Raw genomic sequence first — 266,803 nt, 5'->3', positions numbered from 1 at the left:
CATCCAGTTCATTGGTCCACACCAATGGACTGGATGTGTTTATGCCAGTACATACTGTTTGGATGACTGTAGCTTTGTAGTAAGTTTTGAAGTCAGGAAGTACATAGTCCTCAAACATTTTTTCTTCTTCTCAAAGATTCTTTTGGCTATTCAAGATCCATTCCATTTCCATATGAATTTTAAAATCAGCTTGTCCAATTCTGTGTAAAAGAAGATTGGAATTTTGATAGGAATTGCATTGCATCTGTAGATCAATGTGGGTAGTATTGCCATCCTAATAATATGAAGTCTTCTAATTTATGAACATGGGATCTTTTTCCAATTATGTAGGTCTTCTTTAATTTCTTTCAGCAATGTTCTGTAGTTCACAAGCCTTGGTTAAATTTATTTCTAAGTATTTTATTTACTTTTATGCTGCTGTAAATGAAATTATTTCATTTTTAGATTGTGCATTTATAGTGTATTAATATGCAACTGATCTTTCTATGTTGATCTTATATCCTATAACACTATCAAATTCATTTTTTAGCTCTAATAGGATTTTTTTCTGGATTATTTAGGGCTTTCTATATATACAGTTATGTCATTGACAAATAGAGGTGCTTTTGCTTCTTTTTTTTTTTTAATTTTTTTTTGGCTGCATTGGGTCTTCGTTGCTGTTCTCGGGCTTTCTCTAGTTGCGGCGAACAGGGGGCTACTCTTCATTGTGGTCCGCGGGCTTCTCACTGCAGTGGTTTCTCCTGTTGTGGAGCATGGGCTCTAGGCACGCAGGCTTCAGTAGGTGTGGCACGCGGGCTCAGTAATTGTGGCTCGCGGGCGCTAGAGCGCAAGCCCAGTAGTGGCGCACGGGCTTCGCTGCTCCGTGGCATGTGGGAGCTTCCCAGACCAGGGCTCTAACCTGTGTCCGCTGCATTGGCAGGCAGATTCCTAACCACTGTGCCACCAGGGAAGCCCACTGTTGCTTCTTCCCTTCCAATTTGGATGGCTTTTATTTATTTTTCTTGCTTAACTGCTCCGCCTAGAACTTCCAATACTACACTGAATAGAAGTAGCGAGAGCAGCCATCCTTGTCTTGTTCCTGATCTTAGCGGGGAAGCACCCAGTCTCTCACCACTGAGTGTGATGTGAGCTGTGGGTTTTCCATAGTTGCTGTTTATCAGGTTGAGTGTTGTTTTGGTTGTTTTTTTAAAATTTATTTATTTATTTTTGGCTGCATTTGGTCTTTGTTGCTGTGTACGGGCTTTCTGTAGTTGCGGCCAGAGGGGGCTACTCTTTGTTGTGGTGCGCGGGCTTCTCATTGCAGTGGCTTCTCTTGTTGTGGAGCGCGGGCTCTAGGGGCACGGGCTTCAGTAGTTGTGGCACGTGGACTCAGTAGTTGTGGCTCTCTGGCTCTAGAGCGCAGGCTCAGTAGTTGTGGCACACAGGCTTAGTTGCTCTGTGACATGTGGGATCTTCCAAGACGAGGGCTCAAACCCGTGTGCCCTGCATTGGCAGGCGGATTCTTAACCCCTGCGCCACCAGGGAGGTCCCTGAGTGTTTTTAACATGCAAGGGTGTTGCATTTTTTCAAGTATCTTTTGTATATCGGTTGACGTGCTAGTTTTCTATTAATGTGCTCTGTTTTATTGAATGGCTTTCATGTGTTGAACCACCCTTGCATTCCTGGGATAAACCGAACTGAGTTGTGGTGTATACTCATTCTAAATGCTTGTTTTCTGGTTCAAGTTTTTACTTGTTCTGGAGTGTATTTTCGTGAATGTTGTGAAGCAGATGATCGAGTGGGGTGTTGTTGGGGTTTTTTGTATGGGAACCAATTTTTAATTTTTTCCTTATGAAATCCATAGTGTGTGTTTTCCTGCCTCATGGGTAACACCTCCCCTGTCCTGCATGAAGTTTGTTGTATGAGAGGCTCTTCCTGGGTGCACTTCGTTCCATTGATCAGGCTGCCTTGCTCTTGGTTGACGTTTGTTTCATGGACACGCCATTAACTACTCCCCATGGTTGGGAACTTAGGTTATTTCCAAATCTTTCGTGTTTGGGTCACATCCTTCTGGCTCAGTCCTTACATACTTTCATTATTGTTGTTTTAGGGTCATTCCCTAGAAGCGCTTGCTGGATTAAGGGAGACACCAAATTTTAGGGCTTCTAAGAGTACCAAAGATTCCTGCAGGGAGGTTTAGTTGGTGGTGTCTGTAGTGTCTGGGTGTGTTGAGGGGTGTTTGGCCAAATTCACCGAGTCTGGGCATCTTTCCTCGGTTGAAGAGGGCTTTTCAACCACTGTGCCCACTGTAGGACACGTGGGCCAGTTTTGCAGCTGCTGGTGCCACTGGCCGTTGGTGGTACCCTGGGGGCCTGAGGACAGTCAGGGGTGAGAAGGAACTGGCCAGAACCCCGCCAGGGAGGCATCCGAGGCCACCTTTGTTTGCTCCTGGAAGGTGACTGAAATGCCTTGTTTCCTCTCCTTTCTCCCCATGGACTCCACCTAGGAGGCCAGCCACGGCAGGGCTGGCTGTGTGTCCGGAGCGAGTGCCTGTCTTCACTTACTCTCATGGGGTTAGAACCGCTTCCTCCTTGAAATGGGGGCACAGCAGGAGATGTGTGCGTGGTTGCTTCATGTCTTTATTTGGCAGAGTTAAAGGTTGCAGCCCTCTGTTCCCACTTCCTCCCCCACCTCCTCTCTCCCGGTTTTCATTTTGGTTTCACTGTTTCACTGACATCTAGAAGTCAAGGCAGCACTGTTACAACAGCTCTTTCTAATTGGCTGGGGAGGACTCAGTCCTGTGAGAGCACGCAGACACACTTGCCTTGATGACCTGTTGTATCTGGTGGAGAGGCGCCGGGGAGCTCTCTTCACAAGGATGTCTACCAGCCATGTGTGTGCCTGTGTATACATGACTCTAGCCCAGAAGGCTGGGGAGAAACTCGAAGCATCTTTTCCAGGGTACCCAGGTCCATCCTGAGAGTGAGAGCACAAGCACAAGTGTGTGTGTCCATACATATGCATGCACACATGTACACATGTACACACACGTCCACACATGTGTGCATGTACATTGCATACGTGTGTGGGTGAGTGCTTGTGTATACTGTGTGTGTACCTATATGTGCACACGTTTGTGTGCATGTGTGTATGCACGTGTGCATGAGTATATGTGTGCCTGTGCATACTTGTGTACGCGTGTGTATGCACACATACATGTGTGTTTGTGCACATGTGTGCATGCACGCATAAATGTGTGTGGGTGTGTTGTGCATGTGTGTATACGTATGCATGTATGGGCATGGATGTGTATGTGTGTGCACATGTGCGCATGGGTTGTGTGCATACATGCGTACGCATGTGTTCAGTGTATATTGTGTGTGCACGTGTGAGTGGGTGTTGTTTGTACACACGTGTTCAGTGTATATGCGCGTGGGTGTGTATTGTGTGCATGTTTATACACGTGTGTGTTCAGTGGATGTGTGTACATGTGTGCATGGGTGTGTGTGTCATATTTTTGTACACACGTGTTCAGCAGATATGTATATAGATGTGTGTGTCTGTCTCCCCATCCATCCTTCCTGTCCAGGCGGTGTCCAGGCAGGTAGACGGGATTCTCCCGGCTCACGGGGCCCTGGTGGCCGTGTCTGAGTCTGCATCCCTATGGCCCTCTCTGCAGGTTCTCCCATGGGCAGGTGGTCTCTGTGGATGAGCTGCGCCCCTTCCAAGACCCGGACCTGAGCTCCCTGCAGGCCGGCTCTGCGTGTCTGGCCAAGCGGCAGGATGGCCTCTGGCACCCAGCGCGGATCACTGGTGAGGCTGCCTGGGGCCTCCCTGATGGGGTCCTTTCTGGGAACCCTCCCCGTGTGTCACATGTTAGTCCTGCCCAACAACTCCTCTGTTTGGGCATTGGGATCCCACCCCACGCCCAAGAGGAGCAAGGCCCCGCCTTGGCCCCGCCCTGCTCCCAGCTTCCAGAGTGGCTCCTTCCATGTGTTAAGGCCACTGCCCTGCTGCCTCTGTGCCCCCCCAGATGTGGACAGTGGCTACTACACGGTCAAATTTGACTCTCTGCTGTTGAAAGAGGCCGTGGTGGAGGGGGACAGCATCCTGCCCCCGCTGCGCACGGAGCCCGCAGGTTCCTCTGACTCAGACGGCAGTGACGTGGACGACCCCAGCTATGCTCGAGGTATGGCTGCTGCCACCCCGAGAGGCTCCTGGCTGGCAGGGTCCCATGCTGTGGTCAGTACGAGGACGCACTTGGGGCAGGGGGCAGACGCGAGGCCCCCACAGCGGGCAGGGGAGATGAGAGGGTGCGTGATGGGTCTGGGGCAGGTCCGGAGACCCACAGATGCAGAAACCCAGAATGATGACAGTCCCACGCGAGCCACAGGAGTAGGTGGGACGCACAGGAAGGGACGGTTTCCTGCAGGGCATGGGGACCAGGCGGGTGGACAGAGGAACTGGCTAGCAGTGTCTGGCCCTCCCCCAGGGGGGTGTCCGCCTGGGATCTGTTAGCCAAGTTGTCCATGCTGATGGAGGGGAGGACTGAGCCGCCAGGTAGAGGCGAGTACTGCTGTCTGTTAAGGGAACGGCAGCACCCACCTCCGGGGAATAGGATGGGGGCCACCACGTGACCAGGCTGTGACCCTGAAGTGTGGAGAGGGCTGGGCTCTGCCACAGGCTCTGCCTGTTGTGCTCACCACACAGCCCTGGGCAACTGGCAGGGAGCCAGGGGTGCCGGGGATTGGCCCTGGCCCAGAGCTGAGCTCTTGGGCTAACCTTGGCCGGAGCCCAGGATGCCCCGTATCCAGCTGGGTTAAGCTGTTGCCCTCTGATGCCTGCAGTGGTGGAACCTGCTGCTGCTGACCCCGGGACCTGCAGCTCCGCCTTCGCCGGCTGGGAGGTGCACACGCGGGGCATCGGCTCCAGACTCCTCGCCAAGATGGGCTATGAGTTTGGCAAGGGTGAGTGTGTGCTGCACGAGGGGGTGAAGGGCTCCCTCAGCACGGCCCCAGAGTCCAGTGGCAGTGCCAGCTCGGTGTACCCCCAGGTCTGGGCCGGCATGCGGAGGGCCGGGTGGAGCCCGTCCACGCTGTGGTGCTGCCGCGAGGGAAGTCGCTGGACCAGTGTGCGGAGATCCTGCAGAAGAGGACCAGGGGCAGCCAGGCTGGCGCCAGCAGGCCCCCAAAATGCCGGGGCAGAGGGGGTGGGCCTAGGGGCCGCCCACCGTCTCGCAATGTGTTTGACTTCCTGAACGAGAAGCTGAAAGGCGGGGCTCCTGGGGCCCTGGAGGCGGGGGTGGCGCCCCCGGGAAGGAGGAGTGGCGAGGAGGTGTACCACGCCAGCAGGAGTGCCAAGCGCGCCCTGAGCCTGCAGCTCTTCCAGACGGAGGAGAAGATCGAGCAGACCCAGCGAGCCATCCGGGGCATCCAGGAGGCCCTTGCCCGCAATGCTGGCCGGTACGTGTGGGCCCTGCCCGAGCCACGCCGCACCCCTGCCCGTGGTGCCTGGGTGAGAGCTCGCCCCGACCTGAGGGCGGCGGGCCAGATCTGAGGAGGGGCTGGAGGATGATGGGCAGTGCTGAATGGCGGGCCCTTCCCCAGGCACAGCGTGACAGCAGCCCAGCTGCAGGAGAAGCTGGCGGGAGCCCAGCGGCAGCTGGGGCAGCTCCGGGCCCAGGAGGCGGGCCTGCAGAGGGAACAGAGGAAGGCGGACACCCACAAGAAGATGACCGAGTTCTAGGGCCCCGACACGTGGCGTGGACAGAGCTCAGGGACCCCAGCTCCCGCTGCCTTCAGGAAGACCAGCTGTCGCTCGACAGCTAGAATGCCACCGGAAGAGGGGCCAGCCCTCACAGTTGGCCTTCTTGCCGGCCTCGGGCATGTGGCCACTGCTGAGAGGAGACAGGCTGCAGGGGTCCCTGTCAGGTCCCTTCCTGACACTTCCTTGACCATTGAGCCCACCTACCAGTGTCCTGGGCTGTCTCCTGAGCAAGGACATTAAAGTGACTTTGTTGCAGTGTCTTTTAGTGGAGGCTCGGCTGGCTGTGGGGACTTTGAGGAGGAGGGGTCTTTGCACCGGGTCACGGGGCTGGGCTGGAGGGGTCCTGAGTGAGGGTGCTGCCCAGCACCCTGCCCAGAGGCAGAGGGCCCGGGAGGACGGGCATCCTTGCTGCTCTCCCAGATGCGGTCACAGCCTAGGGTGCCCCCCACATTGCCTGACACCCATAGACAGGTGAGCCCGGTGCTGCAGTGATGGAAGGAGACCGTGGCTGTGCGGGGCCAAGAGGGAGCGCCGTTATCGAGGCAGGAGGACCCGGTGGGGCGGGGGGTGTTGGCACCCTGGGTCGGTGCCCGCCTGTTTTGTCGCCCACATGCACCCACTGCATCGTGGGTGGAGACAACAGGATTTAGGGCCTCCGATCAGCACCAGCTCGCAGCACACCCCTGCCAAGCCCCGTCTAGGCCCCAGGCAGGGCCACGGCAGGTGGGTGAGGCTGCCGTGGCGGCTGTGTGGGAAGACGCGGCGTGGTGCACGGGCAGGAAGTTAGGTGGGGAGCTGGGCCAAGGGCGACACGAGGCCTTGCGGCTCAAGGTGCCCAAGCTGCCCGCCACCCTAGGTGCTGAATGGGCCCTACCAGGTCAGGGCATTGGGACCTGGGCCCTCTGGTGAGGAAAGCCCACTCCCTGGGTCTGAGCAGACTGGCCCCCACTTTCGGAGATAGCTCCACGCTGCTGGCCCCTCACCTCCGGCACCTGTGCCAGGACTCCAGGAAGCGGACGTCCGATGGCAGGGGCAGTTGGAGGGGAGGGATGGAGAGCCAGGGGTGGGGTGGTCAGTGTCCAAAGCAGCCCTTCCTGCCTGCTGACCCCCAGCTTTCCAGCCTCCCAGGGGGTCAGTCTCTGTAGTGGACAGCTAGGGGGCATCACCTGGACAGGAGCCATGCCTGGGCAGGACATGGCTGTAGGTGAGTCTGTGGCCTGTGGCTTGCTAGCCTGGGGTGTGACCTGGGGGCCTCCCCGGCTCTCAGGTTTGGCCTCAGTGACCACAGTGGGGCCTTGGCCAGGTCCCAGCTGCCCTGCCCCTCCTCAACTGGCCGTGCTTGGACATCACTTGAGTCATCTTTGCCAACTCAGGTCCTCATGGGGGCCAGACAGAGCATGCCTCACCCCTCACCAGCAGCCCCTGTGCAGAGGCGGGAGGGTAGGCGCTGAGGCTGTGTCCCCTCGGTCTCCATAGGAGAGAGGGGCTGCTGAGCCCTGGGGTTTCCTGTGTGCTGAGTCAGAGCACGGGGTGGGGGACCTTCTGGCAGCACAAGGCGCGCGCGCACGCACGCACGCACGCACGCGCACACACACACACACGTCCCTACTGGCCTTGGACCGGAGGCCGACACCTCTGCCTCCCCGCTCTGATGACCCTCTTGCACCCAGGAAGCGGGCACAGAGGCAGCTGTCTGGGCCACAGAGCAGTGTAATGCCAGCAGAAGCGGTGAGTGCCAGGGTGTCCCTGGGGCCAGCAGGGGACCGGCCAGCCTTCCTTGCCCCCAGTCACTGCTGAGACGACCCTACCACTGCTCCCTCGGCAAGTCGGACACCAGACTGCACGAGCTGCACCGCAGCTGGCTCTGCAGCAGAGGTGAGCTGGTGGAAGGGCTGGGGCCTAGCAGCGGGCAGGCGTCCCCGGACCCCTAAGTAATCTCTGCCCTGCCCCCACCCTCAGCCCCACAGCCTGCCAGCATGGATCTGCGCCCACAATGGCTGGAGGCGTCCAGAGGCACGACGTCCAGGCCCCCGGCAGCCTTCCCACACCAGGAGCTGCCCCTGGTCACGCCCTCCACCGGCCCTGAGGCCACCTATTCCAACGTGGGGCTGGCTGCCATCCCCGGGACCGGGCTGGCAGTCACCTCTGGGGTGTGGGCAGGGGCACAGCTGACCAGCAGCTGTGCCAGGCCTGGTCCCGGGGCCAGACCCGTGGGGGCTGAGTATGCGTGTGTCCAGAAGCGCAAGGGAACAGATAGGGGCCCCCGAGGCCTGGACACGGGAAAGCTGAGGCGACCCCAGCTGCTCAGGTGAGGTGAAGGGTGTGAGGTAGGGTGGGCGGGACTGGGCAGATCCTCGGCCGAGCGGGTGGTGCTGAGCCCTCCCTGGACTGGCTTCCTCTCTCCAGGTGGACATCCTGTATTCCAGGATCAGCAGGCCTAAAAGGAGGGACCCAGGACCTTCCACAGACCAGCCAGGCCCCAAGGGTGGGGAAGCGAGTTTGGCTCTGGGGAGGGACCTGGCCTACGAGGTCCTCCCTCTCAGGGGCCTGGGCGTGGACAAGAGCCTCCTGGAAAACGTGTATGAGAGCATCCAGGGGACGGAGGCCCCCGGGCACCTGGAACCCCCCAGCTCCAACTCCTACCAGGAGAGGACATGTGCAGGGCATGGAGACCCCCTGCTTCCTGTCTAAGCCTGGGGAGGGGTCTTCATCCCCTCTGCCCTGAACACCCAGGTACAGATGATCCTTCCTCCAGAGTGGGGTGCGACCCCTCACTTCCCACAGAGTCCCCTCCCCCACACGCGGCTAACAGCACGAATTCCGGATAGCAGTGCTGTCAGCCTATGGGGTCCCTAGGGTCCTGGCTGCCATGTCCTCTCTAGGGCAGGGTCTCAATAAAGCCCCAGCTCAGGGAGCATGAACACTGCTATACCTCAGCCTGCTCTTCTTGAAAGCCTGGGAGGCTTGGCGGGGTGGCGTCTGGAAGGAGTGAAAACCTCTCCTTGGGAATGGGCTTCCTCCCGCTGGGGGTGCTGGGTACCTGCGCCCTGTCACCTGGGGCCGCCGGCTGGTCGGGCTCAGAAGACCGAGTGCGGAGGGAGGCAAGCCCTGGCGGGCGGTCCTCAGGCCGAGGGGCTCCTCCGAGCGGTGAGCCGGCCCACAGGGTGGCTACCCCAAGGTGGGACCTGAACCCTGAACGACAGGGAAGGCTCCGCCACCCAGCCCCTGGAGTTACATAAGGGGCGCGGGAGGTGGGCAGTCGTGCGTTAAAGAATAACCTGCTCCCGGGAAGGCCGCCAAGGAGACGCGGCCTCCTGCCGGGTCCGGCAGCTCGCGCAGGGGCATCCCTCGAGGAAGCCGGCCCGCCCCGGCGCCGGGGGCGCCGGGGCGGGGGCCGTCGGGCGGGCGGGCGGCAGGAGCCGGGCCCCCTCCCGGAGCGGCGCGGGAGCGGCCAGCGCGGGAGCAGCCGGCCAGGGGCGGGGTGTGGCCGCGGGGCGGTCCAATGGGCGCGGGGGGGGCGGTCCAATGGGCGCGGGGCGGTCCAATGGGCGCGGGGCGGGCGGGGCCTCGGGCCGCGAGGAGGGGGCGGGGCCGGCCGGCAGCCTCCGGGCGGCGCGGCGCGGGCGGCGGCCGATCGAGGGCGGGGGTCGGTGGCCCGGCCAGCCCGGCCCAGCCCGGCCCGGCCCGGGGCCGCGTCCGGAGCGTCCGCCCTCGCCGCTGCAGCCTCGGTAACCGGCCGGCCATGGAGGCCGAGCGCCCCCCGGCGCCCGGCCCGGGCTGCGGGCGCCCCCCACTCCGCGCCGCCGGCCGGGACCCCGCGGCCGCGCCCGTGTCGGTGCCCGCGCCGCCGCAGGTACCGGGCTGGGGGCGCCGACGAAGTTCCCGCTGCGAAGATGGCGTCGGGCTGCACGAACTTTGGGCCCCGGGGCGGGGCGGGCGGGGGCGGCGCGTCGCCGCGCGTGTCCGTGGGTCCGGCGGGGCTGGGCCGGCGCCCGGAGCGCTTCCCGCCGCGGCGGCCGGGGGCGGGGCCGGGGGCGGGGCCGCACCGGCCGCAGCCAGTTTGGGGGCGGGCACCATCGGGTCGGGGTGGCGGTGGGGGTGGGGACTCGGCCGCTGCCCGCGCTGAGCCGGCCGCGTCCGCAGGGCCCTGCCGTGGAGTTCGCGCTGCCGCAGGAGCCGGAGCCGCGGGCCGCGGACCTCGGGGCCCCGGGGGCGGGGGCGGCGGGGCCACCGACGCCGTCGGCGCACATCCCGGTGCCAGGGTATAGGTGAGCCGGGGTTCGCGTGCCAGGCCGAGGGGGCGTGTGCACCCGTGCGCCTGTGTGTGCAGGGGTGGTGGATGGGGCGCGGGCTGGAGCCTTCCAGACCCCACCCCTGCGAGGGGCGCCTCGGTGGAGGGCAGGTCAGCATCCTGAACTGGGTTTCTGTCCTTGCCTTTCGGCTCTCCAGCCCTGGAGGAGTTAAGCAGAAATGACCCATGTATCAGTATGCCTTGTTCCTCCCCAAACCCTGAGAACCAGAGCGCAGAACTGGGAGGGGGCGCCTGTCAGCCTCTGTGCCCAGGAGGCTGTGAGGCCCGCGTGGAATCGACTGTCCAGGCATCCCGGGGCCCCTGATGGCTGTCTCGCCAGCTCTGTCTGCAGAGAGAGAAACCCTCCCAGGTGCCTGACACCCCGGGCTGGCTGCGCAGGCGGGGGCGGGCCCTGGCCTTGCCCGCTGGGGCCCAGGGACCCGCTTGTGCTTAGAGCCCAGGCTCCGCTGGCTGCTGCTGGCTGCTCCCGCCCTCTCAGGTCTGGCGCTAGGCCCGCAGCTGCTGTTGCACAACCCTGGTTAATGTGTGATTGCGGGGAGGGCTGGCCTGGCCTGGCCCCACCGGCGGGGCCTCAGACCCCTGTCCAGCAGCAGGGTCTGAAGGAGCCACGGTGGAACAAAGCCCAGGCTGCAGAGAAGTCGGGCTTTGGAAAGACCCCAGCCCAGGCTTGTTCCCGGTGGTTCCTGGGGATTTGGAGCTCGGCAACCCGAGCTGGAGGTGGAGCTGGGCCTCCTGCCCGGCTCCTGGAGTGAGGGAGCTGGGTGCACACACGTGCCCAGGCCTGCACGTGTGCCGGGACGGGGACGGGCCTGGAGTACTTCTTGGGCCCTACCCACCCCTCCACCCCCCATCCCCATCTCCTCCAGAGCCCCCCCAGGAAAAGCCCGGCTGGACGAGGTCATGGCTGCTGCAGCCCTCACAAGCCTGTCCACCAGCCCCCTCCTGCTGGGGGCCCCGGCTGTAGCCTTCAGCACAGGTGAGACTTACAGGCCTGGCTTGGGGTGGGGGGTGCCGGCAGGGCTCAGGACCACTGTCCCTCCAGGACCCTACAAGCTGCTGTGGGGCAAGCAGAGCCGCTCACCTGGAATGCCATCTTCTAAGTGCATCCATCTCCTGAGGCCTAAAGCGACATCAGGACCCCCACGGCCCCTCCCTGCGGCCAAAGCTGCAGTGCCCCAGGCCTGCAGGCCTCCGTGACCTGTCCATCTCCACCTGGCTGGCCAGGCAGCTCCCCACCCCGTGCTCTTCTGGTCTTCCTTCTCTGTGCTGGAGAGGCTCGTCCCCGGGCTGCCGTGGGCAGCTCCTCCCGGCCACTACCTCCTCCAAGAGGTTCTTTGCCCTCCAGGCTCACCTGTGGACAGGTGAACAGGAGGAGGTTTTGCACTCAGGGACTCGTAGCCAGCAGCGTCTGCAGCACAGCCGTGGCCCCCAAAAGTCCTGATGCCGGCACCGGTGTGTGTGTCCGCAGAGCCCAGCTTGGAGCCTCGGAGGGAGGCCCCGGTGCGGCCACCGGGCAGCAGCGGCAGCAGCGGGGATGGGGGCTGGGGCCCGGCCAGTGACCAGTCCTCTCCATCTACCCCGTCGCCCCCGCTGCCACCTGAGGCAGCCCACTTCCTGTTCGGGGAGCCTGCCCTGAGGAAGAGGAAGGTGAGCCAGGGCAGCCCTTGGAGCGGGGTGGACGTGGGAGGCGCCGAGGCTGACCGCCCCCTGTCACCCAGAGCTCGCTGCAGGGGCTGTTCCAGTGTCTGTGGAAGCGCTGCGGGAAGGTGCTGAGCTCGGCGTCAGGGATGCAGAGACACATCCGTCTGGTGCACCTGGGGTGCGGCAGGGCCGGGGGTGGGGGAGGGGCGGGGGGCGCCAGGCAGGCCCCTGCGTCAGCTCGCACCCCACCCCCCGCCCCCCAGCAGGCGGCAGGCAGAGCCAGAGCAGAGCGACGGCGAGGAGGACTTCTACTACACGGAGCTGGATGTCGGCGTGGACTCGCTGACCGATGGGCTGTCTGGCCTGACCCCGGGGTCCCCCACGGCCTCCGCGCCGCCCGCCTTCCCCCGCCTGGAGCCGCTGGAGCTCCCGGCCCCGCCCAGCCTGCTGCGCCCGCCCGCCCTGCCCCCACCCCCGGTGCTGAGCTCCCTGCCCGCCCCCCAGGTGTGCGCCAGTGGCCCCGCTTGCCAGGTGGGTGAGGCCTCGGGTGGCTCTGGAGGGGCGCGAGGCCACAGCGGTGTCTCCTCTCAGGGCTGCCTGGCACCCGTCCACCCGGAGCCACAGCCCATCCCGGTCAGGGCCTGCGCGCCCGCCCTGCCCGCCAAGCCCGGTGCCAACCCGAGGTGCGTGTGTGTGTTAAGGGGCCGGGGAAGGCACCGGGCAGGAGGCTCCCGGCCCGACAGCACCCCATGCCCCCCATGTGTCCCCCAGGAAGCCCCGAGGTGACGCCAGGAAGTGCCGGAAGGTGTATGGCGTGGAGCACCGGGACCTGTGGTGCACGGCCTGCCGCTGGAAGAAGGCCTGCCAGCGCTTCCTGGACTGAGCCCCGCCCGCCGGGGCCTCTCCTAGCTGCAGGGTCTTCTTTCTAACCCGGGGCGGGGGGGGGGGGGCCCGGGCTCCGGGCCCCGGGCCCCACCACTCAAAGTGCCTCTGAAGAAACCAGCCTCTTGGCCTTTTGCACTAAAGCCAAACCTCACAGCTGTCCCCTTGGCCTGGGGTCCCCAGGGGTGGCCGCCCCCCACCTGTCGGCCCTGGACTTGTCAGGGGTGTGACGGGCCCCGCTTTGGGGCCACATGGGGCCGTCCTCGATGCACTTTGAGGGGTGTCGGGGAGGGGGCGCCCCTGCCCGCACTTAATCTGACTGTTTGAGGGCCCGGGTGCACATTTGTACCGTGTTTGCCAAGCTCAGGTGTCTCACGTCTGGGCTGAACCAGGCGAGGAGTAACATTAAAGATTCGGGATTTTTCCAAAAGCTGTGTCTGCCTCCTGGGGGGAGGGACACGGAGCCGGGACCCCGCCATGGGCAGGGATGGCAGTGGGCAGACAGGAGGCCAGCAACCAGGCCACAGAGGGCTGGGGGTGGGGGTTACTCTCTGGCCCCCTCTGCCCAGGGTGAGGCCGGAGGAGGAGATGCTGTCTGAAACACACACGAGGCATCTGCTCAAGCAGCAATTTCCCAGTTTATTGAAAGTGATCGCTTTGCAAGAAAGTCTAACTAATCCCGTCACAGAAAGGAGACCCACAGGCGGGCCCGGAGTGCGCCCGGCAGACAAGAAATCTCAAGACCACTAGGGAGGAGGTGCTGTTGGCCGTTGACGGCTCCGGGGAAGCAGGCGATGGCCGTGATGTCCCACTGACCAGTTACAAAAGACTCCCCCAAATATGAAACACATCTCCAATACAAACACAGGTTTATAATAATTCATATAAAGTCGATATAATATAGATTATCCCCAGAAAAAAATCAACAATCTTCAAACACTGCCCTTTTTCTGTTTTGTGTTGACAGGTTGAAAGCATGTTGAAAAAATAAATATTTAAGAAAAGCACACACACAGCGCCCTCACTACAAGTAGTTCTAAAAAGGGCCACATACAAAACACAATATAGGATCTAAAAAATAAAAAACACCATTAAGTATGGCTTTCTTAAGAGTTGCACATGTCACAGAATGAGCGAAAATAAGATTATCTTTCATATAATATTGCAAAAAGTTCCAGTTTTTGCATTTTTTCAGAGTTCTCTTTTTTAAAAAGGAAGATGTGCAAAGTTGGAAGCAGTAGCTGTGTTCTTTCAGTTGAGGTCCCTATCCAGTCCTGGCAGTGTTGTGACTGTTCCCAAACCCAGAGTTCAAGCATACAACCCGGTCAGGATCCAGAGCTTGATACAAAATCTTGGTTCCCCGCCCCTCCCCCACCCCCAAAGACCTTGCCGCCTGATGGACCGCGTCCCGCATCGGCGTTGCAGACACCAAACACAGACGCACACAGACGGAAAGGTACAAAATGTGAGATGTGATCTACACGCTTTTCCGCTTCATAAAAAAATATTTATTAGTTTAAACATTGATTTGGGAAAAAAAAAAGATCACGTTAAAAAAGAAACCTTCGTTACACGTCTTTCCCTCCACGCCTCTGGAGGCGATGTGTTCGCCTGCATCTCTGAAATCCAGCTCTCGAGTTAACCGCACACGAGAATAGTGAACACACGGGGCTCGGGGGCGGGAGGTGGGACCCTCGGTTTTCCAGGGTATTGTTTTGAGGAAGAAAATGCCCTTGTGGCACTGAGGGCCCCGTTAAAAGTCAGCCAGGACGGTCCAGAGCGGGAGTGAGCAGGTCCTGAGTGTGGCGCAAAGGTGGCCCGGGGCGCGGGCGGCGGGCTGAGAGGTGGCCCCGTACAAAACCCAGAGACGCTTGGCAGCAAAGGTCTGGTTTCCAAACGCATTTGATAAGAAAGTAAGTCTGTTTATAAAAGGGGTTAGAAAGTGGGGGAAAGGTACACAGTGGGGGGCCCCACTGTGAAAGGCAGACCGGGGCACCGGCCCCGGAGGCACCCCAACCTGCCCTGGGCTCCTGCCCCCGGCCCGGCCCGGCCCTTCCCTAAGTATGCCTGCGTTGAGGAGTTCGCAGCGTCCCCAGCTGAGGATGGGAGGACAGCCCTCTTCTGACTGAGAGAAAGGTGGCTATGTTTAAAACAAGGCAAAACAGAAAATGAAGCTGCGACTCCTCCCCGGGCAGGGCTTCAAGGACAGCACCCGTCCGTGTCCACGCAGCCAGCCACTTACTAAGGAGGGTTCTGTGGGATTTGCCTTTCTCCACCTAGAAAGAGTAGATGGGACCCGGGAGAAATGCAGTAAAGCCACTCGGCTTGCAGGCTGTGGGGAGAGAGAAAATCAAGCCAGCGTCTCCTTCGGCTCCAGCTCAGCACCCAAGGGGCCCTGGCACGGTGTCCCGCAGCGGCTCCCAAGCGAGGCGGGTGGAGGGGATGGAATGTACGTGTCATGAGCCTGAAAGGGAGACGGGCCGGGGTTGGGCCCACAGTGTCCTCACAGCACACGGCGGGACCCCGGCTTCTCAGAAAAAAGATAGAGAAGGGGTCGTAAGCGTGTTTAAAAGACGGCGAGGGGGCTTGGGAAGAAACCAAAGGAAAGACACGTCTGCGAGTGTGGTCGAGCGGGAAAGATAACGCCAAACAGAACCATGTCACGTGCCAGCCTCAGTTTCCTTAGCTGCTCACGGAACTGGGGCCCGAGCACCTGGGGAGGGGCGGCCCCCGCAGGCGGCGTGAGCAGCAACGAAGGCAAGCCGCCCGGAGCGGTCAGCAGGAGTGGCCTGGGCGCGGCAGGACAGGAGGGGCGGAGGGGCGAGCCGACCCAGAGAAGTGCACACAAAGAAAGAGGAGGCCCCTACGGTGGGAGCACCTGGGCCCCTGCCCAGCTGCCTGGGGGGGGGGGGGTAGCACCTGGGCCCCCTGCCCAGCTGCCTCGGGGGTGGGTAGCACCTGGGCACCCGGGCCGAGGTCGGCTGCTGCTGTGTGTTGAGCACCAAAGCCCAGAGGCGGGGGGGGCCGCGGGGCTTTCTGGACGCCAGACCTGGATCTCGCAGGCTGCCACCGGATGGCACAGCCCTCGAGGGCGGGGGCAGTGGCAGCCGCCAGCAGTGACCCCACTGCTGAGAAGGGGGAGCGGAGGCGGGGGGACTCGGCCCTGGACGGGCCCAGGGTCAGGAGAACTCTCCTAACAGCTCCCGGACCCGGGCCTCGGGGCCACACTTGGGACCACAGCCAGTGCTGGCCCTTTCCGGACCACACGTCACGGCGCGTCCAACGCCAGACCGGTGCGTCCTGGGCACCCCTGATGCCCGCCCCGCGCCCCTGCTGGGGGAGGTGACAAGGGCTCTCCCTGGGCTCAGACCCGCCCCACGCGCGTCCCCAGCCCCACTCTCTGGGGCAGCGCCCGCCTCTGAGCCCCGGGTGTCCTCGAGGGGTGGGGGAGAGCAGGTGAAGGGGGCCCGGGGCGCACGCAGGCGGGGGCGGCCGCGGCCCAGTGCCCGGCCCAGCCTAGGAGATCCAGGTGAAGTCCTTGTCGGTGCCCCCGGCAGGGCTGCGAGGCCCCCGCGGCGAGTCCTCGACCTCCCTGTCGTCCCCCAGTAGTGCGTCCTCGGGGGCCAGGCCCACGTCGTCCTCGTCCTCGCCCAGCTCCTCTTCGCCCTCGCCGCGTGGGTCCTCGGGGTCCTCCAGGTACGGCCCGTCGCCCGCGAACAGCTCAGGAGAGCCCTCGGCGCCGCCGCCATCCAGGGGCCCGGCCCCGCCGCCACCCGCGCAGTCGGCACACACGCCGTGGCGCCGCGAGCCGTGCTTGATGCCCACGCTGGCGGCCGACATGAACACGCGGCTACACAGCTTGCACACGTACTTCTTGTCCTTGCTGTGCACCTGCGGGGGGACAGCGGTCAGTGCGGGGGGACGATGGTCAGTGTTGGGGGACGATGGTCAGTGCGGGGGGACGGGGGGATGGCGGTCAGTGCGGGGGGACAGCGGTCAGTGAGGGGGGACGATGGTCAATGTGGGGGGACGATGGTCAGTGCGGGGGGACGATGGTCAGTGCGGAGGACGGCGGTCAGTGTGGGGGACGGTGGTCAGTGTGGGGGACAGCGGTCAGTGCGGGGGGACGATGGTCAGTGTTGGGGGACGATGGTCAGTGCAGGGGGACGGGGGGATGGCGGTCAGTGCGGGGGGACAGCGGTCAGTAAGGGGGGACGATGGTCAATGTGGGGGGACGATGGTCAGTGCGGGGGGACGATGGTCAGTGTGGGGGACGGCGGTCAGTGCGGAGGACGGCGGTCAGTGTGGGGGATGGTGGTCAGTGTGTGGGGACGGTGGTCAGTGTGGGGGACGATGGTCAGTGCGGAAGACGGTGGTCAGTGTGGGGGATGGCGGTCAGTGCAGGGGGGGTGGCGGTCAGTGCGGGGGGACGATGGTCAGTGCGGGGGGACGATGGTCAGTGTGGGGGATGATGGTCAGTGTGGGGGACGGCGGTCAGTGCGGAGGACAGCGGTCAGTGTGGGGGACGGTGGTCAGTGTGGGGGACGATGGTCAGTGCGGAGGACGGCGGTCAGTGTGGGGGACGGCGGTCAGTGTGGGGGACGGCGGTCAGTGTGGGGGACGGTGGTCAGTGTGGGGGACGATGGTCAGTGCGGAGGACGGTGGTCAGTGTGGGGGACGGCGGTCAGTGTGGGGGACGGCGGTCAGTGTGGAGGACGGCGGTCAGTGTGGGGGACGGCGGTCAGTGTGGGGGACGGCGGTCAGTGTGGAGGACGGCGGTCAGTGTGGGGGACGGCGGTCAGTGCGGGGGGACGGTGGTCAGTGTGGGGGACGATGGTCAGTGTGTGGGACGAAGGTCAGTGCAGGGGGGATGGCGGTCAGTGCAGGGGGATGATGGTCAGTGCGGGGGGACGTACTGTTAGTGAGTGGAGGGGGAGGTCTGGGTGGCCCAGAAGCTGAGATGTGGGTGGGTGGGGGCAGTCTGCTAGGCTGCTCAGACCCCTAGCCCTGGCCGGGGGCCGCTGCACAAAGCCGGAACACGCAGAATTGCAGGTGCCGCCAGAACTCCCCCCACCCAGAGGGCTGCTGGGCACTAGGCCGGCCGTGCCCCCCCCACCCCGGGGGCTTGCTGCCCCCACACCTCCCAGCGAAACAGGCAGAGCGCTCACCTCTGCCCGCCCCCCGCTTTTGCCCCATGAGGGGATGGCCAGGGCTCTGGCGGCTCCCGGCTTGGGCCTGGGGGGCCTGGGGGCACAGGTGATGGGAGCCCAGGACAGCAGTGACCGAGAGGGACTCGAGGCACCTGCCTTCTGGGAAGCCGTCAGGACAGCCGGGAGCTGGGCTGAGTGCCCAGCCCGCGGGGTGGCAGGGTCGGGGGTCTCAGGGGGACCGTGATTGCTGCTTGAATGCTGCCTCCTGCCTTTCTGAATTCTCCAACAGACGGGCCTGGCCGAGCGCCCTTGGCTTCCCAGCTCAGCGGTCCCGCAGACCACCGTGAACGTCTGCCCCGTCACAGCCTTCCCTGAAACCCGACCACGAGGACCTACGACTGCTGCCAACCAGCCTAGGCAGGCAAGAGGCCGGATGCGCCCTGGCCGGACGTCAGGAGGAGCTGGGCCGTCTCACAGGTTCTGATTCCAGAAACGAAGCCTCAAGTCACTCGGCTCCCGGGACCCTTCCTGGGTCTTTTTCATTTGTTACATTTTAAACCCAGGGCTTCCGGGACCCCAGTCCGGTCACAGCAGGGCTGGGCAGTGGGGACAGCTCCCAGGGAGCCACGGAGCCTGTCCTCCGGGACCAGATGGCTGGACACTCGTCCCAGTGAACACATGGATGGGCGGGGAAGGATGTGGGCGCCGTGGAGACCCAGAACTCGGCTCCACAGGGAGGCGGCTGCTGAGACTGCCCACCCACCCCCTGCCCCCTGGCTAAGCCTCCCGGGGCGGGTGGGGCAGGAACAAGCTGCCCTTCTGCCGTCAGGGGAGGTTCAGCTGCCTCCCAGCCCTGCAAACCTGCCCGTAAGGGGGAGTCCGCCAGCCTGGGCCCTGGCTCCGAGGGCTGCCTCCCCCTCCAGCTTTTCCACCTGGCCTCAGGGAGCCTCCCCGGGGAGCCCAGCCCCAAATGAGGCCCAGGCCGTGGGCTGTCCCTCGCTCCCTCGCGTGGCTCACCCCGTTGGGGCCACCCCTGAGGTCTCGCCTCGGCCCCCCTCGCCGCAGGGATGTGGCCCCTCCACCCCTCCTGCTGGTCAGAGGATCAGGGTGCTGCGGGGGTCCGGCCCAGCCCGTGTGGCCCTGAGGCCCCCTCACTCATGACATCACCCCAGCGTCCTCTCCCCACCCATGCCCCAGCCACCTGGCCTCCCTCGTTTCTCACCCACCCAAGAGTTCCTCACGCTGTGTTTTGATGAATCTGCCTCCCTGTTTCAAGGGTGACCTTTTCTATTACTTCCTGGCCAAGCAAATTCATCTGCGCAGCACCTGTTCCTGAGCTGCGAGTCAGGCCATCAGAACCTTCCAGGGGCTGCTGGGGAGAGAGGCCAGGGTCCCACGGCAACTGCAGGGTGGGGCACGGAGGAAGTGGCCACGTGGCAGGAGCCGGGGGGCAGGGGCAGGGTCCTGGCAGGTTAGGGAGCACCTGCAGAGGCCGGGCTGGAGCAGAGGGGGTCCCAAAGGGGAAGCTGAGGAGTGGGGCTGCGGGGCGATGTGCTCACCTGCCCTTCTGCACCTGGGGCCGGGGGCAGAGCTGCTCAGGAGGGATGTGGGCTTGGGGTGCCTCCCCGCTGTCCTGGTCTTTCCCACTGCCGGGCGGACCCCACTTCAGGGCTTCCCGTGGCATCCTGGACAGCCCAGGGCCCCATCCTGCCCGGACACCGCAGCCCCATGCAGAGCGTGCCCTGGACCGACCCTGCGCTGACCGCACGCTGACCCCATGATGACCCCATGCTGACCCACGCCGAGCCCCCACTGGCCACATGCCGGCCCCACGCGGCCCTGTGCCCGCTCACCAGCGTGTGCCGCTTCATGTGCTCGCGCCGCGTGAACTTCTTCCCGCAGATCTCGCAGGGGTAGGGCCGCTCGCCCGTGTGGGAGCGCATGTGTCTCTTGAGGATGCACTGGTGCATGGCCGAGAAGCTGCAGTAGGGGCAGCGGAACTTCTTCCTGATGACCGTGAACTCGTTCACTGCAAGACAGGTGGCGGCCGGTCAGCCTGCGGACCCTGCACAGCCCACCCACCGCCCGCGCTCGGCTGTCCCGTGGGGCTGGGGGTCGAGAGCCTCCAGTCAGCCTGGCCCAGAGCAGAGAGGGCTGCTCCCACGTTCTAAGAAAGCACGCTTCTCAGATCAGCCAGAACCTCCCGTGTCAGCCCCTAAAACACACGAGTGCACGCGCGGAATCAACAGACACGGGAGCGCGGACCCGTCTCCGCCCCGTCCACGTGTCCGCACGGCGCAGCCAGGGCAGGGGTGCCACCTGCTGGACACGGCCCAGCGAGAGGCCACCAGCCCCCGATGCACAGCAAGCTGTCCCTCCCCATGTTTCGGGGATACCCTGGGCCCCCGGGCCGGGGCCACATTCCAGGGGGCTGGGGGAGCTCAGGGGTTGGGGTCCGTGGGGTCAGTCCCGCTCTGCGAGGCCCCCGGGCACTGGGCAGCTCACCCCGAGTGACGCCCTTTGTGCCGAGCACCCGCGGACACCACAGTGACCCCCTCTTGAGCCTAGGGGCATCCATCGAGGACTCGGCCCTAAGGCCTCCCGGGCTGGTCGTCCCCAGCTCACCAGGGCTGCTGGGAGCCCCCAGGTGCTCGACAGCACTTCGTCCGGGTGGGGAGCCCGGGGCCATGTCTGCTCTCGGGCCTCTGGAAGCGGACCCAGCCCTCACCCCACCCACAGCGCTCACCGGCCACACCCCAGCACCTGCACCCAGGGGACAGACCAAGGGTCCCGACGGTCAGGCCAAAGGCAGGCAGGGGGAGGAACGCACAGCAGCAGCGGGAGCCCCGGTCAGACCCCACGAAGGGTCCGTGCCTGCCGGGCCCCGGCCACGCCCACAGCTGCCCCCGGAAGTGCCAGAGGGAAGCCCGAAAACAGAGGCTGCAAGTGACCCCGCCCACGGCGTGCAGAGAAGCCGCGGAAGCCAAGTGACCCAAGCCGACCCCTCTCACTCGAGGGAGCCGGCCGGGCCGCTGCACAAACGACGGGACGGCTCCATCCTGCCCAGCTCCCCCAACCCCGGGCCACCCCGCACATCACACGGGGGCAGGGCCCTCGCCGCCATCTCCGCAAAGCGTGAAGCGTGCCCCAAGCCTCCAATCCATTCCGGTGCTCAGACCCAGCCCCGGGCAGGTCGCCATAGAAATGGTGCCAACTGGAAGGTGCACTGCAGTGACATGGAGCCCAAGGCCCTGGACGCACCCAGGTCCCCTGAGCATCGAGAGGTTGGCACTCACTCTGCGCCTCCATCCCTGAAACACACCAGGCAACACTGGGTGTAACGTTTTATTTTGCTTCTTAAACAAGCCGTACATTTTCTCCTGAGACATCTTAAAGGGTGCCTAAATAATCAAGCAACCAGATTTCTTTATCTTCCAGAACACGGGTCAGTGAGGCCGTCTGCAGGGCCTGCCAGGAGCCTGGCCATTCTCATGGACCCAAGAGCTCTCACTCTGGCATCTCCCGCACCCACGGATGGCAGGCACCAGGGACACACCGCCCAGGATGACCCCTGTCCACGCGCAGGCCAGACAGCTTCACCAGGGGAGGCCATCACGGCCGCAAAACGGCTGTGCGGACCCCATCACAGCTCATGACCGATGCCACCCCTGGGGCCCAGCCGCCCGCTTGCCTGACGGTGTCTGTGCACCCAGAAGGGGCCCCACGTCCCCACAAAGGCTGGGCAGTCACCAGGTGTCTCTGAGAATCCAAGCCCTAAGAAGTAAGGCATTTTCTCACGTGGAGGAGCTTTCGACATGCATGTGGCTGGGAGCTGGGGCAGACGAGAGGCGAGAGGCATGGACAGTCGCCCGTACCCCTTCACGCAAGGCGGCCACAGTTCACAGCATGACGGCTGTGACCACATTTTCGTGCTACGATTTTTAACTGTTAAGTTCTTAAATGTGCGAGTACACCATGATTTGTTCAACAAACATGTAAAGTGTTTCCATTTTTTTACCCTTGTGAACAATGCTTCAGCAAAGTGCTTACAAAGGAACCTTTGCCCCTGGAGAGAAATCCTGAGAAGTGGGCCGTGCCGGCCGTCGGGCCCCGTGGGCCACGCACCCTCAGTCCTCCCGAGGGCCAAGGCCATGGTCCGGTACGCGGGACACAGATGGTGGTCACCGCTGTAGCAGAGCTGCTCCCTGCAAGGCTGTAGGCCGGGGTCCCAGCTGCAGGGGCGACCAGAGCATCCGGCAGCTCTTGGACCCACGAGGAAGCAGCCCTTCCCGGGTGGCAGCTCCAGCCTCCCCACGGAGGGCCCGCAGACAGGTGGGTCCGGGTGAGGGTCCAAGACAGGACAGAGGGAAGGGCACCTAGCCTGGCACGTCTGGATGGACCGCACCTGGCAGCCCCCACTCTACGTCTCCCTTCCTGTCTGACCACCAGGCCCGGCCCAACCCGCCTGGTCGACGAGGCAGCAGCACGGCCCTCCACACCTGCCTCCCGCCGGTTCCCCCAGCACAGACCCCGGTTTTCACGTCAGCACGGAACACAGCAAGTGCACCACCCACTCTGGGATGGAAAAGGCAGGTGAGGAGACAAGCTTTTAGGTTATTTTATTTCAAATAACTTTTTTGAGTTATTTTCTGCTTTCTATTTTGCTTCTATAAACATAAAATTAAAATCTGCCTTATTTACTCTAGCCTGCATTTAACAATTCAGACCTACATGTTAAAAAAACACTCATCTCTGAACATAAGTGCTGTACTTTTTCCCCAGAAACACAGTTGAGCTGCGCGAACATGAGCGTGACCCCCGCCCCACGCCTCCACTGGGCACACAGCTGCAGGCTTCTGAACCTACTGCGCCATCAGGGAAGTCCCAGATATCCACAAACTGGGCAGCTTAAAGCACCAGACACCTGTCCTCTCTGTCCTGGAGGCCATACATCTGAGGTCAAGGTGTGGGCAGGGCCGCACTCTCTTCAGAGGCTCCAGGGGAGGGTCCTTCCTGCCTCTTCCAGCTTCTGAAGGCCCAGGCGGCCCTGGGCTTGTGGCTGCATCTCTCTCGTCTCTGCCTCCGTCTTCTCGTAGCTTCTCCTCTGTGTCTGTGTCTCCTGTCTCTTATAAGGACACCCATCACTGGATTTAGGACCAACTGGATATTCCAAGGTGATGTCATCTTAAGATACTTAATTTAATTATGTCTGGAAAGACCCTTTTTCCAAAAAGGGTCACATTCACAGGTACCAGGAATTAGGATGTGCACGTGTCTTTTGGGTGGAGGGCACCATGCAACCCACTACTTTCATGAACAGTACTGAGGAAAGTTTTCATTGACTGTTATGATTAAAATAACTTCGCATTGGGCTTCCCTGGTGGTGCAGTGGTTGAGAGTCCGCCTGCCGATGCAGGGGACACGGGTTTGTGCCCCGGTCCAGGAAGATCCCACATGCCGCGGAGCGGCTGGGCCCATGAGCCATGGCCGCTGAGCCTGCGCGTCCGGAGCCTGTGCTCCACAACGGGAGAGGCCACAGCAGTGAGAGGCCCGCGTCCCGCAAAAAAATAATAATAATAATAATAACTTCACATGGGAAAGAAGCTAACACTTCCATAACGCGTGGTTTACAGTCTATATGTCTTAGAAAACCTTTCAACGTCATGTAGTTTGACTCCCATAAACACACTAATAAAGCCTTAAAAATCCACATAGAGAAAAAGTAATTGAAATAAATGAAAAGGCACAAATAGCATCAAATTGAAACAGACACTCTCTACCCATCTGCCCTCAAAATGGAGCCCCTTTGTCTGGAACCAAGTGTCCAGGATGGACGGCGAGCTTGCAAATGAGGAAGTGACGTCAGACGCTGGCACCAGATTATCAAAGGATGAAGTGCAGCAACACCGAGCTACAACTTTGCAGAAACGTACATACGAGAATACCACTCAGCAAAGCAGCCTTAGAGGAAGCCACGTCTCCGCGCAGCCCTGCAGAGAATCAGACCTGTCGTAAACGTCACTGACGAGTGAACGTTCCAGAACGATTTCACGATAACGCACAGGACACCAAGGGACCGCCAGCGAACGGAAGGCCCTGGCAGGTGGCAGGTGAGCAGAGGGGAGGCTCCTCCGGAAGGGCACTCAAGTCCTTAGTCCGTCACTGTCCTGGATTTGCACTCTTCCTCTGATCGTAATTCTCAAGACACTGCACTTCAAGTGCATTTCAGAAAGGGATTCTAACGTGGACCAAACTTTGTTCTTCCATTTATCAATTCATGCCGCCGCCACTTACCGTGTGTCAGAACATAGTGAAGCTAGGATGTGTCCAAATTACTTTCGGAAGGTTTTGAACCATACGTGACGTGCGCACACCTTAAGTGTACCTCTCAGTGAGCTTTCACCTGCAGAAAGACCTGGGAACCACCACCCGAACAGGATGCCGCACACCCAGGGGCCTGCGGCCGGTCAGTACCACCCACCCCAGGCGACGGCCGCTCGGCTACCCATCACCAAACGCTGGGCTACAACTCGGTCTGTGGGGACCTGACACCCAGGTGTGGCCTTGCTCGTTGCCATGTTGTCATCCACGTGACCACAGGACCCCGTGCCTGTTCGGCAGCGACGGGCAGTGGGCCAGGCTCTCACTTCTGCCGGACGCGCACCTGAGAAGAACATGTGGGCCCCAGTGGAATCAGCGTCTCCCAGCCACCGCCGACGCCTCGCCCCGGTCATTCACGCGCCCTCTTCTGTGTCAGCATCTCCCAGCCACCGCCGACACCTCGCCCCGGTCATTCGCACGCCCTCTTCTGTGACGTGCTTGTCACGTCTTCTGACCCTTCACTGAGCTGCTTTTCCTTTGATGTTTTATTCTTGGGGGTACTTTGTGTTTGTTTGTTTTTTTAATTTTCTGGCTGCACCGCATGGCATAGGGGATCTTAGTTCCCCGACCAGGGATTGGACCCGGGCCCCCTGCATCGGAAGCTCCAAGCCCTAACCACTGGACCACCAGGGAAGTCCCATATGTTAATTTTTTTAATAAAAAATTTTATCAAACTTTCATCGCGAGTGCTTCTTAAGGAGTTCTTAGGGCTTCCCTGGTGGCGCAGCGGTTGAGAGCCCACCTGCCGATGTAGGGGACGCGGGTTCGTGCCCTGGTCCGGGAAGATCCCACATGCCACGGAGCGGCTGGGCCCGTGAGCCATGGCCGCTGAGCCTGCGCGTCCGGAGCCTGTGCTCCACAACGGGAGAGGCCACAGCAGTGAGAGGCCCGCGTACCACAAAAAAAAACAAGTGCTTAAGAAACTTTGCCCATCACCATGATCACAAGCACCACCGTCCCCTGCAAACCACGTTTAGGTTTGTGGTCATTCCCATCTTAATTCTGAGGCAGGAATCAAGATTCATCCGCGCCAGCATCCAGCTCACTCGGGTCCCCATGTTGAAAAGACCACCCGCCCCAGCGTCCTTGACAGGGGCCCACGTCATGGTCCCGTCAGAGCCTCACCCACGGCCTCCTTGCCTGGCCCCCTCGGCCGCTGTCAGGCTGGGCGTCTGCCCCTCCTCCCCTGGAGCCCCTACTGTCTGCGTTGACCCTGTTCCCAGTCTCTGCACCCTGCGGCGTCTGGGGCCCTGTGACCGCGGCAGGGCTGCCCTCCCAGGGCGGGGGGGTGGGGGGCATTCCAAGAGATGACAAATAACCTGGCTGTGAGCACAGCTTCCTGGCGACCAAGCCAGAGCCACCCTGTCCTCTACCAGCTCTCACACTCTGAGTCACAATCCCAGCCTGATCACCCCACGACCAGACAAGCAGGGGCAGCCCCGTGTGCCCAACGGGGCTGCCCTCTGCTCAGTTTTGATACACCGTGTTTTTCAGGGAAATTGCCCATTTCTTCCAACTTGTCAAAGGTATTAGCACAAAATTGTTCACGATATTCTCTTACTATCATTCTAACATCTATAGGATCTTAGCAATGATCTTTTTTATACCTTTTATTGACAATCAACTTCCCTCTCTTTTTGCAGATCACTGTGATAGGAGCTTGTCTGTTTCATTCATCTTTCAGTGCACCGGCGTTCGGCTTTGGTCATTTTTCTATTGTCTGTCTGCTTTCTGTTTCATTGATATTTGCTCTCTGTTTGCTCCTCCAGCTTTCTTTGGGTTTAATTTGCTATTCTTTTTCTCACTTCTTGACCGCCCAAATTAGAACTTTCCTTCTTTTCTAATAAGTGCAACTAGAGCTATACATTTCCCTTAAATACCACTTTAGGTGTATCCTACAAGTTTTGATATGTTGAATTCTCATTATCATTCAGTTCAAAATATTTTATAATTTCCATTGTGACTTATTCTAGTATCTTTCTATTGTTGATTTTTTAAATCTAATTTCACTGAGGTTAGAGAGCACAGTCTGCATGATTTCATCCTTTGGGATTTGCTGAGACCTGCGTCACATTCCCGCTTGGTCTATCTTGTAAATGTTTCCTGTGCATTTAGAATGTTCTGCACTTGTTTGGTGCAATGTATGACTTGGTTAACCATGTTGTTACAGGCCAATACTTCTCTGAAAAAAGATGCAAAACTCCTGAACAAAATAGCAAGCTGAGTCCAACTATATAGAAAAAGAACAGCATCTTGTGACTCGGTGGGTTTATTCCAGGAATTCAAGGTTAATATGTGAAAACTGTGTCCAAACCTTCTCCATCCTTACTGACATTTTGTATGCTGATCTATCAATTACTGAGGAAATTTGTTAAAAATTCTCAACTCTAATCATGGACTTGTTTCTTTCTCCTTTTAGTGCTGTCAACTTTCACTCCATATATTTGAAAAGCAAGCCTATGCATTTCAGGGTCTGCGTTTCCCACTGAACTGACTCTCTTGTCATTGTGTAGTGGCCTTAGAGCAACACCCCTCCCAGTTTACTTTGCTGCTGACATCAATAAGCCTCTTTAGGCTGGTGTTTCCTTGCTTTCTCTTTTTTATCTTTTTGCTTGAAACCTTTCTGTGCTCTTATCTACAAAGCATGTTACCTACAAACAACAAATTTTCTTTAAATAGCAAGCTGATAATCTTTTCTTTTTCCTGCAGTGTTCAGTCCATTGGTAATAACAGGCTTATTAGTAGAGTTGGGTGACGTCTACCATCTCCCTATGTGTGTTCTATTCTGTTCTTTTATGGTTTTGTTCCTTTAAACTTCCTTGCTTGTTGCTTTCATATTAATCACGTATTATCCCATTCTTCTCTTCATAAGCCTTTGAGCTGTACGTGATGATTTTTGCCATTATTCATTGCAACTTTGTAGAAAAGGCAAGACTCATCCAACGGCCAAGCTCGCCGCCCCCGCCCCCCCACTTTGTGCTGTTTGCGTCATGCGTTATGCTCCTATTTGAGTCAAAAACCCCACAAGGAGCCATAAATATTGCCTTAAATGATTAAGATCTTTCTACAGAGGGCTGGTTTTTAGTACTTCTTGTCAGCCGGCAATGAATCCCCTCGGTTTTCTTTTCTTTGTGTGACATTGTCATCACGTAGCCTTGGTCTCTGGGGGATACTTTTGCTGGGTATAGAATACTGGTCTCAGCATTTCTGCAGCGCCTCAGAGACTAGCACCAACGTTTCCATTGAAAAGTCAGATGTCAATCTCAATGTTGTTCCTCTTAATGTCTTTTTCCTCTGGCTGCTTCTAAGTTTTTTTTTAAAAAAAAACCTTTATATTTTTTAATATTTATTTATTTATTTTTGGCTGTGTTGGGTCTTTGCTGCTGTGCGCGGGCTTTCTCTAGTTGTGGCGAGCGGGTGCTACTTTTCAATGCGGTGCGCAGGCTTCTCATTGTAGTGGCTTCTCCTGTTGCAGAGCATGGGCTCTAGGTGCACGGGCTTCAGTAGTTGTGGCGCATGGGCTTAGTTGCTCCGTGGCATGTGGGATCTTCCCAGACCAGGGCTCGAACCCATGTTCCCTGCATTGGCAGGTGGATTCTTAACCACTGCGCCACCAGGGAAGACAAAGATTTTTATTTTTGTCTTTGGTTTTCAGTAGTTTGACTACAACATGCCAAGTTTTGTTTTTTGGTGGTTGTTTTATTTTAGTGTTCATCCTACTTTGGGTTTGCTGAGCTTCTTGAATCTGTGGATTGATATCTTTCATCAGTTTTGGAACGTTCTCTGCTATTGTCTCTTCGGGTACTGCTTCTGCTCCATTTTCTCTCCTCTCTCCTCTGGACCCCAATTACACATGTATTAGACATTTGCACTGCTCCTCTGTGTGTCTTTGCTTGTCCCCATGCTTTTCTTTCCTAAGCTTCAGCCTGGATCCTCTCCATCGCTCTGTCTTCCAGTCTCCTCGTCCTGTCTCAGGTGGTACCCAGACTGCTGTAAACTACTTAATGGATCCCAGCCTCACACGTTGTATTTTCAGTTCCAGCAGGTTCTCTGGACTCTTTTTTACAGATTCTTCCTTCCCTCAAGGACTGTAGCCTTCACGTCCCACCTGCACTGATTGCTCCCCAGGATGTGTGTGTGTGTGTGTGTGTATATTTGTGTATATGTGTATGTAAGCGTGTGTATGTATGTATATGTGTGCGTGGTATTGGGAGGCCAGCTTTTCAGGTAGTTTTTGCCTGGAGGGTAAGCCCAATACAAGCTAGTCATGGTTAAAACTGGAAATTCAAATTTTATTTCAGAATTCTTTCTTTAAAATAAATTAGTGCCTTTTCTTAGCTCCTGAGTTATGTGCAACCACCAAACTGACAATGATCCAGACTGGATTCTTAAATATTTTAAATGCAGTCTAAACAGTGAGTTAGTATCCCCAATCAAGTAGGAGTCCCCATTTCTACACACATACACACACACATGCACACACACCCTACAGCACATGGTTGGTACCCGAGTTTGTGAGGTCACCCAGTCACATTTTGTGAAAGTGGTAATAGGCCAGGAAGCCCACAGTAAACTTGTAGACATGGAGCAAGTTTTGTGGCAGTAAAGAGACCTAAATTACCAACCTTTTATTATTGCAATCCTTTGTATTCAAGAAAGATTAACATTACATATTGATAAATTTTTCAAAACTCTTTGAAATCAATTCCTGAGCCAGGATATTTCAATGAGAAATTCAATAAAATGTAAGCAATGGAATACCTAAATGAACTTGCTTAAAATTTCTTATGTTGGATGACAGTACTGTTTTAAGGGAAATAATATTAGAACTAAGAACAAACTCAGGGGCCATCTATCTTAAAATGTTTCCTATGTTCCCATCACTTTACCATCTATACATCTCTTTTAAAAGAAAAGATATTATCTCTCTTTCTCTCTCTATCTGAAAAAGAAATTCAACTCATGTAAACTAAAAAATGCACCAAAACAGTTCATTCATTTCTCCCACCCCCACCCCTGGAAATCACCAAACTGTTTGTTCTCTGTATCTATGGGTTTGTTTGTTTTTTTTGTTTGTTTTTGTTTTTAGATTCCATATGTAAGTGAAATCATACAGTATTTGTCTTTCTCTGTCTGACTTATTTCACTTAGTATGATAAGCTCTAGATCCATCCATGTTGCTGTAAGTGTCATGATTTGAGTAATGGCTGAGTAATATCCCACGTGTGTGTGTGTGTGTGTGTGTGTGTGTGTGTGTGTGTGTATACACACTGAATTTTCTTTAGCCGTTCATCCACTGATGGACACTCAGGTTGTTTCCATATCTTGGATATTGTAAATACTGCTTCAATGAACAAACCTATTTCTTTTAGGTACAACGGAAACTTTCTGAAATTTCTTCATTATTTAAAAAAATTAACAAAGGTTTTTTGCACAACAGTGCGGGGCCTCTCCACAGGGCAGGCTTCCTTGCAGGCGCAGGTCACGCTCCACCCACGCAGGGAAAAGTCCCGCAAGCGAGCAAGTAACAGGGAAGCAGCCACAGGGTCGCATCCCTGGGGGCGCAGGTAACCCAGGGCCCAACGTGGGCGGTGCACACGTGCATTCTACAACAGCGTAACCCCGTCTGGACACACAATCTCTGCGACCTAACAGCCAAAAATCCCACCGTGACCAGCAAAAAAGGAAAGGAAAGCTTCCTTTTCTCAGAAATGTTGTTTATATGCAAACAGGCACTTAATAAACCCTCTCAGAAGGAGTGACACCACCGACAGGTCTTTGAACTCCCAGGGACACGGCTCCGGTGAGGTCACCTTGGCAACAAGCATCCTGGGCCTCTCTCAAAGCCCAGCTTTTCTCCATCTTCAGAACTCATCTAATGATTATAAAGACTGGAGGGACTGGGGCAGGTGGGCAGCCTGAGCTGCACGTGGACCACGCCCTGACCATGGCCACGGCCACGGGGGCTGGGAATGGGCCTGGCAACTCCAGGAATTCGGAACCTGGAATGGGCCGCCTGCTTCCTTCCTAAGTCCACCTGCTGCTTGGCCAAGGGTCCTGGAGTCCCTGCACCCTCAGCCACCCGCAGACGTGGGCCCAACGTGTCCAGGGCGGCTGGACACCAGCAGGGACAATGTGCTCTTTCTGAGAGGCAGCCAGTTTGGTAACTCTGTCTCCCTCGCGTGCGGCAGGCAGGGCACTCCGAGGTCGTGGAGGCTGGGCTTCATCCTCACATCTTTCTGGAAGGTAACGGGCTCAGAGACGTTTTGTTCCAAGACCTGGCACAATCCCCACCGCCTGGAGGCTGGAGGTACACCTGTCCTACCTGCCCACCGCTGGGCACTGAAAGGCCTTCACCACGCCTGGTGAAGGATTGGGAAGTGGCCGTTCTAAAGGCTCACACCGACGCCTGGTGCCAGCTCTGCCATCACCTGCTGGCCACCTGGACCCGACGCCAGGCTGCCGCGGCAGAGGCCCGTGCGAGCGTCCGCCCCCAAGGGCCAAGCGCCTGTTCCAGCCTGGCCGCCTCAAAACCAACGTCCGCAGCGGAGGCGTCCGTCTCCTTGGGGCTCCTTAGCTGACTTCAGGGTGGAGCCCTGGGCAAGTCCATCGAGGCCGTGAAAGTGCTCCTGGCCACACAATGAGCCAGAAGGAGACCTGGTCACCCTGGCCGGGCCGGCGGACCCCGTGGAAACCCCAGGCACCTGCTGGAGCTACCTCCGGAGGGGCCCGTCCCTCGGCCCAGGCCTCCCGGTCCGAGGGACGTCGACCTAGAAGGAGAGACAGACGAGTTTCAGGCCGTCGGGACGCGATGGAATCGGGAAGATTGGCGTGCAGACGCGCGTCACCCCCTACTCACCGTGTCCCCGTCCAGTCACCACATGGAAACCGCCACGCGTCTGGAAAGGAAGCTGCAGTTAATTCTTGATGAACGGACGCGCGAAAACTCCACGTCAACCGAACGCCTGCCCCTCCCACCAAAACCATCCTGTTTTCAAACGCACGGGGAATAGCATTTGATTTATTTCAAATTAAAAAATATGTGCTCAAGCTCTCCCTCCTTAAATATTTTTTCCTTCAGGGAAACAGTGGAACCTAACAGACCTGTCTTTAAATAAGCAGCTGTGACCTGAGGCACAGGAAGTGGATCTCAGACGCCTCGGGACAAACACGCAGCCATCGGCACCGGGGCAAAACCTGGTGGAGACGGGCCAGCGCTGCTCAGTTTGAGGAACTGGGTTTTTAACCTGCTGCTGTATGAGTCTGTATATTAGGGGGGAAATGCCTCCAAAAACTATTTTAATTTAAATATCAAAACATTTAACTTCATGCAACATGTTGCAACTATTACTGCAAAGCTGACACCTGTGTCACTCTGAGTGACATGGGGCCGAGGGGACTGTGGAGCAGAGGGTGGACGGGAAAGCAGCTGTGACCACACAGGCTCGCCCAGGACATGCTGAGCACGCGGGTTCTGGGGCGCCATGCCCACAAGGACATGCGCGGTGGACGGGCGTCTGGCCGGGGCTGCCCCGACGTGGCTGGCCGCCCTCCCGTCTTACCTGGGCTGGGGAGGTGGCCGGCTCCCTGGGCTCCGTCTGGCCGTTCCCCAGAGCGGGCATCCCGGGCTCTGAGTGCAGGAGGGTGGAGGGGCTGGAGGGAGGTGACTCGGGTTGGCGCCAGGCCCTGGGGACACAGGAAACGAGTCTCACCCATGTGAACGGACACCAGCTGGCGGGCTGTAGAGAGTTCAGGAAGCACCGTCCCTGGCTATCCTGCGGAGAGCCGTGCGCTGCCATGTGGCGAGGCCCAGATCTCGTGGGCGAGGGTGTTTGGGGGCTTCTATCAGCTCGCCACTCCCAAGCGCCAGGGTGTCCACACGTGACTTGTCTGGGGCGGGATCTCTCTCCCAGAAGCAACGTGATTGCAATGGGGTGTCTGCACAGAAAGTCAGAACCCGTGGCGTGGACATGGCACACGCTCACCTGTGCTTGAAGAAGGATCTTCTGGAAAGTCCTTCGTGGTGTGTCGACCTGACTATTTACCTAAAAGGGTGGTAATACTTCCATCAAATGCCCTTTCATAAGAGATTGCTTAAGATTCCAGTATCAAGCCAGACTCAAGTAAAGTCCTTGATCATTTTAAACACCAGAAGGAAATACTCTTTCAGCCACAATCAGAGCGAACTCAGCTGCCACTGTCCCCCGATAGATGTCGGGGGCGTCCCCGGAGAAAAGCTGGGCGGGGGAAGCCCGCGGCTGGTGGCCCCCCGGTCCAGGGCAGACCCCGCCCGCCACCACCCCAGGTCTGAGCTCTCCTCCGTAGCAGCACATCCTTCCAGCCAGACAGGGCAGCACTGCCCATCGCCGTCAGGAGGAATCCTCGACTGCTGCCGGAGCCGTGGCGGCGACGTGCGCAGGACAGTCGGGGTTTCTGGGAGTTGGGGGACGGCGCCGCCCCTCGGGCACTCAGCCCCCAATACCCAGGGCGGCTGCTTCATCTCCACTTCATCCCCGTGAAATCAAAGTTACTCGTGTTCTCTCAGCATTTTTCAAGGTCCCTCCCGGATCAACACACACCCACAAACACAGCTCAGGGAAGTAGCTCCATTTGTGTGCCATGAACATGCTGGTCACGGTTTCTATTCAGTGAACAGTGACTTTAACCGGTGGGATGCCAGCCGCCTGTTGCAAACGTAATAAGAGCAAAAGAATCAACTTAAACCGAATCAAAACAAAAAGTACAAAAGTCCTCTTATGGAGAAATCAGTTAAACAGTGATGATCCAGCAACGAAACCATCTGTGGAACTCAATTGCCAAGCCAAACGCTATCAGACTTGGGAAAGCAAGGAAAGTCGCTTTTTCTCGGAGGCCCCAGAACCGTCCAGAAAGGACCGTCGGCTGCGGCTCTGCACAGCCTGCGGCTCTGCTGCGTTTAATTTGAACATCTGCGACCACCACCCCTTTCTTCTTCAACACCGCATGCCCGGCAGGCCACGCTGACGCACTGCAGGGCTCGCCGCCTCGAGGCCAGGGCGACCCAGCAGGGCCGAGAGCCCCCCTCAGCACACCAGACATCACGACGGGGACGCGCCCTCCCCCGTTCCTCCAACCACGAGTCATGGCCACTGGGACGCCAGTCCTACGGCCCCCCAATATCACAAAACGAAAGGCTCAGCCCTGGAAAAATCTTGTTAACAACCTGAGGAGCCTGGGGGCCGGAGCCAGGAAATAGCCCCCCCAACGCCCTCGAACCGGACCGGGGGCGAGGGACCCCCAACACAGCAGCGCAGGGCTCCCATCTCCCTTCCGGGCCTCCCCAGAGGAAGTGCGCCAGGCTCTGCACCCACCGAGCTTGGGGGTGTCTCCATACTGGAGCCCGGGGGGCGGTGCCACTGCTTTGCCGTCAGTAGTGCCCAGTGTGAATCCAGTTTTCTCCTTTGAATGTGTTTTTAGGTCCCCTGTGCTCCCCGGACTGGGGGTCGCCTGGGCTCAGGGCTCACGTCGCCACTGGGCGGCACCCAGGAGGGGTGGGCGGCACCCAGGAGGGGTCTCCCCATCCGCACGTTCCCGTCGGGCGACCCCTGACGACTTCTGCAACTGAACGGAAACCGTGGCCCGTCTGGAAGCAGAGCGGTGGCAGGGGGTGAATGCAGGGGCTCTGGGGGGCCTGATGCTTTGTCGCATCCGTGCACAGAAGCCGGCGCCTGTGAACTGAACGGCACGGAGCAGATGCGCCCACGGGCGCTCCGCAGGGGCCGCCCAGCCCCGGCTCAACACAGGAAGGCAGCTCGCCACCCCTGCCCACCTGCCCGCCAGGGACGGAACGCCTGCCACAGGGAGGTGACCGCACAGTCTTGGAAAATGAAGTTCTTCTCTGGATACTTCCATTCCTCATTTTAGTGTATGCCCAGAACAGGCAGGTTTTCCTTAGGATGTCAGAAAAGAATGTTCTAAAACAACCCATTCCTCCAGCCAGCCCTTCAGCCTCTCTGCCTGAGGGAACATGGGAGCCCATGCCTGGCCCCCTGGACACGGCCCAAGTCACCAGCTCCCAGCCGCCAACTTCTCAACCCTCTCGTAAGGGCAGAGCTAACAAAAAAAGTGGGAAATTTAGAGTATTTACAGCAAAGAGGTTAAAACATAATAGAAATAACAAAATATCAAAACCCACTAGTCGACTTCACCCCGGGTTAGTCACGGACGTTCTAAAAATAGAGCGGATGGGGTTCTACTCCCCCGCGCCCAGCTCCCTGCGAACTGCGAAGGGGGGCATGTGCCCGCACGGGGCCTGGGGACGTGCCCGGGGTGCTGCGGCTGCCCGACTGCGTGTCCATGGGAACAGACCACCCGACAGGGTCACCGCTTGCCCTCTGACTCCGCCCAGCTGCCCCACCTGCTGCCAGGCCGGGTCTGGGCCTCTGCAGGGACAGGGCCGGAGGACGGGGGGGGGGCCCTTGGAAGTGGAGAGCATCTCTCCCTGTGCCTCACTCGTCCCAGAGCCCCACAGTCAGACCCCTGGCTCACGGCTAACGGCCTGACCAAATGCGGGTGCAACCGGTGCTTTCGGGCCACCCGGACGCCTGCCCCATCCCTAGCACAGCTCTGCACAGAGCACCAAAGGCCTGGGGAACAGGCCCACCCCGGAGGAGAAGGCTGCCAGACACGGGGACGGGAGGAGAAACACCGAGAAACCGTCCCCCTCGTGACAACGCGGTTCAGCCCCGGAGGAGCTGCTGCGCCTCCCGGGGCCTCTGACACGTGGGGTTCACTCCCACCAACTGGGAGCGTCCAGAAAGAGCCAGAACAAGTGTCCAGCGCTGCAGTTACACCCAGCCTGCTCCTTCCACGACGTCTGTGAAGCTGCCCAGCCGTCCCCTCAGCGGGACGTTCACCTGCGGACTCGCCGATTCTAAACCCCAGATACTGCAGATACCCCAGGACCACCTCCTCAAGCTATCAGATCATCACAAACCCAACAGTGTCTGCTGACAAGTTCAGGGTTTGAGCTGAGCGGGAAATGGACTAATGTTGTGGAGCGTTTATCAAACACACTTTGCTTACGTGTCCCGTGTTTCACGTTCACAACAACTGTGTGAGTGACTGTTGCCATTCCCATTTCTCAGATGCAAAAAATGAGGCCTAAGCGGATTTTCTAAAGTGTGTCCAACAGCCTCGGGGATGCACCCCTGGATCTGACTTCACAGCCAAGTCCTACAACCGCCCTGGCGTCCCACCTGCCTCGGACCCGGCACAATAAATAAAGAGAACGTGATGCTATTCTCCACGGTCAGACTTTATTAGCCACAAGGAATTTTCATCACAACCCTTAGGATATTTTAGTGCTCGTGAAAACAAAGTCGTGAAAATATTGTTTTTAAGATTAGAGTAAAAATGAAAGACACGCTCCCCAGACCCCCAACACTGGCTGCAGTTTTCCCCTTGCTTCCTTCAGCGGTGCTCAGGGACCCACACACAGCCCCGCCAGCCGTACACGCTTGGACCGCAGGGCCCTGGGACGGGGCCCTTCCCACGCCCTCTGCACTCAGAGCCGCCTGTTTTGGGGTGTGTCACTCTGCCCCGAAGAGGGAAACGGGGCCACACCCGACTCTGCCTCACAGACACCAACCCAACAGAGCATTTCTCTCGGGACGCCGAAGACATGGTCACACTGCCCCAGACACCCAGGACCCGGGCACCCAGGATGGATGGTGTCAGAGCCCCCGAGCCGAGGGGGCGTGGCACCCTCCCAGGCCGGCGCCTGGGGACCCTCGGCCAGCACCGCTGCACCTCATCCGCTCCTCAGGTTACTCTGTTATTTGCTGTGAGCAACTGGAATTTAGCTGGAGACACTCAAGGTGTAAACACAACGCCCAAATCCTGTTCAAATCTCACGTGCCCGCAGCACTGCCTGGCAGGAAGCGAGGATCTGCAGCCTGGCCACGCTCCCCAGGCAGGACGAGTCGGCACCGGCAGGGGGCGAGGCCAGCAGAGGGAGCCCGAGCCCGGCACGTCCCAAGGCCTCCCCAGCAGGGGTCCCTGTCCCGGCCCGCACGGCCCAGCACTTGTCAGCCCGCTCAGGGTTTAGGGTTAGATGCCTCGATTTCAAGTACGAACGTTCGCACAGGCACTCGGCCGCTTCCCTCCCGGTGCCCCGACAGCGCTGCCTCCTCTCCGAAGGCCCCTCGACCGCCACGACCCACACGCATGTGCCCTCAGCACATCCCGTCGCGGGCTGAGGCGCGTCACTCCCGCCCACACTGCGCGCCCGCGCGGCACTTACGGGTCAGGGAGTGGGTGCCCTTGGGCAGGTACTCCAGCAGCAGGGAGCTGTCGTCCGCCAGCACGTCGGCCTTGAGGGCCAGCAAGCTGTTCTTACTCATGAGCGCCGCCCGCAGGTTGGCCACCGCGGTGGCCTGGTGCAGCGCGTCGTCCTTCTCCGGGGTGAGCGGGGCTCCCAGGTAGCTGCCTTCTCCTCCCAGGAGCCCCTCGTCCACATGCGCGTAGAGCTCGGGCCTCTCCCCGCGGCTGTCGGAGCTGCTGGCTTCAGCGACGGTCAAGTCCGCGTCTGGGGAGGGAAACACACGTCAGAGACCTCGCCCGCGACTCAGGACCCTCCGAACAGCAAGCAGGCAAGTTTAGGAGAAGCCGGAGCCACGAGCGCCCTGAACCCCAGCGGCCTGGCCTCAAGCCCGATCCCGGCCTGACACGAAGTCCCAGGACGGGGGTGACATCACAGCCAAGACCTCGCGTGGGGCTCAACCCAGAACCCGGGGGTGGGCGCCCACCCAGGACAGCGGGTCTGCGCCGGGGCTGAACATCGCTCAGAGAAGAGGCAACACTCAAAATGGATCAAAAAGCCCTAACTACACAACCTTAGAAAACCTCCGCGGCCTCAGGCTGGGCCACGGGTTCTCAGCTGCGACACCAAAAGCACAAGCACTAAAACAGATACTAAACTGGACTTCGTCAAACACTAAACCCCTGAAGGCCTCGAAGGACACCATCAACACAGTGAGAGGATGCGTGGGAGAGAACATCTGCAAACTGCACGCCTGACACGAGAGCCCGTCTAGACACTACAGAGGAGTTTACTGCTCCAGAGAAAGACAAACACCCCAGCTTAGAAGTGGGCAAAGGACATGAACAGATACTTGCCCGAAGAGGACACACAAACGGCCAGTGAGCAGTGCTCGGCGCCATTCGTCACCAGGGAAACGCGACTCAGCACCAGGACGCCGTTCCCACGCCCTCTGCGACGGCTGCCACCCACAAGTGCCAACGGGACGTGGGACCCTGGAGCCCTCCAGGCTGCTGGTAAAGACGTAAAATGATGCGGCCGCGGTGCAAGAGCTTAGCGGGTCCTCAGAAGGTGGACACCAAGTTGCCACGCGACCCGGCATTTCCACTGGTGGGAGGACGTCCAAGAGGGGTAAGACCCGCGTCCACGCTCAGAGCAACAGGACCTTTGACGGTCAGAAGTGGAGCAGGGCATCCCTGGTGGCGCAGTGGTTGAGAGTCCGCCTGCCGATGCAGGGGACGCGGGTTCGTGCCCCGGTCTGGGAAGATCCCACATGCCGCGGAGCGGCTGGGCCCGTGAGCCATGGCCGCTGAGCCTGCGCGTCCGGAGCCTGTGCTCCGCAACGGGAGAGGCCACAGCAGTGAGAGGCCCGCGTACCACAAAAAATAAAAAATAAAATAAATAAATAAATAAATGAAAACTGGGTTTGGTTAAAAAAAAATTTTTAAAAAAAGAAGTGGAGCAGCCCAAACGCCCACCTGCCGATGAAGGATAAACACAGAGGAACATGATTCAGCCGTAAAAAGGAACGACGCACCGGTGCAGCCTACGATGCGGATGGACGTCGGACACGTTATGCCCGGTGAAAGGGACAGACACTGTCCGAGTGCACTCATGTGAAATACCTAGAAAAGGCAAATCCACGGGGACAGAAGGAGACTGGGAGCTGCCAAGGGCCGGGGGAGATGGAGGGGGCAGGTCTTGGGGTGACTGTTACGGGTGCAGGTTTCCTTCTGGGGCGATGAAAATGTTCTAAAGTCGACTGTGGTGACGGCTGCACAGCCCTGTGAAGAGACGAGGACCCAGCAAACCACACTCTAAATGGGTGAGTCGTCAGCAGTGGGAATTGCGTCTCAAGAAAGCTGCTACTAACAGGATCTGTGACAACCTCTAGCTCAGGGCCGCACAGGCAGGACCGGGAGCCTCCTGTACCATCTGGGCCACGGAGGTGCCCCCAGAACGGGCCGGCGCCAGACGGACCCCAGGGAGAGCTGCTGCCTGGCCAGGGCCCCCTGGAAACAAGTGGTGACTCGAGAAATCAACAGAAATGGGGAAGCAAGACCATTCCCGAGAGGAGGGGAAGGCAGGCGGGGGGAAAGGGATGGGCCCCCCTTCTCCTCCCACCCCCAGGCTGTCTTGGGAGGGGGCAGCGGGGTCACTGGTGGCGGGGGGAAGCTGGGCAGCCTCAAATGTGGGAGGGGCCCGTGAGCCGGTCCCGGAAACGACAGGTCCCTCCTCAGAACCCAGGGAATCAGGGCCCAAGGCTGCGGAAATCAGAGACACCCCGAACCAGCCTGAGCATCAGGACCGGACACAGCCTCGTGCACCTGGGAAGTGGGGCCAGCAGGTGCCAGGCGGCACCACAGGGGGCCCCATGTGGTGGTTCTATGGCTCCTCCCACAGACACATGCTTGGAGGTGAGCGGAGGGCGGTGGGTGGACCGCCCGCTCACAAAGCGCAGGACCCGGTCCGCGGAGCCAGGTGTGCAAGGCAAGGACGGCGGGGGCCTGGGGGCGCACGAGCTCCCCGCAGAGACCTGCAGGCCAGGGCGGTGCTGAGCGCCGAGGCAAAGACACAGGCGGCCCCAGAAAGCTGAACCGAACGTGACGAGGGCGAGAGCCCGGGGGTCCTCCCCAGGAGACGCGGGAGGACAGAGGGTCCCCTCTGTCCTGAAGGGGCTCGGCCAGCCTGCCCCATGACGGCCCCCAGAGGGCAGAGCGACTTCCGTGACGAGGCCACTCCTTAGCCGCCCGGATGGGTGCACGAGAAAACTCAGACCCAGCCTGCTTCACGGTGCGCCTTCGTGTTGGAGGAAATTACTCGAAGCTGCAGAACCAGAGGGCACGGAGGCAAGAACCACCATCAGCCAACCCACCAGACTCACCCAAAATGCCTCAGACAGCTTTCACACAACAGTTCGATAACTGCAACAGACTGGATTTCTGACTGTGGTCCTTGGACAGGAGTCAGGACCAGAACTGAAGAGCCAGGGTAGGCGGTGCCAGGAGCCAGGGCCCCAGGCACCCTGGGGACACATGGCCACTGACCGATGTTTACAGACACTCCCGAACTGGAAAGGGACATTTGCCCACGCAAGGTGCATAGGAACTGGGTTTTGGGGTGTGGGGTGGGCCCACCTCAGCAGAGCCCCTCAGGTGTCGAGTGCCCTGGGGGCACTAGGGCCCCGGGGAACAGGCTGAGACATCACAGGGGCCCCAACCAGGGGCGTCACGTCCCACGGGGCAGCACACCCTGGGTGCCACCACCTGGATGGGTCTAACCTCTCCCCAAGGATACGAGACACTCAGGACACCGCTGAGGTGTAGCGTCAGGCTACTGCTGGCCGAAGCTCCGGAAGGACACTTTCTTCTTTTCGAACTATAAGCCTTTTCGTATTTTCCTGCCAGTCCCTAAATGCTATATCAGCACTGACTTTGCATTTCTAGCCACTAAGTGTAGGGATTAAATCAAACTGAGATGAAGGCTTTGCCTCTGTCTGCACGGGCTCCTGTAGGACTTAAGCGGTTCTCAGTTCCGGGGCTGGAAAGGCCAGGATCTGGGTCCAGCAGGGCCCTGTTCCTGGCTTGCAGACGGCCACCTGCCCGCTGGCCTCACCTCGGTGGGTGGGCAGACGCAGGGCAGGCTCTGATGCGACGCAGATGCCGAGGGCCTCCGTTTATCCTGATGACTTTCTCACCGGCCCCATCTCCAAATACAGCCACACCAGGGTTAGGGATTCAACATACGAATTTAGGGGACACAAACATTCAGCCCACAACAGACTGAAAACTAAAAAACACCAGATTTCAAAACCAAAATTTTAATGAAATTATATTAACAGTTTAAGTTCAAAAGCGTGTTAAAGAAATCAAGATTAGCTGAAAGATTCCAACCACACGTGAAAAGCTAAAAGTTGGGTTTCGAAGAAGGAAGTCTGTTACTGAGAACTGCCGTGAAACAGTGAACCGGCTGCTAACTGCCGTGAAACGAGGGGCGGGGGGGACCGGCAAGCACGAGCCACAGACACACTTCACGGGTCGACGCTCTGAAGATGCTCGTGGGTGAGCGGTGAGGGTCCACGAGATGTGGGGTGACAGTGAAGGGAATGAAAGCCGTCCACTGAAGAATTCCCACATGAATATTTATGACTCAGGAAAGGTACCCCCGTCCAGGGAATCGAGACCAGACACGCCTGTGAGGTGTCAGGCTGCCTGCGGTCACTCCGTGTCCTAACCTGGAGCCCTCGCGGGTCCAGTGGAGAGCCAGCTGCACAGCCCCAGCAGCTCGTGGTAGGGCACGCGGATGCGCTCTCTGCGCCCGAGTGCCCTCCGTCTCTGCGCCCGAGTGCCCTCCGTCTCTGCGCCCGAGTGCCCTCCGTCTCTGCGCCCGAGTGCCCTCCGTCTCTGCGCCCGAGTGCCCTCCGTCTCTGCGCCCGAGTGCCCTCCGTCTCTGCGCCCGAGTGCCCTCCGTCTCTGCGCCCGAGTGCCCTCCGTCTCTGCGCCCGAGTGCCCTCCGTCTCTGCGCCCGAGTGCCCTCCGTCTCTGCGCCCGAGTGCCCTCCGTCTCTGCGCCCGAGTGCCCTCCGTCTCTGCGCCCGAGTGCCCTCCGTCTCTGCGCCCGAGTGCCCTCCGTCTCTGCGCCCGAGTGCCCTCCGTCTCTGCGCCCGAGTGCCCTCCGTCTCTGCGCCCGAGTGCCCTCCGTCTCTGCGCCCGAGTGCCCTCCGTCTCTGCGCCCGAGTGCCCTCCGTCTCTGCGCCCGAGTGCCCTCCGTCTCTGCGCCCGAGTGCCCTCCGTCTCTGCGCCCGAGTGCCCTCCGTCTCTGCGCCCGAGTGCCCTCCGTCTCTGCGCCCGAGTGCCCTCCGTCTCTGCGCCCGAGTGCCCTCCGTCTCTGCGCCCGAGTGCCCTCCGTCTCTGCGCCCGAGTGCCCTCCGTCTCTGCGCCCGAGTGCCCTCCGTCTCTGCGCCCGAGTGCCCTCCGTCTCTGCGCCCGAGTGCCCTCCGTCTCTGCGCCCGAGTGCCCTCCGTCTCTGCGCCCGAGTGCCCTCCGTCTCTGCGCCCGAGTGCCCTCCGTCTCTGCGCCCGAGTGCCCTCCGTCTCTGCGCCCGAGTGCCCTCCGTCTCTGCGCCCGAGTGCCCTCCGTCTCTGCGCCCGAGTGCCCTCCGTCTCTGCGCCCGAGTGCCCTCCGTCTCTGCGCCCGAGTGCCCTCCGTCTCTGCGCCCGAGTGCCCTCCGTCTCTGCGCCCGAGTGCCCTCCATCTCCCGAGCCTTGCGGTCTGCCGGCCGAGCACCCAGGTCGAAATTCAAGCCCCCAATTCTGGAAACAGCACTTGGGACGTCTCCCAGTATAGGGACGATACCAGTCCAACGGAGCTTGGAAGGAACTGGTCGTTCTGAAGATGAGAGTTGTGAAGGAGACCAGAAGGGCTAAGGGGACTTGCCTCTCCGACGTCATCTTGATGGGCCGGGCACACGCACAAGCACGGCCTAGGGCGCCCCACGCTGGCCCAGGTGGGCTCCTGCACTCACTCTGGCATCCACTTTGGAGGTGCAGGGAGACCCAGTTTCCCCAGAATTTCTTGTTCAAATGAGAAAGCGGAGGAAAGGGCCCAGAAGGGAGAGGGTGCGAGGCCGACCCTGGGCCCTCCCAGGTCCTGAGCCTCCTGCCGGGCAGACAGGCTGGGAGCCTGGCGAGGGGCAGGGGGCAGGGGTGGCACCGGCCAGGCGCCAGGAGAGAGAGCAGGTCCTTCCCAGGCCCTTGCAGACCACAGCCTGACTTCAAAAGGAGGGATTAAGACGATGAGGTCAAAAATGAAATTCTACAAACAGAACAGGGAGTTGAAAGCAATAGTTAACATTGCAACAAATCCTTTCATAGATAAAGAATTTGATGTTACATAAAGTCACAAAATAGGCTCTTACTAGATCATTGTTATCAAAAAACTAAAACCCTTGCAAACACTCCGTGGGGGCAGGGGTGGCGCCAGTACAGCTGTCCTGCGCGTTAGCAGCCGCGGCCTTCCTTTAGCAACCTGACATTCACGGGTTAAACCCAGACTTCATTCTGTGCCGCTTTCAGGTGGATCTCAGCTGGAGCCGGGAGAGCACGGAAGCCAGGCTCGGACCGAGCTTCAGGAACGGCCTCCAGCCTGAGCCATCAGCCACCGTGTGTGACAGGACTGTCCCCAAGTCCCCTCCAGGCAGGGACATCTCCTGAGCGAGGACCCAGGGGCTCCTTCCTTCAGCTGCTAGAGCTCATCCACTAAGTGACAACCTTGAAAACGTCTCATCGAACATTTTACCTCTGAACAGTGATGAACTCAGACTCGGTGACTCAGAAAAAACCTTAAATAGTGAGGTTAAAAAACTGACAGGGACTTCCCTGGTGGTGCAGTGGTTAAGAATCCGCCTGCCAATGCAGGGGACACGGGTTCGAGCCCTGGTCCGGGAAGATCCCACATGCCGCGGAGCAACGAAGCCCGTGTGCCACAACTACTGAGCCTGCGCTCTAGAGCCCGCGAGCCACAACTACTGAGTCCACGTGCCACAACTGCTGAAGCCTCACACCTAGAGCCCGTGCTCCGCAACAAGAGACGCCACTGCAATGAGAAGCCTGCGCACCACAACGAGGAGTAGCCCCTGCTCGCCGCAACTAGAGAAAAGCCCACGCACAGCAACAAAGACCCAACACAGCCAAAAATAATAAAAATTTTTAAAAAAATGTGCAGACCCTTTGAGCCAGCAATTCAACTATAAAAAAAAAAAAACTGACAAACCAGGGGCCAGATGAGGCGCGACGGGCTCGACTGTTAGCTAGCTGTGGGGCGGTGGACCCCTTCCGGGTCACCTGGTGATGCCACAGGGGGCTTCCTCGTACAGAAGAGACCACGGCAGCTGGACGGGGAGACCGGCCACCAAGACAAGGGACAGAGTGTGTGTAGCCATTTCACACACGCGTGTGATGGCAGGAAATGTCCCCCCACCGACCGCCCAGGGCAGGGGAAAAGGCGCTCAGGGCTTCTTCCCCAGGCTGACCTCTTTTTAATAAACAAGGCAACCAGGATGAAAAATACCAACGTCTAACTGTAAAGGGCCAAGTGCTAAATGTAAAGATTGATTCTAGAGCAGAAAGGGGTTTGGGGCGGGGGGGGGGGTCCTTCTTCCCATAAGTGATACATGATCACATTCTGAAAATTTCACTCACAACCTTCAGCTGAAAAGCAGAAAAGAGATTATAATTAAAATAAGCAGAATGTCTCAACAATTAAACTAGAAGACGCTGTGTGAGCTGCAAAGTGGGGAATAAACAGATGATGGAGCATAGGAGGGAACAAGCCCAGGGCCGGGGGTGATGGGACGGGGGCCGCCTCACCACGAGGGCCTGGTCAAAAGCAGACACTCGGCTTCTAAGATTTCCCCAAATCTCCACTCTTCACGATTCTCAAATATGCTTCCAAGCTGCCTTTGAGAGGCTTCCTGCAGATGTCCCAGCCCAGCCTGCGGCCTCTCATCCAGGGAACAGGCACCCCGCGAACACAGATGTGCAAACAGCAACACGGCGGAACCTTCTGGAAGAGTGGAAACTGCGGGGCCGAGGCTGTCTCCCCGGGGGACTCCACCCTCCCGAGTTACAGCTCAAACCAGACCTTAGTCCTAACTTCCGCTAGATCTCACAAACAATGCAAAAGAAAGCTCAAAAAACTGTAATTATGCACTTTGTCCAAAATCTACCTTCTTACTTTATGTGTCTAAGGTGTATTATTTAAGTGCTTCTGTATCCAAGTTAAAATCAAGTTACCTCATTTTCTTTAACTGCCAAAATGTTTTCACCTCATAGAAAAAATTCTCTTTAATTAAAAAATACATACAGTTAGTAAGGTAGTTCCATGGGCAGGTGGTATCAGAACAGCTGGACACCACACGCAGAAGGTGACCGTGACGGTGGGCCCCTCGCCTGCCACACGCAAAGAGCAACGCGCATCTCAGGCCTGTAGTCACACCCAATCCTCCAGGGGAACCACGGGAGACATCTCTGTGACCTTAGGCAGAGGTCCCTTGGATTAGACCCAAAGAGCATGAACCACAAAAGAAAAACGTTCACATACTGGCCTTCATGAAAATTTAAAATGTGCACACTCTTCAAAAGACACCGTTACAGGAAGAAACGAGCCAAAGGCTGAGAGACAGTGCTTTCAGAGCACACACCTGACGAAGGACTTGCCGCCAGGACACTCGGAGGACGCTCTACTCAGCAGAAGACGCTTCCCCAGGAAGAGGGGTCAATGGCAACTAGGAAACAATGCTCGTCGTCAGAGCGGGACCCCGGCCAGCACAGGGTGCTGGACAGCCCAGCTCTCAAACCCGCCACCATGCACAGCCCTGAGCAGAGACCGCTCAGAGGAAGACAGGGGAGGCTGGCGAACCCAACGGGGAAGGGTAAGCTGGGATGAAGTGAGAGAGTGGCATGGACATATATACACTACCAAATGTAAAATAGATAGCTAGTGGGAAGCAGCCGCATAGCACAGGGAGATCAGCTCGGCGCTTTGTGTCCACCTGGAGGGGTGGGATAGGGAGGGTGGGAGGGAGACGCGAGAGGGAGGGGAATGGGGATATTCGTATGCATATGTCTGATTCACTTTGTTGTACAGCAGCAACTAGCACACCATTGTAAAGCAATTATACTCCAATAAAGATGTTAAAAAAGAGAGAAAGAAAACCGTAAGGAGATGCCCCCACGCCCTCCAGAACCGCTACGATTTAAAAACAAACCAATCCACAGTGTGCGGGACGCTGACACGAGTGTACATCCCACACACCCCTGGTTTCTTGCACGCACGCTACCCGACGGCCCAGCAGCCCAGTCCTGGGAGCAATGCAGAGAAATCACACAGATACTCGTCCTGGGACGTTCACGGCAGCTTGATCCTGACTGCCGGAAATCACCCAGACAACCCAAACGTCCATCAGCAGGGGTGTTACAGCAGAGAACGGAGGAACCTTGGCAGTGAAAGGATGACTGGTGGACGCACGTGGCGGCCTGAGCGAACCCTGAGAGCATGTTGGAAATCGCAGCCAGGGACAGATGAGAAGTTCCCGAGGCTGTGGAGGGAAGCGGCCCGGGGTCCCCTGGTGGTGACTGTGCGGGGCCAGGCTGGTGTCCTGGCCGTGATGCTGACACGTCAGCGTTGGGGGAAGCTACCCAACAGGTGCACGGGCTCTCACTGCATCACTTCTTACAAGTGACTGCAAATCTGCACCATCTCAAGATGGACACAGGCGGGCCGCACAGCACACCCTGTGTGACGCCCTCCCTCGCGACCCCCAGGCTGGCAGGAGGCGGGGTGGGGTGGGGGGTGTCCAGAGGCTGAGGGGATGTCTTGAGGGGACATCCGTCATCCAAAGGCACGTGTACGGTGTGGAGAATGCGGGCTCTGGTGAGAGGCTGGCCGGAGGGCTGGGACGAGGTGCTGGTGTCGGCCCTCTGAAATTCAGAGAACGAGGTGGGTGTGGGATGATCAGATGCATAAACATGTAAACGCAGCAAGACGTGAGCAGGTGGAGAACCTCAGCGCAGGCAGGCTCACTTTCGTTTTTTCATCTTTTCTGTAAGTATGAATATTTCCCCCAATAAAATGGCAGGGAGAGAGACAATAAATTATTCAAACCATACACTTGAAATCTGTGCAGTTTATTTTATTGTTTTTGTAAATTTATTTGTTTTATTTTAGGCTGCATTGGGTCTGCGTTGCTGTGCGCAGGCTTTTCTCTAGTCGCGGCGAGCAGGGGCCCCTCTTCGTTGCGGTGCGTGGGCTTCTCATTGCGGTGGCTTCTCTTGTTGCGGAGCACGGGCTCTAGGCGCTCAGGCTTCAGTAGTTGTGGCACATGGGCTCAGTAGTTGTGGCACGCAGGCTCTAGAGCGCAGGCTCAGTAGTTGTGGCGCACGGGCTTAGTTGCTCTGCGGCATGTGGGATCTTCCCGGACCAGGGCTCGAACCCGTGTCCCCTGCATTGGCAGGCAGATATTAACCACTGCGCCACCAGGGAAGCCCTGTGCAGTTTATTGAATGTATATCATACTTAAAACAATAGGAAAGGGAATGGCAGTTTTCACCAAAACACCTCGTTATTATCTGTGTTCCCATGATGGTCCCCATGTGTCTGGGTCCTAATCTCTGTGAACATGTCACCTCACGTGGCAAAAGGGACTTTGCAAGTGTGATGGGAGATCACCCTGCCAGTCCAGGGGTCCCTGTCCACACAAGGGTCCGTCTCAGAGGAAGAGGGAGGCATGAGGGCCAGAGCCAGCGAAAGGGATGCGGCACCAGAGCTGAGGTCCGAGTGACACAGGGCCACGGGCCAAGGAACGTGGCGCCTCTGGAAGCTGGAAAAGACTGGGATTCTCCCCTGAGCCCCCAGAAGGATCCGGCCCTGCGAATCGGCGACATCTGGGCGAGAGATAATAGCTGGGCTGCTTCAAGCCACTAAGTCTGCGGCGATTCGTCATAGCAGCAGGAAACAGACACGCCCCTAGAAACACCTCTAGGTCTACACCAAAGACACACATGCCACCAGCACCAGAAGGCAGGCGCCGAGGGTCCTGGCGGCCAGGCCCATCGAGGTCAGGACAGAGCCTATGGCTGGGGAAGGGGCGGGCACCCCCGTGGGCTCCGTCCACAGCAGACCGACTGGGAGAAACCAGCACACAGGGGTCAAGTCAGGACGCACTGGCTGGGGAGGCGGTCCCCAGGACGGGTGTCGGGGTGTCGGGGGGGTGGGTCATGCCCCCCTCGCCGGCTGAACATCTGGGATTTGACTTAGAAGGAGTCAAATGTGTATGTTTGCTTCCATCTTTTAAAAGTTTGATAAAAGCAGCAGCATAAAAGTTTTCAAATGAACAGTTAAAAATTACACTCACAGCTCCTTTTAAAATCTCCATTTCAATGTAAGCTCCCAAGCTGTGCTTTTAAGTGTGTGTATATAAATACACGTATATACGGCAAATACAAAATGTACGAGCATCTCCCCGGGCACTTCAACACAGCCAGAGCCTCCTCGTCCCTGGGAGGTGGGTGCCTGTGGGGCTTCGGTCCCCACCCCGGTCGGCACCCTGGGGGCGTCACTGTCACAGTGTCCAAAGAGCAGAAGAAAACACACACCTGGTTGAAGAGGACAAAACCCCTCAAATTCAAATCAACACAGGACCCAGCGAGGTGGCGGCACATCTGGGAACCCGCCTGGAAGCAGCACAGGCAGGTGGCCTCTGTGTCAGGTCAGCAGGGGGCGCCCGCGAGACCAGGAAGAGCAGAAACGCACCCCGGAGCAAATGAGCCATCGAAAAGCGGCCAGCCGGCTCTGCCAGCACCAGGGCCCCAGCCAACCCCCACCCCTCTGTCGCGAGCGGAGCCTTGCGGGTCCCACCTGTCGCCTCCCAGGGGCCCCGCCTTGTCCTGACGCACCCAGACCCAGACCCTCCAGCTCCCTCTCAGGGCGGGGTCGGGGGGTGGCCCCGGGTGACCAGCCTCGGCTCCCACATCTAGATGATGAGAGACCTCAGGGGCTCTGTCTTCAGGAACTGAATTTTCTAGAAAGTCCAGGAACTTCCATTTCATCAGAAAAGAAGCTCCGCTGGCCACTCAGCAAAGCCACAGTGACTAGGATCTCCAGTCCAGGTGGTAACTCGGAAGTGTGGCCTCAGGCCGGGGCTGGGCGGCCAGGGGGGCACAGGCCAAGGGTCTCGGTCAGGGCCGAGCCCCGCCCTCGCCCAGGCCCCGCCCCCAGCGATCCCGCCCTCCGGGGCCAGCACGAGGGCCCCTCCCCCACCTCCCTCCTCAGCAGCAGGTCCGCTCCCCTCCCGACATACCGCCCCATGAAGACCACTGCTGAGGTGTCAGGGCGGCAGCTGCCCCCTGACCACGGCCCCAAGGTCGACCAGAGGAATTCCAGGCAATTCCGCTCCTTTCTGAAAGGAAAACATCTGGGGGTACAGCCAAGGGAGGAGCTGCCGGCCTGGCTTCAGCCCCAGCATGGAGCTGCGATGGAAGAGACCCTGCGACCTGGGCAGGGGAGGGCTGGGCCCTGGCCCCAGCAGGACGGCACCTGCGAGCTTAGAGCACCCACCAGAGTCTCCAGAGGCCGCCTGCACACCCTGAACCCGCTCTGTGGTCCCCATGTACTCTTCAAAATCCCAGGACGCCAGGGTCCACCCTTACCGAGGTTCAGGGATGAACAGTTCCTTCACAAGACCCACACGCTTTATTCTAGCTCAGAACTTTATTTCTGCAGATCCTTTTCGGAACACGTGTGGGATGTCGGGATGGGGCACCTGGGCTCTCCTGACACCAGCTTCTGAAAAAGTACAAGCCACCGCATTGGAGGCTCTCGGTCTTGGGATCATAGGGGCCGAGGCCGGAGCCGGCAGCTACCACGGGCCCGGCCTGTGTCCATCGCACCTGCACGTTTAAACGCCGTTCCCCACAGCTGTAACCCGGAGGTACATTTCAATGGATGTTTTCTTGGAAGCTACTGGGTTAGAAAGCACTTGGCTGCCTGCTTGGAAGAATCACTTTTAAATGCGAACAGGCCCCAGAGCCCCTGACGCCGAGGTGGGGACACACGGGGGACAGGGCGGTGGTCCGCTGCAGGGCTGGCATCAGAGCATCTTCGTCAAGCGCCCTGAATGATCGGCAGGAACCGCCTGACACGTTCCTTTGGAAAAGGGCCTTTTCTCCTATAAACGGGATGAGAAGGAAACAATACTCTCCTCTAAGATGTAATAGATCTTTAATGAAGGCAAACTCTCCTCCACTGGGGATCACAATTTATGCTTCCAAACCCCAGCCCAGGGCCAGGGCAGAGGAGTAAATGGCCACCGTGACGGGCAGAGCCATCCCACGCAAGCCCACACCTCGGGTCCTTGTCTTAGCAACTCAGGGGAAATCTCGCAGTTGCCTTGGTAACCCAAGGGATTTCAGACATTAGCAAGAGTACACCAGGAGAAATCACTTGTTGGATTCTAAAAACACCTTCTGCTCGACAACTGCATTTAAAACATCAAACCCACAGGCTTAGGGAGCATCCTCGTTCTTAACATGCTGGTGGGCTCTCCGATCTAGGGCCTCCAGCCCCGCGGCCCGCCGGACGACTCGTGATGCAGCAGGTGCAGGACAGGACGGGAAGGCTCTGCGGCCCTGACCCACCCAGAAGGTTCCTGAAGTCAGTCCCTGTGGACGCTGCTCTCCAGGCTTTAGTCAGAGCTAAAGGGACGTTCAGTCGTCACGGAGAGAGCAGACACAGACAACCACTGTGCCGACCGCTGGCAGAGAGGCAGGTGGGCTTTCTATCATCTCAGAAACTTAACCTTCTTCTGAGTTAGTTCAGTTACACTCAACGGTTCTGCGGGGGGCTTCCCATCAGGGACACTGGCAACGTCATGACCAGGGGTGGGCGGCTCCTGGCATGCAGTGGGCAGAGGCCAGGGCACTGCCGATGTCCTACAGCGCGAAGGACACCACCTCACACAGAATCATCCTGCCGAGGGGGTGACACTGGTGGAACCCGCTTGAACTGAACCTGCAGGAGGCTGGCCCAGCGCTTGGGGCTGGGGACGCACAGGGGCAATGAGAATGAGAAGCAATAAGAAAGGCTACAGTGTCTCCTGGGGGTGATGAGAAAGTTCTGGAGACGGACAGTGGCAATGTATTTAATGCCAATACACTTAAAGACGGCTAAAGGGGTGAAGTTCATGATACGTACGTCTTACCACAGTAATCAAGCTAGTGTACCAAGAGCCCCAGGGTCGCCCTCCCAGCCCCAGCAGAGGCCTAGCACTGGTGACACCTTTCAGCGCTTGTGCCCACGGTTCACTGCCTTCTCTCCACCTCTGTCCACCTCTGAGCCCCCACTGGGCTCTAACCTCCTTCCTGGGGGGGCCTCCCCAACACGGTCACTTGCTGAGAAGCCTCCATCCCGCTAAGCCCCTCGTCACTCCAAACGCAGCCCGCGTGGTCCCAGCTGCCACTGGGGAAAGCTCCGTGCAGCCGTAATTAGCACATGGCATCTCGTAAACACTTCACTTGTTTACTAGCCTGGGAGACAGATAAAACCATCCTCCAGAGGGTGAGGGCCAGCGTCAACAAAGCTAAGCTAAGAGCCCTCACGTTGACGGACTCGGGGCCCAGAAGGGGCTCCCCACCTGTGCGGTAACGCCCACCGGCTGCCCTGTGGGCGAACCACAGAACCCGCACTTGTTGGCAACGAGGAAATACCCTCATCGGGAGGGGAGCTTGTGGCCACGGCCGGAGCCCGCACACCTGGCCGGGCCTTCCCTTCCACCCGAGTCACATCACTTCGTGCACCTCTTCATCTTTTTAACACCGTCACGTTTAAATCTTTAGAAATTAAGTTACGCCACCCAGTGCCTACGAGAGGCTCCACCACACCCCACGCTGGGGCTCCTTGCGGGCGTCACCCCGCCTTTCCAGCTCCAGAAACTCCCCAGCCCGGCAGCCTCGGTGTGTCGGCGGCCCTGGCGCACCCGCTGGGATGCGTTGGCCACCTTCCCCGCGCTCACACCGATTTACTACGAAAGGGGGTGACCCGTGGGAAGCCACCAGTGTGAGCCTGGAAAGTTACCACTGCATGGACAAAACGAGCGGCCCCGGGGCCACCGACAAACGGTGCCTTTGGGCTGCCCGTGACCCCAGGGCGCCTGAGCCCGGCCTGTAACAAACCAAAGGCTTACTTGAGTCTCGGCTGCTGAAGGGCCACCCGGACGTCGGGAGGAAAGATGGCAGCGGGGAGCCGGCCCGGCTGTCGTCCTCCACCTGCTGCGTGATGTGCCGGACCGTGTCTTTGTTCTTGCGGTTCTTCCTCCGGCCCGTGGGCTGCCAGCCGTCCCCTGCCGCCTGCTCTGAGAAGGAGTTCTGAGCGGCCCCATCCCCGGCGGACGGCGGCTCGCTGCCCCCGTAGTGAGCCGGCGAGAGCCGCTCCTCCTTGATGTGCAGGGGCCCGTAGCCCACGTCGCCAGGCCACAGCGGCTGGGAGGACAGGTCCGCGGGGCCGTCGGCCTTGGGCTCCTGGTCCTCCTTCCCGCAGCTGCTCCCGCCCTCGTGGCAGCTGGCGATGGCCGAGTCCCCAGAAGAGTTGGCGGGGCTCGTGCGGCGGGCCAGCCACGGGGAGATGCTCCTCCCGGCCATGACGGCGGAGATGAGGGCGTCCGCGCCGCTGCTGGGTGGGGCGCCCACCTCGAACTCCGAGAGCTCGTCCGAGGCGTCCGGCTTGATGCTGATGTCCAGCGCGGCTTTGATGAAGTCATGGCAGGCCTGCACGATGTCCGTCATCTGCAGGAAGCTGGCCGCGGACATCACCTCGATGACGTTCCTGCTGGTGAGGGCCAGGTGGGCGGAGTACATGAAGTCGATGATGGCCTTGAAGCCCTGGGCCGTGACGATGTCCAGGTGCGTGACCGTGGCCTGGTCGGACGCCTTCTGCACCTGGCAGTAGAGCGTCTTAAAGTAGCGGCTGCTGCCGAGCAGGACGTTCTTGTGGGCCTTGAAGACCTTGCCCTCGACCACCACGCACACGTCGCACAGGACGCCGTGCTGCCTCTGCTCGTTGAGCTCGTGGAGCAGATGCCGGTAGTGGGACGCGATTTCCATATCTTCCCGCCGGCTGTTCATCTGGGATCCTGGGGTGGTCTCTTCTACGGACTCTGTGGGGCAAGAACGGAAGGGTTACCCGCACGGTCGACACACACACCGAGGGAGTTAGGAGGGTGCACAGAGGGCGGCCACCGGGCACAGGGCACTCGACGGTGGGCACCTGAACCAGCGTCCAGTTTGAGGCTCACCTGTCGTCGGGCACGTGGCGCTCTGAACAGAATCCTACACGCTGCAGCCAACCCTCCGAGCAAACAAATATTCCAGAAAGGAGGAGAACACCCATCCACAGTCGAAGTGACTTTCTCACCCAAACAGAAAATCAGAACATCTAGGCCAAGTAACCCAGGGGCACCTTCATCCCTCACCCTTGAAGAAGCATCCTTTAAAAACAAAGCGACAGGGCTTCCCTGGTGGCGCAGTGGTTGGGAGTCCGCCTGCCGATGCAGGGGACGCGGGTTCGTGCCCCGGTCCGGGAGGATCCCACATGCCGCGGAGCGGCTGGGCCCGGGAGCCATGGCCGCTGAGCCTGCGCGTCCGGAGCCTGTGCTCCGCAACGGGAGAGGCCACAACAGTGAGAGGCCCGTGTACCGCAAAAAAAAAACCAACAAAAAACAAAGCAACAACATCCTACACAAACAAAACCCCTAGAACAGTAAGGACTGAAGTTGGACATCCACAAACTCCCAAACTCCAGCCCAAGCCAGCTCCAGAGGGAGAAGGCCCTGTGACCAGCTCAGCCCCCAGGAAGGTATCTTTGGGGGAGGGACCCAAGGTGATGAGAACCCCCTTCGCGGTCCCAAGCACCCGAATCATTTCTCGAGTTGGGCCCCACGCGCTGCTCTCCCCAGACTCGTTCCCCAGTTCTTTGCTGCTCCCAAAGTTTCCCGGGGCCACCGGACTGGGCAGACAAAACAATAGAACTTCAGTGCCGCCCGACTGGAGGCCAGAGCCCGACCGAGGCCAAGGTGCGGGCAGGACTCCCTCCAAAGGCCCCACCGGGGGCTGCATCCTGGCCTCCGTCAGCTTCTGTGGTGACTGGCTCAGCGTCCTTGGCTCGTGGAAGCGTCACCCACCTCTGCCTCTGCCGCCTCCCTGTGTGCGTGTCTGTCCCAGTGTCCCCTCCTACAAGGACACGGTCCTATCGGATTAGGCCCATCCTACTACCTCAGTACAAATCACATCCAAACTAGCTCAGGTTCTGAGGCTCTGGGGGCTAGGACTTCACTGTACGAAATCTGGGGCCAGGCTCACAGCATAAGATGCCCTGCAGAAGACAGGTCGTCCCTGATAAACACACCATTTTCCAGCTGGTCAAATGTGCGGACATCCGTCCACCTTTCCCCGGGGGGGGGGGGGGCAGGGGCGGAGGGCAGGGGCCACCTCATTTGTGCAACACCTTCCTTTAGACTTTACGTTTCGCATCACCATCTGAGGTCACCTGGAAACACCCACAGTCCCCAGGCTGGGAGAACAAGGCTGGGGAGGGTCCAAGCCTGTCACTCCCTTGTCTCCCTCGACAGCCCACCCAGCTCCGTCCCTGCCAGGCGAGAATAGAGACCCCCCACTCCAACCAGCCCCCCGACTCGAAGACCAGAAGTAAACACTCTGCTTCGATCGTGTGACAGCAGCGGGACCTGACCCCGCGGACGAGCCCTGAGGAGAGCAGGCAAGCCCAGAACTGGCTGCGGTGCTCGGCCCTGGGTGCGTGGACCACCCCCGAGGGTGGTCGGCAGCCGTCTGCCCCTCCTCCAGGGCGTGGGAGGCGGGGAGGGGGACAGACAGGCCGTCCAGGTGTGGCTTCACACCGCACACCTGGCGTTACAGACTCAGGTTAGTCAGACGCTGAGGGAGGATCCGAAACACACGTCAAACCAGGAAATCGACCATTTAAACTCAAAGCATCGGCTTCATGCCCCGAGTCCATGCGGAGCTCCGGCCGAACATGGGGGGAGGTACTGAGAGCCCTAAGGACCCTATATTCAAGTTAGGGAGAGGCATGTTTCATCCCCTGACTTCCTATATGAATAATAAGGCTCTTTTCTCGCCAGTGAAACAGAGCCTAAGAATTAGGAAGAACCCTGAAAAGGGGCAGAATGCCGGGGCCATTTTAGAGAAGTAACAACTACCTCAGCTGGCTTTTGCATTTCTCAAATAACTTCAACTCATATGGAAAGTTCTAAAATAAATTAACATTCAGTCAGAGCAGCTTAAAATCAGTTATGTACTTCACAGAGATTTTGTCGTAAGAAAACACAATTTTCATTAGGGAAAAAAGTCACCTGTACACTAAAAAGAAAAGGCATCTAAAGGAACGATAATCAAAAACAGATTAGTCTGGGGGACTTCCCTGGCAGTTCAGTGGTTAGGACTCCGCGCTTCCACTGCAGGGCGCACAGGTTCGATTCCTGGTTGAGGAACTAAGATCCCACGTGCCGTGCGGTACAGCCAAAAAAAAAAAAACAGATTAGTCTGCTATGGAAACATTAAGGATACACGTAATTTATCCAATTTATCCAGGAAACTTTAAGGGAATAACTGAATTTGCATTACAAAGCTGGTTATGTCTCCACATCAGTAAGAGGTCGTGAGGGTCCCACCCACCTGACCGCAGCAGAAGAGCGGCTGCCCAGTTGCATTTCAGCAGCTGTGACCCTAAGAATGGAAGCATCTGGGTGGTCATGTCACATGATGGCCTGATAAGAAAGATGCCGGCTGCAGACTAAAGCCGCTCACCACCCTTTTTCTTTGAGGGCAAGGGCAGCAGAGCATCTGCTACTGTCCGGTGAAGATGCTCCTGGCGTGGGTCACACAGCTGTTCAGGCAACACACACCTATGGACCCACACCTGTTCACAGGACACACACCTGTGGACTGATGACCTGACTGTCATCTCTGAGTTACCGGGGCTGCCGCACAGATCACAGGGCGCGCTCATGCACAAAGGTCCACGCAGGCAGCCCTGTGACGAAGGGACCCTCGGAGAGAAGCCTGCGGTCCTCAGGGACTCCGATGCCACACTGACAGGAACAGCTAAGGCTGGCTGAGACCAAGGGGCATTTGTTGCCACACCGGCGCCTGAGACTTCACCAAAGTGACCCACGTGCCACCTGGAAGCCACATCATCTCTCCAGTGTTTTTGTTCCTCCTGTGGGGTCTCTACTGTCTATTTTGTTTACAGCTTGCTAATCGCGAGACGCTGCAGTTTCGGACGGCGTCACTGACGGAACGTGGCCACTCTGGTGCCAGAACCGGGATCCACGGTTTGGGGCGCGTCTGATCCCGGTTCTGCGACGCCGCGCCGCCCTGCACAGCGCGGGGCCCGGGGCTGGCCGCCCTCACACGGGCAACCTGGGGCACAGGGGCCATGCCAGAGACCCCACAGCGAGTGACGAGGGGCAGCCGCGGGTCTGGCCTGCCCAGCGGGCAGCCTGCCTGCTGCGGGACCCATTTCCAATCCCGCAGCCTCCGGGAAGGGCGGAGGTGGTCTCCAAGCTGCCAGGCAGGGAAACTGGGGCTTGGAGGTTCCCAGAGTCCGGCCGTCGGGGAGCCGCCATCCTGGGCCCCCGAGCCTCACTGTTGCGAGACACAGGTCTCGGCTGCTCAGCACGGTGACCCAGGGGCGAGGGAGGCTTTGAGGTCTCCCCCAAACAAGCCGCACTCAGATGTGAGCACAGACCTGCTCTGCCAGCCTCTCTGAGAGGCAGGTACCCGATGCGGGTGTCAGGGGTGCTCCCCTGTCTGTCACTTGCAGGGTTCAGAGCCCCCGGCACCTCAATCCCAGAGCACCTCCCGAACCTTTTCCCTACATCGTCTGAAGGTACAGGGTCTCAATCAAAAGCCATCTTCACAAATTATCAGCAGGCGCTATGTGTCTTACTCATCCAGCGCGTCCATGAGACCACTGATGCTTCGTGGGCAAAAGCCTAATAGACCGCCAAGCCTCAGAACGCACAAGAACCATGAAACGTGGAGACTCTGCCGTGAGTATGTTTCATTTGCTGCACTGTGTGTTCAAAGCAGTAATTCCGGGAGCTGGACGGGGTATTTTTTTCCTCTGGTCCCTAAGGAGCTCCACCTGGAAGGCAACTGGTTTTAATAAGAATGTAAAACAGTGGATGCAATTTGGACGTGTGTCCTGCTGCACCCAAACAAGCCCCAGGTCTGTACAGGGACCTGGGCCCCTGGTGGGCCGGCCCCTCCCCTGGGCCAGTCACCAAGTCTCAGTCCAGAAAAACCCAACGCTATCAGGTGAGTGCCTCCAACACCCCCAGAACCTCCTTCCCGACCCAGCTTCGCCTCCCTTCTCACTTCTGCACTTTCACTGCCCTCAATTTACACTTCCTTGAAATGTTCCTTCAGACGTTACCTAACAGGCAAATGTTGTTTCAAAGCAGAAGCAAGGTACCTTTAGCGCTAGGACCAAGCCGCCCCGATGCTGGTCTGCAGAAGCCAAGCTGCTTCCCGCAGGGCCAACCGGCCGAGCCCATCTAAACGGCCCTTCCACAAAGACACGGGTGACTCTCTCGATAACTACGCGGCGTGAAAGCAGCTGGACAAAGGAGACAGTGCGGGAGTCCCTGCCATGAAACCGGAACCTGCAAGGCGACCTACAGGGAAGGGGACAGGAGGAAGGTCAGGGGCTGCCTGGCCTGGGGACAGCGAGGGATGGAGACCCCAGGCGTGTGCAAACCCACCCAACTACGCTCTCTGATGAGTAGTTTGTCGTAAACAAATCGTTACAAGGTCGATTAGAATCTATTTTTATGGAAACATCCTTGTTCAGCTACAAACATGTGCGTGTCTATTGCCTTTTGCTGGGGGTCGCACCGCATCCCCCAAACTCACTCCTGGAGCCTTCATCCCCAGAGCTCGGCATGTGACCGTATTTGGAAGCAGGGCCCTTGCAGATGTAACTGGTTAAGACAAGGTCGTTAGGGTGAGCCTTGATCCGATGTGACACGTGTCCTTATAGGAAGGGGACACGGGGACACAGACACCTCACAGGGAGGCGGCTGTGTGCTAACAGTGATGAGGCCACAGCCGAGGAACCAGCAGGAGCTGGAGGGATGCCTGGGACAGAGGGGGCGCGGCCCTTGCCCTCCAACTTCTGGCCTCTGGGACTGCGATGGGATAAAGCTCTGTCGTTTAAGACGTTCAGCCCCGGGTTCCGTCAGGAGCCCCGGGACATAGCATGTCTACCACGGAACGCCACTGACGCCGACGGCGTGATTCGGCGTGGATGGAAAGCACTCTGACGCTTCTCGACAAGAACAGCCCGCTCTGCCTCACCCCGGGTGTCCCAGGGCAGAACCCAGCAACTCAGCACCGTCACTCCACGGACACCACTTCCCTCACCCCGACGGCTACGACCTTCTGAAAAACCCAAGGTCAAGACACCAACGATGGGAAATCACGTTACAACCCACAGTTTATATACATTGTATTGTCAGTGTTCACGGCTGCCTTTTAAGATTTAAAACCAAGCTCCTGCCTGGGAAGAAATACTCCACGTGCGTTAACAGAAGTCATCCTTAACTGCCTGATGGGGGTGGCTTCGCCCAAAGTTTCTCCAGTGACCACAGTCCGACGCCCTTGGGTGCTGGAGACCAGCGTGATCTCAGAAGGCAAAACTGTGCCGCCAGGATGGGCCCTGCCCCACCCTCTCCCTTGCTGCCGCCGCCATCCAGGCTGGAGCGGCCCCCCACCCCGCCTTTCCTACCTGCGCACACCCTGACCGCGTAGGGCCGGACACATCCTGTGACCACGGGGACCCCCCCCTTCCAAGACCGTTGGGGTGGCTTCCCCCACCCCCCGCCTGCCCAGCTCTCGCTCTCAGCGAGGAAGGACCCACAGAGTCCCAGGGTCTCACCCACGTCCCGGCGTTTCCCCAGGCCATTTCCACTTTGGCCCCTGCGGTGCCCAGGAGCCTGGAGCTGCGCTGGGTGCTGGCGCCCAGGCTGAGGACGAGGCTCCCCCAGCCACGATTCCAGAGCAGCACACAGGTGCCGCGAGGGCGCCCGCACCTGGGCAGGTGCCAGGGTCGGGGAGACTTCCCAGAAGGGGGCACAGGCCAGTCAGGACAAGGGAGTAGGCGCTGGGGGTGGGAGGGCGGGGGGAGGGCCCCAGGAGGGAGCAGCACATTGCGGGTGGCGCTGGCCTCCACACAAGGCCCCGTGGGCTGCCATTCCCGGGTTCAGGGCCTCGGGGTGGGGGGCCCTCCCACGGTGACCCTGGCCTGGGGCTAAGCGAGCCTCAAGGGGGCTGGACAGGGTCCACCTTCGCACTCCAGGTCTGCGCTGGCGTGGAGACAACACAGCGACCCCAGTGGCCCAGCCGAGCCCTGACCCTGGAGGTGCCAGGCCACCGAGCCACCGCCCTGGCCGTTCCAGCCCAGCCCCAGAGGACGCGGCCCTGACCGACGGAAGAACCGCGGAAGTCGGCCCCAGCACCTCGGCACACGAGAGCCCCTGTGTTGCAGGGTGGGCAGAGTGCAGCGAGCGGTGGCCGAAACGCAGGCAGCCCAGAGACGGCACAACACCTTGGGCGTCTGGCGGGAGAGAGCGCGCGACGGTGAGATGGGGCAGGGCCAGGGCAAGACCCCGCCACCAGCCAGGGCGGCGCCAGCCACCAAGACCGAGAGCCCGGGGCCCAACACACTGAGGGGAGGCCTGGCCTCTCGGGGACAGCGGCCCCCGGGGTCCCAGACATCCTGATTCGGGGTCTGGCACAGGGGAGGGTGCCCAGGGCCCTGGGAACTAGTGCAGGGGCAGGGAGGGAACAGAAGAGACCAAGCAGGAACGGGGGACCTCCCATAAAGGCCCAAGTCAGAGCCGAGGCCCGGCCGGGGCGTCGGCCCGGGAGCTCTGTCACTTCCGCTGGTGGGAAGCTGGTCGGGGGAGTTTGTTTTGCGGGACTGGGGAGAGAAAGAGGAAGAGGTCAGCACTTTACCTGTGCTCCCAGGCACCTCCTGCTACACTCAACCCCCATTTTGGACGTTTCGTCTCTAAACCACGCTTCGTCGTAACGGGCAGCTAAACTGTCAGCTCCCTTAGTGCTCGTTTTACAGGTGGAGCGACAAAGGCAAACCCTGCTGTGGAATACAAAAGGGATGCAAGCGCCCAGCTGGTGACACTGCCTCCTCCTCCAGGGAGCCTCCAGGGGCTCCTCCCACTATGGCTCGCAAGGTGCCTCTGTCTCCCGACAGCTTCACATCTTCCCGCCGAATCTCACAGCCTCTTCACACAGGGACCACATCTCGAAGCTGTCCTGGTGCACACCCTTGGCGGGGGGGGGTGGGGGGGGTGGCCAACAAAACGACAGTACCGGGCTTCCCTGGTGGTGCAGTGGTTAAGAATCCTCCTGCCAGTGAAGGGGACACAGGTTCGAGCCCTGGTCCGGGAAGATCCCACATGTCGCAGAGCAACTAAGCCCGAGCGCCACAACTACTGAAGCCCGCCTGCCTAGAGCCCGTGCGCCACAACTACTGAAGCCTGTGCTCTAGAGCCCGTGAGCCACAACCACTGAAGCCTGCGCTCTAGAGCCCGTGAGCCACAACCACTGAAGCCTGCGCTCTAGAGCCCGTGAGCCACAACCACTGAAGCCTGCGCTCTAGAGCCCGTGAGCCACAACCACTGAAGCCTGCGCTCTAGAGCCCGTGAGCCACAACTACTGAAGCCCGCCTGCCTAGAGCCCGTGAGTCACAACTACTGAAGCCCGCCTGCCTAGACACCGTGCTCCGCCACAAAGAGTAGCCCCCGCTCGCCACAACTAGAGAAAGCCCACGACCTGGCTGGTTGCGGGGTCTTTCCCTGGCCCTGCCCCATCTCATTGTCGCATTGGATCTTGGCAGATTTAACCAAGTTAAGATGAGGTCATAACCCAAGTGGGTCTGATGTGTCACCAAAGGGGGACATCTGGACACAGACATGCACAGAGGGACAGAGATGGGAAGGACGTGGCCACAAGCCCAGGGGCGCCTGGGCCCCAAGAGCTGAAGAGGCAGGAAGGACCGTCCCCCAGAGCCCCCAGAGGGGGCGCAGCCCTGGAGCCCTTGCTAAGAGGGAACATTTCTGTCGAGTTTGCCATCACTTTGTGGCACTTGGTTACAAAAGCCCTAGAAAAAGCCACGCGTCCACTTAAAAGTTTTGTAAATTTTTCTTAAAAAGAAGGCTGATCAGCTTAACAAGGCAGAAGAATGCTTTCCAAGGGTTTTAAATCTGAGATACGCTGTGACTCGAAATGTTAACTAACACTTGTGCGCCCTGCCGCCAAGGAAAACGCAGAATCTAAATAGGAAATAACCTCAAAGCAATGCCTGTTCTCAAGCTATGGGACGGAATCTTTTGTTGTCTTTTTCAACATTTTACTTTGAAACACTTTCCAACCTAAGGAAAAGTTATAAGAATAATTTCAGAGAACTCCCACCTAACCCTTAACCAGAAACACCACTTTTTTTTTTTAACATTTTGCAACATTTGTTTACATCAAGTAACTGCTGGAATCTTTAACAGGTCTTTCTCTTTTGTTTGTTTGCTTATAAATTTATTTTAGGCTGCATTGGTCTTCCTGCTGTGCCTGGGTTTTCTCTAGTTGCGGCGAGCGGGGGCTACTCTTCGTTGCGGTATGCAGGCTTCTCATTGTGGTGGCTTCTCTTGTCCCAGAGCACGGGCTCTAGGTGCACGGGCTTCAGTTGTGGCACGCCGGCTCTAGAGCGCAGGCTCAGTAGTTGTGGCGCACGGGCTTAGTCCGTGGCATGTGGGATCTTCCTGGACCAGGGCTCAAACCCATGTCCCCTGCATCGGCAGGTGGAATCTTAACCACTGTGCCACCAGGGAAGCCCTATAGGTCTCTTTTTTCTTAAAAGTTGCATCGCTGGAAAACGAGAGAAGCCACCCAACAACCCAAGGTGCTGCCTGGGAAACCCAGTACTGATGGGTCGTTAGGCCTGGACCCGGGGCGGGCAGAAACGTGGTCCATCACTTTCCAGCTAGCGGCGGTGAGAGCACCACGCAGGCCTGGACCAGCACAGATGTTTGCTCTGGCATCCAACGGAATTTCAGCCACTAATCGGATGTTTCCAAGTCCCCAACTATCACTTCCGCACAGGCCTTTCAGATGGTAAACACTCATTAGATACTGAGTAAATGAAGGCTGGGTGGACGGCTGCTGGGTGAATGAAGAGTGTGTGTCCGCCACGAGGACCTGCACCACGCGGCCCTCCAACAGCATGGACGTCAATGACCCAGCAGTCCCGAACCTGACCAGGCCTCAGCAGTGAAGTGGTCACGCTGGCCCCTGATGGGGGTGGGGTGGGCTGATGCAGCAGCAGCTGGGGGCCCAGGCCAGGCCACAGGACCTGAGGCAGGGGTGTGTGATGGACGCAGGAGGCCAAGGTGGGACAGACCTGGCGGGAAACGGGCCCCAGCATAGGGATTACCTGGACCCACTAGGATTCAGCTGGGCGCCAGCTCAGCAGGTGCTGCGGGCCCCGGGGTGGGGGCTCCTTCGGGGAGAATCCCTGGGAGGAGGAGCCCCTGGGGGCCAGTTCCTCCTCCCCCTGGCTGGGGCCGGGCTTGGGCTCCGGGGAGGGCCCGGAGGTTGAGGGCACCCTGTCCCCCCTCTGGCGTGGGAGGGATAGCCTCCCCCCAGGGAAGCCCCTCTCTGTCAAGTGCAGCTGGGACAGCTCCAAGGTGCTTTAAGACGTGAAACCCCGATTCACGAGGTTGGACCTGGGAGTTGCCACTGACCTGGGGAGGGCCTCAGGGACGCAGGGACTTCCCAAGCCCGCCCTGGTGACAAGTGGCTGCAGCCCACGGGTAGGGGTCCCCCACCCGACCCGGGGGCTTCGCCGTCCCTGGCACAGAACCGTGCAGCGCTTGCTGGGGGTGGGCACCCCTGTGTCAGGACAAAGCCCACACCGGGTCTGTGCCGTGACGCAAGGTGTCCCTCTGGAACTCGTGCCCCGACTCCCAGATGTGCTGCATCTTCAGCCCCGATTCTACTTTTGGAACCTCCCCCAAGGAAATAACCCCAGCACACTGAGAACAAACATGCCCCAACTCGGAGGAGAAAAACAATGTGCCTGCCAGGGGTGCTGAGAATTCATGAGAAATAAGTGGGCATCAGAGCAGCACGGACCCGGCACATGTGCTCTAACCCCCATCCCTCCACGCCAGTCCCTTATTCACAGACTCAGAGATGACATGCCTGTCCACCACCCGCTCGCGTGGGGCCGGATGACACCAGACCGACGACCAGGAGGCAGAATTGGCATTGATGAGAGAGAACCCACGCTGACCTTCCTACTCCTACGGGCCCCGAACGCGTGTGGGCTGGGGTCACACGACGGGTGGTCCATGCTGGACTTTCACACACTTGCCTGAAAGGACAGCGGACGGGCCACCCCTCCGGGCCCAGAGCCCCGCAGGGACGCACTGTCTCATCCAGAACCTCAGGCTGCCCTGGGGCGGCCCCCGGGGACACAGGCGGCTCCCTCCTGCCCGCAGCCCCGACTTCCCAGGAGCAAAAGGAACCCCTCGCTGGCGCCCTGGGTACAACCAGCACTTTCTCCGGTATTTCCTGGGAGCCTGGAGGAAGGCGCAGGCTCAGGAGACAGTGGCCAGGCATGCTGTGCTGCCTTGTAGGTCCCCTTAAATACGGTGACATTGCTGAATGACTCCGGGAAGGGGGGTGGCAGCCATGTGACATTTCCCACCAGGACCTTGAGCTGGACGCATGACCGCTTGGACACACCCGCCGGCCGGTAAGCACACGCTGGGCACGGCCCTGCAGGGACCCACCGTGTCATCCTCTGGGGCCGGGGCTGCCCCGGCGCGATTCTGTGCTGGCTGGTATCAGGGTCCAGGCGGCGGACAGGAACACACCCGAGAACCTCACCTTCTCAGGACTTGGGAAACCGGGCCACGACCATGAGCAAACCCCACTTCCCTCACCAGCTCGGCCAAAATCCCAGTGTCTTCCTCATGAGACAGAAATTCTAGACCCAAGCTCCCATCACCCATCCATACACCTATTTCATGAGCCGCCACTGCTCTAGAGGGGCCAGCTCTCACACTTCAGACCCAGGAGTGGTTTTTACCCAGGGATAAAAACGACTTACCTGGGAAAAAACTGAGGTAAAAATAGCTCATGCCTCCAAACAAACATTAAAATATTCGAAAGGAATAATCTTGCCAAACAAATTATGTGAAAAAAAATTCCAAGATGTTCCTATACTTTAGTAACCAATGGCAAATCTAGAATTTTTCAAATAAAACTTATATAGGTGATAATTATCTTGGAAATTCCATATACATCTCCTTGGGACTTCCCTGGCCGTCCAGTGGTCAGGACTCTGCGCTTCGAACGCAGGGGGCACGGGTTCGATCGCTGGTCGGGGAACTGAGATCCGACTGCCTTGCAGCACAACCAAAAAAAAAGAAAAAGATAAAAACCCCAAACATATACATCTCCTTAACAAAAGGTACAAGTATCTTTCACAGCAGGCAGCACATATGAAAATGATTCGTTTTTAAGTCAGAAATTCCAATGCAGACGTCACCGTCACACTTTGGACCCTGAGTACCGGACACATGGGTCCCCCTCGCCTGGCCCTATGACCCCTCACGGGATAACAGGGCAGGGCTCCTGACGGTCAGAGGATGCCACCAGCCGGACCACCACGTGGGATCAACAGCTCCGATTTTTCAACAAACAGCACAGAACAGAATAAAGATCTCAGAGGCGCCACCCCAAGTGCAACCCGCCCCGTCCCACCCCAGCTGGCGAGGGTCCTCATTCAGGGGGTGACCGTGAAGGTCAACCGAAGTGACAGCAAGGACCCTGGCCTCCCAAGGTTGCGGGGCCCCCAGGCTCCTGGTGACCTTGGGACCCACCGTAGAGGGACTTCGCCCGTGAACGTGGAGGACACGCCAGGGACAACAGCCCTGTCCACAACCACGGCCGCTGGTCACCATGGGGCACCTCCACACTCATCACGGCAAGAATCAGGACTTTCAGACCAGCCACTCGACAGCCTTACTTGATGGCACGTGAAGTTCCTCCTGTTACTACAGCATGGAAGAAAGTTTTCTAGATTGTGAAGACTACGTTTCAATAGCTGCTACACTTCGTTTTCCAGTGTCTCCTACAGGAAGCAATAAAAACACCATCCAGAAAACGGGCCACAAGTCTCACCAGCTGCCAGGGGGCGAGAAAGGCCTGGGTCCGACCTGGGGGGGCAGACGGGCACACGGGTATCCAGCCATGCAGAGGGGTCCAGAGGAGGGGCTGGGTCCTGCTTTGGAGCGGCGGCAGCCAGTACCCACCCCAGTGGCCCCGTTGGGGACCCTGGGCTCTGCCTCTGCTCCCCGCCCCACGCCCTCCCTCTGGGCCCTGCCGCATCCCTCTCCGTGGCAGGTGTCGACATCTGTCTGCCCTGTCCCTTCCCCTCTGGGACGCAGAGCAAGGACCTTGTTGGCTGCTGTGTCCCTGGTCCAAGAGCCCGGCTTGCTGCAGGCGTTGGGGTGAGCGCAGGTCCGCAGAGCGAACTCACCAATACCGTTGTCACTGGCCACGTCTGCTCTGCCAGCAAGGGAAGGGCAGGAGTGAGAGGCGACAGCTGGAGGCACCGAAGAGGCCCCAGGAGACGCTGGGGTTGAGAAATGTATGCGGCAACGTGTCAGGCAAATACAAGCTGTAACGGTGTAGTGGGTTGAATCACGTCCCCCCAAAAGATACGTTCAAGTCCTGACTGCAGGGGCACGTAACCTCATTTGGAAAGAGGGTCTTTGCAGACGTAATAGAGTTAAGATTAGGTCATTACGGTGGGCTCCAATTCAGCGTGACTGGTGTCCTTATAAGGAGAGGGAAATGTGGACACCAGGGTGAAGGCCATGAGAACAGGACAGGAGGTAGGAGGGATGTGTCTTGGCCATGAGCACCCAGGACTGCCAGCAGCCGCCAGAGACTAGAAGAGGCAGGAAGGGTCCTTCCCTGGAGCCTCCAGAGAGAGGGTGGCCCTGCCCGCACCTTGATTCAGGACTTCTGGCCTCCAGACCGTGAGAGGATAAAGCTCTATTGTTTTAAGCTGCCAGGTTGGTGGTCCTGTGCTCTGACAGCCCCAGGGAACGCATTTAAACAGCAGCCTAACTTACACCACCAACGGTGTTACAACACAACCGTCTCTCCCCGGTCAGACGGTAGGAAAGGCCTCTGAGATGGGGCATGAGGGGTTCCCACCCAGGATCCACACAGTCCGGTCTCACCCCTGGACCCTGGGCCAGGGTGCTGGTCCCCTCCCAGCGAGCAGCTGAGGGGATATGGGGAGTGCACGTTCCCTGCCAAGCAGGAGAAGGGACAAATCGTTGTCTATCCTAACAGTTACATGTCCGTTTCAGTGCGCACCAAGAAGAATATAACTGAGATACCAAGCTCACGACTTCACGGGTATTCTTGCTTCTTAAGACGAGGCAAAAGAAATGTTAAGTCAATGTGAGGTCGGTGTGACCCACGGGCTGCATCGGGTGAGCTCGAGAGCTGGCTCTCGCCCTGCATTGCTTCTCCAAGGCTCGGTGAGTCTGCTGATCTCAGGGGAAGACACCCCGTCTTTGAAGGACCACCTGTGCCCCAATGGAGCAGATCTGCCGGCCACAGCGAAGGCGGGTCCCCTGGCACTAACCCTTCCCGACCTGCTTCTCGGGCCCTCAAGGGCACTCCCACACCCGGAAGTGCTCCCCGCTCCGCGGCATCCTGGGCCCCCCGCTCATCACAGAGGAACCACGGTCCCCGCAGCCACGTGGTACTGCCACCACGTGGCAGACTTCTACCCTCCCTCTGCTGCCGGGTCCAGGCAGGTGGGATTTCCACCCCACAAAGGAATCAAAAGCAGCAGGTGATGGAGAAGCCAGACCAGAGAAGAGAAGGAAAGAGATTTAAAAGACCACCCACCCACAGCCAAGTGTGTATCACACTGGCCAGTGGAGCTCAGTGACTTTAATGGTAAGGGATGTCCAAGGACACTGTCACCTTGTCACTCCTTGTTCTGGTCTCATTCTGCCAACAACGTAAGAAAAAAATAGGGGAATTCCCTGGCGGTCCAGTGGTTAGGACTCTGTGCTTTCACTGCCGAGGGCGCAGGTTCAATCCCTGGTCAGGGAACTAAGACCCCGCAAGCTGCATGGTGTGGCCAAAAAAAAGAAAAAGAAAAAAATAGGAAAGGTCAAGGTACCCAATATTAAAGACCCACTTTCTTCAGGTGCCTAGTGAGCCTGTCATGATACGTGGTCCCTGAACTTCTGAAAAGTTCTTCAAAACACTCTGAGGTTGAGGGGAGAAAGTCTTCATATAAAATAAAAGCGATGAAATAACAAATGTTTCTATATCACCAGAGGCAATGGAAAAACACCATTACTTCCGGCTGGCCAGCCTGCTCCACTTTCTGTGTGAGACGGGGCGTGGGCCACGGAGCCGGCCGCCACAGGGCTGCCGGGAAGGACGGGGTTTCAAGCGCAGACGGGCGGCTTTCTTAGAGGCCGGGGGTCAGGGTGGGTCCTAGGCCAAGGTGCCTGGCTCCCTAGAAGGGGCGACGGCCACCTGTGCGCGTGACTCTGAACATCAGACGTCTGTGACTCGACCTCGTCTGGGGCACAGCGGACATCGCTGGCCCAGGGACTGGACGGCGGGGACCTGGGCTGAGCAGCCGGTGGCCCCACGATTCTGGGAGTGCTCCCCGAGGAGCCGGCTCCCTCCTGCCCCCGAAGGAAGCAGAGTCCTTTCTGAGCTGTCTTTAAACCTCCTAAGGAAAAGGAAACTGCTACTCAGAAGCGACATTGCTCTGGATGGGACGGCATGAGAGAACAAAATACACCTGCTTCAGACTTGGATGGGGCCACAGCGGTACGCGAAGGCCCATTCTAGGCGCCTGCCTGACCCGCTCACACCAGAGGCGGATGCGCTGCCCACTTGCCCCACACCCTTGAGCTCCCCCAGGCGACCTGGCCCTCCCCGCGAGTCTGCAGCACGCCTGACACTCACCCTCCCCGTGCCGGTCCTTCTGGGCCACGCTCCTGGTGGCCTGTCCGTCGCCCTGTCCACCCTCTCACCGTAGCCAACCCTCCAGTGCACACAGAGCCCCGGTGCCTTCCCTTGCCCAGCGGGCCCAGAGTGGGTCCCGTAGTGTGCTTCCAGAAAGCCCTCCTGTCCGCGTGCACGCCCACACCATCCCCGTGCAACTCGGCGCAGCCACCGCTGGGACTGGGGGCGATGAGCCCCGGGAGTCTGTCCGGAGTGCAGGCCGGTGAGCGCCGGGTCTGGAGCGTGCGTGTTCCGCTGAGCGACAGTCCCGGCTGTGCTCTCCGGCCCCAGGCTCAGCCGTGGGACACCGTTCAGAGCGGCCGCAGAACACAGGTCAGACCCTCCTCGCACCAAGTGACACACGCTCAGAGGGTGACAAGCCGCCCGGGCCGTGCCGCCCACGTGTGTGCGCCTTCACAGAGGCAGCTCTGGGTGCTTGAGATTCTCGAACCGTCCATCCGCGGCCCAAGACACAGAGGTGCCTTCTTTCTGCTCTACACAGAAGGGGTCTGACGCGGGGCCTCAGGCCACCACGCGGCACTGACAGGAGGGTTTTCATACACAAATGTGGATCTTTTCAGGAGAGGGCTGCACAGCTGGTCCACTCGGACAAGCAGTGCTGGGGTGTCACTTGGGGGCCAGGAAAAGGACAGCTTCCCCGAGACGAAGGGTGGTCTGTGGGCATGGATGTTCAGGAAGAGATTCCTGTGCTGAAACATGGGCTTTGGAAGACGTCATTTGAAACGACACCACCTCTCGCCCCCATCCCGACAGCCAATCAGCCCCCAAAAGCTGCCTGGCCCCAAGAGTCCTGCCCTCTCACTGGCTACCCACTCTCGGCAAAGCAGAAGTTAGAACAGAATTTGCTGCACACGTACTGGAACCGGAGGCTGGCGCCATGGGCCCATCAGGGGCGGGGGAGGTGTCAGCACGGACACCCTTTCCCTCCAAGAGTCTTTAGAGAGCCCACCAGGTGGGCTACACCCCGTCCTGCTCCGAGCTCTCACTAGCATCTGTCACCACATCAGGTCCCATCAGTGGTTCCTGTAGACCCGCCCCCCCACCCTTCCCAGCGGGTCACCGGCCCCTCCGTGGGAACTCTGTCCCCAACCTTGCCTGAAGGCTGGTCCACAGCAAGCCCTCAATAAGGCCAAAACTCGTCATGAGTAAGAAACTCTGGGAATGTCTAACATGACTCAAAAAACACACCTGTCAAAACACAACCCCGCCCCCCCCGTAAATGCTGTTGAAAAATGTGGTAACATTGTTCCTCAACTTTCTGAAGTGCCTAGGTCGCTAATTTTTTAAATCCAAATAATGGCATTTAAAAATACTTAGTCATTTAAAAATCTAATAAGAGTTAAAGGCACTGTTGAGAGATACTGAAGGGGGAACTTCGCATAAATCACACTAAGGTCGGATCTGACTGGTCTAGCTTGAACTTATCCTTTACTAGAACAACTTTTCAGTCTGTGAGAAACAGTTATTTTTCTTTTCCATGATTTCTCCATCTACGAGCAGAACCAGAGGACGTGTTCTGTCATCATCAGCAAACCAGAACACGAAGCCCGGGGACGCACGTGTCAGGCGCACAAAGTACTGAAGCTAGAAAGGCAGAAATGATCCCACGGTTGAAGACCCCACAGCTGCACTGGTCACACCAGAGCCGGAGCCAAGAGCAGAGGACACGAGAGCCAGGATCAGAACAAGACAACCGTGTTGCAAAGACCAAAATGAGTCTTGTGGCCTCAGTAGCGATTTTTCAATCATCTGTGTATTCTTGGGAGTTAGGCCATTCAAGCACACTTGTGGCAAGAAGAAGAATCTCTTTTGTTCAGGGGAGGGAGCAGATTCACAAGGGAATTCTTGACAACCTACCATCACTCAACCGATTTCAAAGTAGAATACGTTCAATCAGAGAGAAGAAAAAGCCTTCGTTTTTATGAGAACATGAAGCCCCCAGAACGGGGCGCAAGAACTCTCCGCCCACTTCAACACAGAGGCCAGGAGGGCACCTGGGCACATGAAGCATCAGCAAAACGAGGAATGAGTTCAAGTTCACGGCTCGCGGAGCCTCTGCTGAAGATGCTCTGCTGGGCTGTCCTCAGCTGGTCCAAGACCTCTGGTAGAGAGCAGAGCAGAAGCACAGCTGCCCCAGAAACACAGACCACAGGGACACAGTGGCCCAGTTTCCCTTAATTTGAAAAACCCCACATAAGGACAGTGTTGGAAAGTTTGTTAATATTTGGTTTAACGTGTTTGCAAATAACACATCTTCTGACTGTAAAAGAGTGTCCTTCCAGGTCCCCGGAGGAGTCTCACCCATTCTCAGGGTCGACCTCACCTTCCTGTGCTAATGTGTGACCAAGGAGAGGGCGGTGGCCCCCTGCCCTGGGTGACCAAGCAGGGACACAGAGCGCCCAAGAGCCCCTGCAGCCAACAGTCCGCCAGTCCTGAACATCAGAAACTGGACGTGGAAAAACAGCTCATTTCCAAACACGAAACAGCTAAACCTGAACTGAACTGATCTCATCAAAACAAAATTCTTTCATGCAGGGTGATGTCAATGAGGCCTAATGAAATCCTGTCCGGAGGCTGGCCTCCAGGAAGGCTGAATTTTGGGTTTAGCCTACATGCGTCCATTCCACCACTCCCTAAAGAGAACTCTCACAGCAAACTCCACACACACACCTCCTTCCCTTCAGGAAAGGATATAAAAATAATTACTAGCTTTTTAGGGGAACACAGTGTCTAAGTTCCTACTTAAATCCACTAACTTCTGCTTCAGTACGCCCCTCGTTTAGTCCTTTCTGTAATAGCAAGGTGTCCCAAAGTTTCCAGTTCACAGCACCTAAAACTACCATGAAATATAGCAAGGAGAAGGAAGGAGTCCACTATGATAAAATTCTATTGTTTACTTCATTATTCATGTGAAAAACCCTTCCGTAAATTTGCCTTTGGGGAACAAACTATTTCCCACTCCTGTAGAGTGGAAACACTGCTTTCACAGGCAGCACGCAGGCCAGCGACAGAGTGAATCCACAGTTTGCTACCCAAAAGGGAAGTTAGCTTTGATGATAAATCCAGTATGAAAGATTCTACAACCGATACAATTAAAACGCACGCGAGGACTCCGCACAGGTGTCTGCGCCCAGCCGGGTTCGCTAAACCCGTTGCCTAATTAGCATTTCTGTAAACAATGCTGATAACAATCTTGCCTCCGCAATCCACGACAAACGCGTCGCTGAGATTGGAGCACGGAAAGCGTGAGGAAATTCGCTGCGAATCTCGGTCAAACTTTCTTTTGTTTGTATTTCCTCGGTGTCAGAAAATATCAGCTCTTCGCCCATTTGGTTTGTACCCAGGCTCCTCCGTCCAGCCCTATTGTGCGTGCTCCGTTAAACCTACAAATAATGAATTTGTTAGCAGGGGTGGAGGAACCCCAACTAGCCAGAATCCTCCTCCTGGTGCAGAAAATCCCCCATTTGCCATCGGGATTGAGTTGTCAGACAGTGACTCTTGCTACCCTGTGAAACTGACATGTCTATTTACAGAGAAACAAAGACGCTGCTCGCGGCGGACCCCGCTCCCTCCGCGCGCCCCGTCCGCTCTGCGCGCCCCGTCCCCTCCGCGCTTCTCTAGCCACCCGGCCTCGAGGCCCCTGCGCCCAGGTTCAGCCAGTAATTAAAATGGAGACGAGGCCGGTGCCCGGCTTCAGGGGGAGACAATGACCCCCAAGGCCCGGCGGGGTGCGGGGAGCCGCCGCGCCCACCTCCCGCAGTTCAGACTCCTGGCAAACTCGGCGCGGGCGGGTCCGGGTGCGGCTCGCAGGCGCGGGCGGGGGGCGCGCGGGGCGGAGCGGGCGGGGGGCGCCAGGACGCCCCCGGGCTGCCTCCTGGGGCCGGGCGTTGACGCAGCAGAAATTACCAGCTGGAAAATTCCCCTTTCGGAGGTGACGGGGGAGGGACCGCGGCGGCGGCGGCGGCGGCAGGAGGCGCCGAGGGCGAGGGGCGCGGGGCAGCCCCGTCGCCGCCTCCGCCTCCGCGCGCAGCCCCGCGGGGACCCCGCGTCGCCCTCGCCCGCCCCGCCCCGCCCGCGCCACCGGAGCTCAGGGAACGGAGGGGGCCGGGCGGGGGTCGCTACCGCCACCCCCGGAGCCGCAGCCGGGCGCGCCGATCGCCTTCGGGAGGGCGCCCCCGCGGGGCGGGGCGCGGCGGGGCGCGAGGGGCAGGCGGCGGGGGCGCGCCCGACTCGGAGCGGCCCCGGCCCGGAGCAGCCGACCCGGCTCGAGCCCCGGCCCCGCCGCGATGCGCCGGCCCGGCCGCGGACAATGAGCCGGCGCCGCTTACCTGTGACCCCATGGGGCGCGGGCGAGGGCGGGCGCCGCGGCCGCCGGACCAGCGCGGGTGATCGCCGCGGCCGCCGGGCGAGCGCTGCGTCCGGGCGGGTCCGAGCTGCGCGCTCGCCTCGGCTGCTGTGTCCGTCTGTCCGTCCGTCTGTCCGTCAGGCCGGCGCGCGCCCCCGCGCCGCTCCAACCCCGCGGCCCCCGCCGCCCGCGCGCGCGCCCCGCCTGCGGACCCTGACCCCGCCCCCCGGCGCGCGCCCGGCCGCTGCTGATTGGCCCGCGCCCCGGCCCCGGCCCCGGCCACAGCCCCGGGCCCCGCCCCACCGGCCCGGCCGCCGCCCCGCCCCTCGGTCGGCCGGCTCCGCTCGCGGGGCGGAGGGGGCCTCGGCGGGGGTCGGTTCGCCTCCGCCCCCCCGTGGGCGGCCGGACAGCGGAAGTGCGGGCTGCAGCTCGCTCGGCATTGTGGGAAGCCCCCTCTGCGGGGCTGGCGGGGCTGGCGGGGGGCGGGGGCGGCGCGGCGTGGGGTCTCCAGGCGCTGGAGCCCCTTCCCACGGGGACCCAGCAGCCGGGAGACCACCGATGGGAGACGCGGGTCGGGACGAGGGCAACCCAACCCCGCCCGTACTGCGCCCCTGTCTTTGCCCACACGCCTGTTCCTCGGGGCGCGGGGTCCCCGGGCCGCAGGCTGTCCGCGCCCCTCAACGCACAGACGCGCCGCGCGTGTCTCGCAAACTTCGCGCCTTCCCCGCCGGTTGTGCTGGCTGCGCGCTGTGCAGAGAAAAAGCGCTCCCACGGCGCCCAGGGGCTCGGGGCCGAGCTGTCGGGGACCTCGGCGCTCCCAGCGAGAGGCGCACCGCGGGGCAGGGGCCACGGGACGGTGCCTGCCACCGGGGCTTGAGTTTGGCCAACTGAGGAGCATCGGCGGCCGCGCACGCGTCGGTCCTTCCCCCCCCCCGCGAGGTCTGTCTGGGGGGTGCGGGGTCCTGCGAAGCAGCGGGTGCCCCGCTTCCCCCGCAAAAGATCTCGAATCGTGCTGCCCGAGATGGGCCCTGCGCGTCCCTTCTCGCCCCCGCTGTCCTCGAGTCCTCGGGCGGACAGAATGGGAAGCGTGGCCCCGCATTCTTGGCTGGCCTGTGCGGGGGCAAAGGCCACCTCGCTTCCTCTCCCGGACGCGACGGTGGGAAGGGAGGTGAGCCTGTGGCTGGCCAGCCGCGGCAAGGGAGTCGAGCACGACCTGGCCATCCAATGGGGAGGCGCCGCAGGCCGTCTGCGCCCTACCTCCCTACGGGCCCAGCGCCGCGGAATTCCTGGGAAGGTGGGAGGCGGCGGGCCATTATGGATGCTTTCTCAGGATGTGTAAGGAGGCATTCACTGGGCTGCTGGGGGAGGGCAGGCTTGCGGGGGGGGGGGGGGCGGTGTGTGGATTCTCCTTGAGTGAACAAGGGCGGCCGCGGTCTGGCAGCCAGCGATGAAAGGCTGGGACACTCCCTCACTGCAGCCGGCGCCTGGAAATGGCTGTGCAGACACCCTCACCCCGCTCCCCGCTGCCTGCGCTGGCCCTGCCGGCACAGGGCCCCTCCCAGGCCTTTCCTGCGGAGGATCCCGGGTCTGGCACCGCAGGCCCACGTTTCCTGGGCCCTCTCAGGTGGGGCTGGGTACAGCCATCCTCGGAAGTGGCTGCCTCTCGGCCTCCAGGAGGTTCTGGCCGGTCACTCTGTCCTTCCTGACGGGACGGAGGGCACTCTCTGCGGGGGTCCTCCCCCACCTGCCTGCCTGGAGTGCAGTTGTAGCCCATGGAGCAAAGGATGCTGGGGAGACTGAGGAGGGCAGCCCGCCAAACAGAGGAGGACCATTCCCCTGATGGCTGCCCCCCACCCCCGGAGAGAGCCCCCCTCACCACCAAAAAGGTTCGACCCCCAGACACTCTCCAAGGAGAACAGCATTGCTAGGATGCCGCGTCCATCGTCCCTGCAGAACGGAGAGCTGCAGAGGCTGCCTTGGAGCACACAGTGGTGCTTAGCCATTGCTCAGGAGGCCTGCCCACGAGAACCTAGCCTCTTTCGCCAGTACCAGGGCTCACCCCACCTGTTAGCTAGCCTAGGGCTTCTGGTCTTGGTAGAAAGTCTTACTGAGTTCTGGAATGAGTCCCTGGGGTCCTGGAACTCTCTCTCCCCTTCCCCTGCCCTGCATGATGATGAATCGACCCTCCTGACCCCAGCAGCCCTGCCAGTGACTGGGGACTGAGAGTCTCGTCTCTTCTCTTCCAAGAACAAACAGAAGGGCGAGCAGCCTGAGGATGAGGCTGACAGACCACAAAGGCAGAACCAAGGACCGTCCCAGGGAGCTCTGATCAAGCCTTGCCTAAAACTGAAGACAGTGAAGCTTCTGGGAGCTAATAACCCCCTATCATAGGAAGGAAGGGAGGGAGGGAGGAAGAAAGAAAGGGACAAAGGGAGGGAGGAAAGAAAAAAAGGGAAAAGAAAAGAAGGAAGAAAAGAGCCAATAGTAGCAGCTGTGGCCTCTCAGCAGAGCTGGAGGAAGAGGGGGGTCATGCGGCGGGACTCCCTGGGGCCACCTGGGTGCATCTGCTCTGATGGGGAGATGCTGGCAGCACAGACCCAGGGGCCCCACGTTCATCAGTGCCCAGGCTCGGACTCACAGCGGGCAGATGCCAGGCTTGGTCAAAAAGCCTCCACTCTTGCTGGGGTCCCCTGGACCCTGGAGCAGGTGACACACACTGCACTTCACCCCTAATACTGGCATAGACCCTAGGAGGGATCTGCACTTGACAACCAGTGGGTCCTTCACCATCAGTAGAAATGTGGCCTCCATGAGGGCAGCTCTGCCCCGGAGGTGGCGCTAGCGACAGGCAAGGACCAAGCATGTGGGGTTGGCCTCAGTGGCACTCTTCAGCCATGGCACCCGGTGTCCAGAGGCAGCAAAGCCAACAGATGGGAGTCTGGGAGGGCCTGGGGAATAAGGTGCCTGAGATGCCACGATGAACCAGACGTGGTTCCTGCCCCTTGCTTCGCTGGAGGACAAGACAGATGAACAAATGAATGGTCAGTGGTCCCTGCCACACGCTGGTCCTTCTGCAGGTTCACCCCCAGCCACATGTGTGAGCATTTCTGGAGCCTGCCCAGGAGACGCCTTGGGGGCCTGGAGAGATTAAGCATCCCTGAGGCCAGGGCTGGGAACCCAGGGGCCGAGGTGCAGAAGCGGCCAGGCCCGCAGATGTACTTGCCGATGGCTGCCCCTCTGAGCGCGCTGCCTTCACTCCCACCTGCAGACCCCGGGGCCGTTGAAGGGCAGGCTCAGTCCCGAGAGCTGCCTGGCTGCCAGGGCCCCTGCACCACGTGCTCAGCCAGCCCTCCACCTGCCCTCCACCCCCACTGCGTGGCTTCAGGGGGCAGAGTGGTTGGGAGGGGACCCAGCCCCACACCGGGGGCTGCTCCTGTGAGGCAGAGCCCCAGAGGCGCTTTGGGAAGAAATGTCCCTTCACCTCTCCCTTCCTAGTGTCCCCCTGGGCCAGCCCCCTCGCCAGGCCCTTCACCCCCACCCCCACCTCCCCCCCCAGGCAGCGTCTCCCAGTCTACCCCAGCTGGGTTCCCTAGGGCTGTCTTCATGGCAATCACTGGTCAGGAAACCTGCCTGTTTATCCTCCAGCCAGTGGTGTTGCTCAGCCGTCCCCATGGCAACAGCCCCGGGAGTCCTGCCCCTCCCAGGAAACTGCCCAGAACCTGTCCCTGTCCTCTCCGAGCCCCCGCTGGAAGCGGACAGGGAGGGAGAGAGGCTGAGGGCAGGGCAGGAGACGCAGCGTAAGGATGCCCGGGCTGCGCGCAGAAACCGCCTCTGCGCGTCATCCCGGGCCCCGCGGGTGGACTGGGGGCCCGCCCTGGGCTGCAGCAGAGCCCCACCCGTGGGCCGGGGGCCGCTTGCCTGAGGCCGGAGCCTGCTCCTGGGCCTGGCTCTGCCGTGTCTGGTGCCAGCTGGCCCTGCCCTCCTGCTGGGCCTCCCCGAGAGCTCCCTCCAGAGCCAGCGGCTACCTGCCAAGCCCACGCCTGCTCCACCCCAACTGTCCTCCCGGCCTGCGCCCCTGCCAAGCCCCGCTGCCGCTCCAGCTGCCACCGCCAACTGTCACCCCGTTCCATTCCAAGCGCTCACCCGCAACCGTTCTTCCAAAATGCCACTGCCAAATGCCAGCCCCCTCCCTTCCTGAGCCCCCGCCCCTCAGCCCCAGGCCCGCACCGGGGCCCTGCCTTCCCGACCTTCGCTCCAGACGGAGGCTGGGCCACACCTGCCGTGTGCCTGGGAGGGGCTGGTGTCAGAGGGCAGGGGCAGAAAGCTGGAGGTGGGGTGGGGCGGGAACGGGGCAGAGCAGGGGGGCGGCAGGGGGTGGAGCCGCCGTCCCTAGTGCCAGTGCGCAGCCAGGCCAGCTGGGGGTGGGCGGCAGCCTGGGCAAGCCCGGGGGCTGTGGGTGGAGCTGGTGCCTGTCCCTGCGGGTCTGTGAACAGCTTCGCCTGACCGCTGACCTTGTCCTCTCCTAGCACTTCACCTCCCACCCCACCAGGCCTCTCTCTGGGGGGCACCAGCCCGCCCCAGCCCCCCCGCGCCGCCGCCGCGGGCCCTGCCCCCAGGGCTCAGCCGCCTGAGGCTGGCCTGAGCGCGGAAGGTGGCAGCGGGCTCCCCGCTGGGCTGGCCCGGGTCACTTTATCATCTGACCCCACCACCTCTGCGGCTCCAAGTCTTCTCCTTGCCGCCCCCCTTCCTCCCTAAGCCCCCCTTTCCCTGTTCATCCCTGTGGAGGCGTCGTTCCCTGAGGACGCTTCCCTGATCCCCGCCCCACCCCCACGGGGGGTCTCCACAGCCCCCGCTTCCCCTGGGCACACGGCAGGCATCCTACCCAACTGGGACCTCGCTTGGCCCTGGGAGGAAAAGGGAAGACAGGGCCCGGCCGAGCCAGGAGGCACCGCTGCCAGCCGCAGGTGCGGGCCTGGGGCTGTAATTCCATCTCAGGCGGGCTCTGGAAACTGGGAGGCCGCGGGGGAGCAGCCAGTCAGCGCTGGAGCAGGGCAAGGGGGCTGGGGGCCTCCGTCCCCGCCGAGGAACGCAGCTGCTCCCCGGGGCCACAGCCACGGAGGCTCGCGTTGCAGAAGCTGGTGATGGCTGCAGATAGCCATGGGGGGTGGGGGTGGGGAGGGACACCGGGCCCTCCCCAGGGTCCTGTTCGGGAGCCGCCAGGCGGGGACGCGAAGGGGGTTGCTGGGGGCTGCATCAGCCGGAGCCTGACCGAGCTCCGTCCCGGGAGGAAAGGGCGGACGGGGCACATTCTCTGAGCACCTACTCTGTGCCAGGAGTCTCCCCATGGGGTCAACTGGCCCAGCTCCTGTGCTAGGGGCTGGGAGGCGGAGGAAAAGGAGGTGACGAGGGGCCCTGTCCCACCTGGACAAGGTACAGGCCCCTCCCCTCCCATCAGAGGAGGGTGTTCTGGGGTCCCTTTGGTGGGCTTGGAGAGGCCCCAGCCCTGTGCGGTTCCAGCCCACTGCCTCGGCCTCGTCCATCCATCCATTCACGCACTTACTCAGCAACATTCATGGAGCACATCGAACCTGCCGCGTGCCACGTACGTCCCAGTATTGGAGAGCAAGACAGGACGCCTTTTATTCTGGGAAGGAGCCAGGCGGCGAGCAGGTCAGCTGAGAGGTCAGCCAGGGTGGACCCGGGAAGGGGGGTCCCTGGAGACACGGCCATTGAGAGGACGGGGCAGGGAAAACACAGGGGGAGCGTGTGGCAGTGCTGGTAGGACGGAAGGGCTCAGAAAGCCAAGGACAGAGGGACACGGGAGCTGATGGGAAAGGTGGCTGGAGCCGGGGCCATCTGAGCATCAGAATAACGTCCCGCTGGATGTGTCACAAAGCACGAAGTGACACAGCCGACGTAAACGCAGGGCCGTGAGTCTGGCATCCTCCAGGAGGTGGAGGCGAACACACACACTCCTTGAGCGTGGAACCGCCTCTGAAGAAGAGGCTGGAAAAGGGAAAGTGAGGGGCTTTAGCGGGGAGAGACCTGGCAGGCAGCCTCCTCGCCAAGTGATCAGGGACATCATGGGACATCAGGCCCCTGATATGATGTGACAGGAAGGGTCCCTCACCTCTGCTGGTGTCTTCCCCCCAGCTCATAACCCTGGTGTGATCATGAGAAAACACATCAGACAAACCCAAACTGAGGGACATGCTACAAAACACCTGACCAGCACACCTCAAAACTGTCACGGTCATGAAAACAAGTGCTGTCAGACAAACGGTCCCAGCCCAGAGGAGCCTGGGGAGACGTGAGGGCCCTGCAATGTGGTGCCCTGGATGCGGTCTTGGAGGAGGAGAGGGACGTTGGTGGAAGAACGGGTGAAATGCAAGTAGGGTCGGAGCCACACTTAAGAGTTGCAGTTACCCAGTTACAGTGGTAACCCTGTTACCACTCAGGGTTGCAGTGGCAACTTTAGGGGAAGCTGGGCCGGGGGAGGGGCACACAGGAACTCTGGGGACTCCCAAATGTCCCCGCTTTTCCATCTACCTAAAATCAGTCCAAAGTAAAAAGACCCAACCAATCAATGGGACAAAACCTCCTCCTTCAGGCCTGGGGCTCGTTTTCACTTTTGGATCCAAAGACTCCGGCAGCTCCCAGTGTGCCCACCCTCAGGGCGCAGCAGCCAGGGGTGTAAACCCCGGACCGCGAAGGACTTGCCCCAACGCCCTGCCGCGAGCCTTGACCCAACCTCAGCCTGGCCTCCACTTGCACCCGTCATGTCCCTAAAGGTGACTCCAGCCCCCCACACTGTCTTTTTGCTCAAAAAATCCCAATGTTGGGGCTTCCCTGGAGGTCCAGTGGTTAAGACTCCGCACTTCCACTTCTGGGGGCACAGGTCCGATCCCTGGTCAGGGAGCTAAGATCCCTGCATGCCGTGCAGCATAGGCAAAAAAGAAATCCCCATGCTGCCAAACCCCAAAATGTGCTTTGTCCCAGTCTGTTCTCCCTTTGAACCCCCTGCATCTTTGTCTCAGCTGGAGTGGAGTCTCCCCGCTGCAGGAGACCGCATGAAATCCATCTCGCTGCCTCGAAGCCTGTCCGGGGCTGTTTCTGTTGACAGCTGCCATGAGCCTTCGTCATGCCTGTGTGTTTGCACACGTGTTTGTGGGCTCCTCGGCTGTGTGTGTGTGTGTTGGTGCATGGGTGTCTGTGTGGGTCTGTGTGTGCTTGTTCAGAGGCGACCGCCAGGTTTGTACAAGAGTGTCTGGGAGTGTGTGTCCTGCTTTGCTCACTCCGGAGGGAACCAGGCCCAGTTCTGGACACTGGGCAGGAGGTGGTCCCGCCCAAATCTCTGGAACGAGGGCAAGACGCCCTCCGGATGGGGAGGGGGGGACGTGGCTGCGGAGGTGAACAGCGTGCAGCTTGAGCCGGGCGGGGGGAAGTCCTCGCTGGGCCAAGCCCAGGTCCTCTCGGGGGGCAATGACCTCAAAGGCCACGTGGGGCCATGTGGCGACTGCCGGGCAGGAGCTTCTGGGGTTTTCCACAGGCTGTAGGTCCCGTCACAGACTTTTGAAGAGGAGACGGGCTCTATCGAATGATCCAGAGATGTGTTTAGGACGAGAGCTGACGAGCCCTGGGTGGAGTGGACGCGGTCGATGAGGGAGAAGCGGGGGGGAGCTGTCTATCCGCTTGGCCGCAGGGCGGCGGGTGCCTGTTCAGGGGACAGGAAACCAGAGCGGGTGTGGGCGCGGGAGACACGCGGGTCTGTGGAGCAAGGCCAGGGCTGCAGGTGCCCAGTGGGGGCGGGGAGGCCTCGAAGGAGAGGAGCTGGCTTGGGTGCCTCTGACCCTGGGGCACGCAGCCCACACCCCAGCGTGGCTGGGGTCAGGGGAGGTCATGTGGCAGAAGGGTGACAGCAGGGCACTCCTATCCCCTGCTCAATGGGGTTTCAGAGGTCGCTTGGGCAGGGGTCCCGTGCAGAGCCCTACCCTCGGGTCACCTGAGCCCTGGCGGGTTGGGGGGCTCCCACAGCTGTTCCTGGAGGGCCGCCCTGGCTTGGATCCCCTTCTCCAACCAGCCTCAACCTCAGACCCCGTTAGTCCAGCCAGGACTCTCTCCCCACCTCGGCTGAGGGGTGGGGCACCAGAGTCCATGCTATGGGCCTCAGGGGCCCCCATTAAGATGGGGCAAACTGACCTCCAGTCCTGCCCAGGTGGGGCCAGCCCCCGAGGGACCCTTCCCTCACCCTGGCCCAGCTCCGGGATGCAGCCAGCCCCACCACAGCTGGTGACACTCCCTCCCACAGGTGCCCCACACAGCCAGCGTCCAGGGCAGCCCAGCCCGAGGGCAGCGGGGAGCACCTGAAATGAAGTGGAATACGCCCCACCCTCCACCAGACCTGCAGACAGGTGGGTCCCAGGCCCACACACCTGCTGTGGACAAGGGAGACTGCCAGCTGCGGGGGCACCATGCCTGCGCTTTGGCTTTGCCTGACACCAGCTTCACACGCCAGCCCGCCAGGGCCCAGATGCGGCGGTTCTCCTGCCCCAGGGCCTTTGCACCTGCTGTTCCCTCAACCTAGAATGCCTTTCCTGCTCCTACCCACCTGGTGGTTCTCAGCCGTCCTGAGGACCCACTCCCAACCCTGCCCCCCAGCCCGCCAAGACAGCTGTGCACTCTCGCTCTGGGAGAGTGGAGCCCGCCCAGACAGGGCTCCACTTTGGCCTAACGCCTGCCCTTTTTGACTGTCCTTCGCCCCTCCCTGTGCTCCATGAGGGCTTGGCCATGTCAGATTCCCTCTTGTGTCCTGGGTGCTGAGGGGCCAGCCTGGCCGGAACTAGGATCAACGCCCACTGTGTGATTTTGGGTAAATCACTTACTTCTCTGGGTGACAGTCTGCACCTGAAGAGCCCACCTGGCATAGCTGAGTGGGCTGAGCAAGACGGCAGGACACAAAAGCGGCCCCAAGGTGCCACCTCCCTTGCCAACATCGTTATCACGGGGGTTAACAGTCACCAGGGCCAGGTGGGCACGATAAAGGGCCCGGGCCAGGCGGGCACTGAGAGCGGGCTCCCGGCTTTCTGCTGCGGTTGCCTTGGATGTCCTGGGGGCACATCTTCCTGACGGGATTGAGGCTGGGGTCACCCTGGGCTGCTGCTGGGAGCCCCAGGCAAGGCGGACAGGCCCTGGGAAGAGGCCGTGTTTGCCTGGTGTTGGGAGGTGAGTGAGAACTGCGGGGCAGTTTTCCTCCTCTGAGCCCTCAACCCCACACACCCAGGAGAGGGGCAGGGCGGGGGAAAGCCGGGGGAGGGGGCCGGAGGGGCTCGGGGCCTTTGCCTTGGAAGGCCCCTGCCTGGGGGGAGCCGGGAGGAGCAGCCATCCCACCTGGTCTGACCAGCCCCACCTCACTGCCCCCAGACCCGGCCAGGACCCTCAGAGACCATCTCTGTGGCCACGCGTGTGCCTCTGTGTTTCGGGAGGGGTCTGGGAGCGCGAGAGCCCAGTTCCCCAGTCCGCGGCGGCGGCGGCTGCTGCGGGCTGGGCTGCGCGGGGCTCTGCTCCCTCCTCCCCTGGGGGGTCCTGGTGCCGGGGTGGTTTGAAAACCAGAGCCTGGAGGCCTTATCAGACCACAGGTTTTCCTGAGGAAGGAAGGGTGGGTGTGGGCCGCCGGGATGGGATACCTCCTCTGGGCGTGCCCGCCGGGTGGAGGGCGCATGGGCGCTGCCCTCCTGGGGGGGTGGAGGACAGCCTCGCCCAGGGAGACCCTAGCCCAAGGCCCAGCCCGGCCAAGAACAAACAGACCCCTCCTAGGGCTGGAGAGGCCCTAGGCCAGGCCTCGAGTCTAGGAGCCCCAGAGTGTGCACTCGCTGAAAGCAGGAGCAAATTGTAGCATTTCTGGGAGTGTCCACAGGACCCCACAAGAGCCTCAGCGAGAGCTGTGACCATTCCAACCGCAGCTCCACTTCTAGGGGGGCCCAAGGAAATACGTGCTCAGGTTCACAAAAACCACACGTCCCAGCATGTTCAAGGACCCCCTCTTTGCAATAGCCCCGAACTGGAAAAACCCACTGCCCACCAGCAACAGAGTATGTAAGTGAAATGCAGCTTGTCACACAGGGGACACTGGACAGCCAGGAGGACAGCCACCTGTGACTCCCGGCTCCACAGTGGCCTCGCTTCCACGGCAGGCCACCTTCAGAAACGGGCGGGACAGCTAGTAGGGTCAAACAGCGGTAGCCTTTGGGATGTGGGTCCAGGGGGCCTCCTGGGCTGGCCATGCCCTGTTCTCCTGTTTCGGGTGCTGGTGAGAAGTTGTGTTCAGTTTATGAAAATTCATTAACTATGTACTCAAGGTATGTGCACTTTTCCGTATGTATGTGGTACGTCAATAAACAGTTATACAAAAACCCCCAAATCCTCCACTGACCCCTCCCTGAGGGAAGATGCTTTCCTGGGGCTGTCTGTCCTCTTCCCTCCCTGCCCTGACCTGCCTCCTACCTGGGGCTCCAGGGAAGTGGGGGCCAGGAGGGGGCAGCTCTGGAGCCCCTCCTACCGCTGGGGACCGAGGCTCTGCCAGGCTGTCTGCCCCAGGGCCTTCTCCGCTTTCTCAAGGGCAGGGCCCCAAGGAGCCCCAAGGCGGGGGTCCCGCGGCCTCGCAGGTGGGGCCGGGAGGATGTGTGACCCGCCCTGCTGGAGCCGGGCTGGCTGGCCTCGGAGTGCTGGCGTGGGCCCGGGACACCCGCCCTCTGCCTGCTGGGCCGGGGGTGCCTCCCGCCCTCTACCCTCCGCCCTCCCCCCGCGGGTGCCTCTACCCCTTCCGCTTCCAGAGGCCCCGGGGCTATTTTTAACTCGCCAGAGCTGCTGAAGGTGGACAGAGCCTGGGGGTGGGGGGGGAGAAGGCCCAGCAGCTACCTTCCTGCCACCACCCCTCCCGGGGTCCGGGCTTCCTGGGGGGGGGACTGGTCATTCTTGACCTTAGAGGAGAAACAGCACACTCCACGCCACTTATATAGACACACAGGAAGGCCACGTGGGTACCCCAAGGTGCAGACACGTGCCCGGGATACAGACTCGAGCACACACGCGTGTGCATGCACACACAGGCACACATGCACGTGCAAACACACACGCATGGCCCAGGGACGTGCTCGGAAACATACCAGATGCACGGAGACTCAGACAAATACAGGGACACATAGACGGTCTCCGCCCTCCCCAGACACCTAGCCCTCCTGGAAACACACACACACACACACACACACACGCGCGCGCACACAGGCACACAGCACAGACGCTGGGGGTGCAGCGAGGACCCTCAGGCCACATTCTAGACTGATGTGGGAGGGGCCTACAGGTGCGGGTGCTCAGCGCACTCTGTTCCTGCTCCCCAAGTACCAGCCAGTATTCCTGAGCTCTCAGCACCGTCCCGGCCGAGATGCCGCATCCTGGCCTCCCCCTCCCCCAGAGGAGGGGCAGGCTTGCGGCAGGAGCCGCTGAGCTGACTGGCAGCCTCTTCCCCCGCACTCTGGCCACGCCCGCTCAGGACAGGAAACCGAGAGAGGGATGGGGGCGGCAGCCCATGGCGCTGTGGCCTCAGGGCCTCCCCTTCCTAGCCCTGCTCCCCACTTCCCCTCTCCTCCCCTGGCCTTTGTTCCCTGGAGCAGCTCACCCCCCACCCTGCGGGGGAACCAGAGTCTATCCTGGAAAACCCCAGGTGCTGGGCTGGGGGCCTCTGTCCGCTGCATCCGGGTCCAGGGGGAGGAGGAAGCCCGGAGGACAGACGGGGCAGGGACCCATTGGCCAGGGGACAGCCGGTTGGCTTCCAAATCCCCTCCACCCCCCACACCCCCACCTCCGTCCCTGGAGGCCCCAGAGGGATGGAGGAGGGCGGGAGCCGGCCTGGAGGACAGGACATCCTCTTGGCAGGACACAGGACGCCAGGCTGGAGGTTCCCAGCCCCAGTCAAGGCCACAGGGGGAAAAGGCCACTGGGGCTGGGGCTCACCAGTTCCGAGATGGGCCCGGGCACCGACGGCTGTGACTTCGGGAAGGACAGCAGAGCCAGCACCAAAGAAACACCCCAGTCCCTGACACTCCCCCAGGCCCCTCCTGGCCCGCCAATGTGTGGACCCACCCCCGGTGGCACCAGGCCCAGGGCCCCTCCTCAGGGAGCCCCACAGGTCACGGGAGAGGCCAGAAGGCCCGGGGGTCACCGTCGCCTGCGCCGTGGGGAGCCCCCACCCCCGCTGGGAGCCCACTCCTCCATGTGAATCCCAGGGCCCAGGGCCCAGACTGCAGGCCGGCCCAGCCCTCCCCTGCCCAGGACTAGAAACCCAGGGACAGTCAAGGTGGGGTGAAGGCCACGGGGACCCCTTGCTCCTGCACCGTCTCCCGCAGCAAAGCAGCAGCCCCCCAAGCTGGCCCCGTCAGCCCACGGCTGACCGTCCGCTCAATGGTCTGGGGCTGACGGGGCCAGGATATCACGGCATCCAGGCTGCCCGACCGGGGGGCAAGCCTGCGCCTGTTGGCCAGTGGTGAGTCCGACACAAGTGCCCGCTAGCCATTCACAGACACTTCTGCCAGGCTGTTCTGGTTACCTGGCTGGGAAACGATGTCCCATCTAAAAACAGCCTATAGAAATGAGTTACCTCAACGCACAGCCTGAGTCTGGATCTGCCTCTGTTCACCCGAGTTAAAATCACCAAAGGGGAATTAACCATGGACTTAGCTCGTGACCCAAGAGGAATGACACCTCTGCCAGGGAGACAAGGCCAAACCCAGCCCTTACCGCTCCCAGCCCTCGGTTCCGTCCCCAGCGCCTCCGCACGCTCTCCTTGACTCCAGTCACAATCCTTAACGTCTTTTGAAAAATGAGGCTTTATTGGAGTATAATTTATATACAGTGATATTCACCAGTTTGAAGCATACGATTTGATGAGCTCTGACAAACAGTCGTGTAACCACCCCCACTATTATGATACAGAACGTTCCCATGACCCCTCAATCCCCTCAGCCTCTTGTTGTTCATTCTGCCCCCGGCCCCCCGGCCCTGCCCTGCCCTGCCCACCATTGATCCGCTCTCTGTCACTATAGTTTTGTCTTTCCCAGGATTTCACACAAACAAAGCCACGTAGAATGGGGTCTTCTGGTCCCGGCTCCTTTCCCTTAGCAGCGATGCTCATTCTGCGCATCAGTTATCCACTCCTTTTCTTTCCAGGGTGTAGACGGACCACTTGCCAGCTGACAAATTCATTTCATTTCTTTGGGGTAAATTCCTAGGAGTGGGATTGCGGGATCATTCTAATGCTCGTTTTCTAAACCTTTGAATGTGTTTGTTTTCGCTCTGCCCCACTAGGCTGTAAGCTCCCCAAGGGAAGAGACATCACCTGTGTTGCTCATCGCCATGACCAGAGCCCAGTGCAATTCCGTGCCAGGACCATTGCCCACAGAGTGAGTGAGTGAATGAACCAGTGATGGTGGTGCCTGGGACGGTGGATTTTGGTGATGCTGATGGGAAGAGATCATGGCGCTGAGGGCGACAGAGGTGACGATGGTGATGGAGGTGACTGTGGTTAGGGGACAGTGACAGGGGCTGCTGGCCGTGACAGAGGTGGTGTCTGTGACGGTGAAGGCTAGAAACGCCTCCTTTGCCCTCCGTGGAGACGTCGTGAGGGCCCTCTTTGGACGTCCCCTCCACCTCCCCACCTCCAGACACCTCCAGTCCCCCACTCCAGAGTCACACCTTGGAGCAACTTGTCACCTAAACCTCCACCCACCCTGAAGCGACTCTTCCCACCAGCCCCTGCTGTGGCCACACCCCCACTCGCCCACAGCTGTGACATCTCACCAGGAACAACCCTCCTTGCTCCCGAACACTCGGCTTTCCCCTCTCCTGGCTTCCTCCTTATCCTGTTTAGAATTCATATTTTCTCTCGAGAACACCAGAAGTGTTAGTGTATCCATCCTCTCCTGGTACCACTCTCTCCTTGCCAGCGCCTAAGCCGCTGCTCTCCGCTCGGAAAATCAACCGGGAGGCTGGTGCCACCAGAAAGCAGACCGGGAGCTGACCCTGACACCCGGCCCACGCGCTCCCCCCAGGCCGCTGTGCCCGCCGCTCACACCACCCCCCTGGCTGGCCCCTCCCTGCCTACCGGAGCCTTCCTCCAGCCTAAGCCCCGCCCCCGCCCCCAGCCCCTCCTTCACAAAGCAGTGACCGCTCTGAAATGCAAACGTGAGTCTGGAACTTTCTTGCTGAATCTTTCAGTGGCTTCTGAGAAGTGCCTTCCTCTCAAACCCCTCTCCCCAGTTGACCAGGCCCCACGTGATCTGTCCCCCATTCCTGGCCTCATTCCTGTACCCCCGCTCCCAGGTTCCAGCCACACTGGCCTGGTTCTTATTCCTCCAGGATGCCAAGTTCCCTTCAGCTCCAGGCCTCTCCCAGGGCCAGGCTGCAAACTCCTCGCCACCTTCCTGGTCTCGTCTCCTGCCCTCCCCACTCCAGGCTGGCGACCACCCGGTGTTCCCTCCCGAAAAGCCCTCCTTCAGGCCAAGCCCTTACTTGTGCTCAGCCAGCACCCGGGGCAGCCGTGGACCGTGCCGTGCTCAGCCCTGTCCCCCACCAGCAGGCCCTCCGTGAATGGTGCTTGCTGGGAAAGTGAGGGGGGATTGGAGGCGGGCTGTTCAGCTCACCACCAGGCGCAGAGATGACCGAGGAGGAAGAACGAGCTCCATCCGGGCTTCCTGGGGGCCAGGAAGGCCAGGCCCAGGCAGTGGTCACCAGCTGGGATATGGGGGACCCCCCCCGGTATGCGAGGCCCAACCCAAGGGACCTGGGAGACTCCTGCCCCACGCGGGTCCCAGGCATCGCCTGGGACTTTCCGGGGGGCTGTGCCATTGAGGGAACCTTTGCTGCCAGGGCCACAGGGCACCCGGGCATTTCCTGCCCAGCCTCACTCCCCGAGGCCAGGCCCCAGCCCTGTGGCCCCGCTCCTTCCTCCTCCGCCAGGGGGGTTTCCACCCAGCCTGAGCCCCGCTATTTTTAGCTGAGAGAGAGGGACCAACTCCTGGCCCCACTGCTTCCCCCGAGGGAGCATGGGCAAAATGAGGGCTGGGCGCCAGAGGCTGGGGAGTTGACCCCCTAACTCCCCACACCAGGGTACACCTGGGCAGCCCAGGTGGCCAGTGCATGGGCCCAGTGGGCAGGGGCTCCAGTCCTCGGGTGGGGTGGGTCCAGGGCCTGGGTGGGCTACCGCCCACTTCCTGCGGCCTCGCCCCAGCACTTCAAAGGCTGCTGGCAGCCCTGTGGTCACTCCCGGCTCCCACGCAGCTCAGCCTGAGGGGCGGGCCCGGCGCAGGAGCCCCGGCAGCTTCAAAGTGGCTGGGTGGGCAGCCCTGCGGTTAGATCCCCAGGGCGGGTGGGGAACAGGAAGGGGGGGATAAGGGGGCCCTCTCTGCTTCTGTGTCCTCCCCGCCCCACTGCCTTCCTGGGTGGGCTTAGGGCAAAGGCCCAGACGCTTTCCTGGCCCCCAGATCCTGTCCCGGAGCCAGGCCGCCGGGGGTGGTGATGCCTTCATGACTGTGTGATGTGTGTGCGGTCCAAGTGGGCTCCCCCCGGAGGGCAGCCCCCTAGAGAAACCTCCGGAGCCAACGTGGGGCGCCCCTCCTGGACCCCTCAGGGCCCCGGCTGTGGCGAGGGGGCGCGGACACCTTCCCTTCCGCCCCCTCCCCCCTCCGTTCTTGCCCCACTTTTCTGCCTGAAGCGGGGCAGCCGGGAGTGGAGGGACGGGGGAGAAGGGCCTGCCTGTCTGGGCCCTGGAGCGGCCCCGCCCACACCCTCCACGGAGGTGGGCTGGATGGGCTGCGGTGGGCTTGACCTCGCGCCAGCTCCCCAGAGACCGGCGGGGCGAGAGGGGCGGGGAGCCAGCGCCTCAGAGCAGCCGCCCCGAGCTGAGCAGACGCTGAGAACAGAGACTGTCTGTGAGCAGGCGGGGTGGGGGGGGGGTGGAGGAAACTTCCAGGGTCCCCTGGGGTCAGCTCCAGGACAGTTGCCATTTTTAATCTGCGCAAGAGACTTAGAAGGAGCCGCGAGGGCTGTAACCTAGATCCGCTCAGGAGGTGCCGGCAGTGCAGCCCAAGGAGAGCCCCCTCCCCCAGCTGCGCACCCCGAAGGGTAGAGCAGGCCCTGTGCCAGAGACCCCAGGAGATATCGGGGGCCTTGCAGGGTCCCCCCTGCTCTGGGCTGACTCTGCCCCCCCCCACCCTCCAGACGCTTCCCCCCTCCTCCGCTCTCTGGTGTGTGGGGGGGGCGGCGTCAGGAAGGAGCCCCACTCGTGAGCCCCCAGCCCTGACGCCGGGCCTAAGCGGAAGCTGGCTGCAGCCCACCCACCGGGGCAGGTGGGAGAGCCACACCCCAGGAAGGCTGGCCCTGGGGGTCTCGGCTGGAGGCCAAGGGGATCCCCACCCAGTCCTCGCCTGGGCTGTCTCCCACTCTCCAGAGGAGAGCCGAGGGCTCACTCCTGAGACCCCTACCCACGCCCCCCCACCTGCTTCTTCACTCTTGGGGTGGCTGCCTGGACGCAGGATGCTGCTGGGGGTAGAGTGGGAGCGTCCCAGTAACGGCCCCGCCTCCAAAGAGGAGTGGAGTGTCAGGAGGAGGGTGACAGGGCACCGGTGTGGGAGACTCCGGGGTCGCCCCCGGAGTTCTCCAAGGACCACTGTGTGGGTTGCCCCTTTGGAGACACCTCCCACCTTCCGCCTCAACACCAGGAGACAAATGTTGATGGTTCTGGGGCTTGGAGGAGCCAGGAGGGAAAGGCAACATCTGTGCCCCCTGGAGACCCCCACCAGTGGAGTCAGCGTCCCCAGGAGAGGCTCTGTGGGCAGGAACCAGGGCTCCAGCTCGGGGGTGGGGGGAAGGGAGGTCGCTGGGGCAAGTGGGCGAGGAGCCATCTCAGGCCCTCTGTGGTGATCCCCTTTCCCACCATCATCACTGGTCTTCAGGGTCTCCTGCTGAAAACACGTAGCACCCCCAAACCCCAAGACCTGACTCCCAGGCCGAGGGTACCCCATCCTTGCCATCATTCCATCATCCCCGCCCCGCTCAGTCTCCCCTCTCCAGAGCCAGGGCTGGCGGAGGTCCAGGCCACAGTTTCCATCTGGCCACCACGAGAGAAGCTGGCCAGCCCAGGGGTCCCACAGGTGAGGGACCTCCGAGGGGCAGCGGGCAAAAAGCAGGACTGGATTGCCTGACTGATGGAATGGCTCCTGGTGCCTGGTCAGCGGGTCAGGATCGTCAACATTCATTAAACTTATACACACGTAGACCAGCAAATACTAAACCACCACACTCCCTGGCCTTGCTGCAGAGACAGCTCCCCACATGACTCACAGGCCGGCACAGACTTTTGGAAAAGCAATCTGGCCACACCGTGGCACACTCTTAGGACTCGGGTGTGGAGGGGAAATCCCCAGGGGGCAGGGTCCTCAGACAAGGGTGTTCTTGGCAGCCACGCCGAAGGGGAAGATCTGGAAACCTGGGTATCCACCAGCAGAGGGTACGCTGGGGCATTAGTGTCTGCACATGGGGAGGAGGGGCCACTGGCCAGCTGCGGGCATGCGGCGATGCTCACAGGCCTGTAGGTGGGCATGTCTGTGGGCAAGTAGAGAAAGGTTAAGACTTTTGGGTACCAGAGAGGGGCTTGGAGAGCGCGGTCACCTTTCGTACACTCTGCCTGACTCGTGGCAGGGAGCCTGTGTTACACTGCGTAACATAATGCAGCCATCGCCTTACATCAAGCCCCGAGTGGGGGCTGCAGGAGTGGAAAGGGTAAGGTCCGCCCTGAGGGGCTCTGCCGGCAGCGACACGGGGCTCCGAGTGTGCACTGATGCTTCCAGTCGTGCATGGGGCCCCGGGGACCACCCTAGGAGCGGGGCTGTGGCCTGCACACACCGTGCACCAGCCAGGAGGTCGAGCCCCCGGGGAAGGAGGCCCCCGTCCGACTGGCCTGGAGGGCTCTTGACCCCAACTCAGGCTTTACTCTGACGGGGGGGACAGTGGGAGGGGAGGCTGAGACTGACCCGCAGGAAGGCAGGAGGAGAGGGCGGGGGTGTGCACAGCTCCCCACAAACCCCGCCATCCTTGAGGGCGCCGGTAACTCTCTGTGATTCCAGATGTTCAGCAGCTGTCTTGGCCATTTCCGCCCCTTCTCTGACCCCGCATCCGCCAGGAAACGTCCCCTCCTGTCCTCGGGCTCCGAGCCACCCCCTACCTTCCCTGCACCCCATTTCCTGAGCAGAGGCGTTTGTGCAGACTCAGCTCCCCCTCCCGTGGGGCGGCTCCAGCTTTCCCAGGGCCGGTGCTGCCCCCAGAGCCTGGACACCCTCTGCCAGGGGCTCTGATCCTGCCGCCGCCCCTCCAGCCTCTGGGACTGGTTTTCCCTCTCTCCCTCCTTTCCTCCTCGGAGGCTGGCAGCCTACATCGGGGCCTCTGGGGAAGCTGAGCCCAACCGGCCAGGAGGGAGTCCTGCTCAGTGGGGGAGGGTGGGAGCCCTGTGGGGTGGAGGCCAGAGGTCAGAGACCCCAGCCAAGCCCTGCAGGAGGGGGTGGGGGAGGGGGGACGCACGCTCAGATGTCTTCCCGGTGGACACTGGGGGGTGGCCTCTTCCATCTGAGCACCGAAAACTGGGGACACAGCCCCACCTTCCCTGAGCAGACCGGGGCCGGCGGGGGGGGGGGGCACAAGAGGTCACTGCTGCTGCAACTGGTCCAGTCTGGGGGCTCTTCTGGAGAGGGGACGGCAGGAGGAGGACTCCCTTCCTGTCATGTGCTTTCCTGTCTCAACAGAGCTGGTGGTTCTGGGGCACTTGGGCTCCTGTGGGCTGGGGGCAGGGCGGGTGGGGTCAGGGGCCAAGCCAGACACAGGGTAAGGGCTCCGGGGGGCCAGCAGCCCCAGCCCGTTGACCTCTGCCCCCCAGAATCCGGTCTCTGGCTGTTCCCCCTCCTCCAAGCTTCCTGCTCTGCCGGGGGAGCCAAGGGCAGGTGGGCCCGGCCAAAGGGAAGCCTCTATTTCCAACCAAGATGGGAGACTACCCTCAGGAGGACGCTGCTTCTCCATGCCCCACCTCTCCCCGGGGAAGCAGCACAAAATGTGGTGTGTCCACCATACCGTGCAGACGATCCTGTGGGCCGCCCCACCGTGGCCGCTACGTCCGCCTGGCTTCGGGCTGAGCACAGAACGAGGCCTCTGCTCTGCTGTCGGGGTCGCTCCTGAGGGCTCGCGAAGTGAGCCTGGAGCCTCTGGGTCTGCACGCACCCCCCACCCACCCCAGGATATGAGTCTATGAAAGAGGTCCCTAGGAGAGTAAACGCCCACACGCCCCCCCTAACCTCGGGGCCGGGGCAGACTTCTCAGGTGCACCAGGACCACCAATCCCCATGGGCAGCTCTGCCCATCCCTTGACCCCAGGCAGGGCACCCTGCGGGCTCCCTCCTGGGGCGGTCCCCCCACTGCCCCTGCTGCCACCCAGGACCTAGTAAAGAAGTGAAGTGCTCTCAGGGCAGAAGGAACAGGGGCGGAGCCCTCACCCAGGTGGGCCTGTGGACTCTGGGCCACCCCCTTGGGCCTCAGGACCTAACTGATGAGTGAAGCGACCCAGTCTGGGATAGGAGCTGGATAATCAGGAAGATCAGAATCTCAGCGCCTGGGGGAGGGGCGCTGGGGGTAGAGTTGCCAGATTTAGCAAAAAATAACAAACCAAAAAGCAGGATATCCAATTACAGTTGAATTTCAGATAAATGATACTTTAATATGAGTATGTCTCATGCAATATTTAGGACATACTTATACTCAAAAAAAGTATTGGTTGTTTATTTGAAATTCAAATTTAACTGGGTGTTCTGTATTTTACCTGGAAACAGGGGTTGGGGGGATGGATACGCAAACCTCTCAACTCACTCACTCTGCCCATTGACCTCTCCTGCCCGCCAGCCCCGGAGGACAGCAGCTGTCCGTCCTCAGTTGTGTCCCAAGCCTGGTGGCAGGTGACTGGGCCAGCGATGCCCCCAGCTCAGCTGCACAGGGCAGTAGAGCAGAGAGGACTTGTTGGGGCCTGGCGCCCCCTCCCCAGAGGGCTGGGGTCTCCAAGGCAGGCCTCTTGGGTTCCGAGGGCCCAGGTGGGTTTGCCAAACTCCCTTTCAGGTCAAGGCAACTGTTGAAGGAGCCCCCCGGAACCTGGCTCTTCTCTGCCTCCCCCCATGGACTCTGCCCTGCTCTCTGCCCTCAGGTGGGCAGGCCCACTTTGGTGCAGGAGAGAAAGGAGAACCCACGAGAGCCCTCCAGAAAAGGAGAAGGGACATCTTGTGGGGTGGTTTCAGGGAGAGGAGAGCTCGACCAGGGGCTGAAAATGAGGAACATTGGCCAGGCACGACCCACCTGGAGAAGGTCATTGCCTCTGCAGGCGTCAGTGAAAGAGGATCCAGAACGGCTCTGGGGGGGCTGCGGGGGGCAGGGGCGGGCAGGGGGGAGGTTTCCAGCCTGCGCTCACCCCCTTTCCTGGGAAGGAAGGTGTGGAGGGCAGGGGCACAGGCAAGTGAGCAAAGAGCCCCACAGCCAGCCTCGCTGCTCCCCCTGGCCGGCCCGCTGGGGGGCCCACGTAGCCTTTGCAGACTCTCACACAGCCTGATCCCCAGGGCTGCTTCGTCCTGTCTCTGCTCCCTCTCCCACCAGGGCAGGCGCCTCTGGAGGTGGCGGGGGTTCAGGGCCATGGGCAGCCCTGTATTTTTCCCGGTGAGACCCAGGAAGAGGTCAGCACTGTTGATTTCTGGCCTGGGTGTCCACCTACAGTTCAAGGAGGAGGGGACCAGACGCTGCTCAGGCCCGGGTGGAGGTGGCCTTGGGGGTGGGTGAGAGGCTAATGAGGCCCCGGGAGGATGCGGGCCAAAGAGGGCCTGGCGAGGGTGTGGCCGCGCCAGGGTCCTGAGGCTGTGGCCCGGGCGGGGGGTGTTGGGGGAGGGCGCGGTCCACCACGCCCGGGAACCCTTTGTGCGCCCACCACAGAGTGCCGGGCAACGGTGACTCACAAAGCCGGCCCACGCCGGGCAGAGGACGCCTCCCCTGGGCCCCCGTGGGCCCAGGTCATAAAGGCCACGAGGGCCAAGCCCTGAGGAGGCACGTCCCGAGGTGGCCGCGCGCGCGGCCCTGACACCGCACTCCAAGCCGGACCTAGATTTCCCACTGCAAGCGCGACCCGGCCCGGCGACTGGGCCTTAGGGCTGTCTGTCGGGGCCCAGCACCTCGGCGCCCATGTGTGTCGTCTGCTTCGTGAAGGCACTGGTGCACTTGTTCAAGATCTACCTGACAGCAAACTACACCTACAACTTCCGCGGCTGGCCTGTGGACCTCCGCTGGGATGACGTGCACGCCGCCGCCGCCGCCGGGGGCCACAGCGGTCACCGGGGGACTGACGTGCCCGGCAGCCGCGGCGGGCATGTGGCTGTTGCAGGGCGCGGCGCTGGGCGAAGACGTGCAGGGGCGGCCGTCCCGCGGGGCGCGCAGCCAGGCGCAGTGCCTCCTGCAGCAGATCAGTGAGCTGCCCGGCCAGCTCGCCAGCTACGTGCTGGCCCACTCAGTGGGCCGCTGGTTCGTGTACCCTGGTTCCATGTTCCTGATGACACGCGCGCTGCTGCCGCTCCTGCGGCAGGGCCAGGAGCGCCTGGTGGACCGCCACCGCGGCCGGTGCGCCAAGCTGGTGGCCTGTGACGGCAACGAGATCGACACCATGTTCATGGACCGCCGCCAGCGCCTGGGCAGCCATGGCCGCAGCCTGCGCCTCGCCATCTGCTGCGAGGGCAACGCTTCTACGAGATGGGCTGTCTGTCGGCGCCGCTGGAGGCCGGCTATTCGGTGTTGGGCTGGAACCACCCGGGCTTCGGGGGCAGCACGGGCGCGCCGTTCCCTCAGCACGACGCCAACGCCATGGACGTGGTGGTCAAGTACGCGCTGTACCGCCTGCACTTCCCGCCCGCGCACGTGGTGGTCTACGGCTGGTCCATCTGCGGCTTCACGGCCTCGTGGGCCACCATGACGTACCCGGAGCTGGGCGCACTGGTGCTCGATGCCACCTTCGACGACCTCGTGCCGCTGGCGCTGAAGGTCATGCCCCACAGCTGGAAGGGGCTGGTGGTGCGCACGGTGCGCGAGCACTTCAACCTCAACGTGGCCGAGCAGTTATGCCACTACCCCGGCCGGTGCTGCTGCTCCGGCGCACGCCGGACGACGTGGTCAGCACCTCGGGCCCCCTGCGCCCCCTGCCGTCGGGCGACGTGGAGGGCCACCGCAGCAACGAGCTGCTCCTGCGCTGCTGCCGCACCGCTACCCCGCCGTGATGGCGCGCGAGGGCCTTACTGTCGTGACCCTATGGCTGCGTGCCGGCAGCCTGGCGCAGGAGGCCACCTTCTACGCGCGCTACCGCGTGGACGACGACTGGTGCCTAGCCCTGCTGCGCTCCTACCGCGCGCGCTGCGAGGATCGGCAGGAGGACGAGGAGGCCTGGGGCCCGCACGGGCTCGCTTTCCCCTGGCTAGTGGGCCAGGGCCTGAGCCGGCGGCGGCGCTGGCAGCTCGCGCGGTTCCTGGCTCGCCAGCACCTCAAGAACGTGGAGGCGACCCACTGCAGTCCGCTGGAACCTGAGGACTTCTAGTTGCCCTGGAGGCTGTAGACTGTGCTTCTGCGTGTCCCTTCTCCCACCCCCCACCCCAAACCAGTAAAGCTGGCCCTGCCTGGGATCCCCGCCTGGGATCCCCACCTTGTGTCTGGGGGAGGGTGGGGCAGTGCATAGGGACCTGGCAGACCTGGCACTCTCCCTCACTGGGGCATCCCCTTCCCTCCTTTCTCTTCCTCCCTCCAACATTTGTGGACGGTCCCAGTCTGCTCCCAGCTCCTAAGGGGAATGCAAAGATTAACCTGACCCAGTTTATGGCAACACTGTGTGATGGGTGCCTTGATCACCTAGAAAGGATGGTGTGAACATGGGCTGTGGGACAACAGGAGGCGTCCTTCACCTGGCCTGGGTTACAGGATGACTCTGGGAAAGATGAGTGTTGAAGCGTCTGTGCAAGTCGCCTCTAACTATGAAAGAACACTGGCTTTGGAAGGGCTGTAAAAGTCTTAGCAGCTGGACCTCCCCAGGAGTGCGATGCTGCTGCTTCATAGGGTTCCCCCAGCCCCATTCCTGGCTTCTACAGGATGGGGTTCACCGTGGAACCACAGACTCAGAGTAAGTGGCAGGCAGTCCAGGTGGGACTACAGACACACCTGCACTGACCACTCATTGCTTTGTTCCTGGCTCAGGGATGCCATACAAAACGAGAGACAAGCCCTCTGCCCACCACCATCTGTAATGCAGTCGCATCCTTACCACCTGCCCTTAATTGTATGAAGCAGGGCCTACTGGCTGTCCTCAACCCCTGGGGACAGGGGCTGGCCAGGGTGGTTCCAGCTAGAAGCTCTGGAAAAGCTGAAAGAAGGCAAGTGGGGCAGGCATATAATTGACAGCACCAGAGCAGGACCTGGCCTGGATGCACCTGGGCCAGTGCAAGCAGAAGCAGGTACTTAAGGTGACCTAAAGTACCAGGAAGACCTATGGGGAGAAGGTGAGCTTTGAGCTGAGACAGTAAGAGGAGTTAGCCAGGTGAAGGAATGGGTTTCCTTCCTAGGGATTAGTACCTGCAGGGTGGCTTGGCTGTTAGGGGGAATGCTGTCCAGAAGGGTCAGATCCCCAAGGGTTTGAATACCACTAAAGCAGCGGTCCCCAACCTTTTTGGCACCAGGGGCTGGTTCCGTGGAAGACAACTTTTCCACGGACAGGGGGAGGGAAAGGTTCAGGCGGTAATGCGAGCGGTGGGGAGCAGATGAAGCTTCGCTCACTTGCCCGCCGCTCACCTTCTGCTGTGCAGCCCGGGCCCCTGCACTAACGGATTGCTTGCAGAGGCAATTAGTAGCCAAGGAAGGGTAGTCGTGGGACTTGTTTTAGCGGGACCGGGTTGCCTAATGGCTACACACCTCTCCTTTGACAAGTTTGGCAAACCCTTCTCCGGAGTCTGCAGGAAGCAACTAGATGAGTGATGGGCAAGTAACTCTGGCCTCAGTTTTCTCATCTGTAAAGTGGGGAGGGCCCCATCTGTCTCACCGGATTGCTGTGAAAAGGAAGTGAGAGAACACGGGGTCGAAGGGCGCCTCCAGCCAGAAGAGAGCAACTCGTGGTCGCGCCTTTTTCTGCGCAACCCCCATACAACTTTAAAATCCCTACAAAAAGGACAGATGCAAAAAAAAAAGAGCCCCAAGGTCAGTGGGTCAGGCCTCGGAGGGATCGCAAGCGGCCTGAGTCTGACCCGCCGAAGTACGTGAGCCGTGGCGCTCGCAGGCAGGGGCAAACACCTTGGAGACCTCCAAGAGGCCCACCTCCGGGATCCCGTAGCGCCATGTTGCACGGTCCTCCCAGTTCCCACCTTACTCCGTGCACCTCAAGACCGTTCTACCTGTGCTTCTCGCTGGTGGACCGGCCTCCCTTTCCGGCTTCGTCCGCAGCCTCGACCAATCATATTAAGCTGATGAACCGGGACTAGGCCAAAACACCTCCCTCATTGGGCACCGTTCGTGGGGGCGGGACGGGGGGGGCGGAGCGCGCGTCAAAGCGGAAGTGGGTCGTCTCGCTGTTGATCACGTAATGCCGCGGCGCTTGAGGCGATTCAGCTGGCTGGTGCGTAAGCGGCGAGCGACACCTGGTGCGGCCCGCTCGGTTCCCACTGCGCCCGCGACCCCGGCTTCGACGCCAGCTGCGGCCCGGCCGCCGCCTAAACATGGACTCCGCCGGCCAAGGTACCCGCGGGCCCGGCGCCGCGTGGCGGCCTTTGGGCCCCTCCGCCTGCGCCCGCCCGTCCCGCGGCACCTCTTCCTCTCCCACGCGCGCGGCCTCGAAGCTCCTGGCGGGTGTTCCGCCCCCGCTGGGATCGCTCTGAGCACTGGTTCCCCAGCGCCCTCCCCTCGCCCCAGAGCGTTGGGTTTCGTCACTCCGGGTAGCTCCCACTCTGCCCCCGCCCGACTCTTGCCCGGCGGGCCGCCCTCAGTCCCTGCGCAGGGCCCTCGGGGACACCCCATCCGGCCCTGGATGCGGGCCGAGGTGCCGTGCGCGGCGCCCGGGGAGGGGAAGGGAGGCGACGCCGTCCTCGCGTTGGGCGCAGCGCCCCTTGGGTGGCAACGCAGCTCGGAGCCCAGCCTACTGCAGAGTTGTCTGGAGGGGGAAGAGTGCAGTGAGTCAGGGGCACACCCAGCATACCAGGCCTGTTTCCGGAACTGACATCCCAGACTAGTTGGAGGTGGCCGCTGGGGGGTGTGGAGCGGGCCCAGAAGCTTAAGATCTTGAGGAGGTGGTACGAGTCTGTCTTCCATCCTGGGGCTCTAGAGGGAGTGCTAATCCTGCGTTGATGTAACTACACTGGATGATTTCAGGGTGCTTTTCTATCGTTTGATCTGTGTCAGCGTATTAATTAAACATTAGAATTCGTCACAAGCGTGGGGTTCCGGTCACGAGAACGACAGAAAACATTTACTGAGCACCTTCTATGTGCCAGACACCATTCCAAGCCTGTTTCTCAGATCTTTTTCCATTTTCGCAATAACCTTTTTATAATGGTCCCAAAAAACCCCATTTTGCAGATGATTATACAGGCTGAGCTGAGATTCACCCAGGTGAGGGGCTCTGGCCCCCTAGTGTTGCCTACTGCAGCAGCCCCTGCTAATTCTCTCTGTAGGTCCTTTGGTAAGGACCTTGGTCACCTCTGAGTCAGGGTGTGAATGGCGTCTGCCTGCAGGGGGTACCGAGCTTGGTCTCACCCAGAGACTGGGCAGCGCACAGCATGTTGGGTGAGCACACAGTTTTATAAGCAGACAGTGGCTGAGGGCCTTTATTTGTTTTTTAAGAATAGAAAAGTTGTAGGGATCTCGAGGCACTTACTGAATTTGAGTAGGGTCAACACAGCAGGTACGAACGATGAAGTAAAGCCACGTAGGTTGCTCAGTTAAATGTTGAAATCTGTTGATTAAAAAGAAAAGCTTCATTTAGTGAACATTTCTAGAGCACCACAGAAGAGCATGGCTCCAGCTGTGGGACATGTGAAGGGAGTGACACGGCCAGCTAAACAGAGTGTCTTTGGTTTTAAGGGCATTTCGCCTATTTTTAGCAGATTCTAGGGTTTCTAGAGTAGACAAACATACCTGCAGTTAAAGACACTTTTACTGTTTTGCGCCTTTAATTTACTTTTCTTTCTTTTTTTTTTTGGCCATGCTGCGCTTGGCTTGTGGGATCTTAGTTCCCTGACCAGGGATTGAACGTGGGCACTCGGCAGTGAAGGCGCAGAGTCCTAACCACTGACCATCAGGGAATTCCCTTTAATTTACTTTTAAATGTGCCAAACACCATACAGAGCCCGTCTCTTCACAGAATGTGCTGATCAAAAGGGAAGATGTTTTCAATGCTGATTGACTAAACAACGACGGCCTTGCATTTGGAATTGGAAAGAACTGACGTAGACATGTTTTTCTTGTAACCTTCTAGTGCATACAGGAAAGTGCGTTTAACGTGGAGAACAAACGTGACGCAGGGGTTCGATCCTGGTCTGGGTGTAGCAGAGGTGTGAGGAGGCAGTGCCCTCTGCACACCGCCGCAGCCTTCTTGCTGTGGGGTGAGGGTCGAGGATGAACTGAACGGATTTTGTTTTGCTGACTCCCCACAGGGGCTGGATGACTGTGTTCCTTGTGTGTAATCTTAGCCTGCGCCCTGGCGGAGCAGCTGATTGGAAAGTGGTGCTGGTAGTGTTTACAGCTGTATTAAGTTCCTTCACGCTAAAAAACGGAAGAGCTGTTAGATCCAGCGGCTTTGTTTTTAACAAAGGTTTCCTGTCTGTGAAGATAGTATTCCTACAGGAGGAACCAGATTTAGGGGGTGGCTGCCTTGTGCCAGCATTTCTAGAACCTGAAGAAGCAACTTGGGTGGCCTGAGATGTGGCTGCTCCCAGGCTGGTGGCCAAAGCATCTTTGCAGAACCTTTCAGAGAAGAGGCATTGTCTCCACGGGTCCCCCGCCCCTTTCTCCTAAACCTGCCCTTGCACCCTTGCTTTCTCCCTCGGTGGAGACCTCTGTTCTCTCTTCCTCTGTGACTTCTTATTTGATGCTCTCTGACTGCATTTTGTCTCTGGCAGATATCAACCTGAATTCTCCTAATAAAGGTCTGCTCTCCGACTCCATGACGGATGTTCCTGTCGACACAGCGGTGGCCGCCCAGGCTCCTGCTGTGGAGGGTCTGACAGATGCCGAGGCGGAGGAGCTCAGGGCTGAGCTTGCAAAGGTGTTGTGTCATGGCTGTCCATCCGGGGGTGACTGTGAGGCCCTCCCAGCCTAATGAGGGGCCAGAGTGCTGGCTGTGCTCTGGAGAAATTGCCCTGGGAGATTGTCCCTGGAGCCCCACAGAAACTGCCCTCTGCAGCCCTTGGCTGGCGTGTGTCTGGCACCTTGTGGGTGCTCCATGAGGAGAATGTCCGCATGGGGCAGCTGCTCGGAGCACACCATCTGCTGGGAGTTTCTCTTTTGGAATCAACACGACACTTTCAAGACCCCCATGGATATATCAGTCCCTGGATCTTCATTTTTCTTTTTAAAATACTTCTGTAAAAAGCGTTTCGTGTGATCTTTTTAAAGTGAGAGCTCTTTAAGAGGAAATAGGAGTTAAGAACAAAAGTGTCTGCGTATAATTTTCATTCAGACTAACTGCCAAGAGTGTTTCTTTTTACGGTGTGATACAGAGTCTAATAGTGACTCACTTGAGATTCCAGAATCTGGGGAAATGAACTTGTTGGCGTCAGTCAGGCAGAGGCTGGAGCACGCTTGTTGCAGTTCTCTGCTCCGTCTTCGGAAACAAGCCCGTCCTGATACATCCTGGGTCCAGGCCTGGGTCTGAGCAGAGCTGGTCATGCGGACAAACCCAGCCCCAGGACCAGGTTTTAGACCGTAGAGGAAGCCGCCCTTTCTGGATTGAACGGAGGTTAAAGGAGAAGCAGCAGGAAGTCCCAGGAGACTTACGTTTTGCCTTTTATTTCAGGACGTGTTGGTTTAGAGAATAAAACCACAAGGTTTTTTTCAGAGGTGAATTGCAAAATGAAGAAGCGCTTGTGTTTCTTAAAAATTTCAGCTTGCACGCCCACGTGCCCTTAAGCCCACGTGCCCAAAGCACCATAAATGGAAAGTTCAAGTCACCGAGTGCCACTGCTGGGGTGACTGGTAATAGGTTGGCCTCAGATGATCCTGTAGTTCTGAATCGTTTCTTTTTCAGTATTTTCTGAAGCAGAATCTAGTGATATATAGGGCTTCAGGCTGTTGTTAGTGCCTCAACCCAAACAGTCATTTTTTTAAGAAAGGGACTTTATTTTTTTTAGAGTAGCTGTTCACATAGGAGCAGGAAGAAGCAGGAAGTATTGAGAATCTAAAGTAGGAAGGCTCTAAAGGATGCTCCTCTCTGTAGTTCACTCTTTGTTTTAAGACATGAGAAGATTCTGGTCGTTATTGTCAAGATTTTTTCTGTTGCCCAACTCAAATTACTTTAAGCAGAAAAGAGAATTTTCTTTGGGCTTCTGTAAGTGGCTTTTGCCGAGGCCGGCAGCTGACCTTGGGAACACAAATGTTGTCATAAGGGTTGTTTCTCTGTCACGTGGGTCTCTGGCCACCCATCCGTCTGTCAGCTCTGCTTCCTTCCCCCGACGTGTGGAATTCCCCCATGGTGCAGATGGGGCCTGGCTGCCAACCCGCCCACCTTCTGTTACTCACACCCAGACCCGGAGCCTGGACAGAAAGGGGCTGCTGTCTTCTAACACCCGTTCCTAGTCCCAGGGAAGAGCTCCGACAGGCCTTGCTTGTCATCCACGGGTGGGCACTGTGGTCAGTAGCCCCGCCAGAACACTCGGCTTAGGGGGGCGGGACAGTTCTCCAGAAGAAGTCGAGGTGCTGGCGCCACATACAAACAGAACCGATGCCTGCTGTAGACTGTTCCTAAGACGAGCTGTGTTTCTGTAAATGGAAAATTCTTAGGTGATTCTGAGAAGGTCTTCACTGCGACGTGTGTAAGGATGGTGGTCACTTCCTGCCATAGTGGTGGCTGAATCCTGGTAACGGTGCTTTTGCAGGTGGAGGAGGAAGTTGTCACTCTGCGCCAGGTGCTGGCAGCCAAGGAGAGGCACTGTGGAGAGCTGAAGAGGAGGCTGGGCCTTTCTACCTTGGAGGGCCTGAAGCAGAACCTGTCCAGGGGTTGGCATGATGTACAGGTGTCTAACGCGTGAGTGTCTGCTCTACCTGCTTGATGGGCGTTGAGTCCTGGGGGTGAGGGGCCTCCTGGGAGCAGGGTCAGCAAGTGTGCCGCTTGGAAGCAGCCAGCTGGGGGCCCTGAATCCTTGCCAGCAACTGAATTTGTATTTATTCAAAGAGTGTAGAGTCTACACGTGTTTTTAAAAGGCGGCAGACGTGCTAGCTGGTTGTCCAAGCCGAAATTGACAAGAAGAATATGTTTCAGGGTCTCCATTGGAGAGAACACGAATTAGGTGCTTAATGAGGCTGGTTTTCCATGGTCCCCACAGGTCAGCATCTGCCGACGTGAGTCTGTGGACATGAGTCCTTCTCATGGGCATGACGTGGTCAGGACCTCTGACCCAGACCCTCTGTGCCGCAGCTCTCTGAATTTGGGTAGTGCGGCTGTGTGGCTCCTCTGAAACGCATCCTCCAAGGTGGGGGGATGGGAGATGTCTCCCACTGTCTGAGAAGCCAGGTTCCCACAGGAAGACCAAGTCAATTTTCATAAATCTGCCCTAGGAAAGGCCCAGTTCTCTGTCCTAGGAAACTGTAGGCCTTGAACCCCAAAGGGTGGCTGTGTTGGGGCCATGGGCTGTGCCCTCCTTGCTCCTCCCAGCTGTTCCCCAAGACACAGCTTCCGTCGAGTGAGCAGGCCCTCCTTCGGCGTGAGGAGAGTGGCTGGGCCTGCAGATGCCTCACCTGGGCCTGCAGAGCCGGTGCTGAGCAGAAGCAGGCTGAACGTTCAGTCTTCCTACCAAGTGGTCCTTCTCTGTTTTCCCTGGAATGTCACTTGCCAGTTTGAAACCTGAGTTGAAGTAGTTTTTCTAAATCATTTACCACAGACTTTCTGTTTTTAGCTACGTGAAAACTTCTGAGAAACTTGGAGAGTGGAATGAGAAAGTGACCCAGTCGGACCTGTGAGTGCCTCTGCTGCCGGCTCCTCCATCCTCTCCCCTCCTGACACCTTTGAGGGACAGGGAGGCTGTGCACACTTGGCTCAGACCTAGCTGTGGTGTTTCTTGGCTATTTTATTTTTAATATAATTTTTCTCCTCTCAAACACAAAAGAAACTGTCCTTTAAATGCCTCTGGAAGAGGGTGCAGACACTGAAGGAAGTTCACTCCGCCACCAGACCACACTGAAAACTTCCCCCTGCCTGACGTGTGTCCCTCAGATCAGAGGCCGGAGCTGAGCTTGGGCCACGTCTGGCTGGTGATGCACCTTGGGCGCCATCTGGACTGATGCTGATGGCGCTTTTCCCCCTCCTTCCCCTGCAGACCTGGCTCCAGCTGTGGTGCTCTCAGGGTCTCTTGCACTTAGGGGTGGCTCTTGAGCTGGGGGCGCAGCGTGGGCCATGCGGGTCAGATCTCGAAGGAGCTCCTTTGGCCTGAGAAACTCCAAGCTCTCAGCCACACAGAAAATAAGTAGAGCGCAGAACCCCCATGGGTAGCTCTGTGTGTCTGACAGACCTCTGGTCCAGAAGGACTCCCGACGTCTTATTTGAGATTCTTAAACAAGATGGTAGCGCTTCATTCGTGCTCCGTTCTGGGTATAGCCTTTGAACTGGGTGGTGCAGTATTTCATTTTATTATTGTTTTTTAGATTTTATTTATTTATTTAGGTTTGGGCTGCGTTGGGTCTTCCGTTGCTGTGCGCAGGCTTTCTGTAGTTGCGGCGAGTGGGGTCTACTCTTCATTGTGGTGCACGGGCTTCTCACTGCAGTGGCTTCTCTTGTTGTGGAGCATGGGCTCTAGGTGTGCAGGCTTCAGTAGTTGTGGCTCGCGGGCTCTAGAGCGCAGGCTCGGTAGTTGTGGTGCACGGGCTTAGTTGCTCCATGGCATGTGGGATCTTCCCGGACCAGGGCTCAAACCCGTGTCCCCTGCATCGGCAGGCGGATTCTTAACCACTGCGCCACCAGGGAAGCCCCTGCAGTATTTTAAAATAGTCATCTTCTGGGAGGTCTTGCTTAGAAGGAAGTGCTGTCGTGCTTGCCAGAAGGCATGGGCAGAAAGCCCTTCTGTGTTGGGCTGAGAGGAAATGGTTGTGACCCAGCTTGTCTTGGAGGTGCCCGGAAGCCCAGGTTGGCCAGCTGTGTGCGTGGAGCCTTTGCAGCCTGGGGTCACGAGGGGAGCCGGGCACCGAGTGGGTCTGGTGCTTGGGGTTTCGTGCTGTTTGCGTGGCTTGGTAGGGCAGCCCGTTGCTGCAGGCAGGCTCACGGTGCAGACCAGAGCTGAAAATAGCCTTGGGAGATCTTAGTGCTGTTCTGTAAAGCCAGTTGACGGGAAGCTGCTGGGATACTGTTTCTGATGATCACGGTTCTGACTCCTCTGAACGGACCCTGTGGCTCTGGGCCTGCAGGTGTGGCTGGTGGGATGGCCCTTTTCACGCGCTGCATCAGGCAGCGGCCACGAGGTCTTAGCCCCAAGTCTGGTGGTAGAGTTGTCAGGGCTGGAGGCGTCTCTGTAGTGATAGCCCAGGACGGTGACGACGCGACACAGCTGCTCTGCACTCTCGGGGTCGTCTGACTGGTGCCTCCCTAGCGGTGGCTGCCGGAGACCGCTGCCAGGGTTGCGCGTCCAGAGCCTCGGAGCCACCCTGTCTTTCGCGATTCGCGATCCGTGTGCTGGTGGATCCCTTTCGGAGAGCGCCGCCCAGGGGGAGGAGGCGGGCGTGTGCAGCCCAAGCACTTAGCTCTGGTGCAGCGGTCCTGTCGTGAGTGGGTTGATGCCGTTTGGGAGGGGGTCTCTTCCCTCGGCCAGCTGTTGATTCAGCAGCCGTGCTCTGTTGGTCGTGAAGTGATCACCTAATGGGATCCTTTTTTAGGTGGATCATAGCTAAAATCGTGCTTTGTGTGGACACCAGTAAATTGCACAGTCACTCGTTGGCATGTTGAGTTCTTTGGTCGCAGGTGACAGAAAGCACAGCTACAGATAGTGTCAGCCTAGGAGGGACGGGGAGGCTTTGCCTGGCGAGAAGCCCCCGCTCCAGGCCCTCTGCCCGGGGCTCCGACCAGCGCTCCCAACCTGTGTCCCTCCCCCTTCCACTCTCCCCACAGTGGCTTTGTTCTCAGGTAGCTCCTCTGTGGTCAAGGGGTGCCTGGTGGGGCTGGATGGTATCTTCCCAGCCTTGCAGACCAACAATAAGATTGTGCTTTCACTGTGGTCCGGGAGCTGTAGTCTCCGGCCAGGCAGTCTGGGATCACGGGCCCCACCGAGTGGCAGGTGGAGACGGCCCCCCAAGGGAGGATCCTGGAGGAGGAGCATCCAGCAGATGCCTCCCTCTGACTGACAGCCACGCCCACTGGTCCTGGGAGGAGGCCTTTGTCTTCCTAAAAGGTGAAAGGAATTCCCAAAGGGGCAGCGGCCAGGGCCCGCACAGCCTGGTGCTCTCAGGCACGGGTGGGGCTGAGTTACCAGGACACAGACGCTGGCTCTGCCCTGGCCTCTGCACCACATCTGTCCCAGAGGGGTGCTTCCCTGCAGAGTGGCCCACAGCACGCGCCTCTCCTGCTGGTGATTCAGTGCCTGGGCCCCCTGCTAGGTCACCCTCAGGATGCTCCACTTCTGTTGCCGCCGTCTTGAGAGACGCTGAGACAGGCCATGGTGTAGGTGGCAGCTCCGGGTGAAGGCGTCTTCAAGTCAGAAGACGCCTGGGAGAATTGTGACCACAGTCTGCGTGGAAACCCTCTGAAAGGAGGGTGTGGACTTTGGGTTTTGGTACGAATCTGCTGTGGCCTAGAATGGACCTTGTCGCTCGGCCCGGGGGATCCTGTCCAGGCCCCAGCTGTCCAGATACCTGGGTCACTGGGCAGGTGATTGGACTTTGAGTTCCTGTTCACTTAAGTTCTGTGATCGTGTCGGACTATCACTGGGGGAGGAATTTCTCGTTGTCAGGGTTTTCTAAGGCCTGGGTTCAGAATGAGGCCTCTTACTAGTTTTTGAATCCAGAAAACGCAGAAGCAGATTCTTCGGCAAGGATTTTAGAAATTATTTTTTCCTCGTTATTAACAGCGTGTTCCAGAATCACTGACCTTCTGGAAACTGAGATAAACTCAAATGTCTTAGCGATTTCAAGATATTTCCAGACTCTTGCTGGGAAGCGACGTGTTTTGAGGCCCGGGCCCTGCTGTGCTGTGAGTGGCTGCAGCTGAGGGGAGGGAGGCCCCTCCAGGGTGCTTGGGGCCAGGCCGTCCCCACAGGACGGGGAGTGCAGGGCACCAGGTAGGAGGCGGGTAGCAGGCGCTCACGTGGGGCCTCCCGAGGGCGACGATGTGGGGTGGATGGGAAAGGGGCCTGGAAGCCCCACTGCTGGTGCCGTCCGAGCCAGCCCCCTGTGACCTGGGGGTGCCAGGAGGGCCGGAGCCGGCTGGCGTCTCCGGAGCCCTACCATCTCGAGCCATTGTTGTGGGGTTGCCAGTTTGGCTAGAAAGGAGCTCCTGGGTTCAGGCTGCTGTGTCTTCTGTTTCTGGTGGGGGCTGGACGGGGGGCTGGGTGGGGTGCTGGCAGCTGTAGGTGTTGGCTCTCAGCCTGGGCCTGAGGGTGTCCTTGCCGTCCCTGTGGCCCAGGCACCCTGCCCGTGCCTGTGCCACTGCCGTTGAGGTCACGAGCCATCTTGTTGTGGGTGAATGGGGCAGGAGGGTGTGGAACAGGCCGTCTCCGCCAAGACCACCCCCTTGAACCCGTTCTCAAAGGACATGGTAGATGCAGAACAGGAGGGTGGAGGGCTGGAGGGGCTGCTCGGGGTCTGAAGGCTGGCCCGGCGCAGGCCGCACTGCCGGCTGCATCCCCTGTGGGTGTGGTCGAGCTGTTCTGTCCTCAGAGGACTGTCTTAGACGAGAAGAGAAAAGAGAAGCCCCAGGAGGGCCTGAGGGGCTGGTCTGCTTGGCCGCAGGCCCTGGGCTCTGTGGGCCTCTTTGCTGTAGGGGTGGGGCAAGTAAGTTTCCACGGAGGGGAGCCTGCATTACAGGAAGAGCAGAAAACGGTGTTATTACAGGGTGGGGGGTCGTGACCTGGCAGTGCTGCATCTGTCCCTCATGCAGTCCCCTGGGGGCCCTGAGACAGGACACGTGTCCTCTTCCTGGTGGCCAGGCTTTCTCACCGCCCTGACCGCCCCCTCTTTTCTCTGGGTGCCTTGTCCTTGGTGTGGGGAGGCATGGCTACGCCTTCTGTTTGGTTGGTTTAACTGGTGTTTCTCCTTCCAGCTACAAGAAGACCCAGGAAACCCTCTCTCAGGCAGGACAGAAGACCTCAGCAGCCCTGTCCACCATGGGCTCTGCCATCAGCCGGAAGCTTGGGGACATGAGGTGAGACTCCCTGGCCTGACACCTCCACCCTGAGAGCTGGGACAGGCAGGTGGGGTTTTAGGGGGTTTAGATCCACTAGAGGGTCTGCAGGAAGCCTGCCTGAGCCTCCAGGCTCAGATGCACATGCCTCAGGGGCCCCTCACCACCCACAGGTGTGGCCACACCAGCCCCTGACCAGTTGGTTCACAAACTCTTGTTTACCGGCTACCTCTGCCATTTATTTGTATGTTTCTTGGGGTGCGGGGTTGGGGGGGGTCACTGGTGCCTGTGGGTAACTTTGGTACTTAGGGTTGGTGGAGGCGATGCTTCTTGTCGAAGTTCCACGGAGAGAAAACGATTCGGCCTGGGGGCAGCGTCAGCCTGGGTGGCCCGCCAGCCTGGACAAGTCGAGGGCAAGCGTGGTGTTTCTCGGGGTGTTTGCCAGGCCTGCCCTCAGAGAGCGTGCGGCTGCACGCTAGGGCCCCCGACTGAGCGTTCTGTCCCAGAAGTGGTTGAGACCCTGCTGGCCACCCGAGTGCCTCTGGGGCCAGGGAGAGTGGGGGGCCCGGGCACTAGGTGGACCACACACAACAGTGGCCACCCCCAGCCTGACGGCCACGCCGCTCCCAAGCCAGGCTTCACCCTGAGTTTCCTGCTCTGGGCTTCGCTGCTGCCCCCGCAGGGCCTCCTTGGAGCCAGAGGCCCGGGTGTGGCTCCTGGCTGAGCTCCTTCCTTGCTGTGCCCTCACAAGGGCCTCCCTCGGGGTTGTTGGGACTAATTGGAGAGAGACAGCGGGCAGTGCGGGTCATCCCCATCGCCAGCACCCTGGACTTGGCCCCCCGGGTTCCACTGCCGGCCCTGCCCTATCTCCTCATCGCCAAGAATCCTATGGAGTTGCTGTGGGTCTGGCCTGCTGAGCGTGGCATTGGGAGTCCCCCTGGCCCTGACCCCTCACCTCTCACCCTTGAGTGGGCTCCTTCTTGCCTGCTTAGGGTAAGCATTTCCCTGCCTCACAGCCTGTGGCTGCCTCGTGGGCCTCAAGATAGGAGCCCTGCCCTGGCCAAATGGCCACAGGCGCTCACAAGCCCCAGGCCCCACCCGGCTGAGCAGAGGACAGCTGGTGCCTGGAGCCGTGCTCACGTTTTATCAGTGTTTGTTTGACATCGTTACCCCTCTCCTCTCCTTGACCCCCCCAGCCTTTTATTTTGAAAAACTTCAAACCTTCGGAGAAGCTGAACCGTCAGTAATAGGCAGTCTGTGCCTCAGGGGTGCACCCTCTACAGTGGGGGACCCTGCGGGCCACGCTCGGATGCAGGCCTTGCCCACCATGGCTGCGATTCGGGCACAAGAGGGACCCCCCCCCACCCCAGGCGGTGGCTCTGCGCTGGCAGCAGGAGGGCCTGTGGCAGTTGCTCCCCGAGGCTTCGCACTGCTCGGCTCATGCTTGACTCTGGGTGTGTTCCTGGATCGAGTCTCCCTTGACGCTCGATGGGATGCCTTCTGTGACCACCTGAGCCAGGCTGGGGTAAGCCTGGCGACAGGCTGATCACACGCCCCTGGCGGCCAGGCCTCACTCCCAGGGCCCGTCACAGAGCGAGGGGAGCGTCTGCTCGGGTCTGTGCTTTCCTGCAGAGGCTGGTCTGATGACAGGGCATCTGAAGCAGGTGACAGAGGTCTGCTTCGTCCTCTTCTGGGAACATTCTCTTTCATTTTTCGTGTCATGCGCTCACGTTCAGTATTCTCGCTCACTTTCGAGCGTGTTCGGAGCACTCTGGCTGGAAAGCAGGCGAGAGGGCGGAGCCCCGGGCGCGTGTGGAAGCGGCTGCGGGCGAGCCTGCTGGGCAGTTCCGCACGCGAACGGCTTCGATCTGGGGGAGCAGCGACGCGGCCCATGCTCCGTCTGCCCCCGCTGTCTGCTCAGAACCCGGAGTGGCCGTGTCGCTGCAGGTCCTGTGCCCGCCGTGCGTGAGTCAGACCGGCAGAGGAAGCGGCGCGTGGTCACGGTGCCTGTTGGCTGGGGTCTCATCTGGGGCCTCGAGTGCCTGCTGCTGGTTTTGCTCTCGTGATCCCAGTGGCACTGTGATCTCCGGGTCTCAGGGTCCTCGGTGTGTCCCCATCGCCTCACCACGTGGTCTCAGGTGGTTTCTGAGGCCAAGGCCCATTTACCTCCGTGGTTTGGAGCTTCTCAAGAAGGAGAATCAGGGAGGTCTCCCTTGCACGTTCAGGGTCAGGTGCTGCTCAGTCCTTCAGGACGGCAGCCCCACACTGGTGTCTCGAAGGGCCCGTCCAGGAGTAGCCCGGGTCGAGAGGCCTTCTGCATCCCCGGCGGGGGGGAACTGGATTGGGGCCAAAAACCCACTTAAAGCAGGGTCAGGCCTCCGTCCAGCTGGGTGACCTTTGATGGGACACATGCCTCCTCTCACCATTGGGCTCGTTCTCCTGCCGAGCAGAGCAGGTCCTGCCGCCCACCAGAGCGGTGTGGGTACGTCAGGCCATGTGACTGTCACTTCTGAAATGATCTCCACGTTGGGGTGGCCTTGTCCCCCTCCCCAACCCCCCGCCCCCCCGGGCAGCTGCCCTTGGACACGCTCAGATTTGTTGGTCAGCTTCTGTCATCTGTGGTGATGGAGCCAGAGCATGAAGTTCTCAGCCCTGGGGGTGTCGCAGGCCCTGTCGCGGTGCAGGGGGCGCCCCGGCCCAGCTGGAGTGCAGGCTGATGGGGTCCTGGGGGAGGCGCCGACCCCGGGGGCCGAAGAGCACCTCACGCCCTCGCTTTGCTTGTTTTTTTGGGCTCCTTCTCTCCAGTCTGTGGCGTAGTCAGATGCGAGGGTCCCTCGTATGTGACCGCATCCAGGAGGGCGGGGCAGAGGCTGGGGAGGGGGCACGTGCCCTCCTCTGGCAGCGTGGTCGCCGGCGTCCCTGTGCTCTTCCGGAGCTCGAGCAGAGGGGCCGGGGCAGGACCAGGCGCCCCTCCTAACACTGCATCTCTTCTCTCCTCCTGCCGCCGCTCTCAGGGCTCGGCCCTTCTCACACTCCTTTAGGTAAGACTGACGCTGGACACGCTGGGCACGGCTGGCCCCAGGGGAGGCTGTGCGGATGACGGTGGGGGTGGGACCAGCACAGCAAGGTGGTCACCAGTGGCGTGACGGGTTCAGGGCTCCTCCCCTGATTGTGCAGCCGGCTGGGTCCTGTTGCCGCCCGTTCTGACCCGGCCTCACCGAGTAGCTATCGGCCCACCCCTGACTCTATTCCTGGAAGGAAGGGGCCCTGCCGGCCCTCAAGCCGTCGTGTCCCCATGTCCTCCTCCCCCAGAAGCAGTCCTGCCCCTCAAAGTGGAGCTGGTCTCCTCCCCGCAACCGAGCGCTCTTTCTGCCGCGGGGTGCTTGGGACCGGGTCAGACAGCCTCCCGAGTGTCCTTTACCTCGTGCTGATCGAGCCGCTCCTCCGCCTTGGAGGCCTGGAACCCAAGTCCAGAGCAGCCTGTGACTTGAAATATTCCTACTTGCTCTGCCGGTCTCTCTGGAGCTGGCTGTTAAGTCACGTGGGGACACCTGGCGGTTCTTGGCACCAGAAGTGTCTTTAGCACCCCAGGCCAAGGGCGTCTTAGTTTCCTTGTCCCAGCACCCTCTTCCGGCAGTGTCACGCTTCTGGGGCCATGCGAGGGGCACCCGGGTCTGGTTCTCCCCCCGAGGGCAGCCTTGCGGCTTCTCTGCTTCAGTGGTGCGGGGTGGACGGGGCCTCAGCTTCCTGCACGGAGAGGCCGGTCCTGTCCTTGCCTTAACTCTCCTTCTCTGCTCCTACCATGCTTCCAAGCAGCAGCCACTCCATCCGCCACTCCATAAGTATGCCGGCCATGAGGTAACGTGCCCCCGCACCCCACGGCTCCCTGAGCCCGCTGGGACCCCACTGGGAGGCCGGTGGGAGGGGGTGGCTTCAGCTGGTCCGTCTCACTCCCCAAACCCCTGAACCAAGGACCACTTTCCCCCTCAGCGTCCTCTTGGCTCAGGGTTGGGAGATACTCTTCGAGGCTGAAGAGCTGGTGGGGGTGAGGCCCCAAACTGGGCTCCACCTGGAACTTTCCAGGGCTGCCCTCAGGGCCGGGCCGGAAGGGACAGAGAGGCTTGCACACGCCAAGAGGTCTCAGGTGTCTCCAGGATTTTTATGGTGGCTCTCTATGTCCTGAGAACAGCCAGAGCCAGGACCTGTTCCTCCTCGAAGTCCCCACCTGTGCTCGCTCCTGCTCTGTGGTGCAGCCTGGGTCCCCGCAGAGCTCGTGTCCCCGTCCAGGAGAATCTGCTGCAGCTGCTGTCCCCCGAGCGTGCCAGGGGTCACTGACAGGCTGCCTCCAGAGGCCTGGGCTCAGGGAGCTGCGGAGCCAGGGAGGGGGACGGGGGCTGGGTGGGACCAGGCCTGGCCTGCTTTGTCCTCTGCCTCCTCGTCACTCTCTGCTCTCCGAATGCTCCTTGGTTTTCCTCTTGCTCGATTTCTGTGAGAGATCTGTGTGAAGAACACGTGGGACTTTCCATAACCCCAAGATGTGCATTTAGGGCGCAGCAGAAACGTGCCCGGCATCCCCCGGCTGCCCAGTCAAGGGGTCCGCAGTTTGCCCAGATGAAGTCTGGGGCTCACCAGCTGGTGGCATGCAGATCTTCTGTCCTGCAGTTGGGGGGTGTGGCTGACCTCGGTTCTGTCCTGGGGAAGCCTCTGAACATGTGTGCCCCCTCCCCTTTTTTTGGCTCGTCATGGTTTTGCAGTGAGACCTCGGGATCTCTCAGGGATCTCTCCAGAAGATGACCCTAACCCCGAGTTCCTTCAGGTTTAGGAGGGTGACAAAGCAGTGTGCTCCTTATACTGACATCTTTCTCTCTCTTTAAAGGAATTCTGCCACCTTCAAGTCATTTGAGGACCGAGTTGGGACCATAAAGGTAACTGGATCTGGACCGCCCAGTTCTGCCGGGGTGGGACACGTCACTAGTCATTGTAGGTTCACGTGCAGTTATGGGAAATGATACGGAGAGCTCTTGTACCTTGTGCGGTTTCCGCCGGTGGTAACATCCTGCAGTGTCACAACCAGGACGCGTGGCTGTTACAGTCACAACAGAGCACAGTTCCACCATCCCCACAGAGACTGCGGCCTGCCTACCCCCTGCTCTACACCCCTGGCAGCCCCTAACCTGCTCTCCGTTTCTGTTGTGTCAAGAACGTCATGTAAATGCAGCCACGCAGCGTGTCGTCTCTTGGGGATTGGCTCTTTTCACTGTGTAGTTTCCTAGAGAGATATCCAGCCTGTTTCCCGTGTTGGTGATTTGTTTTCTGTATTGCTGAGCGGCGTCCATGTGACATAAACTCACGTAGGAATCGGACACCTTGAATTCCCAGCACGGGCCTAGGATCTGCTAGGTGTGCGTGCTCTGTCTCATGTTCTTCTTTCTTGGTCTTTTCCCATCTGTAGTCTAAGGTTGTCAGTGGCAGAGAGAATGGCAGTGACAACCTTCCCTCCCCGACCGGGAGTGGAGACAGACCCCTGCCCGATCACACGCCCTTCTAAGCCCGTAGCGGCTTTGCCCAGCCACGGAACAAGCACACCGTCATCGCCACAACTGCAACTTCGAGCGGCGGGTGTTGAGAACAATCACGCCATCCCCGTGGAGACGTGGCTGCCGCGCTCGCATGGGTCAGAGAACATGTCTTGTACACAGATGCCTCCCCTTCTGTCGGCAGATCAGCAAATCACTGCGCCGTCCTGCCTTGGAGCAGGAAGCGGGCAGGGTGGTGGGTCCCAGGGTGGGAGCCGAAGCCAAGCTCCTGTTGGGAGTCTTGTTAGTAGATCAGCATGTTGAAAGCGGGGTGGGGGGGGGGGGAGAGCGATAAGTATAAAAACTCCTTCCCTGAGTCGCAGAAGGAAGAGCCAGCCCTGCCTGATCTGCAGTTTTATTTCAAAATGCCAAACAGGAAAACTCCCCATTTTCTGAGAGCTTCCAGAAGGCTGAGTAGCAGCAGATGCCTAACCATTACACTAATGATCTAGCTTTAAGAAAAGCAAATTCTTTATGTTTTAAAAGCAGTGGGTTTTTCAGAAAGTAAAACTACGCAAAGCAGCTTTAGCCTCACAGTTAGAAAGTGTTATTCCTTTGGACTCAAGCTGAAGTGCACGCCTTATACTGCCTTATGTTTTATTTGTTTCTAATGTTTTTATATATATAAACGAGGGTTCCTTAGTGGATTTTGAGCGCTGTGTAAAATCCTGCATCCAGCCGAGGGGCAGCACCTCTGTGTCAGTGGTGTGTTTTATTTCACGAGTGCGTTCCATCCCCGTATAGAAAACTGGCTTCTCGCTCCTCTCAGTGACCGGGGCAGCTCCCACTGGCTGGTGGGGGTGGGAGAAAGAAAGACCAGCACCTTCACAGAGGGCTGGCGCTGCCCCTGTACAGGCTGGGCCTGGCTGGCACGTCACCGATCAGCGGCTCCAACCTGGGTGTGTGGCACACGCCAGGGCCAGCGAGCAACAGGCAGACCCCGCAGGTAGGTCAGGGCCAGGGCGTCGGGTCAGCTGGGACTCTGCTGTTGCCTTTTCTCAGGAGCTACAAAGATCTCTTTCTGCTCCGATGCTGCCACAGCCCAGCAGCCTCTCACCCAGGGCTCCATGTCTGGCGCACCTGGAGGGGCGCTCTGTGCCTTACAGGCTCTTAGCGGGCAGAGACCTCGCCGGCATCTGTGCACTCTTGAAGGGAAGGAGCCGTCAGCTCAGTGTCTTCTCTGGTCGACTGTGATGTGCTGTCTGGTACCTGAGTGTCTGCTGGTCACTTCAGACACACTGGGGGGTGGGGGGTGGCTGCAGTCCACACTCGTGCCTTGGGAGGAACGCTGCTCTGTGCTCCTTCCCCAGGGTTGGACTCTCTCAGATGGGGTGTGATGGGAAGGCAGGATGCAGGTGTAATAACTGATTTATCTTTTCCTTAAAGTAGATAACGGGTGATTTGTCAATAAAGCATTCCTTTGGGGGAGAACCCACTTAAGCTTGTGTGGTGTATCTTACTTCATTCAGGAAGGTGGCGAAAGAGTGGCAAAGTAACCGACAGGCAGGATCCCTGCACCCTAGGGAGAGGCAGGCAGGAAATAGATGGTCTCAAATACAAATTCTAGATCTTCAGTGCCATGAGAGGGTGTGTTGGTGACAAAGCTGTGGGGTCTCTGGGGAAAGGGTATGGACCGTGGGGAGGAGCCGGCCAGGTTACAGTCGAGTCTGGGCTGAGCTGCCAGAGCCATGCAGGCGGGCACTGCAGCAAGAGGGTGTCCGGCCGGCCAGGATCCACCCCACTGAAGCGCTCGGGCCTGGCGTGAGAGCTGCTTGAACTCCTGAGGTCGTCCGGCTGCAGCTGTAACAGCCGTGGTGCAGGAAGGGCACCCGTGTCTTCGGCTGGGTGGGTGGGTGGAGGGGCTCGCTGAGAGGGGGGCGGACCTTGGGAAGAAGAGGGTCCCGTTCCTTGGGCCAACAGTGTGCGGCCATCTTCCCGTCCTCGTGGCCCCGCTCTGCTGGGGCACCATGTGAAGGTGCCGACCACGGGTAGACAAGTCCTGGAGGAATGAGGCGGGGGGGGGGGGCGGGGTGAGCTCAGATGGTGCAGAGTGGGGAGCAGGGACCTGGGGGTGGAGTGCAGGGGTGCTGTGGGGAGGACTTCTCTGCTAAGTGTCTTAAGGTCCTCTGTGTACAGGATTCAAAAGTCAATACTGGGTGTGAGGCCCGCTCAAATGCGCCTGTTCTCTGTACACCCCCCTCCTGCCCTGTGCGATGACTCTTCACCCTCCCAGTGCTTTCTTCATGCAAAACCGAGCAACTACGAATGTGTATTCTCATTCCCTTCCCGTTCTTACTGAAAAGATGGCTTACGACTTCCTGCACTCTGCTTATCCTTCTTAACGCTGTGCCCTGGAGTGCTAGCCGCACCACCCCCAAAACTGTTCTGAGGAGAGCCTCGCTCTGCACTGCCCTGGTGCTTCACATGTGTCCATTCCTGCTGTATTGGGTGTGCCCAGTGGGAAGTCCCTTCACTGGGAGCATCGGACGTCCTTTGGGGTCAGAGGGCACGGCTTGCCTGAGATGCAAGAGCAGGGAAAGTTAATGGCTTCGAATTGTGTGAGACAAACGCCCCAGCCCGGCAGTGCAACACAACATGAGGCGGCGCCAAGTGGAGAAAGCACCACCGCTGCCCCCAGTCAGCATTTACTCTCATTGACGACGGAAATGGGTTCCATGTGGTCTTCACTTACTCAGTACTTAAATGCCTGTGGGTAAGAGTTTGCTAGGCTCTTGTTCTGGGGTACAAGGATGACCCTGACATGGACCTAGCCCTCAGGTGTTCCCCCTAAATAACGGACCCGTGAGATAAGCTTTGAGAGCCTGAAGGACTGTAGCAAGTGGTGGGGCTGGCATTGGAGGGCAGCCATGGCACCTGCTTCCCTGAAGTCTCAGTTTCCTCTCAAGGTGAGGATAAAGGCATCCACCTGGCCCAACTGAAGGGTCTGCAAAGCACAGGGCCGGACTGCAGCCACTGTCCATATTTGACAGTATTCTTCCTCTTATTTTCTCCAAACAGGTTGGCTTGTTTGTTTATAGACATATTTGTAATAATGTACTTCTCTCTTTTTTTTTTTTAACCGGTATATGCCCCTCTCACCGTTGTGGCCTCTCCCGTTGCGGAGCACAGGCTCCGGACGCGCAGGCTCAGCAGCCATGGCTCACGGGCCCAGCCCCTCCACGGCATGTGGGATCTTCCCGGACCAGGGCACGAACCCGTGTCCCCTGCATCGGCAGGCGGACTCTCAACCACTGTGCCACCAGGGAAGCCCTGTACTTCTAATATATACCGTGCATTTTGCTCATTTTACTTTCAGGAGCTATCACAAAAATTTTCAGTGCTATTAGGTAACCTTTGTATACATCTTATAACTATATTTTTCCATTTGAATGTGCTTATTTGTACAGTTGTGCAGGTTTCCATTTTCACTATTACAAATAACACCATCAAGAGCAGCTTGGTGCATACAACTTTTTCTGTATTGGGGAACATTTTCTTAGAAAGAATATCCCTAAAGTGGAACTAGTAGGTCAAGGAGGGACTCACTAAGGCCTGCTTCGTTCATTCTTGCAGTGCCCAACACAGCTTCATTCTGAAATTGGTACCGGGTTCATTTGGTTCTCTCACTCCTGTGATTCTGGCCCGGGATCTTTAATCCTTTTGAATCAACAGACACTAATCTGGCCCTTCTGTTTCTTGGTTTTCAAAGGCCTTTTCGTGCCTGCTTGATGTTGCACAATTTAATGGCCGCCAGGCGACTTCCTGAGCTCTCTGCCACTTGCAGGCCCTGAGCCTCGGACAAACTGGGCGGTTCAAGGCCGGCATGCTAGCAGAGAGGTGTAAGAGGGCAGAGGTAGACGGGGCTGGAGCTTGTTGGCAAAGAGTTTGGATTTTACTCAACGTGTTTAGGGAGACTTGGATGTCATAAAGTTTGTGTGTTAAGAATATGACTCCGCTGAGTGGAAAATGGCCAGTGGGCAAGCATGGAAGTGGGGAGGCTGGCCAGAAAATCTGTTGGATGGCTTCTAGGATGAAAACTAGCACACACCGGTGTACCAGGCACAGAGCAGGCACTCAGTAAATGGTAGAACTGTTTCTGTCATAAGAAGTGATAGGGAAGGGTAACGAGCAGGTCTCCCCTCCCTCAGGGGGTCAGTGAGAAGAGCAGTGGTCGTACCTGCACAGGGAGGGAAGTGAGTGGAAGTTGCTTCAACTGCCCTTTCAAGACATTGTTTGTAGGTGGTTCTGGGAGGGCCCGGACAATGGCGGCGGCACTTCGGTGATTGGGCAGGAAGGCAGGAAGTCGCATCTCTGCGCTGCACGGATGAGCAAACGTCAGTCCCAAACAGTGGCTCAGGGGCCGCCGGCCTCCTGGTCATCTCCCACCAGCTCCCTCTCCCGTTCTTTGACGAGAACAATTATGCGTTCTCAATCTTAACGTAAAGCGCGGGGCAAACTCAGCTGCAAGACAAGTCCCCGCACCTCTTCAGGGCGGCTGGCCGCAGCACCTGCCGGCCCACCGGAGAGCACCTGACGCTCTGATGAACAGGCCCCGCCCCCGCGCTCGGCCCCGCCCCCGCGCTCGGCCCCTCCCCTGCGGGGCGGTGGACGCTTCCGACTCCGCGGTGCGAGCTCCGCCCGCAGCTCCCGGGGCCCCGCCCGTGGGCTGTCACTCGGGGCTCCGCCCCACCAGTGGGCGGAGCCTTCGCCCAGCCCTTTGGGCGCACGCTCGGCCTGCCCCTCCCGCGGCTCCGACCCGCCGGCGCCCACGTCCTCCCGGGAGCGCGCGCGCCGGTGCGGGTGCGTGCGTGAGCGTGCGTGAGCGTGCGCGCCCCCGCCGCCTCTGCCGGTGCTGCTCCCGCGCCCTCTGCCACTGCCCCCATCGCCGTCTCCGCTGCCGCCGCCGCCGCCGCCGCCGCCGCCGAGTCCCGAGGCGCAGCCCCGGCTGAGGAGCGCGTCGGCCGGCTGCCCAGCAGCGCCGCGCAGGGAGGAGCGGAGCCGGCGGGCGGGCGGGCAGGCGGACAGGTGAGCTCGCGGCGGGCCGGTGGCCTCGCGTCAGGCCGGGCGGGCGGGCGGGGGTTCGGGGTGACGAGAGCGGAATGAGGAGGCGGGGGCGGGGCGCGAGGTGAGGGTGACGGGGGGTGGGGTGAGGGGGTGCAGGGTGGCACGGCGCGGGGTGGCGGGGCCGCGCGCCAGGAGGCGGAAATGGCGACGACCCTCCCTCCCCCTTCCCTCCCCCCTCGGGACCGGGGGCGGCGGCGCGGCCGGAGGAGCGGCGGGAAGGCCCAGGCCGTGCGCCGCGGTCGGGCCACCGGGCCCGCGCTTGGGGGCGGCCAGAGACCCGACGTGCGGCAGCCAGGGCCCCCACCCCCCACCCCAGCGCAGCTCGCGCTCGGGGGCCGGGGTCTGCGCGGGGCGCCCCCGCCCCGGGGAGGGTCTTTGCGGTCCTGTGGGCTGAAAAGAGGGGCGCCGCCGGTCCAGCAGCCACGTAACCTGTGCCTGGGTCATTACGCTTATAGCTCGCGGAATTTAGCTTTGTTCCTTGACGCGCTGTAGGTTAATCTCGCGGGTGACAATCATCTGGTTTGTAAGAAAAAAATGTTTTCTCTGCTCGCGAGGACATCTGAAGCAGTGCCTTGTGTTGTAGTCTTACCGAGAGAGGGTTAGGAACTCATTCCCGTGGGTTCGAACTTGTTTGTGTTGAGCGGCTGGATCAGGGACTCGCTTTTTCATGTGCCTAAGAGATGAGTTCTCAAAATTCGCTCTGTTTTGCTATGCAGGAAAAGAAGCAAAAGTTTCTGTTTTGGTTTTCAGGTTTAGGTGTGATAGGGGTCATGGACTGAGAGGTGCTGTCCTGGACACCTTTGTCCTTACTAGTTGTCTGTTTAAAAACTACCTTGCTGACATCGACAGTTATACTGCCCCGTCTTAAATCTGGTTGCCTGAAGGCAGAACTCTAGTCAAAGCTTCTGAGATTTTGTGTTCGTTTATTTGCTTCTCTCTTGTTAAACGTGGTGCTGAGTTTCAGGATCGAGGTGCCTGTCAGACTTTGAGAGATGAAATTGTGAGGCAGGACTTACGGGCTTTCAGAAACTTCCTGAGAGCGTGCAGCTCTCCTTCCACCTGTGTCAGGGTTGCGGGACTTGGGGCATCTCTGATGGCACGTGGCCAAGCCAGGGGCTGAGTGGCAGGTGCTTCCAGCAGCACGGGGCTCTGAGAGGCACACGTGTTGCAGGACCCCCATGCCTGGCCCCCTTGGCCCTGGTGAAGTCAGAGCAGCCAGGGGTTGTCCCGGTGAGCAGACACTAGAGAGGCACGTGGAGGAGACAAGGCCTTGCTGGGGGATCTCAGCTACGGAACCAGTGTGGCCTCGGATGGGGACCCTTGCCGGGCAGGGATGCCTGTCAGGCCACCCCCATCCTCTGTGACCAGTCTCCCTATCCCTGGCTCCCTGACTCACTCTGCGGGCCCCTCGCCACAGTGGCCTCTTTGCCAGGCTCTTAACAGACTCCTGTGCTCCGTCCCTGGCTCTACCCAGATCACTGGCGCCCTCACCCTTAGGCTCCGGGAGGGCAGGACTTCCCTTACTGCTTTACCTGGAATTTCAGCTCGCCACTTCCTGTTTCCTGTCTCCCTTTCCTGCTTAGTTTTCCCACAGCACTTCATTCTTCTAATGTCCTGTTTAATATATTTATTATACTTAATGTTTTACTGTGAGGTGAAGTCCACAGGGAGGCTGTTTTGTGCAAAGAACGGTGGCTGGCACGTACTGCGTGTCCAGGAAATACTGGTGGAATGAATGGAAGTGATGATTGTAGTAGCAGCTCTGCAATACAGCGACCGTGTCACTGGAAAGTCATTGTGGCTGAGTACTGAGTACTGTGGCTGGGTTCTGAGGGAGGTGTGTGGCAAGTCACCTCCCCTTTGGGAAAGGACAGCCAGTTAAGAGGAAGATCAGAAAGGTACTAGGATCTCCCTGTAAATCTTTTTGCAACTTTTAGTATATAGTTAGTGCAAAATAAAAAGTTTTTTGTTAGATCTACCACTGGTAATAATGCTTTTAGAAATTTTGTCTTTGATTAACCCCCCAGAAAGTAAAACCCACATGCTAGTCCTAAATACTCAGTGACATTTGTTATGTTTTGTTTATAAATTTATTTATTTGTTTGTTTGTTGGCTGCATCGGGTCTCAGTTGCGGCATGCAGGCTCTTCGTTGTGGTGTTCCGTGTTCTCTCTAGTTGTGGCGCGCAGGCTCCAGAGCGCGTGGGCTCTGTAGTTGCGGCACACGCGGTCTCTGGTTGTGGCACGCAGGCTTAGTTGCCCCGCGGCACGTGGGATCTTAGTTCCCTGACCAGGGATCGAACCGGCATCCCCTGCATTGCAAGACCGATTCTGAACCACTGGACCACTTGGGAAGTCCTGACATTTGTCGATTAAACGGGTGAGGTGGAGTAATCTGTGGGAACCACGTGAAAGTGAGCTGTTCTGAGGCCTGCTCTGAATCCTGATGTGTGACTGAAGGACTCAAGTCATTTCCAGAACCTTCACTCAGAGTGAATTTATGTTCTTGGTTTTTCATTGTATTAACGTGGTGCTGGGACTGAACAGATACTGCATGTTTCTTGGCCCTTTGTGTTCTTGAGTCCCCCTCACTCGTGGAGGAAGGATGGCTCTGTGCTCAGTGCTGAGCTACCCTGGAGACGTGTGCTTTTTGCTCAGTCTCAGACCTGGAACTTGAGGCCAGGCCTCTGCACTGGTTCCTGTGCTGACCGACCTGACACCACCAGGCAGAATCCCTAGCAGGCTGCTGCTGACCGTGCATCTCAGAGCCCAGGTGTGACGTGCTTGCCTTGGTTCTGGGCTGGAGAAGATGCTCAGTAGGTGTGGGATGAATGACTAAAATTGAGGCTGGGAGGCTGGAGTAAGGAGACGAGGTGGAATTTTATTTAAGGTGGGACTTTGCTTTTAAAGTCAGGAAATAAAATGAGCATGATTTTTTAAAAACATTTTTATTGGGGTATAATTGATTTACAAATGATTCTTTTTCTTTTTTTTTTGGCCACACTGCACAGCATGTGGGATCTTAGCTCCCCAACTAGGGATTGAACCCTGGGCTCCCTGCAGTGGAGGCCTAGAGTCTTACCCACTGGACCGCCAGGGAAGCCCCAAAATGGCATGATAGACACAGATATAATCATCCTTGAAAAATTTCTTTACTCTTTTATAAAGTACTTTGTACCAGGTTTGGAGCATACAGTGCTGTAGGCAAACCATATATCTCAGCCAGAGGGCAGCCAGTTTTCCAGTAAGGAAACAGACCCTGTGTCTTCAGGGGACAGCTGTGGAAGGTGACGGCCCGCTCTTGCCCAGGAGGTGGACAGGAGACTGTTGACTCTTGACGGTGCTCCCCATGCAGTAGTTAAAACTGCAGTGCTCCCCAAATGGGGCTTGTTTTTATGTTCTTATTGGACGGTCAGATCAGAGCATTCTTCAGCTGCAGACTCATCTCCTGCTCTGTCACAGTCCTTCCCTGTCTGTGTGTCAGCAGAATCTGTACTAGACTTTCCTTCCTGAGAGAGGACGAGACTCGGGCTCACATGATGGGGCCCCACTAAGATGAGGGTCATGGTACCTGCCCTTACTGCCTGTTGGGGGAGTACAGGAGATGGTAAGTGGGAAGGTATGTCATCAACTGCTTCCTAAGTTTAAGTGACAAAGATGCTGAAAAATGACAGTAGTCATATTTTATGAAAATGCTATCCCTCATTTAAGAGAAGGAACTGTTGGGACTTCCCTGGTGCCCCAGTGGTTAAAACTCCAAGCTTCCAGTGCAGGGGGCGTGGGTTTGATCCCTGGTCGGGGGATCTAAGATCCCACATGCCGCGCGGTGCAGCCAAAAAAAAAAAAAAAAAAAAAAAATGAGAGAACTGTTAATGCTTTTACTGTGCTGATAGCAAGGCCAGTGCTCAGGTAGTGACATCCCCTGAAGAGGATTAACAGCAGCCTGTTATTGGTCACTCGAAATTCAACCCAGAGGATTTAAGGATTAGATCACCAAACAATTCTTACTTTTGATTTTTGTCTTTCGTTGTCTTTGCATTAATTTTGTTAGAGGCCGTTGTATGGGTGAAATGGTATGTTCTCTTGGTTATTAGTACTTGCAGACATTTAATAGGTTTTGGTCTTTAGCAGGTAAGAGTTGTTTTAAATTCTAAGAGTTTTGCAAACATATTGGTAGCTCACATTGAAATTGCAGAAAAGAAGTACAGAATCTCATTCTCCAAAGAGAGAGTGTGTAGTGAGACCATGCATTCAGTGGGTGTCACTGAAAATGCCTTCGTAAGTGGTTTGCTTTTCAAGGGTTGTCCGTATACATCGAAGGTCCACTTCCCTCCAAAATCATACTCCATTGTAGGTGTATCTACATCACTGGTTTTTAGAACTTAGTTCTGTGGCAGAAACCGTAGTCTTTTTTTCCTGACATTAAACCCGACTAATATTTTCAAATTTTGTGATACATTGTGAGTGATCAGTGAATATTTCTAGAATGTATAAGTGTAAATGAACCTCGTTCATCATCATGAGTTACTTATAATTTAATATATATTTTTTTATTTTTGGCTGTATTGGGTCTTCATTGCTGTGCGCAGGCTTTCTCTGGTTGCAGTGAGCTGAGGCTACTCTTCTTTGCAGTGCGTGGGCTTCTCATTGTCATGGCTTCTCTCATTGCAGAGCACGGGCTCTAGGCGCATGGGCTTCAGTAGTTGTGAGCGCAGGCTCAGTAGTTGTGGTGCACAGGCTTAGTTGCTCCACGGCATGTGGGATCTTCCCGGGCCAGGGATCGAGCCTGTGTCCCCTGCATTGGCAGGCGGATTCTTAACCACTGCACCACCAGGGAAGCTCCGAATTACTTATAATTTTATTGTGCTTTTAATTTCTCTACACTGAACATGTAACACCAGAAAACATGGCGGTGTACGCGGTGAAATGTGCAGTCATTTGGCGTCTCCATTGCTGTGTTCTGAGGAATTCTGTGCCAGTTGGTTATAAAGTTGCAAGCCTGGAAGTCAGAGGATTGGAATGCTGACTTGCTACCCTGCCGGCTGAGCCCCGCCCTGGCTATCTCTGGGATGGCCAGCCCCTTTCTTAGAGAGCTCTCTCTGCCCTTCATCTCTGTTCTTTTCACTGCGTGGAGTGAAATGTGTTATAGTGAAGCCATCAGAACTGAGTTATCCTGTACTGTCTGGCCCTGTGGTGCTTCAGAGGTAATGAATTCGGGCGCTGGGGGTCCAAGACCATAGGCTCCGCGTCACAGCCCCGACTGAGCTGGACCGGGCTCTGCAGAGGGAGCATGTGCCACTGCCTGGCTTTTAGTTTTTTCCTTCTGTTATTGGAAGGGATTAGCAGCACAGCAGATGTTTGGTTTGTAGTTAGGTGGTCTCAGTGAATCTTCCTTGACTGAAAAGGAGTGTCTTTAATTGTGAGAGGGTTTCTCTAAAATAAATAATGAAACATTCTAGGTCAGAGAATACAGACTTTATTATTTTTGCCATATATTGCTAAATTTATATTTCCTCCGGCGGTGTGTGTCTTTTCTTCTTCACCTACACAGGATTTTAACACTTTATATTTTGCTGCTAATTTAGCTACTGCTGTAGGGTTTGATAATAAAATGTGAGATTTTTTTCAGCCAGTTGCAATAAATTTTGCTGTGTCCTTTAAAATAAGAATTTTAAGTAAGTTAAGAAATAAAGAGTGATAATTTAGTGATAAATAGGCTTTTTAAGATGCGTGAAACCAGGCCACATCTGGTTTTTTTTTTTTTTTTTAATTGAAAAAGAAGTTGTATTCTGGGTAACAATTTTTACTGGACTGTATTTACCTGATACTTTGAATCATGAGGCTCATCACAAGTAAAGCTGAAATATTTTAACGCAATTTAATGGCCCAGTTTCATTTTGAGGTGAAACTAGAACGTCTACAATTTAAGGATTGTCTATGAAGTATTTCTTAACTTGTCGAAGCATAGTTGTCTGTTGGAAACAGTTTGTTTTCTTCTAAAATTCACTTAGAGGATGCCTCCCCTCCCCCTACGGCAAACCCTCTGAAGCAGTCTGCTTGCGAGCAGGCCAGGGTTGCTAAATACGCATCTGCCGTAATCCCCAGGACAGCCGTGCAAGGTAGCTGTTATCCAATCGTGTGGATAAGGAAAGTGCGATTCACATATTTTCTCTGGTATGAAAGTGTGGTATTGAAGAATAAGCACAAGTAATGCTGTCACACACCTTAAAATGACAACACGGAATTTACCTCTTAAAATGCTGTTTCTGTTGGTGACGTTTTCTCTTGCATCATCCTGCCTGGTTGGGTGACCCTAACTGACTGTTACCAACAGCATCCTTCTCCCTGGTGTGTAGTATCCACGTGACTCCCACACTTGTTTCACCTGCCCCTGTCCTTTCTTTTATAAAAATTGATTCGTGACAAGGGTAACTGTAACCCATTATCTGAGGGGGCTGTCCTGGTGGCCGAGTAGGCCAGCCTGTCCAGCCAGCTCCTAACACCATCTCATCCTCACTCAGGCTGGTGGACCGCAGTGCACGTAGGCGTTAGGGGCACTCTTGGACCTGCTCTCCTCTGGGGGAGCTGTGCAAACCTTCATAAGTGTCTGTGATCTACCTTTTACTTGTGGCATTCCTTAAACTGCTCACAGAGTCGCAGTGTCGTGAGGCAGACCTGTCACTTCATCAGACCCCCCTGCTGCTCCCTGGAGTGGGCAGGGGTCTTTGTCCTTTCCTCACCCCAGAATGACCATCCAGCTTACGAACAGCTCGCCTCTTTGGTCACAGGGGCAGAGTGTGTTTCAGTGAGTAGCAGCTCGGTACAGCCTTACCTGATTAGATGCCTGCCCCGTAAAGCCTTGAAGACAGGTCTTTTCCTATATTTTTAAAAGGCAAACGACAATAAGGCAAATCAGTGAAGTATGGATTTTACATCTAAAATGTATGCAACAATAATTAATATTAGTGTTCAAGCTGAGAGTCAAATAAAGGATAACCTACATAACTTTTATTCACCATTATAAACTTTGTATGTGTATATATTTTAGTTTAAAAACACAGTAAAGGGTTAATACAGTACCTTATTTAGATAAGGCTTGTAGGTTAGTACAAGAAAATAAGTTATTTGTGCTCAGGGCAGGGAAAAATTACTCCGCTTTGTGACATGGTTACCGAGAATCCGTCGAATTGTACAGCACTTGGAGTCAGGTGTGAACCTGAATCCCAGTCCTGCTGATCCCTGGCACAGAGGCCTCCAGATGACCCCGTTTCTGGGCCTTAGTCTTCTCATCTGTAAGTTGGAGGCAGTAACAGTAACGGCTCGTGTAAATCTTGTACCCAGCACTGTTCTCCACATTTCACACGGCTCGATCACACTGTGCCAGGCTGTCTGCAGCCCCACTGGACGAAGAGGAGATGAAGCTGTTGAGTAACTGCCCAGGTCACTGAGCCCATGTGTCGCAGAGCCAGGCTCCAGCCCAGCCAGGTAGCCGAAGAGCTGCACTCTCATCACCCACTGGACTGGGCACCTGCCCCACAGGCTTCTTGGTCCGGAGCATGTGTGCCCCTAAATGCCTGCACATGGTAAGCACTCCCTAGGTTGTAGGTACCATGTTGGTAAAATTACAGCAGTAATCCTAAGTTCTGTCACCAGTACAACTGTGATAGCATGTGCAGTGTGTGTGTCTTGACACGCTTCTGACATCAGGCGTCTCTCTACACTTGGCTCGTCCTGGGGTAATGCGTGCAGCTCATACTTGATTTCGTACTAGAATGGTGGGTTTTGGTCATCGTTGCAGGGTCCATTGCTTCATCAGAGGCAGTCAGTCCAGCAGTGGGAACCCTGGCGGCCCCCTCCCCAGGGGCTTTCACGTGGGGCAGCCCTGGCTGGGGCGTCCCAGTGCAGCGCGGTTTCCAGTGGATGCGTTTCGGGACACAGTCCTGCTGGAGACACAGAAGACGTCGTGGCTGCACCTGCTGCGTTTGATGAACTTCGACTCGCTATGTGTATCTTAGGCTTCTGCTCATCCTGGAGTTGGCGTGTCCAGTCCCCTCCCTGGGGGTGGAGCTGCCCCCAAGCCGGCGGGTCGTTGGGTTGTCAGTGTCACACACTGCACTGCTCTGAGCCTGTGGGCTCTCCCAGGAGCATTAAGTAGGTCTCTTAGCCTACATGCTCCTGTGTGACCGTGACTTTGTTCACAAGTATTTTCATGTGATATGCAAAGTTGAGGATTTGAATGTCGTGATGGTCTCTAGATAGTAAGAAATCCTTCCTGGTAAACATTCGCGAGAGTGGACTTGCACCTGGTTGCCAGTCAGCGTTACGCCCTTTCTGTCACGATACAGATACCTCCGGTTCGCCGGTCTATCTGCTGATCCGCAGGCCTGGTCTGCGGAGGGCCGGGGGCAGCAGGTGGCTGCCTGGGTTGAAGGGTACCTGTGACTTCAGTACCTGAGGTTGTAGGGGTTGTGAGGTTAGAACACCAACACCCAGAAAGCTCCCGTGCTCATTACTTTTATAAGAAATACTTTTGCCTTCCACTGTCTAGTTTCATATTTAGCTTTGAGAAGATGTTAAGGTTTTCTGGAAATGTTTGGCCATAGCACTGGTCTTCCTAGAATCTCTTTCTGCAGCCTTGTGCATAGGTGAGTACCTGTTGGCCCCAGTGCTGTGATGATGGAAATGTCACCTGTGTCTGTCGGTCATGTTCTGGTGTCAGGGTTCCAGCTTGTTTTAGGCGCGCTTTACACAGAGGCAGTGTCTGTCGCCCTGTTGTTTGCACCTCAGGGATGCTGGGCAGGCAGGACCAGGAGGGCCGGCTCGGAAGTGGGGCTCTCCCGTCCACATTGGGCCATAGGCAGCCTCCGCTCTGAGTCACAGGCTTTTGAGAATGGTCAGTGTTTTTTTTGACTCTCCTTGTATTCAGACACATAGTTAGAGTTGTTTTGCTCAACTTCTGACCTTTTCCTTTTGACTGACTGTATGTAAGCATTAGTTTATGAAAGAAAATCCTTATTTGGTTTCTGGACATAAGTCACTACTGATAAAATTAATTCCATAGACCGTACTGAATGCTCGGCCGGTACTGGGGCAGTTGCTCAGTTTATGCCTCAGAAGGGCTTAGGGTGCGGCCATGCTGGGGCCTTTCAGCTGCCCCGGGGGTGTCTGCTGAGCCCTTGCTGGTCAGCCTCGTGCTCCCTCTGTGAGGGCCGAGGGTTCAGTGTCTTTAGTACTGGAATACATGCTCTTTTTGTGACCAAGCATTGTGCTTATTGTTAGGTGAAAGTGCTACTTAGTTATTGTTCTTTGGTAGGCTGGCCCGTCTGCCTGGGGTTTAGACCCATTCTCTCTGGTGCTTTGATGATTGGCGGGGAGCCCTTCTTAAACACGGATCCGTTTGACTCTAATTCTCCCTCTTTGTCTTAAGGCTTGGCATCACTGTTGCTTTTTATTTTTCTTAGAATTAAGGAAGAAAGATGGCATCTTTAGGGGTTCCTCTATTTTCCTGAAGAATTTAGGAATTCTTTACGTTTGGAATTCATTTTAAGTCAGGAGTAAAGGGAACGGACGACTGTGAGACTCAGCATCGTCCCTTTTACCCCTTCCATGTTTGTTGACTCTTGCTTATAATTCTTCAGATATGTCTGTGGAGGCCATTGGTGGCCGTTTCCTTCTACTCTGCAGTGTATTAATCTTTTCCTTCTGGAACAGATAATGAGTTCGGAGTCATGCATTCAAACCACTGGTTTTCCACCGTGTTCTGAGTGTGTCCCCAGCACCGGTAGGAGTTGGCCCTCCTGAGGGGGTGAAGTGCTCCAGACCCAGCTGGTTCTTTTTTTTTTCCCCCTAGTATTTATTATTTATTTATTTATTTATTTATTTATTTATTTGGCTGCTCTGGGTCTTAGTTGCAGCATGCATGCGGGATCTAGTTCCCTGACCAGGGGTTGAACCTGGGTCCCCTGCATTGGGAGCGCGGAGTCTTAGCCACTGGACCACCAGGGAAGCCCCCACGCCCCCAGCTGTTTCTTGAATGTCCTTTTTCCAAGGTTCATCATGGATTTTAAATGACGCTTCCTTCAAAGGAGAGAGGTCAGCTGTCTTTGGAACACCAGTTGTACTTTGTCTTTAGTATCTTTATTTTCAGTGAAGTTTTTCTTCTGTGGGGCCAGGCCCCAAGTGTGGGAGGCTATGCAGCCGTGCCCGCACCGGGCTGCACCCCATCCCCTCCCCGAGGTGCTGGCTCACGGTCACTGAATCGCACCTCATGGCTGTGTCCCGACCCATCACCTGGCGGATCCCCTGTTCCTTCTGTCCTGACCTGACGTAGCAGCGTCTCCGTCCTCCTGTCCCAGCGTAGCTGCGCTTACCCCTTGTCCCCTGTGTGACAGGACTTGGTCCTGCGCCATCAGCAGCATGCGTTGTCCTCTCGCTAACTGGAGGGGGTCAGCCTTTCTTCCTTTCTTCCCTTCTCCTCCTCTGACTTTCATTTGTCCTTTTACTTTTACACTGTCAAGAGAAATTTACATGGTGTTTTGTAAACATAAAGGTGCTTGTCTGTAAGTTTATTGCTGAAAATCCATAAATTGTTTACGTTATTCCCACTTGTGGAAACCACGTTCGTTACAGAGCCTGGACCCTGCTCTGATGACGTTTTCTTCCTAGAGTAGTGCCTCTCTCTCCCCAGGTTCCTAACAGCCTTTTTCTTAGCTTCTGTACTTTCAGACTACCCACGATACGATGTGTTATCCTTGTGGCCTGGAACTTTCTTTACTCCGGGCACTCTGTCCTCCTACCCCTGGCAACACAGCGGCTTTCAAGGCTGCCTGTCCAGCCACGTTCCTGCGATGACCAGCAGCGGGCGGGGAGGCTGGAGCACCTCCATGGCAGCCCTGGAAACCTCTGCATCTCGGAGGGGCATCCCCAGAGACAGTGAGAGACCCTGGTGTGGCCTTCCCACCACGGCTTGTCCCCAGGGGACACAGGGGGCAAACCTGTCTGCACACCAGGAGGCGTGGCTCATGGGATTACCTGCTCATCACTTTTATTTTATTTATTTTTTTATGTTTTAGTTTTATGGCCCCGAGGCGTGTGGGATCTTAGCTCCCCGACTAGGGATCGAACCCACACCCTCTGCATTGGAAGGCGAAGTCTTAACCACTGGACCGCCAGGGGAGTCTCTGTTCATTGCTTTTAAACCCACCTTGTCTTTGTAATGGATGCTTGTATTAAAATATGATTGTTTTAAGTATTATTTAATGATGTGTGTAGAAGTAACAGAATTTGTAGCTTTTGTAAAAATTTTTGAGACTGCCTCAGGTAATTTTGGAGGTTTTTGAATAAAGTACTCTGAGAATGGAACCAGATAGAGAGTCCTCACCACCACCCATAATCCTCCCCTGTGGAAGTTAGAGTGCACCCGCAGGTCCCAGGGGAAGACTGGACATGCTGTGGGGGCGTCTGGGACTTCGGGGCTGGCATTGCTCAGACGAGTGATGCTGGTCTGTGTCTCATGCTGGGCCCAGGTTAACCCCCAGATGGAGCGGATGACCTGTGGGTGACAAAACTTTAGAATAAAGTGTAGGAGAATTCGCTTTGGATTTTGGGATGGAGAAGGAGTTATTGAACAAAAAAGAGAAAAAATACGTTCACACGGATTTGATATATTCAGTTACATTAAATTGTGAGAGGGAATTCCCTGGCAGTCCAGTGGTTAGGACTCCGCGCTTCCACTGCAGGGGGCACGGGCTCAATCCCTGGTCAGGGAACTAAGATCCCGCATGCTGTGCAGTGTGGCCAAAAAAAAAGAAAAAGTGAGAGATCTGTTGCATGATAATGTGCAAATAGGTAACACTACCCAAGTGTACACGTAGGAGTGGTTAAGGTGGTCAGTCCTAATAGTTTTTACCACAATAGAAAAATGTATGAACTTGTGTTTATGATAAGTAAAAAGAGATGGGTGGGAAATCGGGAAGGCTGGGGGCGCCCATCATTGTGGGGTGTGGTCATCTGGGTAGCGGTTGGCCTGCCCCTTCTCTGGGACCCTAAAGTTCCACTTGTAGGTACACACCCTACAACAGTTCTTCCTAATCTGTTTGTGGTGAAGGACCAGATTTTATTGTTTTAATTTCCATTGTGTCACAGGCTGATACTTTTGTAAACTACAATGAAAATGACTAGCTAGAAGAATAAGTTGCAAACAAAACAAAAAAATGCAAGCCCAGATTTTTTTCTTTTTACGTTTTTAAAATAAACATACAGTAAAATTGACCTTTTTTTTTGATGTGCGGTTCTCTTGAGTTTTAATACATAGAGATTTGTGTAACCATCACCCTGCTCAGGCTGTGGAACACGCTCATCCGTACCCACCCCCCACGCCCACAGCATCCACTGTTCTGCTCTCTGTAGGTATAGCTGTCTTTTCAAGAATGTCACGTACATGGAATCATAGAGCTTCTAGCCTCTGCGGCCAGCCTCTCTCACTCAGCCCAGTGTTACTGAGAATCCTCCACGTCGTGTGATGGACGCTTCGTTCCTTTCTGCTGCCGAGTGGTGCTCCATTGTGTTCACCTTCCAATTTGTTATCCTTTCACAGGGACATATGTGTTGTTTCTGGGTTTAGCGATTATAAATATTCATGTACAGGTTTTCCATGTGAACATTAATTCCCGTTCCTCTTGAATAAATGCTCAGGAGCGGGATGGCTGGGTCACGTGAAAGCCTGTCTTTAACTTTATAGGAAACTTCCAGCTCTCTTCCAGAGTGGCTGCCCCGTTTGGTGTGCCACCAGCAGTGTACGGGTCTAGCCACTGTTCACCCTCACGAGCACTGGGTGTTGTCTGGTTATTTTTTAAGCCATTCTGATACATATGTAGTGGTATCTCATTGTAGTTTGAAGTTGCATTTCCCAAATGGGTAGAGATGTTGAGTATCTTCTCCTGTGCTTATTTGCTATTGCTTTGACAGTTGGGTAAGTTTTGCTGTCAACTTCTGCCCTTAGCACTAACCTGAGCTGGCAGGGCATCACCCCGTGCCCGGCACTGCCCTAGAGAAACTGTAGGTGGGAATTGCTCAGAAGGTTCAGAGGACCCCAGTAATAGCAAAACCTGGGAATGACCAGGCATCTTCCAGTAGAAGAATGGATTGACAAGTTGTGGCCTGTTCCCAAAATGGAATTTGTCCAGTACTAGGAATGAGTGAATTATAGATATATCCAGCAATTTGGGAGAATCTTAGAAATATATTGAGTTTCAAAAACAAGTCACGGGCCAAAAAAAACAAGTCCCAGAAGGCTGCATACACAGTGTTAAGACCATTTGTTTTTTAAACAAGGTCTTATTTATTTATTTACTTGTGGATGCATTGGGTCTTCATTGCTGCACATGGGCTTTCTCTAATCGTGGCGAGGGGGGCTACTCTTTGTTGCGGTGCGCGGGCTTCTCATTGCTGTGGCTTCTCTTGTTGCAGAGCACAGGCTCTAGGCGCACGGGCTTCAGTAGTTGTGGCTCGCGGTCTCTAGAGCGCAGGCTCAGTAGTTATGGCACATGGGCTTAGTTGCTCCGCGGCATGTGGGATCTTCCCGGACTAGGGCTCAAACCCATGCATTGGCAGGCGGAGTCTTCCCCCCCCCTCCCCCCGGTACGCGGGCCTCTCACTGCTGGGGCCCCTCCCGTCGCGGAGCACAGGCTCGGGACGTGCAGGCTCAGCGGCCACGGCTCACGGGCCCAGCCGCTCTGCGGCATGTGGGATCTTCCCGGACCGGGGCACGAACCCGTGTCCCCTGAATCGGCAGGCAGACTCTCAACCACTGTGCCACCAGGGAAGCCCAACAGGTGGATTCTTAACCACTGTGCCACCAGGGAAGCCCAAGACCATTTTTTTAAGCTGAAAAAATTAAAACTAAATAGTGTTTAGGGAGAAACATATGAGGTAAATTTCTTTAAGCAAGGGATTGTAATAAACATTGCTTCAGGGTAATGTATATGGGGAGAATGCAGGAAGTTTCAAAATTATTGGTAATTTTCTAGTTTTTAAATTGAAGGATGGGATCATGGTGTTTATTTTATCATGATGCATCATGACTTATATGTGCCATATCTTCCTTTCTGTGTATCAAATTATTAGATAAAATATTTAAAACAGAACCAAGGGACTTCGCTGGTGGCTCAGTGGATAAGACTTTGCACTCCCAGTGCAGGGGGCCCAGGTTCGCTCCCTGGTCAGGGAACTAGACCCCACATGCATGCTGCAACTAAGAGTTTGCATGCCACAACTGAGGAGCTCACGTGCTGCAACTAAGGAGCCCGCCTGCTGCAACTAAGACCCGGCGCAACCAAGAAAGGAAGGGAGGGAGGGAGGGGGATTAAAACAAAAACAAAAACAGAACCAAATAGCCTTCCTTTTAAGACGTTTTCAAATCTGTTCTTCCAAAGTTGGCATATGATTTTTCCAAAGTTGACATATGATTTTTTCCTGCAATAGTAGGTTGAATTCAACAGCAACTCTTCATAAACATTCAGTGCGTGCTGATTTTACACACGGAGAGACAAGAGTCAGAATACACATCTCTTTCCCCTGCAGACGTTTAAGTCTTCTAAGGAGCATAGACGTGCCCTGTGAGCCCAGGGATTTTTGTCCATTTTGTTTACTTTGTTCACTGCTAAATCCCCAGCTTTGAGAGCAGAGTGTGGCACATGGCAGGTGCTTCCTAAACATTTGTTGAACAAATAAACAACACACAGACATATGCTCAAGGCTCAGGATGGCTCCATAGAATGTGATGGGTTCTGCTGTACATCCGTGGAGCAGGCGCCAGGACTGGCCTTCTGGCACCAGGGATCTCGCTTCACAGTCGGAGGTCTCAGTAGGGGTTCCACGTAGGAGTGGGCAGGACGTTGAGGAGACCCCAGGTGCTCAGGGTTGGCAGCACTGCCTCTGCCTAAGAGCGAGCTGTCAGGCCGTGAGGCCCAGTGGGCGCAGTGGCAGGAAGAGGCTGGTGTCAGACAGGGTCTGTGTCCAATAGGACCTTGTAGGGCAGGCCCGGGAGCTGGGATTTGATGCTGCAGCCAGTGGGCTGTTGGGGAAGGACCTGAGTGGGGTGGTGACAGGAGTAGAGCCGTGCTTTACAGACTTGTCCTGGCGGCAGTGAGGGAGGACAGACTGCGTATGCTCCAGAAAAGCCTCCCCCTTTACCGGACCCCTGCCTCTTGGGGTTGGCGAGCTTTGACTGGTTTGAAGCCCATTTTTCCCTGCTCGTGTGTGGCTTGGCTGCCCCGCAATGTGGAGGAGCCCCAGTACTCTTCCTAGCAGCACCAGGACGCACTACAGATTTGCAGAATGTGCCCATTGTTTGTTTTTAAAGGTATGTGTTACTAAAAATGACGCAGCCTGAAGGTCAGGACCTAACCCTCCTGGGGCCAAGGCTGGGAGCATAGCTGGGATGGCAGTTCCTGAGTTAATAGCAGGTGTAGCTCAGGTAGATGTGGCTGCTCCCCAGGTGCTGACGTGGGCCTCGGGGATGCCTTTGAAATTTAATCGAAACGGGTTTAGGAAAAACCAAAATGCTGAGGTGCTACCTCAAATAGCAGACGTGACATTTCCTGGTGGTCCAGTGGTTAGGACTTGGCGCACTCACTGCTGTGGCCCGGGTTCAATCCCTCATCGTGGAACTTAGATCCTGCAAGCCACACAGCGCAGCCAAAGAAATAGAAAACAAAACAAATAACAGGTGCTGGACTCCTCAGGCAAAGACAAGTCACCACCTCAGCACAGCTGGCCTGTTCCTGGACCTTGAGGCTGGCGGCAGAGGACACCTGGTTTCCCCCGTGACACTCTAGTGGAGCCTCCTCACGGCGTTGAGCTTGGAGCTGTGTGCCTGTGGTGCCAGGTATTGGGGAGATGGGGGAAATCGAGGGAAGCAGAAGACAGGTCACAAGACAATGGGAGAAACCAACTCTGGGGAGGGGAGAGCGCTGACCAGGTGCAAAGGGGATGGTCTTCAGTTTGTCACTTGTGGGACATTATTTTTAGGATGATCTTTTTTCCCGCTTTGGAAAAATGTTTATTTCTTTTAAATCATTAAAGTATACGCAATCACTATAGGAAATTAAGAGGGATAAACAACAAGGTCCTACTGTATAGCACAGGGAACTATATTTGATATCCTGTGATAAACCATAATGGAACAGAATATGAAAAAGAATGTATATATATGTATAACTGAATCACATTGCTGTACAGCAGGAATTAGCACATTGTAAATCAACTATACTTCAATGAAATAAATTTTAAAAAATAAAATTAGAATAAACCTCAAAAAAAGAAAATTAAGAAAATAAAATATTAAGACTTTTGAAAAAAGTTGATTTTAATGATTTAAAAACCCCACAAAACCCGATTCTTTCTCTCTCCCCTTCACTGTCTTCCACAACCTTTCTGCTTGACAGGAGCCTCCTAGATGCATTTCCCAATATCACACGTGCTAAGAATGAAGTCAGATCTGTCCGTTTGCAGTTCAGGTCACTCTCTTAGTTACAAGACCGTGTCCCAACTGAGCATGAAACTTAAAAGTGCGTATTTCCTGGCAGTGGGTAGTTTCTAACTAGAATGTTAACTTTTGAAACGTGTGTGGAAATGATGTAGAAATTTACATGTAATAATTTTTATGCTTGGACAGCATTTATTTCATTTTCTGACTCAAAATTATAAAATACCAGTTTGAATCATGTTCATAGCAGCTGTTTTATTCTTAAAGGGCCAGATGTAAGTATTTTCGGCTACCTGGTGACACAGTCTCTGCTGAGAGCAGCCACAGAATGACAGACAAACGGATGTCTTTCTGTGTCTCCATGAAAGTTGTAAAAACAGGCAGCCTGCCATCACAGAGTAGAGAATTTTATGTTTCATTTGGTTCTCTCGTAGTATCTAATTCATGTTGAGAACAGATCACATTAATTACAACGGCTGCTCTGTTTCCTGCAGGTAAACTTGACATACAGTGAAAGGCACAGATCTTAACTGGATTTCAGTGAGCTTTGGTGTGTACACTTGTGAGACCACTCTTGCATTTAAATTAAGAATATTCCTGTCTCCTAGGAGGTCCCCTTACCTCCCTGAAACAGTCGCTTTTCTGGTTTATATCACGACCTTGTTTTTCCTGTTCCTAATATTTGTATAAATGGAGTCATTTTGTGTTTCTTAGCTTGTTTGCGTAACACATTGTGTTTGAGATTTATTGATTTCATTGCTTTGTCAGTATGTTATCCTTCTTTTATTGGTAAGTAGTGTTCTGTATAGAATAGACCAGAAATTGTCAGTCCTTCTGTTGATGACCCTGTGTGGTGTTTGCTTTTCTTAGAGCTCTGTGCTGCCTACTTCACATAAGGTGTCCATTTCTCCCCCACCCCTGCTTCGCTGTGCGAAGCTGTCCTGTTTGTCTTACTTGCAGCACAAACCGCACAAGCCCAGGTTGATCAGTTCCTGCTTCCAGGAGTCTTGTGTATTTTTTAAAAAGAAAGAGGAAAAGATCATCTGTTACCTCCGTGCTCCCCACTTCCAGTGGCCTTCATTCCTTCTAAAGACGCTGGTTTCTATCTGGTGTCATTTCCCCTCGGTCCAGGTAACTCTCATTGGTGTTTCGTGAATTTTAGGTTTTTGTGATGGGTTCTCTTAGTCTCTGTCGGAAAATGTCTTCATTTCAGCCTTTGTTTCTGAGGGGTGTTTTTTCTGGAAATAGAATTCTGGTTTGACAGGTATTTTATCTGAGCGCTTTCAAGTTGGGCACCACTACCCTCTGGGTGCTGTGATTTCTAACGAGGAGGATATGGCTCACACGCTCGCTCGTCCGCAACGCGTCCATTTTCTCTTGATCGCTGGTTTTCAGCAGTGTGACTGCTGGGCCTGGGCGTGATTCTGTCCATATTCATTCTGTCTTCTGCAGCCAGGTGATCTGCAGTGGGCCTCTGCTGCTCCCATCACGGTGTTCTAGGGGAGCTATGCTCACCCTGATTTAGGGTGTCTTCCCGCCCCAACACTCCCCGGCATCGGGGGTGGTGTCTCCTGCCCAGCACCCGGCGTGTGTGTAAATGCTTTTGAACCTGTGATCCTGGGGAAGGGTAAACGCCCTTCGAGACAGACGTGTGTCCTGTGAACAGAGTCATCGTCGTTGGAGCCCCAGCAAAGCACATGGAAAGTCGTCTTTATTGCTTGGGTGTAGGGTTGCACTGTCGCTGTGCCGGAATCCCGTACCCGCCAGCGGTGACAGGAGGGAGGTGTCTTCCTCGGGGAAAGTTTGTATCTGATGCAGTCAGCGGGCTCTCCTCATCTCAGTGGAGAAACTCACAAAGTAAGGGATCTCGTTTCTCTGTTCTTTGGTATGAAGATATTATCAGGGTCATTGTTCCGTATTACATGGGAACCTAAGATTCCAGTTGGAAAAACCCTCGGAAGCCAGAGCTAGTGGTGCTTAAACCATGATCTAAAGTAAGAAGAGTGACTGACGGGGGACGACAGTGAGTACACTTGGATGGTTTATGTCAAAAATGCTATCACCTCGTTCACAGCTTTTCCAGCAGCTTTTCGGGGTGGGCGCTGTTGCTGCTGTCTGGCCTAATTGCTTCACATTGCAACAAATTTCTTTGGATTTTGCCGTCTTGATTGGAAATGCATATTCACAACATTTCTTGCCCACGTCTTCGTTTTGTATTTGTGCAAAGTTAACTTTGAGGACCGAAAAAGAGTCACGGTAACTAAGCCGACACTTGCCCACAGCGCACAAATGTAAGTGCCTGTTCACAACACCCAGCTTCCCTAAAATAATTCACAAGAGAGCCATTACTTGACCCCTGGGTCAAGGGTTGTGCCTGCTTCCGTAATTAAGTCAGGTTTATGGGTGCACAGTTGTGCCCATTCTTTTAGACATTGTGTGCTTCCATGCTTCAAAGGCAGAGCTGAGAACTTGGGACGTGGAGACTGTCTGTATGGCCCACAAGACTGAAATATTACTGTCTTGCCCTTTACCAAAAAGCTTGCACACCAGCTTCTAGAGTAATAATACTTCGACGAATAGCACCAAAGTAAGCCTTGGTGTTAAAGCCTGTGCTGACTTCTACTGCCCCCAGCTTGCTCTTTCCTGGTGTTTGACTTCTTGGCTTAGACATAATTAACTTAGGCTTGAGTTGTCCAGACCCATCGCTGTGCTGTCAGTGATTTCATTAAAATATAACGAAGTTTATTTAGTCTCTCGCTCTTACTGTTTGTGATGTCAGAAAACTCTAATGATTGAAAATTGGGTTGGAGGGAGTCCACATGAGGATGTTTGCTGGTTCTTAGGAGAATTTGGAGTTGACTAGACCCTGGTTGGCTGGATCCTCCGTTAAGGTCCCTTTGATTGGCTAGTAGCCAAAACAGATCCCCAAATGGACAGCTTGCTCTTGAACTCTGATGAGAAGGGATTCTGTGGGGACTGTTGGAGACTTGCCGGCTGTGAGAGGGAAGTTAGTGCACGGGAATGTGGGCCAGACTCCTGGGGCTAAAGGACCTTGTCGGCCAGGAAGGCTGGGTTCTCGGTACCCGCGACAGTCCGACATGCTAAAGTCGTGTGTCCTGGAAGTGACTTGTGACAGAGCCTCTAGGAGGGCAGACATGCATCTGGAAGCACAAGAACAACAACTTGGTAGTTTTTATAAAAAAAGATACATACATAGATTTATAAAAAGTTCATGCAGTGCAGAAAAGGCTACAGAAGAAAATGATTTTAAAAATCAAGCAATAGTATGGGAATAGGTAAAGAAATGGTAGACAACAAAGAATAAGTCTTTTTTTTTGGCGGTGTGCGGGCCTCTCACTGTTGTGGCCTCTCCCGTTGCGGAGCACAGGCTCTGGACGCGCAGGCTCAGCAGCCATGGCTCACGGACCCAGCCGCTCCGCGGCATGTGGGATCTTCCTGGACCGGGGCACGAACCCGTGTCCCCTGCATCAGCAGGCGGACTCTCAACCACTGCACCACCAGGGAAGCCCAGAATAAGTCTTTTAACCTCTACTCCCTGGTTCTTCCCAGAAACCAGATTACCAGATACTTACCTTCCGAAGATACTCACATCGTCTTTTATTTTTATTACTTTTTAAAATTTATTTATTTATATTTTATTTTTGGCTGCATTGGGTCTTTGTTTCTGCGTGCAGGCTTTCTCTAGTTGTGGCAAGCAGGGCTTCTCTTGTGGAGCACGGGCTCTAGGCATGCGGGCTTCAGTAGTTGTGGCATGCGGGCTCAGTCGTTGTGGCGCACAGGCTTGGTTGCTCCGCGGCACGTGGGATCTTCCCAGACCAGGGCTCGAACCCGTGTCCCCTGCATTGGCAGGCAGATTCTTAACCACTGTGCCACCAGGGAAGTCCCCACATCGTCTTTTAAATAGAAGCGTTCCAGTTTCCCTCGAATTTGGCAAACAGAAGATCACGGTGATACTAATAAAACTGCTGCTCTCTCACCACGGCAGACCCGCCCCCTTAACCAGGGGCGCCCGTGTGCCAGGGGCCGCTGGGGCCGAGGGGCTGCACACACTTGGCCCACCTGTGTGCTGCCCCGCCGTGGGGCCAGGAGGTTTGCGGTGGGTTTGTTGCTGGAGCTCCTGCCGCCCCTCAGTCGGGATCTTGCATTTCTGTGGGTTTGTCGCCTGCCTGCAGACCTGTTGCCCCGGCTTCCATTGTTGATGACTTTCCTCTGGTTCACATCTTCACTGGCTGGATTTTATCACCAAGTTGTTTTTCTGGAAGCTTTTGGTTCCATACGTTCTTGAATCCACATGAGCATTAACCTGTTCCTCCGTGTGGGGAGAACTTGCCTGATGGTGTCAGTGTCCAGGCAGAATGTCCCGCGTTGCTCCGCCACATTCTGGCGCCGAGTGTCACAGGGTCGCGCCACACCTGGTGGGGGAGGGAAAGCTGCCGGGCACTAAGGACTGGGTGTGCAGAACCTGCTTTTTAATCCCCGGGATTGGGAGATGCGTGTATCGTTGAACAGGTGTCAGCCTTTCAAGTTTGGTCATAGTTGCTGGCAGTTCACTGAAACTAAGAAAATTCATTCTGGGGCTTCCCTGGTGGCGCAGTGGTTGAGAATCCGCCTGCCAATGCAGGGGACATGGGTTCGAGCCCCGGTCCGGGAAGATCCCACATGCCACGGAGCAACTAAGCCCGTGCGCCACAACTACTGAGCCCGTGCTCTAGAGCCTGTGCTCTGCGACAAGAGAAGCCACCTCAACGGGAAGCCCGCGCACTGCAACAAAGAGCAGCCCCCGCTCGTCACAACTAGAGAAAGCCCGCATAGCAACGAAGACCCAACGCAGCCAAAAATAAATAAATATTTTAAAATATAACAAAATATACAAAGCATTCTTAAAACTCAGCAGTAGAAAACAACAACAAAAAACAGAAAAGAAAATTAATTCTAAGGTTTTGAAAGTCAGTGATCTGTCTGTACCTGTGAACAAGCAGGTGATGAACCACAGTGACTAGCTTACCTAGTAACTAAGCCAGGTGTGTGCTGATTTTTCTTAGGGTGGTTCTGTCCTAGACTAGGAAATGTTGCCCCTTGTTGCAAGAACGTCTGCGATCTCTGGTGTAAGCGGTGCTGGAGAATCATGACTTAAATGCTAAAGTTCCACAGGGAATTCTTTTTAGTCAAATTAAGTAGCTGACTGCCTCTAGACGTCTCAGGTAATCATATAGTTCTATAAGCGGATACAAAAGTATTTATTGATATGTTCCTGTGGATGGGCTCTAAAGCGCTATTTAGTAGGCACTGAGTAACTGAGAATACAAAATGATTTGTCAGAGTTGTATTTTCCATAACAGTACCTAAGGACCAAAAACATTACTTAGCCAAGTAGTAATTAAACTTGACGAGGTCATGGTACTTCCGTTGTGGAGTAAATGGACGAAATTCCTAGCAATGGAGACTTGACGAGAATATGTTCCATCATCAACATCACTGAGGGTCCCTGGGCTCTGTGCAGCCCTGCCATGGGGCGGGGGTCGGGGGGGTCCTTGTGTCCATCCAGGTGAGGAGGGAGGCTCCAAGCACGGCAGCGACTTGGCCACGCCAAGCAGCTGGAAGCTGTCGGAACTGGGCTTGAGAGTCCTCACAGCCTGATTGCAAAGCCCACCATCTCTGGGACTGAAGGGAGGCGTGTTTCATTTCCTGCCCTCAGCTCTACACCACCGTCTCATGCTTCGTGCCGAGGTGGCTGACCTGGTGTCCCTCAGCCAGGAGGCCGCACCCTTCGGTTTGGGTTCAGGTCCTGACTTCACCTCTCTGTGTATGTGTCTCTCTGTCTGTGACATAACTGTTGGAGTGCCTGTGTCGTGAGGCTACAGGGGGCCAGGGGAGCCCAGCCCCTGCGGAACCCAGTCTGGAGGGAGTTCATGTGTGTGTCCTGTGTTGTGATCAGAAGTGACCATGCCACCTGCAGGAGGGGGCACGCCTGGGCCACTCCCCCGCAGGCCGGGACACCACCACTCCTCTTGTCACATCTTTTCCTGTTGCTTGATTTCTTTCCACATTTTGTTGAAATACTCCTCAGATCATTGTTTCATTGAAGATGCGCGAGCAGTACTTTTCCCAGACTCTTGCGTTTATACGTTCTTCTGACTTTACACTTTGTTGATAGTGGAATCCTAAGGTGAAGCTCCTTTCTTCTTAGAATTCGAAACGTGTTTTGTTTGGGGAAGTTCTTAGCGCCCAGGATGTAGAAGTATGGCCTTTGTGCTCTACCTGGTGGGGCCTCAGTTTGCACACTTGTGTTTTCTTTCAGCTCTAGTTTTGTTTTCAATTGACTATTTTTTCTCAGTTGCCTGTATTCTTTGCCTTTCAAATTCCTGCCTGGCAGATTCTCTCATTTTCTGTTCTCTCTGTGCTGGTTCTGTTCAGACGCTTCCTAAACTGTGCCTTCTCTGTGCTCTGGCCTTCAGCCGTTTCAGGCATGCCGTTGTACCCGTCTGCCTCGTTGACAACTTCACTGCTCAGATAGTGATTTCCAGAGACTGTCTTATCCTTCTGTGCCCCTTTTTCTTCACAGCTTAGTGTAATCTCAGTCTCTGAGGACAGCAGAACTATTGTTTAAGGCAGTTTTAGGTTTACACAGAAATTGAGGAGAATGTACAGAGAGTTCCCTTGTACTCCCTGCCCGCCCCAGTCTTACAGTCTATTAGCATTGGTGTGGTGCACTGTTTTGAGTGATGCTCCAGCATTGATACAGAGTAACTCAGGTCTGTAGTTTACATCAGGGCTCACTCTTGGTGTTGCACATTCTGTGGGGATTTTCAAACATATAATGACAGGTATCTGCAGTTGTAGTATCAGAATAATTTCACTGCCCTAAAAATTCTCTGTGCTCTGCCTGTTCATCCCTCCCTCTCCCAACCTCTGGCAAACACTGATCTTTTTACTGTCTCCATAGTTTTGTCTTTTCCAGAATGTCAGAGTTGGAATCATATAGTCTGTAGCTTTTTCAGATTGGCTTCTTTCACTTAAATGCATTTAAGGTTCTTCCATGTCTTTTCATGGAAAACACAAGTTTGCTGAATAATATTCCACTGTCCGGGTGCACCACAGTTTATCCGTCACCTGCTGAAGGACATCCTGGTTGCTTCTGAGTTTGGGCCACTATGAATATATCAACTTATTTTTAAGTAGTAGCCTGTAATCACATACAGTTTATTAGATCAGTAATGAGTTTAGAAATTATGCCTGTCCTCTTTTCTTTGAACTGCATGTTATTTAGAAGTGTATCGTTTAATATTTAAACACCTGAGGTTTTCATAGGTATTTTCCTTTTGGGTCTCTAATCTGTTAGGGTTGGGGACACACCGTGTATGATTTCAGTCCACTTAAGTTTGTTAAAACTTGTTTTATGGCCCATCGTGTGGTATGTCTTGGTGATTTTTGAAAAGTGTAAGTTCTGTGGATGCGGGTGTCATAGAGGTAATCGGGTCATGGTGGTTGATGGTGTTCTTTAGACCGTCGGTATTTTTCCTGATTTTGTGTGTGTGTCCTGTCAGTTTCTGAGAGAGGGCTGTTAAGATTTTTGTGACTGTGAAGTTGTCTGCTTCTCCCCTTATTTCAGTCAGCACTTGCTTCATGTATTTTGAGGCTCTGTTTTTAAAGTGTCTCTCGCAGACAGTGTCTAGTTGGGTCTTGCATTTTTTTTATCCATTTTGACAATCTCTTCCTCTTAATGGAGTTTTTAGTCTATAGAGATTCATTTTCATTTTCCCTTCAGCTTTGTAGCTTTGCCTCCTTACGTCTTTATTTAGAGGTTGTCCAAGGGACTACAAAACACACACTTAAATTTTATCTGTAGTTTTTGACGTCTCCTCTGCGTTCTCCTTGTAGACTAGCCTGCCATGGCAGACCAGAGACAGCGCTCCCTCTCTACCTCTGGGGAATCCCTGTACCACGTTCTGGGGCTGGACAAGAATGCAACCTCGGATGACATTAAGAAGTCCTACCGGTAAGAGGCCTGGGCCCCGGGGCGGGCGGCTCCCGCCCCTCCTGTCTTTTATCTGCGCGTGTTTCCCCGGCCTACTCGCCTACTCGCTGTTTCACTGGTAGCCCTTCCACTGCATCTTTGTGTGTGTAGTGTGTCCCCGTATAGCTTATGATTATTACCTTAATGTTTTCTTGGCAACAAAAACAAAACAATAGCAGTGTGTGGGGTCATGCACACTCCCTACCCTGGAGCAGACGGCTCGGGGGGCAGGCCTGGATGTGCTGAGCTGTGGTGGCAGGGTCTCACCCCCCGGGGGAGCCTTCCCGCATGGCTGAGCTTGCCCTTCCCCTGCGGTGTCCCTGAGCAGCTGCCAGAGACCGACACTGTCGTTGGTGCAGACAGTTGACACAGTCCTCTGTGTTCTCAGCTTATCTCCTTATCAGTACAATAAAATGCCTGTGCTGCACGCTCCTTGCCTGTCCCTCCATTTGGCAAATGTACAGTCAGGACGCTAGAGGGCAGCAGCGGGGTTGGAAGTTCTTGGGAGCGCCCGCAGGTCAGCTCTCACCCGGGTACTTGCTGCTCTGTGGATGGCTCAGCACGGGAGGTTTGCCCTTAGACAGTTGCAGAGATTGCTGTTGAGCCTGGCGTTCTCTAGTTCTGTGGCCGGCTGGAAAGGGAGGTGGTGACGGGTAAACGTTCCTCTGCTGGCCCTCCATCCCGGTGGATGAGCGTGAGACGTGAGACCAACAGATGGTTTTGGTTTGCAGGAAGCTGGCCTTGAAATATCACCCTGACAAGAACCCAGACAACCCAGAGGCCGCAGACAAGTTTAAGGAGATCAACAACGCCCACGCCATCCTGACGGACTCCACGAAAAGAAACATCTACGACAAGTACGGCTCGCTGGGGCTCTACGTGGCCGAGCAGTTCGGGGAGGAGAACGTGAACACCTACTTCGTGCTCTCCAGCTGGTGGGCCAAGGTGAGGGCGCAGCTCCCACTCTCGCATCCCGCCAGGTGGATCTGGGCACGTGGCGGGCTCCTCGTCCCCGTAGATACGGGCCAAGGCCCGGTCCCAGCAGATTGTAGCTGGCCTGTGGCCTGCCTGCGTCCAGCCCGCGCGCACAGAGCGAGGTCTGTGCCGAGTGGTGACGTCCACAGCATTTTCTTTCGTGAGTCACTGTGGTAGAAATAGGAAATGAACTTTTTCATCACTTTGTGGATAGATTTATTTTTGTGATTAGGGAAAACTTGTTAGAAATATCTAGCTTGAGAAACTTCTGAAAAAAATATTATTGTTTTATATTGTAACATTACCTGGTTTCCTGATTCTATCCAAAGCATCTGTCGTGTGAGGCCCGAGGGTGTGGCTCACTGCAGGGCGCTGAGCTGTCGGAAGCCTGTCTGGCAGCGGCCAGTCAGCCCTCCTCCCCTCTCAGGAGTTACCCTTCTTTACGCAGCTGGTCTCCTCCTTCCTGCCCTCCTGTCCCCGTGTTCAGTGCTTTCTTTATTCTCCTTGATCTGGAAAAGAGTCCACTGCTGGTGTGAGGACCCCTCTGTGACCCTGGCGGGGGTCGGGGGTGGGCGCAGGTTGAGAGCTGCATCCCGGCCTCGCCGCACAACCACGTCCCCTTGTCCACAGGCCCTGTTTGTGTTCTGCGGGCTCCTCACCTGCTGCTACTGCTGCTGCTGCCTCTGCTGCTGCTTCAACTGCTGCTGCGGGAAGTGCAAGCCCAAGGCGCCTGAGGGCGAGGAGACCGAGTTCTACGTGTCCCCCGAGGACCTGGAAGCGCAGCTGCAGTCCGACGAGAGGGGTGAGTGTGCCCGCCGCCCGGGGCGCGCGTGAGGGGCGGGGCCGGAGCGGGCCCTGAACGTGTCGCCCTGTCTCGTCAAACAGGAGGGCACTGACACTGTGCGGGAGTGTTTGTGGTGGCGGCGGGACGGTTGAGGTGTGAACGTGGACGCCGGAGGTAAAGCAGGCGCGGAGGGCTGTCCCCGCCGCGGACTGTGGTAGCTGAGTAGGCGGGGAGGGCCGAGGGCCGAGGCCGCTGACGAAGGTCGTGTGGGGCGGAGGTCCTGGCAGCCTCGCCCCGCCCTGGGCGCTTGTCTTACGACCTCCGACCCCGGTCGAGCCACCAGGTGGCCGAGCGTGTCGCCCAGAGACGGTGTCAGGGGCCGAGAGGCCCACTGGCCCGACCTGAGGCCACGCGTCGCTTGCTTTCAGAGGCTGCAGACACGCCGATCGTCGTCCAGCCGGCGTCCGCCACGGAGACCACCCAGCTCACAGCCGACTCCCACCCCAGCTATCACACCGATGGGTTCAACTAAATTCAGGAGAAGCTGTGATTCGAGGGTCAGTCAGCACCCAGCCACTCGACCTTAGAATCATGGACTGTAGTCCCAGAGGTGGGGCAGGAGCCGCCCTGGCCCCGGGAGGGCAGCGCCAGCCCGCCTCTGTGCCCGCTCACCCGCCGATCCCTGACACACGAAGTGCGTAGCATGCAGTGTTTAAAGCAGTTTAGCTACGGTCTTCTTCTTCTGTTGTTCCCTTTTTTAATAGCATGTGCAGGGTTACGTTCCATGTCTGTCTGTATTGTGAGCGTGTTGCGGCCAGGCCGCATTCCCCGGACGTGGGGCCGCCTCAGGGCTCTCGGGCAGGTCGACGCAGCGGTTGGACGGCCCGTGTGGTCCCTCGCGGTCAGGCGGGCTCGGGCTCCGTTCCCCGTGCCCATGGGGGCCTGAGGCAGGTGCTGCCTGGCTGGAGCCGTGGGGTCTGCTCCCTGCCCCGTGCCTGCCAACCATGTGGCCACAGGCAGGGCCTCTGGACTCACCTGCCAGGAAGGAGCTGGGCCCACTCTCCCAGCGCCGGGGCGTTTCTGTGGCATTCGTACCAAGGACAGTCTGTGCGGGACCCGTTCACCTCGTCTGCTTAGCCTGTAGCAGTTGTTTCTCATGTCTGACCTGAGGCCCCCGTGCTTCGAGTGTGCTCCCTCCCGGGGTGGGGACGTTCCCACACGTCCCCAGGCCATGAGCTGGATGGATGGGGCCCCTTCCGCAGCCTCCACTCTCCCCTTCCCTGCATCGTCCTCCACATTCCTTCAGGCCCACCTGGCCTCTTGGTAATGCTCTTTGAACCTCTAAGAACCACAGGTGGCAGCAGCGGCCCAATTAGTGGTGGTCAGAGGGGCTGGGAGTCCAGGCTGCCCGTGGCGAGTGGGCTGCACAGCCCTCCCCTCTGTGCTTCCCAGAGCTCTCACCCCCCCGCTTTCCTCCGACTGCTCCCTTTGGCTGTCGTTGCTGGTTTGGGCAGAGCTAGAGACGTTGGGCTCACGGAGAAAGGACCAGCTGGACCAAAGGCACACTCAGGGCAGAGGGTTGGGTCCCCAAGTGGCCCTGGTGCCCTTGGGCTCGTTAGCCCGCAGCCAGACCACAGAAGCCCCGCTCACCTCTGTCCGTGCACCGTCTGTGGGCTGTTGGAAGCCAGTCTGTCTTGTCCGCGTCCAGACCTGTGGGTGGCCCCTGCTCTGAGGACTTGGAGACGTGGCTGTGCTGGGCCCGTGCAGACCAGCACCTGCCCCGGGACCTGCGTGGCCCAAGTGGGTCTGGTTTCCCATCATGCACCTGGCGACTGCTGGGCTCCTCCGGAATGTCCCGTAGGGAAGGCCGTGGGGCAGGGGCAGCACGCAAGGAGGTCAGACGCACCAGGACACCTTCCCGAGCCACTGACTACCACCACCCCACCCCAGCCCCGCCCAGGCCCCGGCTTGCCCGCTGCCCTCACGGTGCTGTGGGGGGTGAGCGGCCGGCTCTGCAGGCACCAGGTCCGTGGGCACTTGTGGGTTCCGTTTTGTTTGGGGTTTTGCCCTTGAAAACAATCACGAAGACGGTCAGCAAGAGGGGAGGTCTGCGCTGATGTTAAATGAGGAATAATCTGCTGAGATCCGGCCTCTCAGAAGGACAAGAAATCCGTTGTTTGACCTGCCCTGGAGCAGGGAGGAGGCCAGACACCAGGACAGTCTTAGGTGCCAATTCCAGGCCAGCAAGAATTCAGCCTGAGAGCAGGCTCTAGTCGGCCTTCCTGACGTTTCTGGAAATAACTTTAGGAAATGAGTTGTTTTTCCCTAGAGCGGCCAAGCACGAAGTTCAGAGGTTGGGCTTCAGGTAGGCAGCCGCCTTCCACAGTGACCGTGTCATTGCTTCGTGGGCAGAAAACTCCAAGGCGCGTCACGCAGGTCAGGGCGGATCTTTGCCGGGTCTTTTGGTTCCCGAATCTTTCTGATCGTCCACTAGAAACGTGATGCTCCCCTGGAGGCCAGAGGGGCAGGTCCGGAGGTTTGTTGAACCCAGTCTCCTGTAGAATTTGTAAAAACTAAACAAATCGTGACGGTGATGAGAACAATCCTCAAGGCGAAGCTGATGACTCCGCGAGGGCTGGGCACCCCGGGGCCAGGCGCAGGGCCTGGACCATGCCCCCGCACCTGACCCCGACCCTGACCCCGACGCACGTCCACTTTGTTGACTTGGAGGCAGAAACCCTTTCAAAGACTTCCCTGTCTGTGCTTTCAGGCCCTCCCGCTGACTGAAGACCTAGGTCCCTGGTTGCATTTCCCTTTTCCTTGTGTGGCCCATCTGCTTCCCTGGTGAGCGGGGTGTTGTGTCTGGAGGGCCCTCTGTTCACGTGCGCGGAGGGGACAACCCTCTCCTGCTGTGATGGGAACAGGAGCGCCTCGGCCCTCGCTCCAGGGCCACCGAGGCCAGTGCTGGGTGCCCTGAGGCTCTGACAGCACTGCCCGCCTGTGGCCTGCCGGGAGCGTGGGAGAGGCTGCAGGGTGCAGACGGGAGCTGCCGCGCGTACATTTCTGTTTTCGCTTGGTGACGTGGTCTCTTGTCCTTTCTGGGCGTTTTTCTGTTTTCAACCTGCTGTAGACGTTACCGCTCGTGCGTGAGCTTTCCTACTTCTCCGACGAGTCGAGCAGCCAGCTCCGCTGGGGCCCCTTGGGCGTGCTGTGTCCACTGGGGCCGCTTGGGCGTGCTGTGTCCACAGGGCTCCTGCTTGGGGAGGGGCCCTGCCGGGACCATCTGGCGTATTCTAACCGCGGGCGGTCTGTTCCAGGGGAGCTTGTGCCGTGCCCGCTGGGGAGACGGGCAGCCTGCGTGGCACCTGGTGTGAGACCATCTGTGAGGGGGGCGGGCACCGGCTCGTGGGCTCTCCCTGGAGGGGCCCGGTCCGTTCTTCCCTGGCTCTCAGCACATCCCGCCAGGGGGACAGCGCGGGGGGCGGCGGTGGTGGTGAGGGGCGTGAAACAGTGACTGATGTCACTCCTTTCCCAGCGTTCTGAGCTGTGAGCCCCTGTGACACAGGACTCGCCTGTTTTGTTATTTTGGTTGTGACTCCTTCTCCTGTGGAATTGGCAAAAGCTACATTTTTACTGTCCTTTCAAGCACGGTTGGCGTCGTCTCTGCTGTAGGTGTGGGCAGTGTGTGTACATATGTGTATATGTATATATCACCCAGCGGCGTGAGTGCCGCCGTCCGGGGCAAAGCGACAGTACAATAAAAGTGGCTCCCAAACAGCCTCTGGTTTCTTGACGAGTCGGGGCAGGAGCAGGGGGTCTGGGCGAGCTCCTCTGCCAGGTGCACAGAAGGAAACAGCGGCCCTGTTGTGTCCCTGGAATCAGTGTGGACGGCAGGCCGGGTGCCCGAGCGCTGCCAGTGTCGGCTCCTCCAGGGTAGGGTGCAGGGCTGCCAAGGTCACACCCATACCTGGGGGCTCACTTGACCCACAGGTGAGCGGCTGGAAACCCCTCCCTCCCCTGAAACATTAAAACCAATTTTCTAAGCATCAGATACAATCAGTGACAAAGCCACGTTCAAAGGGGTCTCTGTTCTGACCCCAGATCCACCCTGGAGGGTCCCCGGGGAGGAAGCGGCTGGGCCTGGGGTCCTGTGGGCAGCAGCTTTTGGTGATTTTGTCTCCCTGGAAATAAGGTTGTTTCAGGGTGGGCGAGGGGAGCAGTTTACACTGAAACATGTATGCGTCATGGTTAGAAGCTAAATGCAGGCGTGTGGACCGCGATCGTCCGTGTGCTGCTGTGTCCTGCTGCTGGGACCGACCTCCGCCCTGAGCCCACGCACACCCCTGGGGCTGGGCTGGAGGGTCACGGTGGTTTCCCATGGTGATGGTCTCTTATGTCTGAATGTTGACCTATAATAAAGATAACTTGTAAAAAATAAATGTTTTCACTGCAGGCTGGGTGTGTGCTTTATTTAACGATCCCTGCATGATCCTGGTTTAGGGGAGTCTTGCACTCTGGGGGCAGCTGAGCTCGGCGGCCCTCCTGAGTCCTCTGGGGGCTGGGACCTCACTACCACCTGCCTGGTCTGAGTGTGGACAGACTCCCCTCCATTTTCTAAATACCACGACTGGGGTGAAGGAAGGAATGTTTGAGCTGGGAGAGCCACACGCCAAGGGCAGCTTGGACTGTGGGTCCTGGAGCCCTCCTGGGACACGGCCAGCAAGCCAGTGGCCAACAACCACTGGTCCCACTGTCCCCTCCTATCCACCCAGCTGACCGTCCTACCACCTCAGCCTCTGGGAACCATCCCTGCCGCCCTCAGACAGCGGCCCCTCCATCCTGCTGCTCATGAGCAGCTGTCTGGCCGGGTGAGCGGGGCTGCAGCTCTCCAGGAGAGCAGGCCAGTCCTGGGCCTGTCCTCAGCTGGCAGCACAAAGTCAGGAAGGGGCTACCGCAGAGGGCACCTGGCCAGCTCCTCTGCCCCTTGGGCAGCCCCGCCCACGTCCAGCTCCTGTCCCTCTGCCTGCTCCACCCAGGGCATCAGCGTGCAGTATGCTCGGGTCCTCACGCCTGGACACCGCTGCTCCGTCTTCCTGGGTTGTCTCCAAGCTGCTGGTGACCCGGCCCTGCCCTCTGGCATCTCCCAGGCAGGGTCCGTCGTCCTACCTGGCCCCCAGGGAGTTCTGAGATTTCCCTCCCCCCCATCACCTGGACGGCAGGGAGAGGGGAGCAGGGGACAGCCTGAGCACCACCACGGCCCCCTGACGTGGTGCCTTTGTGCCTGTCTCCCACCCGAGACAAGCATCCACTCCTGGGCTCTTGCAGGAGGCGGCATCTCTGCCTCAGGGCGTGTACATCCACCATGTGTGCCCTTCTGTACACATCGGGGTGCTCAGGCCCTGCGGACCCTGGCGTTCGGTGGGAGAGGCCACCCTAACCCAGGAGGCCCAGGGGTCTGGCTACCTGGCACTGCAGGGCTGTAGGGAGCAGGTACCTCCAGAAACACCAGGCCTGGCTGCCGGCGCCGCCTCCCACGCCCCGGGGGCGCTGGTCCCTCGCGCTTGTGCCCCCCTCAGGTGGGGTGCTGGGTCTTCCTTCTGTGTCCTTGCCCTTAGCGAAGGGCCTGGTGGAAATGATTTGAAAAAATCTAAACAGCCTAAAAATACTAAGAATTGTGTAACAGACACCTTGAAACTCTATTCGTACATAACAAATATGGAGTAGTTCAGATTTCCCACAAAAGAAAACATGACAGTGAAGACCCACTTGTACGTCTCTCCCAGGCCCAGAGGTGGCCCACTAGGTACTCCAGCTCACTTCTGTTTGTGGTTTTAAACCCTGCCTACCAGTCTCAGCGTCCATAAATAACACGTACCACTGATTTCTAAGATTTCATAAGTTGTACAGCACTAAATCACTGTGAGTGTCCGTTTAGCGCAGGGTTTTTTTTTCTCAATTCAGGTGGCTACATCTAGGTCTAGTTAATTTCTGTACAGCACATATCATACGAATTAAACACAAGTGGTTGGTGGTCTTGTTCACTGAGGATACAGGTGGGTTTTAGTTCCTGGCTGGTGAAGCAGAGCTGCACTGCCCTCACCGGGGACCATCGCTGGGCAGGCGTCTGGAAGCCCGCCCTTGACCGGTGGCCCCAAATGCCCTGCACATCCACAGAGAGGAAGGCCCCCTTCCCACCTCCCTGCCAGCCTTGTCGTCCTCACACGTTTTTCCTTATTTTCAGTATTTTCTATCTGGGATACTTAGAAATAGGACGTGATAACGTGACACCACCCCTTAATGATGCGCATTCAGGGTGGTGGGCAGCGGGACCTCAGCCCCTACTGGCCCTGGTTTAGGGGGACCGAGGGCCGCGGGCGTGGCTGAATGGCTCCTCGGAAAGACTCCTAAGTCCCCCCGATGCCCCTTGCCCTCCCGTGCCCAGTTCCAGGACCCTGGCTGAAGCTCCTGGCTGAAGTCGGGGTCGTCGGGGTCGCAGCGTGCGGGCAGGGTCCTAGGCGGACCTCCCGCCCCCCTTCCCCGCCCCACTCGCAGCACCACAAGGCAGCCCCGCCCGTGGGCGCGCGGGGCGTGGCCACGAGGAGGGGCGGGGGTCCGGGCGCGCCTGGCGTCACCCGCCCGAGGGGAGAAGCGTCTCCCAGGTCGGGCTCCGGGCCCGAGGACGCCGTGTGGCCCGTCCCGGCGGGAGGAACCTATCGCTGTGGGGCGGCCCCTGCCCCTGGCGCGCTGGGCTGCCCACCCGCTCCAAGTCCCGGGGACTCGTCTCCCTCTGGCCTCAGGGAGACCCCCCCTGCTCGGACTCCCCAGAACTCCGGGGGGCCCCGAGGCAGCACCCGCGGCGCCCGAGACCGCGGCTGTCTCCAGCCCTGTCCACTCGGCCCTGGCCCTTTCCGTCCGGGCGCGTGACCCCCAGCAGCCCTGGGCCGGGACACTCCGCTTGCGCTGGGACTGGGGGGGGGGGGGGCGTGGTGGCGGTTGGGGAGGGTCCAAGCCAGCGCCGCGCCAGTCCCACCCCCAGACACGTGACGCCGGGGCGGTTCTCGGGGCCCCCCAGTGGGCAGCCGATCGGTGACCAGGGGCGCCGAGGGCCCTGCGCGGGGAGTTAGGCCAGCCCGCCCACCCGGCAGTGCGGCCACCCCGGCGGATGTGTCGCTGCTGATATCGCCATAGCTCCCATCCCGGGGTCACAGACCTGGGTCCCCATGAACCCCGTGCTAGCTGCCCTTTTCTTACCCTTCTAACCCAAGCACAGCTAAAACCCACCTGCTGCCCCTGCCCTGTTCCTTCACATCTGAATCCACGGCCCCCTCCCTTCCTGCTACCCACAAGCCCTCAGCTTGACCTCAGAGAGCCTGGAAGTCTCCCAGCTGCCCGTGGGAACCTGTACACCGGTGCCCCTTCCTCGGACTCACCCTGGAGCACTTAGGGCTGCGTCAGGCGGGGCCCAGGATACAGGCGTCTTGTGGGTGCGTTCTGATGCCAGGTGGCCCATCGGTGACACCGTGACGGGCGGTGTCCTTGCCCAGGTGGTACCGACCCACCAGATCCTTCTGCCGACTGGCCCAAGTGCACATGCCCCTCGCCCCGTGGCAGCAGCTGCTGGCGAGGGGGCGGCACCTCGCGGGCTGACGAACCTGAGATTGCCCCTGGATGCTCACCATTCTCAGGTTGGACAGTCCTGGAGGCACTGCCCAGGCGGCTGATGGGTCCTCAGCAGGCACGTTGCTCCTCTGGGCTCCTCACCCTGTGTCCCAGGAACTTCTGGACAAGTGAGGGAGGGGCTCCGGGCCTGCCTCCCGCCCCGTCCTGGCCCGGGCTCTGAGGCTGCAGGCTGCAGCTCCACCCTCAGCTTCTTCCTGCTACCCGCCGACCCCTCGGCCTCCGTTGGGCCCACAGGAGCCCAGGTGCCCGGAAGGCAACACCAGGGGCTGCTAATCGGTCCCAGCTGCCACACAGCCTGAGAGGTTTTCCCTGGGGGTGGGCTCCTCCGGCCCTGAAGGGCACCACCCAAGGTTTCTTCCCAAACGCGAAGCCCCCGACGTTTCCAGCGGCTGTGCTGAGCCCTGTCCCCAGGACAGCCTTGGACCTTGGATCCTGGTCCTGTTTCTGGGACCAGGAGGGGCTGGAGGGATTGCCCCTTCCTCCCATTGGCACCCCGAAGACCCTCTGTCAGGGCTGTTTGGAAGGACCACCCCTTGGGGTCCTGGCAGGAAGTGGCCCAAGAACTCCCCTACCTCGTCTGTCTCTGATGAGGAACCACAGCCTGAGCAGGCAGGGCTCGGCCCTAGGCCACCACCGACCCTCGAGAAGCGGAAGGAAGCTGTCCCACCCCCTGAGGCTGGCGGCCGAGTGAGGTGGGGGCCCTGAGCTGCATCACGCACGTGTGTGTGTCTGGGGCCATGTGGCCATCTGCACATGCATGAGCACATGTGGGTCTGATATCTTCTGTGGGAGCTGCTCGTCCTCTAGCTGGACTCGGGGCCCCTCCCAGGACGACCTAGCTCTTGCCCAGCTCATCAACAACGGTTTGCCCCATTGCTCATCTGGGAAGAGCTGGCCAGACAGAAGGGTGTCAGCTGCATCACAGCACCTGAGCAGGGCCAGGCCTGCTGCAGCCTCCAGGCTCCCGGCACAGAGCGCAGGATGAATGAACGAACCAACCAACCAACCAACGAATGGGGCCCTGGAGATACGGGCGAGGGTCCACTCACCAGGTTGGGGAGGAGAGGCCCCTCCTGCTGACCTTGGGGCTGTGTCGCTCCTCTACCCTGGCGCCTGGCCACCTGTGGACCAGCTCCCGCCTTTATCTGCTGCCCTTGGCCTGGTCCCCACCCAGGGACTTCCTGTCCCCGCCCCATGACGAGCTTTCCCATGACATGGCCTTTGTGAGGTGAGTGGAAACCGAGGAGACCAGGAGGGCAAGAAAGGGCAAGAGCCAGGCCAGGAGGCGGAGGACGGTGGGGGATGCTTCTGGCAGCTCACCCGCAGCAGCTGCGAATCAACCGGCATCAGGCTGTGGGGCCAGGCAGGCAGCACCCTCGCCGGTGCCCTTGCCCGGGAGCGGCGAAGGCAGGGCGGGATGTGGTTTCTGACCCTGAGCGGTGTGGCCGGCTCAGTGAGGCACCGGCCACATCCCCTGCAAGCGGGGTTCCTGCGAGGCCAGGGCCTGTTCCTCACTCCCTCCTCCAGCCCCGCCCACACCCATTTCCGCCCCGCCCCCGCCGCGGACAAACACGTGCTGCGGGAGGGAAGTGGCTGTGGAGGCTGTCGACATCTTGTAAGACCCAGAGCTCCAGGCCCAGGCCAGGTGGCCACCAAGGGGCCAGTCTAGCAGGGCCAGGAGCTGCAGGCCCAGCTCTGTCCTCTCCTAAATCTGCACTGACCCTGGACGGTGAGAAAAGCCAAGTACAAGACCAGAAGCCCCTGTCCTGCGGGGAAGGTGGGGGCCCAACCAGGACCCAGCGGAGGCCAGGCTCCTCAGTCCCTCTCTCTCCACAGTGGCCTCGCCGCTTGGGGACTGGGGCAGCCCTGGGGGCCACTCCCCAAGCCCAGGGCCCAGGCAGGACACCATTCCCGCACCCCAGCTAACCAGTCACAGCTTAATTTTCAAGTTTTATTTTACAAAATGTTTAGACAAGGTACACCGACAACACATTTTTTAATTAAAATAAGTTAACATCTCTACCCTGTAAGCCCCGGGGAAGCAGGAGGGGTTGGGGGCGGGGAGGGCGGCTACCCCACGGAGCCCCCTTCCTCCTCATCGCTGCCATCGGGGACGGCGTCAGTCCCGAAGTAGCGGTCGCCGAAGTTCCCTGGGGGAGGAAGCAGGTCCTTGTGGTGGGGGCTCAGGCCCACCTGCCCCCCCAGCTGTCACTGACAGGGCCGGGCAGCCTCACCTATGCCGGGGATGATGCGGAAGAGGTCGTTGACGCGCTTGTCCACCGCCGTGGTGATGATTCTCACGCGCGGGAAAGCATAGGCCACCGAGTGGACGCCCATCTCCGCCATGAGCAGCGACAGCAGGAAGATCTTGTCCTCGGGCACGTCGTGGTCCTGCGCGGCGAGGGCGTGAGCTGGGCCCAGCGCCCGCCCCCGCCCGCCGCCCGCCGCCCCCTCCCAACCACTCACCAGCAGCACCCGCACCGCCATCATGGCCGCCGCGCCAGTGGACACTGTGCAGTCCATCAGGATCACGTGGTCGTCACTGATGTCCTTGGGGAGCCGCAGGTAATGGAGCTGCAGGCAGCCACAGGGTCAGGGCGGCCCAAACCGAAGGCTCCACCTGGGCTCCCCGTGCCCCGCCCCCCCACCGGACCCCCCTCCCCCAGGCCCCCCACCTCGGGCTCCCCGGTGAGCTGGTTGGTCTGGATGAGGATGGTGCCGATGCGCACGTCCTTGCACACGGCCCGCAGCGCAGGCTCCATGGTCTCGCCGGCCCGCAGGATGGACACGCCTGTGATCTGGGGGGACGAGGCTGAGCTAGCCAGACCCCCGCCTTCCGGCCGCCCCAGTCCCTTGTCGCCCAGGTCGGGCCCCTGGTACCTGCTTCCCCGCGTAGCACTTGCCCGAGTAGTCCTGGCCCTGCGGGGTCTGCACGACGCAGTCCTGCGCGGGGCGGGGGCGGGGCGTGAGCGCGAGGAGCCTCCCCTCCCCCTCCCCCCCCCGGCCCCCTCCCTCCCCCCGCCCCGCACCTGGAAGGGCAGGAAGGAGAGCGCGTGCTCGATGAGCAGCCGCATCAGCCTCTTAGAGTAGAAGATGAACTCGTCGCGGCTGGTCTCCCGGTCCCTGCCAACGGCGGGCCCGGCTGGGTTAGCGAAGGTCGGCCCCGCCCGCCCGCCAGGCCGGGGGAGTGGGACGGGCCTCACCTGATGATGGTGTGCATGCCCCGCACCTGCGGCGTGCTCTTGAGGACGCTCAGCGTCCGGGGCAGGGGGTGGCACTGGTGCGCTGAGGCCAGCGCGGCCCTGGGGACACAAAGCGACTGGGGACTCAAGAAGGGGCATCTTCCCGCAGAGCCCCATCCTCCCGCCGCAGACTATAGGGGGCAGTCGTGGTGGGCACGGTGGGTGTGCAGGGTGGAGGCCACCCTCCCAGTGGTTGATTTGGAGGGAGGGCCCCATCCCGACATGCCCTCCGCCGTAACAGCCAGGCAGTGGTTAAGAGACACGGTGGAAGGCAGAGCAGCTGACCGTTAGGCAGGAAGCAGGGGCTGCGGTGCGGGCCTCCCTTCCCGCTCCAGGTCCCCTCCCCGTTCAGGACCTGGCAGTGGGAGGGCGAGACCTCACACGTGCAGATGAATCTTAGCCCCCAAGCTGGGCATCTGGACCCCAACCTCAGGACACCTCTCCCTGGGTAAACAGCTGAACTTTGGGGCCAAGCCCCGCCTAAGGCTTCCCCCCAGGTGATGTGCGACCCCCTCAGGAGAGGCGGGCAGAGCTGGCTTCGCACAGCCCCTGCTGCCCCAGCCTGGAGCGGGGTGGGGTGGGGAGGAGGAGGCGGAGTGGGGGGGCGGGGAGGAGCGGGAGGGGAGGGGAGGAGCGGGAGGGGAGGGGAGGGAGAGGAGGGCAGGGCGGGAGGGGAGGGGCGGAGCCTGCAGAGCGCCGGGCACACCGCGCGCAGGCAGCACCACGGCCAGAGCACTCTGTCCTCACAGATCCCAGCGCAGCTTCCTCTGCCCACCACGTGAAGAGGCGAAGAGTAGGTCAGGGAGGGAACAGGGCAGGAGACCCCAGGGTTTACAAAGAAGAGGAAAAGAAGAGAGAGAAAAGACCACTTAGCGGGGAGCACGGTGGTCTCCGTGGCCACCGGCTGGCCTGGGGAAGGGAAGAGCAGGAGGCGGGGTTGGCGGCAGGGAGACCCTGCAGCCCGCGCCCCCGGGCCCGCGAGCACCCGAGAGTCCACTGCATTCGGCCCTGCGGGTCCCTCCCTCCCACCCACCACAGCCACGCTTCCTGGAAACTTTTATTTCTCTGAAACAAGGCTTCCAGAGGACATGACGTGGGCAGACCCGCAGGTGCCCCGGGCCGGGTGAGAGGCAAGCGGAGACTCATGCGTGGGCAGGCAGCTGGAGGCCGGCGCCCGGGCCTGGAGGCATTTCCAATGCAGCTCGAGCTGGAGGCTCGGTCTGGTGCTTCCCAGCTCCGCCGACCACTGCGTGGGGACAGGCGCCCCATCCCCCTCGTGGGCAGGAAGGACGCGCAGCCCAGGACTCCTGGGGGCTCCTCCTGGCTCTCTGTGCCTCGGCTCCAGGGCCGGGGTGGGCCGGGGTGCCGGGATGCGGGGGGTGGGGTGCCTCAGCACCGCTTGGGGGAGTAAAGACCCGCCCCTCAGCTCAAGCAGAGAAGCTGCAGACCCAGGCCCTCTGGCTGCTGGAGGACAGGCCTGTGGCCACTGCCCTGGGGCACAGCGGCGCTGGCTCAGGACAGCTGTGCCCTCGGGTCCAACCCCACACAACCAGCCCCAAGTCGGGCAGGAGCCTCCAGAGAGGTCTGGCCAGCCTCGAGTCAGGGTGCTATGTGAACTTGGGCAAACACCTTAACCTCTCTGGGCCTTAATTCCCTTGACTACTGGCAAGGGCAGGTAGAAGCGGTGTGGCGGCCATCACACCACTCCTTCTGTGCCGGGGGTGGGTCCACCACAGGGGGTGGGCATGGTGGGAGGGGACCTCGCTGCCTGCCTGGTTGACAACCCAGACTCCGAGCTCCCTGTGGATGTTGGAAATGCCTCCGTCTGTGCAGACGGGTGTGGGAAGACTTACCTGACACTGAGCTCACGCTGCCGCAGCGACACAGGGAGACACAAGGGAATGGGGTGGGGCATCAGTGATAGCAGCACTGCTCACCTCAAAGCCACCGGACGGCACGGCCTGTCGCCACCGTGTGCCTCGGCCAGCCAGGCCACCCCCACCCAGGAACGGACACACCGCAGCCCCGTAGCGGGAGAGTCCCGGGGGGCTGCCTGCCATGGGAGGGGGCCCGCTCCCTGTGGCCTCTGGCGTGGGCACCTCTGGGCTGGGCTGTCAGAGCCAGGACCCTTGGGGCTCTGTTCCGCAGGCCCCGAGCACCCCATCGTGAAGCCTGACCGAGGGGTGGGCGGCGCCCTGGGCCGGCCCGGGGTGTGTGACCTCCTAGGACGCTCAGGACGTGGGACTCAGCACCAAAACCCAACGGTGGCCCAAAAGGGTTTGGAGGGACAGGAGCGCACCCTTCCGTGCGAGGCCCAGCTCAGGCTGGGGGCGCTGGAGGTACTCCGTGCCCCAAGGTCCCTCAGGGAGCCCAGCTGCCTCTGGCCGGCACAAGACGGGGCAGTAAACGTGGGGGCCGCCCAGGCAGGTGGCCGTGGGCGGTGGCAGTGGGGAGCAGGGCTGGCGGGGCCGCGGGAGCCTGGGCACCGGCTCACCTCTTCTAGCTGGCTGTGCACGTGCTGCACGATCAGATCGATGGCCACTGTGTTCCCACTCCCTGGGTCGGGACAGGAGGGAGGGTGAGGTCCGGCCTTGCCCGCCCCCCGCCCTCCCCCCACCAGGTGGGCCGCAGGCTCACCCCGGGGCACCACAATGTCCGCCACGCGCATGGTGGGCTGGATGTACTGATCGAAGGCGGGCTTCACAAACTTGTTGTACTGCTTGATGACACCCTCGATGTCGCGGCCCCGCTCGCTAATGTCACGGCGCAGCCGCCGCACGAGGCGGATGTCAGAGTCCGTGTCCACGAAGATTTTCATGTCCAGGAGCTGGACGGGGAGAGTGAGTTGCTGAAGAGGGCCTGACACGAGAGGCTCCAAGGCCCTGTCGCCAGCAGGACCAGAGTGAGCGCCAGGGGACGGGCTCCGGCAGGGACGCCTGGTCTGCGTGTGGGCCCGGAGCAGAGCAGGCCTGCGCGGCACCGCTCGGGTCTGGATGGGGCGGGGGCGGGGGGAGCGTGTGGTGTGGCTGCGTGGGGGGGGGGGGCGGGTGTGCACTGCACGTGGAGTGTTGAGCGTGGGCGTGCGTGACGAGCAGTGGGGTTCCTGGGCCCTGAGCACACTCACACTCGGGACCAGCGAAGGAGCAAGGCCAAGGGCGTAGCCGGCTGTGCCCCCCGGGCCCCAGCAGGGCGGGGAAGGTGGCTCCCAAGGCCTGGCCCGGAGTGGGTCACACCTGGGGCAGCTGCCCAGAGCCTCCCGGGGGAGAGGACGTCCTCACGAGCAGCGCAGATGCAGGAGGCTGGCTCCCTCCCAGGCAGGAATACACACATGCACACCCACAGGTGAACCCACACCCACCAACATCGCTCTGACCTCGGCAGCCATGTGGACCCCAGAGAACAGCAGCTGAAGCCCTGACTCGGGGGGTGACATTCAGGAGCCAAGGCCGCTCCTCACCCAACCCTGGGGCTACGGCACGGGACAGGGATGCAGGCCAGTGTAAGGGGAGGCCCACGGGAGGAGCAGGGAGCCAGGCCATCCGTCCTGGAACCCGTCCTCACCTCCAGCAGTGTCTTGTCAGCAAAGGCCATGATGCCCTCGAAAATGATGACGTTTGCACCGTAGAGCGTCTTCTGCAAAGGAACCGTGTGTGTTGAGGCGGCCCCGAGGCCCCTGCGCCAGCCCCGTGCAGCTGGGCCCAAGGGCATATATACCCAGTCCTCCTTCTGGCTGTGGGCGGTGGCTGGGCCCAAGGGCGTATCTACCCAGTCCTACTTCCGGCTGTGGGTGGGGGCTGAGCCCAAGGGCCTTACCCAGTCCTTCTTCCGGCTGTGGGTGGTGAAGTCGTAGATGGGCACCTTGACGCTCTTGCCTTGCTTCAGCTTCTTGAGGGTGGAGATGATGAGGTCGAAATCAAAGGCATCGGGGTGGTCGAAGTTAAAGTTGTTGTGGGCGGCCTGCTCCTGCTGCTGCCTGGTGAGCACCTGCAAGGGGAGGAGCATCTGCGGGGGGGAGGAACACCTGCGGGGGGAGGAGCACCTGCGGGGGGAGGAGCACCTGCGGGGGGAGGAGCACCTGCGGGGGGAGGAGCAGCAGCGGAAGGAGAAGCAGCCCCGGGCTCAGGCCCCAGGCCAGGGCAGGAGCCGTGGACCTCGTGGAGGCAGCTGCTCACGCAGGACACCCTTACCTTGTAGAAGGAATCCATGGACAGCAAGACCACCCAGGGCACGTCCAGGGCCTCGATGATCATTCTGGCCACAGTGGTCTTCCCAGAAGCACTGCCGCCCCCCAGGCCTGTGCAGAGGGTCAGAGAGACCCTGAGCGGAGCGGCCCAGGTCAGCCTCACAGATGGGTCCCAGCGGTGCCCGCCACCCAACGCTGCCTCCACCCCGGGCTGACCGGGACCGAGGGGCCCGAGCAGCGCGGATCACGGAAGCACCGGCTGGGGCACGGCGGTGGGTTCTGCCCGACCCGCCCGCTCGGGGGTCTGGGCGGGCGGCGGCCTCGGCCCCCCCCCCCCCCCCCCCCCGCGCACCGCAGCCGCGCTCACCGATGGCGAAGGCCTCCTTGGACTGGGTGCCGTGCTCGTTGTACCAGGGCGGCCGCCCTGCCGTGTAGATGGTGCGCTTGCTCGTGCGCAGCAGGGGCGGCTCGGACTTGCACTGGCTGGTGGTGCGCTTCCGGGGCGAGCGCCCGGCGCCCACAGGTGGGAGAAGCCTGTCCAAGGACTCCGCGTTGCTGCTGCCGCCGCTGCTGTGGGGGGCGGGGCACGCTTGCCTTGGCCCAGGGCCACCACCCCCCCTGCCACCCCACGCTGGGCCTGGCGTGACTGGTCCACATGGTGCCTTCACGCAGGCACGTGGGCACGGCCAAGGTGAGCGGGCTCGTGGCGGGACACAGCACACCTGGCTGCAGCCCGTCCGCTGGGCCCGGGGCCTCGGACTGCCACCGTCCACAAATCCAGAGGGACGGCAGGTGGCTAAGGAGGACACAAGGGAGCGCTGTCCGGGCCCAGCTCTTCCTCCCACGTGGACCGGGCCTCAGCAGGGCCACGAGGGCCCCCTTCCCCCCAGGAGATGAGAGGTGGGCACGCCAAGGCCAGTCAAGACCCTGTGGAGGACTGTGTCCTCTCCCCAGACACACTCTGGGCGGCCCTCTAGTTTTGTGCCACCCTGCAGGACACGCAGGGAGAGGGGCTCCAGAGACAGAGGCCGCTGACAAAAGGGATGGGCCGGCGGTGGTGTGGACGGACGGGGAGGGAGACCCGGGGCGCCCTGCTGAAGGGCGGAGGCCCCCAGAGGCTGTGCACAAGGCGGGAACCTGCCTGGGAGACGCAGACGCCATCTGTGCCTGCTCTCGCCGTGCCACGCCACTCGAGCGGGGCTGTGCTGACTTCTCTGTGGGTTTATACCCCCAAAAGGCATGGAAGTGATGACTGGCCCAAGGCCTCAGGGCCTCGAGGCCTCAAAGCCTTCAGGGACAGCTGGGGACGCTCGGCTCGGCTGAGGGCCCTACGAGAGGCTGCGTCTGCCCGATGCCGGCTCAGTCTATGCTGAGAGGCTGGGACGCAGACTCAGTGTGAAGGTGGCCCCGGGGGCAGGACCAGCTTAGGAAAAAGGTACTTCCACCACCGCCTGAGAGAGACTGCCCACAGCGTCAGCTGGCAGACCCGCCCCAGAGACTCCGAAGGCAAGCTGATCGTCTAGGCAGGAAGAAAGTACCGGGAACCTGGGGGTGCACCGGACAACCCCGGCAGGATGTGTGTCCACCCGCGGCTGGAGCCCCAGGCATGGACACTGCTCGGGACGCGGTGGGAACCTGAGGAGGAGCCACACACGGAAGGCATCCTCGAGGCAAAGCTCCCCGCGCCGTAAAAGCTAGCGTGAGCCTGTGAGACGCGTGCACAGAGACGGCCACCTGTCCTTGAAGCTCGCTGTCACCGCTACAGCCTCTGCTGTCATGGCCAGGGCGCAGGGTGCTGTGCAACTGGCCTGCTCAGGGTGGCCCGAGCGTCCCCTGCCAGGAACACTGGCGTCTCCAGCTGTGCGGTGCTCCCAGCACCCCCAGCGTTGCCAAGAGCCAGGAGGACAGCGCCTGTGTGCACACGTGTGTGGGGCGGGGGGAGGAGTGGAAGGAATTAGCTCAGGCCTAACACGTGACGAGCCACACCAGCAGCTCTCGAGGGCACAGAGGGCCGTGTCAGCACAAGTTACGCAGCAGGAAAGCCGGCCATCGGACGTGACAGGAGGCGTGCAGCACCGTCCGGGGGACACAGCACCGCGCCGCCTTGGTCCTCCGTCACTGGGACGGCGTGGGGAGCGAGCCCCGGGAATCACTGGCTGCCTGTGTTGCCTCTGGAAGTAGCAATTACTCGTCCGTGGAGCCAACACCACAGTGGGACACCCAGATGACGGGGCAGTGACAGCTGCCTCACTCAGCCGAGCAGGAGACAGACGGAGCACAAGCAGTGGTGTCTTCAAGGCCCAGCCGGAGAGCAGCGCTGGCCGTTCCCCTGGACGCGCTCATCCCCCGACAGCGAGCGCGGGGCCCCCAGGGCTCACACACAGCTGCCCTCCCCGCAAGCGACCCACAGACCCCGGAGATGACCGACAGCCTATAGCTGGGGAGGGCAGCTTCGCACAGCTCCAGAGGAAAACGTCCAGTCTGTGCCTCCTACCCGGGGAGGAAAAGCCAACACAGAAAACCTGGCTTGCAAAGGAGCAGGGCCTCAGTGCCCCAGCAAACCCGCCCTTGTGCCCAGCACGCTCACGGACAGCCAGACGGCCTCGCGGGGCCGATGTGGGATGGGAGGCCTGGGCTGGCACTGCTGCTGTCCCCCTGCTTTTCACCCCAGGCTGGTGCCCTGGCCTCTCCGGCAGGAGCCCTCACCCCTCTCTGTGACTGACCCTTGGCCTACCGAGGTGACGACGGCCACTACCACGGACGACTTCCGAGGCCTGTGGCGCGGACAGCCTGGGACAGACACCTCCTCAGGGAAGATCCCAAGGTTAGCCAGGGATGACCTTGCCAGAAAGCCGCCCGGCCGAGGGCTTGCAATAGGCCTGACGGCGTCAGGCCAGTTCTGCAACCTAGTCCAGTTCCACTGCCTCTTCCAGAAGCCCGGCTCTCTCTCAAAGCCGGGGACAACGCTCACTGTGCCCTCAGAGCAAGGCTCACCCCGTCTCCACAATGGGGCACACCGTGGCACGGGAGAGCCTTCACCTCCCCGCTCACGGATGGACAGGGTGCTGCCAACCACAAGGACAAAAGGCAGTCCACCAAAGGGCTATGAGCCACACGGACACGCGTCGGCTGGTAACTGAGAGCCCCAAGCAAAGCCGGCAGCCGGTCCCCACGAGCACCTGGCCCGTCTCCGCCCTGACGTGCACTAGACACGGCACACGGGGCTGGGGGTGGCCGAGACGCAGCGAAGATGGGCAGCCTCACCGGAAGACAGCAGGCCAGCCACTCACCTGCCTTCTGCTCCAAGGGCCCAGCACCCCGAGACCCTGATGCCAGCGTAAGCCTGGGGGCTGCTCATGGCCAGGACACAGGGGAAACCGGGGCACCAGGGTGATCCCAGGTGCGTGCAGGGCACCGCCGCACTGCCTCTTAGAGCCCTGGCAGCCCCCCAGGACAGCTCAGGAGCCCCCTGAACTGCTCCTCATGGGTGGGCAGCACAGCAGGTGAGAGGCTGAAGTGGGGTCCAGGCCCTGGCGGGCAGAGGCCGTCCCCTGGGAGGCGGGGGGCCAACAGGTGAGAGGCCCCAGGAGCCCGTGCAGAAGCAACGGCACTCAGCGCCGGCCGCCTAAGAGGATCACCCGGCTGGGGCTTGTGCGCTGGCCTGGTATTAATAGCACCGAGCTGCCGAGAGCAGCCCGGCGGACCTCAGGCCAGCGTCGGTGCGAACCGCCCTCCTGCGGCCAGGCTGGCACGCTGCCCACGCGGGGCCGGCTGAGGACCACCGCGCCCCCCTCGTCCAGAACGGCCTGGAGAAAGCTGCAGACCTCTGGGCTGCCGGGGACGGCAGGGCCCACGCCCGCACCCCACCAGCGGGACAGGGAATCGGAGGGGTCAGCGAGCAGCGGAGCTGAGCTGAGCACCCCTGCCCCCAGGTGCCTCCGAGAGGCATAAACAACCTGAAACTCTACCCTGCTGAGGCCTCCTCCGAGAATAACTGCCCGCCCCCCCACCCTCCACGAAGGCTCCAGCACGTCCCCCCAGGCCACCGTGCTCAGCGCTCAGCTGGGGACACAGCCACGCCCCAGTCTGGCAGCAGGAGGCAGAGCAGGCCCTCGGGTGGGCGGCCGCAGTATTCACTGCCGTCCCAGGTCCCTGGCCCCCTCCCTGTGATTAATCCAGCCCTCACACCAGCTTTTCTAGGCTTCCGACAGCATCAAAGTGGAGACGGCTGGCGGGGGCTCAGGGGAGAAAGAGTTTCACTTGGGGTCCGCACACTGAAGGGGGCCCCTCCGGGGCGCTGCCTCAGGGTAACAGGCCTGCCCCGCGGTAGCTGCTCCCTCCTGCTGCGGCCCTGCCCACCGCACTAAGGCGCTCTCAGGCTCGGGGCTGAGAAGCCCTGATGCCCTGTCCTGCTTTAGGAAAGTTTCCCGGGGGAGTGAGTCAAATGAAGCCAGAAGCAGGAGGGAGGAGCTGGCCTGCTGGGGCCTGGCCTGGGGAGGCGGGGCCGCCCCAGACTGGCTCAGGGACAGGGAAATCAGGGCAGCTTTCTCAGAGCAGAGAGAGAACTGGGGGACTGGGGGGGCTGCAGCCCTAAAGGTGTGCAACAGGCTCCAGGAACTTGTACTGTCCCCACCCCACCCATTGGAAATCCCCCTGTGGGACCCCCTCCTTCCCCGCTGCTCTAGGCGAGTCCAGCAGGCTTCCTTCCAGTCGCCCAGCGGCAGCCCCCAGACCCGTGCCCACCCGGACCTCACCAAGGGACAGCCCGAGGGGGGTACCCTGTCACCACTGCGAGGTGCTCACTTGTCCACCAGCACGTCCAGTGCAAAGGTAGGCCGAGGTCCCCGTCCTCACCGGACTGACCTTCTGGAGGGACAGACACACAAGAAGCCACGGCAAGGTAGACCGACCAGACCACATCGTGCAGCCATGGTGATGCGGAAGGCGAAGCCGGAGCCGTGGTCGGGCGGGGAGAGCCTCGGTTTGGAGGCATCTGCACAGACACCCGGACACTGACCAGGGCCAGCTCTGGCCCCCTCGGGCCGCGCAGGGACTGCTGGGGAGGCAGGGAGAGGGAGGGGACATGCTTGAGGAACATCGCAGAGAAGGCAGGGTGTAACGGGAGCGATTCCCCCGTGACGTCCAGAGGCAGTTCCAGGGCCACCCCATGGGCCCTGGCTCCCCTCCTGTCCCCTGAGGACCACGCTCCGAGGAGAGGAAGACCACTGCCGCCCCAGCCCCGTGAGGGGCACCCATGCCCACTACGCGGTCTGTGCACGGGGCAGAGCCAGACGGCTGCTGCCACCGTTCTGTGTCTGCAGGGAGTGTTCTTCTCAAGAGCTTATCAGGTCTCAGGCTACATCAGATTCTCTAGAACTAACAAGTGTCACAGACTCAGGTCCTCCCTCTTCCCCCCTATCACCCTGAGCCAGGCTCGGAGTCACTGCTCCCCAGGAGGGGGTGAGCCTAGAGGAACACAAGATGCTCCTCCAGGCTCAGGGAGCCTCTTGCTGCCGGCATCTCACCCCTGCGATCCCTCTCCCCGCCCGCCCAGCGGCTCTGCTGGCAGCACCCAGACAGTCCCAAGCAGTCCAGGCCGCGGCACTTCCCAGGAACAGGCACCTGGCTGGAAAAGTTTCCTTTGGCCCCAGCGTGGGGCCAACGCTGGCCCTGGCTCAGGGACTGTTCAGATCCAGAAGTGAGGAGCCAGCCCTCGCCCGAGGGCCGCTTGGCCGTCACCCCCTGGGGCCTAGCCCGAGGCCGACAGCGGAAGCCGCCCCCCCCCCAACCAGGTGACAGCGGCCGCCACCACTTCCCCTCCTGCAAAGCCCCCAGAGCCGCCAGGGTCCCCTCCCCCGGCGCCTGGCCGGCAGTCGGCAGGCACTGAGCACCGCGCCGCCCAGCATCACGACCTCTGGCCCTCGAGTGGGGCAGGCCGAGTCCGTGCGGCTCCCGGAACGCACTGACCACCTGGGAGCATCCGGCGGGCGCACAGTCCAGCCCGGGTGCTCGCTGGCCCGGCACCCCGTCTGCTCGAGACAGACCGAGGACCCACGCGGGCCCTGCCTACGGGCCCCTTCCCGCGGCCGTCCGCGAGGGCCTGCCACCGCCAGGCCCCGGGGACCCTCCGCTGGTCCAGGCTTGGCTCCCGGAGCCGCCCCCACCACGAGACGCGAGGGGCGCGCCGCGCCTACCGGTCCTCGCTCTTCCCCACCAGCCGGTCTGGCTCGTCTCCAGCCGCTGGGGGCGGCGGCACCGGGCGGGGGGCTTCAGCTGAGGCCGGGAGCGCAGCCATGAGCTCGGGGGCCTCTCCGCGGGCTGGGCGGGGCTCGGGGGCCGGCCGCGCAGGCTGTCGGAAGCTGTGGTTCGGGGCCCGGCACCAGGCGCCCGCCAGCGCGCCCCCCGGACTACAATTCCCATCAGGCTGCGCGCGCCCCGCGGACTACAAGTCCCACCAGGACGCGCGCGCCCCGCAAACCAGAAGCCCCACGAGGCCGCGCGGCGCGGCGCGAGTACGGGGAAGGCCCCCACCCGCGCTTTACCACAAACTCAGCTGCACGAAACCCCTGGAAAAAAATCAATAAACATTTATTTGATACAGTCATTTTTTAATACATACAGTTGATGGCCCGCCCCCGTGCCACTTGGGGCCGGGGGGCGGGGACGAGGACCGGGGACAGATGGTCACAAGGCGGGCGGGGCCCGAGCTCACCGTCAAAACATCTTGCAAATAAACACTTTGTAGATAGAATATATACGTATATATATGGTTACAAGTTGATAGCCGGAACCTCTCTTTCGAAATGCACTTATTACGGAGAACTGGCATTAAAAACACCCAAACCGAGAAACCCCAAGTACAGGATGTGTGGCTGCCAGGCGGGAGGTGCTGGCTGCCCCCGAAACCCCAGGCCTCCAGGACAGCCGCCTGGGGCCCACCCAGGGGGACACACACAGGGGAGGACAGCCCTCCCCTCTACGGGTCAGGGTGCACCCACTCTTTCCCTTCCAAACCAGAGGGACAGGAGGGGCCTACGACTGGGAGGGCCACCAGTCACACCAGGGGACACTCATCTGCCCTCACACGAGCAGAAAAGTGCATCCTACTTTCGTGCGACGTGCCGGTCCCTCGAGTCGACCCTTTCCTGTTCTCGGGGCAAGGGGGGGTGGGCTGGGCCAGAGGTAGATCTTCAGAAAGGGACCTGACACTGTGCCCTGGGTTTGGGGTCTCAGGCAGGGTCCACACCCACCGCATGGAGGGGGGTGTCTGCCGCTCAGTCCCTCTCATTGAAGGTGTCAGTCAAGGCTACCTGGCTGCACTCCCACCAGAGTGGGAAGTGGGCAGACCTTGCTGAGGCACCCAGGGCTCTGCCACCGTAGGAGGAGGGCTCTGAGGACCGGCTTGCCGCTGCCACCCACCAGCCAGAGCATGGAAGCCGGGAGGGAAGAGGGGAGAGAGAGGGGTCCAACCCAGCGCCACTCTTGGCAGCAGTCCCCACGCCCACCTTAAAGACAAAGAAGGGGGTTAAAGTGCTAAACATCAAGTTACCCAGGACCCCACCTCTTCCCACATATCTGGTGGGGTTCCCACGCCAGGGACCACACGTGGACTTTTGGGGGTGACAATGAAACGCATCCCCCAGCCAAAACCAGCCCCCGCTCCCCAAGGGCCAAGTACCTGAGAGGCCGGGGCAGGCAGCTATCCCCAGCAGAGGTGTTGAGGTCCAACCTCCTCCAACCATTGGTGACAAGGACAAAGTGCGCGTGGGGCTCCCATCAGTGCCTGCTCCCCACCCTCCCCCCGGAGGCTGCCCCTGCAGTGGCTGCCCCACCCACCTCCACCTCCACCAGCTGTACCCCAGTGACACCCAGGAACACAGGAAAGAAAGCCCCCCTGCCCCGAAGTCATGCCGCTTGCCTCAGCCTTTGACGCTGGATTACCTGCACCTGCCCAGGCCTCTACCCCCTGATCAGATCAGGTGCGTGTGAGTGGGGGGGAGCCCATGTCTCCACACACACACCCCCCCCAGCACATCAGGCCAGGACTGCCCAGGGTCCGAGCACTCTGGCTGAAGGAAGAAGCCGGAGACGGGCAGCATGGCGCCTCGGCCCCAAAGCCCTCCTGGAAACTGTCTCCCTAGTGCGGGGTGAGGAGAGCTGAGCCCAGATTGGAGCCCCTCCTCTCCAAGGACTGGAGGAGGACAGGAGCTGGGGGGCAGAGGGGTGCCCAGTCAGCACCGCCTCCCTGAGCAGGAGAGGGACCCCAGCCCAGCCCCCAGATCCACCGTCGGCACCAGGAAACCCTTAGCACCAAAATGTCAGATTGTTGTGAGTTTTCATATAAAAAACAGAATTAAAAAAAAGGTTTGTTACTTGTCACAGCAACAAGACTGGCATCCACTACACCCAGGAGACACACGCACACGGGCAAACATCAAGATTCACATCGTCCGGGGTCGGCAAGGCCGAGCCCTCAGCCCTCCCCCACCCCCCAGTGGAAAAGAGCCTCCACCCGAACCCAGCAGCTCCGAGCATCCTCCCTGTCCCAGCGACGCCATGGTTGGAAGGTGGGGCCCAGGCAGGAGGTCAGAAACCACGTGGCTGCATCCTCAGGGAGCCCTGGACTCCACCTGACCCAACCTACAGACCTCGCTGCCCTCAGGGCACCAAAGGGAGCCGAGACAGAGCCCTGGAGCTGCCACCAACCTACTATGACCTTGGCCAAGCTCCCCCCGGGGCCTTCGGCTCTCACATCAAAAGGCCACACAACCAGAAACGAAGGAGCAGCTAAAAAAGGGGGAAGGAGGCTCCCACGGGAGCTTGGCCACGGGCCAACCCAGGCCAGCAAGAGAGGATGCTTCCCACAGTGGTCACTACTCGAGCCAGGCCCCAGGTCCCCGCCCCTCATGCCCGTGGGCCCCAGGTGACCCCGGAACCCAGACTGGCCCATCCCTAAACCCATCAGGCTACCCGACTCAGGCCAGCGGCATTAGCAAAGCTGGAGGCTGAGGCCAGAGCTCACTTCACGTGGCCCCTGCCCCACAGCCCTGCAGTGGCAGAAGCAGAGCCTCTGCCTGGCCCCGAGTGGGGAGCACGACTGGGGACGGTGGAGCAGGGCTGCCTCTGCCACCACGATGGACACGGGCCAGTGGGGCAGGGCCCGAGCGCAGCAGGGGCTGCACCGCAGGGGAAGGTGGGCCTGGAGAGGTAGAGAGCAGAAGTGCAGGAACCAAAAGACGGCGGGGTGGGGGTGGGGTGGGGTGCGGTGGGGCGGGCAGGTCAGCACGGCAGCTGTCAGACTTGGGGTCTGTCCCGGGAGGTAGCTGGGGGGTGCTGGGGTTCCAGTGTCGGGTCACGAGGTGAGGCTGCTCAGGTACCCTCATCAGCCCAGAACCACGGGCCACCAGGGACCCCCGATGGGGCGCGGAGCTCACACGCCGAGGACCAGAGGCCACCTGCCTGCTCCGTGCCGCCCCAGCACCGAAGCCCAGGCTGGAGCCCGTCCTCTTGCCGGCCCACGAAGGTCCCTCCAGACTATTGCACTTCTGCAGCTGCCCTGGCCCTCCCGGGAGCCCCTGCCCAAGGTGCCCTGCGGCAGCCCGCGTGGGGCAGGGCCACCCTCGGGGAGGGGAGAGGGCTGGCCGCCCCCGCTGGACAGATGAACAGGCAGGGGTGGGGGGTGGAGGCCTGGAGGGCAGGAGGCTCTGGAGCCCTACCCTGGACAGAGGGGGCCGGGCCCCACCCACCTGCCAGGCTGCAAACTCACTTCTCGGGCGCCTTGCCGGCTCCCACCTTCCGGCCAGCAGAGCCCCGGGCCCCCTTGTCTCTGCCTCCTGGGGGCCAGTCGTCCCGGTGGGGAGGCGTCCCAGGGGCTGGATCCTCAGGGGGTCGCTCCTTGGGCTTGCGGCCCCGCTTCTTCCCGCCAGCCGGACTCTTCTCCTTTCTGGGCACCAGGGAGTCTGGGCCCTTGTGTCTGGGAGGCGGGTCTGCCGAAGTGCGGAACCAGTTCTGGGGGAGAGAAGCAGCGATGGAAACCCTGGGGCCCAGGACCCTCGAGGGCGAGGCGGCAGGGGACCCGGGGCCTGGGGACACCCAAGCTTCTCTAGGGAAGCCGGAGGCTGCTCTGAAGAGAAACCAGCAGATTCCTCAACGTCGCCCACTCGCGCAAGTGAAGAGCCGTCACCCTGTCGCCCCTGCCCTTCCCGGCCCCCTCCGTGGGGCCGGCGCATTCAGCCGCAGGCCCAGCAGGGCTCTCCCACCAGGCCCGTCCCTGACGCACCTCCGCGTGGGCCTTGAGGATGTGGTACTTGACGCCACTCTCGGAGCTGAACTCCTTGGGACACAGCAGACAGCAGTACTTCCCCACCAGGTGGTCCCCCTGGAAGGCACAGGGCAGTCCAGCCCCTGGAAGTGGGCCCCACCACTGGCCCTTGGAGGACCAGAAGTACCCAGATGCAGCCAGGACCACCCCGACCTGTGTGGCTTATCTGAATGGGTGCCTGCCAGGTGTGCTCTGGGGACCCACGAGGCCACTCTGTGGCAGGACCACCAAGGTGCCCCCACTGCAGGGGAGGCGGGAAGCAAGGAGAGGGTGGGAAGAGGCAGGTGCTCCTGGGAAGCCAAGGGCCCGTACCCCAAGCCCAGGTCGGGCTGTCCCAGCACAGACGAGGAACCCCCATAGGCAGAACCACCCGAGACTGAGTGACTGATGGCTGGGGCTGGAGGCGGCGAGCATCCCAGGAGGCGCTGGCCCTGGCCCCACAGGGGCAGGGGCGCACACCCGGTTTGCGCGGACCCCTGGGGGGCAGCTGGGAGCACCAAGCACGCACGCCTGGCCGCCGGGAGGGCCTGGACACTGACCTTGCTGCAGCTGGCCAGATGGGCCTTGAGGCCGGACACGCTGGAGTAGATGGCTTCGCAGCACTGGGGGCAGGAGGCGACCGTGGGGGCGGGCCCTCCGGCAGGTGCCCCCCCACCAGTGTGCACCCCTTGCCCAGCCCGGGGGACCCAGGGCCCATCTGGGGCAAGCGGGGGGACTTGATCCCAGGAGTCACCCCTGCCCAGGGGTGTGGGCAGGCTGGGCCGCTAGGGCTGAGGTCAAGGCCCCTCTGCCTGTGAGGCTCCATCTGAGGACCCTTCAGGGGCCACGTGGAGGGCTCCCCCCAAGGCCACCCCTGGGCCCTCCGTCCTGAGTCCCAGCGTTCCCATGCCTTCCCAGCCTCCCTGGCTCACATCATTGGGGCAGTTGACGTGGCCCTTCTCCTTGACCTCGTTCTTCCACTCCTCCAGCAGCTGGGGGTTCAGCACAGGAAGGCCGGGCCGCGTGTAGTTGAGCTGCAGACGTGGGCGGGTGCCAGGGTAAGCTCGGAGCTTGGGCTGGAGGTGACCCAGACGCTCCCTGCTGAGCTGAGAAAGCCCTCAACCACGCCCTCCCAGGTCACGGGGGCTCAGGCTCAGAGACTGGGAGGCTGGGCTCACCCGCGCAGTCTCGGGCACCAGGTCGTCCTTCATGCGCCGCTTGGTCCAGTCTCGGGCCAGCTCGTCCTCCGCGATCTCCTGCAGGTGGAACACAGCGACCTGGGCCGACGTGCGGCGGATGCGGCCGCTGGGGGTCCGCTCGACACCCAACAGGTCCTCAGCCTCGGGGCCCTTGTCCGCAGGCTCCTCGGGGGGCTGCGGGGGTGGGGAGGGGGAGGCCAGATGAGCCACAGAGAGCACGTATAGCAAGCGCACGGGGGACACGGGAGCCCACCCCAGGCTCACTCCCCCCGACCCACGACGCACGTGGGCCCCTGGGAGGGAAGGCGGAGCACACGTGGCAGGCAGCACATGGGCGCGCCTGCCTGGTGCCCCAGGGACAGGAGGCCGGGCTGTGGGCCGCTCACCGGGGCCGCGTGCTCCGAGCGCACGTGGTAGTCGTGGCCGGCCTTGGAGCGGTAGGTCTTGCCGCAGTGGGTGCAGGGGAAGGAAGGGGTCTCCACCTCGCAGGGCGGCTTCCCGCAGCGTCGCTGGTGGTACTGGTAGCCCATGAGGCTAGAGAAGGCGGCCCCGCAGCCCTGGGGTTCCGGGGGCAGGTGAGTGGCCGGAGAGCGGCGGGCCCCATCCCGCCTGGCGCCCGCACCCGCGTGGCCCACTGACCTCCTGGGGGCAGCGCAGCCGCCCCACCTGCTTCAGCACCTTCCGCAGCCACTCCCGCTCCTCGCGCTCGCCCGCCTCCGAGGCCTCGGCGTCACAGGGCTGCGGGGCAGGCCAGCTTCAGTGCCCCCGCCACCACAGGGCCCCGCCCCTGCCCAGGGGCTGCGGCCGCGGACGTCCCTAGCCAGGCACGGGAGCCACTAAGCCCTGCTAGCGGGAGGCCAGCAGTGAGAGCCGGGCAGGCGCAGGGGCAGACCAGCGGCATACCTTGGCGCTGTGCTCCGCCATGGTGTGGTAGTTGAGGCCCGCCTTGGACTTGAACTGCTTCCGGCAGTGCTCGCACTTCAGCGCATCCTGCAGCTGCAGACGGGCGCGCGTGTGAGAGGCCGGCCCTGGGGCGCCTCCCCCCCCAGGCACGGGGCAGCCTCACCTTCTGACACACTTCCATGTGCTTCTTGAGCCCCACGAGGGTCTTTCGGGTGACCACGTTGCAGGTGGGGCAGACGGCCTCCCCCCGTTCGTGGATGGCCCGTTGCCACTGCTCCTCAGGGCCACCTGTGGAGCAGGGCCAGGGCCTCAGGGGCAGGCAGGAGCTCCCAGATGCCCTGGACGCCAAGCACAGAACCCAGGGTCCATGCTCGGCCCCCTTCCCCACGGCTCGGGACCCGCCCCACCCTCAAGACCCGGCCTGTGCCCCGCCCCCCGGCAGCTCCCACCTGGGGCTGGGTGGGCCCCTGGGGCCGGCACCTCCTTGCTGACAGTGCTGGTGGGGGCTGGCCCCCTCTTCCGCACCTCCTCAGGGACCGGCCCCTCCTGCTTCTTGGCGCGGTGGATGCGGGCTTTGTCCTCCGCCTTGGCCAGGCCTACGCGCGCACGCGGGAGGGGCAGGTGCAGGCTGAGGGCGCGGCCGCCGCGTGTGCTTGGCCCCACAGGTGCCCGGCTGGCCCAGGCCTCACCTTTGAGTCCGAAAGTCCCTGAGATGGAGGGCTGCTCACCCGTAAACTTCTTGGGTGTCTTCTGTTTCCTTCCTGACTCGGGGGAGAGAACACACAGGACAAGGCTCTGGTCAAATAACCGTTGGGAGGCTCGGGCCGGCTGGCCGCCGCCCCCGCCTGCCGCCGCCCCCTGCTCTCGTCTTACTGTGCTTCGTGCGCTCCGCACCCTCCTCAGGCGGGGACACGGGGCCCGCGGCCCTCGGCGCCTCCTTGCCCCCCAAGGCTCTGCTGCCCAGAGAAAGGGGGCTGCTGCTGGGGTCTGTGTTCAGCTGGAAGGCTGAGCTCTGGTCTGTGGTGGACGGGCCGTACTCGCCGTTCTCCGGCCTCGCCTGCTTGGGCGGGAGGGGGCAGGCATCCAGGCCGTCTGCGGCCCTGCAGAGAGCAGGGAGGTAAGGGGCAGGAGGGCCCACTCTGGGCCCTGTTACCCCTGAGCTGCAGCCGGGGACGCCCAACCCCACCCAGCAGGAGTCCCCATACCTTTTCTTACCGCTGCTCCTCCCCGCGGCCCGAGGAGCTCTGTTCTCAGACTTGGTCAGCAGCACCATCTTGCAGGGCGGCGTGTGTCTGCTGATGGCAACGGGCCTGCTGACCGTCGCCGGCTTACTGGCCACAACGGGCCTGCTGACCGTCGCCGGCTTACTGGCCACAACGGGCCTGCTGACCGTCGCCGGCTTACTGGCCACAACGGGCCTGCTGACCGTCGCCGGCTTACTGGCCACAACGGGCCTGCTGACCGTCGCCGGCTTACTGGCCACAACGGGCCTGCTGACCGTCGCCGGCTTCGCAACTGGCATGGCTTTCGTAACTGTCACAAGCTTTGTCACAGACACCGGCTTGTTGATGGTCACTGGTTTGGTGACTGTTACTGGCTTGGCGATTGGCACAGACCTGGTGACCGGTATAGGCCTAGTGACCGGCACAGCCTTGGCGACCGGCACGGGCCGGCTGACCGTCACCGGCTTGCTGATGCCGATGGGCTTGCTGACTGTGACAGGTTTGCTTACTCCAATGGGCTTGCTGACCCCAACGGGCCGACTGACGGAGACCGGCCGGCTCACGGGCCCAGGCTTGGGGGCAGGCAGGGGTCGGTCCATGTGGTTCCAAATGCGATGCTTCTCCAGCTGGGTCTTAGAGGTGAATGCAGCCTCACAGAAGGGGCAGGGAAAGGCCAGCCTTTCTGAGATGGCACCCTGGGTGGAGAGGGCAGGCGTGGACACCCCCAAGCCAACAGCCAGGGCAGGGTGGGCCCCAGGCCTCCCCTTCCCCAGGCCGCAGCCCCTTACCCCTTGGCACCGCTGGTAGTGGTACTTGAGCCCGTAGATGCTGGGGAACTCCAGCCAACACCCAGCGTTTGGACACTTCACCCTCGAGTGCGCCTTGAACTCGTCTTTCCACTGGTTCATCAGGGAGAGCTGGGCGTGGGAAAGGCCAGGCTGTCGACCCTGCAGCCACCCAGGCCTCTGCTGCCCAGCCCCCGACTCAGCACTGTCCCCAGGCCTGTGGGAGCCCCGCACAGGACTCGCTGGGCCCCAGGCCGTCTCTCGAAGCCCTCGCACACGGAGCAGCCAGTGGATCCGGGCTGAGGGCTCGGCACTGGACACGCAGCAGGCGAGCCTGCCAAGGCAGTGGGCTCCCCGGCAGACCCTGTGAGAGTCCCACCCAGCCCTCGGGGAGCTCACAGGAATGTCTCGGAGCGCCTGGTTCTCGGCTTTCGGACGCCCCTTTTTCTTCCCTTCCGTTCTGTCGCTGGCTGGACTTCCCGGGTCAAAGCAGAGTGGGGCCTGGCTGGGCACTGTCGGCCCACCCCGGCCTACCGGCAGCCCTGCAGCACACGACACACGAAGGCTCAGAAGCTGCATTCCCTGCAGCCTTGTCTGCCACACAGGGGGCTGGTCCCGCCTGCAAGGAGCCTCACTTCCCCTGCACTGAGGCACGAGGGGCAGGAGGCCGTGGCCCACCCAGGGTGGACCTCTCCTCCCTCTCAGGAGCTGGACATCCCGGGAGGCCCACGCCCAGCGCTGGCGCCCGTGGCCACCTGGAGTCGACCTTGCCCTCACTCCTCTTACCTAGCTTCGGCGGGTCATGAAGCATGGGAAGTCGGACCTCATTCCGGCCGCCATCCCTCCCAGGCCCACTCTTGCTGGACCCCGGGAGCCGGCGGCCTCCTCCAACACAAAAGGGATCGGTCATCTCTGCAGAGCAAGCGGACAGCCCGTGAGGTCCACCGGGCCCAACTCGGGACTTGAAATGGGCCGCTCTCGACCCTGCCCCAGACAGGCCCACTCTCCGGCCTGAGGAAGGGGAGCCTGCCCGCCTGTGTCTTTGGCCACAAGGGAAAGCAGAGGAAGGGGTGGATGGGCGGGGGCGGGGGGAGTTCCGGTTTAGGGGAGGGGCTGCTCAGCCGAAGTTGACGCAGAAAACCCTATCAGCGTAGAGGAATCTAGCCCTGCCCTGAAGCCTTCACCAGCGCCGGGGGTGCTCCCTGCCTCCAGACGCACAACCCCAGAGAGCGAGAGAATCACGCACCTCTCATGCACCTGGGACCTGGCGCTTAGCTGGGGATGGCTCCAGGAGAGGCGGAGTGCCCCGGGGGAGGAGGCCAGTGCCACCCCTCGGGGGCCAATTATGACACCAGCGTGGCTGCCGGCTCACAGGCTGTGCTGGCCCCGCACCTAGAAGCACCTTCCCCCACAGCCCCACCCAGACCCAAGGCCACGCTCTGGGGCACAGGTGGGTGCCCTCGCATCCTTCTCCCCAGGACACAGTTGGAAGATGGCCAAGGTGGGCACCGACGGCCCCAGCGCACTCCGCAACCGCGCACACACCCTCTCCAGGGGGAGCAGACCAAGGACCCTGCCGCACGGGCTTCAGGTCCCTGTGCCAGCCGAGCCACCCTCCCTGACCCCCTGCCCTGCTTTGTTTCCCGCCGGGTCCCCTCCTACCAGACGGCTGCCCCATGCTGGATCCCTCGGCCACTCTCCACCTGGCTGACCTCCTCACCTCCACCCTCCAGAGACTCTCTGTCCCCAACCTACAGGCCCACCAGCGCCACTCCAGAGACGACAGGCCCCTGGCCACAGACAACATTCTGCCGACTGAGGCTGGGCTTCAGTGGGCCCATTCTGCTGGGGGACCCCAGGCTCTGAGAGCTGGGGCGACTCTGAGTTCAGCCCTTTTGGGTCCTCCCACAGGGACGCTTAAGGCCACAGAAGAAGAGGGGGGCGGAATGTGGGCAGGTTACCCCTCCCCTGATGGTTTCTAACTTTTTTTTAAGGCTGCGCCACACAGCATGTGGGATCTTCATTCCCCGACCAGGGACTGAACCAGTGCCCCCTGCAGTGGAACCGTGGCGTCTTAACCACTGGACCGCCAGGGAAGTCTCCTAACTTCTAACAGACAGAAAAGGAGGGATCTGCTGTGCCTAGGAGGTCCAGAGGCCATCTGGGCAGACTGAGATCAGAGATCGGGACAGTCACTGCCCATGGTCAGGGGGCTGCCTACATCCTGGGCCTGGGGTCAGTACGGGTCCAGAGCGCTCTAAACAAACTTCTCCGGAAGCCCTCACACTGATACATCCAAGGATACATACCAGCGCCCTTCTGACCCCAGCAGAGGCTACTGTGGGTACCTACTGAGCCCCACCTTTCCAGCCTTCCTCCAGCTTGGGTGAAGAATTCGGAGTTGGGAGCCCCCGGGACCAGGGCTGGCCTAGGAGGCAGAGACTCCCCTTCCATTCAAGGCCTGTGACTCGCGCACCAGGAGGAGAAAGGGCTCGCCCCTCCCCAGAGGGGCCAGCAGGGTCGCAGAGGTGGGACCCTCTGGAGGGGGGGGATAGGAGCGCCTCGCGCTGACCGCAGGCGACGCTGGCGGTGGGACCGCGGCCCAGGCCGCTCGGCCCGGGACCCCGGCCTGGGCCCGGGCGCGCGGATGAGGCCGGCCAGGGGACGCACACCTGGGGCCTGGCCTCGCTACCCACCTGTCACCTGCGGCGGGTGCGGGCCCGGCGTGGCCCCGGAAGGGCCGATCCCGGGCGCCTGGGGAGGGGGGGGCCCAAAGGCAGTGAACCAAAATGGCGACTTTTTCTGGAGAAGAAGGAGGCAGGGACGCGACGCCGGCGCGGGGCGCGGGGCGCGGCGCGGGGGTCCGGGCGCGGCGGCGGCGGCGGCGGGCGGGGGTTCCGGGTCCGGCCCCCCGACCTGCGCGCGGGGTCAGGGTCGAGGGCGCGGCCGGCGCGGGGGCCGCCCGGGGTCGCGGCCGGGAGCGCGGCCGGGCGCTTACCTGCGGCGCCCAGCGGGCCGGGGCCGGGCGGAGGCCGGGGCCGGGCCGGGCCGGGGCGCGGGGCGCGGGGTCCGGGCGGCGCAGGCTGCGCGCCGCGCTGCGCACATGCGCGCTCCCGCCCCTCCCACCTTTGACAGTTTTACTGTGGGGGGGAGGGGGCGAACTCTCGCGGTATTCCTGCCGCTATCCGCGACGGGAGAGACGGGTCGGGGGAGGGGGCCCGTGCGGCCATCCGCTTGCCCGGTACCCCGTCCGTCGCCTGCGTGGGCTGGGCCGTCAGGGCGAAGTGGCCAGTTATGCCTCCGTCGGGCGGGAGGTGTTGTTCAGGCATTGGGGTAAACTGAGGCACGATGGGGCGCTGGGTGCTGCCCCAAGCCCAGCGCGCACGGATGGAAGCGACGGGAAGGTGCAGCGAAAGAGGCTGCCCTCCCCTGGGACCTTGAACTCCTGGCCCCGGGGGCCTCGAGCCTGCAAAGCAGGATCCAGCCTCTTTTCCAACCAGCCCTGTGACCACGTCTGCCTGTGGCCACCCTCAGGAAATGGCCTGGCTCCTGGCAGTGCGGGGGCAGTGTGAGGCCATGGGCTTTATTGGGGTGACTGAGCAGCCTGTCTACTTTAGGGCGGTGGTCCTAGACCAGCAGCCAGTGCCCTCCTTGCTCCTTTGTGCCCCGGAACTGGGCTCTTGGCAGGGATGCTGAGATCAGGTCTGGGGGTGACGGGGCACCGAGACGTGGAAATGAATGGAGTAGGGAAGGAGCGCTAGTTTGGAGACAGGTAAAAGGTGCGCCTCCTTCCCCGAGGCTCTTTCTACCTGCTCTGTCCACGCCGGGGCAGCTTCGGCTACACTGTTTGTGGGCAGGGCACAAAACACGTGGGCAGATTTGGAGTCTTCCTTTTCTCACAGGGACCTCTGGGAGCTGCTTCTCTCGAGGCACCAAGTGTCCATACTGGGGCAGAGGCAGGGAGGGGCCCTCTGTGGAGGGGTCAGTCAGTCCTTCCTTTGGAAATCAGAGCCAGAGAGACCTGTGTAATCCTTCCCTCATTCACTGTGCCCACCCCAGGATCAAGACGTGCAGGATTTCAGGAGAGGGGGTCAGTGTGTGTGCCCTGAGGTGCATCCAATTGGTAGGTGTGTGTCTGCATGACCACATACGTCAAGCTGTGTCCTGTTTGGCCATCATGGTGTCAGGGTATGTCTCTATGTCCCGTACTAGGTGAGAAAGATCCTAGTCGTATGTTAGTGTCCAAGTGACTGGACACAAGGTGTGGGGGGATGTCTGGGTCTTGGTGGGTGTGTGTCCAGGCCACAGCGCGTCTGCATGTCAGGGCAACGTGTGATGTTATGTGTGTTGTGTATGGGGTGCACTGTGCCTGGTGTTTTTCTGTATGTTAGGAGGTCATGGGATGCTGGGACCCTGTGTGTCAGTGTGCTGCATGTCTGGACGCTGGTGTCATCGCGTCTCTGTGTGTTGGTGCGTGTGTGTCCAGACTGCAGGGCTTGGTTTATGCCTCTGTGTGAGTATTTGTGTGTCTGGTTGCTGTGTGGGTATGTGTGGGGGCATGTGCTGTGACGTGTGTTTCTTATGTCAGAGCTCTCACTTGTGTAGGGGGCTAAATGGGGATCCCCAAAGGATAGTCACTTCAGATCCCTGGAACCTATGAATGGGACCTCATTTGGAATAAAGGTTTTGCAGACGTGATTAAGTTAAGGGTCTTGAAATGCAGAGATCATCCTGGATTATCCAGGTGGGCCCTATGTCCAGTGACAAGTGTCCTTGTAGGAGGGAGATTTGCCAGAGGTGATGTAACCCTGGAATCCAGGATGGAGTGGTGTGTCCATGAGCCCAGGAATCCCCCCAGGGCAGCCCCCAGAAGCTGGAGAGACGAGGAAGGGTTCTTTCCTGAGCCCAGGAAGGAGTGCTGCCCTGCTGGATTCCAGACTTGTGGCCTGTAGAACAGTGAGAAAGTTCGTTTCTGTTGTGTTAAGCCTCCCTGTCGTGGTCATCTGTTACAACAGCCCCAGGAACCTAACACACCTGTGTCCCTGCCCCTGGGTGCGGCCCATGGGGCAGCTGGGGCCAGCAGGGGCCTGGGGTACACAGGCGCCCCACCAGGATGGGACACCACTGCCCCCTGGTGGCCCCAGCTGGAGGCAGCTGGCCCAGGCGCCCCCTCCTCCCAGGCCCAGGCCCCACTCAAGGCTCTGAGCGTCCCCCACATGCCTGGGTGGCCAGAGTCAGACACCACACTCGCGGCACTTGAGAACCAAATTTATTTCTGATTTTTTTGTCAGAATATAAAAAAGCGCAAAACAAGGAAGATAAGACAGGAACACAGCGGGGCTGAGGGTCCAAGACAGGGAGGGAAAAGGGGAGAGAGACAGGAAGGGCTCCCTGGAAAGGGTCATGTCGTGATGGCATGAGGTGGCCAGGGATATTCAGGGCAGCCGGGCAGGATGAGGGGCTTCCCATGGGGAGGCGCACGGGATGGGGGGCACCAGGCCAGTTGTTCAAATTCCACATGGGACCTGCAACAACCAACCTCCCATCCTGAGGTGGCACAGGGCGCGGCTTGGGATCTGGTGGCTCGGCCCCATCTGTCTCCAGGATTCTCAGAATCCCCAGGGGGTTGAGTGGGCAGAGGTGCAAGAGGGTGGGGCTGCCAGGACTGCCCTAGCTATCCCACTGCTGGGCCCACGAGTGGTTGCTCAGGTGCTAGCTGGGTCTCCACTGGGTGGGCATGGGGGCTGCAGCTGTCAGAACAGTTCTTGTGTGGATCCGGGTTCTCCTGGGAAAGGGGCAGTGGGAACACCCACCCATGACTAAGCCTGGAAGGCAGTCTCCATGACCCTGGGAGGAGGGAGCCGTCCCCCAACCTAAGGCCAGGACACAGGTGAGCCTGGCACTGGGCGTGGGGTCCTCCTGGGGTCAGGCCTTGGGTGTGTGTCCCAGTCCCCGTGAGTAGATGGGGGCGTGGTAAGGGTTTCAAAACTGAGTGAGAGCCCTTGGCACGGTGGCTGGCTGGGCTGGGCCACTGACCGTTCTCTGGGCAAGGACGGGGAGGGCCACACACCAAAGGGAACCTTGGCAGTTTACCCCACCTGTGTGGCAGTCCTCTAGGGGCTGGGGGAGGGCGTAAACGGGGCGAGGGGGCAGACCTCTGGCCCTGGGCGAGGGCAGGGTGCCTAGAAGACGCGTGACTCAGCAGGCGATGGAGGGTGCCGGCGAAGGGAATATAAATAAACAGACTCCTTGGGAGGCTGGGGGTGTCCAAACCGGCTCTGGCCCCAGGTGGCTGCCCTGCATGCTGCCAGCAGCACCAGGGGGTGGGCCTGGGCTCAGGTCCTGGGAGGAAGGGCCCCACTCAAGCAGCCCCTGCCTGCCCACCCGCCCACTCCCAGGCCCTGCCCGGAGTGCACAACCAGAGGTGGCTGGAGGTGGCGACGCTCGTCCCACCTGTCCATGGGGCTGGGCTTGGCCCCTGGGGCGTCACGCGGGGTCTGAGAGGGGCTGCACGGCCAGCTCTGCCTCGTGCTCGTCAGGGGCTCCGGTCACAGTGCTGAGGTCCGGAGTTCAAGCCTAGGCAGCAGCTAGGACATGTTTCCGAAGGAAGCTGTGGGGCGAAGGGGGGTGAGGAGGGTCGGGGACCTCTGGCGTCATCCCCTCTCGCCCCAGGTGCAGGACAGCCCTTACTGGACAGCCCAGGTGCAGGACAGCCCTTACTGGGGTCCCTGGCCACCCTCCTGAGGTCAACCCACCCACCCTGCACTCCGGGCCTCGAGGCCCAGCCCCCCCAGGCCTTTCTGAACCCGTGGGCATTCCTGGCTCCTCCCACTGACCTTGGCTGAGCAGCTGCAGGCTCCGCCCCTCCTCGCGCACCTGCAGGCGCAGCAGCTGCTGCAGCACCTCCTGCCGCTGCGCCTCCTGCGCCAGCCCCATCCGTTGCAGCTTCTCCGCGTTCAGCCGCAGCAGTGCCCGGCCTGGGAGGGAGGAGAGAGGGGTTGAGCCGAGGTTGCCATCCAAGGGGTTTCGAGAGCAAAGGCGGAGAGAGAGAAGGCAGAGAGAGGAAGAGATGGGTCGGGTGGGCAGAGACAGACATGCAGAGAGAGACTCAGAGAGACAGGGCAAGAGAGGGAGAGAGGCGGAGGGAGGGCAAGGAGGAATGGTGGCTGAGCAGAGCAAAGCCAGGCGACGACGGAAACAGAGACAAAGCCCCAGATGGGAGAGGCCGACTGGGGAGGAAGCAGAAGAGAGAGGGGAGGGGGAGAAGGCTCTCCGGGGAGCCCGCCCCCGCCACACCCCAGCCCCCCAGCCCCCACGGCACCGGTGATGGCGTGCTGGGAGAAGGCCTCCACGTAGACGAGGTAGTTGTGGGGACAGTGCTTCTTGAGCCACTTGCAGACGTCCTGCTGACTCCACAGGACCACGGGCCTCGTCAGGCCACCCAGGGAGGGGCTTGTGTGGTACAGGCCATCGTGGTCAGAGTACAGCCGGCCCTGTGGGAAGAGGGGTGGCCGGTGGAGTGGGGTGGCAAGGAGGGCGGGGACTGAGGTGGGTGTAGTGTGTGGGTGGGTACCTGGGGGGCCTCGGTGCCGGGCTGCTGAAGGAGCTTGACCTGCCGGCTGCCAGCTGCCCTCTGGCTGCGGGAGTCGTGCCACGTGAGGCTGGTGCCCGGGGTCCGAGGCAGGGGGCAGGGGATGCTCTCGGCCGACACCGTGTGCTCCAGGAGGGTCCGGCAGAAGCTGAAGTGGGCAGTGGCTGCAAAGCAGGGGTGCCTGGTCACAGCTGTCAGGGGCAGGGGCTCCCTCCCTGTGATCCGGCTTCCTGCTCAGCCCATCTTTCCTCCACGGAAGAGGAGAGGCACGTTCCCAATTAGGGGTTCCCAAGCCTCCCCAAAGAGAAGGAAGTGTGCGCGAGCTGTCCTGAGAACTCCACCTTCAAGAAGCATAGTCTGTGCTCTGGGGAGCAGGATGGATTCTGTTTAATTAGAGAGAGACGTGGCCACCAGGGAGCCTCACACTCAGAACCAGGTGGGGCTCTCCTGGGACGGCCCTGGTCTTCTCCTTGGGCTGGCAGAGCCACATCAGACCAGGGCGCACGCACGCACAGGGCTTGCCTGTGAGGAAACGCGGCCCCAGCGTCCTGGGAGACTCTGTGCTGTGGGGAGACCCCTGTGGCTGGGCTGCCTGCCCACGTGGTCGTCGAAGGCACCTGGTCCCTGCAGCCCCACCTGGCGTTCCCTGGAGGCTTGGCCTCTGTCCTGCTGTGCTCACTGGCTGTGACTTGTGAACGAGAAGAAGGCTGAACTCTGGGCAAGCCCACAAGGTTCCTGCTGCCCCTTCCTGCAGGCCCCCTGGCCCAGGGCAGCTCCCGTGCATGGCAGCGTCAGCACAGCACACAGGCTGCACGCACGCGCTCGGGGACCCAGGCTGACTCCTTGTGCTTTCTCTCCCCACGCCGGCTTCGTTACGCTCATCACCTTTTAGTTTTACCATCATTTCTGTGCTGGTGGCTGACAGGAGTCAGGGGAGGGTAGACACCCGGACTGACCCCTCCCAAGGCCTTGCACAGGTCTTGGGACACAGGAGGTGCCCAGAAACATTGTGAATGACTGAATGGATGGATGAAGGCTCCGTGTGGTGTCCACAAGTCAACAGAGCCCTGGGGAGAGACAGGAAGCAGGGCCCAGCCTTGCCCCGTCTTACAGCATCCACGCCCTGACTCAGCAGGCAGGATCGGGTTCCCAGGCCGGGGTCCTTCCCCCACGCCCTCAGCAGGAGAATTAGTGACCCTCCTACCACAGACACAGCCCCTCACCCCCACTGAGGGCAGGACTTGGTGATGTGCCCAGGAGGTTTCAGTAATGAGGGAAACCCACATCTTCCACCCCCTCCTCCCTCCCCATTCTTACAACTTTGGAATTGGATGGCAACTCTGAATTTGAGGTCTGGGGTCAGGCAGAGGGCGTGGCCGAGGGTGGTTCTAGTACGGTGGGAGGAGACTCATTCTAAGCAGGCACGTTTCGGGGGAGGGACCCCGGGTCTCAGGGCTTCGCCTGGAGGGGCCTCCAGGCGGGAGAACCAGTCGGACGCCTCAGCCCGCGCCGCACCTGTCCTGGGCCAGCCGGGCCCCGCCCATTTCCTGCCCGCGCTGGGGGAGGGCTCTCCGTTCGTCTGTCGGTCCGTCCCTCCTTTCCAGCCCCAACGTCAGAATTCCAGGAGGAAATGGGGCGGGGACCCCCTCTGGGCCCCACTGCAGGGGCCGGGGAAGGTTTTACCCGCGCGAAGGAAAAGGTGACCGCGGGGTGGTGCTAGCCTGGGGACAGGAGCCTCGGCGGGTCACCTCCCCCAAACCAGGGCGCGCCGATCCCCAAGGCCTGACCGCCGCCCCCCACCCCCGCCCTCGCCCCAGCGCGGGATAAAGACACTGGGAACCCCGTTCGGCCGGGACGCGCCCCCTACTCCGAGCGCGGCTGCAGTTTGGACTTCGCTAGGACCCGGCCCTGTCCCTCCGGTCCTCGAGCCCCCAGACCGCGATAGCTCCGCGCCCGGGTCCAGCCCTGCTCACCGTCCACATCCCGGCGCTCCCCGAATCCGGCGCGCACAGCCCCGGCGCGGCCTCGCGGGGGGCTCGGCTTGGTCCTCAGCTCCGTGAACATGGGGCCCGCGGGTCCCCAGCCGGTGCACACGCCCCTCGCCGGGCGCAGGGCGGCCCGTGTGGCCGGCAGGGAACGCGCGCCGCTGCCCCGCCCCAGCCGGCCCCGCGCCCGAGCCGGTCCCCGCGCCCGGCGAGTCTGCGCGGCGAGGCACCTGCTGCCGATCCCTGAGAGCGGGGCGCGCTCCGGGAGCTCCGAGGGGTGTCGGCGGCGCGCGGATGTGCGAGCGCGGAGGGCGTCTGCCGGGGCAAGGGGCGGCTGTGCGCACCTGGGCATGGCGCCAAGGACGAGTGACTGTGCGGCCGCCCGGGGTCCAGGCGTCTGCAGGAGCATCTGAGGGTGCCTTAGCCCTCTCTGCGTATGGAGGGGAGGGGGTATCCTACCTGCTCCTGGGACCCTCTGCCCCATGGGGCCTAGGTCAAGGGCCAGACCCACCACTTCCCTCCATTCTCCTTTGTCAATTTACTTACTCATTCCTTTATTCATGCATTCTCCAGACCTCTCTGGAGGTTTCTCTCTCGAATGGGCACTTGCTTCCCCAGAGAAGCCAGTTTGACGCGCCCTTACCTCCCCCTCCCCGCTCTGTGAACTTCAGGAGAACATCAGGGTCTCTCCCCTTCCCTCTGTAGCCCCAGAATCTGGCTCAGTGCCCAGGATGTGGCACCGAACAGGGGTAGGCTGGGGACAGGGAGGAGAGAGAAACCCCGAGGGGGCTGCAGCAGGCAGGGGGGGTGTGCTTGCTTCAGGACCCCAGTGAGAAGTGTTAGGGTAGGCTGGGGACTGCCTGGTCCAGCAGAAGGCTAGACTTGTGACCAGCTTTTTGCCTGCTCTGCCAGGAGCCCAAGGGCTCTCCCCAGGTGTATGTGGGGACCAAAGAATGTCCCACCGCCACCTGAGCGAAGGTGCACATGGACACACAGTATCCAGATAACCGTCCCGCGTGTCCACCTAAAATACGAGCACGGGTGGTCGGACTTGCACCCGTGCGCACCAGCACACACGGAATTCACCCACATGCTGTGACCGCCCGTGCCCACATACTGACTTGTTCTGCTGCATTTATTTATTTTCGTCAGTTAGCTCTCTAGGGTCTGGGCTCTCTCGGTCACCGGAATCACCGGAATGTTCAGGGTATGGTGGGGGTGTGGGCGGGGCCGGAACTGGGCCCAGGAATCTGAGCGCGGAGAGCTAGGGCAGCAGTCTGTACCGCCATCAGGACACATACACCCCGCACAAGCCCTACACAGTCGGCTAGGTGTGCAGTCTGCTCAGGTGTGTTAGGCCCTGCCCCGGGGCCAAGGCGACTCTGAAGGGCAGGGTGGGAGGCTCAGGGAGGAAGGGGACCCATGGGTCCTGCTCGTACAGGCAGGTCTCAGAAATGCATCGAAAACACGCAGTAAGCAGGGCCGCCCCTGCTCAGTTTTGAGGTCCCCCAGGGCTAGTCCAGGAGCACATCGCCTGCCCGCCGCACCAGGAGCGGGCGCTACAGCACATGCGCTCGCCGCGTCTCTGTCCCCTTAGCCGCGGTCCAGAGCCGCCGGGAGCCGCCGGAAGTCGAGTTTCGGGAACTTCCGCCCAGGGAATGCGCGGTGGGCGGGGCTACGTGGGACCACGCGCTCTGCTTCCGGGGCACGGGTGACGCGGGCAGTGGTCCTTCCTGTTACAGAGCCTCGGACGTGTGTGGTTTTTCGCCTCCGGCCGCGGCCTCCATCCCTTCCCTTCTTGGCCGTCGCCGTCACCGGCGCCATGAACAAGAAGAAGAAGCCGTTCTTGGGCATGCCCGCCCCGCTCGGCTACGTGCCGGGGCTGGGCCGCGGGTGAGGCCTGGGGCCCGGGTCTGGGCGGCCGCCGACAGCGACGGGGAGGACGAGAACAGGGATGGCGCGGGATTGGCCTGATCTTGGTGGGAAGAACGGCGCTCTGGGTTAGAGCCGACCCGAGGGAGGCTGTCTGCCCCTAGGAGGTGGGACGCTTGGGTTTGAAGCGACGACTCTGAGCCCGGTTTCTGTCCCCGGGGTGGGTGGCAGCACCGTCTTGCGAGTCTGCCGTGGCGAGGACGCAAATCTCCGTCCCGTAGTCGGAGCTCTGTGGCTACCCTCCCCCCCCCAGGCCGGGCAGACCGGCCCCCCCCATTCTTGGCTTGAGCGTGACTGATTCTCTAACCACGATCCGGGCTGGAGTCCTCTGTGTGGCCTCTCACGGTGGTACCTCATTCTTTCTCTGAGGTGCTGGTGGTCACATTAATGCTTCTTCAGACTCTCTACTCCCCAGGGGTAGGGATGGCATCTGTGAGCCTTGTGACTGGGTCCCCCAGGTCAGATGACTACCATGTATTGTTGAATACGTGAGCAGGCATCATCACCGTGTTTGTTATTCGTTTGATCAGGTTTCTCTTGTTGGGAGTATTACGTCCAGCGTTATCTGGGGCACACACAAGTCTAAGATCTTGACAGTGTCTTCAGAGGACCTGCAGTTTACTAGGGGAGATGAGATGTTTGCATAAATAAGTACATAAAGAGGAACAGATTTAGAATTCTGGGGTTCCAGCGATCAACGTCTGAGCCAAGTTCAGAAGGACGTAGGGGTGTACAGACGTGGCAGGGTTAGAGGAGAAACTGCTGCTTTGTGTGTTGGGCATTTGAGAAGGAAGATGAGGTGTGGAGGAAGAGGAAGGAACTGTGAGGAGTCTGTGTGGGTGGGACGTGCGGTGGGTGGCGTGGAGCTGCAGGGGCGGAGCGACCGGAGCCCCTGTAGGCACTGGAGAAGTAGACACCTCAGTACGCTGTGCTCAGAGCTGTGCTGAAGCAGAGGAAAGCTCCGCGCGGGGGTAGCTAACTTGGGTCCCAGCTGTGATGGGAGTCATGGTCTCGGAGGAGGGATTTTGGCGGTAGACCCCGTAGAATTTAGAGACAGATGGGAGGGAGAGGGAGGCAAAGCTGATGCCGTGGTACCTGGGACGGCACTGCCACCATCGGCTGAAACGACCCAGAGCAACTGTAGGGCAGGCACAGAAGGGGAACTCCGACTGGGCCACGTTGGGTTTGGGGGCCTGGTTGGATTCAGAGAGAGGGCTGCTTGGCAGATTGTTGGAAACGGGAGACTGTGACCTGGGAGCAGAGGGGTCTGGTGCCCGGGGGAACCTCCTTCAAGGAGAATGTGGGGTGGCAGAAGGTAGCCTGAGAACCTTCTCAGGTTTCTCTCTTGAAGAGGACAGCTATGTGGAGTTCACTGCTTCTGGGCTCTTTGGGGGTTTCCCGGAGGAGTTAGAAAAAGAGGTGTCATTAGGTGACAGCTGCGGAGGGTCTTGGCACAGGAACAAGGCCACTCAAATAAATGGGCATCTTGGGGTCTCCTGCAGTGCCACTGGCTTCACCACCCGCTCGGACATCGGGCCTGCCCGGGATGCCAATGATCCCGTGGATGACCGCCATGCGCCCCCAGGCAAGAGGACTGTCGGGGACCAGATGAAGAAGAGCCAGGCTGCGGATGACGATGACGAGGACCTCAATGACACCAACTATGATGAGGTGACTTGTGAGGGGCTCCCCGGCCAGCGTCCACGTTCTTAACCCAGTGTGCTGTTGGCATCTGTGATGAGTGGCTTGGAGTGGTGGGTCCATTGCCTGTTCCAGCTAGTCAGGGGATAGGGGATAGCTCAAACAGAGTTTGAGAGGGGAGCAGGAAAAATATGAAGAAATGTGCCCTCTGTGGTCTCTTCAGAAGAGATGCACTTGCACACATTAGAACTGTTGCGTTGCTGCTGTGTCTTGGCTGGTCTTTAATGATGAAAATTTTAAGTGGAATTGGTAATATTTACCTTCTTTTGCTTTAGTGCTTGTTTTCTTAATGCATTCATGTTTGGTCTATTGAAGTCTTTTACAGATATGTTACAACAAGTGGCATTTTTCCTCAGAGAAAAGTTTTTTAAAAATTCAATTTCGAGTAATTTTAAAGTTACAGAGAACTTTCAAAAATAATATGGAGACTTCTTGCATACTCTTCACAAGTTTCTCCCCATCTCACATGACCCTAGTACTATTATTATTTTTTTATTTGTAAATTTTTAAAAACTTTCATTTTTTTTGGTCGCACCGCATGGCATGTGGGATCTTAGTTCCCTGACCAGGGATCGAACCAGTGCCCCCTGCAGTGGAAGCACGGAGTCTTAACCACTGGACCGCCAGGGAAGTCCCTATTTTTTAAATTTTTATTTATTTTATCTTTGTTTTTATTTTGAGGTATAGTTGATTTACAACGTTGTATTAATTTCTGCTGTACAGCAGAGTGACTCGGTTATACAGATATATACATTCTTTTCCATTACTGTTTATCCCAGGATATTGAATTGGGTATTCTGTGCACCCTAGTGCTGTTATTGAAACCAGGAAATTAACACTGACGCAGCAATATTAACTAACCTGTAGATCTTACTTGAATTCCACTGGGTTTTCCACCTGTGTCCTACTTCTGGCCCAGGACCCTACGTTGCATTTAGTTGTGCCTCCTTAGTGTCCTCTGGTTGGTGTGGATACTCTCTCTTTCATGCCCTTGACAATTTTGAAGAGTACTTATCAGCTATTTTGTTATCCTTCAATTTGGGTTCGATTGATTGAAAAAAATTGTTGAGCAAGCATTTTGCAGCTAGACGTGTTCTATTATTGATGTTTCTGTTGGTGGGGGTCGTATTGGAGAAAAGCTGACACTCTAAGTATGTTGTTTGGTTCTCAGTTTAACGGCTATGCTGGGAGCCTCTTCTCAAGTGGGCCCTACGAAAAAGATGACGAGGAAGCAGATGCTATCTATGCAGCCCTGGATAAAAGGATGGATGAAAGAAGGAAAGAGAGAAGGTAAGACGAATTGTCGCTCTTCATGCTGTGTTTATCCAACTTAAAAAAAAGCGTTTGTTTGTTTGTTTTTGGGCTGCACCGTGTGGCCTGCGGGATCTTAGTTCCCCGACCAGGGATCAAACCCGTGCCCCGTGCAGTGGAAGCGCAGAGTCTTAACTGCTGGACTGCCTGGGAAGTCCCAGAAAGTTTTGTTTCGATTTATTTCAGACTTGGAGAAAATTTGCAAGAATAGGAGATGTGTCTGCTCAGCTTTGAGGCTGCCTGGGGCTTGGTCTGTGGCAGCCACACTTGGAAAACCCTGGACTGTTGCACAGTAGCCTTGGGGGCTGGGGACTGGAGTGGAGAGCTTAGGAACTCCGTGTTTGACTTCCCAGAAATCGACAGAATTTGGGGGATTATTCTGCCTGTGCATCAGGGTTACCATCTTTGAAATGGGCGTGGTGATGTTGATGAGTGTATATTAAGTAATTTGGAGGTTCACTGAAGATGGCAAATGACCATTGCAGTCCTCGTGGGCATGCGTCTGTGTCTTGAGAATCTTACTGCACAGGTCATTGTTGAGCTGGGCTGGTGGGGACGGACTCCAGTGAGCTGGAGGGTGCGAGGCCCAGGCAGTCTGTGGGAGGGGCACCCTCTGTTCCTGGGGGTCCATTGGGGGAAGACCACTCCCCCGCAGAGCCCTCCTGTTTTGCCTCTGGGGCTCTCAGGTGGGTGTGTTGGATTGAACTTGGCCCAGCACGTCTGTCCTTGATGTTACCTCATTGGCAACTTTCTGATTCCTTGTCATTTTCTGGGGAAATATATGCAAAGTCAACATAGGATCCTGCAAACTATGATAAGTTTTATTGCTTCATAACATGTTTATATTTTTTACTACAAAAAGAATGCATTCTCACTCTAGAATATTAGGACAACAAGTTTAAGTGTAAGTAATGTTTATTCACAAGCCTGGAAGGTGACAGTTAACATTTTGGTTTACTTTTTTGTTTCTATTGCTCATTATACATACAGTTTTCTTTTCATAACTTGTAGAATTTTTAGTTTTCTCAAAATCATATTAGAAGAGTGAAGTACCGTTCTTCAGGGGAGTTTTTTAAAAGCATGTTATTTAATCAATGTGCATGAACTTATACGTATCGTAATTTGGTGGTTTTGCATATTAAAGAAGACTTGATTCCAATCTTCTGGAATTCATTCATTAAAAAAATCTGAGTGATGTGGATACATACAGAAAATTGTTGTATTAAGTGGTTTTAGGGAAGTGGTTGGCTTTTGAAAACTTTTCACAATACAAAAGAGCAGAAGGAACAGCGTAGCAGACAGGCGTGTGCCCCCACGTAGTCCGCACTATTCGGTTTGCACTTTCGCTTCTTCTGCTTCTACAGGTGGGCTTTGCTGGCTCCCGTTGGGGTCAGTTCGCCCTGGCGCTGAGCAGTCCATCCTTGTTACCTGGTAGCCAGTCCACATCCACTGTTCCCTGCTTGTCCCCAGAACTTTGTAGAACTGCTTTTTACGAGCCATGACGCAGTCAGCACCACTGCTCAGGCATGTCCCCTAGCCACCACCACCCCTTTACGGAACGACTGCCCACCTCCTCGTGGCACCCTTTCACTTGTTGCGCTCTCAGCGTTTCCTGTGGATTGGAAGTTGGAGCCTGAGGCTTGATTCAGATCAGTGGAGCATCTTTGGCCAGAAAACCTGACGGTATCTGTGCGAGCTGCTTCCCATCAGGAGCTGTGATGCCAGGCTGTCTCCAGCCGGTCGAGAGGTGTTTGTCTTTTCCAAGCACGTCGTTATTCACAACGCATTCAAGTTCCTGTCTGACCTTGTGGAGGGAAATATAAATCTCAGCGTTGGGAAGCCTTGGCTGCCGGGCTCTTGTCTACTCCGGTTTGCCTAACTTGGTCGATACTTTGTCACCATTGCCCACGGCTCTTTGAGTTCACGTGTGACCTGGTCCTAAGTCACCAGGAACCCATTTGGATGGACAACTAGGACAACGGTTCAGCTTTTCTTCTGAGCTGAGTTATTCAGAGGATGGCCCTACCTTTGGGACTTTATAGAATTTTAAAGCAGTAAATATACTTGTGTTTAAATGCAGGTATTTAATGGAGTAATACAACTTGCTTTTTATTTTAGTGAGTTCTGCATGTTTTTATCTGGTAGCGAGTTGAGTTATTTGTGAATGTATCCATTGTTGCCTTAAAATAGATTTGATTTAACTGCTGAGTGTGTGGAATTACTCTTTTTGGTGATTTAATTAGGAAGGATAATAAAGTGACTTTGTTTCAGAATGGACATCCAGGATTTCTAATACGTGCCCACGTTTTACTTCTAGGGAGCAAAGGGAGAAAGAAGAAATTGAGAAATACCGTATGGAGCGCCCCAAAATCCAGCAGCAGTTCTCAGATCTCAAAGTGAGCAGATGGGTGGCCTGCTGTTCCTCGTGGCCTTCCCAGTGGAGAACAGACGCTCTGGGGCACAGCTGATGAGACGAGCACAACTTTGCTCACTCTGCCCTTCCTTTAATTCAGAGGGTAGAAGAAGGGCCCTGCTTGGGTGTGCTTAATTATACGTGTGTGTGCAGAAAAGCTCTCCTCCCCAGAAAAGGGGGGACAGAGGAGCTGATTTTCTTTGTAACTTTGTAACTATGTCCATTTAGACATCAGGTTTTCTGAACTGTGTTCCCTGGGCTTTGACAGAACAATTTAAACCTGAGTGAAGTAGAGCAGATCCAACAGGTTGATTTTTCTAAGCAAAGTAGATAAACTGTGTCTGCATCAGAGTCCTTAAGGCATCATGAATTGGGCAATAGGGGTCAGGGAGAACATCATTTTTCTTGTGCGTGTGCAATTCTGCCAGAGAATTAATGTTTGGGGGCCGGGTGTTTCCAGAGGAAGTTGGCAGAAGTCACAGAAGAAGAGTGGCTGAGCATCCCTGAGGTCGGCGACGCCAGAAACAAGCGGCAGCGGAACCCCCGCTATGAGAAGCTGACCCCCGTTCCCGACAGCTTCTTTGCCAAACATTTACAGACTGGAGAGAACCACACTTCAGTAGATCCCCGGCAGACTGTGAGTACCCACAGAGAAGGCAAACGGGGCTCCTTGTGTCTGGTCGGACAGATCAGGACGGGGGGCGGGGGCAGCGCTGGAGGAGCCGGAGTATGTGCTCCTGCTGTGCCACGGCTGAGTCTGTCCGACGGTTCAGACGTCGGGCTCCAGTGGAAAGAGTTTCCAGAGATGAGAATGAAATGCATGCAAACGCAAGCCAGCGTTTTGTCCTTGCTTCCCCCAGCAATTTGGAGGTCTGAACACACCCTATCCAGGCGGACTGAACACTCCATACCCAGGTGGGATGACACCTGGATTGATGACACCCGGCACAGGTGAGCTGGACATGAGGAAGATCGGCCAAGCCAGGAACACTTTGATGGACATGAGGCTGAGCCAGGTGAGAGGTCGTGTCATGCGTTATTTTCCTACAGATCATATTAAAGAATTTTTGTTTTGCTTATAAAACTGATTTATATTTGTGAAAAGTTCACCCTTTGAAGGGCTTCGTCACATGTTAAACAGACCTGTGACATGTCCAATTCCCTGTCCCATTACACAGTGTGATGGGATTCTGCACGCAGGCTGGTGCGTGTGTTGACCCAGAGGGCGGGCACAGGTGTGCTGCATTCGGTGCCAGCAGCGAAGGGCCACCTGATGCGGTTCTCCTGCTCCCTTGGGGCTTGGGGTCTGCGGCAGGTGACAGAGGGCTGCCTGAGGAGCGGCCCAGACAGGCACTCGTGACAAGCCACGTGCTTACTGTTGATGTCGCTTAATGCCCTTCCCTCTTTACATAAAAGTTAAACGTACGTGTGTTCCTCCTGCACCCTAGTGAATCCTTGTGTCCTTACGGGGCGTGCACTAGGTGCCGTGCTCTAGAAAACCCAGGCAGAGTGAAGACCCTTTCTCATACGACATGCACGTCAGAAACCGTGAAGGAAAATACTTTCAAATTGACTACATACAAATAAAAACTTTTGCATGATAGAAAGCACTGTAAAGTCAAGAGAACCAGCAAATCGGGAAGGAGTCATGCACGTGAAAACCAGACCCAGAGTAGTCGTGTGTGTTGAAGAGAGTGTGGACCTGCACAGGCCAGGACGTGACCAGGGCGGCACACCCACACCACTGGGGAATGCTTTGTGTTAAACATTTTTATGGAAAAATTTCACACATACTTAGAAAAACAGCAGAGTGAAGTACTCAGCCATTCCTTTTGCTTCAGTGGAAAACTTAAATTTTAATTGAGCTTTTGCTATACTTGAGTTTTTTACGGTGAGCAGGTATCTTACAGTAAAAAATAAGTAGTAGCTTACAGATCCAAAAAATTGCACGCTTTCATGCTACTAGATATGTATTTACTTTATAAGTTGGAGAGTAGTTCATTGTGAATATCATGATTTAGTCTTTGATTGATGGACCTTTTGGGTGGTTTCTGCTTGTTCGTGGTTACAAACCATGTTTTTTTTATTTTTTAATAAATTTATTGTTTATTTTTGGCTGCGTTGGGTCTCCGATGCTGCGCGCAGGCTTTTCTCTAGTTGCAGCGAGCGGGGGCTACTCTTCGTTGAGGTTCGTGGGCTTCTCATTGCGGTGGCTTCTCTTGTTGCGGAGCAGGGGCTCTAGGCGCTCAGGCTTCAGTTGTTATGGCACGTGGGCTCTAGGGCACGCGGGCTCAGTAGTTGTGGCGCGCGGGCTTAGTTGCTCCGTGGCATGTGGGAATCTTCCCAGGTCAGGGATCGAGCCCGTGTTCCCTGCATTGGCAGGCGGATTCTTAACCACTGCGCCACCAGGAAAGTCCCACAAACCATGTTTTGATGAACTCCTCCTGCTTCTATCTTTGCAGATTTAAGTAAATATTTTGACAGTATCTTTAAAGTGGAATTGTTGGATTGGCATATTTTCACTTAGGTGCCAAATTATCTCTCAAAGGCACGACATTCCACACTCGGCAACGTGGGGGAGCTGGCTGTGCCATCGATCACCCCCCACCCCCACCCCGTTGGCAGCTCTGGTCTGGGGGCCTTTGGGAGGCCCATTCCCTCCAACAAGCCTCCACTTAATTTGCATCCTTGTGAGTGGTGAGGTTCAGCTTCATTTACGTTGCATAGATCTAGTTTGTTGTTTCTTTCACACTTGTGTGTAAAATGTAGAGAAAAAATAGTAATGTTTTGTGCTAAGATATGTATAAGATAAAACTTAAAGATTTAGCCGTTTCTTAAGTGTATAGCTCAGGGGCATCGAGTACATGCATATTGAAGTACTGTTTTCATTACTCTAACTTTATAGTAAGGCTTTAAGTTGGGTCGTGTTCTCCGACTTTGTTCTTCTGCTTCAATGTTGTGATGGCTGTTCTGGGTCCTTTGCCTCCTCTCCATGTGAACTTTAGAATCTGCTTGTCAACATCTACAAAGTAACGGGGATTTTGATTGGGAATGTGTTGAATCTACAGATCAAGTTGGGAAGAACTGACATCTTGACAATACTGAGTTTTCCTGTGCATGAACGTGGAATCTCTCTCCATTGATTTAGTTTTTCTTTGATTTCATTTGTTAAGGCTTTGTAGTTTTTTCTCTTACAGATCTTGTACGTATTTGTTGGGTTAACGTCTAGGTATGGTTGACCCTTGAACAGTGTGGGGTGTTAGGGGCACTGACTCTGTATGCGGTTGAGGGCTGTCCACGGCCGTCGGTTCAGCCAGCTGCAGATCGTGTAGCGGTGTGGTATGTGTTGAGGGAAAAATTCAGGTATAAATGGACCCACGCAGTTCAAACCCATGTTCAAGGGTCCACCGTGTTTCACAGTTTTGGGGGCTCTTGTAAATGTTGTTGTGTTTTTAATTTCAGATTCGACATATTCTCTGCTGGTATGTAGGATAGTGATTGATATTAACCTTGTATCCTGCAGCCCTGCAGTAATTACTTATTAGTTCTGGGAGTTTTTTGTTGATTTTTTTCAAATCTTCTACATAGATAATCAATCAAGTTGCCTGCAAACAAAGGGAGTTTTCTTTCTTCCCGTCGCTTTTCCTCTCATCCTTTCCTTGTCCTGCTGCATTTTTGCCCACTTTTTACTCAGGTTGTTTTGTTTTTGTCATTGTCATGGTAACTTTAAGACACAACTTGAGAGAGTGCTACAATGAACTGCTCCATGAAAACGTAAAGAACGTTAGCTGAGATCATCAATCTTTGTGATTTCCGGGTTTCACTCATTCTTAGATGGACCTTATGTTCGGTTAGGCTTTTCCCCCTGGAACTTTTATGTTTTCTTTTTTTTATAAAATCTTTGTTCTGTGTGGGTGAAATTTGCTTATTATCGCTACAAACTATTGTTTGAGTTAAGGTTGTTTTCTTACTTGAAAGTTCCCATGCCCACTGGGTGTCGGGATTATGGGAAGGGGCTCCAGGGACCTTCCGAGGACTTCGTTCCAGGCAGTCCTGGCTCTGTCCGACTAGCTGGGCTTGGCCTGTCTTGCAGGTATCTGACTCGGTGAGTGGGCAGACTGTGGTTGACCCCAAAGGCTATCTGACAGATTTGAATTCCATGATCCCGACTCATGGAGGGGACATCAAGTGAGTACCCTGCAGGGCCAGTGGCTGGGTGGGCTCGGCTTGCCGGGAATGTGTTGGATTTTATTTGAAGAATACGCAGCCAGAACAGGATGTGGATGTTCTAAGAAAGGTAGAGTGGGGTTGTTTGATTTCGCCTTTAAAATATATCTGTACCCGTTCACTGTGGACGTTAAATTTGTTACAGATGACATTCCAAATCTGTGTGTGTGCTGAGCTAGCGAGCAGCTTGACGATTGCGGCCCATGTTTCTGACCTTGACCTTGGGCTCGATGCCTGTGTGTGTGGAGGTGCCGCAGACTTGGAAGGGTGCCGACTGAGTTCTGACTTGGTTCTGTCAGCAGGGGCATCAGATGTGACGGTCTGGACACTGTCTGCAGTGGCACCCTCTTCCGGGCCGGGCGCCCTCAGCAGGTGGTGGCCTGACCCAGTGCTTTCTCGCCTGCACAGTGACATCAAGAAGGCCAGGCTGCTGCTCAAGTCTGTTCGGGAGACAAACCCTCACCACCCGCCAGCCTGGATCGCGTCGGCCCGCCTGGAGGAAGTCACTGGGAAGCTGCAGGTGGCTCGGAACCTCATCATGAAGGGGACAGAGATGTGCCCCAAGGTAGGGCGCCCTCCCCAAGCTGCACCCTGCCCCTGAGGGGCTTCAGCGTCTGGGCCGCCGCGCAGGACGCCGTGGGAGTGAGCTGGGCTTGGAGGGAATTGCCTGCCTTTTGGTGTTGAAGCTGCAGGCGGTGGGACAGGCGAGGAGGGGAAGAAAAGTTGGGAAAGGGTTTTTCCTGCTTATTTTTACTTGGAGTGAAAGCCTGACTGCCGCTACTTCAACAGGGAGATAACCTTAACTAGAGAGACCAAGGCTGGTCAGCCCTTCGCCCTCCCTGACGTCAGAAACCTGGAGGTGGGCCTGACTCTTAGGGGGTGTGATTGGATCAGCTCCAGAAAGTCCTGAGACCCTCTGAGGGACTGTACGCTCACTGTGAAGGCTGGGGCACCGTGACAGCCAGAGGTGCCCTGCGAATCCTTCCCCCAGGACGTTAGCATCAATCCGAACCTCCCAGGCAGACGCAGGGCTGCCTGCCTGTGTGTCTCTACCTCGTCGTGGGTTGACTTCCTACCCTGAGCGCAGGCTGTGCTCTCCTCACAGTGTGGTGGCGTGTCCTTCCCACACAGGCACAGACGTGCTGTAGCTACGCTCCCACGTGTGGGGCTTTCAGGGGGTCTCTGGCGCAGGCGTGCTGGGCGCCCAGTTCACTGTAAACCCCGGGCCCCGCGGGTGGGAGGACCCTGGCCCCCCTGTCTCCAAGGCTCGTGTGTGCCCTTCTGGGCTGCCTGCCGCCCCACCAGCCTGTGCGTACCCTGTCTGTCCTGTTCCTTTGCCCCCCAGAGTGAAGATGTGTGGCTGGAAGCAGCGAGGTTGCAGCCTGGGGACACAGCCAAGGCCGTGGTGGCCCAAGCTGTCCGTCACCTCCCACAGTCCGTTAGGATTTACATCAGAGCAGCTGAGCTGGAGACAGACATCCGCGCCAAGAAGCGGGTTCTTCGAAAAGGTGAGCCTCCCTTAGGGACCCGGCAGGAGCGGCGCCGCCTGGCTGTGTACCTGGAGATGGGGGGGCAGCCCCGCAGCTCTGTTGCCGGCCTGGGGAGCAGCCTCGCCGCTGCTTCGCTCGGGCTCTGCTGGGAGGGCTTAGAGAGTGGGGGATGCTCTCCAGGCCTTCGTCTGCCCTGGGTTGCTTCTGCCCTTGGAGCCTCTGTCGGAAGCTTCTGGCTGAGCTGCCTTCTCCTGCTGTGTGGCCTTGGGTGAGGGCAGGTGCTCTGTGGCGCTGTGGAGTGCTGTGTGCAGGTGCCGTGTGCAGGGCGAGGGAGCCACTAGAAGCTGGCCTTGCGGCGCTAGCCTTCCCGTTTCCGCCCGCAGCAGGTAGAAGGTGCCACTCGGGTCTGAGTCTTAACTGCCTCGGTGGTCGCACTAGAGTGGCACGTGAATGAACTGCTTCCCATCTTGGGAAACTCCTGCAGGGCAGTGTGTTGGTGTGTGTGCCGTTGGCTCGTGGCACGCTGAATGGTCTGCACGCCGGGGAAACTGAGTCCACCTGGGAGTCACTGCCAAGATGGAGCTTTTGTGGGTAGTTGCTTTTCATCGTTGCAGAAGTGAGAAAAGAACAGCTTTGCTCCCTTCACTGGAGCCGTAGACGAGATGCTGCTTTTGACTTTTGTTCCAGATTCAGCACCAGCTGGTCGGAGGGCTGACCTGGAGTAAGCCTGTGCAGACGGCTTGTTCCCCTTGAATTTGTAGTGTGGGTGAAATAGGTGTGTTTTGGGGAATTGAGGGCAGCTTGCAGTGGGCAGTTTCCAGCTCTTGTTCCTAAGGTGTGTGTTTGCGTGAACCGTCAGGGGCGTGTGATGTTAGATGTGCAGGGGTTGCTGGCTGCGGCCTGTGGCGCTCTACTCTCTGTGTGTGTTAGGGGCCAGGTGGTGGCCACCTTGTGTGTGACGCTGACCGCGTGTGAATGTGTGTGTGTTCCAGTGTTTTCCTCTCGGGTCTGGTTTCTTATTGCAGCCCTGCCACACTTAAAATGAGGCCGGGGCGGAAAGTCAGCACCTGTTTTGGTTTATAGAAATCAGCTCATCTCTTTTCAGCCAGGAAAATAGTTCTCTGATGACAAACACATTAAACTCTGGGTAATTAGCACGATTTATTTAGGAAAGCTCTACTGAATTTCCCCTGCCACAGTGTGATGAATGGTCAGAATGGCTTTGTGGCCACTCCCTGTTCACCCCCAGATTACCTGGGTTCATTTCCAGTTGGCTTCAGATTTGGAGAGGGGAGTAGGCCTGGAAGGGGGCCTCCGGGGGAGTGTCGAGTGATCGGTTTCCAGGCCGTCCTGGGCCTCCCGGCTGTGCTTTCCTTCAGGCTGCGCGAAGGTGGGGGGAGCGTGAAGCCCCAGCTGGCCTCCACCCTGCTCCCCGGCCCTGTTCCTGGCCTTCCCCATCCTTAGAGTGTTTCCAAAAACAGTGCTCTTTCTCTAGGTGCCTGGGGCACAGCTGGCGATGCCTCCTTTAGCTCTTGGTGAACCTGACAGCTACTGCTGGAAGGATCTGATATTTGGAAACCAGTGACAGTTACTTCCATCGGTGACTGGGGAGGCTCCGTGCCCGCTCTCAGGTTCGGCTTGAGCTCTGGGTCCCAGCTGGTGCAGCTGACGTCGTGGTCCTCTGATGGGCGAACTTGAGCTTCACATGCTACTTGAGACATGAGGCCTTAGGAGGCTGGGTGACGTGGCGTGGGTGCTTGGCCTCAGTCTGCGTGCTGTCATCTGTAGGGGCCCCTGTGGGCCTGCGAGCGCTGCGCTCTGGGGACCAGGCTGCGGGGCTGCTTCCTGTGAGCTTCGCTCACGATGAAGGTGTCAAGCACCGTGTTCCTCTGCTAATCGTGCAGGCCTGGAGCAGTGGAGTGGCTCTGTCCCCAGCCAGCGTGCTCTGGTCCATAAAGTGAGTACAGGATGGTGCCGTGTGTCCCCACCTTGGGGCCAAGGGCCAGAGAGTGCATTGGCCTCTGATCGCGGGCTGTCTAGTTCAGACTGCTCCGTTCCTGACCGGGCCGGCCCTTCCACCCCGGCTGGCCACAACTCTTGGAGGTAGCCTTGATCTGGCGCTGTGGATGGTCTCTGGGGAGCACCTTGGTGCGATCTGGACTCGTCAGCAGTGGTTGGCTTCAGCTCTGGTCCTGTGGGCTATTGATGAAATGCCAACAGAGGAGTTCCCAGTCTCTCCCGAAAAGTGGGGACCGTCTTGGGCCTCATGCCCATCGCGGGGTGAAGTTAATGACCCCATGGCCACTGGCGTGGAGTGTGACCAGGGGGAGGGGGCAGGCAGGGCTGGGGGGGCGGGCGGGGCGGGCCCCCGCAGGCCTCCTTATCTGACATCACTGCTGAGGGGCTGTTCCCTCGGTGGTCTTGGCTTTCTCGGGCTGCTGTGCTTCCTGGTGAGTGTCACTCCGGAGGCGGGACTGCTCAGCCAGGCCTCAGGACGCCGCTCTGGGCTGTGGTTGAGGTCTCTCCTCCCGCACATGGTGGCAGACGGGTCTCACCGTGGGGGTCAGGGGTCACCTCGCCAGCCGGGGCTGGTCTGGCAACACGTGGAGGCCAGAGAACTGGGTCAGCCTCAGCCTCCAGTGCAGGAGAACCATGGCCACAGGCCTTGGTGGACACATCATCCCTCGGGATGAGACCTCTAGACAGCTGAGTTCAAACTCGTGGGGACAGGGACCAGGCTCCCCCAGGGATGACGACATGCAGCCCGCGGCCACGTGCCTGCCCCGGGGGTCCTGGTCGAGCGAGAAGCACTGCTGTCACCGCATGTGTCCTGCGGGGGTCCCGCAGCTGCCGCCCTGCCGGCGCTGGGCTGAGTGACAGGTGTGGTCAGGCTAGGGAAGCGGGGGGGGGGGGGGGGGGGGGGGGGGGCGCCAAGCCCTTGGCTGCACCTCTTTTGCAGGCTGGTGGCGCTGTGGTCCTTGCAGAGCTCTGGGCCGCAGGCTGGGGCATCGTCTTCCAAGGCAGGTGGTTCCGGAGTGGCAGCGTGTTTTTTGTCATAGAGGGGAGGTCCCCATGAGCCCTGGACCATGGGAACCTTTGAAACTCACTGGGGGTGGGCCCCTGGGGTTCGTGGGGTATGTCTCCCCACCTCTGGCCCACTGGTCTTAAGCATCTCGGGCACGTGCTGCTTCCTGCTCACCAGCCGGGGAGGGACTGGCGTGGAGTGCGGTGACCCGGAGCCACTGCCATCTGGTTTGGCCATAGGAGAGGAGGGGCACCCCGTTTTCAAGGGCCTATAAAGGGGAGGGGGTGCCCCGTTTTTACAGGGCCTATGAAGGAGGGAAGCCCGTCTCCCAGAGGTGGGAGGGGCTGCTTCTGCTGAAGGGAGGAACGCGAGAGACTTGGTGAGGCCGCAGATTCTGCACCATTGAATCTTAGGGCTGTTTCCCGCCAGCTTGGCCCGTGTTTTCTAGAAAGAAGATCTCCTTTGGGCTGTTCTGGTTTCCTGCCTCCATCAGCTCTTAGTCACCGTCACTCCTGCCAGGGGCTGACTGGAGACCTTGCCTCAGCCTCCCTAGTCCGCCTGCTGCAGGGCTCTGTGTTTAGCTGCCCAGTGTTTTGGCTTTTTCAGTAAATTGCATCTGAAGGAAGGGCTCTGCTGCTTAAACAGAGGTTTGGGGGTTTCCGGACTGCAGGATGTCATAGCTTCTCCTGGGAGCTGGTCCCCCTTTCCTGCTGTCACTCGTGTGAACTGAGGCCCCGAGGCTGCCGGTGTGGTGCAGCACCTGGTGCCTTTGCGCTCGTGCTCCTTGGGGTCCAGGGAGGAGCCCTCGCTCTGCCGTCCTGGGCAGATGCGGATCCCAGAGTCGTTGGTGCTTTGTGTCCCCGTGACTTCCGCACACTCACTCACACGCGGCCTACTCGGCTGGCCCTCCTGGGCAGCGGGTGCCTGGTCTGCGCTGCCTCATTTTCTCATGTTGATTTTCAAGTGTGAGTGGGTGTGAGACGATGCACAGCCTTCTCTGCCACCCTTGCTTGCTGATTCGGGACGTCTGCACTGGTCTCTTTGGTGTCTGTCCAGACCTGTGGGACCCATGTGAAGTCCCGGCCTGTCACCCAGGGCAGAGACCATCTGGACTTGCTGGCAGCAGCATCCTCTGTGACACAGTATCTTGCTTTCACTTCCGTTTTTCTGTGATCTGGTTTCTTTTGACCTTTCCCAGCCCTTGAGCACGTTCCAAACTCAGTTCGCTTGTGGAAGGCGGCCGTGGAGCTGGAAGAGCCCGAAGATGCTAGAATCATGCTTAGCCGCGCCGTGGAGTGCTGCCCCACCAGCGTGGAGGTGAGTCCCCGCCCTGCAGAGGCCTGGGCCCGAGGCCACTGTCTGCGTGGAGGTGAGTCCCCGCCCTGCAGAGGCCTGGGCCCGAGGTCAGTCTGCAGAAGGTGTCAGCTGGGCCTTGAGCTCACTGAGGTCCAGCGCCAGGCGGCACAGTGACCATATGCTCCTGCAGGAACCGCAGAGCAGAATCTAGCTCGGCCCCGACCCCATGGGAGCTCCGCGCGGAGCTCTGTGCTTCAGGGCCCGGCCTCCTAGTTCAGCTCGGAGTTTGCCAGTGGGACCTGGAGGGTGACAGAAAAGACTGGTATGTCTTTCTGCCGGCCCAGCGGGAGGTTGGCTGTGCCTCAGAGCTACTTGGATTTCTTTAGTTTTAAATTTTCTTGTTCACAGCGTTTTGTGAAGTGACTTTTAGTCTTGATTTCATGATGTCCAGTCTGTCTTTAATTATCCTAAGGGGTGTTGTGAAATTCTCCAAACAAAATTAATCTTAATTTATTTACATAAAAATAAATAGAGCCCATACACATTTTTGGTGATAAACTGTTGCATAATCAAAACCTGTGGTGTGAGAACTCCAGACAGCTGAACACCGTGTCCTTTCAGTTTGCGAAGGTGACAGTCACACCCTGCTCACCTTCTGTCCTAATGCCGTGTACCTTTAACCAGTGTTTGGAACGCGGGGCTGAGAACCCGTCAACTATTCATGTTAACCACATCACTAAGTAAGTCAGAAGCATAACCAAACAGCTTTCAGATGAGGCAGAAAATGCCGACGCACACGTTCCTGGGCCCCGTTTAAAGTGGTCCTTGAAAACTTGTACAAAGGATTTTGTGCAAGGGCTGTGGCCTGTGGAGGGTCCACCTGACCTGGCGGGTCTCTCCGTGCAGCTCTGGCTCGCCCTGGCCAGGCTAGAGACCTACGAAAATGCCCGCAAGGTCTTAAATAAGGCCCGGGAGAACATCCCTACGGACCGGCACATCTGGATCACGGCCGCCAAGCTGGAGGAGGCCAATGGGAACACGCAGATGGTGGAGAAGATCATCGACCGGGCCATCACCTCCCTGCGGGCCAACGGCGTGGAGATCAACCGCGAGCAGTGGATCCAGGTGAGGTTGGCAGGTGCCACGGTGTCCACTTTAAACACGGACGCCCTCCTGCTCGTCAGAGTCCCTTGGAGGGTGGGGACATCGGGGTGGCACCTGAGAGGCCCGTCCTCACGCTGGCAGGCACAGCAGGCACAGGGGTGGCTTCTCCTTATGTGATCACCTCGTGGCTTTTTATGGAGGTGCAAGCCTGAGTGCATCTAGGGGGAAACTTCAGTGTTCCGATGCTTGGAGATTTAAAGATTTTAAGTGTCCCGATTTAAAGGAGAGTGAGCCTTAGAGCTTCTGTCTCTCAGGTCCCCGTCTTTAACTTCTGTAGATCGTGGCCAGCGAGGTCTTTGAAAGCACTCTAACCCGCCGCCAGGCTACAGCTGCCCTCTCCTGCCTCGTCCTGCCCCTTTGCTTCACCCACCGCCCTCAGCCTCGGAAGGCGGCCCCAGCCCTGTGCCGCCTCCCTTCTCGCGCCCCTGCCGCCGCGGTGCTGCTTGCCCGCCTCCCAGTGGCTCCAGCCGGTGCACCGGAGCTGCTCCAGCATCACCTTCCTCCCGAGGAGGTGGCGATGGATCAGTACCTCTGTTCTCTTCCCTTCCTGTGTTTGGGCAATGTTTTAAAATCTCAGGTGCAAGGCCTCATGTGTATCTCTAAAATCGAACCATCTAGATTCAGCTCCTTTATTTATTTAGTGTTGTTTAACCATTTTTGACATTCTCATTCCTTTGTGTGGATCCTGGTTTCCAGCTGGTGTCATCTTCCTTCTGCCTGACGGACTTTTTTGAACATTTCTTTCAGTGCAGGCCTGATGGTCAGTTCTTCCAGTTTTTAAATGTCTGGAAACAGTCTTTATTTCTTCCCTGCTTTTGAAAGATATTTCCTCTGGGTGTAGAATTCTAGGTTGACAGTTTTTTCTTTCAGTGTTTTAAAGACACTGTTCCTGCCTAGGTTGTTCCCAGCGAGACACCTGCTGTCATCTTTGCTCCTCTGTACGTACTTTTTTTTTAAATTAAATTAAAAATTTTTTTAATTTCTAAATTAAAAGATTTCTGTCTGCTTTTAAGATGTTTTTCTGTATCGTGGGTTTTGAGCAGTTTGGTTGTCATCTGACTTGGTGGTTTTCACGTTTCTTGTGTGTAGAGTTCGTTCAGTATCTTGGATCTGTGGATTTATAGATTTTATCGGATTTGGAGAATTTGTGCCCCCTGTTTCTTCAACTCATTCTCTTTCAGGCACAATTACCTGCTCATTAGGCTACTTGAAGCTGTCTTCCAGCTCATGGTGATCTATTCATGTTTTAAGTTATTCTTTCTGTTTCATTTTTTAACAGTTTGTTACGCTATAATTAACTGTCCATAAAATTTACCCATTTAAAGTGGGTAATTCAGTGGGTTTTAATATAGTGGGTTATTTATCTTTTTATTGTTTATTATCTATTTTGTCATTGAGTTGTAAGAATTTTTTGTATATATTTTGTATACAAGTCATTTGTCAGGTAATTGTATTGCTTATGGCACAAATGTTTTTGATATAGTCCAATTTATTTATTTCTTTTGTTACTCATGCTTTAGGTATCACATCAAAGAAACCTTCCCTAACCTGAGGTTATGAAGATTACTCCTGTGTTTTTAAGATTTTTATTTTTTAGTGCTTACATGTAGGTCTGTGACCCATTTGCCTTAAAAGAGTTGAACTTCACGCTTTTACAAGTGCGTGTCCCGTTGTCCCAGCGCCGCTAGACCTTCCCCCGTCGAGTGGCCCCGGCCGTGCTGTGGAGAACCAGCTGGTCGTAACGCAAAGGCCTACTCCCGAGTCTCGGTCCCGCCCCGCTAGGCCGTGTGTCTGGGTCTGTACCAGCACCGCACCGAGCTGCCCCTGCGGCCTTGAAGGGGGCGGCTTTGTGAGTCCTCCCCTCTGCTCGCCACACATTGTTTCGGCTGCGCCTGGTTCTTCGTGTTTTCATATGAATTTTAGGGTCAACTTGTCAGATCCTACAAAACAGCCAGCTGGGCTTTGCTAGAACACATCACCTGGGTGGACTGTTGCCATCCTAACAGTAGTAACTCTTCCAGTCAGTGAACGTGGGGTGTCTTTCCAGTTATTTAGGGTTTTTTTTTTTTTGCGGTTCGCGGGCCTCTCACTGCTGTGGCCTCTCCCGTTGCGGAGCACAGGCTCCGGACGCGCAGGCTCAGCGGCCACGGCTCACGGGCCCAGCCGCTCCGCGGCACGTGGGATCCTCCCGGACCGGGGCACGAACCCGCGTCCCCTGTATCGGCAGGCGGACCCTCACCCACTGCGCCACCAGGGAAGCCCCATTTATTTAGTTTTTTAAAAAATTTTTTGAGTAATGTTTTAGTGTACTAATATTACACTTATTTTATGTAATCTAAAGTACTTTTTTATTTTTGATGCTGTCATAAATAGAATTTTTTCTTGTTTTCATTTTTAGGTTGTCCGTTGTTAGTATGTAGTAATACAATTGATTTTAAAATATTGATCTTACGTCCTGTGACCTTGCTGAAATCATTTATCAAATTGTAATAGTTTCAGCAGATTCTTTAGGATTTTTTATGTATAGGATTATACCGTCTGTAAATACAGTTTTACTTCCTCTTTTCCAGCACGGTGCCTTTTATTTCCCGTCTGCCTGCCCGGCTAGAAGAGCAGTGGTGAGGCCCCCACCTCTGGTCATGGAGCTGGGGGACGTCTAGTCTTTCCTGTGGGTGTGGTGTGAGCTCATACGCCCTCTGCTCTGGTCGGTTACAGAGATACTCTTTTTTCTCTCAGTTTCGTCTTGGATAACTTCTGTTGCTTTGTCCTCAGGTTTCGCTAATCTTCTGTAACGTCTAATCTGCTGTTCATGTCATCGAGGACATTTTTCATCTTAGATCTTGGCAGTTTTCACTTCTAGGAATTTTGATCTTTTTAAAAACCTTCTATCACGTCTTTCATGTTGCCATATAACACTCGAACACGTGGACCGTGATTATCATAATAGTCTTAGTGCCCTTGTCTGCTCCTTCTAACACTGGGTCCCTTTGGGGTTGACTTTGGTAGACACTGAGTATCTTCATCATGAACCGTCCTGCCCGGTTGCCTTGCATGCCTGATAGCGTTTGCTTTGCTGTGGGCGCTGTGCCTTTTCCCTTGTTGGGTGCCAGATGCTTTTGGGCCGCCGTGAGCGTTCTGGGCTTCGATGTTGAGTGTGGTTCTGCTATTGGAAACGTTCTGACCCCGTGGGTCTTGCCTCGACACTTGCTGGGTGTGGGGCAGTTTGGGACTCAGCCTCCTGTGGAGGTGACCTCTGGGTGTTGTGCTCAGTGCCATGTATCTCCTGGGGGTCTCCGCTCTGGCCAGTGGGAACAGGCGCTGTTCCTGGACCCAGCTGTGTTCCGAGGACCACTCCCACTGATCCTTTTGGACAGTTTTTTCAGCCCGCCCGTGCTGGGTTGTGCTCAGTGGAGAGCACGGGGGGCCCCTCTGTAGAGTGGGTACCCGGGGCTGTCTCCTTGTGTGGCTCTCCTCTCCCATACCTGGTGCTGCGTGCTCTGCCCTCCGTGCTCTTCTGGGGCGCTGAGCTCTGCCCCTTGGCTGTGGGTCAGCCTGTGCCCTCTCCTGAGCCTTTGCCCTTGGCTCTCCTCTGCCTGAGATGCCTTTCTGATGCTTATTACCATGCCTGAGGGGCTCAGGCGAGGGCTGCTGTGCTGTGCTCCTCTCACAGCCAGGGAAGCCAGGCTCGGCGTGTCCAGCCAGCCTGGAGTCTCTGGGTGATGGCATCGGCAGGGTGCTTCCTACTCCTTTAGCTGTTGCAGACAGCACTACAGAAGCGTCCTGGCGCATCCGTCGTTTTGAACGACTGGGAGTATGTTCCTTAAAAGGCGTTGCTGGGTCAGCCTGTGTGAGTTTTGTTTTGACAGGGAGCTTGAAGCTGCCCGCGGTAGAGGTCGTCGCTGTGTCCATCCTCAGCCGCACGCATGTACCTCTGTCCCCACCTTTGCCCGCACACTTCGACGTCGTCGGTCTGACGTGTGTAAACGCGCGTCCCTCTCTGCATTGCTAGTCCTTCCCACCGGCTGTGCAGGAGGCTTCAGTGGCACTCGGTGTCTCGTCTCTGGAACCACGACGGTCTTCTCTCTGCCTGTCCTGAGAGCTGCTGTCCTGAAGTCCAGTGCTTTTCTGCTGGTCAGCCCGCGCCCCCTGCCTGCCGGAACGCCCGGTGGCTGGTCCCTCCCCAGGTTTCTGTCTCACCTTCCGTGTGCCGGGCTCCTTCCCCCAGTCAGGTCTGCCTCTTTGGGTTAGAGTGGCTCTTCCTTTTGTCCATTTCAAATCTGGATCCCAGGCCGACAGTACGAGTGTGAGTGACCTCATCTTTTACCCGCAAGTGCTTTGGAACTGTCTTTGCATAGCAACCCCTTATGGCCACTGAGTTGCCTACTCTAGTACTTTGTACACAGTAGGTGCTTATGCAATGTCTGTTAAGTGGGTAGGTCAGGGATTTGTGGAGTACTCACCTGCTGGATGTCAGGGAAGGGTGAGCACAGTCAGCGGGCAGTGGCAGGGCCACGAGGGCGTCAGAACCCTTGGAGCTCACCACCTGCAGCCCGCTCTGTCCGGGCACTGCGTCCACATGTCAGGCTTCTGCAGCTCTGGGTGGCAAGTTCAGTTCTGTGTCCCTCTTTCAGGATGCCGAGGAGTGTGACAAGGCTGGGAGTGTGGCCACCTGCCAGGCGGTCATGCGTGCCGTGATCGGGATTGGCATTGAGGAGGAAGACCGGAAGCACACGTGGATGGAAGATGCTGACAGCGTGAGTGTGGCCGCGTGGGCCTGGAGTCTGTGTTTGTGGGGAGCTGCTCTGCTTTGGGAATCTTTCTGATCTGCTGGGTTTTATCTTATTTTATTTATTTATTTACTTAATTCATTTTTGGCTGCGTTGGGTCTTCGTTGTTGCATGCAGGCTTTCTCTAGTTGCAGCGAGTGGGGGCTGCTCTTTGTTGGGGTGTGCGGGCTTCTCATTGCAGTGGCTTCTCTTGTTGTGGAGCACAGGCTCAGTAATTGTGGCTCGCGGGCTCTATAGAGTGCAGGCTCAGTAGTTGTGTCGCGCGGGCTCTAGAGCGCAGGCTCAGTAGTTGTGGCACGTGGGCTTAGTTGCTCCACGGTCCATGGGATCTTCCTGTGCCAGGGCTCGAACACGTGTCCCCTGCATTGGCAGGCGGATTCTTAATCACTGTGCCACCAGGGAAGTCCCTGATTTTTAAACGTAAGTTGCAACTGTAAGGAGTACAGTTTTCTGTTAGTCTGCTACAGAGCTAGAATTTGAGCGCTTGCTAAGCTGGACCTGGAATCCATCTCCCAAACCTTCCCAGCTGTTCACCCCTGACCTCTGGACCGTCCCTACCTCTGGTCTTTGCTGTAACCTGCGCTTCAGAAAACATTTGCACATGAAGCTCTTGTCCCCTCTGAAATGATTTCCTTGGAGTGGTGTTCCAGAGAAGAGATGATGAGTTCAAGATCAATAAAAACATTTGAAGCTTTTAATACCTTAAATGTGGCCCTCTCTTTTTAATAGCCTCTTCCCCGCCCCCGCCCCTGCCCGCTGTGTTGGATCTTCGTTGCTGCGCACGGGCTTTTCTCTGGTTGCGGTGAGCGGGGCTACTCTTCGTTGCGGTGCGCGGGCTTCTCACTGCAGTGGCCTCTCGTTGCGGAGCACGGGCTCAAAGTGCACGGGCTCAGTAGTTGTGGCACATGGGTTCAGTAGTTGTGGCTCGCAGGCTCAGTAGTTGTGGCGCACGGGCTTAGTTGCTCCGCGGCATGCGGGATCTTCCCAGACCAGGGCTCAAACCCGTGTCCACTGCATTGGCAGGCGGATTCTTAACCACCGCACCACCAGGGAAGCCCAATAGCCTTTGATTTAAAAATAACTTTAGACTTACAGAAAAGTTGCAAAACTGTAAGAGGAATTCTTTTACACCCTACACTTAGATTCCCCCAGATTTACCCATTTCACCACGGTTGCTTTTGTGTTCTCCACTCGTGCCCACACTTGCACACACATGCCCCTTATTTTCCCTGAACTGTTTGAGAGTACATTGCACATGTGGTGGCCCTTTCCCTCTAAACGTTTCAGTGTGTGTTTCTTTAAAAGGGGACCTTCTCTTACACAACCACAGCATAGCTGTCAAGCTCAGGGGATCAGTGCTGGTGTAGGACTACGATGTAATCTGAGGCCTTACTCACATTTCACCAGCTGGCTCACTGAGTGCCTTTTGGCAAAAGGAAAAACCCAACTGTGTTCTGGTTGAGGAGCTGCCCAGGGTCATATCCACAGGTCTCCGTGGCCCCGAGAGTTCGGGGGAGGGCTTTGGTCTGTCGTTTTTCATGAGTGTGACTTTTCTGAGGGTACAGGCCCCTTGGTTTGGTGTCCATGCTGTGTCCTCGCGGCCGGGCTCTGATCTTCGTAGGAGTCTGTCCTTCTGGGTCGGCGGGGGCACATCCTCTGAGCAGCTCAGGCGGTGCCCGCCAGGCCCCTCCCCTGGAAGGCTGCTGTGGCCCTTTGTAACTAGTGAGTATTTCGTGGGAAGACACTGAGACTGTGTAAACATGCCATTGCTCTCCAAACTTTGACCTACGAGTTTGCGGGTCCATTAAGGATGGTTTTGGCTCCTGTCAGTTATTACTGTGGGATCTGTCAGGTGCTGGTTTTCTAGATACCGTGGCTTCTGCGTTTGACAAGAGTTGATCAGCTGGACTCCTGCAGGGCAGAGCTTTTCTTTCTCCCTTGTTCGTGTGGGCACTCTCCTGCCCCTCCAGTCCCTGGATGCAGGCCGTGGCCGCTGTCTGCATGGAACTCGCGCGGTGTCACACGTGTGACCCGGGTGCCTCGTGAGCAGTAGAGTCTCCAGTGCCAACCATCGTGGCCTCAAGGCTTTTTGTTACATGACGTTTCAGGCAGGGAAGTGTGAGGAATGACCTCGCAGGCGCCACGGCCTCTGCCGTGGGAAGAGCCCAGCTCCCTCTGGGTGCCGGGCCCTTTGAGTTCTGAGTGTGGACTTGAACTCTGTGCTTCCCCCCGCTTTCCTCATCGCCCTTGAGAACACGGGGGCCTCGGCGGGCATCACCCTGCAGACAGATGACAGACTGGGGGCAGTAACTCTGGAGCCCTTTCAGACCTCCTTCCGCTTCTCTGTCGTCTCTTCACTTGGGCTGGAGCAGGCAGCTGTCCTCGGCGCTTTGTGAGCTGCGGGAAGAGCGGAAGCCCTTGTGCCCACGAGCGTGGGGCTCTCCAGGGCTCACCCCCCGAGATGGGCTGGCCTGCCCAGCCCCCAGGCCCTGAGCGACTGTCGTGTGGTCCCATGGGGCCACGGAAGCCCCAGAGTCTTTGTAACTGGCCTACAGGGCTCGGGTCAGGAGTCACAGAGTGGGTACCCGTTCTGGGTCGGTGCTGAGCCGCCCTGTTCACGGCCCTCTTTCTGCCCTAGTGTGTAGCCCACAGCGCCCTGGAGTGTGCCCGAGCCATCTACGCCTACGCCCTGCAGGTCTTCCCCAGCAAGAAGAGTGTGTGGCTGCGGGCCGCGTACTTTGAGAAGAACCACGGCACCAGGTACGTGGCAGGCCCGCCGCCCTGCGCCGGCTTTAGGCCTCTCGTCCCCGCGGGTGGGCCAGGGCCTTGTTCGAGGTCCAGCCTCTGCGGCGAGGGGCGGAAGCTCTTGGGCTTTTCAGCCAGGCTGTCTTTCAGGCAGCTTCTGTGCTAGCGTTGCTGCTGTTGTATAGTGCCAAGGCACTGAGGGGCCCATCTGCCCAAGTGCCTGCAGCTGAGCCAGGGGCACTGGTGGTTTGAGGGGTCCCTGGGGCAGGGCTGGAGCCCGAAGTCCCACGTCTGTGGGGCCCTGGCTTCGGCAGCGTGGGCGGTGCGGCATCTGGGCCCCGGCAGGCCTGTTTTTCATTTCAGCTGCATTTGGGTTTGGGCTGGTTTTTGTGCTCCGAGGAGGTCCTTGACAGTTTTCTTTAATTGTCCTCTTTAATTGAAAAAACGTTTCGTGTCTGCCTTATTGGCTGTAACTTCTGATTAAATTAGATGTTGCAACGTCTGCAGTTAGGTGGGCAGCCTCTGCCTGGGTCCTCTGCTGCGTCCTCTCTGCTCGGGCCTCCTGGTCCCACCTGGGCTGCAGCTGGGAGCACGGAGCCCCTGTTGCTTTTCTTTTGTCTCATTGATCAGTCTTGGGCTTTGCTGCTGAAGTTCCCGGTCCCACCGGCTGCTGTGTGTTTTGCAGTTAACTCCTCTGGGGACATTTTGAAATGACCCGGCCGGTTCCCCTGTACAAGTTCACCCGGACAGTCCTGTCTAGAGCAGGGCTGCTCCCGGGGGTCTTGGTCCCTGGGTTCAGGGGCAGTTCCCCTCCCCTGGCTCTGGTGTCCTTGGCCGGGTGAGGGGGCCAAGTGCTTCAGACCTGGGGGTGTTGGTTCCGGTGTCGAGCTTCATGCCACGCAGACGATTCTGTGCGCTCACTCGGTCTTACTGCTGAGCCCTGGGGAGGTCGTCTGTGCCGGGGGTATTACAGGGGTGGTGGGCTGTGCAGGGGTTGGGGACTTCACACCTGAAACCCAGGCTTCTTGCTTGATGGTGACCTAAAATAACTTTCTTCCAATAAGACAGTTTCTCTGGATGCCGGAGAGTAGACTCGGGTCGTAATCTTTATCGGCGGATCTGTGGTTAGAGATGAAAAGGCCCCCGGCCCCCAGACCGCAAAGTTATCACGCCTCCAGGACACACGGCTGTAAAAGGCTCTCTTGAGAGGTTCCATCAGACTCTGCTGTTTGAACAATGCGTTGCTTTGTAGCACCCTCTTCCGTAGTTGACTTTCGAGCCTTTATGGAGAGAAAAGATTTCCCCACTCGCTCCCCATTGTAAAAGTCTGGTAAATCATTGACAGCGTGGAACTTTGAAGCGCTAACTGTCTTTTCAGTGCCCGCGGCTTGACTGAGAGCGACCTGCATTCTCTGGTGGTGACCAGCCCCTGTCTTTCAGGGAGTCCCTGGAGGCCCTGCTGCAGCGGGCCGTGGCCCACTGTCCCAAAGCAGAGGTGCTGTGGCTCATGGGCGCCAAGTCCAAGTGGCTGGCCGGGGACGTGCCCGCCGCGAGGAGCATCCTGGCTCTGGCCTTCCAGGTGGGTGAGGGGTGGGCCTTGGCCTGAGGGCTCCAGGGTCCCGTGCCCTCCTCAAGCCCCGCCCCCTCGTCGACAGGAGCTGACCCTAGAGGGGCCGAGCATGGTCAGGCCGCGTGGGACTTGGGCTGCTCTGTGGGCAGTGGGGCCCTGAGGGGCCCTGAGAGGAGGAAAAATGGCCCAGACGATGGACACCTACCTCTCATTTGCCGCCACTCAGTCTGACCTCGGGCTAAGTGTTCCACAACACAGACTCAGGGAGACGGGAGGGACAGGGCAGCAGCCGGAGCACCATGTCCCCACACGAGGGCACGGCGACAGCCACTTTCCTACGTGAACATTAGGGTGTCCAGTCCCCGCCCGAGGAAGGCCTGTGCCCCGTGCCGGAGCATAGGTGCTTGCATTGGGGTCCCACGTGGGCCACGTGGCGCTGCCCAGGCCCGTCGGCGGGTGGAGTTGAGTTCAGACAGCCGCGCCTAGCCGGGCTCACTGTGGCTGATGCCGTGAGCTGTGCATTTCTCTTGCCCTTTTTTAGTGTTTTGTTTTTTTTTTCTTTTTCTTTTTTGGCTGCGCCACATGGCATGTGGGATCTTAGTTTCCTGACCAGGGATCGAACCCGCATCCCCTGCGTTGGAAGCGCAGAGTCTTAACCACTGGACCACCAGGGCAGTCCCCGTGCAGTTTTCTTAGGACCTGATTTTTATTGTCACGTGTAACATCTTAATACTTTATGACAACAGGGGTGTTAGTCAGTGGTTTGCAGCATGCTTTTTTATAAACTAGAGAGTCTACGTCACTGTGTTGTCACCCAGGCTGGCATAATAAAGTCTGTCCTTCCCTGAGTAAACACGTGCAGGGGCCGGGCTTGGGTCTCCCTTCTGCTCTCAGCTGTCGTCTGGGTGCCCAGTGTGGAGGACACTCCTCATCTCACAGTGGTCCCGGCGCTCTCCCACCACTGCCTGGGCAGTGCTGCCTGTCCCTGCCCCTCTTCTCCTTAGCTGCCACCGGTGTGGGGGGGGGGGCTTCTCAGGTTGGGGACGTGGTCAGGCTGAGTGTGGCCAGCAGCTAGCTGTGCTTTCAGGAGGCTGGAGGGCACCACCCACGTGTCTGCTGGACTCTGGGTTGTATGTGACCCAGTCCTGACCCCGGAGCCCTCTCCGCGCCGTCCATGATGTCCCGGGCATCCTTCCGTCCTATCCACGTTGACACGCTGGGACGGCCAGTTCCTCATTGCTAGGCTTGGGAAAGAGCAGGGTTGGGTGGGCGGATCCACGCGGGTGGGACGTGAGCGACGGCGTCAGCAGGCAGAGGGTGGCGGTTGGCACCACGGCCCCAGTGCCATAGAGGCTGCACGTCTGTGGCAGTGAGACAGGCTGGCCTGTTTGTGAGGAAGTCGGTGTCCTGGGGCTGGACTCTGCTCCGTTCCCCGTTAGCCCAGGACATGCCTGGATTAGACGTCCTGCTGCAGAGTGAGGCCCGGTCTGGCTCCCAGGCGGGCTGCCTTTGATTAGGGTACCCTCGCCCTGCTCGCTGCTGATGCTGCGTGCTTGCCCCACAGGCTAACCCCAACAGCGAGGAGATCTGGCTGGCGGCTGTGAAGCTGGAGTCCGAGAACAACGAGTACGAGCGGGCCCGCAGGCTGCTGGCCAAGGCCCGGAGCAGCGCGCCCACCGCCCGGGTAAGCAGAGCCGTCCCGCCCGCCACGTGCGGGGACCGCCGCGCCCCGCACCCTGCCTGAGGCCACAGTACTCGGAGCTCATTTGTTCACTCTTGGCTTTAAAACGCAGTCATGTGTGTAGCCCTAGCTTGTCCCAAAAGATACGAGACAGCGTTCGGGGCGAGCTCTCGGTCAGGCGAGTGCCAGGAAGGTGCTGGCCCAGCCCAGGCCCAGCACCAGAGCCGGGCTGAGGCCATCTGACCCCTCAGGTGTTCATGAAGTCTGTGAAGCTGGAGTGGGTGCTGGGGAACATCGCGGCTGCGCAGGAGCTGTGCGAGGAGGCCCTGAAGCACTATGAGGACTTCCCCAAGCTCTGGATGATGAAGGGCCAGGTCGAGGAGCAGGAGGAGCTTGTGGACAAGGCCCGGGAGGCCTACAGCCAGGGGGTGAGCCGGGTGCCCTCTCCCCGGGCGGGCGCCGGGCTCGGAGGGGCTGTGGGCTCAGGGCAGGCCCATCCCCTAACCCGGTCCCGGCGTCTGCCCCCCCACCAAGCCGTGCATGCTGCACTCAGCGGAGTACGGTTTACGGCCCACGTAAGGCACAAGCTGCTGTGTTGACACCCACAGTGTGCTCATGAACACACACCCCGTGCACGTGTGCACAGTTCAGCCGTGCGTGTAGACACACGCCTGGGCGTGAAGCGGCTGGGTCTCTGGGGGCAAAGGTGGCCCTCACTCCCGGCTCAAGGAGCCACCACGGCTGTTACAGCCCCCCAGATGCCAGCTGAGCCCTCTCTCACTTGTGTCTGTGGCTGCAGTTGAAGAAATGTCCCCACTCCACACCCCTGTGGCTTTTGCTCTCCCGGCTGGAGGAGAAGGTTGGGCAGCTGACCCGAGCTCGGGCCATTCTGGAGAAGTCTCGCCTGAAGAACCCGAAGAACCCCGGCCTGTGGTGAGTCCCTGCGCCGCCCGCCATGAGCCAGCCTCGCTCACACGCTCAGGCCGAGGGCTTGGTGCAGCATTTCCAGCTCAGGCTCTGTGGGAAGATGCCAGCCGTGAGGAGTCCTGTCTCAGCCGTGGGAGGGTTCAGATGGGCCTGAAGGTAGTTTGACACAGTGTAGCTTGTGTTCAGATTAAGGGTTCCCCAGGAGAGCCAGGGCATCGGGAGTGGATGACGCCGAGAGAGTGGACTCTACAGAAGAGGTGATGTCTGGGAAAGGCCTTGAGGGATGAATAGGAGTTTGCCGGGTGAAGAATATGCATAGGAGGCTGTGCACACAGAGATGCAGCGTGCGCCTTCAGGGTGTCAGCTCAATGAGGTGCCCCAGCAGCCGTCAGCAGGCCTGTCTGTCTTTATCCTGGCCGTCTTCATTCGCACCTCGATGACATCAGAACCCCAGGTGTCGCCTACTGCGGCGGCTTGAGGGTGCGGGTCACCAGCATCTCCCTCCTCTGGTAGATGAGCCGCTGGGCAGAGTAGGGAAATCCAGCCCCTGCAGCTCCCCAGGACCTTCCGCTTGTCATCGGGCTGCCAGTGGACGGCACTCGACCCCCGCCTCGGGCCTCTCTCTGCAGGCTGGAGTCTGTGCGGCTGGAGTACCGCGCGGGGCTGAAGAACATCGCCAGCACGCTCATGGCCAAGGCGCTGCAGGAGTGCCCCAACTCCGGTGAGCACCCCGCTCCCAGGCTGCAGACAGGGGCATCAGGTTCAGACAGGCAAAACTACATCTGTTACACTCGGCCATTTAGACGGCTGAACGCAAGCCTCAGCGTGAGGAGTTTGACCTCGTGTTCTGAGGGGCTACCTTTTTTTTTTTATATATATCATTTAGTTTTTAACTATTTCATCTCAAGTCTGTAAGTTAGTGCACGTGCAGTATAAACGAATTTGGAGCAGAAAAGGGGACATGAAAATCACCTGTAAGCCCAGTACTTGGAAATCATTGCTTTTAGCTTGTTTGTATTTTTACAACTTGTATTATTGCACAAAATCAAAGTCATACTGTGCGTTTGGTTTTGTGCCTTTTTTTTTTTGGCTGTGTTGGGTCTTCGTTGCCGCACGTGGGCTTCCTCTAGTTGCGGCGAGCGGGAGCTACTCTTCCTTGTGGTGCGCGGGCTTCTCATCACGGTGGCATCACTTGTTGCGGAGCACGGGCTCTAGGTGCGCGGGCTTCAGTGGTTGTGGCTCGTGGGCTCTAGAGTGCAGGCTCAGTAGTTGTGTCACCCGGGCTTAGTTGCTCTGCAGCATGTGGGATCTTCCTGGACCAGGGCTCAAACCCGTGTCCCCTGCATTGGCAGGTGGGTTCTTAACCACTGCGCCACCAGGCAGGGAAGCCCCGTGCCTTTTTTTATTTTATTTTTTTTTTAAGAATCAATCCCTTCTGTCTCTAAGGTATTTTATTCAATATCTCTCCTAAAGTTTCTGTTACGTGTGTAATTTTTTTTTTTTTTTTTTTTTTTTTTTTGCGGTACGCGGGCCTCTCACTGCCGTGGCCTCTCCCGTTGCGGAGCGCAGGCTCCGGACGCGCAGGCTCAGCGGCCATGGCTCACGGGCCCAGCCGCTCCGCGGCATGTGGGATCTTCCCGGACCGGGGCACGAACCCGTGTCCCCTGCATCGGCAGGCGGACTCTCAACCACTGCGCCACCAGGGAAGCCCCCCGTGCCTTTCTTTAAAGCTGAAAATTTTGTGAGAATTTTTCATTATTGAATTCTTCAGAACGCACAGTTTTTAGTGGCATCGTAGAATTACCTGCGTGTATGTCAGAAATACACCACTCACTGGGGGTCAGTTTGCAGGCTGCTATCAATCCCAGGTCGTCTTTCTGCCTGAATCTTTAGTAGCACTTTTGCTTATTTTGTTACAATAAAGGCTCAGCTGTGAAGCCACTGAGGCCCTGGGAGTGAACCCTTGGAAGTTGTCGGGACTTCCAGCCTAGCCGCCCCCAGGATGTTGTCCCGTCCGTGCCAGTGGGGCCCTGTGGCTCCAGGTGGGCAGTGGGGCAGGCAGCACGGCGGCCTCTGCTCCGCTGCCCAAGCAGACGTGAGCGGCCACGCGGGAGGTGCAGCTGTGGGCACCCTCGGTCTTCCAAGGCTGCCCTTGGGCAGCCTGTGTGTGGACGGGCACATCTGAAAGCTGAGGCAGACGCCTGTGTGTCTGGATTTCAGGGGTCCTGTGGTCTGAAGCCGTCTTCCTGGAGGCGAGGCCCCAGCGAAAGACCAAGAGCGTGGATGCCCTGAAGAGGTGTGAGCACGACCCCCACGTGCTCCTGGCTGTGGCCAAGTAAGTAGGTGTCCTCGTGGCGGTGCTGAGCCCCTCACTCGTCCCTGGAGCAGGGCGGGCTCCCCTGGGCCACGGCCTCCACAGCTCCATGTCCGAGCGCATCTCTGGGCAGAGGCCCCCTGGACATGGGCTACCTGGATGGCCTGGGTCGTCCTGGACCCCGACCCTCTGTCCTGGTTCTTTCCTGTGGCTCTGCTCTCTCTGTCTCCACTACTCTTCAGTTTATCCCTACACGGGCCTTGGGTTGCAGGACAGACAGGCCTGCTGACGCTGGGCCACACGGAATTTAGGTTACAAGTGAACCTTCTTTGGTTCAGAGGGCTGTAAGCAAGACAGTTGTTTCCATTGCGTTAGGGCCAGAAAGCAGACCCTTTGACCTGTGTGAGCCCGGGAACAATCCAGGGCCCGTTGGTCAGGCCGTCAGTGTGCCTGGGGGTGTGGAGGCCGCCTCCCAGCCTCAAGGGCAAGAGGAGGTGAGCAGTCGACCTCCCGCTGCAAGGTCCTGCAGGGTGCTGGGTCCCGGGCTCCCTGGGGGGGCGTGGAGGGCCTTCAGAACCTCCTGGCCCCGCAGGGTCTCTGCTCCCTTCTAGAAGGAGGACGATGGACGGCCTGAGAGGAGCAGCCTGAGTACCCGGCCGGGGTTGGCTGTGGCCAGGCTAGGAGGGCTCTTTGGGCTCTCCCCTGGGCCAGGGGGTGTGTGGGGCCCAGGAGCTCCTGTGCGCTGTTGCTGCCCCGGCAGGAGCCTGGCCCACCTGCTTGCTCAGCTCCTGCCAGCACCTCCTCCGCGGGGCCGAGGGCACTGCGCGCGGGGCTTCCCTCGGGCCCCTGAGGCGCAGCCTGGGCCCCGGCCACCTGGGAGGCTCCCGCCCTTCCGCCTTCGACTCCACTCCGATAGGGCTGCCATAAAACCTCATAAAAGGCTTTGTAAGGTAAACAGGTCCCTCCTTGCTGTTCCCAGGCGGGTGCTCTGTGTGCTGCTATCTGAGTTTGTGCTCTTTAAATCACAGTTTATCTAACATTAGCAATTAAGGATACCACAAGGCTTAAAAAACAATCAAGCTATCCGAGCATGACATTATTCCATTTTGTAGCTGAGAGCAGCCCGAACAGCTGCCTGGAGGGTGCGTGGTGGACGTCTGCTCGGGTGCTTCTGGCTGCGGAGCTGGGTGGAGGATGGAAGCCACCCGGAGGCCCCGGTGGGCGGCTGTCAGAGTGCCCACCGCGCCTCCCCGCTGGCCTGCCCTCCCCTCGCTGGCATGTCGGCAAGGCTCCCTGGGCCCCTGACTTGGTTTCTGACGCTGTGGATCCTCTCCTGGGCCTAGTTTCCAGGTTGCTGTGTCTGCTGGTGTAGCCCAGGTTCTCAGTGTTGGCTTGGGTTCCTGCTGGAGCTGCCTGGTAGGGCAGAACGTTCCAGAAGGTGAATATGGAGGAGCAGGCAGAAACTTCAGTTCACTTTCCCTAATCAGAGCCTTGATTTAATTTCTGTCAGGTTTATTACTTTCATCTCCCTGTATTTTACTCAAAGGAAAATAATTTAAGGGAGTTTGAAGTTCTTGCTCTGTGGGTGGTTTTTTAAGAAATGCTTTGGTTAGACACTTGAAGGAGGGTTTCAGGTTAGTCACCTGGAGTGGTTTCCGGGTGATCAGGACTGATTCCTCGGCACCCCTGTGGGAAGCCCAAGCTCTCCAGGGAGAGGACAAGACCAGCAGTGCCTGAGCCAGGCTCTGTGCCACTGTGGCTGCCTGTGGCAGGTCACTAGACTGACCGGGCTCATGGTCCAGCGCACCCGGGAGCGGGCTGTGGCCCGAGGAGGCCAGGGCCAGCCCCAGAGTGCCCCCCAGCGCCGTCCCCTGGCCGCCGCTCACTCCGTCCCGCCCTGCTGCTTCCCCCCAGGCTGTTCTGGAGCGAGCGGAAGATCACCAAGGCCCGGGAGTGGTTCCACCGCACCGTGAAGATCGACTCGGACCTGGGGGATGCCTGGGCCTTCTTCTACAAGTTCGAGCTGCAGCACGGCACAGAGGTGAGGCACCTGCCGCCCGCTGCCCCCGCCCCACCTGTCCCGCAGCGCTGGCGGCTGATTCAGCTTCCACGCGGCTTTCTGGCTACAGCCTTGGAGCCTCCCAGCCTGAGATTTAGATGTTTGGGGCATCTTTTAATGAGTTGGTTGTGATGGGGGCTCGGGCCATGGCACAAATGGGGCTGGAGCTGGAGGCCTGGGAGTCGTCCTTGTGCCTCGGGGGACCTGTCCTCCTATGCAGGAGCCCTCCCAGAGCCCAGTCCCGTTGGGTCCCCACAGGATGTGGAAGCCAGGCTTGGGGGAGCTGGTTGGCTCCCAGTTGGGGGGCGGGTGCGGGCACTGGTGTGAGGCCTGGTGGAATGTGGCGGGCCTGCTCCCGGGGAGCGGGGCTGGGGGCGGCGGAGGAGTGGGGGCGCCTCACGTGCCCGCGGTCCCCACCCAGGAGCAGCGGGAGGAGGTGAAAAGGCGCTGCGAGAACGCCGAGCCCCGGCACGGGGAGCTGTGGTGCGCCACGTCCAAGGACATCGCCAACTGGCAGCGGAAGATCGGGGAGATCCTGGTGCTGGTGGCGGCCCGCATCAAGAACACCTTCTGACTGTTCCGGCCCTGCTGGCTGGGGGCGGGGCGGGGGGCGTGAGAGCTGTCTGTCCTGTCTTTGATTAAAGGCTTTCTAGTAGTCGTGGGGTTTGTGGCCGGCGGGTGTTCTCCGAGCCCTCCCCTCGCATGCTTTGGCCGCCCCAGTCTGCCCCGCGCTGGACGGGGCTCACTTTCCAGGGGGCCTCGTGAGCCCGTGCCCACAGAGGAGACGCCAGGGGAGCGGTGAGGCTCTCCAGGGCTTTATGGAGATGGTGTCAGGACCTCATGTCCTGGGTAAAAGCCCCGCGTGGGGACAGCCGGGGTCTGGCTGGCCTGGCGACTCCAGTGCCCCTGCTGGTGCACGCGCTCTCCCGCCCCGGGGTGCTCTGCGGCCCCCACCAGCCCGCAGCGGCAGGCTGCATGTGCCCCTGGGTAGGTGACTTTCCTGGGTGCGGACGGGCCTGGCCCCTGAGGTGCTGCCCCCAGCGTGTGAGAGGCTCGCTCCCATTGGCAGGTGAATTCACTTTTGCTAATTTGGCGTCAGCAATTTTATGCTAAAGCACTTGTAACTGTCCTCTCTTTAGACTGCAAATGCATTCATTACTTGGGAGACTTGAGTGTGTTTTCACCATGTGAGGATGAAAGACTTCCTCGGGCTCTGGATCCCTGCGTCTGTGTCCAGTTGGAAACTAGCTAGTTCTCTTGGAAGGGGGTGCGTTGGCCACGGCTGGAGACATCTGGCCGGAGGTCAGGGTCGGTCCAGAGGCCATGGGCCGGGCGAAGAGATGCGGATCGTCACGTGTGGTGACGAGAAGGGCGGCTGGCGGTTACTCCCACACATTCTTTTGTAAGAAACGATCCCAGAGGGGCTCCTCGGTGCTCGTTCTGCGGGTCAGTCACTGACCCGTGGCTTAGCCCTCTGGCAGCAGCCGAGGTTGGGGAGCATGCCCTTCTCGTCAGCACCAAGGGCGTGGGCATCTGCCTGCAGAGCACGGGCCCAGCCGGGTCCACCTCCGTCGCTCTGGGAGCCACAAGGTCGTGGCCAGCCCTGGGCGGGATCGGACCATCCCTGTGTGGGGTCAGGAACTGCTGGTGCCAGGGTGGGCGCCCGGGGCAGGCCCCGCTCACGGATGGTCTGTGGCTCTGGAAATCCTTCCTCTCCTTACCCGAGGTCAGCCAGTCCCAGAGGGCCATGCCGGAGGTTCCTGGGTGTTGTCGCTGACCTCAGGAGTTTCCTGTGATCCCTTTTGGAGGAGGTCCTGCCCATTGCACTGGAAAGTGAGTCCTGAAGTTTTTAGGAGCTTGAAAGCCAGCCTGTCCCTGTACAGATGTGGAAACTGAGGCCCAGGAAGGGGCAGTGACTTGGCTGCGGCCACAGGGCAGCTGGCAGCCCTCAGTTGCTTGTGGCTTCTCCCGGACACTTTCTCTGATCTCAGGTCAGGTGAGGCCTCCCACAGGGCCCTTGGAACGTTCCAGAGCATCTGATTGGCCACATGCAAATGTCTCCTCGTTTGCCTGGGGATTGTTTTCTCAATGCCTCGAGGTGGTGGTGAAACTACTTTTCTCCCTGGGGAAAACATCTCTTAGCTTTTCTTCCACTGACATTTTTCAGTTCCAGCTCAAGGCTAGCTGAGTTCCTAGGCTTGGGCAGGGCTGGGCAGCCCCAGCACACTGCCCGGCAGGGTGCTGTGGCCCGGCTCCCTGCAAGCCTGGTTGGTGAGTGGCCGTGAGCTCCCCCGGCAAAAGACCCCCCTCAGCCCAGGACGGGCGAGCAGTGGGAAGCACCTCTCCCCTGAGTGCTGGGCCAGCGGGGAGCCGGGAAGTCCCCTGCCTGGGACCTGCTGGGGCAGGACCCCCCGGACGTCAGGGTGGGGGAGCTGGGGGGTGGGAGGGTTACGTCCTGCTCACCTGGTCCTGCTGGTGGCCAAGTTCCTGGCAGAGGCAGCAGCTGCTGACCACCGAGGAAGGCCCTGGAGAAGGGCGACCCCGCTTCTCCTGGCTCCCCTTCCCCGGCAGCCGGGCCCTACCCTGCTCTCTGCCCACCGAGCGCCCTGGCCCCTCCTCGGCAGAGAAGATCTCCCAGGTCCGGCTTAATCCAAGATCCACTGGGTGGGAAGACAGCCCGGTGGGGCTGGGCTCCAGGGTCAGGTTAATTGAAGAAGTGATTGGATAGCGGTGGGGAGAGGGAGGGGGCAGGGCTGGGATCCTGGGGCCTCCCTCCTCCCTCCCCCCTTTGCTCAGAGGAGCCAACTTCAAAAGCCTCGGCTGCCTGCCGTCCAGGGAAGCCTTGTCGGCCGGGTTTGGAGCGGACCTGGAGTGGCAGAGGCGCTCCCCACCTGAGGACCCCAGGATCATGTCCCAGGCCCACTGGCGGGAGTGAGGGAGGGCCTGAGCCTGAGAAGCCCATGGTGAGCAGCTGTGGGCCGCTGGGGAGGGGGCTGACTTCGGCTGCGCAGGGAGCGTGCACAGCCCAGGAGAGGCTGCTGTCCCGCCGTGTCCCCACCGGGAAACTCCCCTTGGTTCCCGTCACCGCAGCCTGGCCCTGGGTGCTCCTGACGGGCCTTCCGGGCAGCTGCAGCGGCGGGGGGAGGGAGTCTCCCTCCTGGAGCTGGGGCCACCCTGTCCTCATGGGTTGGACTGGCCTGAGCCTCGGGCCCTGGTCAGGGGCAGACAGGCCTTCCCGGGACACCCTGGGCAACCAACCTACCCCACTTGGACGTCCCTCCAGCACCAACGGCTCTTGTGCTCACTATGATCTCTGATCCTCAGCAGGCAGAGGGGGCGACTGAGCTGGCCATCATGCCAAGCCTGTCTAGGGAGGGGGTGGGCTTCGAGAAGGGCCCACAGCTAATTGCATTTGGTCCTCCGGCCGACGCTGCCGGGTGCCTCAGGCAGGGAGCCCCCACGGACTCCAGGTCCGGCCCTGCGTGGTCAGGCTCTCCTGCCAGGCTGGGAAGCAGAGTCGAGTCCTGTGTCTCGAGTCCCAAGTCTCGCTGGGTTCACATGATTGATTTTCCAGTGCTGTGTGACTCCAGCCCGGGGGCTGGGAGCCTGCAGACAAGCTGCTCGCTCTCTCTGATATTCGGGCTTCTGAGTGGGGGTGGGCTTCTTCACCATGAGAGCCAGTTTTCTTTCTGGGGGAGGGGAGCCCTGGTGGTGTGGACCACGGTCCCCTTCCTCCCTTCGCCTTGGGCTTTCCCCAAGCCTTCCCCTCCCAAAGGGGTGTGGCCTTGAGCTCTGAGCCCTCACCCCTGTCCTGGTTGGGTTGGGGGTGCAAGGGAACCCCAGCCCCCATGGCTCTCAGAGCTGGTAGCAGAGCCATGGGGAGGGTGAGGAGAAGCTGCTCGGCCATTGAGGGGGCAGATCAGTTCTGCCCTCTCCTGTGGGGCACCTGGCGATGAGCCCAGCTCTGGTGGGCATGGGTCAGGGCATGGCCAAGAGTGAGACTGTACAGGGGGTGCTTCCCGCTGTAGGCAGACCTAGGTCAGTCCTGCCCCCCAGTCTTACGGGTACTTGGGCCCTCACACCCATGCAGATCAGAGCCGCGGGTGCTGTCGTCTGTCCTTCCCCAAACCTGCCAGCCCTGTGCCTAGAGCATTTGTTGAATGGCATGGCGACGTCTCCGTTATACCAGCTTAGAGATTCCCTTGTACAGGTGTGTGTGGATCGGGATCGGGGGTGGCGGGGGGGGAGCACATTGCCCGCAGTGCTGCAGGAGGGTCGGCGCCTCCGCAGGCTCTGAGCCTGTATCCCTTCCAGGGCCCCCCCAGGCCCGCGCTCTGGGCGCTCCTGCTGGCACTGCTGGGGGCTGCGCCGGGCCGGGCCAGGCTCGGCGCCTGCAGCGTCCCCGACGTGCTCCACCACTACCGCGCGGTCATCTTCGAGGACCTGCAGGCCGCGGTGAGGTGGACTGGGCCGGGCTCCAGACAGCTCCATTTCATTCAGAAAAACCTGACTGGAGCCGCGGCCTCCCGATGGCGGGGCCGGGTGGGAGCCTCCTGTGGCGCCCAGAAGGTATGGAGACATCACCACCCAAGCCCTCCAGCCCCCTCCCCACGGGGCTCCTCCCCCAGCCCCCCGCTTCCTCCCTCCCCAGGAGCACAGTATCCTACTGTCCATCGTGGCCCTGGGTCGGACCCTACGTGGGGCGGTGGCCGGGGGCCGCCGCGGGGCTCTGGAAAAGGCGGCTTGGACCGTGGCGGTGCGCACCGAGGCGGTGATGCGGCGCCACTGCCGGACGCTGCGCCAGGTGCGCGTCCCCGCTCGCTCCCACGGCCCCGCGGTCTCCCTTCCCAGGGGCTGGACACGAGCTGCGGGGGAGGGGGCGGGCGGGGACCGTGCCCACGCCCTGACCGACGCGTCCCCGACAGCGGAGCCGGCGGCCCGAGACGCGCCCTCTTCGGCGTCGGGGCGGCCGGAGGCGGCTCCTGCTGCGCGCCCTGGACGCCGTCGCCACCTGCTGGGAGAAACTCTTCGCGCTGCGCGCCGCGGCCAGCGACGGCTCCTGGGGCTCCTAAGCGCCCCGAGCGCGCGGGGATTGGGAAAGGGCCTTGCGGCTCGGCCCCTCCCTCGCCGCGGCCCGCACTCCTCGGAGGGCCCGGGACTGGGAGGCGGGGCCCGCCTGGCGAGCTGGTCCCGGAGGGGGCCCGCCCTCCGCCCCCAGCAAGGCCCCAATAAACTGAGCTGGTGCTGCGGCCCTGTTCGCTCTTTCTTCGCCTGCCAGCTGTGGGGCCAGGCCGCCCCGGGTCCGCGCCTCGGTGGGGAGGGGGCGCTGGGGCCTCCCGCACACGCGGTGTGGGGGAGGGGGGAGCGGCGGTGTTCCCAGGCTCGGCCAGCAGGGGGCGCCTCGGGACGGGACTCCTGCTAAGTCGGCGCTGCAGGCTTGGGCGGGGGCAGATGGGGACTCCTGCTGGTCCTAAAATGTAGCATCGTATCCGTCCTGCTCCACTCTGGGATGGGGGAAGGGTGGAAATGGAGGGGAGGGGAAGGCTGAGCTTTGTGAATTCGGAGCAAAACAACCGGATAAAGGAAACGGGCCTGAAGGGAAGCGAGCTGCGGCCCTGGCTGCAAGCTGGGCCGGGCCATTTCCTGTGGCCTGGGAAGGGTGGCAGCAGCTCCTCGGCGGCGGGACTGGACAGGCCAGCCAGGGACCCACCGTCTCGGGTCCTGGGACCTTATGTTTGCGTGGCCCGGTGGAGGGCTGATCCCTGGAGTCCCGCACCTACAGCCGCGTAGGCCTGGAGGTCCGTGGCCCCCTCCCGGATCACAGCCTGTGGAGGGGGCGCAGCAGGGCAGGCAGAGCACCTGGTCAAGGTGGGTGCCTGGTCGGCACACCTGTCATCATGCTCTCCCCTGACAGGTGGACGGACCCAGTAGGCACCGAAGCAGGCCTTGCCCTGGGCACCCTGGCAGAACAGAGGCGAGCAGGAGATGCAGACAGGCCTTGCTGGCGGATGCCGTCAGCAGGGCACAGCTGGCCCTGAGCGCCCCATCGTGCGCGTGTGGACGCGTTCAGTCCGAGTAGCAGGAGCCACTGCCCCTGGTTCGTACAGGAGGAAACGGAGGCACGGGGAGGTTACAGGACTTGCCCCAGACCTCACAGCCCGAAGTGTAAGGGCCGGGATGAGAGCCAGGCCCCGAGCAGAGTGACAGCCCGCACGTGCCCTGTGTGCAGGCTGGGGACCTCAGGGTGCATGCAGCCGCCTTGTAGGTTCCCAGGCCACGTGGTCGCACTCTGAGTGTGAGGGTGGCCTGGGCAGGGGGCCTGTGTGGTTGAGGTGAGGCTGGAGGAGGTGGGCTTGGACATGAATGGGGTGAGGGGAGGTGCGGGCAGCCCCAGGGTCCTGGCCCGAGTCCCTGGGGGAGTCCTCGTCTTGAACTCGGGGAACACTGGTGGAGGAGCAAGCTGAGGGGAGCAGTCACGCCGCTGGCTCCTGCTGGGCGTCCGGGTAGGAGGGAAAGGTCCTGCTTTGGTTGGAGCACAAGGCTTGGGGGAGATGAATCGGGCCTGGTAGAAGGTCAGTAAGAGAGTCCGGGGGTCTGGGTGTGGGGACGGGGAGGGACAGGCCCTCCACAGAGGCCCCCACCACGCTCCTGCTTTCCCCAGGGCACCTGGCTCCTTGCACTTGGACCTCAGCGCCAGGGCCTGTGGGGAGAGTGCGCCTCCTAAGGGCGCCTGGGCGTGGCCTCTGGGCCGTCATGGCTGCTGCCCACCCACAGCACTCCTTGCTGCCGTGGTGAGCGGGCAATGGGCAGCCCTTTCTGTCCGCCCATGCCTGAGGCAGTTCCCAACAAACCCCCGTTTCAGGGGGGCTGGGAGGAGGAGCAGAGGCCTTAGTTACAGGGACACAATCTCCGTCTGAGTCCTGGACTGCAACCATGGTGGTGGACAAGATGCTCCTGCACCCTGGCCCGGCTGTTCCTCCCTGGGGGCCCCTGCCAGAGCCTCCCCGGTAGTGAGCGTGTGTGTGTGTGTGTGTACACAAATGTATATGTCGAGGTGTGTGTGCACAGGGATGTGTGAGTGCACAGGTCCAGGTTCCTGCCCCACCCTGTCTGGCAGGGTGCCCCTCTCTCAGGCACACCCTCCTGATGTCTAACCCTGGTCTGTCCTGGCAAATTGACCGCCTGGGCGTGGCGGCTGGAGGCCTGTGGCCTGAGCTCGAAGACCCCAGTGGTCCCTCCCTCATCCCACTTCGATGTTGTTCTCAGCACAAGACCCCCACCCCCGGCCCGGCCACCGCTGTCCACCCTCTGCACCTTCTCTCGAGGCCTCAGTGCCAGGCAGAGGCTCTGCACATCGTGCCCAGGCCTGCTTCTGCCAACCCCCGGATGATGGGTCAGCGTCATGGCTGTGGGGACACGGGCCGCTGTCCCCACATCTCAGAAACCATCTGTATTAGTTTGCTAGAGCTGCTATAACAAATTAGCACAAACTAGGTGACCTAACACAGTAAAATTTTCTTCTCTCACAGTTCTGGAGGCCAGAGGTCGTCCAAAATCAGTATCATTGGCCCGAAATCAGGTGTCGTAGGGCTGGGCTGTGCTCCCTCCAGGGGCGAAACCATTCCTGCTTCTTGAAGCTTCTGGGGGCTCCGGGTATTTCTTCGCTTGTGGCTGCGTCGCTCCAATACCTGCCTTTGCTTCGTGTGGCCGTCTCTCCTCTCTGAGGATCTTTGCTGCTGGATTTAGTGCCTCCTGGGTAATCTAGGATGATCTCCTCACCTCAAGATCCTTAATTACATCTGCCACGACCCTTTTTCCACGTAGGGTCCCACTCGTAGGTTCTGGGAGGTGGCGTATCTCTGGGGCCACCCTTCAACCCACTTCAGCATCTTTGCTCATGCACGATGAGGGCAGGGTGGGCTTCTGGCTTCTGGGACGAGGTCCACTTGTCCAGGGCGGGGACACCCCAACCAGACCACGTCTGGGACAGGTGGAGGGAAAGCTGGGCTGCCCTGCTCAGACCTGAGGTCTGGCCCTCCAGGCTCAGCACTGGGGCACATGAGCTACCCAAATCTTTGCTGGCTGGAACTGACCAGAACCGACAGAGAGATGGAAAGAGACTCAACGGTGAGGACAGAGCCACTGGCCAGGGGTCACGGGGCCACGGAGGGCAGAGTGTAGGCGGTGTGACCCGGTGGATGGGCCCCGCCTTTCGTGGACTCGAGGTATCTGCCAGGCCCCTGTGCCCTGCCTTCCCTGCCAAGGCCCTAGGCATGTGGCCTGAGCCTGGTTCTTCCTCCATAAAACACTCTTCTGGGGCACACACGTGGTGGGGTTGGGGCCTGCACCCTGTGGTGTCCTGTCCTACACACGTGCCTTCTCAGCTGCTTCACCGGGGCGGGGGGGGGGGTGTGTGTGTGTGTGGTGGCTGAGACCTAGGGGGAGGGGCTGTGCCGGGGTGGCAGATGCGCCGCAGAGCGCTGGCCAGGGAGCCAGACCGCCCATGTGCAGCGCTGCAAGGAGGGGCCAGGCAGCTTTGAAGGGTAGTCCGGGTCCCACGGCCTCCCCAGACTGGGAGCCTTTGTAAGAACATCTGGAACACGGGCAACAGGCAAACTAGTCTCCGGATTCGGAAAACCAAAAACGTGATCCCAACTGTGCCACGTGTGTGTTCCCTGCCCCCGCCCACAGGCCCCTCTCTCTCTCGACCCCCACTTCCCACCTCTGCCCCTCCCCAGGCTGCCAACAGACCACAGGGGTGGGGTCCGTGCCAACCTCGAGCACTGGCCCTTCTGAGGGCGGCAGAGCGCCTTTGCCCTGCCTGGGGCCTACTCATGGGCTCCAGCGGCACCTCCCCCGTGTCCCCTCCCCTACTGGCCGCCACCCCAGCCCAGCTGAGCACCAGGAGGCGGTGGGAGGTTGTGGGAAAGACGGGTGCCCGCCATGCCAGGCCCTGAACAGACACACCTCCGCGTTCGCGGAGCCAGGGCTCTGGGACAGGACGTGAGTCGGCCGGACCCTGCATCTGGCGCTGGGTGCCGCGAAGGCGCGGGAGGAAACACCTGCACCAGACCTGAGGGCCCTCGGGCTCTTGCCTGTGAGCCTGAGTGTGGGGTCCCTGCCTGCAGGTGTGCGCGGAGGCGCCGTTCCAGTCGTGGCTGACGCGGAAACACACGCGGCCCCCCACTCCAGGAAGCAAAGCACATACTCATGGGGCGGGGGTGGGGTGGGGGGGGTGGAGTGCCAGGTGTTGGAGCCCATTGTCCCTGCCAGTGGCCTTCGGGACCCTGGGGGGCGCCCAGAGACAGTTCCCATCCTGCCCCCTCCCCAGGAAAAGACCCAGCTTTGTAAACACAGAAACAACCATCGGCGCGTCGTTCCCCCCACCCCTCCAAGAGTTAAAGCCCGGAAGAAGCAGCAGGGAGCCCGCACCTGCAGGGCAAAGCGAGTCCTTGTAAGGGGGGAAACGGGGCGGTCAGGGCCTGGGGGCGGGGCGGGCCAGTGAGCGTTGTGGGGAGGTGGGGCGCCCTGCGGTTGGACACCGGCCCCTGGGTCCCCGGGCTGGAGGGGCACAGCCTGGCTCAGTGAAGTCCCGTCGCCTCCCTACATGGCCCAGTTGTGACAGTTGTGGCTCGGTGGTAAGGCGGCCAGGGCCCCCCGCCAGGTGAGCAGGCCTGTCCTCCGGCCGCCCCCACGTCCCCTGCCCGGCCGGCGTGGGGCGCGAGGCCAGGGGTCCGGCTGGGGCCCGAGATAAGCGCCGCACCCGCCGCCGCTTCCTGCGCTTCCTTCCAGCGCCGCCGCCGCCGCCGCGGGCCCCTTCCTGTTTTCTCGCGCGGGCGGGCGGGGGCGTGGGAGACAGGGCGGGGTCGTGGGGCAGGGGGGTGGGGTCGTGGGGGAATAGCGCGGGGGCGTGGGAGAGGGGTCCTGGGGGATGGGCCGGGTTGTGCTGGCCAGAGCAGGAAGGGGGCGTGGGTCGGGGGCGTGGAAGATAAGGCAGAGGGTGGGGAGCCGTGCCGGGCTTCCCTGGGAGGCTGGGTGCTTGTGCAGAGGTAGAGGGGGTGGAAGGAAGCCGAGGGGGCTGTGTTCTGAAACACAAAGAGGAGGAACAGTGGCGCTCCCGTCCCTCCTCCTCCCCAGTCCTGGGCCAGGAACTCCCACACGCTTGGCCAGAACCCGCGGTGGACTGGACTGGCGCCTGCCCCTTGGGGCCCCTTCCCAAGCTTGGGGCAGGAGTGGGGGGTGGGCTGGGTGGAGGGTTGAGTCTCGCTTGTGAGCACCCTGTTGGGACTGGAGGTCAGCCGCTCTGGGGCCCCCCTTGGGGGGTAGCTGCTCTAGCATATGAATTTTGGGTTTTACTGGAGTATAATTGCTTCAGAATGTCCTGTTAGTTTCTGCTGTACAATGAAGTGAATCAGCTCTATGTATGCCTATATCCCCTCCCTCTTGGACCTCCCCCCCCACCCCCATCCCAGCCACCTAGGCTGTCACAGAGCACCGAGCTGAGCCCCCTGTGCTATACAGCAGGTTCCCACTAGCTTTCCGTTTGACACATGGTAGTGTATTTATGTCAAACCTGATCTCCCAGTTCCTCCCACCCTCCCCTCCCCACCCTGTGTCCACATGTCCGTTCTCCACTCTGCGTCTCTATTCCTGCCCTGCAAATAGGTTCATCTGTACAATTTTTCTAGATTCCACATATGCGTTAATATACACTATTTGTTTTTCTCTTTTGGGCTTACTTCACTCTGTATGACAGGCTCTAACTCCATCCACATCTCTACAAATGACCCAATTTCATTCCTTTTTAATGGCTGAGTAACATTCCATTGTATATATGTACCACATCTTCTCTGTCCATTGTCCTGGCTATTGTAAATAGTGCTGCAATGAACATTGGGGTACATGTGTCCTTTTGAATGATGGTTTTCTCAGGGTCATTTACCCAGCATATGAATTTGAGGTACTTAATCTACTTGTTCAGACTTGGTCATTAGAGATACACATTTATGTTACTTTCCTGAAAACATCCACGTAAAACCTTGCACACGAATGTTCATAGCATCAGTAATCACGGTAGCCAAAACATGGAAACAACCTCAGTGTCCATCAGCTGCTGAAGAGATAAATAGACTGTGTTCCTTCCATACAGTGGAATATTATACAGCCTTTAAAAGGAATGAAGTTTTTGATTCAGTTTACAACATGGATGAACCTTGAACACTCGATGCTCAGTGAGAGAAGCCAGGCTCTCAAGGCCACTTACACGAAGTCCAGAATAGGCAAGTCTGCAGAGACAGAAAGCAGCTTAGTGTCTCCCAGGGGCTGGGAGCAAGGAGGATGGGAAGTGACAGCTAGTGGGGACGAGGTTCTTTTGGGGTGATGGAAAAGTGCTGAAGTTAGTGCTCATAGTTATACCACCCTGTGAACAGATTAGAAACCACCGAGTTGTCCCCTTAGAAGTGTCTGTAGGTGTTGGAGGCTGTCAGCTGAGCAGCTGGACTGTCCAGCGTATTTGTCCATCAAGTGGGTGGACAGTTCAGTTCCTCTTCGCCTGCCCAGCCTGGCCTTGTTGGGGGCGGGTGTGTGAGCACAGCTTTGCTCCTGGTGTGGTGTGTGTCTGGTTGTGTGTGGGGTGTTCCTGAGGGTGTCGAGGTGATGACAGTGCCTACGGGGGAGAGGGGTGCACCTTACCTGCTCTAACCCCCCCCCCACCTCCTCCTGTGGGCGGCTTGCTGGGGAGAGTTCCACACCTCGGCTCAGGTCACCCCCAGGCTAGGCTGGGTCCTGGGTGTGGGAGCTGTGGCTCAGGCCAGGCCCGGCTGCTAGAACTTCCCGCCAGGAGCTAGGTCGCCTGGGTCTGTTCCTGGCGGGCCTGACTCAGCGGGAGCTGGGGGTGGGGACATCCCTTCTCTGACCTTAGGGGAAGCAGGTGGGTGGAGCCGGGGGGTGGGGGGCAGGGGAGCCTGACCCAGGGCTGGAACCACCCAGGCCCTGGAGCTGTAGTCCTGCCTAGGAGGGCGGCCCAGCCTGCAGGGCAGGTTCCTTGGGAGGGCCCCAGGCATGGTGCCCACCTGAGGCACTCTCTGAAAACAGCTGCCCTCCGCATGTGTGTGTGCGCGCGCGCGCGCATGTATGTGAGTGTGTGTGTGTGTGTGTGCGCGCGCGTCCCCAGTCCTGATTCTGCTCCTGAATGCCCCCAGCCCCTGGCTCCAGGGACTTGGTCCAAATTGGGACCCCCGGACCCCCCATGCCCCCCCGGCATCCCACGCTGGCACTGAGGGAGGGTCTTCTGGGGAGCAAGCTACTCGGCCCTTCCGCACTTGGGCAGTGGGGCCTGTGCCACCCCAGGCACCCTGAGGCCCCCATCCTCCTGACTCCGAGGGTGGGGTGAGGAGGATGTTAGAAAGCTGTCCACGTACATGAGAGACGGCCTTGCCTGCCCACCTGCAGCCTCTCTCCATGTGTGTCCACGGGTGTCTCTGGGGTGGGGCACAGGTGAGGTGATGCCTGCGCCCAGACAGGGGGGCCCTCTGAGGGTCTGGTCACATGGCTCTAGGCGGTAGGAGAGGCTGGGCTGGTCTTCCCTTCCCCCTGCCCTGGCCAGGGGGTTGGGGGAGGAGATGGGAGGGTCTGCCCCCCAGGGTGTGGCAGGGGGCAGAGGCTGCTGGAGTCTGGCGGCTATGGGTCCCCATCTGTACAGAGACCAACCCCACGATGGGGGGGGGGCGCACCTTGGCCCTGCTAACCCAGGGCTCCAGTGGGTGGGTCACCTGTCCCCCTACCAGGGGCAGGCCCAGAGTGGGAGTCAGGGGCCATGAGAGCTGGGTGTGCACACTCATGGGTGATGTGAGCCTTCGTGCGTGAGCCCAGGACTCAGCATTGGTGTCTCAGAGCTGCCTCCCACCGTGACAGATGCGGCTGGACTGGACCACCCTTGTCCCTTTGGGCCTCACTCCCTGCCTCTTTCCTGTGTACCAGCACTGTCCTTGGTGTCCTGGGGGCCATTTCTGTCTGTGCCTCGACCCGCCCAGGGCTCCTCTCTCCACCTGTGAGTCCATCGCCTGCCCCCCCCCCGTCAGCTTGTCTTTCTCTGTCCCTTTGTCTTTGGGGTCTCCGGGCCCTGCTCACCATGAGGTGGGGATGGGGGCCCAGGTGTCACTCCCCGACTCCACCCGCCGAGGTGTGGGGCTCATTCCAGCTAACAGAGAGGTGATGTCCCCGTGCCTCTCAGAGGCAGGACACCTGTAAGAACAGCCCCACACCTTGTTCACCTCTGTACACACGCTCAGGCAGCAGACCCATGTGCACCGACACCCAGGCTGACACACAGACACACGCATGCGCACACAGAGTCTCAGACACCCTGGGTGTCACACAGTCATCCTCATGGAGGGTCACGTCGAGTCACATGGCCACACCGTCACAGCATCACAGCCATGCTCGGAGCACGTGCACACACTTGCTCACACGCACTCACACGCAGCTGGATTCAGGCTCACGGCAGCCACACAGCAGCGCACCTCATCACAAGATGCCCGCGCCCCGTGGCGCACGCACTACATCAGAGCTGTCAGAGATCAGCGGGACCCCCCACACACACACATGCTACTGGGGCAGGCCAGGCCAGGGGGACACACGACCTCTCATCTTGGTCTGGAAGATCCGTCAGGCCCTGAGAAGGGTGTGCGTGTGTAGAGCCCTCACTTCGGGACCCGGTCCCAGGAGAGAAGAATCGCCCAAGGTGATTGTTGCCAACTTTCCCTGAACCCATGGGCTCCCCAGTGAGGGGGCGCTAGTGGAAGCAAGGAAGCCGAGGGAAAACAGGGTGTCCGGTCCTGCTGGGAGAGGACCCAAGGCTAGTGTGATGGGTTCCAGAGGTGGAGGCTCGAGACGTGAGGCCTGAGCTCCCCTGCTCTGGTCACTGACCGCGTGTCACTGGTAGGGCCCGCACACGTCACCCTGGCAAGCAGTGTGGATTTGTCACGGTGCTGCCCTCTCTGGGGACACTGTGTTGAGAGAGAATGACGGGTGGGAGTCCCAGGATGTCATGTCTGCAGACAGGCGTCAACCCCACCAGCCTCCTTCAGAGAGAGGCGGTTCTGGGCACTCACTGGGCTTGGAAGTTGTTTTCAGGATGAGATGAGGATGGTGAAACCCGGGTGAGGGTGTGGAAGGAATTTCTGGGTGTAGTCTGACCGCTATGAGGCTTGAGTTAAAATGGGGGTTGGGGGGGTGGAGAGCTGGCAGGGTGGGGAGTGCCCACACCCCCTGCCTCCCATCGGCTGTCTGGGGTAGTGTCCTGGAAGGGTGGAGAAGTGCATGCTGTGGGGCCCAGCTGCGAGTCAGGCTCCCTGGACTTTGGAGGGAAGGGCACGCCCAGGGCCCCGGGGGGGGGGGGGACACTGCTCCCCACCCCCAGCGACCACAGACGCGGGAGTTCCGAGGAAAGGAGAGGCGCTTCGTGCTTTATTGTGGCCTCGCCTGGGGCACCCAGCTCCTGGCTCCTCCTTTACAGCAAACGAACGTTATTTAAAGAGCCCTTGCTACATTAGTGCTTTGCATCACTGAAACCCCTTGCAAGAAAAAGTTTAATTAAAAATTAAATATATTGTTTCATGTATATAAAAAAGGCAAAGTAAAAAATACAGCCTAGTTCTAGAAAATACACGGCAAGAAAAGGATTAGGCGCTTCAAAAACTTAGCCCTGGCAGGGCCAGCCCACACGTCCTAGGCCTGGGCTTCCCGGCCAAGCCCCGGGACGTGTGGGGACCGCCCCGTAGGGGCGCCCTCCGCCCGGCCAAGCCCCGGCGTTGCCGGTTCCTGCGGGGCTATGACGAGTAGCGGCAGCTCCGCCTGCGAGAGAGACAGAGCGGTGACACGGTGACACGCGGCGCCCCGGGCGGCCTAGCCTGAGATGCAGGCGCTGTAGTAGACAGCGGAGCTGGCGTCGGACAGCGCGGCGATCAGGCTGCTCTCCTCCGGGCAGGACATGGCGCGCGGGCCCAGCTTGGCCAGTGCCACGTGGTACGGGAGCCCGGCGGCGTCGGGGCGAGTCCGGCCGCAGTTGAGGTACTGGTCGAACTCGGTCAGGTCCACGTCGGCCCACAGGTCGGCGGCGGGCCCCAACGGCTCGGCGCCCTCCAGCGGCGGGGCCTCGGGCGGCGGCGACAGCGGGCCGGGATAGGGGCCTGGGCCGGGCACACCCGGGGCGCCGTAATAGAGGCCGCAGAGCGGCGCGGCGGGGGCGGGCGCGGTCCTGAGCGCCTCGGCCGAGGGCGCCCTGAAGCAGCCGCCCGGGTCCCGGGGCAGCTCGGCGGGGCCGTAGGGCGCACGGAAGGCCCGCAGCGCACAGTCCTCGGGCGCCGCGGGCGGAGGGAAGAAGGTGGCCTCGCCTGCCTCCAGGCCGTCCAGCGGCGAGCGCTCGGGCGTGGGCAGCCCCAGGCCGTCGAAATCGGCGCCCAGCGGCGGCAGCTCGCGGAAGGCCCGGGCCGGGCCGGTGGCCGCGGGAAAGGGCTCGGGCGGCGGCGGCGGCGGCGCCAAGCCTGGGAGCAGGAGGCCGGGCTCCAGACGCCGGGCCTTGCGCGCCTGCTTCTTGCGGCGCGGCCGGTACTTGTAGTTGGGGTGGTCGCGCAAGTGCTGCACGCGTAGGCGCTCCGCCTCCTCCACAAAGGGCCGCTTCTCCGCCGGGCTCAGCTCCTTCCACGCCTTGCCTGCGGGCCGCGGGCGCGGGTCAGCCGGGTGCCGTCGGGCGGGCAGGCGGACCGCCGAGCTCCGCGAGCGCCCTGGAGTGAGGTGCCCCCGCGCCCCGCCCGCCCCAACCCCCCACGTCCCCGCCCCCGCCCAGCAGCCACTCACCCAGCATCTTGCTGAGCACCGCGTTGTGCAGGTCTGGGTTCTGCTGCGCCAGCCGCTTGCGCTCGTCCTTCGCCCACACCATGAAGGCATTCATGGGCCGCCGGATGCGCGACTCGTCGGCCGCCTGGCGCTCCCCGCGGCCGGCCGGGCTGAGGCCATAGCGCCCCGGCTCGGGGCTGCGCGGCGGGCTGCGTGGCGGGCTGGGCGGCGAGGCGGGCGCGGCGGGCGCGGCGGGCGCGGCGGGGGCGGTGGGGAGGCCACGCGGCTCAGCGGCGGCCCCGGGGCCCGGGGCCCATGCACAGTCGCGGCGGGCGGGCGGGTCGTCCTGTGCGCCGTAGCCGGGCGGCGATCTCTGCATTCCAGCTGGGCGCGGCCTGGGCGGAACGGAGCGCGGGAGCGCGGAGGGTGGGCAGCGGGCACGTCGGGGTCGGACGCGTGGGGCGGGTGGGCGGCGGTAGGGACGGCGGTGGCCTCGCGCCGGGTGGGCGCCCAGATATAGCGGCGCGGGGCCAATGGGCGGCGTGGCGGCCGGGGCGGGGCGGGGCGGGGCGGGGCGGGCCCGGGCCGCCCCCTCCTCCCGGGGGCTCCCTTTCTTCTCGGCCCGGCCGGATTCCGCCTCTTCTGCGCGGCGCCCCCCGCACCCTCTGAAGGAGAGACCCCCTGAGTGGGAGAGGGTGGCTGATGTGACCCGAAGCTTGGCAGGGGGCGTCCTCTTGGGGGCTGTCAGGCTTTCAGAGACGAACCCACACACGCAACGAGTCAGAGCCCCCGGGGAGGAAGTGGGGAAGGCTGCCTCCCCAACCAGAGGCTGGCTCCAAGGGAAGGGCGCCTTGGGAAAAGCAACTTGTGTCTTGGGGGAGCTGCTCTGGATAACCCCGGGGCATCATGCTCGCCCACCCTCCACCCACACGTGGGACTTTCAGCGCTGAGGGCTTGGAGACCCTCCGCCAGCCCGGGCCTGTTCACGGGGTTAAAGGAGAAGACGGTCTCCGTGTCCCCCGCCCCACTCCCAGACCGACTGGGAACCGGGCCAGTCGCAGCTGAGTAAGGGGACGGAGAGCGTAGATGCCCCGGACCCATAGCAGAGCCGGAGGGGAGGGGTCCAGAGTGGGTGGAGCCCCGGGCCTCCTCTCCCTTCCCCGGGCCTGATGGGACCAGTAGTAGCTGGTTACCCAGCGGGCCAGACCAGCGCTGCAGCAAGAGAATGAGGCTGGACCTCGAGTTGGGGCAGATGGGGGGAAGAGGGGCCTTCCCCTGGGCCATCCGACCCCAGAGGGTTTCCAGAGGAGCTTCTAGCCTCCTTGCAGTCCCCTCCCACCCCATCAGCAGGGGATCTGGGCTGCAGACATTGAGGCGTCTTCCCCAGGGCAGGCTCCTTCCCTGCCCCTCCTGCTGAGGGTGGTTCTTTTGGGGCTGGGATGAGTTTTCCCTCCTGCACATCCATTCGTAGCTTGGGAGCTCTGTAGCCCCACTACCACATCAGGAGCCCCGCCCCATGTGCTGGGAGCTCCACGGTGCGTGCGTGACCATAGGTGTCGGTGACCCTGGGTCTGTGGCCAGACTCTGTGGCCAGAGCTTCTGGGTCCTCTGTCCCTGGTAGTCCCTCTAGGCCACAGTCAGTGCTTATGAGTGGGGTGGGTCCCCTGTGGGTCTGACAGCTCGCCCCAGCGGCTGCTCCGGAGCTGTCCCGGGGAGAGGTCAGCGTGCCCGCAGGGGTCCTCTGGGGGCCGCTGGGCGTGCACCCTGTCCCCAGGGCAGGTCCTGTGGTGTAGGCCTGGGTGGCTTCCAGATCTCCCAGGCCCTGGCACCTAATTCATGGACACTGACCCCATGCTGGGGCACTGGGGATAGTCAAGGTGGGTCCTCTTGGGTCTCGGGGGAAGACTGGCTTTTCCTGGGAGGCAGGCAAGAACGGGGGGCCTGGGGGTGGACGGGTGCACAGCCTCTCCCAGTGCTGCCAGCTCCCCTTTGACCAGTGTAGGTGGGTGGACTGGGCAGCCTGCAGGGGTTGGTGGGGAGAGATGTGTGAGGAACGCTCCAGGCTGAAGGATGGGTCCAAGGGGCCAGCACTCGACAGGCCTCTCCCTGCAGCCTTCTGAGTGTGGTCTGGGTCACCAGGGCCTGGCTCAGCCTGGGCAGCGGTGGGTCTGGGATTATCATCACTGGGCTTGGGAAGGAGGCTTCCAGGTTCCTCTGCTCAAGCGCCCTACCTTGGGACGGACTTTGGGCTCCCCTAGGGCCTGCCTGGCCCCCGCAGCCCCTGACAGCTGAGTTGCTCAAGCTGCTGGGAGCGCAGTGGCCACAGTGCCCAGAATTACCTCACCACCAGGGCCCACCCCCCAGGATGGCCGCTTCTCCTGGCGCCAGCCAGTGGCCCTCCCTCTTGGCTGGGCTGTGGAACTCAGGTGTCCGGCTGTCACGTCCTGTGGGCCAGGGCTGGGCAAGGCAAGGGGAGCGTCTCCTGGGGTAACCACCCACCTCCTGGGGGTCAGGCTACCCTTCCCTGTGTGCTGCCCGGCAGGCACAGGGCGGTGGCTCTGGCCCGTGGTCTAGTTGGGGAGACAGAGGGGTGGGAGCCGCAGGCAGGGTGGCCTTGACCTTGGAGCCTCGGGGCGGGGGGTTCCCCCTGGGGCTGTAGGAGGGCCGGCGTGGGTGTGGCCAGTTGTGCATCCAAGGTGTGTGTCTGTGCATCTGTGTGCGGTCTGTGTGTTCGTGTCTGTCTGCCTGGGTGTGGGGGTGAGGCTGGACTCTGCCATGGGGACATGGGGCCCCGCGGGGAGTAGAGTGGAGGTTTGGCCCTGGACACCCACCAAGGGAGGGGTTCCCCAAGACTTCTCTGGCTACCAAGCTGTGGCCCCTGATCCATCCACAGTCTGGGGGCGTTCCTACGTCTCCAGGGCCCCCCTCAGGCTGGCCTCGTCCAGGTCTGCTGCCACCCACCCTTGGGGGGCCCTGTCTGCAGCCGGCATCTCCCCAGACAGAAGGTGGGAGGGCGGGCAAGCTTGCTCTGTGAGCGGGGTCTGGCCTGGGCGTCCAGTGGACACTGCCTTCCTGGCCCTCCGCCCGCTCCCTCCCTCAGCCTGGACTGGACCCCTAGGCTCTGGTCGAAGCCTGCAAGGGATGCTGGGTAATCCGCTCGGTGGCTCTGAGTGGGGGCTTGGCTGGGCCCTGGGGGTGGCGGACCTCCCAGGCGCTGCTGCCCGGGGCATAGACCTCACAGGCTCCCAGCCGCCCAGGCCTGGCTAATGCAGGGGCAGAAGCAGGGGCTGGGACCAATTACTGAGTCCGGTGGGGCAGGACCCTCCTGCTCCCAGAGGGCGGGAGTGGGGTCCCCGTCAGACGCTCATCCAGGTGGAGAGGTCTCTGGTCTCCTGACACCTCGGCTTTGGAGCCAGGCCGCCCAGTTCAGACCCTTCCCTGTGGTCCTGGAGACCAGGGCTCCAGGACTGGCCCGGAGCCTCCGGCTTGTTCTTGCGGCTGCTCCAAAGGCTGGAGGCGGGTGGGGACGGGGGTGGCCTCTGGGGAGGGCACCCGATGGCCTAGAACCCAGTGGGCACACGCCCAGCGGCAGGCCTGGTCCTGGAGGACCCTGGGGCTCAGGCCTGGGGCTGCAGGCTCGCCCCACCCATGCTTTCCTGCTCAGCCCTGGGGTGCCGGGCGCAGTGTGCAGAGGGCCACGGGGCTATGAGGGAGCTGACACGGTGCTCACGCTTGCAGGGCAGTGCTCTCAGGAGTGCTGGGGTCAGTGCACGGTTTGCCACCGTCGTGGGACCTGGGAGTCCCAGAAGAGCTGGGCGCTGCGGGAACTAGGGTGTCAGTGTGCTCGTCGGGTGCCCCGTGGGCCTCTTGGGCGTGTGGAGAGAATGGTACCATTGCAGGTCCAGGGCTGTCGCGCAGGGGTCGGGCGCGCCCCTGAGTGCTTTGGGCCAGCAGGAACAAATGGGGGGGGGCTTCTCTGGGTTGAAGGGGCCTTGTGGGTGGGGGGGTGCTGAATGCAGCGTGTGTGAGGAGGACCCCGTGACGGTGGCTTCAGGGGGGCAGGCGGGCTGTGGGCAGTTGGCTTAGGTCGCTTTTGTGGGCGTCCCAGGTGTTGGGGTCGTGAAGAGGCGTTTCCGAATGCCGGGCTGCTGTGAGGGAGGGGAGTCGGGGTGCTGAGCCCGGCGAGCCCTGGGGCACCGCGGCCACGCTCGTCATCCAGCGACCTGCGTCCCGTGTGGGCCCCAATTGGTGCTCAGCGGGGGCTCCGTGGGAAGCTGGGGCGGGGGCCCAGGCCCCACTTGGTTTCCACGGCAACAGCAGGGAGGAGCCAGGAAACACCAGCTCAGGAAGGAAGGCCGCAGCTGAGAGGAGGGCCAGCCTGTTTGAGCAGGCGCCAGACACTCTGTCTGTCCAGTTGTCCGGCCCAGCTGGCCAGCCAGGCCCCGTGTTCCTGCCTTTGGGTCCACCCCCATATGCCTCTCAGTCCGGGCCCCGGGCAGCCTCTGGGAAGGCTGTCTTTGCTCAGACCTCGGTGACCCCGGCCCCAGTTCTCCAGGGATGGTGCCCTGGTCCCCCTCAGGGGCTCTTGGTGGGGCAGAGATGGGGCTCTCTGCGTGTCCTGCCTGGGGGACTGTGTGTTGACACACTTGTGTATCCCGGGCTCCCACCCCGACTGCCCTGCCCTGGGCTGGCCTGGCTCGTCTTCTCGCCTACTGGGCTCTGGTGGCCGTTCTCATTGGCCCTGGGAAGCATGGGAAGAAGGGGCGGAGCCCCCCAGGTGGTCGGTCACTGGCCCACGGGGCCTGGTGGGCACGGCAGCTGTGAGTTTCTTTTCGGCTGTTGCCCTGGCTTTGGTGACAAATGGCTTTGATGGTCCAACCGGTTGGGGCTGCCAGCTGGCCGGGGGGCAGCCTGCGTTCCTGGGGACCATCTGCCCCTTCCTGCTCAGGGGCAGGAGCCATCCACTCATCCGTCCATCGATCGGTTATTGACCCCACCGTGGGTCAGGCCTTGTTCCAGGAGATAGGGCTTTAGCAGCGGAACAAAGCAGCCCCAAGCCCTGCTTGTGGGGAGTTTCCGCTCTGTTGGAGAGGGCGCCGATCAACAAATCCACAAACAAGTCAGAATCCGGAGCGCCAGGCTGTGGAGGAGAGAGGGGTGCTCACTGCCTGCCCATTCGGGAGGTGACTGTGGAGCCAACCCTGAAGGAAACATGTGAAAGCAATGAGGGCACGCGTGGGGAAGAGTCTTCTGTGCGGAGGAAACAGCACATGCAAAGGCCCTGGGGCAGGGACCTGTGCTGGAGAGGGAACCGGGCGTGTGGGGCCTGGGAGGGCCTCGCTTTCTTATCTGAAGGAGACTTGGCGGCTTGGGAGGGTTTTGAGCAGAGGAGGGGTGTGACCTGGCTTGGCTTTCCACAGCTGCTGTGTGGAGATGGGCCTTGCAGGCAGAAGGATGGACTCACCAACTCACCACTAGGAGAGAAGGGCAGGGGTCTGCTGTGGGAGTGGGGCTGGCCAAGGTCACCTCCCAAGGCCTGGCTCCTCGGCCCCCAGTCTGCCTCTCCCAGGAGTTTCCTTTGTCTCCCTCCACCAGGGCAGGGCTGGTGTGCCTGAACTGCCAGGAGGCACTGCCTTGGGGACCCCTGTGAGTCAGACCCCCTGCTTTCACCGGAGCCCCTGACCCTGCGGCTGCTGGGGCCCCTGTGGAGGGGGAGGGTGGGGTGGCCGCCAGGCTGGCGGGCTGGCAGGGCAGGGAGGGCGGTGTTTCTGGGAATTGTGTGGGGGAAGCGCATTGTTAGAGCGAGCCTGGAGCAGGCCGCCAGGGCCGGCTGCTGCTGGCCTCTGGGGGATGCCTCCTGCCTCCCCCAAAGTTCTGCCTCTGGGGGAGGGAGCTGGGCCTGGGCCAAGGCTGTGGGCTGGGCTGGGGACTTTCCGCGAGAGGCTGCTGGGGGCAGCGGTTCTTCCCATTCTGCAGACTGGGAGACCGAGGCCCAGAGAGGGGGCGGCTGGATGGGGTTGGCTGGGGTCTGAGCTCCACAGAGCCCCTGTGGTGGGGAACTGCAGCCCCCAGGGTGGGCTGGAGGGTCTGACGAAATAGGGTACGGAAACAGCTGGGTGCCTGTGTGGGGGAGAGCTGCCGACAGGGTGACCGGGGAGGGGTGGGGGCTTCTGGGGCTGAGAGATCTCCCCGCCCCACCCCCGTGGCCATGGGGAGACGGGGAGCGGTCTCCGTGTGAGTTTGGCGGCACTGGCCTTCCCACCGAGGCCCCTGCCCCAGCCAGAAGGGAAGCACAGATTCGACCTGCTGGGGTCATGGCCGGCTTTGGGCGGGCAAGTGGTGGGGGACACAAATAGAAAAATTAATGGCCTGAGCTTCCGATGTTTCCGTGCACTGAGGACGGGGGAGGGGCAGGCCTCTGGGCCAAAGGTGCAGCACGTCTCTTGGGGGATGGACCCTGGACGCGTTGTTGGGATATCCCCAGACCCCTGTCAGGGCTGTGTCTGCCCCCTCAGAGCCCCCAGGACAGGGCCAGGCTCCCTACGTCGCAGGACTCCTGAGGGCAGACCCATGTATCTCTCGCCATAAAGGGGTCAGGCGTGGAAGACCCCTGCAGGAGGGGACACAGCCCTAAGGGGGAGCTGGGGGGTCAGCCCCAGGGTGGGGGCAGGAACGGGGCTTCTACTAGGCGCTTCCCTGGGGACCATCGCGGGGACGGAGGGAGGCCCCCTGGCGGTGGACTGGTGGGGTGTCCAGGAGGGCATCCTGGAGTAAGGGGGCTGGGTGGGTCTGGGAAGGTGAGCTCGTCTGTCCCCCACCCTTGGGGGCTCTGTCCCTGCTCCTTGCTGATTCCTCTTCACCTCTGACCTCTAATCAGGAGCCGTGCCCCCACCCCACCCCTGCTCATGGCTCACAGTCTCCAGACACGGCCTGGTACCTCTTTGTTGGGTGCCCCTGGCCCTCAGCTCTCCATGCCCCACTCCTGCCCCTCCTGGGCCCGTCTCAGGAGGAAGTGGAGGGGCTGGGGGTCGTGGGGACGGGGCCCCACCTGATTCTAGGAAGGTCTGTGTGTCAGGGCTGCAGCCCAGAGTAGCAGGCAAGTTGGTCCCGGGCTGGCCTCTCACGGGGTGGGGGGGTGGGTGTTTTTGGGGCTCCCCTGCTTGGGGGTGGCCAGAAGGTGAAGGTGTAAGTTCTTTCCAGCTCCCCCCAGGGTGCCACGTTCCTTCCGTTACCCAGTAGGTGTCTGGGGGCTGGGATGCAGCAGAGGGTGGAACTCAGGCCTGGTTCTTCTGGCCGACGGAGCAGTCGGGGGAGACAGACGCCTCACAGCCCCTGTGCGTGTGACTTGTACTGTGCCCAGCGTGCACACACGTGGGCAGCTTCACGCATCCCCCCCACGTGACTCGGGTGGTATGCCAACTCCCTGGATGCAGCAAAGAGGACGTGGGGTCTGGAGCCCCGGTGGGCACCCTGTCGTGGGTACAGCCAGGCTCGCCGTCCTGATGTCACCCTACAGGCACCGCTTTCTGAGGGCGCGGGGGGGTCTGGGGGCCCAGGCAGCTTGTTGGGGCACGTTCCTTGGAGGAAGAAGTTCCCAAGTTTGGGTAGGGTCCGAGGGGTCTCGGGAGGGCCGTAACTGACCTGAGCAAGGTTCTGGGGGGTGTGAATTCATGAGGGGCCCTGGGACCAGGGACTTCCAAGGTGGGGAGTCGGGGGTTTTGGGGTTGGTCAGTCAGTGCTACCCTGGCCAGGGTGGGACCCACCGACAGACCCCACACGTGAGGGTCACTCTCCAGGACCAAACACAGCCCCACCCGGGCTGCTTCGAGGCTGTGGCCAGAACCAACTGGACCTCCTGGGGGGTGGGGGAGGGTGGTGGCCACCCGGCCCGCAGGCCGTCTGTGGCTCACTCCTGCCACCTAGCGGCCTCTTCTCATTGTGGGACCTGCAGGACACAAGGCGGGTCACCCGGCCCGGACACTGCGTGGGGGTGGCTTCCACGTTGGACTGCACCGTGTCAGGGCTCAGGGCTCCCGTGACGGGGCGAAGGGCCGTGGGCCGCAGGTCCCCAGCTGCGAAGCACCCCACCTCCCCTGCCACGCACCCCCGCCTGCCTGTCCACTCCCCCTTCCCCATCACCTGCCCTGCCCGGGCCAGGCTCCCCAGGCTGGGCCCTCCTCCCGCAGGACGCCCCGCCTCCTGGCCACTCTTCTCGAGCGCCATGGCGTCTTGGTCTCCCTTTGTCTGCAGCCTCGGTGGCCTTAGTCGAGAGCTTCTGAGACGTGTCAGGCCCCTGAGGAGCTGTCTCTGTGGCCCTTGCCGGAAGCTCCAGAGGTAGAGACCACCTGGCTTCTCACGAAAGAGGCCGAGGGCCTGAGGTGGGCGGTCTGGGTTTTGCACTGGCTGAACCGGGGCAGGGCCTTGGTGCTCAGCTGACAGCCCCTCCTCGCCTCCCTGTCCTCGCTTTGGTGCCCCATCGCAGGGCAGCGCACAAAGTAAGCCCACGGGGTTACCATGGAAACCAATTCCACTGAAACACAGTTACCGAATTATTTTCTAAAATGTGTGATATAGAACCTAAGTGCTTCTCTATCGCTGCAGCTCCCGGCAGTGACAGCAGTGAGCGTCGGCAGGACGCTGGGGTATCAGCAGGGTGGCTGTGACACAAGGTGACTCCAGTTTGTGCTGTGGTCAGTCCCAGCCCTGCTGCGGGACCGTACGTGTCCCCTAGAGAGCAATGCAGAGGCGACCGGGAGTCTTTCCCACTAGTCTTTCTGCCAGGGGGTTGGTTCCTGACCCGCAGGTTGACACCCTGTCCTATTCTCCCTCCCACCCGACCCAGTCCCCCTCCTCAGCTCCCAGACCTGCCCTGTCTCCATCTCTGCCCACCCCCACCTCCCCAGGTTGGTCCCTGTCCCGCGGCCGCCTCTGTCCCTCTCGGCAGCTTGGATCCGGTCACAGGGGCTGAGGTACAAACTCTGCAGCCTTGGAATACAGTCCCCAAGCCCCTGCTCTCCTCTGTGTGCCCAGTGTTCAGTGTCTACCCGGCTGGCTCTGCCACTTGAGGAGAAAGGACAAAACCCCAGGGCCCCACCCCTGGGGGACAAGGGGCAGGGCCCTTCCTTCTTAACCAGCTTCTAGGTCATGCTTTAGAGTCTCTGTGGCTTGAAACATCCAACCCAGTCCCACACATAGAAGCCTCCCTCACTCAAAGCCAGGACAGAGGAGGCTGCCCAGCTAGGCCTCCCCAACAGGCAAAGTTAAGCTGATTCGAGGACTGACAGGAGGAAATTCCTCCTCCAAGCACCACGACAGGGCATCCTGAGATGCTGAGCTCAGCCATGGCTTCTGACAAAGGCTAGAGCACAGGGGAGAGCGTGTCAACCACACGGTCAGCAGGCAGCAAAGCACTCAGCCTCTCCCCTCTGGAGTGGGCGGGTGTATCTCCGAGAAACCTCAAAGCAGCTTCCGGTCCCTAAGATTACAGTCAGAAAGGTGAGCGTCGGGAGAGGCCTCTCAGAAGCATCACCTGGGCTGCCAAGAAGGGCTCGTGCCAGACAGTCCAACCCTGGCAGAGGCACCAGTTGAGGCAGGGTCTGGGCCATCAGCACAGCCCGCAGGAGTAGGTCACTGTTACGGAGCCAGCCTCGAGGCCAGTCCCCATCTGATTTCTCCGCAGGGCAAAGGAGGACAAAGTGCTGAGGGTTGGGGGTGGGCATGCAGAAACCCCGGAAAACCAGCCTGAGACCCTCCCCCCCTTGACCATGCTCCGAGGGTCCCCGAGGCCACAATCCCGGCCAGAGCGCTCAGGAGGTCGGGCAGCGGCCCCGGGACAGCGGAAGGTGGCGGAGGAGGGCTCATGGGGCGGGGAGAGGGGACGGACCCCAGCGTGCCTTTGCGGCCCCGCGCAGTCGGACCTTGGCCGCCCCCGCGAGGTGTTGGGAGGAAAGCGCGGGTTCGGCGCCGCGGCCCCCACGCACGGCCGCGCCCCGCGCGGCCGCAGCGCCCTCCGCCGGCTAACCGGTCCACTGGCGGCTGCCCGCGTAAGGACTACACTTCCTAGGATGCCCTGCGCGCCCCCTGGCTCCTGGGAGTTGTGGTCCGGGGCAGGGCGGGTGCGCGCGTGGCGGGCGGGCGCGAGAACTACGTATCCCAAGATGCAGCGCGGTGCCGCGGGGGCCGGAGGTTTGAACGGAGGGTCTCCCGCCCGTGGCGGGGCTGCGTCTGCTGCGGCGGGTGCGGGAGGCTGCGGCGGCCGGGGCCGGGGTCCGGGCCGGGAGGCCGAGGCTGGCGCGGCGGGCGCTGGGGGCGGTGCCCCCGAGGCGATGATGGGCAAGGAGGAGGAGATTGCGCGGATCGCCCGGAGGCTGGACAAGATGGTGACCAAGAAGAGCGCGGTGAGGGGCGCGGGCCGCCAGGACCCCGGGACCCCCGTCCCGCCGAGCCCCCGCCGAGCCTGCCGAGCCCCCGTCAGGGCCGCGGCGACCACCCGAGGGGCAGGACGAGACTCCGCCCCGGGAGAGACTCCCGGGACACGGGGAGACCCCCGCCGGAGGCCGAGACCCCCGCCCTGGGCCAGCCCTGCCCTTCACCTCGCACCCACGGCAGAGGCCGCGATCCGGTCTGAACCTTGTCCCGGGAGCCAGCCGCTCTGGACTCAAACCCAAACTGCCAGACTGAGACCCCGCAGGCCTGGGATCCGCCCGCTTCCTCCCCTCACTCCGGAGCCCCTCGGGAGGCCGGGCCGGCGGAGACCCTCCTCGGCCCAGTCCCTCCAGGCCCTGCGGAAGCCCCGGCCCGTGCAGCCCTGGCTGGCCGCCCCCCCACCCCCGTCTTCCTCCTCCCCAGCCGGGGCATCCTCGAAGTCCTCCAGAACTCCCCGCCGAGCCCCATCCCCGACTCAGAGCCCTCTGTCCCACCCTGGGTCTCCCACACCCATTCTCCGCCTTCGAGAGTTTGGAGTGTGAGAGTGGACCCCCTTCTCCCCTGGAGCTACAGCGCCCCCCTACCTCTGCCGGGCCTGGGGCTGCGGCCCCCATCATCTCATTTTCACCGGCCAGCCGGCCAGAGGCCTTTCTTGTCTGGGAGGCCCTTTTTTTCCTTGTCTGTTCAGTCCTCCAAGAACCGGGTTGCCCTAATAAATCCTTTCCCTTCCTTAGCCAGGGCTCAGCCAGCAGCTACTGGGGAGTGGGTAGATGCGTAGGCACCCTTGGGAAAGAGCCCTAGGAAGCCCTCAGCCTGGCCTGGGAATACCCGGGCGCAGGACTCCCCCCGACCCCCGCGACCAGCTGGCCGGCTTCTGTCGTCCCTCGGCCAGTGAGCCTCTGGGGAAGGCTGTGCCCGGTCTCGGGCTGGTGGCGGTAGGGGGCGGACAGCACATGGGGCTTCAGTTTCAGGCCCCTCTCAACTTTGGACCTTGGTGATCTGGGTATCCTCGCAGGGAGCATCTTTGGTGGGTGGTACCTGCCTCTAGGGAGTGGAGAGGAGTCCTGCCGGCTCCCTGAGAGGCTCAATAAACGCGACCAGCTCTCCCCAGACTGAGCTCCTGGGGCGGGGCCGAGGGGTGGTGGGGGCCGTGAGGGAGGGTCAGCTGGGGTCTTGAGATGCCTGCCGCACCACCCCAGGGCTGTGTGCCTGTACTGGTGGTTTGGGGGTGACTTTTGGGCTGAGCAGGGTTGAGTCTGGGTCTTTGGACAGGGTTCTCCCCCGGGGCTGGGAAGGGGGCTGGCTCCCACGCTTTCATTCATCCGTCGAGCAGCAGCGCCTGCCCCAAAGCCCGCATGATGCTCTCACCCCTGGGGCTGTGGGCAGCACAGAGCAGGGATGTGGGAACGTCTATGGCTGTTTCCAGAGATGACCAGAGAAAGAAGCTGCTTCCCCTCTGAAGGAGACAAAATAAATGCGCCCCAGCTGGGGGCAGAGATGGGCCACGGAACCCACGGAGGGCTGGGTCGGGCCAGGCAGGACGGGGGCAGGGGGCATCAAGGTGGAGCACCGCATGGATGGAAGCCCAGGGGAGAATGAGGAGGGGGGACAGGTGTGGACTGGGAAGGGGGCTAGGGGGCTTGGGGCGCCATGGAGTGGGGGGTGAGAGCTAGCAGAGGCTCCTGGTGGGTCCCAGTGCCTTTGAGGCCCCTTGGGGGAGTTGGGGGCCGTGACTGGGAATCACGTTTATGCCCCTCTGGTCCGGAGGCCACAGAAAGCTGGCGTTCTGCAGCCCGGGGCTCCGTTTGGGGGAAGATGATTGATCGCCGAGTGGCGCTGTGCCCTCGGTTCTGGTGACCATTTGTCCCCTCTGAGGAGCTGACTACAGGGCTCGACTCTGTAGCCCAAGGGGCAGGGCCCGCGGGGGTGGCGAGGGGGAAGCTGCAGCCTGAGCAGAGATGCCGCCCAGATCAGGGATGGGGCAGGCTCTGCCCCTCCCACGGCCAGGCTGCGGGACATCTGAGGCTGTCGCCCCTTGGGTGGCTGCCTCCTTCATGTCGTGAGGGAGACACGCACACGTGAAACCACACCGGTGGGTTCCGTGAGCCTTCTGCGGAGGAAGGCGAGGCGGGGAGCGAACGGGGTGGCGCCGGGCTGCTTGCCGTCAGCGGGAGAGGCCTCGCCGAGAGTGTGTCATTTGCACAGAGCTTTGGAGGGAGAGTGGGGCAGGCGTGTCGCTGGCAGGGGGAGCAGCGGGTCCCGGGGCGGGCAGCTCGGCCCCCTGAGGGCCCTGGGGAGCTTCGTCTGCTGTGGAGCCGTGTGGCCCCTGTGTGTGCGGCTACGAGGAAGCAGATGTGGGCAGGGGTGCCGGACGGAGAAGGGAGGCGGGCTTCTGGCTCGGCCGTCCAGGCGAGGCGACGCGGCTGGAGGGAGTGAGCAGGGGGCGCGGGGCGCACGTGAGGGGAGCAGGGGTCCCTGAGGGCTTGGCCCCAGCAGGCGGCACTGAGGAGAGGCTGCCTGAGCCACGTGGGCGGGGGATGTGGGACCCGGCAGGTGCGGGCGCCGCCCCTGCTGGGGATGGGCTTCGGCCCTTTCCCCTGACGGCCCTTGGGGGCCCTGGGCTGGGGTTAAGTGCACAGCTGCTCCCTTCTCATGCCTGCCTTCCCTGGGCATCTGACCCCAGGTGGATCTCCAGACTGTCACTGCCTCGTGTTCCCCCAGCCCTCGTGTGCGGGAGGAGCTGAGCTTGCCCACTGAGACCTCAAAGTCATTTACGAGGGTCCTCCCTTCTCCTTCCAGGAGGGAGCCATGGACCTGCTGCGGGAACTGAAGGCCATGCCCGTCACGCTGCACCTGCTGCAGGTAGGGCCCCGTGTGCCCCGTCCCCCAGCTCCCAGGCACCTGGCAGAGCTTCCTGCTCCCCACCCCGGCCCTTGGCTGGCATGAATCCCTGCCTCTGAGGAGACTGTCCCTTGCCTTTCTCTGTTGCTCCACGAGACAGGGAGGGGCATTCAAGGGCAATCCGCTGTGTTCCTCGCGAGGTTCCTGCACATGGGGCAGTAACCGTCGGCGGGGGGCATCCACCTCCCCTCGCTGGTGCCCAGCTTGCCCTGTGGGAGTCACCGAGGGTCTGTGGGGAGGGTCTGACCGCTGCCCCCAGCCTGGCCGCTTGCCTTGCAGTCCACCCGCGTCGGCATGTCTGTCAACGCCCTGCGGAAGCAGAGCTCGGACGAGGAGGTCGTCACGCTGGCCAAGTCTCTCATCAAGTCCTGGAAGAAGCTCCTGGGTGCGGGTCAGGCAGCCTAGGCTGGACGTGGGGGCGAGGGGCACCCGAGACGCGCTGGCCCTTGGCAGACTGTGCTGTTCCCGAGCCAGGGCCACCTGGGATCCAGTCCAGGAAGCACTGGCTCGGGCTGGGAGGAGGGGGCTCCACGAGGAGCAAGGGGAGTTAAGGCTGCGCTGAGCCCTGGAGGGGGGCCTGGCAGAGCTGGGGGAGGTCGCCCAGGGGAGGAGTGTGGGGCAGTCAGAGGGCGGGGGGGAGGGGGGGCGAGGAGGGGGAGGAGGAGGAAGGGGCGTCTGGAGCCCCTCAGGGAACGGGCAGCCTCTTTCTAGGGACAGTGGGGCGACTGGGATGCCCCCACTGGACCCTGAGGTTCCCCTCCCTTCCCAGCCCCTCCTGGGCTCTGTCCAAGCCCTTGGGAAACAGAGCTGCATGTCCTGGGCTTCTCTCCAGTCCTGCGTGGCTGTTGGGCTGCGTGTTGGACAAGCGTATTTATTCTGGTGGCGTATGGGACGCTTCTCGTCCTGTGGGAAGGTCCCCAGTGCAGGCTGGGACTCCCTCGATGGCTCGCTCTGGGGCCGAGGCCCAGCTGGGGAGTGGCCATGCCCGGCCTGCCTGCGGTGACCAGCCTTTGTCCGAGTCCAGCCGTGCCATCCGTGAAGGCCATCACTCTGGGGGGGTTCTGTACTCAGGGAGACTTTTCAGGACCTTCCTTGGCTGCGGAGAGAGGACCGCAGTCGTTCGCAGGAGGCTGGGGCTGGAGGCAGGGTCCGATGTCCGCTGGCCGGGGCTGTGCCTCGGTGGTGGTCTGCCCCCCTCCCTGGCCCCGCCCTGCCCTCCGGGCCTGCCTTCTCCCAGCCAGCCCTCCCTTCTTTCCCGGCACATGTAGATGCTTCAGACGCCAAAGCCAGGGAGCGGAGGAGGGGCGGGCCTCTGCCCACATCGTCCTCCAAGGAGGCCTCCGAGGCCCAGGACCCCAGGTAGCACGTCTGGAAGGCAGACACACGCCCCGCCCATGGCCCCACTTTCTCGGCAGACCGGGGTGCGGATTTCCAGGGGCGCTGGGTGGGGGCGCTGAGGTCATCAGCCCTTTCAGCTCCTCGGAAGGGACTCTCCCCAGGGTCAGCCTCTTGCTGGACACTTTCCCTCCGGAGACTCCTCTGGGCCTTTTTAGCCCCAAGCATCTGAGGGGTGCACTCTGTCTGCCTGGCTGAGCGGGCCTGTGGGAGCCCGTTGCTCACGTCCCCGGATCCAGGCCCGGGCTAACTCTGGCTACCCACGTTGGCCTGGGGTCTCTGGCTGCCGCCCCCTCCCTCACCGGGGATGCCCCAGGCTGTGGCATGGTGCAGGCTTTGGGGCTACTGAGGCCTCCCTGCTCCTGCCGCCCCCGGGATGGGCTGTGGCTGAGAGGCTGCTCTGCCCTTGACCCCACTGGGCAGCAGTGGCCAAGGGCGAGGAAAAGCTGAGCTTTGGATTCACCGCATGGCTGTGCAGAGACGTGGGCTCATCTGCCCACCTGCACGTTTTAGTTTTCCTCCAGGAAGCCGCCTGCTTCCACTGGCTTCCGTGGAGGTCACAGGGTCACGAGATGCAGGGGTGTGAGAGGAGGGCCGTGGGTGGACAGAGCCTTGTGGGCAGGCAACCCATGGAGGGGGGTGCCCAGACCTCCACGGGGTGGGGCTGCCTGCATAGTGGTGCCTGGTCTTGAGTGATCCCTCGTCCCGTCTGCCTCCCCCTGACCTGGCAGTTTGCGTTGGGCAGTGTGGCCCCGTGTCCCAGGTCTCCCTGAGGGTGGGGATCCTGTCTGGGGGTGTGTCTCACCCAGTGATCCTCACTGCCTCTGGCCAGACCGCGTGGACGTGCTGGACCTGACTGTAGATGGGCAGGGTTCTGGGCCGCTGTCAGGGTGGAGCAGACGGGGTCTGGGGGCATCGTGGCTGTGACATTGGCTTTTCTGGGGACCGGCATCTCACGGAGGTGCACGTGGCCCGAGCGGGCCTCTCTCCAGCTGCAAGAGGCCAGAGCTGCCCAGGACGCCATCGACACCCAGGATCACCACGTTTCCTCCGGTGCCGGTCACCTGTGACGCCGTGCGCAACAAGTGTCGCGAGATGCTGACCGCTGCCCTGCAGACGGACCGTGAGTGCCTGGGCCGGGGCCACCCAGCACACCTCGGGGTCCTGGCTCCTGACACACGCTTGATTCCCAGGTGGCCTGGGCCCCACCTGCCTGTGGAGGCCTGAGTCCAACCCCGTGCTGCTGACCTTGGGGGTGGGGAGCCGGGGGTCTCTGGGGAGCAGGACGCCCGGATGCTGCGCAGGCTGAGGTGTGGGGGGGAGCCGGCAGGGCAGCTGGTCAGGGCTCCTTCTTGCAGATGACCACGTGGCTGTCGGTGCAGACTGCGAGCGCTTGTCGGCCCAGATCGAGGAATATATCCTTTGTGCAGCGGCTTGGGGGCTGCAGATCTGGAGGAACGGCAGGGCCAGCCAGGCTCAGCTCCCCTAGTGGCCACTGTCCTGCGCCTTCGCCAGGGGATTGGGCGGTCGGGTGGGCGTGCTCGTCTTGACCAGGGGGCTCCTCCCAGACCCTCTGGGGTCTGACCGGGCCTGCGGTGGGCCTGGGTCCCGGGCCTCCAGCCTGCATTTGGGTCTCAGCCGGGAAAGCGTCAGTTGTCGACGCCCACGTGTGGCTGGCTCTTGCAACACGCCTCGCGAAAGGCCCTGGCTGACCTGGGGGCAGGGGTGGAGGGCGGGGCATCGGCCTCCCTACGGCTCCTTAAACGTCCGCACGCATCTTCCGGGACGTGGGGAACACGGACATGAAGTACAAGAACCGTGTGCGCAGCCGCCTCTCCAACCTCAAGGACGCCAAGAACCCCAGCCTGCGGCGCAACGTGCTGTGCGGCGCCATCACGCCCCAACAGATCGCCGTGATGACCTCGGAGGTGAGCCCGTGGGGGCGCTGGGGGCTGCCCCTGGCGGGCCGCGGGCTAAGCACGCGCCCCTCGCCCCAGGAGATGGCCAGCGACGAGCTGAAGGAGATCCGCAAGGCCATGACCAAGGAGGCCATCCGCGAGCACCAGATGGCGCGCACGGGCGGCACGCAGACCGACCTGTTCACCTGCGGCAAGTGCAGGAAGAAGAACTGCACCTACACGCAGGTGAGCGTCGGCAGCCCTCCCGGAGCCCCGCCCCTCCTCGGAGCCGTCCGTGCCCCTGCTGTGCAGGCCGGATCCCCCTTGCGCCTGGACACGTGCGGTGTGAGTGGTGCTGGGACGGGGGTCCGACAACCTAGTCTCCGATGGGGCTGGGAGCTGCGGTCACCCTTGGGGCCTCCCCCTTGCCGAGGACCCCTGCTCCCCAGTAGGCAGTCTCGGGCGGTGGGTCCAGCCCGTTCGTTCTGGGGCACTGAAGTTTGGGAGCCCAGCCCCCCTGTGTTGCTGCTGGTGGGAGGATGGGTGCCTGGTGGTGGTAGCAGGACTCCGCTCAGAGTTGTGGAGGTGGGCCCCAAGAGATGTTGGGGGGCCCTGTAAGAGGAAAGCGGTTGGGGCGACTGCAAGGTGGGGGTTGCAGGGCAGCCTCAGCCCAGGTGACGTGAGGCCAGCGCGGCCTGAGGCCGTGGGGGGCGGGCTCCCCAGGTTGTGACTCCTGGGAAGTCCTGCTCCCTGGGGCCTCCAGCTGCAAGGGACTGAGGCCCTGGGGCTGGGCCCCTCCCACCGTGGCCCTCCCCACAGGTGCAGACCCGCAGCTCCGATGAGCCTATGACCACGTTCGTTGTCTGCAACGAGTGTGGAAACCGCTGGAAGGTAGGTGGGTGAGCCCAGGCCATCCATCCCCAGCCCTGTTCTCTGGAGGAGGGTGTCTCCAGCCTTTGTGGGGTCTGTGGTGTGAACTGGGGGATGGCCATGCCAGCCAGCCTCCTGGGAGCCTTGGAGATGGTGGATGGAGACCCCAGCCCTGCCTCCTGCCCTGGGGGGTCCTGCAGGCCCCGTGGCTGGATGGGCGCCTCTCACCTGTTTCTTGCAGTTCTGCTGAGCCCTGTGCATGTGTGCCTGCAGCCTCGGGCCACGGCCAGTGCTGGCCGTCGCCCTTTCCCCATCCTCTGCCAACAGATACAGCTTCTCTGGAGACCTGCCCTTTGCCCACCTGGCCTTCCTCAGAAGGCAGCACGCCCTGCCCCCCACCCTGCCTGCAGTGCACCTTTCCCCCTCTTACCCCCCAGTTATTAAATGTTTCTTTTTGCCACTGTTTTTTCCCTAGCCCTTGGTCCTGGTGGGCCATGTACAGGCCTGGGCTTCAAGCTGGGTCCCCCATCCCCTCATCTCTGGTTTGATCTCCCCGACCCCCGCCGCTGCGGGGACGGCCCACCTCCCTGGGGTCGGGTGACGCTGAGGCTTGGCCTGTTGGGACAGCACTGGAAGGAAGAGCCCGCTGGCTCTCAGAGGGGCCTGAGTGTACCCGTGGGAGGGGCAGGGCTGGGCCTGCATAGCACGAGGATCAGGTGGGGGGGGGGGCTGTGGGCGCACAGAGGAGCCGGGGTCTCACGACCTCTCCGGGCACCGCAGCTCACGGTCCAGGGATTATGGGCGGGAGGCTAAGTCTGGGCCCCACAGCCGTGCCTGCCTGCAACCCTTCAGGATGCCCCACTGCTCGTGGAAGCAGTGTGAATGGGGGTGGACCCCTGACCAGACCCTCTGCGCCCCGGTTGCAGCGTTGAATCGCTTTACCAAGCAGAACTCAGGGAACAGGGTGGCAAGTGTGTGCCTTGTGGGGCCTGTGAGACAGTACAGGTGACTGCCCGGCACCCGGGGTCTCGGGGAGGTCTCCCCCGTAAGTGTCCTGCCCTAGCCGGCCAGCCGCCGCCAGGGACCCTGCCTGCCCAGTGTCCCGTTGCGTTGTCACCCTTGGTGGCGCCCTCGCGTGGGGAGGGCTGAGCACAGCTGCCCGCTGAGGCTGTTCTCTGAGGGGTGGGGTTGGAGCAGAGCACAGGGGCCCGTCACTGAGCGTGCTGCTCCCCTGCTGGGGGTCGTGGCCCATTCCTCGTTCTCTGATTCCCCCGCAAACGTGGACGGAGGGGAGAGGCTTTTACTTGAAAAATATCTTCAATAATAAGATTCTGTTTTGGGGGGAAGAGGAGTGGAGTTAAATATGAAAACTTTGTTTTTGTTTTTTGATAAAACACACAGTGCCATGTTATTGGCTTAAACTCAATGAACATATAAAAGAAGCCGGGTCCTGCTGCCTTGAGCCTGGTTCTGAGGTCCTGGGTCTGATCCCGGGGTGCAGATGGCATCAGTTGGAGGTTTCCTCTTGTCACAAAACTAGACAGCACAGAGCTTCTGTTCTCCACCAAAGGCGCTTCTCAGGGGCCCCTGGGGCCCGGGGAGGAGGACCTTGTGGGTCCAGGATGCTTTCAGGGAGGGCGCCTCCTTTCACCAGGTGGGAACCCCAGCAGGAAGTGCTCAGTAGGGGTGGTGGTGCTGGAGGGGCTGCCTAGGCCCAGAGGCCCTCACGCCCGCCTCTCAGCTGGATCCTGGGGCGCTGGGTCCTCTGGGTGGGGAAGGGGGCTTCTGGCCTGCCCAGCACCTGGAGCTCCTGCCTGGGGCCGCCCGGGGCACTGGGCCCGGCGGGTGTGCCCGCACCGTGAAGCGCATTTGTGAAAGGAGTCTCTGCCCGCGGGAGGGGCCCCGCGTCCAGGCAGCCACGGTGGGCAGTCTAGGCCTCACTGGAGGATGTGGAGCGGCCCCGGAGGAGCAGGGCGCGGTAGGCGGGGGAGCTGAGGAAGCGGGGGTAGGAGTCTCGGTGCATCAGCGTGTAAATCTGCAGCTGCGCGTCGTCAAACGTGTGCGCCGACGGCTCCTGCATCTTCTTGTTGACGCCCTCCCGCACCCGGGAGTCCAGGCTCACCTGCGGGACAGGGGCCGCGGTCAGGGGCCCGGAGGCGCCCCCGCCCCCCACCCCGGTCCCCGCGCGGCGCACCTCCTTGGGGGACAAGATGGACACATAGTCCTCGTAGATGAGCCGCGCCTTCTCGTCCACCACGTGCTGGTTGGCCTCGGCCTTGAGCTCCTCGCAGGCCAGCCAGAAGAGCATGTTCTCCTCGCTGTACTCGGTGCGCAGGAACTCGCGGAACACGCTGCGGCCCGCTGGACTGTGCATTAGCTTGTCGAAGGACTGCGCCCAGCTCCGCACCTCCTCTGGGCTCGGCGTGGCACTGCGGGCACGGGCATCCGGGTATCGGCCACAGGCCGCGCCAGGCCCCCCCCCCCCCCCCCCCCGCCCCGCACCGCGCAGACCCGCGGCCGAGACTCACCAGGCTTCGCAGCTGGGGAGGGGCTGCAGCCTGCTCTCTCGGGAGGCCCGCCACGCTCGCCGCCGCTCCTCGTTCCTGCCGGCAGAGGGGACGGTGGCACTGCCCTCCGCGGCACGCGTGTGCGCGCAGAACGGTGGCCACACAGTGACACCGACACGCGTCTGTATGGGCACGAGGCCTAGGGGCTCTCAGCACACACGTGAACCCCCTGCAGGGTGGGTCGGCTCCTTTCCCGATCTCCGGTCCGGCCCTGGGCCCGTTGTCTTGCCTTTGGGGCTTCACAGGCCCCTCGGGTACCTCTCCCTCCCTGGCCTGACCTCGACCCCCACTGCTTTCTCCCAGAGACTCCGACTGATGGGGGAGAAAGCCCCCAGCCCGTGTGTCTGGCCCCTGACTCTCCCTCGGGGCCCTGCTTCTCTCCTTAGTTCCCGCCACAGCATCAGTGCTGGCTCCGCAGTCCACACCTCCAGCTGGACCTCTCCCCAGGGTCACTGAGACGGCTAACAGACACCTCAACCTCAAAGGTCCAGACAGAACTCAGCTCCCACCCTACCCCCACCCGCCAGACGCCAGACTCCTCACTCCTCGCTTGGCCCCCACGAGCCCTAACAGTTCTCGGCCTCATGTCTCTACCCCCAGGCGGTCCCTCTCCTGTTTCAGGCCTCAGTTGCTCACTGCTCAGCTGATCCCCCTTTGGGTCCCCTCAGCGCTGTCCACTCAACAGCCACGGGGTGGAAGCCCGAAAAGGGCCAGGCCTCTGCGAGGCACAAAAACCCCAACAGGTTCCCTACGCGCCTAGAAACCACATCCCCCCTGGAGGCCCCACGTCCACCCCCTGCACTGTCCCAGGGCCAGGTCTCTGCTTAAGGCTCCTCCACCTGACACAATGTGTAGGACCTGCTTTTGTTCTGCTGTAGGTCCCCAGGGCCAGTCTGGGCGGGCTTACAGTAGACACACGCGTGCGTGCGTACACACACACACGTGCACGTGCTGGCTAGGTGCCTGCATGTGGACACAACCTCGGCACACCAGCCATGAAAATCACACACACAGAGGGGCCTGGGCACTGGCCGCCGGTCACCAGACCCCTGGACGAGTGCTGTGGGCGGTGCCTCAAAAGCCCCCCGAGGGGCTGAGGAGTGGGGCCCTGGATCCCAGGTCTGCTCAGTGGCCCCTGCCCACCGGCACACGGTGCACCCCCGGCCCACGTACCAGGAGCAGCTGCAGCAGCAACACCAGCACAAGCAGCAGGGGTTGCGCCTGGGGGGAGCTGGGGGAGCCGCATCACGACTGGACATGGAGGGAGGCTGGTCCCCCTCCTCCGGCCCTGTGTGCTGGGGGAAGATGGGGCCGTGTCAGCCTTCAGGCAGAACCTGTGGGAACCACCTGCTCCCCCCCCCCCCCCCGCCTGCTGGGGGCCTGCTTGCTCCCGGCGGGGCGTGACCCTTCTGGCCTCCCAGGTGTCCAGGGGTCTCCCAACTCCTAGTCATGCCCCCAGCCCCCGAGGGACAGAGTCAGCGGTGGAGGTGGCCCACCTGCTTCTCAGCCTCAGGTGGGGTGGGCATGGGTGGGTGGAAGAGGTTGCCGGGGCTCCGTGGTACCTGCTCCAGGACCCTCACCACAGCCTGGGGCTCTGAGAAGAGAGGCCGGGACTCTCATGGAGGACCTGACACCGGTGGCAGCCTGCCCCCCTGAAGGGGTCCCGAGTCTCTCCCTCCTCCCGGAGGTGTCCCCCAGCCCCCTGCCCGGCCTCCCACCTCCAGACCGCTCTGCCCAGACCCTGACCCCCACTCCAGTCTACACTGTGGCTATGAGGGTATGTGGGGTCAGGAAGGAGGGGACCCCAGACAAGATCTCCACAGGAGGTTCTGGGACACCCCCATCTACTCGCTCCCTGGGAAGCCGGAAGCCAGGGTTCCTCTTTCTCGGTTTCCGGCTCCTGGCCCCTCCCAAGGGGGCTGGAGGCCCCCAGAGTCTGGGGCTACAAGGGCGGTGCATAGGGGTGGTGGTCAGACATTTAGACCCCCCATCCCAGCTCCCTCCATCCCAGGTTTTCCTCGGCTGCTGGGAGGTGGTGAGAGTTGCTCCCCACGAGGAGTCCGGATCAGCCCTGGGGAGGCTCCCCACCTGCTCCTGGGGACTCAGCAGGGGCAGCAGACCAGGCCTGCAGACAAGGAGGACTCGGGGCTGGGGCGGGGCGTCCTGAGCGTGCGGGAAGTGCAGCAGGCACCGGTGAGGACGGCCGAGAGCCGCCAGGGACCGCCACCGTCTCGGCCGGTCACTGGCCCGGCGCCCAGGGCCTCCCGGCCTCCCCTCCCCTCCCACCGCCCCCCCACAGGCTGCGGAAACCGCTGCGGCCCCAGGCCTGCCGCAGGGCAGGGCGGGCGCGCCGGGCGGCGGCGGAGGGGGATGGGGTGCGTCCTGCTCCCGGGCAGGTCGGAGCCGCGGGGTCCCTTCCGCTCGGCGTCGGGGCGCACCTTCCACGGTGCGGACGCGCGGGGGGCGCCGGAGCCCCATCCGGGTGAGCGGCCCCCGCGGGGAACCCGCGGACCCGAGCCGCGGGGGCGGCCAATCAGGGTCCAGGAGGCAGTTTTGAACGCCTCCCCACCTGCCTCCCAGTCTCTACCTCGGCCTGCGCCCACCTCGGCCCAGGCGAGGCGCCCCGCCCCACCCCCGGGGCCGGGGGCGCGCCCTGGCACGTCTGCCACGCGGACCTTCCTGAAACCCCGTCGCGAGGTGCTCAGGACTTGGTTTCAGTTTATTTTCTCATTGAATGATCATCCGCCCTGCTGCCCCCCATCCCTCAGCTCTTGGCCTTTTAATGTCTGTTTGGTCCATGTTGGCCTCGTGGGGTGTGCAATGGCAGAAGAGGAAAGTGGACGCTCTGGGATAGGCCCCGGGGCAGTCACCAGGCTAGGCAGCTCCTGCCTCCCAGCCACTGACCGGGTGCTGCGCTCAGAGGTGACAGCCCAGGATATGCACACCTGGGGCACCCCTGTCTCCAGAGCCTGGGCATGCGGAGGCCTCGGCCTTGACCCAAATCTGGGGGCCAGGTGTAGGGTCCCACGGGGCCTTGGCCACTTGGCCACCTGCCTGGCTTCCCCTGAGATCGCTGGGGGGGGACCCTCCAACTGGATCCCACTGGCTTCCAGCAAACAGATGGGGAAGAAGCAGCCCAACAGCATGCCTACCCTCAGGGGTCAAGTTTCTAGGGAAAGGAAGGGGTGTGGCAACCTCTGAGGTCTGGTAGCTGTACCCCAGACGGGCTGTGACTTCCCCAGGCAGAGCGGCTCTTCCTCCTCTGCACCCCCGCCCCCCCAGCACCCTGAAGACTGTACCCCTCTAGGCTGCCTTCTCCAACTCAGCTCTGACTTGGACGAGGGGACCTGCCTGAGGATGCAGGGCCCAGGTGCTGGGGCAGGAGAGGCAGGGGGAGAGGCCGTCCCTTCTGTCCTGGTTGCAGGCCCTGCACCTGGTCACCCATCCCTGGGCCTGGCTCCCTGCACCCTCCTCAGGCTGGCTGGGGCCACCTGTGCCCCTGGGGCACCTGCTCTCTTTCTTGGTGGGGGTACAGGGTCTGAACCAGGGTTCCCGCCCCTCATTCGGGCACGTGGGAGGGGGCTCCCTCCCCTACCCCAGCCCCTCCAGGCTTTGGTCCCTAAGTCTGGGATAGGAGAAGCTGGACAGGCAGCAAGTTTGGCCTCTGGGGACAGAGGCTCCCTTGGGAGCGGCTGCTGCTCTGCTCCACAGAAGGAAAAAGAACGTCCCCGAGCCCGCCCAGTCCAAAAAAAGAATAAGAAAATGTGACAATCCCAGGAAAAAAATGCCATAACCTTTGGGAGGGGGGTTGACAGAGGGGCTCCATTCCCTTCTTCTCACCCTCCTCAGCACCTTTCCTGTCTGCCGCGCCGCCCCCCTCCCCCGTAGGTAAGTCCCAGCCTGGCTCCTCCAAGGCAGGCCAGGTCTTTCCTAGCCCTGGTGACCCTCGCCACTGCCCACCTCTACAATGGTGGGGGCAACCCACTTCTCTCCCTCCCTCTCTCTCATGGTGGGGTTGGGCCTGGAGAAGTCTGCCCCTTCCTCCAGCTTCTGACGCCCCCACCCCAATCTCAAGGAACTCGCCGTGCGCCCCACTCACCAGCGACCCAAAGGCGAGGCAGGGGCGGGAGGGGCCAGGTTCGCTCTGGGCCCCACCCTGGCTGCCGAAGGGGCGTGTACTGCAGCAGCAGGACTCAAGTCAGACGGCAGGAGGTCCTCCTGCGCGTTCTGGAGCGAGGCTGGCGCCTGGAGCCCCCGATCGGCTCGGGCCGGGGGCGCAGCGCCTTCCCTGCGACTGGCAGGGATGAGTGGCTGCCAGACGCAACAGGGTGGGGGCGGGGGCAAACCGGGTGTCCCGCCTCGGCCCCTCCCCACAGGCTGAGGGGGGGCACGGGAGACGCGGAAACCTGGGTTCTTCCGGCCCCCCCCCCCGCTTTGAGCAATCACTTCCCCAGGCTTCGAGCTGCAGAAAAGGGGAACCCGGCTGCAACGGCCCCTCCCCCACGCGCGGGGACGGGCTCCAGTCCCGCCGCGGCCCAGGGTCCACGTGGACCCCGCGGCGGAGTCCTTGGGGCGCGGATTCCGGCGCCGGTTTCCGAGGCTCCCGCCCCGCACGGCCCCCGGGCCCTGGCCAGAGGGGCAGGGCCGCGGTCCTCGGCGCCGCGCGCGCGCACTCACCGGCCGCGCTCCCGAGCCACTCGCGCCGCAGCCGCCGGCCCGCGCGCTCCGAGGTCCGGCCGAATCGTCGGGGAGCGGGCGCAGGCGTCAGTGCGCAGGCGCCTCGGCCTCACTTCCCCAAAGCGCGGGGCCGGGACTTCCTCGCGCGGGCAGACGCCGGCCCGGCCCGCCCCGCCCGGCGCGCCCCGCCCCGCGTTCGGCCGGCTCCTCGCCCCACGCGCCCACTCCCCATCGCCCCGCGCGCAGGAGCGCGGCGCCTCCGTCCCCACCGTCGCTTAGGATGGCCTGTGCAGATGATGGGGCCTCTGGCCCCCCGGGGCGGCTGAGTTGGTACTGCGGCAGCTGGGGGTGTGGCCGTGCCCCAGCTCTGCTCGGCAGGGCCGGTCCAGCGTTGCCGTTACGGGGTGGGGTGGGGTGGAGGTTGTGGGGGGGGCGTCCCCCTAGGTTACTTGCCCCGCTCGAGGGAGAGGCCCCCTGGAAAGGACTGTCCCCCGTGGTCAGTCCCGGCCTGGCCCTAGCCTCTCTGGCACTGGGTGTCCTCACCTGTGAAATAGGGTTAAGGGCGCGCTGTCATCGTGCTGTAGGGGACTTCCCAAGGAAGGGGGTTCCTGGGCTTCGGTGCCAGTGATGCCGGGGGTACTGGTTCTTATATCCGGGGTCGCCAAATGTCCCTGTCTGCGGGGCCTGGCTGAGTCCCTTTCAACCCCTCCAGTTGCCCCCAGATGTTCTACAGTTTAAAGCCACACCTCCCCTTTGCCACGAATGCCCGTCCCTTCTCTTCGGACAACTCTCCTCGTATCTTATGACCTGGTATAGCTGTGAGTTAAATCCCTTATCCCAGCATGCTTTGGGCCAGTGTCTGGGGGGCCCTGACCCTGCTCTGGAAGTGGTCTGCAGTGTCTGAGTCCCCCTGGCCTGTGAGTTAAATCCCTCATCCCAGCATGCTTTGGGCCAGTGTCTGCGTGGCCCTGGCCCCCGACCGTAGGCAGCTCCTGTCCCCGGCGCCCAGGGCCCGCTCACAATCTTATGACCTGGTATAGCTGTGAGTTAAATCCCTCATCCCAGCATGCTTTGGGCCAGTGTCTGCGTGGCCCTGGCCCCCGACCGTAGGCAGCTCCTGTCCCCGGCGCCCAGGGCCCGCTCACAAAGTGCCTTCCAGTTGCTCGGGTTGCAGGTGCTCGCTGTCTTCCGCGCTCTTGGGGGCATAAAGGGCAGTGGAGATTTTGCGTGCGCTCCTCATTCATCCAGCAAATGTCTGCGTGTCCCCTGTGTGCCAGTCAGTGGGACCTGGCAGCGAGCAGGACAGACAAGCCCCGGAGCAGACAAGAAGTGGACTTGCAGACTGGGTGAGAGGTGAGGAGAGCTAAGGAGAACCACAGAGCGACGAGGGGGGCGTTTCAGTGCTACCGCTTGCTCAGCACGGGACGGAGCTGGAGCCGCTGGCAGGGCAGCAGGGCAGGAGCTGAGCTGAAGAGGGTGCGGGCCAAGGTCAGGGAGGAGAGAGGGGCCCTGCAGTCCGGGGGGCGTCTTGATGCCCTGTGCCCAGGGGGCTTGGCTGCCATGTTGACAGCCTGGCTGGGACAGGGCAGAGGCTGGAAGCCTGCCCAGATGGGAGGCGGCTGCTTCGTATTTAGCTTAGATAACAGTCCCGGGAGGTGGGTCCTTCAAAGACGGGCCAGAGCTTAGTCAAGGTCACACAGCCCTGCCTACGCCATGGTACTCGACGTGGCATCTTCACCCGCCTCCTGAGACGCGTGGGGCAGCTGGATGCGGGTGTGGGTCAGCGCACTTCTCTTCCACTCAGGCCACACTCTACGCTTCTCTGGCCCTCCCCTCCCCCTCCCAGCCCCCCATACACTGTCCTTCCTCTCACCACCCCCGCATGTCCCCCGGCCACTTAGGCCTCTCCGTGCCCCTTGCCTCGGCCCTCCTGGGTCTTCTGCCCTTCCTCTGGGGAGTCTATCCCGTATTCCACAGGAGGAACCAGGTGGGCCGGGCAGGGGCTCCTTCAAGGCTGTGCAGCAGGTACTGCTGGGGGTGGGATTTGAACCCGGGACCCTCTGTCTAGAGCATGAGCTCCCAGCCCCCAGTACATTGGGCTGCGGCCTACATACTTTGCTTTCCCATAGCAGAAGCCTCCTTCAGGCCCTGCAGAATTGTCCTCGGCCACTTTCCTGGGCCTTCCGTGCAGACCGAGGACCCCTCCCTGGTGTGGGGCCCAAGGGTGCCCACGTGCCAGCCCCGCGCCTGGTGCAGAGCGGTCTGTGAGGCCGCCCTCTTGCTGGCCTCCTCGGGGCGGTGGGCGCCTCTCTCATCCTCTGTCCTCAAGTGCCTGCCTGATGCCCTCCTTCCCCTCGCCCGAGCCACCTTCTCTTCCCCTGTTCCTTGTTTCCCCTACCTGCCTGAACCGCCCCCCGCATCCCCCCCCATAGAGAGCTCCCCCTCCCTCATGGAGCTTCCAGTCTCCAGCTCCACACACAGTTCTGGGCTTGGATCAACGCCAAGGGTGCAACGACCCAGAACAGGCGAAGGGTCCTGTGAGGGGAAGGGCTTGCTGAGGTCACAGAGGGCTCAGGTCCCCATTCTGAGCTGCGTCAGGGAGGGCACTGGCCACCACAGAGCAGGATTCCTTGCTGGACCCCAGCTCTGACCTCTGCCAGTAGAGGGCCCACCCCTCCAGGACCAGTTCTCCGCTGCAGGCTGGCAACTCTGCCAGAGGCTCCTGGCAGGGGAGGGCCTTGTCTGAGGCCCCCCGCTCTGTAGCCTGCTGGACTGCTGGGAGGGAGGAAAAGGGAGAGCTGGCTAAGAGAAATATCAGTCTCTGCGAAGAGCCTGTGTTGGGCAGGAGAGTAAGTTCTCGAAGGGGAGATCTGTCCAGAACATGGGAGGTTCTTCAGAATCCAGAGGGTTTGCAGGATGTGGGTTTGTCAGAATGGAAAGGGGCGGTGTCCTTCCTGTCCTCTGTGTGTGTGTGTACGTGTGTGTGGTGGTGGTGGGGTCCAGTAAGGGGGATCAAAGGGGCAGAGGAGGATTATCAAGATAGAAAGGAAGACCCGAGGGTGATTTCTGCCTGAAGGGTCTCCCCCTCCCCAGTCTCCTGGTCCTCTGAGGGTCTCCCAGGCATGGCTGACTGTCCAAAGGCCAGCTTTGGCTTCTGCAGTCACTCTCCTGTCCAGAATGTCACCTTCCTCGCTGACCCTCTGATGGAATGACCTGCAGTCTGGGGTCCTGCTTGGGTACCACTTTCTCCCCGAGGCCGCCCTTACCTCTGGGGGTGTGACTGTTGCTGGGCCAGGCTCTTCCTCCCATCACACCCAGGCTGGGGGCTCCCACGGACTCACAGGGCACCAGATTGCCTGATGGGGGCAGCGTGGGATTTGGGGGATTCGGGGTGTCCCTGCCCCCTGTGAGTCTGATGTCAGCCAGCTTGTAGCTTTCCACTTTGTTGGAGGAGCTGCACTCTGAGTACCCCAATGCCTGTGACATCGGATGCATCCATCCTTCCCCCCTTCCCTCCCAGGGGACCTAGAGAAAGGAAGCCTAGACACCAGGGGGCGCTTTGAAAGTGAGAACTTTATGTAGGAGGGTGGGGCACAGTCGTGCACTGTGGGGTCGCCATCAACGCGGGAAGATGCTGCCATCGACTTTCTCCTCCAGAATGGTTTCCACGCGCCTCCGCTGCGGGGAAGGAGGTGCTGGGGCCGGGTGTGCGGGGCGGAGGGCGGGCCCCCGCCCCTCCCCGGCCCTTCCCGGGCTCGCAGTCACCTCTCGACGGTCTAGGGGGTCTGGGATCCGCGTGGGCTTCAGCTGCGGCGGCAGGAACAGCTCCAGCCTGAGGGCGGCGCGCGCGGACTTCTGCCGCAGGATTAGGAGGGAGATCTCCTCCGCCTGCGGGTGCCGGGGTCAGGGCGCGGGGATGTCGCGGAGCCTTGGCGACGGGCGGCCCCGCCTCGCCCTCAGAACCCCCGGCCGGGTGGTCCCCCCGTCCCTTCCTCGCCCCGGCCCCGCCCCTGCCTCACCCGCAGGCGGGCGTAGCGCAGTCGGAGAGCGCGGACTCGGCCGCGGGCCTCGGCGGCCTTGAGGACGCCGAGGACCTGGTCCTGGCTTTGCGCGGGCGTCTCGAGCTGCAGCGTCCACGCGCGCGGGTCAGGCATGCGGTACCCCAGCTCTGCTGACTCACTCGGGAAGACGGAAGCGGCCGCGCCCACGTCCTCCAGCAGGTCGCCGAAGAGCAGGTGGCTGTGGCGCTGCGCGGGCCGCATGGCCTCCAGGCCCTCCGGCGTGAGGGCCCAGCTCGGCGTCGGGGACTCCGCCTTGGCACACCTCACGCGGGCCCCTGCGCCCTGCGCGCCCTTACCCACTCGCTCCCGCGGGACCCTGCACGCGGTCCCTTCGCCGGCTCTGGCTGCATCCTCGGGCCCTGCCGAGGGAAGACGATGTCCCGATGTCCCGTTGGCGCCCGCTCCTTCGGTCTGACCCGGCCCCGCCTTGGGTTCCCAGCTCCGGCCCCTCTGGACCCTGTGCAGCCCGCCTTAGGGCCCGCACCTCTGGTCTCTGCACCTTTGCCACAACCTCGCACACGTCCCGGTCAGCTCAGCCTCCTTACTCACTCCTGCATTCCGCTAGAACTTTCGGATCCACTCCCTTCCTGCCCACGGGCTGTTTCTCCCGCACTGGGAAAATGCTGAGACCCCTGAGTTGACCTCAGGCACTACCCAGGGGTGGAGACAGATTGAGACTGCTCTGGGTGAGGCTAGGAGGACACTTCCTCCCATGCCAGGACCCTCGCTGTGTCCGTCCCCCATGTCTGCGTAGGCCTCAGACCCCTCTGTCTTAGTGTTAGGGGCTGGAGATGGCGGGGGTGGGCCTTCATTATATCTTGGGCAGAGGACTCGTGCTTTTCTGGGAGATGTGTGTGTGTTTGATGTTGTGTGGGTCCGTTTGTGTGTCTGTGGGAGGTCTCACTTGTGTGCGGTGGAGTCTCAGAGTCGAATGGACAGCTGGCTTGCTGCAGGGGAGACGCCATCCCCCCAGCCTGTCCCACGCTGGGTCTAGATGGAGTGAGGGAGAGAGGAGCCCAGGGAAAAGGTGGTAGAGGGGGAAGGGCCCCCGAGGTGGGAGAGGGAAACACCCCGGAAGTCCCGGTGCAGCGCTGCAGGGCTCCTTTCCTTGCCCGGCCCAGCCCACAGCACCTCAGACCCCGGACCCCAGGTCCTGGGCCGGGTCCTGGCCCACACTGGGACAGAGGCTGGCGTCCGCACCCTCCCCCGCCCCGTCCCTAGCGGCGGCGGTCGAGCGCCCGGCCCTTGCCTCCCGTTTCCACACCCCATACTTTCTGCCTTCTCGGGTCTGGGCCTCCAACTCAGCCCAGACTCTCTGGGACTTGTTGACGCGGTTGCTCGGCAACCAGGAGGCCCGCCCCTCCCCCAAGCCAACGGGGGCGGGGCGAGCCCTCGGGGAGGTGCACGGTCAGAACTTCGGTCCGAGTGCACCGAGGTCCCCGGCCAGATGCCCCGCCCCGGGACCTCCCGGCTGTCAAGGACCACGAGGGAGATGACCCTCAGCTTTAACAGCCCGGGTGCGCTCTCCTTCTTTTCTGAAGAGCCCCAAACGCACTCTTCTGCGGGCTGTGGGCCCAGCTTCCTGGCTGGAGAGGTCTTTGCTGGCTAGTTTTGGGGTCAGGGGGCGCAGATCTGAGGAGACCTTCGTGGTTGAGCCCCTTCCCCCTCTTCATGGCCCACGAGGCCTCCCACAGCAGAACTCAGGACTCTTCACCTCTTCCAGGGCAAGTCTGGGGGTTCCAGGGGTGGTGTAAGAACAGGGGTGGTGTTTTTTTTTTAGACCATTGGTTTTGTTTTCTTTTTTTAAATATTTATTTATTTTCTTTCTTTTTTTCAAATAAATTTATTCATTTATTTATTTTTGGCTGCATTGGGTCTTCGTTGCTGCGCACAGGCTTTCTCTAGGTGTGGAGAGCTGGGGGCTACTCTTCGTTGCGGTGCGCGGGCTTCTCATCGCGGTGGCTTCTCTTGTTGCGGAGCAGGGTCTCTAGGTGTGCAGGCTTCAGTAGTTGTGGCACGGGGGCTCAGTAGTTGGGGCTCGAGGGCTCTAGAGTGCAGGCTCAGTAGTTGTGGTGCACGGGCTTAGTTGCTCCGCGGCATGTGGGATCTTCCTGGACCAGGGCTCGAACCCGTGTCCCCTGCATTGGCAGGTGGATTCTTAACCACTCCGCCACCAGGGAAGTCCTTTCTTTCTTTTTTTTTTGGGCTGTGTTAGGTCTTAGTTGCGGCGCGTGGGCTCTTCGTTGCGGCACGCGGGCTTCTCTCTAGTGGTGGTGTGCGCGTTTTCTCTCTCTCCTTGAGAGCTCAGTAGTTGTGGTGCGCGGGCTTAGTTGCCCCGCGGCATGTGGGATCTAAGTTCCCCGACCAGGGAGCAAACCGCGTCCCCTGCGTTGGAAGGCAGATTCTTTACCACCGAATCACCAGGGAAGTCCCCAGACTCGGGTTTTGATTTCTGGGTCCTGGGTCCTAGATTTCTGTAATTTATTTGTGCATTTGTTAATTTCATAATATTTTAGAACTGATTCGCTTAATTGATTAATTCTTTAATTTGTTCATGCACTCATCAGATTATTCTGGGTTCAATAATCCATGTACTCATTCCACAGTTGATGTTAGGCCAGAATTAGTGCATTAAGTCCAGAATTTGTTAATGTACTGGTGGTTCCCACAGTGTAGACATGCCTCTTCCCTTCATTCATGGATGTGCCAAGGTGGGCACTGAGGCCCAGGGATGGTGCCGTTTTGGGAGTTCACGACCTGAGTCCCTGAGGGGAGAGACTGCCCTGGCTTTGGGGGTGGCGTCTCAGCTGAGGTTCTGGCCTTTCCGAAGGAGGCTGTTGACTGTTGCCATTGTTTTTGGGAGTTTGCTCTGGCCTCCCAGTGAGAGGGCAAGGTTTTTTTTTTTTTTAATACATCCTTATGGGAGTATAATTGCTTCACAATGCTGTGTTAGTTTCTGTTGTACAACAAAGTGAATCAGCCATATGCATACATACGTCCCCTCGCTTTTGTGGCCCCATATCTCGGGAGCTGGCATGCCATCCCCCGCTTCCCAAAGCTGCATGGAACTGCCCATCCTTCCAGCCCCCAAGCCTTTGCAGGAGCTGTTCCCTGGATGCTTCCCCTTCCCGCCCCCGGCTGCCTGCCGCAGGGCTTGTGCCTGTAGGGTGAGGCCTGGGCCTTGGGATTCAGCATCACCGAGGAGCTTTTGAAGGCAAAGGTCTCTGGGCTCCAGAAGAAGCAGTGAGGGCTTAGGCAGGCTGACCTGCCTCCTTCAAGCAGTCCTCCTGGATACACGCAGCCCAGGCCAGCACCACCTCTGGCCCTCACTCTGCGCTCCCACAGGAGTGAGTTCTCTGAGACAGGAGTCTGGGCCCTCCTCTTAGCTTCCCAGGATCCTGGCCAGGGAGATGCAGGGGGGAAGTGACTTGCAAGAGTGGGAGTTATGGGGGGAGGGGGAGAATGGGCGCACTCTCCTGCAGGAAGGGACTTGTAACTTACCCTCTGTTTTTGTAGGATTGAAAACCTTTGACACCTGCTCCTCCTTAACTCCCAGAGGGCCTGGTGTTGGCATAGTTCACATTCCTGAGCGGAGCTTCTTCCTGCTTCTCTACCCCCCCCAACAGCTCCCCTGGGAGGAGAGGTGCTCCCTGTGTCTGGGGCCCAGCCACTGTGAGGCCCTGGGCCACGTCTCCCGCCTGTTTCTGTGTCCAGGATTCATGTGTTTTTCAAGGGCTGATGGAAATGCTGAGATCTAAGAGCGTGCTGATCGACGCCAAGACCTGAAAACTTCAAAATAATATCAATAAGGATTATTAAATGACTGCAAAATTTAACATTATACTGCAAATCTACAATTCTGTCACAGTGTGTAAATATTAGGAAGTTAAAATCACAAGGAAAAAGTAATATTTTATGAAGAAGCCCAGAATTATGAAAATCCTTTTACTTTTTTTTGCACGCAGGCTTTTCTCTAGTTGCGGCGAGCGGGGGCTACTCTTTGTTGCGGTGCGCGGGCTTCTCATTGCGGTGGCTTCTCTTGTTGCGGAGCACGGGCTCTAGGCACACGGGCTCAGCAGTTGTGGCTCGCGGGCTCTAGAGCACAGGCTCAGTAGTTGCAGCTCACGGGCTTAGTTGCTCTGCGGCATGTGGGGGTCTTCCCGGACCAGGGCTTGAACCCGTGTCCCCTGCACTGGCAGGTGGATTCTTAACCACTGCGCCACCAGGGAAGCCCCATTGCTTTTACTTTTCAACAGCACAACTGGCCTGGTGACTGAATTCCCTGGGGATGGCTGTTCTGGGTGAGGCTGCTGGCGGCTGTGCTTTGATTCCCGTGCCCTACTCCGGGGGGTGTGGGGGGTGGCAAAGCATATGCGGACCGAGGGGCAGCAGACAGTGTGGCATCTGGCGTTGACGGGCCCTGAGTCACTGGGTGCAAGGGTGAGGTGCGTTCACCCCAGTTTGTGGGTGTCACCGGCACTCTGGGACCTGGGTCCTGCCCGGAAGGCCTGTGACCTCCAAGTGTAGCCCTGGTCAGGCTGTCACTTGATATGTGGCGGACCCGTGCTCTGTGCTGTCCTTCACGTAAGCTGCGTGTCTTGGGCTGTCGCTGGTACCCTTGCATGTTTTGTTTTGCCTGCATATGATGTGTGTGCTTGAGGTTGTCTGGCTTCGATACAGATGCTCACACGTGTTACCTGCTGCCCCATGTGTAACACATATGTTCTGTGTCTTATCCTGGCCGTACAGGGCTCAAGAGAGGCTGGGCCATTTCCTGGGCCAGGCCCCCTTTGTGGGAACGCTGCAGGGTCCAGGGCTGGGGGCTACCATCCCCAGGGAGTGTCATCAGTACCCTGGCCTGGCCCCCCACGATGTGCCCTCACGGGAGGTCTGTCCAGACTGGAACTCACACCCAGCGTCAAGGCAGCCTCCTAGCCCCGCCCTTTCCCCAGGCTCAAGGCCATTAGGAAACGCAGCTTCGGAAACTGGCGGGCAGGTGGGCCCAGGCAGTGGGGGTGGGAGGGGCTGAGGTTGGCTGCTCGGACCTCGGGGAGCCCAGGTCGGGGAGACTGCAGGAGGGCGAGCCCCTGGGGTTCCTGCCCTGCTGGGGCTCCCAAGGTCAATGGGATGGGGCTTCGAGCTTTGCCTGGAGAATGTGGTGCACGTGTGTCCCCCGGGCGTCTGAGGCTTTGCTCTGCCTCTTCTCCCGCGTCTACCTTGTGCCTCACGTGCGCCCTAGTGTGGGTTTGCGTGGGTGTGGCCCATGCGTCTGTGGGTCCCTTCGAGTGTCTGTGCGTCCTCTGAGCACGTACCCACGTCTGTTTGTTTACCTGTGTGCCTACTTGGGCATCTTT

At 59.9% G+C, this 266,803-nt stretch overlaps 16 protein-coding genes and 1 long non-coding RNA gene across 50 annotated transcripts in view; 10 read left to right on the top strand and 7 right to left on the bottom strand.

Moving 5' to 3' along the window:
* The window catches only part of ZGPAT (zinc finger CCCH-type and G-patch domain containing), a 12,138-nt gene extending 6,128 nt beyond the window's left edge, over positions 1-6,010 (top strand). The window contains exons 2-6 of one of the 3 annotated variants that reach the window (XM_060123319.1): positions 3,659-3,792; positions 4,013-4,168; positions 4,827-4,946; positions 5,033-5,493; positions 5,586-6,010. In XM_060123319.1, coding sequence (XP_059979302.1) covers positions 3,659-3,792; positions 4,013-4,168; positions 4,827-4,946; positions 5,033-5,493; positions 5,586-5,807 — 1,093 coding nt within the window. In that variant the 3' untranslated portion in view covers positions 5,808-6,010. The remainder of the gene's footprint in view (positions 1-3,658; positions 3,793-4,012; positions 4,169-4,826; positions 4,947-5,032; positions 5,494-5,585) is intronic. The other 2 variants (XM_060123321.1, XM_060123320.1) reach the window with 2 other exon arrangements.
* A 914-nt stretch (positions 6,011-6,924) lies between these two features.
* LIME1 (Lck interacting transmembrane adaptor 1) lies at positions 6,925-8,642 on the top strand. The gene is given in 8 exon segments (XM_060123629.1): positions 6,925-6,949; positions 7,119-7,185; positions 7,371-7,473; positions 7,533-7,620; positions 7,705-7,897; positions 7,952-8,010; positions 8,013-8,053; positions 8,152-8,642. Coding segments are annotated over 8 exon segments (861 nt in total). The 3' UTR covers positions 8,437-8,642.
* Positions 8,643-9,289: 647 nt separating this feature from the next.
* Positions 9,290-13,010, top strand: SLC2A4RG (SLC2A4 regulator). 6 transcript variants are annotated; one of them, XM_060123805.1, is made up of 8 exons: positions 9,290-9,598; positions 9,889-10,013; positions 10,924-11,033; positions 11,526-11,704; positions 11,776-11,876; positions 11,965-12,202; positions 12,290-12,381; positions 12,470-13,010. In XM_060123805.1, exons 1-8 carry the CDS (start codon positions 9,290-9,292, stop codon positions 12,579-12,581), a joined length of 1,266 nt encoding a protein of 421 aa, XP_059979788.1. In that variant the 3' UTR covers positions 12,582-13,010. The 6 variants fall into 6 exon arrangements, with proteins under 6 accessions (XP_059979788.1, XP_059979787.1, XP_059979786.1 ...); XM_060123804.1 differs by lacking the exons at positions 9,290-9,598; positions 9,889-10,013 and adding an exon at positions 10,020-10,406 and having other exon boundaries at positions 11,962-12,202; XM_060123803.1 differs by lacking the exons at positions 9,290-9,598; positions 9,889-10,013 and adding an exon at positions 10,020-10,406 and having other exon boundaries at positions 11,788-11,876; positions 11,965-12,381.
* Positions 13,011-14,551: 1,541 nt separating this feature from the next.
* ZBTB46 (zinc finger and BTB domain containing 46) lies at positions 14,552-71,617 on the bottom strand. 3 transcript variants are annotated; one of them, XM_060124468.1, is made up of 6 exons: positions 71,488-71,617; positions 51,148-52,116; positions 36,395-36,679; positions 19,584-19,759; positions 15,928-16,471; positions 14,552-15,743 (listed from the first exon to the last, which is right to left on the bottom strand). In XM_060124468.1, the coding sequence occupies exons 2-5, from the start codon at positions 52,082-52,084 to the stop codon at positions 16,097-16,099; spliced, it is 1,773 nt and encodes a 590-aa protein (XP_059980451.1). In that variant the 5' UTR covers positions 52,085-52,116; positions 71,488-71,617; the 3' UTR covers positions 14,552-15,743; positions 15,928-16,096. The 3 variants fall into 3 exon arrangements, with proteins under 3 accessions (XP_059980451.1, XP_059980450.1, XP_059980452.1); XM_060124467.1 differs by lacking the exon at positions 71,488-71,617 and adding an exon at positions 52,255-53,637; XM_060124469.1 differs by lacking the exons at positions 36,395-36,679; positions 71,488-71,617 and having other exon boundaries at positions 51,148-53,643.
* Positions 71,618-85,765: 14,148 nt separating this feature from the next.
* LOC132506082 (uncharacterized) lies at positions 85,766-96,108 on the bottom strand. The gene is made up of 2 exons (XM_060124500.1): positions 96,038-96,108; positions 85,766-90,805 (listed from the first exon to the last, which is right to left on the bottom strand). Exon 2 carries the CDS (start codon positions 88,805-88,807, stop codon positions 87,131-87,133), a length of 1,677 nt encoding a protein of 558 aa, XP_059980483.1. The 5' UTR covers positions 88,808-90,805; positions 96,038-96,108; the 3' UTR covers positions 85,766-87,130.
* On the top strand, positions 92,805-94,218 carry ABHD16B (abhydrolase domain containing 16B). The gene is given in 5 exon segments (XM_060124501.1): positions 92,805-92,957; positions 92,959-93,352; positions 93,355-93,741; positions 93,744-93,857; positions 93,860-94,218. Coding segments are annotated over 5 exon segments (1,407 nt in total).
* Positions 96,109-96,191: 83 nt separating the features above from the next.
* On the top strand, positions 96,192-113,186 carry TPD52L2 (TPD52 like 2). 9 transcript variants are annotated; one of them, XR_009535700.1, is made up of 9 exons: positions 96,192-96,377; positions 98,756-98,901; positions 100,730-100,878; positions 101,747-101,806; positions 104,910-105,021; positions 106,090-106,191; positions 109,185-110,028; positions 111,047-111,095; positions 111,623-111,679. XR_009535700.1 is itself a non-coding variant. In XM_060124506.1 (9 exons), exons 1-7 carry the CDS (start codon positions 96,359-96,361, stop codon positions 109,209-109,211), a joined length of 615 nt encoding a protein of 204 aa, XP_059980489.1. In that variant the 5' UTR covers positions 96,192-96,358; the 3' UTR covers positions 109,987-110,028; positions 111,047-111,090. The 9 variants fall into 9 exon arrangements, 8 of the variants coding, with proteins under 8 accessions (XP_059980489.1, XP_059980493.1, XP_059980488.1 ...); XM_060124506.1 differs by lacking the exon at positions 111,623-111,679 and having other exon boundaries at positions 109,185-109,211; positions 109,987-110,028; positions 111,047-111,090; XM_060124502.1 differs by lacking the exon at positions 104,910-105,021 and having other exon boundaries at positions 96,197-96,377; positions 109,185-109,211; positions 109,987-110,028; positions 111,623-113,186.
* A 3,420-nt stretch (positions 113,187-116,606) lies between these two features.
* On the top strand, positions 116,607-147,540 carry DNAJC5 (DnaJ heat shock protein family (Hsp40) member C5). Of its 3 annotated transcripts, XR_009535242.1 has the most exons (6): positions 116,607-116,771; positions 141,194-141,311; positions 142,061-142,274; positions 142,935-143,106; positions 143,190-143,262; positions 143,517-147,540. XR_009535242.1 is itself a non-coding variant. In XM_060122999.1 (5 exons), exons 2-5 carry the CDS (start codon positions 141,205-141,207, stop codon positions 143,618-143,620), a joined length of 597 nt encoding a protein of 198 aa, XP_059978982.1. In that variant the 5' UTR covers positions 116,612-116,771; positions 141,194-141,204; the 3' UTR covers positions 143,621-147,540. The 3 variants fall into 3 exon arrangements, 2 of the variants coding, with proteins under 2 accessions (XP_059978982.1, XP_059978983.1); XM_060122999.1 differs by lacking the exon at positions 143,190-143,262 and having other exon boundaries at positions 116,612-116,771; XM_060123000.1 differs by lacking the exons at positions 116,607-116,771; positions 143,190-143,262 and adding an exon at positions 133,254-133,376.
* Positions 147,541-152,705: 5,165 nt separating this feature from the next.
* Positions 152,706-171,955, bottom strand: LOC132505949 (uridine-cytidine kinase-like 1). Of its 8 annotated transcripts, XM_060124271.1 has the most exons (27): positions 171,801-171,955; positions 171,469-171,695; positions 171,285-171,356; positions 171,045-171,191; positions 170,759-170,883; positions 170,596-170,688; positions 170,332-170,430; positions 170,079-170,249; positions 169,672-169,866; positions 169,426-169,527; positions 169,054-169,116; positions 168,473-168,571; positions 167,960-168,201; positions 158,561-158,760; positions 158,198-158,304; positions 157,824-157,994; positions 157,572-157,643; positions 156,648-156,837; positions 156,505-156,566; positions 154,758-154,777; positions 153,972-154,070; positions 153,798-153,891; positions 153,649-153,711; positions 153,444-153,566; positions 153,235-153,342; positions 153,003-153,159; positions 152,706-152,918 (listed from the first exon to the last, which is right to left on the bottom strand). In XM_060124271.1, exons 1-27 carry the CDS (start codon positions 171,866-171,868, stop codon positions 152,839-152,841), a joined length of 3,249 nt encoding a protein of 1,082 aa, XP_059980254.1. In that variant the 5' UTR covers positions 171,869-171,955; the 3' UTR covers positions 152,706-152,838. The 8 variants fall into 8 exon arrangements, with proteins under 8 accessions (XP_059980254.1, XP_059980253.1, XP_059980256.1 ...); XM_060124270.1 differs by lacking the exon at positions 154,758-154,777 and adding an exon at positions 155,864-155,880 and having other exon boundaries at positions 171,045-171,356; XM_060124273.1 differs by lacking the exons at positions 167,960-168,201; positions 168,473-168,571; positions 169,054-169,116; ... (8 more) ...; positions 171,469-171,695; positions 171,801-171,955 and adding an exon at positions 164,388-164,590.
* Positions 160,105-164,797, top strand: LOC132505950 (uncharacterized). Its single transcript, XR_009535642.1, has 2 exons — positions 160,105-161,530; positions 162,879-164,797. It is a non-coding gene; the product is annotated as an uncharacterized LOC132505950 (long non-coding RNA).
* A 5,904-nt stretch (positions 171,956-177,859) lies between the features above and the next one.
* Positions 177,860-182,556, bottom strand: SAMD10 (sterile alpha motif domain containing 10). The gene is made up of 6 exons (XM_060124725.1): positions 182,168-182,556; positions 180,177-180,358; positions 179,925-180,096; positions 179,440-179,580; positions 179,057-179,213; positions 177,860-178,388 (listed from the first exon to the last, which is right to left on the bottom strand). The coding sequence occupies exons 1-5, from the start codon at positions 182,529-182,531 to the stop codon at positions 179,191-179,193; spliced, it is 882 nt and encodes a 293-aa protein (XP_059980708.1). The 5' UTR covers positions 182,532-182,556; the 3' UTR covers positions 177,860-178,388; positions 179,057-179,190.
* A 1,322-nt stretch (positions 182,557-183,878) lies between these two features.
* PRPF6 (pre-mRNA processing factor 6) lies at positions 183,879-217,476 on the top strand. Of its 2 annotated transcripts, XM_060124723.1 has the most exons (21): positions 183,881-184,072; positions 185,614-185,782; positions 186,984-187,102; positions 189,441-189,519; positions 189,997-190,173; positions 190,397-190,552; positions 193,630-193,724; positions 194,172-194,328; positions 195,109-195,271; positions 199,477-199,595; positions 200,481-200,699; positions 205,370-205,492; positions 208,164-208,285; positions 209,711-209,849; positions 211,405-211,524; positions 211,773-211,949; positions 212,321-212,454; positions 213,078-213,169; positions 214,669-214,783; positions 216,677-216,803; positions 217,243-217,476. In XM_060124723.1, exons 1-21 carry the CDS (start codon positions 184,002-184,004, stop codon positions 217,393-217,395), a joined length of 2,826 nt encoding a protein of 941 aa, XP_059980706.1. In that variant the 5' UTR covers positions 183,881-184,001; the 3' UTR covers positions 217,396-217,476. The 2 variants fall into 2 exon arrangements, with proteins under 2 accessions (XP_059980707.1, XP_059980706.1); XM_060124724.1 differs by lacking the exons at positions 213,078-213,169; positions 216,677-216,803; positions 217,243-217,476 and having other exon boundaries at positions 183,879-184,072; positions 214,669-214,772.
* A 3,506-nt stretch (positions 217,477-220,982) lies between these two features.
* Positions 220,983-221,988, top strand: C15H20orf204 (chromosome 15 C20orf204 homolog). Its single transcript, XM_060125076.1, has 4 exons — positions 220,983-221,031; positions 221,136-221,390; positions 221,473-221,625; positions 221,747-221,988. The coding sequence occupies exons 1-4, from the start codon at positions 220,987-220,989 to the stop codon at positions 221,891-221,893; spliced, it is 600 nt and encodes a 199-aa protein (XP_059981059.1). The 5' UTR covers positions 220,983-220,986; the 3' UTR covers positions 221,894-221,988.
* Positions 221,989-231,258: 9,270 nt separating this feature from the next.
* Positions 231,259-233,129, bottom strand: SOX18 (SRY-box transcription factor 18). Its single transcript, XM_060122930.1, has 2 exons — positions 232,677-233,129; positions 231,259-232,531 (listed from the first exon to the last, which is right to left on the bottom strand). Exons 1-2 carry the CDS (start codon positions 233,032-233,034, stop codon positions 231,726-231,728), a joined length of 1,164 nt encoding a protein of 387 aa, XP_059978913.1. The 5' UTR covers positions 233,035-233,129; the 3' UTR covers positions 231,259-231,725.
* On the top strand, positions 231,673-250,609 carry TCEA2 (transcription elongation factor A2). Of its 4 annotated transcripts, XM_060122927.1 has the most exons (10): positions 242,837-243,052; positions 245,880-245,942; positions 246,261-246,366; positions 247,250-247,340; positions 248,369-248,499; positions 248,735-248,791; positions 249,150-249,304; positions 249,374-249,520; positions 250,094-250,165; positions 250,386-250,609. In XM_060122927.1, the coding sequence occupies exons 1-10, from the start codon at positions 242,981-242,983 to the stop codon at positions 250,392-250,394; spliced, it is 903 nt and encodes a 300-aa protein (XP_059978910.1). In that variant the 5' UTR covers positions 242,837-242,980; the 3' UTR covers positions 250,395-250,609. The 4 variants fall into 4 exon arrangements, with proteins under 4 accessions (XP_059978911.1, XP_059978909.1, XP_059978910.1 ...); XM_060122928.1 differs by lacking the exon at positions 242,837-243,052 and adding an exon at positions 231,673-231,890 and having other exon boundaries at positions 250,094-250,609; XM_060122926.1 differs by having other exon boundaries at positions 242,821-243,052; positions 250,094-250,609.
* Positions 250,610-251,460: 851 nt separating this feature from the next.
* On the bottom strand, positions 251,461-257,441 carry RGS19 (regulator of G protein signaling 19). 4 transcript variants are annotated; one of them, XM_060123897.1, is made up of 7 exons: positions 256,811-257,373; positions 254,800-254,874; positions 254,208-254,305; positions 253,885-254,006; positions 252,673-252,747; positions 252,339-252,573; positions 251,461-252,266 (listed from the first exon to the last, which is right to left on the bottom strand). In XM_060123897.1, exons 3-7 carry the CDS (start codon positions 254,235-254,237, stop codon positions 252,075-252,077), a joined length of 654 nt encoding a protein of 217 aa, XP_059979880.1. In that variant the 5' UTR covers positions 254,238-254,305; positions 254,800-254,874; positions 256,811-257,373; the 3' UTR covers positions 251,461-252,074. The 4 variants fall into 4 exon arrangements, with proteins under 4 accessions (XP_059979880.1, XP_059979879.1, XP_059979882.1 ...); XM_060123896.1 differs by lacking the exon at positions 254,800-254,874 and having other exon boundaries at positions 256,811-257,372; XM_060123899.1 differs by lacking the exons at positions 254,208-254,305; positions 254,800-254,874; positions 256,811-257,373 and adding an exon at positions 257,389-257,441.
* A 3,565-nt stretch (positions 257,442-261,006) lies between these two features.
* LKAAEAR1 (LKAAEAR motif containing 1) lies at positions 261,007-262,414 on the bottom strand. Its single transcript, XM_060123614.1, has 4 exons — positions 262,354-262,414; positions 261,408-261,808; positions 261,154-261,276; positions 261,007-261,066 (listed from the first exon to the last, which is right to left on the bottom strand). The coding sequence occupies exons 1-4, from the start codon at positions 262,412-262,414 to the stop codon at positions 261,007-261,009; spliced, it is 645 nt and encodes a 214-aa protein (XP_059979597.1).
* Positions 262,415-266,803: the final 4,389 nt, after the last annotated feature.

Source organism: Lagenorhynchus albirostris, chromosome 15 (assembly GCF_949774975.1).
Source record: "Lagenorhynchus albirostris chromosome 15, mLagAlb1.1, whole genome shotgun sequence".
Taxonomy (NCBI): domain Eukaryota; kingdom Metazoa; phylum Chordata; class Mammalia; order Artiodactyla; family Delphinidae; genus Lagenorhynchus; species Lagenorhynchus albirostris.
This window is presented reverse-complemented; position numbering and strand designations above follow the sequence as displayed.

Bases quoted from the DNA above. Each gene is read 5' to 3' on its own strand.
- LOC132505949 (XM_060124270.1), bottom strand. From the start codon at position 171,868: ATGGTGCTGCTGACCAAGTCTGAGAACAGAGCTCCTCGGGCCGCGGGG. The intron at 168,572-169,053 runs GTCAGTGTCCAG...TGTGCCTTCCAG, and splicing joins ATCTGGCCAGCTGCAGCAAG to GGGGACCACCTGGTGGGGAA. The intron at 157,995-158,197 runs GTAAGGGTGTCC...CTCCCCTTGCAG, and splicing joins CCATGGATTCCTTCTACAAG to GTGCTCACCAGGCAGCAGCA.
- LKAAEAR1 (XM_060123614.1), bottom strand. From the start codon at position 262,414: ATGGCGTCTCCCCTGCAGCAAGCCAGCTGTCCATTCGACTCTGAGACT. The intron at 261,277-261,407 runs GTGAGGCAGGGG...CGGCACCCGCAG, and splicing joins TGCGCTACGCCCGCCTGCGG to GCGGAGGAGATCTCCCTCCT. The intron at 261,067-261,153 runs GTGACTGCGAGC...CCTTCCCCGCAG, and splicing joins ACCCCCTAGACCGTCGAGAG to CGGAGGCGCGTGGAAACCAT.
- LOC132506082 (XM_060124500.1), bottom strand. From the start codon at position 88,807: ATGAATGTTGACGATCCTGACCCGCTGACCAGGCACCAGGAGCCATTC.
- SAMD10 (XM_060124725.1), bottom strand. From the start codon at position 182,531: ATGCCCAGGTGCGCACAGCCGCCCCTTGCCCCGGCAGACGCCCTCCGC. The intron at 180,097-180,176 runs GTACCCACCCAC...CTCTTCCCACAG, and splicing joins CCGGCACCGAGGCCCCCCAG to GGCCGGCTGTACTCTGACCA. The intron at 179,214-179,439 runs GTCAGTGGGAGG...TTCGCCCCACAG, and splicing joins CCTGCAGCTGCTCAGCCAAG to CTTCCTTCGGAAACATGTCC.
- SOX18 (XM_060122930.1), bottom strand. From the start codon at position 233,034: ATGCAGAGATCGCCGCCCGGCTACGGCGCACAGGACGACCCGCCCGCC. The intron at 232,532-232,676 runs GTGAGTGGCTGC...CGCGGCCCGCAG, and splicing joins GGTGCTCAGCAAGATGCTGG to GCAAGGCGTGGAAGGAGCTG.
- ZBTB46 (XM_060124468.1), bottom strand. From the start codon at position 52,084: ATGAACAGCCGGCGGGAAGATATGGAAATCGCGTCCCACTACCGGCAT. The intron at 36,680-51,147 runs GTAAGCCTTTGG...TTCCCTCCCCAG, and splicing joins CTTCAGCAGCCGAGACTCAA to ACGCGGACTTGACCGTCGCT. The intron at 19,760-36,394 runs GTAAGTGCCGCG...CCTGTCTTGCAG, and splicing joins GGGCACCCACTCCCTGACCC to TGAACGAGTTCACGGTCATC.
- TPD52L2 (XM_060124510.1), top strand. The intron at 98,902-100,729 runs GTGTTGTGTCAT...GTGCTTTTGCAG, and splicing joins TCAGGGCTGAGCTTGCAAAG to GTGGAGGAGGAAGTTGTCAC. The intron at 100,879-101,746 runs GTGAGTGTCTGC...TTCTGTTTTTAG, and splicing joins GATGTACAGGTGTCTAACGC to CTACGTGAAAACTTCTGAGA.
- PRPF6 (XM_060124723.1), top strand. From the start codon at position 184,002: ATGAACAAGAAGAAGAAGCCGTTCTTGGGCATGCCCGCCCCGCTCGGC. The intron at 211,525-211,772 runs GTAAGCAGAGCC...CTGACCCCTCAG, and splicing joins GCAGCGCGCCCACCGCCCGG to GTGTTCATGAAGTCTGTGAA. The intron at 214,784-216,676 runs GTAAGTAGGTGT...GCTTCCCCCCAG, and splicing joins GTGCTCCTGGCTGTGGCCAA to GCTGTTCTGGAGCGAGCGGA.
- TCEA2 (XM_060122926.1), top strand. From the start codon at position 242,981: ATGATGGGCAAGGAGGAGGAGATTGCGCGGATCGCCCGGAGGCTGGAC. The intron at 247,341-248,368 runs GTAGCACGTCTG...GCCTCTCTCCAG, and splicing joins TCCGAGGCCCAGGACCCCAG to CTGCAAGAGGCCAGAGCTGC. The intron at 249,521-250,093 runs GTGAGCGTCGGC...CCCTCCCCACAG, and splicing joins AGAACTGCACCTACACGCAG to GTGCAGACCCGCAGCTCCGA.
- DNAJC5 (XM_060122999.1), top strand. From the start codon at position 141,205: ATGGCAGACCAGAGACAGCGCTCCCTCTCTACCTCTGGGGAATCCCTG. The intron at 142,275-142,934 runs GTGAGGGCGCAG...CCTTGTCCACAG, and splicing joins TCTCCAGCTGGTGGGCCAAG to GCCCTGTTTGTGTTCTGCGG. The intron at 143,107-143,516 runs GTGAGTGTGCCC...GCTTGCTTTCAG, and splicing joins GCTGCAGTCCGACGAGAGGG to AGGCTGCAGACACGCCGATC.
- C15H20orf204 (XM_060125076.1), top strand. From the start codon at position 220,987: ATGGCGACGTCTCCGTTATACCAGCTTAGAGATTCCCTTGTACAG. The intron at 221,391-221,472 runs GTATGGAGACAT...CTCCCTCCCCAG, and splicing joins CCTCCTGTGGCGCCCAGAAG to GAGCACAGTATCCTACTGTC. The intron at 221,626-221,746 runs GTGCGCGTCCCC...CGTCCCCGACAG, and splicing joins ACTGCCGGACGCTGCGCCAG to CGGAGCCGGCGGCCCGAGAC.
- SLC2A4RG (XM_060123805.1), top strand. From the start codon at position 9,290: ATGGGCGCGGGGCGGGCGGGGCCTCGGGCCGCGAGGAGGGGGCGGGGC. The intron at 11,034-11,525 runs GTGAGACTTACA...GTGTGTCCGCAG, and splicing joins GGCTGTAGCCTTCAGCACAG to AGCCCAGCTTGGAGCCTCGG. The intron at 11,877-11,964 runs GTGCGGCAGGGC...GCCCCCCAGCAG, and splicing joins ATCCGTCTGGTGCACCTGGG to GCGGCAGGCAGAGCCAGAGC.
- RGS19 (XM_060123897.1), bottom strand. From the start codon at position 254,237: ATGCCCACCCCACCTGAGGCTGAGAAGCAG. The intron at 254,007-254,207 runs GTGGGCCACCTC...ATCTTCCCCCAG, and splicing joins CACCTGAGGCTGAGAAGCAG to CACACAGGGCCGGAGGAGGG. The intron at 252,574-252,672 runs GTGAGTCTCGGC...CCGTGCCCGCAG, and splicing joins CTCCCCAGCTGCGAAGCCTG to TGCCACGCCGAGCCCAGAGG.